We start from the raw sequence: 288358 nt of genomic DNA, 5'->3' as shown, positions 1-288358 counted from the left end.
GTCGTCTTGGGCCACCGATCATGGCTTCAAGTTCTCTACTTCTAAGACTTGTGCCATGACTTTTACGCGGAAACGGGTCGTTCTTCGTCCCTATTTGTCACTTTATGGTCATCCCCTTGGGTACAAAGATTCCGCGAAGCTTTTGGGGTTATTCCTTGACACTCGTTTGTCTTGGTCTCCCCATATCTCTTACCTCCGTGTTGAGTGCTCTAAGGCCCTTACCCTCCTTCGGGTCTTGTCCCATACTTCTTGGGGGCGCAGATAGGCGCACTCTCCTTGCTTTACATTCCTCTCTCGTCCTGTCTAAGCTCGATTATGGTTGCCCTGCTTCTCCTTCTACTCTTCGCCGTCTTGATGCTTTGCACCTTACTGGGCTGCGCCTCATTTCTGGTGCCTTTCGTTCGACTCCCGTCCTTAGCTTGTATGTTGACACTGGCTTCCTGTCTCTCCAAGACCGCCGTGATCACTACTGTCTTCGCTATCTTGCGCGGTCCTTACAACATCCTTCCTCTCGCCTCTGTCGTGCTTTAACTTTTACCCCTCCTGCGGTTCCTGTTCCTCTTCACCACCTCCCTCTTTCTGTCCGGTTATCTCGCCTACAGGATTCTCTTTACGTTTATATTTCTAATGTTTCTCCTCGTGTTGTTCCTTCTTTGCCCTCGTGGAGAGTCCCTCTTCCGCGTTTTTGTACTTCCTTGACCCATATCACTAAAGCTTTTACCCCTCCTACGGTTCTAAAACGCCTTTTCCTTGAGCACTTTTCTTCTCATTCCCGCTCCATTTCTGTCTTCATCGATGGGTCTAAGTCTGTGGACGGTGTTGGCTACTCTGTTGTTTTTCCTAATCGCACTTATATGTGTCGCTTACCTCCGGAGACTAGCATCTTTACAGTGGAGCTTTATGCTATTCTCTATGCTCTTCGTCTCCTGCTTTCTCGTTGTCAGTCTTCCTTTGTAGTTGTTGTTGACTCTCGTAGTGCCCTCATGGCTCTCGGGTCCTTTAATCCGGTTCATCCAGAAGTTGTCGAGATCTGGCATTGGCTGTTTCTTGTTCACAGTAAATTTAAGTCGGTTGAGTTTTGTTGGGTTCCCAGCCATATTGGTGTGTCTTTAAATGAGCATGCGGATGCTGCCGCCAAGGAAGCTATCCGCTCTTGTCCCATCTCTCGTAAAGGTATTCCATATTCCGACTTTTACCCGGGTATCCATTCCTCCGTTCTCACCCGTTGGCAGGCTTCTTGGTCGTCTGTTACTTGTAACAAACTACGCACTCTTAAATGTTGTGTTTCCTCGTGGCCATCCTCCTACCACCGTAACCGGCGATGGGAAACAGCTCTGGCGAGGTTGCGTATTGGCCATACTCGCTTAACCCATGGTCACTTGATGGAGCGCCGCCCAGCTCCTTATTGTCCTAGTTGCATTGTCCCTCTTACGGTCGTGCATGTCCTTCTTGAATGTCCTGACTTCCAGGACGAGCGTGTGTCTTGCTTTCCGACCGCAACTCGCGGTCACCTGTCCGTCAATAGAATTCTTGGTGACTCGGATACTTTTGATATCGTTCGCCTTATGCGTTTTTGTTCTCGTATTGGCATCCTTGGTGATATTTAGCGCCCTCTGATTATTCTGCGCATTTGATGGTGCTACATAGCCTTCCCGGTTTGGTGCCTTCTTTTGATAATTACTTACTTACACTTAGGTAATTACACTTAGGTAATTACACTTAGGTAATTACACTTACAAGTCCTGCCTTGAATTCTACGACCAGGCAACAAAAATAAGGCAAGAAACAGAAGGATGGGCAGACTGCATATTTTTGGATTGTCAGAAAGCCTTTGATACAGTACCACACAAGAGGCTAGTGAAAAAAGCTGGAGATGCAGGCTGGAGTGAAAGGGAAGGTACATCATTGGATAAAGGAGTACCTAAGCAACAGGAGACAACGAGTCTGTGTGAAGGGTGAGATCATAGATTGGCGAGACGTTACAAGTGGAGTCCCGCAGGGGTCAGTCCTTGGATCTATACTGTTTCTGGTATATGTAAATGATCTCCCAGAGGGTAAAGATTCGTTTCTCTCAATGTTTGCCGATGATGCAAAAATTATGAGGAGGATTGAAACAGAGGATGATAGTAGGAGGCTACAAGATAACCTAGACAGACTGAGTGAATGGTCCAACAAATGGCTGTTGAAGTTCAACCCGAGTAAATGCAAAGTAATGAAACTAGGCAGTGGAAACAGGGGGCCAGACACAGGATAGAGAATAGGAGATGAAGTACTTAATGAAACAGAGAAAGATCTAGGAGTTGATATCACACCAAACCTGTCTCCTAAAGCCCACATATAAAGAATAACGTCTGCAGCATATGCGAGGCTGGCTAACATCAGAACAGTGTTCAGGAACCTGTGTAAGGAATCATTCAGAATCTTGGACACCACATATGTAAGACCAATTCTGGAGTATGCGGCCCCAGCATGGAGCCCGTACCTTGTCAAGCACAAGGCGAAGCTGCAAAAAGTCCAAAGGTATGCTACTAGACTAGCCCCAGAACAAAGAGGCATGAGTTACGAGGAAAGGCTGCGGGAAATACACCTTACGACACTGGAAGACACAAGAGTAAGGGGAGACATGATCACAACCTACAAAATCCTCAGGGGAATCGACCGGGTAAACAAGGATAAACTATTCAACACTGGTGGTATGCGAACAAGGGGACACGTGTGGAAACTGAGTACCCACATGAGCCACTGGGACGTTAGAAGGAACTTTTTCAGTGTCAGAGTAGTTAACGGATAGAATGCATTAGGCAGTGATGTGGTGGAGGCTGACTCCATACACAATTATAAATGTAGATATAGAGCAGCCCAGTAGGCTCAGGAACCTGTACACCAGTTGATTGACAGTTGAGAGGCGGGACCAAACAGCCAAACCTCAACCCCCGCAAGTACAAATAGGGGAGTACACACACACAAATACGTGGAGACACACGCGAACGCACAGTCGCGCACACGCACCCCACACTCACACACTCACTGTATTGGAGAATTGGAATTGGAAACAAACATGGCAGAAAGCAGACGTAACACAGAGGGAGGAGGAGGACTAGATGTCTCGCTTGAGAAGGCACTCTTTCAAATGTTGAGTGAAATCAGGATGGAACTACAGGTAATGAGGAAAAAGGTAGCCAACCTGCAGGATGAACTGATTGAGGCAAGGGAGGAGATTAAAAGCCTGAAAGAAAATCCCCAATATAAGACACGATCCAACCCTCAGGAAGATGGTAATGTATCTATTGAAGGGACTTATACAGTACAACCCTCATTTGTAGACATACTTCACATATTTAGAAGGACCCCCGGAAGTTGTCTGTGCAGTACAGGAAATTGCCATGAAAGTTGCTACTTCTCAGTAAGCGTCAAGATGCACTAGCCGACTGATAGAGGAAAAGAGCAGTAATCGAAGTAGGTATTAAGTAGCAAATATGAGCCACTCAAAGGGTGAGGAGAGATATGGACAAAGCCACAGTCAGAGAGATCCTTGTAGGAGTACAGATGGAGGGGGAAGAACTGAATATAGAAAAGGTTCTCAGGGTTGGCTGGTACAACAAGGACAAAGATTGACAAAAGTGATTTTCAAAAGCGAGAACACAAAAGTGGAAATTTTAGCAAAGAAGAGCAACCTACTCAATGTGCTGATGTTCAAAAAGGTATTCCTGCAGAGGGATATGACCAGGGAAGAGAGACAGAGCAGCAGCAGCAAGGAAGGAGCGCAAGGAGAGGGAAAGGAATCAGGGAACCATAACTCAGGACCCTATGATCCCAGAAGGGAGTGGGGAACCCTCCACAGGCAATTCTACAGCCCTGGTTGAAGGAGGATCACACCCATCTCCCAACCAGTTGAAGCCCTACCTGCCCCAGCCCCTACACTCCTCCCCTAATCTAAGCCCTCCCTTCTCCCCCATCCCCCTATCCCCACCCTTCTCCCCCCCCCCCCAAGCCCTCCCTCCCCCTTCTTCCCATCCCCCCAAGCCCTCCCTTCTCCCTCACCCCTCCAAGCCCTCACTTCGCCCCTACCCTCTCCAAACCAGATCCTCCCACCCCCTCCCCCCACAACTCAGGTCCCCCTAACTCTCAGCTCCCCTCACGATCCAGGGGGCCCCCCCTTTTCCCTCCCCACCCCAGATCCTGCATGTTTACCTACTCCAGTGGAAGCAATAGAAACTGTGGATGGACAGAAAAGAGTCGGCTTCAAGGTGATGTACACGAACATAGATGGGATTACAAGCAACATGAGTGAATTTAGGGAAAAAGCACAAAAAGTAAATCCAGATGCAATTGGAATCATGGAAACAAAAACTTAGGACTAATAACAATTGCGGATTCCCTCAGGATTACACTGTAATAAGGAAAGAGAGGGAGGGTAGGGGAGGAGATGGAGGGGCCCTGCTCATGAGAAAGGAATGGAGTTTCAAAGAGATGGTTATCCCAGCTGTGAAGGGTTTAGAGACTACATAACAGGCACCATGACGAAGGGAGGACCTACAGTAGTAGTAGCGGTGATATATAACCCTCCACCAAATAACTGAAGGCCCAGGCAAGAGTATGACAGAAACAACATGGCAGTTAATAACATAATTGAGAAGACAGCCTCCGCTGCCTGTAGAAATCGATCCCATCTGCACATCATGGGGGACTTCAATCACGGAAGGATAGACTGGGAGAACAAGGAACCGCACGGAGGAGAGGGTACATGAAGAGCCAAAGTAGTCGAGGTGGCGACAAACTTTCTAAGTCAACATGTCAGGGGAACCCACTAGGATGAGGGGAAACGATGAACCAGCGAGACTCGACCTAGTTTTCACTCTGACTCCGATATAATGGAAATTGACTTTGAGGCCCCAGTAGGAATGAGCGATCACAGTGTACTGACGTTTGAGTATCTGATCGAAGAAGGGCTAAATTACTCGAGAAAGGGAACTGAAAGCAAAAGGCTAGCATTCCGTAAGGGAAATTACGAGGAAATAAGAAAATTCCTAACTGATGTAACATGGGAATCATAGCTAAGGGAAAAGACGGCCCAAGACATGATGGAATACATCACGCAGAAGTGCAAGGAGGCAGCAGAAAAGTTTCTTCCGGCCCTAAAGGTAACTGAAATGCAGAGGAGAAACCCATGGTTTAATCAGAGATGTAAGCTAGCTAAGTAACAAAGTAAAAGAGCATGGAGAAACTATAGAAATAACAGGACACTTGAGAGCAGAGAAGGTTACCAGAGAGCCAGGAATGAATACGTCAGGGTGAGAAGAGAGGCAGAAGGGCAATATGAAAATGACATAGCAAGCAAAGCAAAGACCCAACCCAAATTGCTGCACAGCCACATCAGGAGAAAGACAACAGTAAAAGACCAGGTAATGAAACTGAGGAAAAGGGCAAAGAGATTCACTACAAATGACAAAGAAGTGTGTGAGGAACTCAATATGAAATTCCAGGAAGTCTTCACATTAGAGCAAGGAGAATTTCCAGAGATAAGAGAAGGAATAATTAACCAGGCACCACTAGAGGAATTTGAAATTACCAGTAGAGATGTAATGAAGCTTTTGCTAGAGTTGGATGTGACAAAGGCTATAGGCTGGATGAAATATCACCATGGATACTAATCGAAGGAGCAGAAGCACTGTGCTTGCCATTCTCCATGGTGTATAACAAATCAGTGGTAACAGGTGAACTGCCAGAAATTTGGAAGGTGGCAAACATAGTCTCGATATACAAGGGGAGGGGGATAGACAGGAGGCACTGAACTACAGGCCAATGTCTCTAACTTGCATACCATACAAGGTAATGGAGAAAATTGTGCGAAAAAGCTAGTCGGACATCTGGAGTGAAGGAACTTGTCACAACACCAACATGGTTTCAAGGATGGCAAGTCATGTCTCACAGGATTAATTGAATTCTACGATAAGGCATCAAGAATCGGGCAAGAAAGAGAGGGGTGGGCAGACTGCATATTTTTGAATTGCCAGAAAGCCTTTGACACAGTGCCACACCAGAGACTAGTGCGAAAGCTGGAGATGCAGGCAGAAGTGAAAGGTAAGGTACTCCATTGGATAAGGGAGTACATAAATAACAGAAGGCTGCGAGTCACTGTGCAGGGTGAGGTATCAGATTGGCGAGACGTCACCAGTGGGGTCTCGCAGGGTTCAGTCCTTGGAACCATACTTGTTCTTATATATGTAAATGATCTTCCAGATGGTATAGAATCATTCCTCTCATTGTTTGCTGATGATGCAAAAATTATGAGGAGGATTAAGACGGAGGAAGACAGTATGATACTAAAAGATGACCTAGACAAACTGCATGAATGGTTCAACAAATGGCTACTAAACTTCAACCCGAGTAAATGTAAGGTAATGAAACTAGGCAGTGGAAACAGGAGGCCAGACACAGGATACAGAATTGGAGATGAAGTCCTTCATGAAACTGACTGAGAAGGATCTAGGAGTTGATATCACACCATCCCTGTCTCCTGAAGTCCACATCAAAAGAATAACATCTGTGGCGTATGTGAGGCTGGCTAACATCAGAACTGCCTTCAGGAACCTGTGTAAGGAATCATTCAGAACCTTGTATACTACATTTGTAAGACCAATCCTTTAGTATGCGGCCCCAGCATGGAGCCTGTACCTTGTCAAGCACAAGGCGAAGCTTGAAAAAGTTCAGAGATTTGCCACTAGGCTAGTCCCAGAACTAAGAGGCATGAGTTACGAAAAACGGCTGCGAGATCTCACGACCCTGGAAGAAAGAAGAGTAAGGGCAGACATGATCACTACCTACAAAATTCTCAGAAGAATTAACAGGGTAGATACAGATAAACTGTTTAACACGGGTTTTATGCGAACAAGGAGATACACGTGGAAACTAAGTACCCCAAATGAGCCACAGGGACGTTAGAAAAAACTTTCAGTGTCAGAGTAGTTAACAGATGGAATGCATTAGGCAGTGATGTAGTGGAGGCTGACTCCATACACAGTTTCAAATGTAGATAAGATAGAGCCCAATAGGCTCAGGAATTTGTACACCAGTTGATTGACAGTTGAGACGCGGGACCAAAGAGCCAGAGCTAAACCCCCGAAGCACAATTAGGAGAGTACACACACACACATACATACATGTGTGTGTGTGTATAGGGGAGGAGGGCACGAGGCTGAGTGGACAGCGTCTGGTGATCGTAGGCCTAATGGGCCGGATTAATTCCCAGAGGCGGAGGAAACAAATGACCAGAGTTTCCTTTACCGTGATGCGTCTGTTCACCTTGTACCTGGGAGTTACAGCTGCTACGGGCTGCTTCATGAGGATGTGTGTGTGTGTGTGTGTGTGTGTGTGTGTGTGTGCATGTGTTAGAGAGAAGCACATAGTAGATATAATGGAGGGAAAATAGATTGGTTAGAAAAGTGTGGTCCAAGAGCTAATAACTAGATTCCTCAGACATAAACAGTAAATACGTATATATTTAATTAATTTTAAGGCAACGCAGTCAAACGTGAGGCATTGTGATTATACCACCTTAAGGGGAAAATAATGCCACATATCCTGGTAAAATATATAGCGAGATTTGAAGGAGTGTGACTAGACGTGTAACAGCAGAGGAAGAGAGCCAGGAGGCCTGCAATGGGAGGACGGCGTGGATAAGGGCCAGCTATTACTTACCATATTGTGCTGTGTGGAGGTTAGATACGCTGTAAGTGCTTCTTGGGTCAGTCATACGGTGGACAGTGTTATATCATAGTAAGACTTGGCCATAACTCTTAAGACCCAAAAAGTAAGTCTTACAAGATATTAAACGGCTCATCTGAGTAAAGCAGATTTTTCACAGTACATTTGACCCTTCTTATCAAAAACCAAAAAAGCATTAAAAACGCTTAGTAATGGAAATGCTTCTGAACAACCTCTACAAGTTAGAAAACAAAAAAGTCTTCATCACTGACACACTTCAGGCTGAACTACTAACAGAGGGGGGGAGGGAAACGAGTAATAAAATAAAAAATCTTAACCCCACGACTCAAAGATGCAGGAAAAACACTGATAAATCAGGAAGGTGTAACAATAAGAAAAGCCGACAAGACAGCAGTATATGTGTTGATTCCTACCCAAGAACATAAGAATAAAATCAGCGACATCATCAGTGATGACACTAAATTTCATCGAATCACGAGGAACCTTGTGGATGACCTTAAACGCAAAGTGAATAAAACTATTACTGCGATCACTGCAAAGAGAGGTAGTGTTCATTTCGCTAAACTCCATTACGACTATGGCTTAGGATATGCCTATGGCAATGTAAAGACACATAAACCAGCTATCCCACTAATCAGCCAAATACCAACTCCAGTCTACCGCCTGGCAAAAAGACTAAACGAATTCCTGACACCATACACTTAAAGCAACTATAGTCTACAATCAGCTGATTTCCTATAAATAGACTACACAGCCAATAGGAATTATTGATTAACTGGACGTCGAATCCCTATTTACCAACGTCCTGGTCGACACCACCATAGAAATGATACTAGAGAGTATACAGAGATGAGAGCACCCGTAAATTAGACATACCTGAGCCACACTTGAAGAGCCTCCTCGAGGCATGTACAAAGGAAGCTCCTTTCATCAGTCCGCAAGGTAACACATATTTACAAATAGACGGAGTAGGAATGGGCTCCCCCTTAGGAGTGGCATTTACAAATTTTTACATGGGAACCCCTCGAAGAAAGTCTTCAGCGGTAGGTAAAAATCAATTATATACTGCTGTGTAGAAGACATATTCGTTATAATAAAAGACACAGATAAACTAATTGATCTAAAAAGCCATCAAGAGTGTGTGACAGGACTCCGATTTACCCATGAAAACCCCTCCGTGGTGCCTCCTTGCTGTGGTGAGGGGCTCACGTACACCTCCCTGGGTCAGGTGTGGGTTGCCTGTGCCCCCTCTCCTGCCCCCTCTTTGGGTGGTGTACGTGCTGAAGGGCACCATGTAGGGGCCTTGTGAGCCATCGCACCACCCGCTGGAGGGGTCGCCTGTGAGAGGCCGCCCTGAGTGAATGGTTGGGTGTCTAGGCTAGGGCGATAGGGGGACTGGGGTCTTAGCACCAGTGTGGGAGAATGAACGAAGTAGTAGGACTCCCCTGTTGAAAAGGGGGAGCACCGCTGGGGACGACACACCCTTCCTGCACTGGCCCGCGCTCGGCCTCCCTGGCTGCCTTGGTAGGTGGTATCCCTTGGTTCCGGGTCCCATCCCTTATATATTGGTTTGTTGTATTGATGACGACTTGACTACTCCTAACCAGGCTCATGGGGTGGGCGACCAAGCCCCTGAGTCGGACCGTCCTGGAAGACTGGGATCTGTAGCCTCCACTACAGGGCCCGGTTTAGGCCCAGACCGGACTCTTCCTTCCTGCTCCCCTCCCTCCTCTGTGGTTGGGTCGAGCCCCAAGCCTGCTGTGGTGACCGTCTCGTCCTCTTGCACGGCTCCACCTCTTCTTGTGACAACTGCACCTTTCGACCCGTCTCTCTCTACGGGTTCTCATCGCCGTCCCCGCCACGGCCGCTCTCGTATGCTCCCTTCCCATCCTACTTCGTTCCATGCGTTGTTTGGTCCTGCTACATGGACTAAGTACTTTGACCTCCAACCTTTGGCTTCAACTCCTCCTGACGATTTTTCCCTTCATAGGCATCTTGTCGATTCCGTGGATGCCTCTGTCATCTTCAACCCCACTTGTCTTGGTACCCGTGTCGTTGCTGCTCCTTCTCAGGATGCGGCCACTCGCTTGGCCGCCTTATCCTGCCTTGGTAAAACCCCTGTTCGGGTCTCCAAGAACACTCGGTTGAATGCCAGTGTTGGAACTGTTCTCCTCCTGCACCATGTTGCGACCGGTGTTAGGGATCTCAAGGACTGCCACGAGGATATCAAGCATATCCTCGAGGCTCAGGGTCATTCTGTCCTCCAGGTGGATACATTTACTCGTCCCCCTCGTGGTCGTCGCCGTCTATCCCTTCGGGTTGTGGAGGTTACCTTTGATGGTAGGACCCTTCCATCCTCTGTCATTCTTGCTGGTGCCAGGTGCTCCATTCAGGAGTATATTCCATCTCCTCGGCTCTGCAGTAAGTCCTGGAAGTTTGGGCATGGTGCCTTCAAATGCTCTAGTCCTGTCTCTCTCTGTCCCCTGTGTGGAAGCGAGGGTCACTCTAAGTTGGAGTGCACTTCTCCCCAGGCCCGCTGCCTCAATTGCGGTGAAGCCCACCCTACTTTCTCCCGTGCGTGTATTTGTTACAAACTTGAGGCGGCTGTCCTCAACTTGAAGCACCGGGACCGTTTGTCTTTTCCTGAGGCTCGGCGTCAAGTTCATCGTCTCCCCTCTTTCGCTGGTGTCTCCTATGCTCGCGTGGTGCGCTCTTCCTCTCCTTGTCCTTCCCGCCTTCCTCAGTCTCACAACCGTTTCCGAGCCTTAGACCCGGACACGCCCACCACCACCTCCCCTATTTCCCTCCGTTCTGTCCCGAAGGGTCCCCCTCCTGGTTCTCTGTCTAGAGCTCCCCTTCTTTCTACCCAGTCTGTCACGTCTCCTGTGTCTTCTATTTCCTCTCCCTCCAGTCTTCCTTCCCGTCCTTCTCCTCCGTCTCTTGGCTCTCCACGCCACCTGACTGTGCGGGCCGACGTCCATCGCTCTCCTGATGGTTATCTTGAGATGATTTCGGGGCGTTTTAGTGTCCCCGCGGTCCGGTCCTCAACCAGGCCTCCACCCACAGGAAACAGCCCGTGACAGCTGACTAACACCCAGTTACCTATTTTACTGCTAGGTAACAGGGGCATAAGGTGAAAGAAACTCTGCCCATTGTTTCTCGCCGGCGCCTGGGATAGAACCCAGGACCACAGGATCACAAGTCCACCGTGCTGTCCGCTCGGCCGACCGGCTCCCCCTGATGGTTGTGTTGTTCGCTCTTGCTCTTTTTCTCCTATCGATACACTGGAGTCTGTTGCCCAGTACGTTGCTGCTGGGACGCCTGTCTCTTTGAGTCAGAAGCGGAAACATGGCTCCTCTCCTTCCTCCTCCCCTGTCGGTAAGAAAGCTTCGCTTTCTTCTTCACCCCCTATCTCTGATTCTATCATTCCTTCCCCTCCCACTTCGGTGGTGGTGCCCCCTGTTCCTACTGTGGGGGTTTCTTTAGCCCCCGGTTCCGTCTTGGTTACTGCCCTTGCTGAGGTGCGCTCCCCTCTTTCTGCCCCCCCTCTCCTCCCCTTCCTTCTCCTCCAGACCCTGCTCGTCCACCTCTGGTCCGTCCTCCCGCTTCTTTCCCTCCTTCTTTACTCCGTTTACCCATGCCCCCTGGCCCTGACTTCGCTGACCCTGATCCTGACTCTGTGCTATTTTAGCGTGCTGTGTTCCTTCTTCACCTTTGTTTCTTCTTTGCTCTCTGTTGCTCTCCTCTCTCTATCTTTGCTGATGTCTTTTCTCCCATGGAACATCCGTGGATTTTACGCCAATTTCCTTGACCTCCAACTTCTCATTTCACAGTTTTCACCCCTTTGTGTCTGTCTCCAGGAGCCGATGCTTGGTGCTCGTCCTGGTCGCTTCCGTGGTTATTCTTTTCTCTCCCCTCCCCCAGCGACAGCTGGGGTCCATAATTCTTCTGCTCTCTTGATTCGCTCTGATGTTCCCTTTGTCCCCTTACTTTTTTCCTCGCCTCTCCACTGTTCTGCCGCCCGTGTCTTTGTGCGTAGATGGTACACGGTTTGTTCCATTTATCTCCCCCCCACTGTCCCCCTTTCTCTTCCCGATCTTAAACACCTCCTAGACTCCTTGCCGGAGCCTGTGCTCCTGCTGGGTGATTTCAATTGTTGTCATGCCCTTTGGGGTGATGTGCTGACAAACACCCGGGGTCGCCTCCTTGAACCTTTCATCCTCTCTTCTTCCCTGTCCCTTCTTAATTCTGGTGAGCCCACTCATTTGGACTCTGACTCGCTCCCTTTCTTGTTTCGATCTTTCTCTGTGCTCGTCATCCCTTTCCTTAGGTTTCGGGTTGCGAGTCCTTGATGACCTCCATGGCAGTGACCATTTTCCTATCCTTGTCACTTTTTTCTCTTTTCGCCCCCCTCTCTCCTTCCCTAGGTAGCGGTTTGCCGAGGCTGACTGGCGCCTCTTTACTCTCCGTGCTACTATTTCCGACCTCTCCGCTCTACCTCTCCCTTGCGCCCTTCTTCTTTTTCATGACACTGTCTTTGACGCTGCCCTCCACTCTATTCCTCGCTCTTCCTCTCGGGGAACGCGGAAGTGCGTTCCCTGGTGGAGTATGGGCTGTGCTCGGGCTGTCCGCTGTAAGCGTGCAGCCTGGAAGAGACATCGCCGCCGGCAGACGGTTGAGTCTTTTCTTTTGATTCGGAAGGCGAGTGCGGTGGCCCGTAGGACCATCCGTGTGGCCAAACGTGCTTGTTGGGCGTCTTATGTCTCCACCGTTACGTCCGAAGCTCCTCTCCCACTGGTCTGGAAGCGTATCCGCAAGATTGCGGGTAAGTTTGTTCCCGATGTCTCACCAGTCCTTCGCCTCCATGGTGCTCTTGTGGCGGACCCGTTGCAGGTTGCAACCGAACTGGGTTCCCATTTCTCCTCTGTTAGTTCTGGTTCTCATCTCCCCCAATCCTTCCTTCTTCGTAAGCCTCTCCTTGAATCTCGTCCTTTAAATTTCTGTACTTATCTTCACCTTCCCTATAATGATCCCTTCTCTCTCTCTGAACTTCAATCTGCCCTGGCCCTTTGTGGTTCTATGGCAGCGGGCTCCGATGGCATTCATTATGAAATGCTTCGCCATCTCCCTCCGTGCACGTCTCAGTATTTACTGAGTCTGTACAATCGGGTCTGGGAGTCGTCGTCAGTCCCTGAAGACTGGCTCGATGCTGTTGTCCTCCCTGTTCGGAAACCAGGGTCTCTCGGGTCATCCCACAAGGACTTCTGCCCTATTGCCCTTATGAGTTGTGTCTACAAGCTCTTTGAACGTATGGTTAACGTTCGTTTGATGTGGTTCTTAGAACGCTATCACCTCCTCTCCCCTTCTCAATTTGGTTTTCGCAAGTGCCGCAGCACAACAGATGTCCTGGTGAACTTGGAGGTCTATATTCGTACTGCTTTTGCTGTGAAGACCTCCGTTGTTGCCGTCCTTTTTGACCTGGAAAAGGCTTACGACTCTACTTGGCGGTATCATCTTCTGTCTCAACTTCATTCTATTGGCCTTCGTGGGAACCTCCCTCTCTTCCACTAGAGCTTCCTCTCTCGTCGTTCCTTTCGTGTGCGGCTTGGTACTGCTCTCTCTGCCCCTTTTCAGCAGTATGAAGGTGTACCCCAGGGTAGTGTTCAGAGCACTACTCTTTTTCTAGTTGCCCTCAACGGTCTTCTTTCTTCTCTTCCTTCTGGCGTCTTCCCTGCTCTCTATGTTGATGATCTTACCCTTTGCTGTTGGGGTGATGATTCACCTCTCCTTCAACGGCGGCTTCAACTTGCGATTGATGCCGTGTCGTCTTGGGCCACCGATCATGGCTTCAAGTTCTCTGCGTCTAAGTCTTGTGCTATGACTTTTACTCGGAAGCATGTCGTTCTTCATCCCTCTTTTTTGTCGCTTTATGGTCATCACATTGTGTTCAGGGATTCCGCAAAGCTTTTGGGGTTAGTTTTTGACACTCGTTTGTCTTGGTCAGCCCATATCTCTTACCTCCGAGTTGAGTGCTCTAAGGCCCTTAACCTCCTTAAGGTTTTGTCCCATACTTCTTGGGGAGCGGATAGGCGCACGCTCCTCTATTTGCACTCCTCTCTCGTCCTGTCTTAACTCGATTATGGTTGCCCTGCATACTCTTCTGCTTCTCCTCCTACTCTTTGCCGTCTTGATGCTTTGCACCAAAGACCACGGTGCCCCTCATGTTCTCATGGAAAGATCTGATGATGCTGAGGAGCCTAGGTGGGCATCCGATCTTGGGGAGGATCTTGAACAGGCCATCCCTGCTGACGAGGTCGAAGGCCTTCGTCCGATCTATGAAGGCTATGAAGAATGGCTGCTTCTGTTCCCTGCATTTCTCCTGCAGTTGTCTGAGGGAAAAGACCATGCCGATGGTGGACCTGCCAGTTTTGAATCCGCATTGTGATTCTGAATAGACTCTCTCTGCAAGTACTTGGAGCCTCTTCAATGCGACTCGAGCAAACAGCTTTCTGACAATACTGAGGAAGGAGATTCCACGGTAGTTGTTGCAGTCGCCCCTGTCACCTTTATTCTTATACAGCGTGACGATGTTGGCATCCCTCATGTCCTGTGGCACCTCTCCTTCTTCCCAGCAGAGGCAGAGAATTTCATGCAGCTCCATGAGCAGGCAGCATTCAAGGTCTCAGCAGGAATGCCATCTTTGCCAGGAGCTTTACCAGAAGCAAGGGAGTCTAGGGCATCGCTGAGTTCTTCGAGGGTCGGTTCACTGTCGAGCTCCAATAACACAGGCAGACACTCAATGGCGCTCAGGACGTCTTCGGTGACCACATTGTCCCTGGCGTATAGCTCAGAGTAGTGCTCGACCCAACGCTTCAGCTGCAGTGTCTGGTCCTGAATCACCTCGCCAGTGGCAGATTTCAGAGGAGCGGTCTTCCTCTGGATTGGGCCGAGGGCCTGCTTGATGCCGTCATTCATTCCCCTTACATTGCCTGTATCCGCTGCAGTCTGTATCTGGGAGCAGAGTTGGAGCCAATAGTTGTTGGCACATCGCCTGGCGCTCTGCTGCACTTTGCAGCAGACGGCTCGAAGGATCTGTAAGTTGCGCTGACTTGGGCAGGCTTTGTAGGCTGCCAAGGCGTTTCTCTTCTCTTCGATGACAGGTGTCATTTCTTCCGAGTGACCCTCGAACCAGTCTGCCGACCTGCTGGTCTTCTTGCCAAAGGTGGAAATGGCAGCGTTGAACACAGCGTCTCTGAAGTGCTCCCATCTTTTACAGGCAGTGACCCCAGCTGGGCCAGGGAGAGCTTCCTCGAGCACGTGTGCAAAATCTTCCACCTTGTCCTGGTTGCGGGTCTTGGTGGTGTCGATGCGAGGTCTGCCCGCCTTTTTCGAGTGATGAATCTGCTTTGGTTGCATCTTGACCCTGCTACATACCAGGGAGTGGTTTGTGTCACAGACAGCACTCTGGTAGCTACGCGTAATCTTGACACTGGGTAAACTTGCACGCCTGGTAAGAATCAGGTCAAGCTGGTGCCAGTGCTTGGATCTGGGGTGTCTCCAAGATACTCGGTGTTGAGGCTTTGTGCCGAAGAACGTGTTGGCGACACAAAGACCATGAAGGCAGCAGAGTTCTAGCAGACGTTGCCCATTTTCATTCATCCTCCCTATGCCAAATTGACCCAGACAAGTGGGCCAAATGTTGTGCTCGGCACCCACTCTGGCGTTAAAGTCGCCGAGGATGAACAGTGGCTCCTTTACAGGGATTCTCGCTATGACTCTGTTGAGGTCATCGTAGAATTTTTGCTTTGCCTCTGCTGGAGAAGTCAGGGTTGGTGCATTTGCACAAATTACATTGACTGGTCCTGTTTGGGAGTGCAGTTGCAGAGACAGAATTCGTTCGGTTTCCCCCATCGGTGGCATAATGTGTCCCAACAGTGCATTCCTGACGGCAAATCCCACACCATGTTCTCTGGTCTCATCTGGAGGCTTTCCTTGCCAGAAGAAAGAGAAGGTCCTCTCTCTCACAGATCCTGATCCTGGGAGCCTGGTCTCTTGGAGAGCAACAATGTCCATCTGCAGCTTGCTCAGCTCCCTATCGATGATTGCTGTTTTTCGGGCGTCATTGATTTCTTGCAAGTCGTCAGAGAAACCTAGTCTCAGTGTCCTGACGTTCCATGTACCCAGCTTTAGGGCAGTTGATATTTTCTTCTTTGGCTTGGTATTGTTTGGTGCAAAGTTGTCGGGCCGCTTGTCGGTTTTCACCCTAAACCCCACGCACCCAGTGAGGTTAACGGACCGTGGCGAGGCAACACCTTATTGGCTGGGGTTTGCCCAGCTTGAGGCGGGCGATAGCTGCCCAGTGGGGCGCGATGACCCCTCCCACCGTCGGAAGCAATCCCTGGCGTCACACTCTTCGCCAATCAAGCAGAAGACTTAAAACCGGTAGACTGTCGCTTCCCGTGTTGGTTCGACGCTGTGAGGCGAAGCTGGAGTGTCCTCTCCAGGGCGCAAATCCTGAGTAGGTAGATATGGAGGAGAAACTGTTACCCATGCAGCTGGTCCCCCCTCCCCACGTTGCTGAAATTATCCAATAGAAAGGCAAATGCCAATACGCATGGTTCCAGGAACGTCGCAGGAGCTGCCAGAACGAGGTCGACGTCAACAACGAACTGCCTTAGGGGCTCTAACTCCGGATTTTTCCTCGAGGTTGACTCCTGAAGCCTTTCCCAAAAAAGGGTATGGCCGCAAGGCAGCGGAGGTTTAAAATCAGGGTTTTCCTTACCCTTGATGGGCTGCCTTCCCAGGCTATCGAGTCCCATCTACCCGGAGCAGCTGATTTTAAGGCGCCAGAGGCACGCCCTCGCCCCTTCTCCTGTCGGTAAAAGCAGTTCCGCCGGACTTAGACTAAGTCACCCGTGCAGGCCAGGAGTTGGACTTGGTTGTCAGAGGCTATTTGAGACGCTTGCCGTATAGGGGCATTTTATAGGTCATGGGAGCTCGTCCCCCATTACCACCCCCCCGGCTATGACAACCCCTTGAGAGTTACTCTAACTCTAACTACTTTAACTACCTTACTCTAACTCTAACTTTACTCTAACTTTACTTACTAACTCTAACTTACTCTAACCTTACTCTAACTACCATGAGAGTAATAACAAGGCCGGAACATGAAGATATTAATATAAGACACTGCTCAACATGCCACACCATCTCCTGATTCGGTAGAAAACCTCCGACCTTAGGGTGGGCAGGCCGTCTGTAGGTTTCTTAGATAAGGGCGCCTAGTTTTAGCTGGTCCATAATTCCGAACAGCACCTGGGCAATGATCCACTCTATTTTTGAGAATTCACTGGTAAGGGAGGCATTGAAGAGTATGGTGTACAGGTCCACGATCGTCTGGTGTTGCCAATGTTCACATCAAAGATAATTTCCTCTATTGGTGGCATTATTGAGACCTGACGAAAAGAATTTGAAAATTATAACACCTAGGCAGTCCAGCAATGTTTTCATGTGGACTACGTATTGTATATGGATGAGTTAATCGTTCAAGTATTCGTTGAGTTTCCACTTTGGCTAGTGGTAGGTTATCCCGGTCTTCAGTATCCTGGTACAAATCTTCTGTTCACTTGCATCGTGTCCAATCCTCATTTAGTAACAAAGGCAGGTATTGGTATGCCTCCGTCGCTGGTACTGTCCATATTCGTCTATCCCTCCATATTCCTTGAAGGCATCTGTGGGGAAGGTTTGGGCAGGTGTGACATCTCTGCGATATAAAAATTGTCATCCCAGCCATTTGTTTCCTAGGTGTGTGTTTTTGTGTGTGTATGTGTGTGTGTGTGTGTGTGTGTATGTGTCCCAGTGCTAGGTGCAGGGATTTTGGGAGGTTCTGTCGGCTTTCTTCTGATGGGGGTTTCCTGGTGCTGCCGTTGTCTTCTTGTGGGTCCCTGCTGTTGAGGGTCCTTCCTGTTGATTTTCCCCTCCCTCCTGCTCTCAATGTCTTATGTTGCCTCATCCGTTTGGCTTCCATTATCGTGGTCACTATCCATCATTAATTTTTATATTCAAGTAGTCTGAAAATGAAAAATTAAACGCAGACAGATGTTTTTTGGCGGGTGGAAACACCACAATAAAGCTAAAGTCTAAAAGTTACTACGCCTGCCTGGTGTCTCTTTCTAGATGAGAAGAAAAGTCATGAACTAGGACAGTCGTCTGTATGAATGAGTCTTTTTGCTCTGGGCTTTATACATTGTTAAAATGATCAATGATCTCTCTAGGAGTAGATAGTGATCCTCTGAAGGTGTCTTTCCACTCAAACCACTGAGGAGTTACATTATACATTTTTACAATATCCGGAAGAGCTTGCATGTAGTTTAAAGTATTGCCAGTCGTCATGTACTTTTAAAGTTTACCTTTCAAAGAACTTATGGATCTCGTAACTATTAAGGCTTTGGTCTTTTGAGAAAATAAGCTATATAATGTGACATTCATCAAAGCTAACAGCCTCTTCATTTAAGCAGTATAAAATTTACCACCACAATCCGAATTAATTTTCGGTATTACCGGAGTGAGTGAAGTTTCCAGTATAAATCCCATAGCTTTACTCGTGCTTTTTTCCACCTTTACTAGATAAGGGAACAACTTGAGCTTGTTCAACTTGAGCTGTAGAACAACATTCTACAGAATGTCAACACATAAGAGAAGATATTTCACCCCGTCGTTGTTTTGATAACATACTCATCTCAACCAAGTTTAAAGCCTGAAATACTCGTGACTTGGGGCTTAATCCACGAAGCCGCACTAATTTAAGCGGCTGTAAAAATGACAAATATATGCAGTGCATATATTTGTCATAATCCTTTATAATCATAATTTTATTTGTCATAATCCTTTTGTCATAATTATATTTGTCATATAATTTGTCATAGGATTATATTGCATAATCCTTTACATCAGCTAACATTATAGTGGGGTCAATTAATTTAAAACTTTCACGGACCGATGTCGTGCTCAAGTGGCAGCGATTTTTCTCTTGAATCCGCTAAGTACCGTGCTCAAGTGGCAGGAGAAAAAATATTTCTATACAATCCATTTTTATCCGATCGTCTTGGGGATAGTTTCAAAGTTTGCGCCTATTTGTCCTCCCAAATAGGCGATGACATGGCGTGGCCCATTCTCTTTCAAGGTGTACTATCCCCAAAAAATCTGTTTGGCGCTCACGGCTAGTGTTCGACGAAGTTTATTTGGTGCCGGTGTAACGCATCCTTGTGTGACATTTTATACTTATGTTCTTCTAGAACATTCTACAAAAATTAAATACGTGCATCAAAAATTAAGGCCAGAACAATGAAAAAGAATATAAACTTTTCAATAGGGGTCTCGTCGATGTGCCTTCGGGTGTGCGGTAATGGGTAACACTTCCCACACTCTTGGTGTAGGCCATGTTCATGATTCTACATTTATATGCATATGTTCACGTAGGGAATTTTATTGCAATCTCAGTGATACCAAATTTAACGCTGTAGGACAAGTGTGGAGTTGACAACCCTGGAAGGAGTAGAAAAATTTTGTGGCTGTTTGGTGCTCACGGCTAGTGATCGATGTAGTTCTTTATTTGCTGCTGGTCTAACTCATGCTTTGATGACATTTTATACATATGTTCTTCTAGAACATTCTATTGCGAACACATTGCTACAAAAATGAAATACGTACATCGAAATTAAGGTCAGGACAGTGAAAAGAGTATACACTTTTAAGTGTTGCCGCTCGATCGCCTGAGCCGCCGCACACACTTGAGGCAAGTTTTTTTTTTTTTTTTTTTTTTTTTTTTTTTTTTGTAGAGATCATACTCTTAAGCATTGTGTGTCCCCGTGGCCTTCCTTCTGCCACCGTAACCGGTGGGAGGAAACGGCTCTAGCGCGATTACGTCTTGGCCATACTCGCTTAGCTCACGGTCACTTAATGGAGCGCCGCCCAGCTCCTTATTGTCCATTGGAAGTAGTACGGAACCATTGGCTGACCAGGAAAACGACGTAGACGCTGTTGACTGGCTGTCTACCAATAAAGGCAAGTTGTTTTCTGCATGGGAGGTGGCCAAGAGAAACTTGGTGAATACCCAGGCCATCACCAAGCGCATGTATGATCAGAGAACAAAGCAAATGAATTATTCAGGTAGGGGATCTAGTGTTGGTATGTTCTCCAATGGTGGCTGGGGGTCTAAGTGCCACGTTCGTAGGTCCTTATCCGGTCTTGAAGAAAGTAACCTGTAATAATTTTATTCTTAGCATGCCAGATCGTAAAAAGAAAGAAACATTGGTCCACGTCAACATAAAAAGGTATGAGGGCCATGATATTCGCCCCATAACCATGTTGACGACTGAAGATGGCAGAGGTAATGGAGGAGGCTGAAAAGGTACTAACTAACTCAGAGATCTTATGTAATATGCAGACAAAGTTGACGCATGTAACCGGTGGAAACCAACCGTCCTTGGTGAAACTTATCCAGCAATACAAGACTATCTTCAGAGATGCTCCAGGACGTACATCTGTCCTACAGCATGACGTTATTCTGAACGAGGGAGTCAGGCCGAGCAAACTACACCCATACCGCCTCAACCCTCTGAAGAAAGAGGTGGTGAAAAACGAGATGGGATATATGCTGCAACACCTGATAGCCCCGAGCAGAAGCCCATAGCAGAAGCCCATGGTCATCCCTGATTCTGCTAGTGCCCAAACCCGGTAAGGAATACCGATTATGTATTGATTATCGCCAGGTTAATAAGGTCACAGTAGCAGATACCTATCCTCTTCCAAGAGTAGAGGAGTGATTGATGCCATAGACAAAGCTCGTTACTTAACAAACTTCGACCTATTTAAGGGCTATTGGCAAGTTCCCCCTCACGGAGCCAGCCAAACCCATCTCTGTGTTTGTGACCCCCTGATGGCCTGTTTGAATGCCAGGTGATGCCGTTTGGGATGACGGACGCTCCACCTTCCAGAGATCTCTTATCTTGAGGTTATCTTGAGATGCTTTCGGGGCTTTTTAGTGTCTCCGCGGCCCGGTCCTCGACCAGGCCTCCACCCCCAGGAAGCAGCCCGTGACAACTGACTAACACCCAGGTACCTATTTTACTGCTAGGTAACAGGGGCATAGGGTGAACGAAACTCTGCCCATTGTTTCTCGCCGGCGCCTGGGATCGAACCCAGAACCACAGGATCACAAGTCCAGCGTGCTGTCCGCTCGGCCGACCGGCTCCCTTGGGTATTGATGGGTATGGTGTTGCGTGACATACAAAATACCATGGTCTATATCGATGACGTCTTAATATATGTTGTAAGTTGGGAGGACCATCTACGTCACTTAGAGGACTTCTTCAAGGCCATGCTCCAGTCTGGATTAGTAGTAAACTTGCACAAATCTGTGTTTGCTAAGACCTCCGTCATCTTTTTAGGGCACGAGGTGGGAGGAGGATGGATCGCGCCAAAAGCCAGCAAGGTAGAAACAATCATCCAGTATGCTACACCGTCCACAAGGAAAGAAATCCTGGGTTTCCTTGGTATGGCTGGTTTCTACCGTAAGTTTGTCCCCAATTTTCCATCTATTGCCGCCCCCCCCCCTGACGAATCTTTTAAAGAGGGGGTGTGAAATTTATTTGGGACAAAAGTTGCCAAGGGGCTTTTGAAAGTCTAAAGGCGATATTGATCTCTTCTCCCATCCTCATGTCCCTGAGCTTTGAGGAAAGGTTATCCTCACCATAGACGCTTCCGATTATGGCCTTGGGGCCGTATTATCTCGGAACGATGCTAAAGGGGTGGAACATCCCTATTCCGAGAAGTTTACCCCCAGTCAGCTAAACTATTCTGTGATTGAGAAAGAGGAATTGGCTCTGATCAGTTCTGTTCAACACTTTGAAGTATACCTAACCAGTAATGGCCATCCTATCCTTGTACGATCTGATCAATAACCCTCTCAAGTTCCTCGCCCAGTTCAGGCAGAAAAATCTTCGACTCACCAGATGGTATCTATATCTCCAACAATATCACCTTCATATCGAGCACATCAAAGGAGTGAATAACGTGGTGGCAGATGCGTTGTCACTCGTTTGAAATCCTAATTAATTTTGTATATTTTTTTTTTTAGAGATCCAAACCAAATTCTTTTTGGTGGGGAGGTGTTACGAACCCGACTACATCGTCGGAGTATTGAGTAGTGACATCAGTGCCCTCTGTTGGAGCTACAAGCATAATTTTAATACCCGAATGTGTGTTGCTTACTGGTTTCTCCAATACCTTATAACGGATGACATGTCTGTATCCACAAAGGTGATGTGGGGCAGCAGTGGTACTGAGGATGGCAGTCTACCTTGGGCAGCCTAAACTCTCTCAACTTAGTCCCGCCTGACGACTAAGTGAGCCGCTGCCGATCAGGAATAGTGTAGTTTTTGCTAGTGGAGTAGCAGTGGAAGAATTCGGAGTATCCCGGTACTGGCTAAGGGGAGAGACGACCGACAGTGAGGTGCCTGTCGAGGAGCGTTACTAGCCAGTCGCTAGAGGCTCTTACCAGGGGGGCGATACCCCTGCCTGTGTAGAGGCGCGTGGCAGAGGTTCTCTGCCAGCATTTGGCTGGAGAGTAGGTGTGGGCAGAGAGGCACCTCGTGAGAATGCCAGTAGGCTTGCCCATGGCAAAGGGTAGACTCGCCAGTGTTTCCCAGTACTGTGGCCAGTAAGGTTGGGAATGGTACTGTGTATTGGGGAAACACAAAGATTAACGAAGCCTGCATTGTGTTGGCATCGTGGACTGATCAGTGTCCTATGTGAGAGCGACACCTGTATATACATCTAAGTGTAGTAATATTTCATTTTTGTTTCTATTTAAGGTGATGAGAATATATTGATAAAGGAGTCAGTGTTGTCCTAATCCTCCCCCCTTTTATTTATTGCATTACCTGGTCAGCTCCTTGAAAGCCACTACTGACTTGGGGTCGGATACTATCACTTAGGGTCATCCATCAAGAACCCGGTTACGACTCATAGTGGCCGTAACAAACATAAAACGGTTCGCACCATGGTGTTGCCATAACCTAGTAGTATTTTTTAAAATATATCAGAATTATTCAATTTTTCCTATTTTTTTTCTAATTTATGTCCAGCACGTTGATGCCGTGAGGGGGGGGGGGGCTTGCTGCCGGAGTGTGATGCTCCTTGGGACAGTCCTCTGTCCTTCTGTAGCCTTGTGATCCTGCTGCTGTCCTCTCTAATTGTGCTGAACGACTTTTCCTTTTCCTTTTGTTTCGTTTTTCTACCCCCTCTTCTCCTATCTGCTTGTCGTTTCCTGCCGACCTTTTGCTTGTTTTGGTTATTCCTTTGGACTTCTTTTTTGACGCCCGGGTGCTTGAGGAAGCATACTCTTGCACCCGTAGAACTGTAGTACCCAACATCTTGAGAGAGGGAAACCTTTTATTGTCAATCCCCCTTTCGTCATTGAACCCAATCTCGATGGACTGACGGTTCTTAAGGTGGCGTTTGTGGGGGATATACTCACGACGCACCCCTTGGGGGCCTCGGCATGATCAGCGATAGCTTCTTGTTGGGTGTTCTGCCTCTAATTGTAGCTCCATGATGGGTATGGGGCACATTCGTGAAAGAAATTGTCTCTTCGTATTTATGTCGTTGAATGTTTTTCTCTTGTACCCTCTCAGGTTCGTGGGGTGGGCGCCCAAGCCACCGAGTCTGACTGTATTGGAAGACCAGGCTCTGTAGCCCCCGCTGCGTTGGGCCCCGACCTTGCTCTTCCTTTGACCCTCCTGACTTCTTCCCTCGGCTCCTCTCTCTCCTCTGGTTGGGTCGAGCCTCAAGCCCCCAGTGGTGACTTCTTCGTCTCCCTGGCATGGCTAAGGCTCTCGTTGTGACTACTGCGCCTTTTAACCCCTCTCTCTCTCTGGGGGTTCTCAACACCGTCCGCGCCACGGCCGCACTCGCTCGATTCCTTCCCAAACTGATGCATATCAGGCCTTGGTCCCGCTTCATGGGCCAAATACTTTGATTTCCTCCCTCAGGATTCTACGCCTCCTGACGATTTCTCCCTCCATCGACATCTTGTTGATTCCGTGGATGCTTCTGTTACCTTTAACCCCACTCGTCTCAGTACACGTGTCGTTGCTGCTCCTTCTCAGGATGTAGCTTCCCGCTTGGTTGCCTTATTCTGCCTTGGCGAGACCCCTGTACGGGTCTCAAATAACACTCAGTTGAATGCCAGTGTTATCTTGAGGTAATCTTAAGATGATTTCGGGGATTTTTAGTGTCCCCGCGGTCCGGTCCTCGACCAGGCCTCCACCCCCAGGAAGCAGCCCGTGACAGCTAACTAACACCCAGGTACCTATTTTACTGCTAGGTAACAGGGGCATAAGGTGAAAGAAACTCTGCCCATTGTTTCTCGCCGGCGCCCGGGATCGAACCCGGGACAACAGGATCAAAAGTCCAGCGTGCTATCCGCTCGGCCGACCGGCTCCCGAGCGGAAAGCAGTGTTGGCACTATTCTCCTTCCACCCCATGTTGCGACTAGTGTTCGGAATCTGCAGGACTGCCACGATGATATTCGGCATATCCTCGATACCTAAGGCCATTTTGTCCTCCAGGTTGACACGTTTACTCGTCCCCCTTGTAGTCGTCGCCGTCAACCTCTTCGGATTGTGAAGATTACCTTTGATGGTAGGACCCTTCCACCCTCTGTTATTCTTGCTGGTGCCAGGTGCTCTGTCCAGGAGTACATTCCTTCTCCTAGGCTCTGTAAGAAGTACTGAAGGTTTGGGCATGGTGCCCTCCGCTGCTCTGGGACTCTCTCTCTTTCTCTGTCCTTTGTGTGGGGGCGAAGGTCACTCTAAGTCGGAGTGCACTTCTCCCCAGGCTCACTGCCTCAACTGCGGTGAGGCTCATCCTACCTTCTCCCGTGCGTGTATCCATTACAAGCTTGAGGCAGCCGTCCTCAACTTGAAGTACCGGGAGCGTTTATCTTTTTCTGAGGCGAGGCGCCAGGTTCGCCGGCTCCTGCCTTATTCTAACGTCTCTTATGCTCACGTGTTGCGCTCTCCCTCTCCTCGTCTTTCCCACCTTCCTCAGACTCTCAACCATTTCTGGGCTTTGGACCCTGATACGCCCACTGCCCCCTCCTCTGTTCTTTTGAGTTCTGTCCCGAAGGGTCCCCCCCTCTTTGTCCTCTGTCTGGGGTTCCCCTTCTTTCTACCCGGTCTGTCATGTCTCCTGTGTCTTCTTCCTCGTCTCCCTCCGATCCTGCTTCCCATCCTTCTCCTCCATCTATTAACTCTCCCCGCCGCCTGTTGATGCGGCTGATGTCCATCGCTCTCCTAACGGCCGTCGTGTGTGCTCTCGTTCAGCTTCTGTTGAGTCGCTGGAATCAGTTGCCCAGTACGTGGTTGCTGGGACACCTGTCTCTCTCTAAGTTAGAAGCGTAAGCCTGGCTCCTCTCATTCCTCCTACCCGGCGGATAAGTAGGCATCGCTTTCTTCCTTGGCCCCCTACATCTGCCTCTCTCGCTCCTTCCCCTCCCATTTCGGTGGTTGCGCCCCCTGTTCCTGCTATGGAGGTTTCTTTAGCCCCGCTTCCCTCGCGGTTGCTGCCCTTGCTGAGGTGCGCTCCCCTCTTTCTACTCCCCCTCTTCCTGCTGCTGTCCTTGACTGCTCCTCTCCATTTTCTCCTCCTCTTCCTCCTCCGGATCCCGCCCACCCACCTCTGGTTTGTTCTCCCACTTCCTTCCCTCCGTCTTTGCTCAGTTTACCCATGCCCCCTAACCCTGACTTTGCTGACCCTTATCCCGACCCTGATATTCTTTAATGTGCTGTGTTGCTCTTTCGCCTTTGTTTCTTCCTTGTTCTCTGTTGTTGTCCTTTCTCTTCTCGTCGATGTCTATTCTTCAGTGGAACGTTCAGGGTTATTACACCAATTTCCTTGAACTCCACCTTCTGATTTCGCGGTTTTCGCCCCTTTGTGTCTGTCTCCAGGAGCCGATGCTTGGTGCTCGTCCTGGTCGCTTTCGAGGCTATTCCTTTCTCCCCCCCCCCCCGAGCTAACTCTTCTGCTCTCTTGATTCGCTCTGATGTTCCCTTTGTCCCCCTACTTTTTCCTTCGCCTCTCCATTGGTCTGCTGCTCGTATCTTTGTGGGTAGATGGTACACTGTTTGTTCCATTTATCTCCCCCCGAGTGTCCCGCTTTCTCTTCCTGATCTGAAACACCTACTGGACTCCTTGCCGGAGCCTGTGCTCCTGCTGGGTGATTTCAATTGTCGTCATTCCCTTTGGGGTGATGTTCTCACAAACACCCGAGGTCACCTTCTTGAGCCGTTTATCCTCTCTTCTTCCCTGTCTTCTGAATTCTGGTGAGCCCACTCATTTGGACTCTCGGACTCGCACCCTTTCCTGTCTTGATCTTTCTCTTTGCTCGTCTTCTCTTTACTTAGATTTCACGTGGCAGGTTCTTGATGACCTCCATGGCAGTGACCATTTCCCCATCCTTGTTTCCTTTTTCTTTTTTCGTCCTTCCCTCTCCTTCCCTAGGTGGCAGTTTGCTAAAGCGGACTGGAACCTATTTACCCTCAGTGCTGCTCTCTCTGACCTCTCCCTTCTGCCTCTCCCTCGTGCTCTCCTCCTTTTTCATGACAATGTCTTCGGCGCTGCCCTCCGCTCTATTCCTCACTCTTCCTCTCGGGGTCCACGGAAGTGCGTTCCCTGGTGGAATGCAGACTGTGGTCGGGCTGTCCGCTGTAAGCGTGCAGCCTGGAAGAGGCACCGCTGTCGGCAGACGGCCGATTCTTTTCTTTTCTTTCTGAAAGCGAGTGCGGTGGCCCGTAGGGCCATCCGTACTGCTAAACGCGAATGCTGGGCATCTTATGTCTCCACAATTACGTCCGAAACTCCCCTGCCACAGATCTGGAAGCGTATCCACAAAATAGCGGGTAAGTTCCTTCTCAATGTTTCACCGGTCCTTTACCTCCATGGTACTCTTGTGGCGGACCCGTTGCAGGTCGCTACCGAACTGGGTTCCCACTTTCCTTCTGTTAGCTCTGGTCTTCATCTTCCCCAATCTTTCCTTCTTCGTAAACCTGTCCTTGAGTCTCGTCCTTTAGATTTCTGCACTCGTCTTCGACTTTCCTATAACGATCCCTTCTCTCTCTGAACTTCGTTCTGCCCTGGCCCTCTGCGGTTCTACGGCGGCGGGCTCCGTTGGTATTCATTATGAGACGCTTCGATATCTCCCTCCGTGCACGTCTCAGTATTTACTGAGTCTGTATAATCGGATCTGGGAGTCGTCGTCAGTCCCTGAGGACTGGCTCGATGCCGTTGTCCTCCCTGTTCGCAAACCAGGGTCTCTGGGAACTTTCCCTAAGGACTTTCGCCCTATTGCCCTCATAAGTTGTGTCTGCAAACTCTTTGAACATATGGTTAACGTTCGTCTGATGTAGATCCTGGAACACCATCACCTCCTCTCCCCTTCTCAATTTGGTTTCCGCAAGTGATGCAGCACGACAGATGTCCTGGTGAACTTGGAGGTCTATATTCGTACTGCTTTTTCTGCGAGGACCTCCGTTGTTGCCGTCCTTTTTGACCTGGAAAAGGCTTACGACACCACTTGGCGATATCATATTCTATCCCAGCTTCATTCTTTTGGCCTTCGTGGTGATCTCCCTCTTTCTCTGCAGCTTCCTCTCTCGTCCTTCCTTTCGGGTGCGCCTTGGTACCGCTCTCTCTGCCTCTTTTTAGCAATACAAAGGTGTGCCCCAGGGTAGTGTTCTGAGCACTACTATTTTTCTGGTTGCCCTCAATGGTCTTCTTTCCTCTCTAACTTCAGGTGTCTTCTCATCTCTCTATGTCGATGATCTTACCCTTTGCTGTCAGGGTGATAATTCGCCTCTCCTTCAGCACCGGCTTCAACTTGCCATCGATGCCGTGTCGTCTTGGGCCACCGATCATGGCTTCAAGTTCTCTACTTCTAAGACTTGTGCCATGTCTTTTACTCGGAAACGGGTCGTTCTTCGTCCCTCTGTCACTTTATGGTCATCCCCTTGAGTACAAATATTCCGCGAAGCTTTTGGGGTTATTCCTTGACACTCGTTTGTCTTGGTCTCCCCATATCTCTTACTTCCGTGTTGATTGCTCTAAGGACCTTACCCTCCTTCGGGGCATGTCCCATACTTCTTGGGGGGCAGATAGGCGCGCACTCCTTGCTTTACATTTCTCTCTCGTCCTGTCTTAATTCGATTATGGTTGCCCTGCTTACTCGTCTGCTTCTCCTTCTACTCTTCGCCGTCTTGATGCTTTGCACCATACTGGGTTGCGCCTCAGTTCTGGTGCTTTTCGTTCGACTCCCGTCCTTAGCTTGTATGTTGACACTGGCTTCCTGTCTCTCCAGGACCGCCGTGATCACTACTGTCTTCGCTATCTTGCGCGGTCCTTACACCATCCTTCCTCTCGCCTCTGTCGTGCTTTAACTTTTACCCCTCTTGCGGTTCCTGTTCCTCTTCACCACCTCCCTCTTTCTGTCCGGTTATCTCGCTTACAGGATTCTCTTTCCGTTAGTGTTTCTAATGTTTCTCCTCGTGTTGTTCCTTCTTTGCCCCCGTGGAGAGTCCCCCTTCCGCAGTTTGTACGTCCTTGACCCGCATCACTAAAGCTTTTACCACTCCTACAGTTCTAAAACGCCTTTTCCTTGAGCAATTTTCTTCTCACTCCCGCTCCGTTTCTGTCTTCACTGATGGGTCTAAGTCTTCAGACGGTGTTGGCTACTGTTATTTTTCCTGATCGCACTTACATGTGTCACTTACCCTCGGAGACTAGCATCTTTACAGCGGAGCTTTATGCTATTCTCTATGCTCTTCGTCTCCTGCTTTCTCGTTGTCAGTCTTCCTTTGTAGTTGTTGTTGACTCTCGTAGTGCCCTCATGGCTCTCGGGTCCTTTAATCCGGTTCACCCAGTAGTTGTCGAGATCCAGCATTGGCTGTTTCTTGTTCACAGTAAATTTAAGTCGGTTTAGTTTTGTTGGGTTCCCAGCCATATTGGTGACTTTAAATGAGCGTGCGGATGCTGCCGCCAAGGCTAGTACTCAGTTGACACTGACTAAAGTTCCTAAACCTACCTAAATAAATGGTTTAAATTTCTAACTTACCTAAGTAAGGGACTAAGCTACTTGTGAGCAAAAATGTACTCGAATTAACATTGTGAGCAGTATTGAGCTCATTAACAGGTCGAGCTATATTGAACTCTTGAACTCTCACCACCACACTGCCACCCCTGGCACCACCACCACCACACTGCCACCCCTGGCACCACCACCAAACTGCCACCCCTGGCACCACCACCACACTGCCACCCCTGGCACCACCACCACCACACTGCCACCCCTGGCACCACCACCACCACACTGCCACCCCTGGCACCACCACCACCACACTGCCACCCCTGGCACCACCACCACCACCTCACTGCCACCCCTGGCACCACCACCACCACCACCACACTGCCACCCCTAGCACCACCACCACACTGCCACCCCTGGCACCACCACCACACTGCCACCCCTGGCACCACCACCACCACACTGCCACCCCTGGCACCACCACCATCACACTGCCACCCCTGGCACCACCACCACACTGCCACCCTTGGCACCACCACCACCACCACACTGCCACCCCTGGCACCACCACCACCACACTGCCACCCCTGGCACCACCACCACCACCACACTGCCACCCCTGGAACCACCACCACCATACTGCCACCCCTGGCACCACCACCACACTGCCACCCCTGGCACCACCACCACCACCACATTGCCACCCCTGGCACCACAACCACGACACTGCTACCCCTGGCACCACCACCACACTGCCACCCCTGGCACCACCACCACCATCACACTGCCATCCCTGGCACCACCACCACCATACTGCCACCCCTGGCTCCACCACCACCACACTGCCACCCCTGGCACCACCACCACCATCACATTGCCACCCCTGGCACCACCACCACCACACTGCCACCCCTGGCACCACCACCACCACCACACTGCCACCCCTGGACTCACCACCACCATACTGGCACCACCACCACACTGCCACCCCTGGCACCACCACAACACTGCCACCCCTGGCACCACCACCACCACCACCACCACCACCACACTGCCACCCCTGGCACCACCACCACCACCACCACACTGCCACCCCTGGCACCACCACCACGACACTGCCACCCCTGGCACCACCACCACACTGCCACCCCTGGCACCACCACCACCACACTGCCATCCCTGGCACCACCACCACCACACTGCCACCCCTGGCACCACCACCACACTGCCACCCCTAACACCACCACCACGACACTGCCACCCCTGGCACCACCACCACCACACCGCCATCCCTGGCACCACCACCACCAAACTGCCACCCCTGGCACCACCACCACCACACTGCCACCCCTGGCACCACCACCACACTGCTACCCCTGGCACCACCACCACCACACTGCCACTCCTGGCACCACCACCACCACACTGCCACCCCTGGCACCACCACCACACTGCCACCCCTGGCACCACCACCACCACCACACTGCCACCCCTGGCACCACCACCACCACACTGCCTCCCCTGGCACCACCACCATCACACTGCCACCGCTGGCACCACCACCACCACCACACTGCCACCCCTGGCACCACCACCACCACACTGCCACCCCTGGCACCACCACCACCACCACACTGCCACCCCTGGCACCACCACCACCACACTGCCACCCCTGGCACCACCATCACACTGCCACCCCTGGCACCACCACCACTATACTGCCATCCCTGGCACCACCACCACCACACTGCCACCCCTGGCACCACCACTACACTGCCACCCCTGGCACCACCACCACCACCACCACCACCACCACACTGCCACCCCTGGCACCACCACCACCACGACACTGCTACCCCTGGCACCACCAACTTAACCTATCTTACCTAACCTAACTTACCCAACCTAACCTAACCTAACTTTTCTTACCTACCTATCCTAACTTAACGTAAATTACCTAACTTAAAATAACCTAACTTTACCTAACCTAACTTACCTATCCTAACTTACCTATTCTAACTTACCTATCCAAATTTAACTAACCTAACTTACCTTACCTAACCTAACTTAACCTAACCTAACTTACCTTACCTTACCTTACCTATCCTAACTTAACTAACCTAAACTAACTTACCTTACCTAACCTAACCAAACCTACCTAACCTTACCTAGCCTAGCTTACATAACGTAACCTAACTTACCCAACCTAACCTAACCTAACTTAACATAAATTACTTAACTTAACCTACCTTACCCTAACCTAACTTACGTATCCTACCTTACATAACGTAACCTAACTTACCCAACCTAACCTAACCTAACTTAACATAAATTACTTAACTTAACCTAACTTACCCTAACCTAACTTACCTATTCTAGCTTAACTAACCTAACCTAACCTAACTTAACCTAACCTAACTTACCTAACCTAACTTACCTAACCTACCTATCCTAACTTAACTAACCTAACCTAACTTAACTAACTTACCTAACTTACCCAAACTAACCTAACCTAACTGTCGCAGTTGCTGGACCACTATGATATGGCATTAGATGCTATGGAAGACAAACAAAACGCTGATGTAATTTACACAGATTTCGCAAAAGCTTTTGATAAATGTGACCATGGCGTTATTGCACATAAAATGCGTTCAAAAGGAATTACCGGAAAAATAGGCAGATGGATCTACAATTTCCCGACCAACAGAACCCATTGTGTAATAGTCAACAAAATAAAATCCAGCCCATCAACCGTGAAGAGCTCAGTCCCCCAGGGTACTGTGCTTGCTCCAGTACTTTTTCTCATCCTCATATCGGACATAGACAAGATCACAACCTATAGCACTGTATCATCCTTTGCAGATGACACTAGGATCTTCATGAGAGTAGGCAACATAGAGGACACGGCAAACCTCCAGTCAGATGTAGATCAGGTCTTTCTATGGGCTACAGAAAATAATATGGTGTTTAACGAAGATAAGGTCCAGCTCATGCGCTATGGAAAAAATGAAAATATAAAAACGGAAACCACGTACAAAACTCAGGCAAATCATAACATAGAACGTAAAGGCAATGTAAAGGATCTGGGTGTACTCATGTCGGAAGACCTTACCTTTAAAGAACACAATAAAGTATCCGTCACAACTGCAAGAAAAATGACAGGTTGGATAACAAGAACTTTTCACACTAGAGATGCTATACCGATGATGACACTTTTCAAAACGCTTGTGCTCTCTAGAGTGGAGTACTGCTGCACAATGACAGCACCTTTCAAAGCTGGAGAAATTGCTGACCTGGAGAGCGTGCAGAGATCCTTTACTGCTAGAATCCACTCAGTAAAACACCTAAACTATTGGGACCGACTAAAGAGCCTAAATCTGTACTCCCTTGAGCGCAGGCGGGAGAGATACATAATAATTTACACGTGGAAAATGTTAAAGGGGCTGGTCCCAAACCTGCACACAGAAATAACATCACATGAGACCAGAAGACATGGCAGGATGTGCAGAATACCCCCGTTGAAAAGCGGAGGTGCAACAAGTATTCTGAGAGAAAACTCTATCAACATCAGAGGCCCGAGACTGTTCAATACGCTTCCGCTACACATAAGGGGCATAACGGGCAATCCCCTCACAGTGTTCAAGAAAGAACTGGATAAGCACCTCCAAAGGATACCTGATCAACCAGGCTGTGACTCATATGTCAGGCTGCGAGCAGCCGCGTCCAACAGCCTGGTTGATCAGTCCAGCAACCAGGAGGCCTGGTCGACGACCGGGCCGCGGGGACGCTAAGCCCCGGAAGCACCTCAAGGTAACCTCAAGGTAAGGTAACTTAACATAAATTACCTAACTTACTTATCCTAACTTACATTACCTAACCTAACTTACTTGTCCTTACTTACATTACCTAACCTAACTTACCTTACCATGCCTAACTTACCTATCTTAACTTAACTTAACTAACCTAACTTACCTAACCTAACTTACATATCATAACTTACCCAACCTAACCTAACGTAAATTACCTAACTTAACCTTACATATCCAAACTGATGTATCCTAACTTACATAATTATTCCTACTTGTCTTTTGTGTTTCATCAATCAATGTCTCATATTCATTTGTTCGTTTCAATAGTTAATTTTTCTCTAAGGATTTTTGTTATATATGGGCAATTACTCGTTTCAAGGGTTAATTTCTCATACAGTCATTTATGCATTTCAAGGGTTATTTGTTAAAGTTCATCAAGTTGTTCATAAGTTGTATTTATTATGTTTGTTATAATTGTTCTTATTCTTCCACCCTTTAACCTAACCTCTTGTGATCTAAGTGTATTTATTAGGTTTTTTATCATATGTTCTTATTCCCCACCCTTTAACCTAACCTTTCAGAAGTAGTTTATTTAATTACTGTGTTTGACGTATTTGTTAAATATATTATCCTTATCCTAACCATTCAGATATAGTTTTCTTTCTCCTTTTTGTATATTTTACCCAAACCCACCATCCCACTTAACCTTCCTTCCTTCTTTTACTTTGTTTTTACATATAAGTTTATTCTTTGTCTTATTAAGTACAGTTTTAAGAATCAGATCTACTAAGAATTGAAATTGAGAAAAACAAGAGAGCAAGGTAGTGGGAGCAAGGAGTAAGAGATACTTTACTACATAACCCTAACAGCGTCTTCACTTCATAACCCCAACAGCATATTCACCACATAACCCCAGCAGCATCTTCACCACATAACCCCAGCAGCATCTTCACTACATAACCCGAACAGCATCTTCACCACACAACTCCAGCAGCATCTTCATTTTATAACCCCAGCAACATCTTCACCACATAACCCCAGTAGCATCTTCACCACATAACCCAAGCAGCATCATCACCTCATAACCCCAGCAGCATCTTCACCACATAACTCCAGCAGCATCTTCACCACGTAACCCCAGCATCATCTTCACTACATAACCCCATTAGCAACTTCTTAACATAAACCCAGCAGCATCTTCACTACATAACCCCAGCAGCATCTTCACTTCATAACCCCAGCAGCATCTTCATTACATAACCCCAGCAGCATCTTCACTACATAACCCCAGCAGCATCTTCACTACAAAACCCTAACAGCATCTTCACCAGATAACCACCGGCAGCATCTTTACCACATAACCCCAGCAGCATCTTCACCACACAACCCCCGGCAGCATCTTCACCACATAACTTCAATAGCATCTTCACTACATAACCCCAGCAGCATCTTCACAACATAACCCCTAGCAGCATCTTCGCCACATAACCCCAGCAGCATCTTTACCTCATAACCCAAGGAGCATCTTCATCTCACAACACCAGCAGCAACTTTGCCACATAACTGCAGCAGCATCTTCACCACATAACCCCAGCAGCATTTTCACCACATATCCCCAGCAGCTTCTTCACTACATTAACCTAGCATCAATAAAAATCTTCACCGCAACCTATATCATCTTCATTTAACCTTCAGCAACATCTTCACAACATAACTCCAACATCTTCACCACACAGCCCAGCAGCATCTTCACTACATAACTCCTGAATAATCTTTACCACACAATCCTCAACAGCGTCTTCACTACATAACTCAATGAACATCGTCACCACAACCTATATCATCTTCATTTAACCTACAGCAGCATCTTCAATACATAACCCTAGCAGCATCTTCACCACATAACCACAACATCATCTTCACTACATATCCCCAGCAGCATCTTCACCACATAACCCCTTCAGCATCTTCACTACATAACCCCAGCAGAATCTTCACTGCATAACCCCAGCAGCTTCTTCACTACTTAACAGCAGCAGCAACTTCACCACATATCCCCAGCAACATCTTCACTCATTACCTCAGCAGCATCTTCACTACATAACCCCAGCAGCATCTTCACCACATTACCCCAGTAGCATCATCACTTCATTTCCTCAGTAGCATCTTCACTACGTAACTCCTGAATCATCTTAACCACACAATCCTCAGCAACGTCTTCACTACATAACTCAATGAACATCTTCACCACAATCAATATCATGTTCATTTAACCTACAGCAGCATCTTCACTACATAATTCCAGCAACATCTTCACTACATAACCGCTGAATCATCTTAACCACACAATCCTCAGCAGCGTCTTCACTACATAACTCAATGAACATCTTCACCACAACCTATATCATCTTCAATTAACCTTCAGCAGCATCTTCACTGCATAACCCCAGCAGCATCTTCACCACATAACCACAAAAGCATTTTCACTACATTAACCCAGTATCAATGAAAATCTTCACCACAACCTATATCATCTTCATTTAACCTACAGCAGCATCTTCACTACATAACCCCTGCAGCATCTTTACTAAATAACCCTAGCAGCATCTTCACCACATAACTACAACATCATCTTCACTACATAACCCCAGCAGCATCTTCACTACATAACCCCAGCAGCATCTTCACCACATAACCACAACATCATCTTAACTACATAACCCCAAGAGCATCTTCACCACATTAGCCCAGCGAAATCTTCACCACATATCCCCAGCAACATCTTCACTCATTATTCCAGCAGCACATTCATCACATAACACCAACAGCATCTTCATCACATAATCCCAGCAGCATCTTCATCACTTAACCCCAACAGCATCTTCACCACATAACCCCAACAGCATCTTTACTGCATAACCCTAGCAGTATCTTCACTACATAACCTTAGCAGCATCTTCTCTACATATCCCCAACAGCATCTTCACCACATAACCCCAGCAGCATCTTCACCACATTACCCCAGCAGCATCATCACTTCATTTCCTCAGTAGAATCTTCACTACATAACTCCTGAATCATCTTAACCACATAATCCTCAATAGCGTCTTCACTACATAACTCAATGAACATCTTCACCACAATCTATATCATCTTCATTTAACCTACAGCAGGATCTTCACTGCATAATCCCAGCAGCATCTTCACTACATAACTCCAGCAACATCTTCACTACTTAACCCCAGCAGCATCTTCACTACATAACCCCAGCAGCATCTTCACTACTTAACAGAAGCAGCATCTTCACTACATATCCCCAGCCGCATCATCACCACATTTCCCCAGCAACATCTTCACTCATTACCCCAGCAGCATCTTCATCACATAACCCCAACAGCATCTTCACCACTTAACCCCAGCAGCATCTTCATCACATAACCCCAACAGCATCTTTGCCGCATAACCCCAGCAGCATCTTCACCACATAACCCAACAGCCTTTTCACTACATAACCCCAGCAGCATCTTTACCACATTACCCCTTCAGCTTCCTCACCACATTACCCCTTCAGCTTCCTCACCACATTACCCCTTCAGCTTCCTCACCACATTACCCCTTCAGCTTCCTCACCACATAATTCCAGCAGCATCATCACTACAAAACCGCTGAATCATCTTAAGCACACAATCCTTAGCAGCGTCTTCACTACTTAACCCCATTTGCATCTTCTCAACATAACGCCAGCAGCGTCTTCACTACATGACCCCAACACCATCTTCACCATATAACACCAGCAGCATCTTCACCATGTAACCCCAGCACCATCTTCACTACATAACCCCAACAGCATCTTCTCTACATAACCCCAGCAGCATCTTCACCATGTAACCCCAGCACCATCTTCACTACATAACCCCAACAGCATCTTCAATACATAACCCCAACAGCATCTTCACCACATTATCACAGCAACATCTTCACTCATTACCAGAGCAGAATCTTCACCACATGTCCCCAGCAACATTTTCACTCAATACCCCAGCAGCATCTTTATCACATATCCCCAGCAACATCTTCACTCATTACACCAGCAGCTTCTTCACCACATACCCTAGCGGCATCTTCATCAGATAACCCCAACGGCATCTCCACCGCATAACCCCAGCAGCATCTTCGTCACATAATCCCAACAGCATCTTCACCACATAACCCCAGCAGCATCTTCGTCACATAACCTCAACAGCATCTTCACTACATAAACCTAGCAGCATCTTCACCACATTGCCCAGCAGCATCTTCACTACATAACTCCTGAATCATCTTAACCACACAATCCTCAGCAACGTCTTCACTACTTAACTCAATGAACATCTTCACCACAATCAATATCATATTCAATTAACCTACAGCAGCATCTTCACTACATAACTCCTGAATCATCTTAAACTCACAATCCTAAGCAGCTTCTCACTACTTAACTCAATGAACATCTTCACCACAACTTATATCATCTTCAATTAACCTACAGCAGCATCCTCACTTCATAACCACAACAGCATCTTCACTACATAAGCCCAGCACCATCTTTACTACATAACCTTAACAGCATCTTTACTGCATAACCCCAGCAGTATCTTCACTACATAACCCTACCAGCATCTTCTCTACATATCCCCAGCAGCATCTTCACCACTTAACCCAAGCAGCATCTTCATCACATAACACCTACAGCATCTTCACTACATAACCCCAGAAGGATCTTCACTGCATAACCCCAGCAGCATCTTCACTACATAACCCCAGCAGCATCTTTACTACTTAACAGCAGCAGCATCTTCACTACATATCCCCAGCCGCATCTTCACCACATATCCTCAGCAACATCTTCACTCATTACCCCAGCAGCATCTTCACCACATATCCCCAGCAACATCTTCACTCATTACCCCCGCAACATCTTCACCACATAACCCCAGCAGCATCTACATCACATAACCCCAACGGCATCTTCACCACATAACCCCAGCAGTATCTTCGTCACATAACCCCAACAACATCTTCCCTACATAACCCCAGCAGCATCTTCATCGCAGAACCCAACATCATCTTTTCCACATAACCCCAGCAGCATCTTCGTCACATAACCCCAAAAGCATCTTCACTACATATCCCCAGCAGCGTCTTCACTACTTTACCCAACAGCCTTTTCACTACAAAACCGCAGCAGCATCTTCACAACTCGCCTCCCCTACACACACACACACACACACACTGCATCCCTCTTCCACTCACCCCCAAACCCCACCCAACCCTCACCCCTCCTATGCACCTTGTTATGATCTCAGCCTACAGGAGAAACGAGTCTCCCCCTTGAGAGTTATTCAGCAAGCCTGACCTAACTAGAAGGTCTAGCAAATATTGAGGTGATAACCCATATGTATAATAGCTGGTTGGATATGATGAACAATTTAAAATTATGGATAGTGAAGAATAAAACAGGTAAATGACTGGCTAGATGTCGACATTTTGCTGGAGGCGTGAGGCTCGCTTCTGGAGGGCTTTGACCTCACTTGAGTGCCAGGCATCGCAGGGGAAAGCCGCGCTCCGTTGAGCTCCTGTCAGAAAGGATACCCTAGTGATATATCTCGAAGAGAAGAGAAGTGTGTAGACGTGCCAGCTGTAGAATCGAGCTGGGAACATTGTTGTCTCAAGTCCTGGTCGACGAGAAGAGTATTAAGCCGCCCAGAGACATTATTGTGGGCCGTGGCAGCTCCCTGACCAAGCTCTGTCAGAGGGAGGAGCGCCCTCGACCAGATAATCTGTGGTAAGCACGATATACGCCAGTTCATAGTGATTGCTTGTAGTTGGTCGTGTGCCCAGCAACAGTAGCAATGTTTATTGATAAGTTAGACATGTTTTGGTGAGGCAGAAAGCCTAAAATGAGAGAGTGGAGAGGGAGGAACACGGAGCGACGTCCATCCCCTCTGAGCGCTGGCAGGTGACTGAAAGCTCCCGACGGCGGAGGCCCCTCCCGGAGTGAGTAAGGCGGAGTGAGTGAGGACCGCCGCCAGGCGAGGTGGAGCATGGACCCGCCCAAAACGGGGGAGTCCACTCTCACTGTATGTAGAGGACAGATAGAGGTGTGAGGCAAACATATTGTGTGATTATTTTTGTTTATGTGTTAAAGGGGAAACATTTCTATTGGAGTGTCGATGGGTTGCAGGTTTGTCTTTGGGGAAGAAGTTGCTGACAACTTCGAAGCCAGCACAGATGAAGTAGTTGATGAAACTCCAAGGTAGTGGAGGAGAGGACCTCGAGCTGTGAGGAGAAGCAGTGAAGAGGAGTGTCACGTGCTTCTATAGAGGTGGTGAAGCACCATAGTTGCTCCAGGGAACTTCATGGTGTAGCAGCCAAGAGAGCTGTGGAGGACCCTAGCAGAAGGGTGAAGCACCGTAGTTGCTCAAGGAAACTTCATGGTAGCAGCCTGGAGGAGCTGCAGAGGATCCTGGTAGTTAAGCATAGAAGAACCTGAATATCAGGGTAGTGAACTTCCAGAGGTGGAAGGGAAGTTCTGGTGGATTACTTGTAGGGAGTTGATAGTGTTTGGTTGTCATTAGCGTGCAAGACGCAGTGAGAGGTGAGTGACTGTTTGCATTCTTATGTCAAGGAGTGTTTTATACTGAAGTTTAGAGTTACAGTCGTAGGCTGGATTACATACAGACGTATGCGTTCTAGGATTGATAGAGTGATCGATTGATCATTGTTGTGTATCAATGAACATTTATACTGATATATGTTATTGCATTCAAATGCTGATTTTCTTTGTACACATTTATAGATACCTATATATATTCTCTTGCTGACGGTGCAACAGTGTATGTAGACTTGATCAACTTGAGGAAGTTGATAGTATCAGGCGGTGAACCAGGAGATAGGATACCACTTGATAAGCTGATGATAGAGTTCTTATGATGTTGGAGTGCAACCTGATTGTAATAGTATAGACTATAGAGTATAGGATTCATTATTATTATGTGTGTATGTATTGTGTATGTGCTCTGTCCAGTAAATGTATTCCAATTTGCTGGTGTTTGCCCATGTCCTAGTGAGGCTTCCCATGAAATAGTAAAGAAGGAGAGCGAGAAAGAACCAAGAACCAATGCTGCAAACAGGGTAGAAGGTAATACTAGTAAGTCATAGGGGATTGAGGAGATCATATCTCATAAGGAGAGAGTGGGGAGTCACAGCGGCTCGAGTGGGTGTGTGCACGTGACAACGAGGCTAAGTGTTGGAGCCGCATCCCCTAAACGTGTGACGTTGAGCCCCTCTCCAAGGGCCAGAAGAGCCAAGGGTGATCTCCTAGAGAAGTATAAGCACTCTACCGAGTTGTGGGTTGGGTTGTCCATAGAGAAGGATCAACGACGACAACAAAACCAACCCACACTATAATAAATTGGGGGCCTGTGTCCGGGAGAGTGAACTGACACACCCACACCCTGTCCAAGAGTGGATTTATACACCCCTTCCCGAAATAGATAAACTGTGTGACCACAGGTGTATATTCTCTCTCTTGGGAAGACTCACAGGACAAAGATGGATAAGGTGCAAGCGTTTGTGGAGTCAGGCAAGCCTGAGGACTTGGAAGGTTGCACGAGGGATCAATTGAAACAAATAGCAGAAAAATGTGGCATCAGGTTGAGAGCATCTAAAGTAGCCGGGATGAAGGATGAGATCCTGAGGCAGTTAAGAGTCAAAAATGAAGCGGCAGAGCAAGGAGCCCAAAAAGGAGCTGAAAGTGGAAAGGAGGACGATGGGCAGGTTGAAGTGAGATCCCAGGGATCGAGTAGGAGCAGCAAGAGCAGCCGCAGTAGCAGGATTAGCCGAAATAGGAGCTTGGAGAGATTCCAGTTAGAGCTCCAGATGCAGCAACAACGAGAGGACAAGGAGAGACAGTTCCAGCTGGAATAGATGAAATTAGAACTCCAGATGAAAAATGAAGCCGAGAAGGAAATAGAGAAGACCAGGCTGGAAGCAGAAAAAGAGAAAACCAGACTGGAGGTAGAAAAAGAGAAAGCAAGACTAGAGATGGAGAAAGAAAAAGAGAAAGCAAGACTAGAGATGGAGAAAGAAAAAGAGAAAGCAAGACTAGAGGTCGAAAAAGAAAAAGAGAGAACAAAACAAATGCAGATAGAAGCGAACAGAACCTTGGCTGAACAAAGGATTGAACATGGGTTGCCAGAGAGCACCACCCAGGTATCACACCCACCAGATGTTAGGGTTAGGGAGAAGGACATTCCCTTGTTTGTTCCCGAAGAGGCGGAGAGCTTCTTCGAGCATTTTGAAAAAGTTGCCAGCATCAAAGAGTGGCCACAGGAGGAACGGGCCCAGCTGGTCCACTTAATAAGATTGATCGGTGCAGCCAGGGAGGCATGCACCCAATTGTCACTGGAAGAGTGCCAGGATTATGCCACAGTAAAGAGCAGCATATTGCGCTTGTTTCAGTTAACCCCAGAAGCTTATAGGAAGCGCTTCAGAGAGATAGTGAAGGTTGGAGCGTGTACTTTTGCTGAGACAGCAAGAAATCTGGAAAGACGATTCTAGAAGTGGATTGAGGCAGCTGGAGTTGGATCTTACACTGACCTGAAGCAACTGATGGTCATGGAGAAGTTCTTGGAGATGATGCATCCCGAAACAAAATTCAAGATCCAAGAAGCAGGGATAAAAGAGGTGAAAGATGCCGCTGATAGGGCGGATGTGATTACCGAAGCATACAAGAGCTTGAGGGAGAACAGAGTGAGAAGCGAGGTGAGACGCAGCAATGGCAGATCCAGTGGAGTCTGGGGAGGAAGAAATTATGAAAGACCCAGAAGAGTCTGGGGTGAGAAGAATTTTGATAAATGGGCAGATAAAAGTAAGTACCCTAAAACTCAGAAGAGTAGGTCACGCACTTCGTCTGAAAGTGAAGATGGAGGAGCTAAACAGGAAACTAATCGTGATCCAGGACATCAAGAGTCCAGTAAAGCCCCACAGAGTGCAGGTAGTGTGCCTGGCCCGAGGAACTCTCATGCGAGTGGACAAAGTCAGAGCCACTCTGGTACATATAGAAGAGACTTTTCCCAGGTGAGGTGTTACAATTGTAACGGATTGGGTCACGTGATGCGAGATTGTCGGCAGGGCAAGAGAGTTGTGACCCTGGCCATGTGTGACCCCCGAAGTAAATGTACTAATGTATTCCGAGACAAACCACAGAGAGCGAACTTAGTGAACGAGAGGTATAGGCCGTTCATGAGTAAAGGTTGGATCAGTATAGGAGGCCAACCTGAGGTAGAAGTTGGTATCTTAAGAGATACCGGAGCTAATCAGAGCTTGATTGCGAGAAGCCTGATTGGGAATGATCGACGGTTAGCTAGCAGTGGGAAGATGAAAGTATATGGGTTATTGTCTGAGAGTGACATGCCCGTTTGTACTGTCAGGCTAAGGTCGGAATATGTGTCGGCAGAGGTGATGTTGGGAGTATGCCCCGACATACCTATTCCAGGAGTCCAAGTGATCCTGGGGAATGACTTGTGCGGGACAAAGGTGTTGCCAAGAGTCATGGTGGAGACTGTGCCAGAAGAGTGCCCAGAAGGCCACGGCACGGGTTGGACACCTGAGAGTGTGAACTTGACTGACATCCGAGGAGATGAGTCAGGAGACCGCCAAGCCATTGAAAACCCTGTCTCGGTAGTGATGAAGGCAGAGGTGGCCGACAAGGAAGACGCTGGAGAAGATGAGACAGCGTCGATTAAACCGGTAGAAGATATCGACGTAGATATAGCGTGGCTGTTTGATGAAGGTCCAGCCCAGGAAAATGAAGTCTCGGTGAGGTCAAAAGTGAAGATGACCCAGCCAAAGAAGAATCATGCGAAGAGAGCGGACCTGAGTGGAGCCCAGCCCGCTGAAGTTAAGGGTCGGAAGGTGAATGCAACTGTGCTGAGTAGGAATGAGGAAAGATGTGGACATACTGAGGACGAGAGTAGAGCGTCAAGTGGTCCACGAGCACAGAGGCATAGGGATAGTGGAGTTAAGTTGTTTGAGATGTCAGGAGTTGACATGTTTCACAGAAAACGAGGAGAGATAGTGAAGAAGAGTAGTAGCCAAGAAAGTGAAAGGAGAAGAGACAGTATGTGTGGAGAGATGCTTACGAGCACTCTAGGAGAGGTAAAGCGACATGTACGGTCGAGTGCTGTTGGATGTAGTACAGTGCTCGAAGAAACTTTTAGGGAACGGAGAAGAGTTGAAGAAGAAAGGGAGTTGTATAAAGGTGAGAAGTGTGAGAAGAGGATGATGATACAAGCATGGAGGAATAGAAGAAAGCCGAGGACTCGATGGAAGTCAAACAGGATGAGATCTCGGATAAATGAGGAGACGAAAGGGAGAATCGTCGGTGAAGACGAGGGAGTGAAGTATGATGACAGGAGACGGAAGTATAATGGCAGTAGGTGGAAGTGTGAAGACGACAGAGGAGGTACAGACAGCAGATGTCTGACTTTGGACATGAAGGGAAGAAGACGAGGAAACGGAGGGTGGAAACAATAAGTAGAGTTGACCGATGGAGTGCAGGCGTCCAAGGAGGACAGCCTAGCCAAGAGATGCCAGAGAGGGCAGATAATTTGTGAGAAGATGATGTTTCTGGCGAGTTGTGAGCCGGATGTTGCAAGGAGCAACGAACTAATTGTAGACTCCTAAGGGAGTATATCGGGTGAAGAACGAGACAGTGTGGTGGCGGATATATTATTCCGAGCTTTGCCACTGGAATAACTCTCAAAAAATAAGGGGAAGGGAGTGTTATGATCTCAGCCTACAAGAGAAACGAGTCTCCCCCCCCCCCCCCGTTGAGAGTTATTTAGCAAGCCTGACCTAACTAGAAGGTCTAGCAAATATTGAGGTGATAACCAATATGTAAAATAACTGGTTGGATATGATGAACAATTTAAAATTATGGGCAGTGAAGAAGAAAACAGATAAATGACTGGCTAGGAGATGTGGACATTTTGCTGGAGGCGTGAGGCTCGCTTCTGGAGGGCTTTGGTCTCACTTGAGTGCCAGACATCGCAGGGGAAAGCCGCGCTCCATTGAGCTCCCGTCAGAAGGGAACCCCTAGTGATATATCTCGAAGAGAAGAGAAGTGTGTAGACGTGCCAGCTGTAGAATCGAGCTGGGAGCATTGTGGTCTCAAGTCCTGGTCGACGAGAAGAGTATTAAGCCGCCCAGAGACATTATTGTGGGCCGTGGCAGCTCCCTGACCAAGCTTCGTCAGAGGGAGGAGCGCCCTCGACCAGATAATCTGTGGTAAGCACGATATACGCCAGTTCATAGTGATAGCTTGTAGTTGGTCGTGTGCCCAGCGACAGTAGCAATGTTTATTAATAAGTTAGACATGTTTTGGTGAGGCAGAAAGCCTAAAATAAGAGAGTGGAGAGGGAGGAACACGGAGCGACGTCCGTCCCCTCTGAGCGCTGGCAGGTGACTGAAAGCTCCCGACGGCGGAGGCCCCTCCCGGAGTGAGTGAGGCGGAGTGAGTGAGGACCGCCGCCAGGCGAGGTGGAGCATGGACCCGCTCAAAACGGGGGAGTCCACTCTCACTGTATGTAGAGGACAGATAGAGGTGTGAGGCAAACATATTGTGTGATTATTTTTGTTTATGTGTTAAAGGGGAAACATTTTTATTGGAGTGTCGATGGGTTGCAGGTTTGTCTTTGGGGAAGAAGTTGCTGACAACTTCGAAGCCAGCACAGATGAAGTAGTTGATGAGACTCCAAGGTAGTGGAGGAGAGGACCTCGAGCTGTGAGGAGAAGCAGTGAAGAGGAGTGTCACGTGCTTCTGTAGAGGTGGTGAAGCACCATAGTTGCTCGAGGGAACTTCATGGTGTAGCAGCCAAGAGAGCGGTGGAGGGCCCTAGCAGAAGGGTGAAGCACCGTAGTTGCTCAAGGAAACTTCATGATTGCAGCCTGGAGGAGCAGCAGAGGATCCCGGTAGTTAAGCCCGGAAGAACCTGAAGATCAAGGTAGTGAACTTCCAGAGGTGGAAGGGAAGTTCTGGTGGATTACTTGTAGGGAGTTGATAGTGTTTGGTTGTCATTAGCGTGCAAGACGCAGTGAGAGGTGAGTGACTGTTTGCATTCTTATGTCAAGGAGTGTTTTATACTGAAGTTTAGAGTTACAGTCGTAGGCTGGATTACATACAGACGTATGCATTCTAGGACTGATAGAGTGATCGATTGATCATTGTTGTGTATCAATGAACATTTATACTGATATATGTTATTGCATTCAAATGCTGATTTTCTTTGTACACATTTATAGATACATATATATATTCTCTTGCTGATGGTGCAACAGTGTATGTAAACTTGATCAACTTGAGGAAGTTGATAGTATCAGGTGGTGAACCAGGAGATAGGATACCACTTGATAAGCTGATGATAGAGTTCTTATGGTGTTGGAGTGCAACCTGATTGTAATAGTATAGAGTATAGGATTCATTATTATTATATGTGTGTATGTATTGTGTATGTGCTCTGTCCAGTAAATGTATTCCAATTTGCTGGTGTTTGCCCTTGTCCTAGTGAGGCTTCCCAGGAAATAGTAAAGAAGGAGAGAGAGAAAGAACCAAGAACCACTGCTGTGGACAGGGTAGAAGGTAATACTAGTAAGTCATAGGGGATTGAGGAGATCATATCTCATAAGGAGAGAGTGGGGAGTCACAGCGGCTCGAGTGGGTGTGTGCACGTGACAACGAGGCTAAGTGTTGGAGCCGCATCCCCTAAACGTGTGACGTTGAGCCCCTCTCCAAGAGCCAGAAGCGCCAAGGGTGATCTCCTAGAGAGGTATAAGCACTCTACCGAGTTGTGGGTTGGGTTGTCCGTAGAGAAGGATCAATGACGACAACAAAACCAACCCACACTATAATAACCTCCAGCCCACATTTAACCCCCTCACCATGTGACCCCCTAACACATTCCCCCATCTCCCTCATCCCCTCTTCTACCCCAAAACCCCCACCTACCCCCGATTCCCCCCTAACTAATACACCCTCTCTTCCACTCCCAGTACCTATGCTCCATTCTCCTCTCAGCCCTCTGCCCTCAATATCCCCCCCCCAACCTCTCAACCTCTATCTGACTCTCAGTCTCACTCTATTTCTCAACCCGCCAATGCCATTCAGACTCTCCCTAACTTTCAGACCCATTTTGCCCTTCCGACCCCCATAGATGCCCAGACCCCCATTTGCCTACCAGGCACTCCCAGGCACTCCCACAGCCCCCACTCGCCCCCAGACACCCCTCAGTACCCCCGAGACCCTCGGCGAAAGAGGGAACTCTGGCACCAGAGTTTCCAAGAAGAGTTTCAAGGTTTGGTACACCAATGCTGATGGGGTATCCAATAAAACAGAAGAGATAAAAGAAAGAGGTAGTGAGGCAGACCCAGACATAGTGACAATAGTGGAAACTAAAATAAATGGCATGATCTCGGATGCAATCTTTCCAGAGGGGTACCAGGTGATAAGAAAGGAAAGGACACAGAGACAGGGAGGAGGAGTGGCACTCCTAATAAAGCGGAAATGGAAGTTTGATGAGCTGGAAAATCCGGGTACCAATGAAAGCACGAACTCCATACATGGAACTCTGACAGTGGATGGGAAGAAGATGATAATCTTGATACTCTACAATCTCCCACCAAACAGTAGAAGGCCCAGACAGGAGTATGAGGACAGCAACAAGGCATGTATAGATGAACTGCAGAGGGCAGCAACTTTAGCGCATAGAATGAGAGCGAAGCTGCTGGTCATGGGGGACCTAATTCACGGAGAGATAGATTGGGAAACGAGGAATCCGGGGAGGATACCTGGGGAGCAAAGCTGGTAGACGTTATTGACAGGAATTTCCTAACACAGCATGTGAAGGAAGACACTAGGGAAAGAGGAGGGGATACGCCCAGCCTATTAGACCTCGTTTTCACCCAGAATGTAGAAGACATCGAGAATTTAGAACATGAAATACCACTTGGAGCCAGTGACCACTGTGTCCTAGTCTTTGACTACATGATGGAGCTTAAAATTGTGACCAAAGGACAAGAGGTCCGAGTAAGGAGACTTGATTACAGAAGAGGGGATTACAGGAGGATAAGGGACTACCTGGGAGAAGTGCAGTGGGAGGAAGAGATTAGAGGAAAAAAGTGCAAAATATGATGAACCAAGTCATATGGAAAGGCAAGGAGGCTGAAGAGAGATTTATTCCAACAGTAAAGTAAAAAAGCAGGAGGGAATATAATAACCCATGGTTTAATAAACAGTGTCAGGAGGCAAAAGTGAGAAGTAGGAGGGAGTGGAGGAAGTACAGAGGACAACAGGATTAGATGTAACAGAGCAAGGAATGATTACATAAGACGAGTGTCGGAAAGGAAGTATGAGAATGATATTGCAATCAAAGTGAAAAAGCAACCTAAATTACTACATAGCCATATAAGTAGGACGATGTCGGTAAATGACCAAGTGACAAGACAGGAAAATAGAAGGGGCATATACAGAAAGCGACAAGGAAATCTGCGAGGTACTGAATGCAAGTTTCCATGGAGTGTTCACAACAGAGTCTGAGTGGCTCCCATTGTTAGAAGAGATGAAAGATGATGATGATGAAAGATGAAAGACTATCAGATATAGAGGTGATAGCAGAGGAGGTAATGAAACAGTTCACAACACTGGAGGCAACTAAAGCGGTTGGACCAGACAAAGTATCACCGTGGAAACTAAAAGAGGTAGCGCAGGCACTCAGCGTGCCTCTGGCAATGATCTTTAATGAGTCACTTATGTCGGGAGAATTCCCCAGTTGCTGGAAGGAGGCAAATGTCGTGCCGATCTTCAAGAAAGGTGATAGGAAGGAGGAACTTAACTACAGACCCGTATCACTGACAAGCATCCCCTGCAAAATATTTGAAAGAATAATTAGGCTAAGACTTGTTGAGCACCTGGAGAGCATTGGGGTTGTAAACAAGCACTATATTAGGTTCTGGACAGGGAAATCATGCCTAACGAACCTTTTGGAATTCTATGACAAAGTAACAAGGATAACGCAGGACAAAGAAGGCTGGGCAGACTGCATATTTCTTGACTGCCAAAAGGCCTTTGATACAGTACCGCACATGAGACTGCTTTACAAACTTGAGAGGCAGGCAGGAGTAAGCAGAAAGGCTCTAGCATGGGTGAGGAACTACCTAACAGGAAGGAGCCAGAGCGTAATGGTAAGCGGCGAGAAGTCGGACTGGCGAACAGTAACGAGTGGAGTACCTCAAGGATCGGTGCTCGAACCAATCCTCTTTGTAATTTACGTAAATGATATGTTTACAGGAGTGGAATCATACATGTCAATGTTTGCGGATGACGCAAAATTAATGAGAAGAGTTGTGACAGACGAGGATTGTAGGATCCTCCAAGAGGACTTAAACAGGTTTCAGAGATGGTCAGGGAAATGGCTACTGGAGTTCAACACCAGTAAATGTAAAATTATGGAAATGGGATCAGGTGATAGACGACCAAAGGGAGAGTACACAATGAAAGGGAACTGCCTACCTGAAACGATTCGAGAAAGAGACCTGGGAGTGGATGTGACACCTAATCTAACTCCTGAGGCACATATAAATAGGATAACGACAGCAGCGTACCCTACACTGGTGAAAATTAGAACTTCATTTAGAAACCTAAGTGAGGAGGCTTTTAGGGCGCTTTACACTGCCTACGTGAGACCAGTCTTAGAGTAGGCCGCACCAACATGGAGCCCCCACCTGAAGAAACGCATAAGGAAACTGGAGAAAATTCAGAGGTTTGCGACGAGGCTGGTCCCAGAGTTACGAGGGATGGGATATGAGGAGCGTCTGAGGGAACTGAACCTCACGTCACTGGAGAAAAGAAGGGAGAGATGGGATATGATAGAAACATATAAAATACTCAGGGGAATTGACAAAGTGGATTCAGAACGAGGGGAGATGGGTGGAAACTGGAAACTCAAATGAATCACAGAGATGTTAGGAAGTTTTCTTTTAGCGTGAGAGTAGTGGAAAAATTAAATGCACTTGGGGAACAGGTTGTGGAAGCAAACTCTATTCATATTTTTAAAATTAGGGATGATAGCAAAATGGGACGGGAGTTATTGCTGCAAACAACCGATGGCTGGAAAGGCGGGATCCAAGAGCCAATGCTCGATCCTGCAAGCACAAATAGGTGAGTATACACACACACACTAGGGTTAGTGTAGACTAACAAACACTAGTGAAAAGAAAAGGGATCAAGCAGGATGGTAAGAAAACAGAACACAGGTGGAGGAGAGGAACAGGACGAGTCATACATGGAGATGACTGTTCGCGCATGGAGGGAAATCACTGAGGAACTGAAAGACATGAGAGGACTCATAAATACACTGCAGAATGAACAAAAGGCAGCGCAAGAGGAGATAACAAAACTAAAATCACGACATCCTCAGAATGTGGCCCAAGGGACCAACCCCAGGTACCAGAAGATGCAGCAATGGTAGGGACCCCTACAATGGGTGCCACCTTTGCTGAAATGCTGAAGAGCACAGGAGCAATGTCCACAGTCAAGGAAGTTGTAATGAAAGCAGTAACCTCACAGGAGGCAGCTAGATGCACGAGCCAGTTACTGGAAAGGAAAAGAGCTGTAGTAGTAATAGGTGTTAAGGAACAAGAGGGTTCCACAAGGGAAGAATGGAGGTCTAAGGACAAAGCAGCAGTGGCAGGGATACTAAAGGAGATAGGTCTGGAACGGCTGAAACAGACATAGAAAAGTTTTTCTGGATTGGCCAGTACAACAAAGACAAAGACTGGTTGATCAAGGTAGTGCTAAAAAACGAATGCATCAAAGAGGACATACTAGCAAAAAAAAGCAAACTGAAATATGTTACGAATTACAGACAGGTATTCCTTCAGAGAGACATGACCAGGACAGAGATAATACAGGCAGCAGATGCAAGGAAAAGGCGCAGGCAGAGGGAAGGGAGCCAGGGAACCTCAACCCCCAACCCAGCAATCCCAGTGGGGAGTGTGGAACCCCAACCCAGTACCTCGGGAACCCCAGAGGGGACTGCAACATCCCAACTCACCACCCTATAGGTGGGGAGTTCCAACATTCCACCCAATTAACCTTGAGTACCTCCTTCCCTCCCACCCCCTGGTCTTCCTCCTGCCCCAAGCCGGCCCAGACATGAACTAAGTCCTCCATCCCCCACCCAGTTCTAAGCCATCCTCCCCCTGCCCCTCCTTCCCCCACACCCCCACCTCCCTCAGAACCCCTGGTAACTACCCCACAGGAGGGTGAGCCTACCCAAGCAGCAATGCCCATGGAACAGCTTCCTGCACTAGTGGGGAGGGTGGGTGAAAATGGACATAGGAAAGTGAGCTTCAGGGTAACGTACTCAAACATCGAAGGGATTACCAACAAAGCAAGTGGCATGAAAGGGCGCAGGAAGAAAACCCAGATGTAATAGGACTCACAGAAACAAAATTGTCAGGAGTCATAACAAATGCTGTGTTTCCAAAGGACTTTTATATAATAAGGAAAGAGAGAGATGGGAGAGGAGGAGGAGTGACTCTCCTGATAAGGAAAGACTGGAGCTTTGAAGAGATGGAAATTCCAGGCTGTGACGGATTCAGAGATTACATAACAGGAACTATGACAATGGGTGGACCTAAGATATTAGTGGCAGTCATTTACAACCCTCCATTAAATGACAGAAGACCCAGACAAGAGTTCGACAGAAACAACATGGCTACCATTAACATAATAGAGAGAGCAGCTTCAGTTGCCTGCAGGAATGGATCCAGACTCTTAATCATGAGGGATTTCAAACATTGAAAGATAGACTGGGCGAACAGGAACCCACATGGAGGTGAAGACACATGGAGATCTAAACTTTTGGAAGTGAGTACAAGGAACTTTCTGAGCCAACATGTCAAGGGGCCCATAAGAATGAGAGGAAATGACGAACCAGCTAGACTCGATCTGATTTTCACCTTAAATGACTCAGAAATAAGGGAAGTCAAATATGAAGCCCCCATAGGAATGAGTGACCACAGTGTATTGATATTTGAGTATCTGGTAGAAGTACGGATATCCTGTCCAAGGATGGGATTGGAACGAAAAAGACTAAATTACCGAAGAAGAAAATATGACGAGATGAGGAACTTCCTAATGGGAATACCATGGGAAACAGAACACAGATTAAAGACTGTACAGCACATGATGGATTATGTCACTCAGAAGTTTTTTTATTATTATTTTCTACCACAGACGTGGCCACACAGTTACAATGCTAAGAAGAATATATACAATTTCTTCTGTCCTCCATGGACAGGGTTAGAGATGTGTTAAACATATAGTTCAGGGGTTTAATGAACAATCAACTACAGAAGGTGATTCGGTGTTTAGCTAACCTACATACGTAAATACATAGATACACAGATTTACGTATGCCCTACATAAAGTGTTCGATGTGTCTATTACATAGTGTCATTAATGTGCATTTACAAAGGTGAAATGTAATTCTGATCAGCTTCCATTTATACTTTATACACATACATATACATACACACACACATATACGTACATATACATATATACATACATATATACACACACACATGCATTCACATTCATTTGTCTCTTTTACTCTGACAGGGTGAGATAGCTGATAGAGAAACTAGTGTGCAATTAAGCACTTAATCACTGAAGGTGATTAAGGTGCTTTTACAAGCTCAGGTTATATAGTTATATCACATACAGACATTGTGTAATTGATACATTACATGGTTAATCTTGGGTACATGTCCAGTATATCATCAAGTATTCCAGTACTCATATAGTAATTACACAGTTCAGTATACCTAAGCCCAGGAGGGCGAAAGTCAGTCAATATGGGACATTCTACAATATAATGTTCAAGAGAGTGCATGTTTTCTCTTTCACATAGTTGGCAAATTGTGTACTCGACATTTGGGGTTTGAGAAAGCTGCCATATATGTCTATATCCCAGGCGTATGCTGGCCACTATAACATCACATTGCGGGTTCTTGTTCTATTAGTCCCATATGTGAATGTCTCCTCACGATATATCTATCATAATATTTAATGTTACAGCTTTCAGGAGGCTGCAGACAGGTTTATCCCAGTCCAAAAAGTGAAAAATTAGAAGCAACAGAAGAATCCGTGGTTCAACCAGGAATGTGCGGCAGCAAAGCAATTGAGTAAAAGAACATGGCGAAACTACAGGAAAAACAGAACACCAGAGAGCAGGGAGAGATACCAGAGAGCCAGAAATGAGTACATCAGAGTGAGGAGAGAAGCAGAGAGGCAGTACGAAAATCACATCGCGAGTAAAGCTAAAACCCAACCAAAACTGCTCCACAGCCACATCAGGAGGAAAACAACAGTGAAGGAACAAGTGATGAAACTGAGAAAAGGGGATAACAGATACACAGAGAACGACAAAGAGGTGTGTGAAGAACTCAACAAGAGATTCCAAGAGGTCTTCACAATAGAAGAAAGAGAGGTCCCTGCACTAAATGAGGAGGCAAGCCGAACAACCTTGGAGGAAATTTACATCACCAGTGATGAGGTCAAAAGGAATCTGTTGGAGCTGAATGTGTCAAAGGCTGTTGGGCCTGACAGAATCTCACTGTGGATTCTAAAAGAAGGTGCAGAAGCACTAAGTGTGCCACTCTCTATGGTGTATAACAGGTCACTTGAAACGGGAGACCTTCCGAAAAGCTGGAAGACAGCTAATGTAGTCCCAATTTACAAAAAGGGTGACAGGCAAGAGGCACTGAACTACAGGCCAGTTTCTCTAACTTGTATACAATGCAAGGTGATGGAGAAGATCGTGAGGAAAGGGCTCGTAGAGCATCTGGAGGGAGACAGCTTTGTAACACACCATCAGCATGGGTTCAGAGATGGTAAATCGTGCCTCACAGGCCTAATAGAATTCTATGACCATGCAACACAAATTAGGCAGAAAAGAGAAGGGGTGGGCAGACTGCATTTTCTTGGACTGTCAGAAAGCCTTTGACACAGTTCCTCACAAAAGGCTGTTACAAAAGTTGGAGCAGCAGGCAGGAGTAAAAGGTAACGTGCTCCAGGGGATAAAGAAGAATCTAAGCAATAGGAAACAGCGAGTAACTGTGAGGGGGGGGGGGAGACATCAGGGTGGCGAGATGTCACCAGCAGGGTTCCACAGGGCTCTGTACTCGGACGCATCCTGTTTCTAGTATATGTAAACGACCTTCCAAAAAGTATAGACTCATTCCTCTCAATGTTTGCTGATGATGCAAAAATTATGAGAAGAATCCAAAAAGGTGAAGATAGACAGAGACTGCAGGACTACCTGGACAAACTGGAGGAATGGTCTAGAAAATGGCTGCTAAAGTTCAACTCAGGAAAGTGTAAAGTAATGAAATTAGGCGAAGGGAGCAGAAGGCTGAACACAAGGTACCATCTGGGAGGTGAAATCCTACAAGAGGCAAATAGAGAGAAAAATCAGGGGGGCGATATGACACCGAACCTGTCCCCAAAGGCCATTATCAAAAGAATATCATGCAAATATCAATATCAAATATCAAACAAAATGCAAGAAAACTTGCTTAAAATGCAATATTATGCGAAATTCTGAGATTTGAAGGCCAAATCACATATCGTGATACTACATGAAAGAGTATCGAAATATTGGTAAAACCGAATATATTTACGTAAAATCACACTACATGAAAAACGTGAAAAAAGTCACTATTTTACCATATATGAGGATTTTAACTTCAAATCATAGAGCGAGGTTTCGCATTATTTAGATCCAAGAAAAGACATATGACAATGTTCTTTCCAATACAAATGATAAAAACCAATGTGTTTTCATTAGAATTAACTAAAATGTTCCTGATTTTCCGTATATATTACCGATGGAAGATGTACACGAAAACCGCTCTATTCCGGCTGAAACGTCGATATATGCAATAAAAACAGAACTTCTCCCCTTTTCAATATCTTACTCAGTATTTTAACGAGAAACAAATAGTTGATTGAAAATGAAGTATTTAAGGTTATTATCTAATCAATTATGTGTTTGCATCATTTTTATCGTATATATAATGAATTAATACCAATAACTGAAAATTCACAAAAACGTGGAAAAAGGGCAAAATATTGCCTAATTCGATGATATTTTGTTTAAATCACATAGAGGAAAAGGGGATGATAAACATCAAAATATTGCTAAATTCGATGATTTTTCGTACAAAACAAAATGCAAGAAAACTTTCTTAAAATGCAATATTATGCGACATTCTGAGATTTGAAGGCCAAATCACATATCGTGATACGACATGAAATAGTATCGAGATATTGGTAAAAATGAATATATTTACGTAGTATCAAACTACATAACTACCGTGAAAAAGTCACTATTTTACAATATATGAGGATTTTAACTTCAAATCATAGGGCGAGGTTTCGAATTATTTAGATCCAAGAAAAGACATATGACAATGTTGTTTCCAATACAAATGATAAAAACCAATGTGTTTTCATTAGAATTAACTAAAATGTTCCTGATTTTCCGTTTATATTACCGATGGAAGATGTACACGTAAAACCGCTCTAATCCGGCTGAAACGTCGATATATGCAATAAAAACCGAACTTCTCCCCTTTTCAATATCCTACTCAGTATTTTAACGAGAAACAAATGGTTGATTGAAAATGAAGTATTTAAGATTAATTTCTAATTAATTATGTGTTTACATCATTTTTATCGTATATTTAATGAATTAATACCCATAGACTGAAAATTCACAAAAACGTGGAAAAGCGGCAAAATATTGCCTAATTCGATGATATTTTGTTTTAATCACATAGAGGAAAAGGGGATGATAAACGTCAAAATATTGCTAAATTCGATGATTTTTTGTAAGAAACAAAATGCAAGAAAACTTGCTTAAAATGGAATATTATGCGACATTCTGAGATTTGAAGGCGAAATCACATATCGTGATACTACATGAAATATTATCGAAATATTGGTAAAAACGAATATATTTACGTAAAATCACACTACATGAAAAACGTGAAAAAAGTCACTATTTTACCATATATGAGGATTTTAACTTCAAATCATAGAGCGAGGTTTCGCATTATTTAGATCCAAGAAAAGACATATGACAATGATCTTTCCAATACAAATGATAAAAACCAATGTGTTTTTATTAGAATTAACTAAAATGTTCCTGATTTTCCGTATATATTACCGATGGAAGATGTACACGAAAACCGCTCTATTCCGGCTGAAACGTCGATATATGCAATAAAAACAGAACTTCTCCCCTTTTCAATATCTTACTCAGTATTTTAACGAGAAACAAATTGTTGATTGAAAATGAAGTATTTAAGGTTATTATCTAATCAATTATGTGTTTGCATCATTTTTATCGTATATATAATGAATTAATACCAATAACTGAAAATTCACAAAAACGTGGAAAAAGGGCAAAATATTGCCTAATTCGATGATATTTTGTTTAAATCACATAGAGGAAAAGGGGATGATAAACATCAAAATATTGCTAAATTCGATGATTTTTCGTACAAAACAAAATGCAAGAAAACTTTCTTAAAATGCAATATTATGCGACATTCTGAGATTTGAAGGCCAAATCACATATCGTAATACGACATGAAATAGTATCGAGATATTGGTAAAAATGAATATATTTACGTAGTATCAAACTACATAACTACCGTGAAAAAGTCACTATTTTACAATATATGAGGATTTTAACTTCAAATCATAGGGCGAGGTTTCGAATTATTAAGATCCAAGAAAAGACATATGACAATGTTGTTTCCAATACAAATGATAAAAACCAATGTGTTTTCATTAAAATTAACTAAAATGTTCCTGATTTTCCGTTTATATTACCGATGGAAGATGTACACGTAAGACCGCTCTAATCCGGCTGAAACGTCGATATATGCAATAAAAACCGAACTTCTCCCCTTTTCAATATCCTACTCAGTATTTTAACGAGAAACAAATGGTTGATTGAAAATGAAGTATTTAAGGTTAATTTCTAATTAATTATGTGTTTACATAATTTTTATCGTATATTTAATGAATTAATACCCATAGACTGAAAATTCACAAAAACGTGGAAAAGCGGCAAAATATTGCCTAATTCGATGATATTTTCTTTTAATCACATAGAGGAAAAGGGGATGATAAACGTCAAAATATTGCTAAATTCGATGATTTTTCGTAAGAAACAAAATGCAAGAAAACTTGCTTAAAATGCAATATTATTCGACATTCTGAGATTTGAAGGCCAAATCACATATCGTGATACTACATGAAATATTATCGAAATATTGGTAAAAACGAATATATTTACGTAATGTCATTCTACATGAAAAACGTGAGAAAAGTCACTATTTAACCATATTTGAGGATTTTAACTTCAAATCATAGAGCGAGGTTTCGTATTATTTAGATCCAAGAAAAGAAATATGACAATGTTGTTTCCAATACAAATGATAAAAACCAATGTGTTTTCATTAGAATTAATTAAAATGTTCCTAATTTTCCGTTTATATTACCGATGGAAGATGTACACGAAAACCGCTCAATTCCGGCTGAAACGTCGACATATGCAATAAAAACAGAAATTCTCCCCTTTTCAATATCGTACTCAGTATTTTAACGAGAAACAAATAGTTAATTGAAAATGAAGTATTTAAGGTTATTATCTAATCAATTATGTGTTTGCCTCATTTTTATCGTATATATAATGAATTAATACCCATAAACTGAAAATTCACTGAAACGTGGAAAAACGGCAAAATATTGCCTAATTCGATGACATTTTGTTTAAATCACATGGAGGAAAAGGGGGATGATAAACGTCAAAATATTGCTAAATTCGATGATTTTTCGTACGAAACAAAATGCAAGAAAACTTGCTTAAAATGCAATATTATGCGACATTCTTAGATTTCAAGGCCAAATAACTTATCGTGTTACTACATGAAATAGTATCGAAATATTGGTAAAAACAAATATATATACGTAATGTCAATCTACATGAGAAACGTGAAAAAAGTCACTATTTAACCATATTTTAGGATTTTAACTTCAAATCATAGAGCGAGGTTTCGTATTATTTAGATCCAAGAAAAGACATATGACAATGTTGTTTCCAATACAAATGATAAAAACCAATGTGTTTTTATTAGAATTAACTAAAATGTTCCTGATATTCCCTTTGAAAAGGGGATGATAAACGTCAAAATATTGCTAAATTCGATGATTTTTCGTACGAAACAAAATGCAAGAAAACTTGCTTAAAATGCAATATTATGCGACATTCTGAGATTTGAAGGCCAAATCACATATCGTGATACTACATGAAATAGTTTCGAAATATTGGTAAAAACGAATATATTTACGTAAAATCACACTACATGAAAAACGTGAAAAAAGTCACTAATTTACCATATATGAGGATTTTAACTTCAAATCATAGAGCGAGGTTTCGCATTATTTAGATCCAAGAAAAGACATATGACAATGTTCTTTCCAATACAAATGATAAAAACCAATGTGTTTTCATTAGAATTAACTAAAATGTTCCTGATTTTCCGTATATATTACCGATGGAAGATGTACACGAAAACCGCTCTATTCCGGCTGAAACGTCGATATATGCAATAAAAACAGAACTTCTCCCCTTTTCAATATCTTACTCAGTATTTTAACGAGAAACAAATAGTTGATTGAAAATGAAGTATTTAAGGTTATTATCTAATCAATTATGTGTTTGCATCATTTTTATCGTATATATAATGAATTAATACCAATAACTGAAAATTCACAAAAACGTGGAAAAAGGGCAAAATATTGCCTAATTCGATGATATTTTGTTTAAATCACATAGAGGAAAAGGGGATGATAAACATCAAAATATTGCTAAATTCGATGATTTTTCGTACAAAACAAAATGCAAGAAAACTTTCTTAAAATGCAATATTATGCGACATTCTGAGATTTGAAGGCCAAATCACATATCGTGATACGACATGAAATAGTATCGAGATATTGGTAAAAATGAATATATTTACGTAGTATCAAACTACATAACTACCGTGAAAAAGTCACTATTTTACAATATATGAGGATTTTAACTTCAAATCATAGGGCGAGGTTTCGAATTATTTAGATCCAAGAAAAGACATATGACAATGTTGTTTCCAATACAAATGATAAAAACCAATGTGTTTTCATTAGAATTAACTAAAATGTTCCTGATTTTCCGTTTATATTACCGATGGAAGATGTACACGTAAAACCGCTCTAATCCGGCTGAAACGTCGATATATGCAATAAAAACCGAACTTCTCCCCTTTTCAATATCCTACTCAGTATTTTAACGAGAAACAAATGGTTGATTGAAAATGAAGTATTTAAGATTAATTTCTAATTAATTATGTGTTTACATCATTTTTATCGTATATTTAATGAATTAATACCCATAGACTGAAAATTCACAAAAACGTGGAAAAGCGGCAAAATATTGCCTAATTCGATGATATTTTGTTTTAATCACATAGAGGAAAAGGGGATGATAAACGTCAAAATATTGCTAAATTCGATGATTTTTTGTAAGAAACAAAATGCAAGAAAACTTGCTTAAAATGGAATATTATGCGACATTCTGAGATTTGAAGGCGAAATCACATATCGTGATACTACATGAAATATTATCGAAATATTGGTAAAAACGAATATATTTACGTAAAATCACACTACATGAAAAACGTGAAAAAAGTCACTATTTTACCATATATGAGGATTTTAACTTCAAATCATAGAGCGAGGTTTCGCATTATTTAGATCCAAGAAAAGACATATGACAATGATCTTTCCAATACAAATGATAAAAACCAATGTGTTTTTATTAGAATTAACTAAAATGTTCCTGATTTTCCGTATATATTACCGATGGAAGATGTACACGAAAACCGCTCTATTCCGGCTGAAACGTCGATATATGCAATAAAAACAGAACTTCTCCCCTTTTCAATATCTTACTCAGTATTTTAACGAGAAACAAATTGTTGATTGAAAATGAAGTATTTAAGGTTATTATCTAATCAATTATGTGTTTGCATCATTTTTATCGTATATATAATGAATTAATACCAATAACTGAAAATTCACAAAAACGTGGAAAAAGGGCAAAATATTGCCTAATTCGATGATATTTTGTTTAAATCACATAGAGGAAAAGGGGATGATAAACATCAAAATATTGCTAAATTCGATGATTTTTCGTACAAAACAAAATGCAAGAAAACTTTCTTAAAATGCAATATTATGCGACATTCTGAGATTTGAAGGCCAAATCACATATCGTGATACGACATGAAATAGTATCGAGATATTGGTAAAAATGAATATATTTACGTAGTATCAAACTACATAACTACCGTGAAAAAGTCACTATTTTACAATATATGAGGATTTTAACTTCAAATCATAGGGCGAGGTTTCGAATTATTAAGATCCAAGAAAAGACATATGACAATGTTGTTTCCAATACAAATGATAAAAACCAATGTGTTTTCATTAAAATTAACTAAAATGTTCCTGATTTTCCGTTTATATTACCGATGGAAGATGTACACGTAAGACCGCTCTAATCCGGCTGAAACGTCGATATATGCAATAAAACCCGAACTTCTCCCCTTTTCAATATCCTACTCAGTATTTTAACGAGAAACAAATGGTTGATTGAAAATGAAGTATTTAAGGTTAATTTCTAATTAATTATGTGTTTACATAATTTTTATCGTATATTTAATGAATTAATACCCATAGACTGAAAATTCACAAAAACGTGGAAAAGCGGCAAAATATTGCCTAATTCGATGATATTTTCTTTTAATCACATAGAGGAAAAGGGGATGATAAACGTCAAAATATTGCTAAATTCGATGATTTTTCGTAAGAAACAAAATGCAAGAAAACTTGCTTAAAATGCAATATTATTCGACATTCTGAGATTTGAAGGCCAAATCACATATCGTGATACTACATGAAATATTATCGAAATATTGGTAAAAACGAATATATTTACGTAATGTCATTCTACATGAAAAACGTGAGAAAAGTCACTATTTAACAATATTTGAGGATTTTAACTTCAAATCATAGAGCGAGGTTTCGTATTATTTAGATCCAAGAAAAGAAATATGACAATGTTGTTTCCAATACAAATGATAAAAACCAATGTGTTTTCATTAGAATTAATTAAAATGTTCCTAATTTTCCGTTTATATTACCGATGGAAGATGTACACGAAAACCGCTCAATTCCGGCTGAAACGTCGACATATGCAATAAAAACAGAAATTCTCCACTTTTCAATATCGTACTCAGTATTTTAACGAGAAACAAATAGTTAATTGAAAATGAAGTATTTAAGGTTATTATCTAATCAATTATGTGTTTGCCTCATTTTTGTCGTATATATAATGAATTAATACCCATAAACTGAAAATTCACTGAAACGTGGAAAAACGGCAAAATATTGCCTAATTCGATGACATTTTGTTTAAATCACATGGAGGAAAAGGGGGATGATAAACGTCAAAATATTGCTAAATTCGATGAATTTTCGTACGAAACAAAATGCAAGAAAACTTGCTTAAAATGCAATATTATGCGACATTCTTAGATTTCAAGGCCAAATAACTTATCGTGTTACTACATGAAATAGTATCGAAATATTGGTAAAAACAAATATATATACGTAATGTCAATCTACATGAGAAACGTGAAAAAAGTCACTATTTAACCATATTTTAGGATTTTAACTTCAAATCATAGAGCGAGGTTTCGTATTATTTAGATCCAAGAAAAGACATATGACAATGTTGTTTCCAATACAAATGATAAAAACCAATGTGTTTTCATTAGAATTAACTAAAATGTTCCTGATATTCCCTTTGAAAAGGGGATGATAAACGTCAAAATATTGCTAAATTCGATGATTTTTCGTACGAAACAAAATGCAAGAAAACTTGCTTAAAATGCAATATTATGCGACATTCTGAGATTTGAAGGCCAAATCACATATCGTGATACTACATGAAATAGTTTCGAAATATTGGTAAAAACGAATATATTTACGTAAAATCACACTACATGAAAAAGGTGAAAAAAGTCACTAATTTACCATATATGAGGATTTTAACTTCAAATCATAGAGCGAGGTTTCGTATTATTTAGATCCAAGAAAAGACATATGACAATGTTGTTTCCAATACAAATGATAAAAACCAATGTGTTTTCATTAGAATTAACTAAAATGTTCCTAATTTTCTGTTTATATTACCGATGGAAGATGTACACGTAAAACCGCTCTAATCCGGCTGAAACGTCGATATACGCAATGAAAACCGAACTTCTCCCCTTTTCAATATCCTACTCAGTATTTTAACGAGAAACCAATGGTTGATTGAAAATGAAGTATTTAAGGTTAATTTCTAATCAATTATGTGTTTGCATCATATTTATCGTATATTTAATGAATTAATACCCATAGACTGAAAATTCACAAAACGTGGAAAAACGGCAAAATATTGCCTAATTCGATGATATTTTGTTTTAATCACATAGAGGAAAATGGGATGATAAACGTCAAAATATTGCTAAATTCGATGATTTTTCGTAAGAAACAAAATGCAAGAAAACTTGCTTAAAATGCAATATTATGCGACATTCTGAGATTTGAAGGCCAAATCACATATCGTGATACTACATGAAATAGTATCGAAATATTGGTAAAAATGAATATATTTACGTAATATCAAACTACATGAGAAACGTGAAAAAAGTCACTATATAACCATATTTGAGGATTTTAACTTCAAATCATAGAGCGAGGTTCCGTATTATTTAGATCCAAGAAAAGACATATGACAATGTTGTTTCCAATACAAATGATAAAAACCAATGTGTTTTCATTAGAATTAACTAAAATGTTCCTGATATTCCGTTTGAAAAGGGGATGATAAACGTCAAAATATTGCTAAATTCGATGATTTTTCGTACGAAACAAAATGCAAGAAAACTTGCTTAAAATGCAATATTATGCGACATTCTGAGATTTGAAGGCCAAATCACATATCGTGATACTACATGAAATAGTATCGAAATATTGGTAAATATGAATATATTTGAATATAATGCGAAACAAAATGCAAGAAAACTTGCTTAAAATGCAATATTATGCGACATTCTGAGATTTGAAGGCCAAATCACATATCGTGATACTACATGAAATAGTATCGAAATATTGGTAAATATGAATATATATGAATATATTTACGTAGTATCAAACTACATAATTACCGTGAAAAAGTCACTATTTTACAATATTTGAGGATTTTAACTTCAAATCATAAAGCGAGGTTTCGAATTATTTAGATCCAAGAAAAGACATATGACGGTGTTGTTTCCAATGCAAATGATAAAAACCAATGTGTTTTCATTAGAATCAACTAAAATGTTTCTGATTTTCCGTTTATATTACCGATGGAAGACGTACACGTAAAACCGCTCTAATCCGGCTGAAGCGTCGATATATGCAATAAAAACCGAACTTTTCCCCTTTTCAATAATCTACTCAGTATTTTAACGAGAAACAATTAGTTGATTGAAAATGAAGTTTTTAAGGTTAATTTCTAATTAATTATGTGTTTGCATCATTTTTATCGTATATTTAATGAATTAATACCCATAGACTGAAAATTCACAAAAACGTGGAAAAACGGCAAAATATTGCCTAATTCGATGATATTATGTTTTAATCACAAAGAGGAAAAGGGGATGATAAACGTCAAAATAATGCTAAATTCGATGATTTTTCGTACGAAACAAAATGCAAGAAAACTTGCTTAAAATGCAATATTATGCGACATTCTGAGATTTGAAGGCCAAATCACATATCGTGATACTACATGAAATAGTATCGAAATATTGGTAAAAATGAATATATTTACGAAATATCAAACTACATGAGAAACGTGAAAAAAGTCACTATATAACCATATTTGAGGATTTTAACTTCAAATCATAGAGCGAGGTTCCGTATTATTTAGATCCAAGAAAAGACATATGACAATGTTGTTTCCAATACAAATGATTAAAACCAATGTGTTTTCATGAGAATTAACTAAAATGTTCCTGATATTCCGTTTGAAAAAGGGATGATAAACGTCAAAATATTGCTAAATTCGATGATTTTTCGTACGAAACAAAATGCAAGAAAACTTGCTTAAAATGCAAAATTCTGAGATTTGAAGGCCAAATCACATATCGTGATACTACATGAAATAGTATCGAAATATTGGTAAATATGAATATATTTACGTAGTATCAAACTACATAATTACCTTGAAAAAGTCACTATTTTACAATATTTGTGGATTTTAACTTCAAATCATAGAGCGAGGTTTCGAATTATTTAGATCCAAGAAAAGACATATGACGATGTTGTTTCCAATACAAATGATAAAAACCAATGTGTTTTCATTAGAATCAACTAAAATGTTTCTGATTTTCCGTTTATATTACCGATGGAAGATGTACACGTAAAACCGCTCTAATCCGGCTGAAACGTCGATATATGCAATAAAAACCGAACTTCTCCCCTTTTCAATATCCTACTCAGTATTTTAACGAGAAACCAATGGTTGGTTGAAAATGAAGTATTTAAGGTTAATTTCTAATCAATTATGTGTTTGCATCATATTTATCGTATATTTAATGAATTAATACCCATAGACTGAAAATTCACAAAAACGTGGAAAAACGGCAAAATATTGCCTAATTCGATGATATTTTGTTTTAATCACATAGAGGAAAAGGGGATGATAAACGTCAAAATATTGCTATATTCGATGATTTTTCGTAAGAAACAAAATGCAAGAAAACTTGCTTAAAATGCAATATTATGCGACATTCTGAGATTTGAAGGCCAAATCACATATCGTGATACTACATGAAATAGTATCGAAATATTGGTAAAAACGAATATATATACGTAATGTCAATCTACATGAAAAACGTGAAAAAAGTCACTATTTAACCATATATGATGATTTTAACTTCAAATCATAGAGCGAGGTTTCGTATTATTTAGATCCAAGAAAAGACATATGACAATGTTGTTTCCAATACAAATGATAAAAACCAATGTGTTTTCATTAGAATTAACTAAAATGTTCCTGATTTTCCGTTTATATTACCGATGGAAGATGTACACGAAAACCGCTCTATTCCAGCTGAAACGTCGATATATGCAATAAAAACAGAACTTCTCCCCTTTTTAATATCTTACTTAGTATTTTAACGAGAAACAAAAAGTTGATTGAGAATGAAGTATTTAAGGTTATTATCTAATCAATTATGTGTTTGCATCATTTTTATCGTATATATAATGAATTAATACCCAAAAACTGAAAATTCACAAAAAACGTGGAAAAACGGAAAAATATTGCCTAATTCGATGATATTTTGTTTTAATCTCATGAAGGAAAAGGAGATATAAAACGTCAAAATATTGCTAAATTCGATGATTTTTCGTACGAAACAAAATGCAAGAAAACTTGTTAAAATGCGATATTATGCGACATTCTGAGATTTGAAGGCCAAATCACATATCGTGATACTACATGAAATAGTATCGAAATATTGGTAAAAATGAGTATATTTACGTAATATCAAACTACATGAGAAACGTGAAAATGTCACTATTTAACCATATTTTAGGATTTTAACTTCAAATCATAGAGCGAGGTTTCGTATTATTTAGGTCCAAGAAAAGACATATGACAATGTTGTTTCCAATACAAATCATAAAAACCAATGTGTTTTCATTAGAATTAACTAAAATGTTCCTGATATTCCGTTTGAAAAGGGGATGATAAACGTCAAAATATTGCTAAATTCGATGATTTTTCGTACGAAACAAAATGCAAGAAAACTTGCTTAAAATGCAATATTATGCGACATTCTGAGATTTGAAGGCCAAATCACATATCGTGATACTACATGAAATAGTATCGAAATATTGGTAAATATGAATATATTTACGTAGTATCAAACTCCATAATTACCGTGAAAAAGTCACTATTTTACAATATTTGAGGTTTTTAACTTCAAATCATAAAGCGAGGTTTCGAATTATTTAGATCCAAGAAAAGACATATGACGATGTTGTTTCCAATACAAATGATAAAAACCAATGTGTTTTCATTAGAATCAACTAAAATGTTTCTGATTTTCCGTTTATATTACCGATGGAAGATGTACACGTAAAACCGCTCTAATCCGGCTGAAACGTCGATATATGCAATAAAAACCGAACTTCTCCCCTTTTCAATATTCTACTCAGTATTTTAACGAGAAATCAATGGTTGATTGAAAATGAAGTATTTAAGGTTAATTTCTAATCAATTATGTGTTTGCATCATATTTATCGTATATTTAATGAATTAATACCCATAGACTGAAAATTCACAAAAACGTGGAAAAACGGCAAAATATTGCCTAATTCGATGATATTTTGTTTTAATCACATAGAGGAAAAGGGGATGATAAACGTCAAAATATTGCTAAATTCGATGATTTTTCGTAAGAAACAAAATGCAAGAAAACTTGCTTAAAATGCAATATTATGCGACATTCTGAGATTTGAAGGCCAAATTACATATCGTGATACTACATGAAATAGTATCGAAATATTGGTAAAAACGAATATATTTACGTAAAATCACACTACATGAAAAACGTGAAAAAAGTCACTAATTTACCATATATGATGATTTTAACTTCAAATCATAGAGCGAGGTTTCGTATTATTTAGATCCAAGAAAAGACATATGATAATGTTGTTTCCAATACAAATGATAAAAACCAATGTGTTTTCATTAGAATTAACTAAAATGTTCTTGATATTCCGTTTGAAAAGGGGATGATAAACGTCAAAATATTGATAAATTCGATGATTTTTCGTACGAAACAAAATGCAAGAAAACTTGCTTAAAATGCAATATTATGCGACATTCTGAGATTTTAAGGCCAAATCTCATATCGTGATACTACATGAAATAGTATCAAAATATTTGTAAAAATGATTATATTTACGTAATAACAAACTACATGAGATACGTGAAAACAGTCACTATTTAACCATATTTGAGGATTTTAACTTCAAATCATAGAGCGAGGTTTCGTATTATTTAGATCCAAGAAAAGACATATGACAATGTTGTTTCCAATACAAATGATAAAAACCAATGTGTTTTCATTAGAATTAACTAAAATGTTCCTGATTTTCCGTTTGAAATGGGGATGATAAACGTCAAAATATTGCTAAATTCGATGATTTTTCGTACGAAACAAAATGCAAGAAAACTTGCTTAAAATGCAATATTATGCGACATTCTGAGATTTGAAGGCCAAATCACATATCGTGATACTACATGAAATAGTATCGAAATATTGGTAAAAACGAATATATATACGTAATGTCAATCTACATGAAAAACGTGAAAAAAGTCACTATTTAACCATATTTGATGATTTTAACTTCAAATCATAGAGCGAGGTTTCGTATTATTTTGATCCAAGAAAAGACATATGACAATGTTGTTTCCAATACAAATGATAAAAACCAATGTGTTTTCATTAGAATTAACTAAAATGTTCCTGATTTTTCGTTTATATTACCGATGGAAGATGTACACGAAAACCGCTCTATTCCGGCTGAAACGTCGATATATGCAATAAAAACAGAACTTCTCCCCTTTTCAATATCTTACTCAGTATTTTAACGAGAAACAAATTGTTGATTGAAAATGAAGTATTTAAGGTTATTATCTAATCAATTATGTGTTTGCATCATTTTTATCGTATATATAATGAATTAATACCCATAAACTGAAAATCCACAAAAACGTGGAAAAACGGCAAAATATTGCCTAATTCGATGATATTTTGTTTTAATCACATGAAGGAAAAGGAGATGATAAACTTCAAAATATTGCTAAATTCGATGATTTTTCGTACGAAACAAAATGCAAGAAAACTTGCTTAACATGCAATATTATGCGACATTCTGATATTTGAAGGCCAAATCACATATCGTGATACTACATGAAATAGTATCGAAATATTGGTAAATATGAATATATTTACGTAGTATCAAACTACATAATTACCGTGAAATAGTCACTATTTTACAATATTTGAGGTTTTTAACTTCAAATCATAAAGCGAGGTTTCGAATTATTTAGATCCAAGAAAAGACATATGACGATGTTGTTTCCAATACAAATGATAAAAACCAATGTGTTTTCATTAGAATCAACTAAAATGTTTCTGATTTTCCGTTTATATTACCGATGGAAGATGTACACGTAAAACCGCTCTAATCCGGCTGAAACGTCGATATATACAATAAAAACCGAACTTCTCCCCTTTTCAATATTCTACTCAGTATTTTAACGAGAAATCAATGGTTGATTGAAAATGAAGTATTTAAGGTTAATTTCTAATTAATTATGTGTTTGCATCATTTTTATCGTATATTTAATGAATTAATACCCATAGACTGAAAATTCACAAAAACGTGGAAAAACGGCAAAATATTGCCTAATTCGATGATATTATGTTTTAATCACAAAGAGGAAAAGGGGATGATAAACGTCAAAATATTGCTAAATTCGATGATTTTTCGTAAGAAAAAAAAATGCAAGAAAACTTGCTTAAAATGCAATATTATGCGACATTCTGAGATTTGAAGGCCAAATCACATATCGTGATACTACATGAAATAGTATCGAAATATTGGTAAAAACGAATATATATACGTAATGTCAATCTACATGAAAAACGTGAAAAAGTCACTATTTAACCATATTTGAGGATTTTAACTTCAAATCATAGAGCGAGGTTTCGTATTATTTAGATCCAAGAAAAGACATATGACAATGTTGTTTCCAATACAAATGATAAAAAACAATGTGTTTTCATTAGAATTAACTAAAATGTTCCTGAGTTTCCGTTTATATTACCGATGGAAGATTTACACGAAAACCGCTCTATTCCAGCTGAAACGTCGATATATGCAATAAAAACAGAACTTCTCCCCGTTTCAATATCTTACTCAGTATTTTAACGAGAAATAAATAGTTGATTGAAAATGAAGTATTTAAGGTTATTATCTATTCAATTATGTGTTTGCATCATTTTTATCGTATATATAATGAATTATTACCCATAAACTGAAAATTCACAAAAACGTGGAAAAACGGCAAAATATTGCCTAATTCGATGATATTTTGTTTTAATCACATGAAGGAAAAGGAGATATAAAACGTCAAAATATTGCTAAATTCGATGATTTTTCGTACGAAACAAAATGCAAGAAAACTTGCTTAAAATGCAATATTATGCGACATTCTGAGATTTGAAGGCCAAATCACATATCGTGATACTACATGAAATAGTATCGAAATATTGGTATTTACGTAAAAATATTATATTTTTATATATAATATTATATTTACGTAAAATCATACTACATGAAAAACGTGAAAAAAGTCACTAATTTACCATATATGAGGATTTTAACTTCAAATCATAGAGCTAGGTTTTGTATTATTTAGATCCAAGAAAAGACATATGCCAATGTTGTTTCCAATACAAATGAAAAAAAACATTGTGTTTTCATTAGAATTAACTAAAATGTTCCTGATTTTCCGTTTATATTACCGATGGAAGATGTACACGAAAACCGCTCTATTCCGGCTGAAACGTCGATATATGCAATAAAAACAGAACTTCTCCCCTTTTTAATATCTTACTCAGTATTTTAACGAGAAACAAATTGTTGATTGAAAATGAAGTATTTAAGGTTATTATCTAATCAATTATGTGTTTGCATCATTTTTATCGTATATATAATGAATTAATACCCATAAACTGAAAATCCACAAAAACGTGGAAAAACGGCAAAATATTGCCTAATTCGATGATATTTTGTTTTAATCACATGAAGGAAAAGGAGATAATAAACTTCAAAATATTGCTAAATTCGATGATTTTTCGTACGAAACAAAATGCAAGAAAACTTGCTTAACATGCAATATTATGCGACATTCTGAGATTTGAAGGCCAAATCACATATCGTGATACTACATAAAATAGTATCGAAATATTGGTAAAAATGAATATATTTACGTAATATCAAACTACATGAGAAACGTGCAAAAAGTCACTATTTAACCATATTTGAGGATTTTAACTTCAAATCATAGAGCAAGGTTCCGTATTATTTAGATCCAAGAAAAGACATACGAAAATGTTGTTTCCAATACAAATGATAAAAACCAATGTGTTTTCATTAGAATTAACTAAAATGTTCCTGATATTCCGTTTGAAAAGGGGATGATAAACGTCAAAATATTGCTAAATTCGATGATTTTTCGTATGAAACAAAATGCAAGAAAACTTGCTTAAAATGCAATATTATGCGACATTCTGAGATTTGAAGGCCAAATCACATATCGTGATACTACATGAAATATTATCGAAATATTGGTAAATATGAATATATTTACGTAGTATCAAACTACATAATTACCGTGAAAAAGTCACTATTTTACAATATTTGAGGTTTTTAACTTCAAATCATAAAGCGAGGTTTCGAATTATTTAGATCCACGAAAAGACATATGACGATGTTGTTTCCAATACAAATGATAAAAACCAATGTGTTTTCATTAGAATCAACTAAAATGTTTCTGATTTTCCGTTTATATTACCGATGGAAGATGTACACGTAAAACCGCTCTAATCCGGCTGAAACGTCGATATATGCAATAAAAACCGAACTTCTCCCCTTTTCAATATTCTACTCAGTATTTTAACGAGAAATCAATGGTTGATTGAAAATGAAGTATTTAAGGTTAATTTCTAATCAATTATGTGTTTGCATCATATTTATCGTATATTTAATGAATTAATACCCATAGACTGAAAATTCACAAAAACGTGGAAAAACGGCAAAATATTGCCTAATTCGATGATATTTTGTTTTAATCACATAGAGGAAAAGGGGATGATAAACGTCAAAATATTGCTAAATTCGATGATTTTTCGTAAGAAACAAAATGCAAGAAAACTTGCTTAAAATGCAATATTATGCGACATTCTGAGATTTGAAGGCCAAATCAGATATCGTGATACAACATGAAATAGTATCGAAATATTGGTAAAAACGAATATATTTACGTAAAATCACACTACATGAAAAACGTGAAAAAAGTCACTAGTTTACCATATATGATGATTTTAACTTCAAATCATAGAGCGAGGTTTCGTATTATTTAGATCCAAGAAAAGACATATGACAATGTTGTTTCCAATACAAATGATAAAAACCAATGTGTTTTCATTAGAATTAACTAAAATGTTCTTGATATTCCGTTTGAAAAGGGGATGATAAACGTCAAAATATTGCTAAATTCGATGATTTTTCGTACGAAACAAAATGCAAGAAAACTTGCTTAAAATGCAATATTATGCGACATTCTGAGATTTGAAGGCCAAATCTCATATCGTGATACTACATGAAATAGTATCGAAATATTTGTAAAAATGATTATATTTACGTAATAACAAACTACATGAGATACGTGAAAACAGTCACTATTTAACCATATTTGAGGATTTTAACTTCAAATCATAGAGCGAGGTTTCGTATTATTTAGATCCAAGAAAAGACATATGACAATGTTGTTTCTAATACAAATGATAAAAACCAATGTGTTTTCATTAGAATTAACTAAAATGTTCCTGATTTTCTGTTTATATTACCGATGGAAGATGTTCACATAAAACCGCTCTAATCCGGCTGAAACGTCGATATATGCAATAAAAACCGAACTTCTCCCCTTTTCAATATCTTACTCAGTATTTTAACGAGAAACAATTAGTTGATTGAAAATGAAGTATTTAAGGTTAATTTCTAATTAATTATGTGTTTGCATCATTTTTATCGTATATTTAATGAATTAATACCCATAGACTGAAAATTCACAAAAACGTGGAAAAACGGCAAAATATTGCCTAATTCGATGATATTATGTTTTAATCACAAAGGAAAAGGGGATGATAAACGTCAAAATATTGCTAAATTCGATGATTTTTCGTAAGAAAAAAAAATGCAAGAAAACTTGCTTAAAATGAAATATTATGCGACATTCAGAGATTTCAAGGCCAAATCACATATCGTGATACTACAAGAAATAGTATCGAAATATTGGTATAAACGAATATATATACGTAATGTCAATCTACATGAAAAACGTGAAAAAAGTCACTATTTAACCATATTTGAGGATTTTAACTTCAAATCATAGAGCGAGGTTTCGTATTATTTAGATCCAAGAAAAGACATATGACAATGTTGTTTCCAATACAAATGATAAAAACCAATGTGTTTTCATTAGAATTAACTAAAATGTTCCTGATTTTCCGTTTATATTACCGATGGAAGATGTACACGAAAACCGCTCTATTCCAGCTGAAACGTCGATATATGCAATAAAAACAGACCTTCTCCCCGTTTCAATATCTTACTCAGTATTTTAACGAGAAACAAATAGTTGATTGAAAATGAAGTATTTAAGGTTATTATCTAGTCAATTATGTGTTTGCATCATTTTTATCGTATATATAATGAATTAATACCCATACACTGAAAATTCACAAAAACGTGGAAAAACGGAAAAATATTGCCTAATTCGATGATATTTTGTTTTAATCACATGAAGGAAAAGGAGATAATGAACGTCAAAATATTGCTAAATTCAATAATTTTTCGTACGAAACAAAATGCAAGGAAACTTGTTAAAATGCGATATTATGCGACATTCTGAGATTTGAAGGCCAAAACACATATCGTGATACTACATGAAATAGTATCGAAATATTGGTAAAAACGAATATATTTACGTAATGTCAATCTACATGAAAAACGTGAAAAAAGTCACTATTTAACCATATTTGATGATTTTAACTTCAAATCATAGAGCGAGGTTTCGTATTATTTAGATCCAAGAAAAGACATATGACAATGTTGTTTCCAATACAAATGATAAAAACCAATGTGTTTTCATTAGAATTAACTAAAATGTTCCTGATTTTCCGTTTATATTACCGATGGAAGATGTACACGAAAACCGCTCTATTCCAGCTGAAACGTCGATATATGCAATAAAAACAGAACTTCTCCCCTTTTTAATATCTTACTTAGTATTTTAACGAGAAACAAAAAGTTGATTGAGAATGAAGTATTTAAGGTTATTATCTAATCAATTATGTGTTTGCATCATTTTTATCGTATATATAATGAATTAATACCCATAAACTGAAAATTCACAAAAACGTGGAAAAACGGCAAAATATTGCCTAATTCGATGGTATTATGTTTTAATCACAAAGAGGAAAAGGGGATCATAAACGTCAAAATATTGCTAAATTCGATGATTTTTCGTAGGAAAAAAAAATGCAAGAAAACTTGCTTAAAATGAAATATTATGCGACATTCTGAGATTTGAAGGCCAAATCACATATCGTGATACTACATGAAACAGTATCGAAATATTGGTATAAACGAATATATATACGTAATGTCAATCTACATGAAAAACGTGAAAAAAAGTCACTATTTAACCATATTTGAGGATTTTAACTTCAAATCATAGAGCGAGGTTTCGTATTATTTAGATCCAAGAAAAGACATATGACAATGTTGTTTCCAATACAAATGATAAAAACCAATGTGTTTTCATTAGAATTAACTAAAATGTTCCTGATTTTCCGTTTATATTACCGATGGAAGATGTACACGAAAACCGCTCTATTCCAGCTGAAACCTCGATATATGCAATAAAAACAGAACTTCTCCCCGTTTCAATATCTTACTCAGTATTTTAACGAGAAACAAATAGTTGATTGAAAAGGAAGTATTTAAGGTTATTATCTAGTCAATTATGTGTTTGCATCATTTTTATCGTATATATAATGAATTAATACCCATAAACTGAAAATTCACAAAAACGTGGAAAAACGGCAAAATATTGCCTAATTCGATGATATTTTGTTTTAATCACATGAAGGAAAAGGAGATATAAAACGTCAAAATATTGCTAAATTCGATGATTTTTCGTACGAAACAAAATACAAGAAAACTTGCTTAAAATGCAATATTACGCGACATTCTGAGATTTCAAGGCCAAATCACATATCGTGATACTACATGAAATAGTATCGAAATATTGGTAAAAATGAATATATTTAGGTATTGTCAAACTACATGAAAAACGGGAAAAAAGTCACTATTTAACAATATTTGAGGATTTTAACTTCAAATCATAGAGCGAGGTTCCGTATTATTTAGATCCAAGAAAAGACATTTGACAATGTTGTTTCCAATACAAATGATAAAAACCAATGTGTTTTCATTAGAATTAACTAAAATGTTCCTGATTTTCCGTTTATATTACTGATGGAAGATGTACACGAAAACCGCTCTATTCCGGCTGAAACGTCGACATATGCAATAAAAACAGAACTTCTCCCCTTTTCAATATCTTACTTAGTATTTTAACGAGAAACAAAAAGTTGATTGAGAATGAAGTATTTAAGGTTATTATCTAATCAATTATGTGTTTGCATCATTTTTATCATATATATAATGAATTAATACCCATAAACTGAAAATTCACAAAAACGTGGAAAAACGGAAAAATATTGCCTAATTCGATGATATTTTGTTTTAATCACATGAAGGAAAAGGAGATAATGAACGTCAAAATATTGCTAAATTCAATAATTTTTCGTACGGAACAAAATGCAAGAAACTTGTTAAAATGCGATATTATGCGACATTCTGAGATTTGAAGGCAAAATCACATATCGTGATACGACATGAAATAGTATCGAAATATTGGTAAAAATGAGTATATTTACGTAATTTCAAACTACATGAGAAACGTGAAAAAGTCACTATTTAACCATATATTAGGATTTTAACTTCAAATCATGGAGCGAGGTTTCGTATTATTTAGATCCAAGAAAACACATATGACAATGTTGTTTCCAATACAAATGATAAAAACCAATGTATTTTCATTAGAATTAACTAAAATGTTCCTGATTTTCCGTTTATATTACCGATGGAAGATGTACAAGAAAACCGCTCTATTCCGGCTGAAACGTCGATATATGCAATAAAAACAGAAATTCTCCCCTTTTCAATATCCTACTCAGTATTTTAACGAGAAACATATAGTTGATTTAAAATGAAGTATTTATGGTTATTATCTAATCAATTATGTGTTTGCATCATTTTTGTCTTATATATAATGAATTAATACCCATAAACTGAAAATTCACAGAAACGTGAAAAAACGGCAAAATATTGCCTAATTCGATGATATTTTGTTTAAATCACATAGAGGAAAAGGGTGATGTTAAACGTCAAAATATTGGTAAATTCGATGATTTTTCGTAAGAAACAAAATGAAAGAAAACTTGCTTAAAATGCAATATTATGCTACATTCTGAGATATGAAGGCCAAATCACATATCGTGATACTACATGAAATAGTGTCGAAATATTGGTAAAAACGAATATATTTACATAAAATCACACTACATGAAAAACGTGAAAAAAGTCACTATTTTACCATATATGAGGATTTTAACTTCAAATCATAGTGCGAGGTTTCGTATTATTTAGATTCAAGAAAAGACATATGACAATGTTGTTTCCAATACAAATGATAAAAACCAATGTGTTTTCATTAGAATTAACTAAAATGTTCTTGATATTCCGTTTGAAAAGGGGATGATAAACGTCAAAATATTGCTAAATTCGATGATTTTTCGTACGAAACAAAATGCAAGAAAACTTGCTTAAAATGCAATATTATGCGACATTCTGAGATTTGAAGGCCAAATCTCATATCGTGATACTACATGAAATAGTATCGAAATATTTGTAAAAATGATTATATTTACGTAATAACAAACTACATGAGATACGTGAAAACAGTCACTATTTAACCATATTTGAGGATTTTAACTTCAAATCATAGAGCGAGGTTTCGTATTATTTAGATCCAAGAAAAAACATATGACAATGTTGTTTCCAATACAAATGATAAAAACCAATGTGTTTTCATTAGAATTAACTAAAATGTTCCTGATATTCCGTTTGAAAAGGGGATGATAAACATCAAAATATTGCTAAATTCGATGATTTTTCGTACGAAACAAAATGCAAGAAAACTTGCTTAAAATGCAATATTATGCGACATTCTGAGATTTGAAGGCCAAATCACATATCGTGATACTACATGAAATAGTATCGAAATATTGGTAAATATGAATATATTTACGTAGTATCAAACTACATAATTACCGTGAAAAAGTCACTATTTTACAATATTTGAGGATTTTAAATTCAAATCATAGAGCGAGGTTTCGAATTATTTAGATCCAAGAAAAGACATATGACAATGTTGTTTCCAATACAAATCATAAAAACCAATGTGTTTTCATTAGAATTAACTAAAATGTTCCTGATTTTCCGTTTATATTACCGATGGAAGATGTACACATAAAATCGCTCTAATCCGGCTGAAACGTCGATATATGCAATAAAAACCGAACTTCTCCCCTTTTCAATATCCTACTCAGTATTTTAACGAAAAACAATTAGTTGATTGAAAATGAAGTTTTTAAGGTTAATTTCTAATTAATTATGTGTTTGCATCATTTTTATCGTATATTTAATGAATTAATACCCATAGACTGAAAATTCACAAAAACGTGGAAAAACGGCAAAATATTGCCTAATTCGATGATATTATGTTTTAATCACAAAGAGGAAAAGGGGATGATAAACGTCAAAATATTGCTAAATTCGATGATTTTTCGTAAGAAAAAAAAATGCAAGAAAACTTGCTTAAAATGAAATATTATGCGACATTCTGAGATTTGAAGGCCAAATCACATATCGTGATACTACATGAAATAGTATCGAAATATTGGTATAAACGATTATATATACGTAATGTCAATCTACATGAAAAACGTGAAAAAAGTCACTATTTAACCATATTTGAGGATTTTAACTTCAAATCATAGAGCGAGGTTTCGTATTATTTAGATCCAAGAAAAGACATATGACAATGTTGTTTCCAATACAAATGATAAAAACCAATGTGTTTTCATTAGAATTAACTAAAATGTTCCTGATTTTCCGTTTATATTACCGATGGAAGATGTACACGAAAACCGCTCTATTCCAGCTGAAACGTCGATATATGCAATAAAAACAGAACTTCTCCCCGTTTCAATATCTTACTCAGTATTTTAACGAGAAACAAAAAGTTGATTGAAAATGAAGTATTTAAGGTTATTATCTAGTCAATTATGTGTTTGCATCATTTTTATCGTATATATAATGAATTAATTTCCATAAACTGAAAATTCACAAAAACGTGGAAAAACGGCAAAATATTGCCCAATTCGATGATATTTTGTTTTAATCACATGAAGGAAAAGGAGATATAAAACGTCAAAATATTGCTAAATTCGATGATTTTTCGTACGAAACAAAATACAAGAAAACTTGCTTAAAATGCAATATTACGCGACATTCTGAGATTTCAAGGCCAAATCACATATCGTGATACTACATGAAATAGTATCGAAATATTGGTAAAAATGAATATATTTAGGTATTGTCAAACTACATGAAAAACGGGAAAAAAGTCACTATTTAACCATATTTGAGGATTTTAACTTCAAATCATAGAGCGAGGTTCCGTATTATTTAGATCCAAGAAAAGACATTTGACAATGTTGTTTCCAATACAAATGATAAAAACCAATGTGTTTTCATTAGAATTAACTAAACTGTTCCTGATTTTCCGTTTATATTACTGATGGAAGATGTATACGAAAACCGCTCTATTCCGGCTGAAACGTCGACATATGCAATAAAAACAGAACTTCTCCCCTTTTCAATATCTTACTTAGTATTTTAACGAGAAACAAAAAGTTGATTGAGAATGAAGTATTTAAGGTTATTATCTAATCAATTATGTGTTTGCATCATTTTTATCATATATATAATGAATTAATACCCATAAACTGAAAATTCACAAAAACGTGGAAAAACGGAAAAATATTGCCTAATTCGATGATATTTTGTTTTAATCACATGAAGGAAAAGGAGATAATGAACGTCAAAATATTGCTAAATTCGATGATTTTTCGTACGAAACAAAATGCAAGGAAACTTGTTAAAATGCGATATTATGCCACATTCTGAGATTTGAAGGCCAAATCACATATCGTGATACGACATGAAATAGTATCGAAATATTGTTAAAAATGAGTATATTTACGTAATATCAAACTACATGAGAAACGTGAAAAAGTCACTATTTAACCATATTTTAGGATTTTAACTTCAAATCATAGAGCGAGGTTTCGTATTAATTAGATCCAAGAAAAGACATATGACAATGTTGTTTCCAATACAAATGATAAAAACCAATGTGTTTTCATTAGAATTAACTAAAATGTTCCTGATTTTCCGTTTATATTACCGATGGAAGATGTACAAGAAAACCGCTTTATTCCGGCTGAAACGTCGATATATGCAATAAAAACAGAAATTCTCCCCTTTTCAATATCCTACTCAGTATTTTAACGAGAAACATATAGTTGATTGAAAATGAAGTATTTATGGTTATTATCTAATCAATTATGTGTTTGCATCATTTTTGTCTTATATATAATGAATTAATACCCATAAACTGAAAATTCACAGAAACGTGGAAAAACGGCAAAATATTGCCTAATTTGATGATATTTTGTTTAAATCACATAGAGGAAAAGGGGGATGATAAACGTCAAAATATTGGTAAATTCGATGATTTTTCGTACGAAACAAAATGCAAGAAAACTTGCTTAAAATGCAATATTATGCGACATTCTGAGATTTCAAGGCCAAATCACATATCGTGATACGACATGAAATAGTATCGAAATATTGGTACAAAATGAAAATATTTACGTAATGTCAAACTACATGAAAAACGTGGAAAAAGTCACTATTTAACCATATTTGAGGTTTTTAACTTCAAATCATAGAACGAGGTTTCGTATTATTTAGATCCAAGAAAAGACATATGACAATCTTGTTTCCAATACAAATGATAAAAACCAATGTGTTTTCATTAGAATTAACTAAAATGTTCCTGATTTTCCGTTTATATTACCGATGGAAGATGTACACGAAAACCGCTCAATTCCTGCTGAAACGTTGATATATGCAATAAAAACAGAACTTCTCCCCTTTTCAATATCTTACTCAGTATTTTAACGAGAAACAAATAGTTGATTGAAAATGAAGTATTTAAGGTTATTATCTAATCAATTATGTGTTTGCATTATTTTTATCGTATATATAATGAATTAATACCCATAAACTGAAAAATCACAAAAACGTGGAAAAACGGCAAAATATTGCCTAATTCGATGATATTTTGTTTTAATCACATGAAGGAAAAGGAGATAATAAACGTCAAAATATTGCTAAATTCGATGATTTTTCGTACGAAACAAAATGCAAGAAAATTTGCTTAAAATGCAATATTATGCGACATTCTGAGATTTGAAGGCCAAATCACATATCGTGATACTACATGAAACAGTATCGAAATATTGGTATAAACGAATATATATACGTAATGTCAATCTACATGAAAAACGTGAAAAAAAGTCACTATTTAACCATATTTGAGGATTTTAACTTCAAATCATAGAGCGAGGTTTCGTATTATTTAGATCCAAGAAAAGACATATGACAATGTTGTTTCCAATACAAATGATAAAAACCAATGTGTTTTCATTAGAATTAACTAAAATGTTCCTGATTTTCCGTTTATATTACCGATGGAAGATGTACACGAAAACCGCTCTATTCCAGCTGAAACCTCGATATATGCAATAAAAACAGAACTTCTCCCCGTTTCAATATCTTACTCAGTATTTTAACGAGAAACAAATAGTTGATTGAAAATGAAGTATTTAAGGTTATTATCTAGTCAATTATGTGTTTGCATCATTTTTATCGTATATATAATGAATTAATACCCATAAACTGAAAATTCACAAAAACGTGGAAAAACGGCAAAATATTGCCTAATTCGATGATATTTTGTTTTAATCACATGAAGGAAAAGGAGATATAAAACGTCAAAATATTGCTAAATTCGATGATTTTTCGTACGAAACAAAATACAAGAAAACTTGCTTAAAATGCAATATTACGCGACATTCTGAGATTTCAAGGCCAAATCACATATCGTGATACTACATGAAATAGTATCGAAATATTGGTAAAAATGAATATATTTAGGTATTGTCAAACTACATGAAAAACGGGAAAAAAGTCACTATTTAACAATATTTGAGGATTTTAACTTCAAATCATAGAGCGAGGTTCCGTATTATTTAGATCCAAGAAAAGACATTTGACAATGTTGTTTCCAATACAAATGATAAAAACCAATGTGTTTTCATTAGAATTAACTAAAATGTTCCTGATTTTCCGTTTATATTACTGATGGAAGATGTACACGAAAACCGTTCTATTCCGGCTGAAACGTCGACATATGCAATAAAAACAGAACTTCTCCCCTTTTCAATATCTTACTTAGTATTTTAACGAGAAACAAAAAGTTGATTGAGAATGAAGTATTTAAGGTTATTATCTAATCAATTATGTGTTTGCATCATTTTTATCATATATATAATGAATTAATACCCATAAACTGAAAATTCACAAAAACGTGGAAAAACGGAAAAATATTGCCTAATTCGATGATATTTTGTTTTAATCACATGAAGGAAAAGGAGATAATGAACGTCAAAATATTGCTAAATTCAATAATTTTTCGTACGGAACAAAATGCAAGAAACTTGTTAAAATGCGATATTATGCGACATTCTGAGATTTGAAGGCAAAATCACATATCGTGATACGACATGAAATAGTATCGAAATATTGGTAAAAATGAGTATATTTACGTAATTTCAAACTACATGAGAAACGTGAAAAAGTCACTATTTAACCATATATTAGGATTTTAACTTCAAATCATGGAGCGAGGTTTCGTATTATTTAGATCCAAGAAAACACATATGACAATGTTGTTTCCAATACAAATGATAAAAACCAATGTATTTTCATTAGAATTAACTAAAATGTTCCTGATTTTCCGTTTATATTACCGATGGAAGATGTACAAGAAAACCGCTCTATTCCGGCTGAAACGTCGATATATGCAATAAAAACAGAAATTCTCCCCTTTTCAATATCCTACTCAGTATTTTAACGAGAAACATATAGTTGATTTAAAATGAAGTATTTATGGTTATTATCTAATCAATTATGTGTTTGCATCATTTTTGTCTTATATATAATGAATTAATACCCATAAACTGAAAATTCACAGAAACGTGAAAAAACGGCAAAATATTGCCTAATTCGATGATATTTTGTTTAAATCACATAGAGGAAAAGGGTGATGTTAAACGTCAAAATATTGGTAAATTCGATGATTTTTCGTAAGAAACAAAATGAAAGAAAACTTGCTTAAAATGCAATATTATGCTACATTCTGAGATATGAAGGCCAAATCACATATCGTGATACTACATGAAATAGTGTCGAAATATTGGTAAAAACGAATATATTTACATAAAATCACACTACATGAAAAACGTGAAAAAAGTCACTATTTTACCATATATGAGGATTTTAACTTCAAATCATAGTGCGAGGTTTCGTATTATTTAGATTCAAGAAAAGACATATGACAATGTTGTTTCCAATACAAATGATAAAAACCAATGTGTTTTCATTAGAATTAACTAAAATGTTCTTGATATTCCGTTTGAAAAGGGGATGATAAACGTCAAAATATTGCTAAATTCGATGATTTTTCGTACGAAACAAAATGCAAGAAAACTTGCTTAAAATGCAATATTATGCGACATTCTGAGATTTGAAGGCCAAATCTCATATCGTGATACTACATGAAATAGTATCGAAATATTTGTAAAAATGATTATATTTACGTAATAACAAACTACATGAGATACGTGAAAACAGTCACTATTTAACCATATTTGAGGATTTTAACTTCAAATCATAGAGCGAGGTTTCGTATTATTTAGATCCAAGAAAAAACATATGACAATGTTGTTTCCAATACAAATGATAAAAACCAATGTGTTTTCATTAGAATTAACTAAAATGTTCCTGATATTCCGTTTGAAAAGGGGATGATAAACATCAAAATATTGCTAAATTCGATGATTTTTCGTACGAAACAAAATGCAAGAAAACTTGCTTAAAATGCAATATTATGCGACATTCTGAGATTTGAAGGCCAAATCACATATCGTGATACTACATGAAATAGTATCGAAATATTGGTAAATATGAATATATTTACGTAGTATCAAACTACATAATTACCGTGAAAAAGTCACTATTTTACAATATTTGAGGATTTTAAATTCAAATCATAGAGCGAGGTTTCGAATTATTTAGATCCAAGAAAAGACATATGACAATGTTGTTTCCAATACAAATCATAAAAACCAATGTGTTTTCATTAGAATTAACTAAAATGTTCCTGATTTTCCGTTTATATTACCGATGGAAGATGTACACATAAAATCGCTCTAATCCGGCTGAAACGTCGATATATGCAATAAAAACCGAACTTCTCCCCTTTTCAATATCCTACTCAGTATTTTAACGAAAAACAATTAGTTGATTGAAAATGAAGTTTTTAAGGTTAATTTCTAATTAATTATGTGTTTGCATCATTTTTATCGTATATTTAATGAATTAATACCCATAGACTGAAAATTCACAAAAACGTGGAAAAACGGCAAAATATTGCCTAATTCGATGATATTATGTTTTAATCACAAAGAGGAAAAGGGGATGATAAACGTCAAAATATTGCTAAATTCGATGATTTTTCGTAAGAAAAAAAAATGCAAGAAAACTTGCTTAAAATGAAATATTATGCGACATTCTGAGATTTGAAGGCCAAATCACATATCGTGATACTACATGAAATAGTATCGAAATATTGGTATAAACGATTATATATACGTAATGTCAATCTACATGAAAAACGTGAAAAAAGTCACTATTTAACCATATTTGAGGATTTTAACTTCAAATCATAGAGCGAGGTTTCGTATTATTTAGATCCAAGAAAAGACATATGACAATGTTGTTTCCAATACAAATGATAAAAACCAATGTGTTTTCATTAGAATTAACTAAAATGTTCCTGATTTTCCGTTTATATTACCGATGGAAGATGTACACGAAAACCGCTCTATTCCAGCTGAAACGTCGATATATGCAATAAAAACAGAACTTCTCCCCGTTTCAATATCTTACTCAGTATTTTAACGAGAAACAAAAAGTTGATTGAAAATGAAGTATTTAAGGTTATTATCTAGTCAATTATGTGTTTGCATCATTTTTATCGTATATATAATGAATTAATTTCCATAAACTGAAAATTCACAAAAACGTGGAAAAACGGCAAAATATTGCCCAATTCGATGATATTTTGTTTTAATCACATGAAGGAAAAGGAGATATAAAACGTCAAAATATTGCTAAATTCGATGATTTTTCGTACGAAACAAAATACAAGAAAACTTGCTTAAAATGCAATATTACGCGACATTCTGAGATTTCAAGGCCAAATCACATATCGTGATACTACATGAAATAGTATCGAAATATTGGTAAAAATGAATATATTTAGGTATTGTCAAACTACATGAAAAACGGGAAAAAAGTCACTATTTAACCATATTTGAGGATTTTAACTTCAAATCATAGAGCGAGGTTCCGTATTATTTAGATCCAAGAAAAGACATTTGACAATGTTGTTTCCAATACAAATGATAAAAACCAATGTGTTTTCATTAGAATTAACTAAACTGTTCCTGATTTTCCGTTTATATTACTGATGGAAGATGTATACGAAAACCGCTCTATTCCGGCTGAAACGTCGACATATGCAATAAAAACAGAACTTCTCCCCTTTTCAATATCTTACTTAGTATTTTAACGAGAAACAAAAAGTTGATTGAGAATGAAGTATTTAAGGTTATTATCTAATCAATTATGTGTTTGCATCATTTTTATCATATATATAATGAATTAATACCCATAAACTGAAAATTCACAAAAACGTGGAAAAACGGAAAAATATTGCCTAATTCGATGATATTTTGTTTTAATCACATGAAGGAAAAGGAGATAATGAACGTCAAAATATTGCTAAATTCGATGATTTTTCGTACGAAACAAAATGCAAGGAAACTTGTTAAAATGCGATATTATGCCACATTCTGAGATTTGAAGGCCAAATCACATATCGTGATACGACATGAAATAGTATCGAAATATTGGTAAAAATGAGTATATTTACGTAATATCAAACTACATGAGAAACGTGAAAAAGTCACTATTTAACCATATTTTAGGATTTTAACTTCAAATCATAGAGCGAGGTTTCGTATTAATTAGATCCAAGAAAAGACATATGACAATGTTGTTTCCAATACAAATGATAAAAACCAATGTGTTTTCATTAGAATTAACTAAAATGTTCCTGATTTTCCGTTTATATTACCGATGGAAGATGTACAAGAAAACCGCTTTATTCCGGCTGAAACGTCGATATATGCAATAAAAACAGAAATTCTCCCCTTTTCAATATCCTACTCAGTATTTTAACGAGAAACATATAGTTGATTGAAAATGAAGTATTTATGGTTATTATCTAATCAATTATGTGTTTGCATCATTTTTGTCTTATATATAATGAATTAATACCCATAAACTGAAAATTCACAGAAACGTGGAAAAACGGCAAAATATTGCCTAATTTGATGATATTTTGTTTAAATCACATAGAGGAAAAGGGGGATGATAAACGTCAAAATATTGGTAAATTCGATGATTTTTCGTACGAAACAAAATGCAAGAAAACTTGCTTAAAATGCAATATTATGCGACATTCTGAGATTTCAAGGCCAAATCACATATCGTGATACGACATGAAATAGTATCGAAATATTGGTACAAAATGAAAATATTTACGTAATGTCAAACTACATGAAAAACGTGGAAAAAGTCACTATTTAACCATATTTGAGGTTTTTAACTTCAAATCATAGAACGAGGTTTCGTATTATTTAGATCCAAGAAAAGACATATGACAATCTTGTTTCCAATACAAATGATAAAAACCAATGTGTTTTCATTAGAATTAACTAAAATGTTCCTGATTTTCCGTTTATATTACCGATGGAAGATGTACACGAAAACCGCTCAATTCCTGCTGAAACGTTGATATATGCAATAAAAACAGAACTTCTCCCCTTTTCAATATCTTACTCAGTATTTTAACGAGAAACAAATAGTTGATTGAAAATGAAGTATTTAAGGTTATTATCTAATCAATTATGTGTTTGCATTATTTTTATCGTATATATAATGAATTAATACCCATAAACTGAAAAATCACAAAAACGTGGAAAAACGGCAAAATATTGCCTAATTCGATGATATTTTGTTTTAATCACATGAAGGAAAAGGAGATAATAAACGTCAAAATATTGCTAAATTCGATGATTTTTCGTACGAAACAAAATGCAAGAAAATTTGCTTAAAATGCAATATTATGCGACATTCTGAGATTTGAAGGCCAAATCACATATCGTGATACTACATGAAATAGTATCGAAATATTGGTAAAAAGAATATATTTACGTAATATCAAACTACATGAGAAACGTGAAAAAAGTCACTATTTAACCATATTTGAGGATTTTAACTTCAAATCATAGAGCGAGGTTTCCTATTATTTAGATCCAAGAAAAGACATATGACAATGTTGTTTCCAATACAAATGATAAAAACCAATGTGTTTTCATTAGAATTAACTAAAATATTCCTGATATTCTGTTTGAAAAGGGGATGAAAAACGTCAAAATATTGCTAAATTCGATGATTTTTCGTACGAAACAAAATGCAAGAAAACTTGCTTAAAATGCAATATTATGCGACATTCTGAGATTTGAAGGCCAAATCACATATCGTGATACTACATGAAATAGTATCGAAATATTGGTAAGTATGAATATATTTACGTAGTATCAAACTACATAATTACCGTGAAAAAGTCACTATTTTACAATATTTGAGGATTTTAACTTCAAATCATAGAGCGAGGTTTCGAATTATTTAGATCCAAGAAAAGACATATGACGATGTTGTTTCCAATACAAATGATAAAAACCAATGTGTTTTCATTAGAATTAACTAAAATGTTTCTGATTTTCCGCTTATATTACCGATGGAAGATGTACACGTAAAACCGCTCTAATCCGGCTGAAACGTCGATATATGCAATAAAAACCGAACTTCTCCCCTTTTCAATACCCTACTCAGTATTTTAACGAGAAACCAACGGCTGATTGAAAATAAAGTATTTAAGGTTAATTTCTAATCAATTATCTGTTTGCATCATATTTATTGTATATTTAATGAATTAATACCCATAGACTGAAAATTCACAAAAACGTGGAAAAACAGCAAAATATTACCTAATTCGATGATATTTTGTTTTAATCACATAGAGGAAAAGGGGATGATAAACGTCAAAATATTGCTAAATTCGATGATTTTTCGTAAGAAACAAAATGCAAGAATACTTGCTTAAAATGCAATATTATGCGACATTCTGAGATTTGAAGGCCAAATCACATATCGTGATGCTACATGAAATAGTATCGAAATATTGGTAAAAACGAATATATTTAGGTATTGTCAAACTACATGAAAAACGGGAAAAAAGTCACTATTTAACCATATTTGAGGATTTTAACTTCAAATCATAGAGCGAGGTTCCGTATTATTTAGATCCAAGAAAAGACATTTGACAATGTTGTTTCCAATACAAATGATAAAAACCAATGTGTTTTCATTAGAATTAACTAAACTGTTCCTGATTTTCCGTTTATATTACTGATGGAAGATGTACACGAAAACCGCTCTATTCCGGCTGAAACGTCGACATATGCAATAAAAACAGAACTTCTCCCCTTTTCAATATCTTACTTAGTATTTTAACGAGAAACAAAAAGTTGATTGAGAATGAAGTATTTAAGGTTATTATCTAATCAATTATGTGTTTGCATCATTTTTATCATATATATAATGAATTAATACCCATAAACTGAAAATTCACAAAAACGTGGAAAAACGGAAAAATATTGCCTAATTCGATGATATTTTGTTTTAATCACATGAAGGAAAAGGAGATAATGAACGTCAAAATATTGCTAAATTCGATGATTTTTCGTACGAAACAAAATGCAAGGAAACTTGTTAAAATGCGATATTATGCGACATTCTGAGATTTGAAGGCCAAATCACATATCGTGATACGACATGAAATAGTATCGAAATATTGGTAAAAATGAGTTTATTTACGTAATATCAAACTACATGAGAAACGTGAAAAAGTCACTATTTAACCATATTTTAGGATTTTAACTTTATATCATAGAGCGAGGTTTCGTATTAATTAGATCCAAGAAAAGACATATGACAATGTTGTTTCCAATACAAATGATAAAAACCAATGTGTTTTCATTAGAATTAACTAAAATGTTCCTGATTTTCCGTTTATATTACCGATGGAAGATGTACAAGAAAACCGCTCTATTCCGGCTGAAACGTCGATATATGCAATAAAAACAGAAATTCTCCCCTTTTCAATATCCTACTCAGTATTTTAACGAGAAACATATAGTTGATTGAAAATGAAGTATTTATGGTTATTATCTAATCAATTATGTGTTTGCATCATTTTTGTCTTATATATAATGAATTAATACCCATAAACTGAAAATTCACAGAAACGTGGAAAAACGGCAAAATATTGCCTAATTTGATGATATTTTGTTTAAATCACATAGAGGAAAAGGGGGATGATAAACGTCAAAATATTGGTAAATTCGATGATTTTTCGTACGAAACAAAATGCAAGAAAACTTGCTTAAAATGCAATATTATGCGACATTCTGAGATTTCAAGGCCAAATCACATATCGTGATACGACATGAAATAGTATCGAAATATTGGTACAAAATGAAAATATTTACGTAATGTCAAACTACATGAAAAACGTGGAAAAAGTCACTATTTAACCATATTTGAGGTTTTTAACTTCAAATCATAGAGCGAGGTTTCGTATTATTTAGATCCAAGAAAAGACATATGACAATCTTGTTTCCAATACAAATGATAAAAACCAATGTGTTTTCATTAGAATTAACTAAAATGTTCCTTATTTTCCGTTTATATTACCGATGGAAGATGTACACGAAAACCGCTCAATTCCTGCTGAAACGTTGATATATGCAATAAAAACAGAACTTCTCCCCTTTTCAATATCTTACTCAGTATTTTAACGAGAAACAAATAGTTGATTGAAAATGAAGTATTTAAGGTTATTATCTAATCAATTATGTGTTTGCATTATTTTTATCGTATATATAATGAATTAATACCCATAAACTGAAAAATCACAAAAACGTGGAAAAACGGCAAAATATTGCCTAATTCGATGATATTTTGTTTTAATCACATGAAGAAAAAGGAGATAATAAACGTCAAAATATTGCTAAATTCGATGATTTTTCGTACGAAACAAAACGCAAGAAAATTTGCTTAAAATGCAATATTATGCGACATTCTGAGATTTGAAGGCCAAATCACATATCGTGATACTACATGAAATAGTATCGAAATATTGGTAAAAAGAATATATTTACATAATATCAAACTACATGAGAAACGTGAAAAAAGTCACTATTTAACCATATTTGAGGATTTTAACTTCAAATCATAGAGCGAGGTTTCCTATTATTTAGATCCAAGAAAAGACATATGACAATGTTGTTTCCAATACAAATGATAAAAACCAATGTGTTTTCATTAGAATTAACTAAAATATTCCTGATATTCTGTTTGAAAAGGGGATGAAAAACGTCAAAATATTGCTAAATTCGATGATTTTTCGTACGAAACAAAATGCAAGAAAACTTGCTTAAAATGCAATATTATGCGACATTCTGAGATTTGAAGGCCAAATCACATATCGTGATACTACATGAAATAGTATCGAAATATTGGTAAATATGAATATATTTACGTAGTATCAAACTACATAATTACCGTGAAAAAGTCACTATTTTACAATATTTGAGGATTTTAACTTCAAATCATAGAGCGAGGTTTCGAATTATTTAGATCCAAGAAAAGACATATGACGATGTTGTTTCCAATACAAATGATAAAAACCAATGTGTTTTCATTAGAATTAACTAAAATGTTTCTGATTTTCCGTTTATATTACCGATGGAAGATGTACACGTAAAACCGCTCTAATCCGGCTGAAACGTCGATATATGCAATAAAAACCGAACTTCTCCCCTTTTCAATACCCTACTCAGTATTTTAACGAGAAACCAACGGCTGATTGAAAATAAAGTATTTAAGGTTAATTTCTAATCAATTATCTGTTTGCATCATATTTATTGTATATTTAATGAATTAATACCCATAGACTGAAAATTCACAAAAACGTGGAAAAACAGCAAAATATTACCTAATTCGATGATATTTTGTTTTAATCACATAGAGGAAAAGGGGATGATAAACGTCAAAATATTGCTAAATTCGATGATTTTTCGTAAGAAACAAAATGCAAGAATACTTGCTTAAAATGCAATATTATGCGACATTCTGAGATTTGAAGGCCAAATCACATATCGTGATGCTACATGAAATAGTATCGAAATATTGGTAAAAACGAATATATTTACGTAAAATCACACTACATGAAAAACGTGAAAAAAGTCACAAATTTACCATATATGAGGATTTTAACTTCAAATCATAGAGCGAGGTTTCGTATTATTTAGATCCAAGAAAAGACATATGACAATGTTGTTTCCAATACAAATGATAAAAACCAATGTGTTTTCATTAGAATTAACTAAAATGTTCCTGATATTCCGTTTGAAAAGGGGATGATAAACGTCAAAATATTGCTAAATTCGATGATTTTTCGTAAGAAACAAAATGCAAGATTACTTGCTTAAAATGCAATATTATGCGACATTCTGAGATTTGAAGGCCAAATCACATATCGTGATACTACATGAAATAGTATCGAAATATTGGTATAAACGAATATATTTACGTAAAATCACACTACATGAAAAACGTGAAAAAAGTCACTAATTTACCATATATGAGGATTTTAACTTCAAATCATAGAGCGAGGTTTCGTATTATTTAGATCCAAGAAAAGACATATGACAATGTTGTTTCCAATACAAATGATAAAAACCAATGTGTTTTCATTAGAATTAACTAAAATGTTCCTGATTTTCCGTTTATATTACCGATGGAAGATGTACACGAAAACCGCTCTATTCCGGTTGAAATTTCGATATATGCAATAAAAACAGAACTTCTCCCCTTTTCAATATCTTACTCAGTATTTTAACGAGAAACAAATAGTTGATTGAAAATGAAGTATTTAAGGTTATTATCTAATCAATTATGTGTTTGCATCATTTTTGTCGTATATATAATGAATTAATACCCATAAACTGAAAATTCACAGAAACGTGGAAAAACGGCAAAATATTGCCTAATTCGATGATATTTTGTTTTAATCACATGAAGGAAAAGGAGATAATAAACGTCAAAATATTGCTAAATTCGATGATTTTTCGTACGAAACAAAATGCAAGGAAACTTGTTAAAATGCGATATTATGCGACATTCTGAGATTTGAAGGCCAAATCACATATCGTGATACGACATGAAATAGTATCGAAATATTGGTAAAAATGAGTATATTTACGTAATATCAAACTTCATGAGAAACGTGAAAAAGTCACTATTTAACCATATTTTAGGATTTTAACTTCAAATCATAGAGCGAGGTTTCGTATTATTTAGATCCAAGAAAAGACATATGACAATGTTGTTTCCAATACAAATGATAAAAACCAATGTGTTTTCATTAGAATTAACTAAAATGTTCCTGATTTTCCGTTTATATTACCGATGGAAGATGTACAAGAAAACCGCTCTATTCCGGCTGAAACGTCGATATATGCAATAAAAACAGAAATTCTCCCCTTTTCAATATCCTACTCAGTATTTTAACGAGAAACATATAGTTGATTGAAAATGAAGTATTTATGGTTATTATCTAATCAATTATGTGTTTGCATCATTTTTGTCTTATATATAATGAATTAATACCCATAAACTGAAAATTCACAGAAACGTGGAAAAACGGCAAAATATTGCCTAATTCGATGATATTTTGTTTAAATCACATGAAGGAAAAGGAGATAATAAACGTCAAAATATTGCTAAATTCGATGATTTTTCGTACGAAACAAAATGCAAGAAAACTTGCTTAAAATGCAATATTATGCGACATTCTGAGATTTCAAGGCCAAATCACATATCGTGATACTACATGAAATAGTATCGAAATATTGGTACAAAATGAAAATATTTACGTAATGTCAAACTACATGAAAAACGTGGAAAAAGTCACTATTTAACCATATTTGAGGTTTTTAACTTCAAATCATAGAGCGAGGTTTCGTATTATTTAGATCCAAGAAAAGACATATGACAATCTTGTTTCCAATACAAATGATAAAAACCAATGTGTTTTCATTAGAATTAACTAAAATGTTCCTGATTTTCCGTTTATATTACCGATGGAAGATGTACACGAAAACCGCTCTATTCCGGCTGAAACGTTGATATATGCAATAAAAACAGAACTTCTCCCCTTTTCAATATCTTACTCAGTATTTTAACGAGAAACAAATAGTTGATTGAAAATGAAGTATTTAAGGTTATTATCTAATCAATTATGTGTTTGCATCATTTTTATCGTATATATAATGAATTAGTACCCATAAACTGAAAATTCACAAAAACGTGGAAAAACGGCAAAATATTGCCTAATTCGATAATATTTTGTTTTAATCACATGAAGGAAAAGGAGATAATAAACGTCAAAATATTGCTAAATTCGATGATTTTTCGTACGAAACAAAATGCAAGAAAATTTGCTTAAAATGCAATATTATGCGACATTCTGATATTTGAAGGCCAAATCACATATCGTGATACTACAAGAAATAGTATCGAAATATTGGTAAAAAGAATATATTTACGTAATATCAAACTACATGAGAAACGTGAAAAAAGTCACTATTTAACCATATTTGAGGATTTTAACTTCAAATCATAGAGCGAGGTTTCCTATTATTTAGATCCAAGAAAAGACATATGACAATGTTGTTTCCAATACAAATGATAAAAACAAATGTGTTTTCATTAGAATTAACTAAAATATTCCTGATATTCTGTTTGAAAAGGGGATGAAAAACGTCAAAATATTGCTAAATTCGATGATTTTTCGTACGAAACAAAATGCAAGAAAACTTGCTTAAAATGCAATATTATGCGACATTCTGAGATGTGAAGGCCAAATCACATATCGTGATACTACATGAAATAGTATCGAAATATTGGTAAATATGAATATATTTACGTAGTATCAAACTACATAATTACCGTGAAAAAGTCACTATTTTACAATATTTGAGGATTTTAACTTCAAATCATAGAGCGAGGTTTCGAATTATTTAGATCCAAGAAAAGACATATGACGATGTTGTTTCCAATACAAATGATAAAAACCAATGTGTTTTCATTAAAATTAACTAAAATGTTTCTGATTTTCCGTTTATATTACCGATGGAAGATGTACACGTAAAACCGCTCTAATCCGGCTGAAACGTCGATATATGCAATAAAAACAGAACTTCTCCCCTTTTCAATACCCTACTCAGTATTTTAACGAGAAACCAACGGCTGATTGAAAATAAAGTATTTAAGGTTAATTTCTAATCAATTATGTGTTTGCATCATATTTATCGTATATTTAATGAATTTAAACCATAGACCCATAGGTCTATGGGTCTAACCCATAGACTGAAAATTCACAAAAACGTGGAAAAACAGCAAAATATTACCTAATTCGATGATATTTTGTTTTAATCACATAGAGGAAAAGGGGATGATAAACGTCAAAATATTGCTAAATTCGATGATTTTTCGTAAGAAACAAAAGGCAAGAAAACTTGCTTAAAATGCAATATTATGCGACATTCTGAGATTTGAAGGCCAAATCACATATCGTGATACTACATGAAATAGTATCGAAATATTGGTATAAACGAATATATTTACGTAAAATCACACTACATGAAAAACGTGAAAAAAGTCACAAATTTACCATATATGAGGATTTTAACTTCAAATCATAGAGCGAGGTTTCGTATTATTTAGATCCAAGAAAAGACATATGACAATGTTGTTTCCAATACAAATGATAAAAACCAATGTGTTTTCATTAGAATTAACTAAAATGTTCCTGATTTTCCGTTTATATTACCGATGGAAGATGTACACGAAAACCGCTCTATTCCGGCTGAAATTTCGATATATGCAATAAAAACAGAACTTCTCCCCTTTTCAATATCTTACTCAGTATTTTAACGAGAAACAAATAGTTGATTGAAAATGAAGTATTTAAGGTTATTATCTAATCAATTATGTGTTTGCATCATTTTTGTCGTATATATAATGAATTAATACCCATAAACTGAAAATTCACAGAAACGTGGAAAAACGGCAAAATATTGCCTAATTCGATGATATTTTGTTTTAATCACATAGAGGAAAAGGGGATGATAAACGTCAAAATATTGCTAAATTCGATGATTTTTCGTAAGAAACAAAATGCAAGAAAACTTGCTTAAAATGCAATATTATGCGACATTCTGAGATTTGAAGGCCAAATCACATATCGTGATACTACATGAAATAGTATCGAAATATTGGTATAAACGAATATATTTACGTAAAATCACACTACATGAAAAACGTGAAAAAAGTCACAAATTTACCATATATGAGGATTTTAACTTCAAATCATAGAGCGAGGTTTCGTATTATTTAGATCCAAGAAAAGACATATGACAATGTTGTTTCCAATACAAATGATAAAAACCAATGTGTTTTCATTAGAATTAACTAAAATGTTCCTGATATTCCTTTTGAAAAGGGGATGATAAACGTGAAAATATTGCTAAATTCGATGATTTTTCGTACGAAACAAAATGCAAGAAAACTTGCTTAAAATGCAATATTATGCGACATTCTGAGATTTCAAGGCCAAATGACATATCGTGATACTACATCAAATAGTATCGAAATATTGGTAAAAATTAAAATATTTACGTAATGTCAAACTACATGAAAAACGTGAAAAAAGTCACTATTTAACCATATGTGAGGATTTTAACTTCAAATCATAGAGCGAGGTTTCGTATTATTTAGATCCAAGAAAAGACATATGACAATGTTGTTTCCAATACAAATGATTAAAACCAATGTGTTTTCATTAGAATTAACTAAAATGTTCCTGATTTTCCGTGTATATTACCGATGGAAGAAGTACACGTAAAACCGCTCTAATCCGGCTGAAACGTCGATATATGCAATTAAAACCGAACTTCTCCCCTTTTCAATATCCTACTCAGTATTTCAACGAGAAACAAAAGGTTGATTGAAAATGAAGTATTTAAAGTTAATTTCTAATTAATTATGTGTTTGCATCATTTTTATCGTATAGTTAATGAATTAATACCCATAGACTGAAAGTTCACAAAAACGTGGAAAAACGGCAAAATATTGCCTAATTCGATGATATTTTGTTTTAATCACATAGAGGAAAAGGGGATGATAAACGTCAAAATATTGGTAAATTCGATGATTTTTCGTACGAAACAAAATGCAAGAAAACTTGCTTAAAATGCAATATTATGCGACATTCTGAGATTTCAAGGCCAAATCACATATCGTGATACTACATGAAATAGTATCGAAATATTGGTACAAAATGAAAATATTTACGTAATGTCAAACTACATGAAAAACGTGAAAAAAGTCACTATTTAACCATATTTGAGGATTTTAACTTCAAATCATAGAGCGAGGTTTCGTATTATTTAGATCCAAGAAAAGACAGATAACAATGTTGTTTCCAATACAAATGATAAAAACCAATGTGTTTTCTTTAGAATTAACTAAAATGTTCCTGATTTTCCGTTTATATTACCGATGGAAGATGTACACGAAAACCGCTCTATTCCGGCTGAAATTTCGATATATGCAATAAAAACAGAACTTCTCCCCTTTTCAATATCTTACTCAGTATTTTAATGAGAAACAAATAGTTGATTGAAAATGAAGTATTTAAGGTTATTATCTAATCAATTATGTGTTTACATCATTTTTATCGTATATATAATGAATTAATAGCCATAAACTGAAAATTCCCAAAAACGTGGAAAAACGGCAAAATATTGCCTAATTCGATGATATTTTGTTTTAATCACATGAAGGAAAAGGAGATAATAAACGTCAAAATATTGCTAAATTCGATGATTTTTCGTACGAAACAAAATGCAAGAAAACTTGCTTAAAATGCAATATTATGCGACATTCTGAGATTTGAAGGCCAAATCACAAATCGTGATACTACATGAAATAGTATCAAAATATTGGTAAATACGAATATATTTACGTAGTATCAAACTACATAACTACCGTGAAAAAGTCACTATTTTACAATATATGAGGATTTTAACTTCAAATCATAGAGCGAGGTTTCGAATTATTTAGATCCAAGAAAAGACATATGACAAAGTTGTTTCCAATACAAATGATAAAAACCAATGTGTTTTCATTAGAATTAACTAAAATGTTCCTGATTTTCCGTTTATATTACCGATGGAAGATGTACACGTAAAACCGATCTAATCCGGCTGAAACGTCGATATATGCAATAAAAACCGAACTTCTCCCCTTTTCAATATTCTACTCAGTATTTTAACGAGAAACAAATGGTTGATTGAAAATGAAGTATTTAAGGTTAATTTCTAATTAATTATGTGTTTGCATCATTTTTATCGTATATTTAATGAATTAATATCCATAGACTGAAAATTCACAAAAACGTGGAAAAACGGCAAAATATTGCCTAATTCGATGATATTTTGTTTTAATCACATGAAGGAAAAGGAGATAATAAACGTCAAAATATTGCTAAATTCGATGATTTTTCGTACGAAACAAAATGCAAGAAAACTTGCTTAAAATGCAATACTATGCGACATTCTGAGATTTGAAGGCCAAATCACATATCGTGATACTACATGAAATAGTATCGAAATATTGGTAAAAATGAATATATTTACGTAATAACAAACTACATGAGAAACGTGAAAACAGTCACTATTTAACCATATTTGAGGATTTTAACTTCAAATCATAGAGCGAGGTTTCGTATTATTTAGATCCAAGAAAAGACATATGACAATGTTGTTTCCAATACAAATGATAAAAACCAATGAGTTTTTATTAGAATTAACTAAAATGTTCCTGATATTCCGTTTGAAAAGGGGATGATAAACGTCAAAATATTGCTAAATTCGATGATTTTTCGTACGAAACAAAATGCAAGAAAACTTGCTTAAAATGCAATATTATGCGACATTCTGAGATTTGAAGGCCAAATCACATATCGTGATACTACATGAAATAGTATCGAAATATTGGTATAAACGAATATATTTACGTAAAATCACACTACATGAAAAACGTGAAAAAAGTCACTAATTTACCATATATGAGGATTTTAACTTCAAATCATAGAGCGAGGTTTCGTATTATTTAGATCCAAGAAAAGACATATGACAATGTTGTTTCCAATACAAATGATAAAAACCAATGTGTTTTCATTAGAATTAACTAAAATGTTCCTGATTTTCCGTTTATATTACCGATGGAAGATGTACACGAAAACCGCTCTATTCCGGTTGAAATTTCGATATATGCAATAAAAACAGAACTTCTCCCCTTTTCAATATCTTACTCAGTATTTTAACGAGAAACAAATAGTTGATTGAAAATGAAGTATTTAAGGTTATTATCTAATCAATTATGTGTTTGCATCATTTTTGTCGTATATATAATGAATTAATACCCATAAACTGAAAATTCACAGAAACGTGGAAAAACGGCAAAATATTGCCTAATTCGATGATATTTTGTTTTAATCACATGAAGGAAAAGGAGATAATAAACGTCAAAATATTGCTAAATTCGATGATTTTTCGTACGAAACAAAATGCAAGGAAACTTGTTAAAATGCGATATTATGCGACATTCTGAGATTTGAAGGCCAAATCACATATCGTGATACGACATGAAATAGTATCGAAATATTGGTAAAAATGAGTATATTTACGTAATATCAAACTACATGAGAAACGTGAAAAAGTCACTATTTAACCATATTTTAGGATTTTAACTTCAAATCATAGAGCGAGGTTTCGTATTATTTAGATCCAAGAAAAGACATATGACAATGTTGTTTCCAATACAAATGATAAAAACCAATGTGTTTTCATTAGAATTAACTAAAATGTTCCTGATTTTCCGTTTATATTACCGATGGAAGATGTACAAGAAAACCGCTCTATTCCGGCTGAAACGTCGATATATGCAATAAAAACAGAAATTCTCCCCTTTTCAATATCCTACTCAGTATTTTAACGAGAAACATATAGTTGATTGAAAATGAAGTATTTATGGTTATTATCTAATCAATTATGTGTTTGCATCATTTTTGTCTTATATATAATGAATTAATACCCATAAACTGAAAATTCACAGAAACGTGGAAAAACGGCAAAATATTGCCTAATTCGATGATATTTTGTTTAAATCACATGAAGGAAAAGGAGATAATAAACGTCAAAATATTGCTAAATTCGATGATTTTTCGTACGAAACAAAATGCAAGAAAACTTGCTTAAAATGCAATATTATGCGACATTCTGAGATTTCAAGGCCAAATCACATATCGTGATACTACATGAAATAGTATCGAAATATTGGTACAAAATGAAAATATTTACGTAATGTCAAACTACATGAAAAACGTGGAAAAAGTCACTATTTAACCATATTTGAGGTTTTTAACTTCAAATCATAGAGCGAGGTTTCGTATTATTTAGATCCAAGAAAAGACATATGACAATCTTGTTTCCAATACAAATGATAAAAACCAATGTGTTTTCATTAGAATTAACTAAAATGTTCCTGATTTTCCGTTTATATTACCGATGGAAGATGTACACGAAAACCGCTCTATTCCGGCTGAAACGTTGATATATGCAATAAAAACAGAACTTCTCCCCTTTTCAATATCTTACTCAGTATTTTAACGAGAAACAAATAGTTGATTGAAAATGAAGTATTTAAGGTTATTATCTAATCAATTATGTGTTTGCATCATTTTTATCGTATATATAATGAATTAGTACCCATAAACTGAAAATTCACAAAAACGTGGAAAAACGGCAAAATATTGCCTAATTCGATAATATTTTGTTTTAATCACATGAAGGAAAAGGAGATAATAAACGTCAAAATATTGCTAAATTCGATGATTTTTCGTACGAAACAAAATGCAAGAAAATTTGCTTAAAATGCAATATTATGCGACATTCTGATATTTGAAGGCCAAATCACATATCGTGATACTACAAGAAATAGTATCGAAATATTGGTAAAAAGAATATATTTACGTAATATCAAACTACATGAGAAACGTGAAAAAAGTCACTATTTAACCATATTTGAGGATTTTAACTTCAAATCATAGAGCGAGGTTTCCTATTATTTAGATCCAAGAAAAGACATATGACAATGTTGTTTCCAATACAAATGATAAAAACAAATGTGTTTTCATTAGAATTAACTAAAATATTCCTGATATTCTGTTTGAAAAGGGGATGAAAAACGTCAAAATATTGCTAAATTCGATGATTTTTCGTACGAAACAAAATGCAAGAAAACTTGCTTAAAATGCAATATTATGCGACATTCTGAGATGTGAAGGCCAAATCACATATCGTGATACTACATGAAATAGTATCGAAATATTGGTAAATATGAATATATTTACGTAGTATCAAACTACATAATTACCGTGAAAAAGTCACTATTTTACAATATTTGAGGATTTTAACTTCAAATCATAGAGCGAGGTTTCGAATTATTTAGATCCAAGAAAAGACATATGACGATGTTGTTTCCAATACAAATGATAAAAACCAATGTGTTTTCATTAAAATTAACTAAAATGTTTCTGATTTTCCGTTTATATTACCGATGGAAGATGTACACGTAAAACCGCTCTAATCCGGCTGAAACGTCGATATATGCAATAAAAACAGAACTTCTCCCCTTTTCAATACCCTACTCAGTATTTTAACGAGAAACCAACGGCTGATTGAAAATAAAGTATTTAAGGTTAATTTCTAATCAATTATGTGTTTGCATCATATTTATCGTATATTTAATGAATTTAAACCATAGACCCATAGGTCTATGGGTCTAACCCATAGACTGAAAATTCACAAAAACGTGGAAAAACAGCAAAATATTACCTAATTCGATGATATTTTGTTTTAATCACATAGAGGAAAAGGGGATGATAAACGTCAAAATATTGCTAAATTCGATGATTTTTCGTAAGAAACAAAAGGCAAGAAAACTTGCTTAAAATGCAATATTATGCGACATTCTGAGATTTGAAGGCCAAATCACATATCGTGATACTACATGAAATAGTATCGAAATATTGGTATAAACGAATATATTTACGTAAAATCACACTACATGAAAAACGTGAAAAAAGTCACAAATTTACCATATATGAGGATTTTAACTTCAAATCATAGAGCGAGGTTTCGTATTATTTAGATCCAAGAAAAGACATATGACAATGTTGTTTCCAATACAAATGATAAAAACCAATGTGTTTTCATTAGAATTAACTAAAATGTTCCTGATTTTCCGTTTATATTACCGATGGAAGATGTACACGAAAACCGCTCTATTCCGGCTGAAATTTCGATATATGCAATAAAAACAGAACTTCTCCCCTTTTCAATATCTTACTCAGTATTTTAACGAGAAACAAATAGTTGATTGAAAATGAAGTATTTAAGGTTATTATCTAATCAATTATGTGTTTGCATCATTTTTGTCGTATATATAATGAATTAATACCCATAAACTGAAAATTCACAGAAACGTGGAAAAACGGCAAAATATTGCCTAATTCGATGATATTTTGTTTTAATCACATAGAGGAAAAGGGGATGATAAACGTCAAAATATTGCTAAATTCGATGATTTTTCGTAAGAAACAAAATGCAAGAAAACTTGCTTAAAATGCAATATTATGCGACATTCTGAGATTTGAAGGCCAAATCACATATCGTGATACTACATGAAATAGTATCGAAATATTGGTATAAACGAATATATTTACGTAAAATCACACTACATGAAAAACGTGAAAAAAGTCACAAATTTACCATATATGAGGATTTTAACTTCAAATCATAGAGCGAGGTTTCGTATTATTTAGATCCAAGAAAAGACATATGACAATGTTGTTTCCAATACAAATGATAAAAACCAATGTGTTTTCATTAGAATTAACTAAAATGTTCCTGATATTCCTTTTGAAAAGGGGATGATAAACGTGAAAATATTGCTAAATTCGATGATTTTTCGTACGAAACAAAATGCAAGAAAACTTGCTTAAAATGCAATATTATGCGACATTCTGAGATTTCAAGGCCAAATCACATATCGTGATACTACATGAAATAGTATCGAAATATTGGTAAAAATGAAAATATTTACGTAATGTCAAACTACATGAAAAACGTGAAAAAAGTCACTATTTAACCATATTTGAGGATTTTAACTTCAAATCATAGAGCGAGGTTTCGTATTATTTAGATCCAAGAAAAGACATATGACAATGTTGTTTCCAATACAAATGATAAAAACCAATGTGTTTTCATTAGAATTAACTAAAATGTTCCTGATTTTCCGTTTATATTACCGATGGAAGATATACGCGAAAACCGCTCTATTCCGGCTGAAATTTCGATATATGCAATAAAAACAGAACTTCTCCCCTTTTCAATATCTTACTCAGTATTTTAACGAGAAACAAATAGTTGATTGAAAATGAAGTATTTAAGGTTATTATCTAATCAATTATGTGTTTGCATCATTTTTGTCGTATATATAATGAATTAATACCCATAAACTGAAAATTCACAGAAACGTGGAAAAACGGCAAAATATTGCCTAATTCGATGATATTTTGTTTTAATCACATAGAGGAAAAGGGGATGATAAACGTCAAAATATTGGTAAATTCGATGATTTTTCGTACGAAACAAAATGCAAGAAAACTTGCTTAAAATGCAATATTATGCGACATTCTGAGATTTCAAGGCCAAATCACATATCGTGATACTACATGAAATAGTATCGAAATATTGGTACAAAATGAAAATATTTACGTAATGTCAAACTACATGAAAAACGTGAAAAAAGTCACTATTTAACCATATTTGAGGATTTTAACTTCAAATCATAGAGCGAGGTTTCGTATTATTTAGATCCAAGAAAAGACAGATAACAATGTTGTTTCCAATACAAATGATAAAAACCAATGTGTTTTCTTTAGAATTAACTAAAATGTTCCTGATTTTCCGTTTATATTACCGATGGAAGATGTACACGAAAACCGCTCTATTCCGGCTGAAATTTCGATATATGCAATAAAAACAGAACTTCTCCCCTTTTCAATATCTTACTCAGTATTTTAATGAGAAACAAATAGTTGATTGAAAATGAAGTATTTAAGGTTATTATCTAATCAATTATGTGTTTACATCATTTTTATCGTATATATAATGAATTAATAGCCATAAACTGAAAATTCCCAAAAACGTGGAAAAACGGCAAAATATTGCCTAATTCGATGATATTTTGTTTTAATCACATGAAGGAAAAGGAGATAATAAACGTCAAAATATTGCTAAATTCGATGATTTTTCGTACGAAACAAAATGCAAGAAAACTTGCTTAAAATGCAATATTATGCGACATTCTGAGATTTGAAGGCCAAATCACAAATCGTGATACTACATGAAATAGTATCAAAATATTGGTAAATACGAATATATTTACGTAGTATCAAACTACATAACTACCGTGAAAAAGTCACTATTTTACAATATATGAGGATTTTAACTTCAAATCATAGAGCGAGGTTTCGAATTATTTAGATCCAAGAAAAGACATATGACAAAGTTGTTTCCAATACAAATGATAAAAACCAATGTGTTTTCATTAGAATTAACTAAAATGTTCCTGATTTTCCGTTTATATTACCGATGGAAGATGTACACGTAAAACCGATCTAATCCGGCTGAAACGTCGATATATGCAATAAAAACCGAACTTCTCCCCTTTTCAATATTCTACTCAGTATTTTAACGAGAAACAAATGGTTGATTGAAAATGAAGTATTTAAGGTTAATTTCTAATTAATTATGTGTTTGCATCATTTTTATCGTATATTTAATGAATTAATATCCATAGACTGAAAATTCACAAAAACGTGGAAAAACGGCAAAATATTGCCTAATTCGATGATATTTTGTTTTAATCACATGAAGGAAAAGGAGATAATAAACGTCAAAATATTGCTAAATTCGATGATTTTTCGTACGAAACAAAATGCAAGAAAACTTGCTTAAAATGCAATACTATGCGACATTCTGAGATTTGAAGGCCAAATCACATATCGTGATACTACATGAAATAGTATCGAAATATTGGTAAAAATGAATATATTTACGTAATAACAAACTACATGAGAAACGTGAAAACAGTCACTATTTAACCATATTTGAGGATTTTAACTTCAAATCATAGAGCGAGGTTTCGTATTATTTAGATCCAAGAAAAGACATATGACAATGTTGTTTCCAATACAAATGATAAAAACCAATGAGTTTTTATTAGAATTAACTAAAATGTTCCTGATATTCCGTTTGAAAAGGGGATGATAAACGTCAAAATATTGCTAAATTCGATGATTTTTCGTACGAAACAAAATGCAAGAAAACTTGCTTAAAATGCAATATTATGCGACATTCTGAGATTTGAAGGCCAAATCACATATCGTGATACTACATGAAATAGTATCGAAATATTGGTAAAAACGAATATATTTACGTAAAATCACACTTCATGAAAAACGTGAAAAAAATCACTAATTTACCATATATGAGGATTTTAACTTCATATCATAGAGCGAGGTTTCGTATTATTTTGATCCAAGAAAAGACATATGACAATGTTGTTTCCAATACAAATGATAAAAACCAATGTGTTTTTATTAGAATTAACTAAAATGTTCCTGGTTTTCCGTTTATATTACCGATGGAAGATGTACACGAAAACCGCTCTATTCCGGCTGAAATTTCGATATATGCAATAAAAACAGAACTTCTCCCCTTTTCAATATCTTACTCAGTATTTTAACGAGAAACAAATAGTTGATTGAAAATGAAGTATTTAAGGTTATTATCTAATCAATTATGTGTTTGCATCATTTTTGTCGTATATATAATGAATTAATACCCATAAACTGAAAATTCACAGAAACGTGGAAAAACGGCAAAATATTGCCTAATTCGATGATATTTTGTTTTAATCACATAGAGGAATAGGGGATGATAATCATCAAAATATTGGTAAATTCGATGATTTTGCCTACGAAACAAAATGCAAGAAAATTTGCTTAAAATGCAATATTATGCGACATTCTGAGATTTCAAGGCCAAATCACATATCGTGATACTACATGAAATAGTATCGAAATATTGGTAAAATGAAAATATTTACGTAATGTCAAACTACATGAAAAACGTGAAAAAAGTCACTATTTAACCATATTTGAGGATTTTAACTTCAAATCATAGAGCGAGGTTTCGTATTATTTAGATCCAAGAAAAGACATATGACAATGTTGTTTCCAATACATATGATAAAAACCAATGTGTTTTCATTAGAATTAACTAAAATGTTCCTGATTTTCCGTTTATATTACCGATGGAAGATGTACACGTAAACCGCTCTATTCCGGCTGAAACGTTGATATTTGCAATAAAAACAGAACTTCTCCCCTTTTCAATATCTTACTCAGTATTTTAACGAGAAACAAATAGTTGATTGAAAATGAAGTATTTAAGGTTATTATCTAATCAATTATGTGTTTGCATAATTTTTATCGTATATATAATGAATTAATACCCATAAACTGAAAATTCACAAAAACGTGGAAAAACGGCAAAATATTGCCTAATTCGATGATATTTTGTTTTAATCACATGAAGGAAAAGGAGATAATAAACGTCAAAATATTGCTAAATTCGATGATTTTTCGTACGAAACAAAATGCAAGAAAACTTGCTTAAAATGCAATATTATGCGACATTCTGAGATTTGAAGGCCAAATCACATATCGTGATACTACATGAAATAGTATCGAAATATTGGTAAAAATGAATATATTTACGTAATAACAAACTACATGAGAAACGTGAAAACAGTCACTATTTAACCATATTTGAGGATTTTAACTTCAAATCATAGAGCGAGGTTTCGTATTATTTAGATCCAAGAAAAGACATATGACAATGTTGTTTCCAATACAAATGATAAAAAACAATGTGTTTTCATTAGAATTAACTAAAATGTTCCTGATTTTCCGTTTATATTACCGATGGAAGATGTACAAGTAAAACCGCTCTAATCCGGCTGAAACGTCGATATATGCAATAAAAACCGAACTTCTCCCCATTTCAATATCCTACTCAGTATTTTACCGAGAAACAAATGGTTGATTGAAAATTAAGTATTTAAGGTTAATTTCTAATTAATTATGTGTTTGCATCATTTTTATCGTATATTTAATGAATTAATACCCATAGACTGAAAATTCACAAAAACGTGGAAAAACGGCAAAATATTGCCTAATTCGATGATATTTTGTTTTAATCACATAGAGGAATAGGGGATGATAATCATCAAAATATTGGTAAATTCGATGATTTTGCGTACGAAACAAAATGCAAGAAAATTTGCTTAAAATGCAATATTATGCGACATTCTGAGATTTCAAGGCCAAATCACATATCGTGATACTACATGAAATAGTATCGAAATATTGGTAAAAATGAAAATATTTATGTAATGTCAAACTACATGAAAAACGTGAAAAAAGTCACTATTTAACCATATTTGAGGATTTTAACTTCAAATCATAGAGCGAGGTTTCGTATTATTTAGATCCAAGAAAAGACATATGACAATGTTGTTTCCAATACATATGATAAAAACCAATGTGTTTTCATTAGAATTAACTAAAATGTTCCTGATTTTCCGTTTATATTACCGATGGAAGATGTACACGTAAACGGCTCTATTCCGGCTGAAACGTTGATATTTGCAATAAAAACAGAACTTCTCCCCTTTTCAATATCTTACTCAGTATTTTAACGAGAAACAAATAGTTGATTGAAAATGAAGTATTTAAGGTTATTATCTAATCAATTATGTGTTTGCATCATTTTTATCGTATATATAATGAATTAATACCCATAAACTGAAAATTCACAAAAACGTGGAAAAACGGCAAAATATTGCCTAATTCGATGATATTTTGTTTTATTCACATGAAGGAAAAGGAGATAATAAACGTCAAAATATTGCTAAATTCGATGATTTTTCGTACGAAACAAAATGCAAGAAAACTTGCTTAAAATGCAATATTATGCGACATTCTGAGATTTGAAGGCCAAATCACATATCGTGATACTACATGAAATAGTATCGAAATATTGGTAAAAATGAAAATATTTACGTAATGTTAAACTACATGAAAAACGTGAAAAAAGTCACTATTTTACAATATTTGAGGATTTTAACTTCAAATCATAGAGCGAGGTTTCGAATTATTTAGATCCAAGAAAAGACATATGACAATGTTGTTTCCAATACAAATGATAAAAACCAATGTGTTTTCATTAGAATTAACTAAAATGTTCCTGATTTTCCGTTTATATTACCGATGGAAAATGTACATGTAAAACCGCTCTAATCCGGCTGAAACGTCGATATATGCAATAAAAACCGAACTTCTCCCCTTTTCAATATCCTACTCAGTATTTTAACGAGAAACAAATGGTTGATTGAAAATGAAGTATTTAAGGTTAATTTCTAATCAATTATGTGTTTGCATCATATTTATCGTATATTTAATGAATTAATACCCATAGACTGAAAATTCACAAAAACGTGGAAAAACGGCAAAATATTGCCTAATTCGATGATATTTTGTTTTAATCACATAGAGGAAAAGGGGATGATAAACGTCAAAATATTGCTAAATTCGATGATTTTTCGTAAGAAACAAAATGCAAGAAAACCTGCTTAAAATGCAATATAATGCGACATTCTGAGATTTGAAGGCCAAATCCCATATCGTGATACTACATGAAATAGTATCGAAACATTGGTAAAAACGAATATATTTACGTAAAATCACACTACATGAAAAACGTGAAAAAAGTCACTAATTTACCATATATGAGGATTTTAACTTCAAATCATAGAGCGAGGTTTCGTATTATTTAGATCCAAGAAAAGACATATGACAATGTTGTTTCCAATACAAATGATAAAAACCAATGTGTTTTCATTAGAATTAACTAAAATGTTCCTGATATTCAGTTTGAAAAGGGGATGATAAACGTCAAAATATTGCTAAATTCGATGATTTTTCGTACGAAACAAAATGCAAGAAAACTTGCTTAAAATGCAATATTATGCGACATTCTGAAATTTGAAGGCCAAATCACATATCGTGATACTACATGAAATTGTATCGAAATATTGGTAAAAACGAATATATTTACGTAAAATCACACTACATGAAAAACGTGAAAAAAATCAGTAATATACCATATATGAGGATTTTAACTTTAAATCATAGAGCGAGGTTTCGTATTATTTAGATCCAAGAAAAGACATATGACAATCTTGTTTCCAATGCAAATGATAAAAACCAATGTGTTTTTATTAGAATTAACTAAAATGTTCCTGATTTTCCGTTTATATTACCGATGGAAAATGTACACGAAAACCGCTCTATTCCGGCTGAAATTTCGATATATGCAATAAAAACAGAACTTCTCCCCTTTTCAATATCTTACTCAGTATTTTAACGAGAAACAAATAGTTGATTGAAAATGAAGTATTTAAGGTTATTATCTAATCAATTATGTGTTTGCATCATTTTTATCGTATATACAATGAATTAATACCCATAAACTGAAAATTCACAAAAACGTGGAAAAACGGCAAAATATTGCCTAATTCGATGATATTTTGTTTTAATCACATGAAGGAAAAGGAGATAATAAACGTCAAAATATTGGTAAATTCGATGATTTTTCTTACGAAACAAAATGCAAGAAAACTTGCTTAAAATGCAATATTATGCAGCATTCTGAGATTTGAAGGCCAAATCACATATCGTGATACTACATGAAATAGTATCGAAATATTGGTAAATATGAATATATTTACGTAGTATCAAACTACATAATTATTGTGAAAAAGTCACTATTTTACAATATTTGAGGATTTTAACTTCAAATCATAAAGCGAGGTTTCGAATTATTTAGATCCAAGAAAAGACATATGACGATGTTGTTTCCAATACAAATGATAAAAACCAATGAGTTTTCATTAGAAATAACTAAAATGTTTCTGATTTTCCGTTTATATTACCGATGGAAAATGTACACGTAAAACCGCTCTAATCCGGCTGAAACGTCGATATATGCAATAAAAACCGAACTTCTCCCCTTTTCAATACCCTACTCAGTATTTTAACGAGAAACCAATAGTTGATTGAAAATGAAGTATTTAAGGTTAATTTCTAATCAATTAGGTGTTTGCATCATATTTATCGTATATTTAATGAATTAATACCCATAGACTGAAAATTCACAAAAACGTGGAAAAACGGCAAAATATTGTCTAATTCGATGATATTTTGTTTTAATCACATAGAGGAAAAGGGGATGATAAACGTCAAAATATTGCTAAATTCGATGATTTTTCGTAAGAAACAAAATGCAAGAAAACTTGCTTAAAATGTAATATTATGCGACATTCTGAGATTTGAAGGCCAAATCACATATCGTGATACTACATGAAATAGTATCGAAATATTGGTAAAAACGAATATATTTACGTAAAATCACACTACATGAAAAACGTGAAAAAAGTCACTAATTTACCATATATGAGGATTTTAACTTCAAATCATAGAGCGAGGTTTCGTATTATTTAGATCCAAGAAAAGACATATGACAATGTTGTTTCCAATACAAATGATAAAAACCAATGTGTTTTCATTAGAATTAACTAAAATGTTCCTGATATTCCGTTTGAAAAGGGGATGATAAACGTCAAAATATTGCTAAATTCGATGATTTTTCGTACGAAACAAAATGCAAGAAAACTTGCTTAAAATGCAATATTATGCGACATTCTGAGATTTGAAGGCCAAATCACATATCGTGATACTACATGAAATAGTATCGAAATATTGGTAAAAACGAATATATTTACGTAAAATCACACTTCATGAAAAACGTGAAAAAAATCACTAATTTACCATATATGAGGATTTTAACTTCATATCATAGAGCGAGGTTTCGTATTATTTTGATCCAAGAAAAGACATATGACAATGTTGTTTCCAATACAAATGATAAAAACCAATGTGTTTTTATTAGAATTAACTAAAATGTTCCTGGTTTTCCGTTTATATTACCGATGGAAGATGTAAACGAAAACCGCTCTATTCCGGCTGAAATTTCGATATATGCAATAAAAACAGAACTTCTCCCCTTTTCAATATCTTACTCAGTATTTTAACGAGAAACAAATAGTTGATTGAAAATGAAGTATTTAAGGTTATTATCTAATCAATTATGTGTTTGCATCATTTTTGTCGTATATATAATGAATTAATACCCATAAACTGAAAATTCACAGAAACGTGGAAAAACGGCAAAATATTGCCTAATTATATGATATTTTGTTTTATTCACATAGAGGAAAAGGGGATGATAAACGTCAAAATATTGCTAAATTCGATGATTTTTCGTAAGAAACAAAATGCAAGAAAACTTGCTTAAAATGCAATATTATGCGACATTCTGAGATTTGAAGGCCAAATCACATATCGTGATACTACATGAAATAGTATCGAAATATTGGTATAAACGAATATATTTACGTAAAATCACACTACATGAAAAACGTGAAAAAAGTCACAAATTTACCACATATGAGGATTTTAACTTCAAATCATAGAGCGAGGTTTCGTATTATTTAGATCCAAGAAAAGACATATGACAATGTTGTTTCCAATACAAATGATAAAAACCAATGTGTTTTCATTAGAATTAACTAAAATGTTCCTGATATTCCTTTTGAAAAGGGGATGATAAACGTCAAAATATTGCTAAATTCGATGATTTTTCGTACGAAACAAAATGCAAGAAAACTTGCTTAAAATGCAATATTATGCGACATTCTGAGATTTCAAGGCCAAATCACATATCGTGATACTACATGAAATAGTATCGAAATATTGGTAAAAATGAAAATATTTACGTAATGTCAAACTACATGAAAAACGTGAAAAAAGTCACTATTTAACCATATTTGAGGATTTTAACTTCAAATCATAGAGCGAGGTTTCGTATTATTTAGATCCAAGAAAAGACATATGACAATGTTGTTTCCAATACAAATGATAAAAACCAATGTGTTTTCATTAGAATTAACTAAAATGTTCCTGATTTTCCGTTTATATTACCGATGGAAGATGTACACGAAAACCGCTCTATTCCTGCTGAAATTTCGATATATGCAATAAAAACAGAACTTCTCCCCTTTTCAATATCTTACTCAGTATTTTAACAAGAAACAAATAGTTGATTGAAAATGAAGTATTTAAGGTTAATATCTAATCAATTATGTGTTTGCATCATTTTTATCGTATATATAATGAATTTATAGCCATAAACTGAAAATTCCCAAAAACGTGGAAAAACGGCAAAATATTGCCTAATTCGATGATATTTTGTTTTATTCACATGAAGGAAAAGGAGATAATAAACGTCAAAATATTGCTAAATTCGATGATTTTTCGTACGAAACAAAATGCAAGAAAACTTGCTTAAAATGCAATATTATGCGACATTCTGAGAATTGAAGGCCAAATCACATATCGTGATACTATATGAAATAGTATCGAAATATTGGTAAATATGAATATATTTACGTAGTATCAAACTACATAACTACCGTGAAAAAGTCACTATTTTACAATATATGAGGATTTTAACTTCAAATCATAGAGCGAGGTTTCGAATTATTTAGATCCAAGAAAAGACATATGACAAAGTTGTTTCCAATACAAATGATAAAAACCAATGTGTTTTCATTAGAATTAACTAAAATGTTCCTGATTTTCCGTTTATATTACCGATGGAAGATGTACACGTAAAACCGCTCTAATTCGGCTGAAACGTCGATATATGCAATAAAAACCGAACTTCTCCCCTTTTCAATATCCTACTCAGTATTTTAACGAGATACAAATGGTTGATTGAAAATGAAGTATTTAAGGTTAATTTCTAATTAATTATGTGTTTGCATCATTTTTATCGTATATTTAATGAATTAATACCCATAGACTGAAAATTCACAAAAACGTGGAAAAACGGCAAAATATTGCCTAATTCGATGATATTTTGTTTTATTTACATAAAGGAAAAGGGGATGATAAACGTCAAAATATTGGTAAATTCGATGATTTTTCGTACGAAACAAAATGCAAGAAAACTTGCTTAAAATGCAATATTATGCGACATTCTGAGATTTCAAGGCCAAATCACATATTGTGATACTACATGAAATAGTATCGAAATATTGGTATAAATGAAAATATTTACGTAATGTCAAACTACATGAAAAACGTGAAAAAAGTAACTATTTAACCATATTTGAGGATTTTAACTTCAAATCATAGAGCGAGGTTTCGTATTATTTAGATCCAAGAAAAGACAGATAACAATGTTGTTTCCAATACAAATGATAAAAACCAATGTGTTTTCTTTAGAATTAACTAAAATGTTCCTGATTTTCCGTTTATATTACCGATGGAAGATGTACACGAAAACCGCTCTATTCCGGCTGAAATTTCGATATATGCAATAAAAACAGAACTTCTCCCCTTTTCAATATCTTACTCAGTATTTTAACGAGAAACAAATAGTTGATTGAAAATGAAGTATTTAAGGTTATTATCTAATCAATTATGTGTTTACATCATTTTTATCGTATATATAATGAATTAATAGCCATAAACTGAAAATTCCCAAAAACGTGGAAAAACGGCAAAATATTGCCTAATTCGATGATATTTTGTTTTAATCACATGAAGGAAAAGGAGATAATAAACGTCAAAATATTGCTAAATTCGATGATTTTTCGTACGAAACAAAATGCAAGAAAACTTGCTTAAAATGCAATATTATGCGACATTCTGAGATTTCAAGGCCAAATCACATATCGTGATACTACATGAAATAGTATCGAAATATTGGTAAAAATGAAAATGTTTATGTAATGTCAAACTACATGAAAAACGTGAAAAAAGTCACTATTTAACCATATTTGAGGATTTTAACTTCAAATCATAGAGCGAGGTTTCGTATTATTTAGATCCAAGAAAAGACATATGACAATGTTGTTTCCAATACAAATGATAAAAACCAATGTGTTTTCATTAGAATTAACTAAAATGTTCCTGATTTTCCGTGTATATTACCGATGGAAGAAGTACACGTAAAACCGCTCTAATCCGGCTGAAACGTCGATATATGCAATTAAAACCGAACTTCTCCCCTTTTCAATATCCTACTCAGTATTTCAACGAGAAACAAAAGGTTGATTGAAAATGAAGTATTTAAAGTTAATTTCTAATTAATTATGTGTTTGCATCATTTTTATCGTATAGTTAATGAATTAATACCCATAGACTGAAAATTCAGAAAAACGTGGAAAAACGGCAAAATATTGCCTAATTCGATGATATTTTGTTTTAATCACATAGAGGAAAAGGGGATGATAAACGTCAAAATATTGGTAAATTCGATGATTTTTCGTACGAAACAAAATGCAAGAAAACTTGCTTAAAATGCAATATTATGCGACATTCTGAGATTTCAAGGCCAAATCACATATCGTGATACTACATGAAATAGTATCGAAATATTGGTAAAAATGAAAATATTTACGTAATGTCAAACTACATGAAAAACGTGAAAAAAGTCACTATTTAACCATATTTGAGGATTTTAACTTCAAATCATAGAGCGAGGTTTCGTATTATTTAGATCCAAGAAAAGACATATGACAATGTTGTTTCCAATACAAATGATAAAAACCAATGTGTTTTCATTAGAATTAACTAAAATGTTCCTGATTTTCCGTTTATATTACCGATGGAAGATGTACACGAAAACCGCTCTATTCCTGCTGAAATTTCGATATATGCAATAAAAACAGAACTTCTCCCCTTTTCAATATCTTACTCAGTATTTTAACGAGAAACAAATAGTTGATTGAAAATGAAGTATTTAAGGTTATTATCTAATCAATTATGTGTTTACATCATTTTTATCGTATATATAATGAATTAATAGCCATAAACTGAAAATTCCCAAAAACGTGGAAAAACGGCAAAATATTGCCTAATTCGATGATATTTTGTTTTAATCACATGAAGGAAAAGGAGATAATAAACGTCAAAATATTGCTAAATTCGATGATTTTTCGTACGAAACAAAATGCAAGAAAACTTGCTTAAAATGCAATATTATGCGACATTCTGAGATTTGAAGGCCAAATCACAAATCGTGAACTACATGAAATAGTATCAAAATATTGGTAAATACGAATATATTTACGTAGTATCAAACTACATAACTACCGTGAAAAAGTCACTATTTTACAATATATGAGGATTTTAACTTCAAATCATAGAGCGAGGTTTCGAATTATTTAGATCCAAGAAAAGACATATGACAAAGTTGTTTCCAATACAAATGATAAAAACCAATGTGTTTTCATTAGAATTAACTAAAATGTTCCTGATTTTCCGTTTATATTACCGATGGAAGATGTACACGTAAAACCGATCTAATCCGGCTGAAACGTCGATATATGCAATAAAAACCGAACTTCTCCCCTTTTCAATATCCTACTCAGTATTTTAACGAGAAACAAATGGTTGATTGAAAATGAAGTATTTAAGGTTAATTTCTAATTAATTATGTGTTTGCATCATTTTTATCGTATATATAATGAATTAATACCCATAAACTGAAAATTCACAAAAACGTGGAAAAACGGCAAAATATTGCCTAATTCGATGATATTTTGTTTTATTCACATGAAGGAAAAGGAGATAATAAACGTCAAAATATTGGTAAATTCGATGATTTTTCGTACGAAACAAAATGCAAGAAAACTTGCTTAAAATGCAATATTATGCGACATTCTGAGATTTGAAGGCCAAATCACATATCGTGATACTACATGAAATAGTATCGAAATATTGGTATAAACGAATATATTTACGTAAAATCACACTACATGAAAAACGTGAAAAAAGTCACAAATTTACCACATATGAGGATTTTAACTTCAAATCATAGAGCGAGGTTTCGTATTATTTAGATCCAAGAAAAGACATATGACAATGTTGTTTCCAATACAAATGATAAAAACCAATGTGTTTTCATTAGAATTAACTAAAATGTTCCTGATATTCCTTTTGAAAAGGGGATGATAAACGTCAAAATATTGCTAAATTCGATGATTTTTCGTACGAAACAAAATGCAAGAAAACTTGCTTAAAATGCAATATTATGCGACATTCTGAGATTTCAAGGCCAAATCACATATCGTGATACTACATGAAATAGTATCGAAATATTGGTAAAAATGAAAATGTTTACGTAATGTCAAACTACATGAAAAACGTGAAAAAAGTCACTATTTAACCATATTTGAGGATTTTAACTTCAAATCATAGAGCGAGGTTTCGTATTATTTAGATCCAAGAAAAGACATATGACAATGTTGTTTCCAATACAAATGATAAAAACCAATGTGTTTTCATTAGAATTAACTAAAATGTTCCTGATTTTCCGTGTATATTACCGATGGAAGAAGTACACGTAAAACCGCTCTAATCCGGCTGAAACGTCGATATATGCAATTAAAACCGAACTTCTCCCCTTTTCAATATCCTACTCAGTATTTCAACGAGAAACAAAAGGTTGATTGAAAATGAAGTATTTAAAGTTAATTTCTAATTAATTATGTGTTTGCATCATTTTTATCGTATAGTTAATGAATTAATACCCATAGACTGAAAATTCAGAAAAACGTGGAAAAACGGCAAAATATTGCCTAATTCGATGATATTTTGTTTTAATCACATAGAGGAAAAGGGGATGATAAACGTCAAAATATTGGTAAATTCGATGATTTTTCGTACGAAACAAAATGCAAGAAAACTTGCTTAAAATGCAATATTATGCGACATTCTGAGATTTCAAGGCCAAATCACATATCGTGATACTACATGAAATAGTATCGAAATATTGGTAAAAATGAAAATATTTACGTAATGTCAAACTACATGAAAAACGTGAAAAAAGTCACTATTTAACCATATTTGAGGATTTTAACTTCAAATCATAGAGCGAGGTTTCGTATTATTTAGATCCAAGAAAAGACATATGACAATGTTGTTTCCAATACAAATGATAAAAACCAATGTGTTTTCATTAGAATTAACTAAAATGTTCCTGATTTTCCGTTTATATTACCGATGGAAGATGTACACGAAAACCGCTCTATTCCTGCTGAAATTTCGATATATGCAATAAAAACAGAACTTCTCCCCTTTTCAATATCTTACTCAGTATTTTAACGAGAAACAAATAGTTGATTGAAAATGAAGTATTTAAGGTTATTATCTAATCAATTATGTGTTTACATCATTTTTATCGTATATATAATGAATTAATAGCCATAAACTGAAAATTCCCAAAAACGTGGAAAAACGGCAAAATATTGCCTAATTCGATGATATTTTGTTTTAATCACATGAAGGAAAAGGAGATAATAAACGTCAAAATATTGCTAAATTCGATGATTTTTCGTACGAAACAAAATGCAAGAAAACTTGCTTAAAATGCAATATTATGCGACATTCTGAGATTTGAAGGCCAAATCACAAATCGTGAACTACATGAAATAGTATCAAAATATTGGTAAATACGAATATATTTACGTAGTATCAAACTACATAACTACCGTGAAAAAGTCACTATTTTACAATATATGAGGATTTTAACTTCAAATCATAGAGCGAGGTTTCGAATTATTTAGATCCAAGAAAAGACATATGACAAAGTTGTTTCCAATACAAATGATAAAAACCAATGTGTTTTCATTAGAATTAACTAAAATGTTCCTGATTTTCCGTTTATATTACCGATGGAAGATGTACACGTAAAACCGATCTAATCCGGCTGAAACGTCGATATATGCAATAAAAACCGAACTTCTCCCCTTTTCAATATCCTACTCAGTATTTTAACGAGAAACAAATGGTTGATTGAAAATGAAGTATTTAAGGTTAATTTCTAATTAATTATGTGTTTGCATCATTTTTATCGTATATATAATGAATTAATACCCATAAACTGAAAATTCACAAAAACGTGGAAAAACGGCAAAATATTGCCTAATTCGATGATATTTTGTTTTATTCACATGAAGGAAAAGGAGATAATAAACGTCAAAATATTGCTAAATTCGATGATTTTTCGTACGAAACAAAATGCAAGAAAACTTGCTTAAAATGCAATATTATGCGACATTCTGAGATTTCAAGGCCAAATCACATATCGTGATACTACATGAAATAGTATCGAAATATTGGTAAAAATGAAAATATTTACGTAATGTCAAACTACATGAAAAACGTGAAAAAAGTCACTATTTAACCATATTTGAGGATTTTAACTTCAAATCATAGAGCGAGGTTTCGTATTATTTAGATCCAAGAAAAGACATATGACAATGTTGTTTCCAATACAAATGATAAAAACCAATGTGTTTTCATTAGAATTAACTAAAATGTTCCTGATTTTCCGTTTATATTACCGATGGAAGATGTACACGAAAACCGCTCTATTCCTGCTGAAATTTCGATATATGCAATAAAAACAGAACTTCTCCCCTTTTCAATATCTTACTCAGTATTTTAACAAGAAACAAATAGTTGATTGAAAATGAAGTATTTAAGGTTAATATCTAATCAATTATGTGTTTGCATCATTTTTATCGTATATATAATGAATTTATAGCCATAAACTGAAAATTCCCAAAAACGTGGAAAAACGGCAAAATATTGCCTAATTCGATGATATTTTGTTTTATTCACATGAAGGAAAAGGAGATAATAAACGTCAAAATATTGCTAAATTCGATGATTTTTCGTACGAAACAAAATGCAAGAAAACTTGCTTAAAATGCAATATTATGCGACATTCTGAGAATTGAAGGCCAAATCACATATCGTGATACTATATGAAATAGTATCGAAATATTGGTAAATATGAATATATTTACGTAGTATCAAACTACATAACTACCGTGAAAAAGTCACTATTTTACAATATATGAGGATTTTAACTTCAAATCATAGAGCGAGGTTTCGAATTATTTAGATCCAAGAAAAGACATATGACAAAGTTGTTTCCAATACAAATGATAAAAACCAATGTGTTTTCATTAGAATTAACTAAAATGTTCCTGATTTTCCGTTTATATTACCGATGGAAGATGTACACGTAAAACCGCTCTAATTCGGCTGAAACGTCGATATATGCAATAAAAACCGAACTTCTCCCCTTTTCAATATCCTACTCAGTATTTTAACGAGATACAAATGGTTGATTGAAAATGAAGTATTTAAGGTTAATTTCTAATTAATTATGTGTTTGCATCATTTTTATCGTATATTTAATGAATTAATACCCATAGACTGAAAATTCACAAAAACGTGGAAAAACGGCAAAATATTGCCTAATTCGATGATATTTTGTTTTATTTACATAAAGGAAAAGGGGATGATAAACGTCAAAATATTGGTAAATTCGATGATTTTTCGTACGAAACAAAATGCAAGAAAACTTGCTTAAAATGCAATATTATTCGACATTCTGAGATTTCAAGGCCAAATCACATATTGTGATACTACATGAAATAGTATCGAAATATTGGTATAAATGAAAATATTTACGTAATGTCAAACTACATGAAAAACGTGAAAAAAGTAACTATTTAACCATACTTGAGGATTTTAACTTCAAATCATAGAGCGAGGTTTCGTATTATTTAGATCCAAGAAAAGACAGATAACAATGTTGTTTCCAATACAAATGATAAAAACCAATGTGTTTTCTTTAGAATTAACTAAAATGTTCCTGATTTTCCGTTTATATTACCGATGGAAGATGTACACGAAAACCGCTCTATTCCGGCTGAAATTTCGATATATGCAATAAAAACAGAACTTCTCCCCTTTTCAATATCTTACTCAGTATTTTAACGAGAAACAAATAGTTGATTGAAAATGAAGTATTTAAGGTTATTATCTAATCAATTATGTGTTTACATCATTTTTATCGTATATATAATGAATTAATAGCCATAAACTGAAAATTCCCAAAAACGTGGAAAAACGGCAAAATATTGCCTAATTCGATGATATTTTGTTTTAATCACATGAAGGAAAAGGAGATAATAAACGTCAAAATATTGCTAAATTCGATGATTTTTCGTACGAAACAAAATGCAAGAAAACTTGCTTAAAATGCAATATTATGCGACATTCTGAGATTTGAAGGCCAAATCACAAATCGTGAACTACATGAAATAGTATCAAAATATTGGTAAATACGAATATATTTACGTAGTATCAAACTACATAACTACCGTGAAAAAGTCACTATTTTACAATATATGAGGATTTTAACTTCAAATCATAGAGCGAGGTTTCGAATTATTTAGATCCAAGAAAAGACATATGACAAAGTTGTTTCCAATACAAATGATAAAAACCAATGTGTTTTCATTAGAATTAACTAAAATGTTCCTGATTTTCCGTTTATATTACCGATGGAAGATGTACACGTAAAACCGATCTAATCCGGCTGAAACGTCGATATATGCAATAAAAACCGAACTTCTCCCCTTTTCAATATCCTACTCAGTATTTTAACGAGAAACAAATGGTTGATTGAAAATGAAGTATTTAAGGTTAATTTCTAATTAATTATGTGTTTGCATCATTTTTATCGTATATATAATGAATTAATACCCATAAACTGAAAATTCACAAAAACGTGGAAAAACGGCAAAATATTGCCTAATTCGATGATATTTTGTTTTATTCACATGAAGGAAAAGGAGATAATAAACGTCAAAATATTGCTAAATTCGATGATTTTTCGTACGAAACAAAATGCAAGAAAACTTGCTTAAAATGCAATATTATGCGACATTCTGAGATTTGAAGGCCAAATCACATATCGTGATACTACATGAAATAGTATCGAAATATTGGTAAAAATGAATATATTTACGTAATAACAAACTACATGAGAAACGTGAAAACAGTCACTATTTAACCATATTTGAGGATTTTAACTTCAAATCATAGAGCGAGGTTTCGTATTATTTAGATCCAAGAAAAGACATATGACAATGTTGTTTCCAATACAAATGATAAAAACCAATGTGTTTTTATTAGAATTAACTAAAATGTTCCTGATATTCCGTTTGAAAAGGGGATGATAAACGTCAAAATATTGCTAAATTCGATGATTTTTCGTACGAAACAAAATGCAAGAAAACTTGCTTAAAATGCAATATTATGCGACATTCTGAGATTTGAAGGCCAAATCACATATCGTGATACTACATGAAATAGTATCGAAATATTGGTAAAAACGAATATATTTACGTAAAATCACACTACATGAAAAACGTGAACAAATTCACTAATTTACCATATATGAGGATTTTAACTTTAAATCATAGAGCGAGGTTTCGTATTATTTAGATCCAAGAAAAGACATATGACAATGTTGTTTCCAATACAAATGATAAAAAACAATGTGTTTTCATTAGAATTAACTAAAATGTTCCAGATTTTCCGCTTATATTACCGATGGAAGATGTACACGTAAAACCGCTCTAATCCGGCTGAAACGTCGATATATGCAATAAAAACCGAACTTCTCCCCTTTTCAATATCCTACTCAGTATTTTAACGAGAAACAAATGGTTGATTGAAAATTAAGTATTTAAGGTTAATTTCTAATTAATTATGTGTTTGCATCATTTTTATCGTATATTTAATGAATTAATACCCATAGACTGAAAATTCACAAAAACGTGGAAAAACGGCAAAATATTGCCTAATTCGATGATATTTTGTTTTAATCACATAGAGGAATAGGGGATGATAATCATCAAAATATTGGTAAATTCGATGATTTTGCGTACGAAATAAAATGCAAGAAAATTTGCTTAAAATGCAATATTATGCGACATTCTGAGATTTCAAGGCCAAATCACATATCGTGATACTACATGAAATAGTATCGAAATATTGGTAAAAATGAAAATATTTACGTAATGTCAAACTACATGAAAAACGTGAAAAAAGTCACTATTTTACAATATTTGAGGATTTTAACTTCAAATCATAGAGCGAGGTTTCGAATTATTTAGATCCAAGAAAAGACATATGACAATGTTGTTTCCAATACAAATGATAAAAACCAATGTGTTTTCATTAGAATTAACTAAAATGTTCCTGATTTTCCGTTTATATTACCGATGGAAAATGTACATGTAAAACCGCTCTAATCCGGCTGAAACGTCGATATATGCAATAAAAACCGAACTTCTCCCCTTTTCAATATCCTACTCAGTATTTTAACGAGAAACAAATGGTTGATTGAAAATGAAGTATTTAAGGTTAATTACTAATCAATTATGTGTTTGCATCATATTTATCGTATATTTAATGAATTAATACCCATAGACTGAAAATTCACAAAAACGTGGAAAAACGGCAAAATATTGCCTAATTCGATGATATTTTGTTTTAATCACATAGAGGAAAAGGGGATGATAAACGTCAAAATATTGCTAAATTCGATGATTTTTCGTAAGAAACAAAATGCAAGAAAACTTGCTTAAAATGCAATATTATGCGACATTCTGAGATTTGAAGGCCAAATCCCATATCGTGATACTACATGAAATAGTATCGAAACATTGGTAAAAACGAATATATTTACGTAAAATCACACTACATGAAAAACGTGAAAAAAGTCACTAATTTACCATATATGAGGATTTTAACTTCAAATCATAGAGCGAGGTTTCGTATTATTTAGATTCAAGAAAAGACATATGACAATGTTGTTTCCAATACAAATGATAAAAACCAATGTGTTTTTATTAGAATTAACTAAAATGTTCCTGATTTTCCGTTTATATTACCGATGGAAGATGTACACGAAAACCGCTCTATTCCGGCTGAAATTTCGATATATGCAATAAAAACAGAACTTCTCCCCTTTTCAATATCTTACTCAGTATTTTAACGAGAAACAAATAGTTGATTGAAAATGAAGTATTTAAGGTTATTATCTAATAAATTATGTGTTTGCATCATTTTTATCGTATATATAATGAATTAATTGCCATAAACTGAAAATTCACTAAAACGTGGAAAAACGGCAAAATATTGCCTAATTCGATGATATTTTGTTTTAATCACATGAAGGAAAAGGAGATAATAAACGTCAAAATATTGCTAAATTCGATGATTTTTCGTACGAAACAAAATGCAAGAAAACTTGCTTAAAATGCAATATTATGCGACATTCTGAGATTTGAAGGCCAAATCACATATCGTGATACTACATGAAATAGTATCGAAATATTGGTAAAAATGAATATATTTACGTAATAACAAACTACATGAGAAACGTGAAAACAGTCACTATTTAACCATATTTGAGGATTTTAACTTCAAATCATAGAGCGAGGTTTCGTATTATTTAGATCCAAGAAAAGACATATGACAATGTTGTTTCCAATACAAATGATAAAAACCAATGTGTTTTCATTAGAATTAACTAAAATGTTCCTGATATTCTGTTTGAAAAGGGGATGATAAACGTCAAAATATTGCTAAATTCGATGATTTTTCGTACGAAACAAAATGCAAGAAAACTTGCTTAAAATGCAATATTATGCGACATTCTGAGATTTGAAGGCCAAATCACATATCGTGATTCTTCATGAAATAGTATCGAAATATTGGTAAATATGAATATATTTACGTAGTATCAAACTACATAATTCCCGTGAAAAAGTCACTATTTTACAATATTTGAGGATTTTAACTTCAAATCATAGAGCGAGGTTTCGAATTATTTAGATCCAAGAAAAGACATATGACGATGTTGTTTCCAATACAAATGATAAAAACCAATGTGTTTTCATTAGAAATAACTAAAATGTTTCTGATTTTCCGTTTATATTACCGATGGAAGATGTACACGTAAAACCGCTCTAATCCGGCTGAAACGTCGATATATGCAATAAAAACCGAACTTCTCCCCTTTTCAATACCCTACTCAGTATTTTAACGAGAAACCAATAGCTGATGGAAAATGAAGTATTTAAGGTTAATTTCTAATCAATTAGGTGTTTGCATCATATTTATCGTATATTTAATGAATTAATACCCATAGACTGAAAATTCACAAAAACGTGGAAAAACGGCAAAATATTGTCTAATTCGATGATATTTTGTTTTAATCACATAGAGGAAAAGAAGATGATAAACGTCAAAATATTGCTAAATTCGATGATTTTTCGTAAGAAACAAAATGCAAGAAAACTTGCTTAAAATGTAATATTATGCGACATTCTGAGATTTGAAGGCCAAATCACATATCGTGATACTACATGAAATAGTATCGAAATATTGGTAAAAACGAATATATTTACGTAAAATCACACTACATGAAAAACGTGAAAAAAATCACTAATTTACCATATATGAGGATTTTAACTTCAAATCATAGAGCGAGGTTTCGTATTATTTTGATCCAAGAAAAGACATATGACAATCTTGTTTCCAATACAAATGATAAAAACTAATGTGTTTTTATTAGAATTAACTAAAATGTTCCTGGTTTTCCGTTTATATTACCGATGGAAGATGTACACGAAAACCGCTCTATTCCGGCTGAAATTTCGATATATGCAATAAAAACAGAACTTCTCCCCTTTTCAATATCTTACTCAGTATTTTAACGAGAAACAAATAGTTGATTGAAAATGAAGTATTTAAGGTTATTATCTAATCAATTATGTGTTTGCATCATTTTTAACGTATATATAATGAATTAATAGCCATAAACTGAAAATTCACAAAAACGTGGAAAAACGGCAAAATATTGCCTAATTCGATGATATTTTGTTTTAATCACATGAAGGAAAAGGAGATAATAAACGTCAAAATATTGCTAAATTCGATGATTTTTCGTACGAAACAAAATGCAAGTAAACTTGCTTAAAATGCAATACTATTCGACATTCTGAGATTTGAAGGCCAAATCACATATCGTGATACTACATGAAATAGTATCGAAATATTGGTAAAAATGAATATATTTACGTAATAACAAACTACATGAGAAACGTGAAAACAGTCACTATTTAACCATATTTGAGGATTTTAACTTCAAATCATAGAGCGAGGTTTCGTATTATTTAGATCCAAGAAAAGACATATGACAATGTTGTTTCCAATACAAATGATAAAAACCAATGTGTTTTCATTAGAAATAACTAAAATGTTCTTGATATTCCGTTTGAAAAGGGGATGATAAACGTCAAAATATTGCTTAATTCGATGATTTTTCGTACGAAACAAAATGCAAGAAAACTTGCTTAAAATGCAATATTATGCGACATTCTGAGATTTGAAGGCCAAATCACATATCGTGATACTACATGAAATAGTATCGAAATATTGGTAAAAATGAATATATTTACGTAATATCAAACTACATGAGAAACGTGAAAAAAGTCACTATTTAACCATATTTGAGGATTTTAACTTCAAATCATAGAGCGAGGTTTCGTATTATTTAGATTCAAGAAAAGACATATGACAATGTTGTTTCCAATACAAATGATAAAAACCAATGTGTTTTCATTAGAATTAACTAAAATGTTCCTGATATTCTGTTTGAAAAGGGGATGATAAACGTCAAAATATTGCTAAATTCGATGATTTTTCGTACGAAACAAAATGCAAGAAAACTTGCTTAAAATGCAATATTATGCGACATTCTGAGATTTGAAGGCTAAATCACATATCGTCATACTACATGAAATAGTATCGAAATATTGGTATATATGAATATATTTACGTAGTATCAAACTACATAACTACCGTGAAAAAGTCACTTTTTACAATATTTGAGGATTTTAACTTCAAATCATAGAGCGAGGTTTCGAATTATTTAGATCCAAGAAAAGACATATGACAATGTTGTTTCCAATACAAATGATAAAAACCAATGTGTTTTCATTAGAATTAACTAAAATGTTCCTGATTTTCCGTTTATATTACCGATGGAAAATGTACATGTAAAACCGCTCTAATCCGGCTGAAACGTCGATATATGCAATAAAAACCGAACTTCTCCCCTTTTCAATATCCTACTCAGTATTTTAACGAGAAACAAATGGTTGATTGAAAATGAAGTATTTAAGGTTAATTTCTAATCAATTATGTGTTTGCATCATATTTATCGTATATTTAATGAATTAATACCCATAGACTGAAAATTCACAAAAACGTGGAAAAACGGCATAATATTGCCTAATTCGATGATATTTTGTTTTAATCACATAGAGGAAAAGGGGATGATAAACGTCAAAATATTGCTAAATTCGATGATTTTTCGTAAGAAACAAAATGCAAGAAAACTTGCTTAAAATGCAATATTATGCGACATTCTGAGATTTGAAGGCCAAATCCCATATCGTGATACTACATGAAATAGTATCGAAACATTGGTAAAAACGAATATATTTACGTAAAATCACACTACATGAAAAACGTGAAAAAAGTCACTAATTTACCATATATGAGGATTTTAACTTCAAATCATAGAGCGAGGTTTCGTATTATTTAGATTCAAGAAAAGACATATGACAATGTTGTTTCCAATACAAATGATAAAAACCAATGTGTTTTTATTAGAATTAACTAAAATGTTCCTGATTTTCCGTTTATATTACCGATGGAAGATGTACACGAAAACCGCTCTATTCCGGCTGAAATTTCGATATATGCAATAAAAACAGAACTTCTCCCCTTTTCAATATCTTACTCAGTATTTTAACGAGAAACAAATAGTTGATTGAAAATGAAGTATTTAAGGTTATTATCTAATAAATTATGTGTTTGCATCATTTTTATCGTATATATAATGAATTAATTGCCATAAACTGAAAATTCACTAAAACGTGGAAAAACGGCAAAATATTGCCTAATTCGATGATATTTTGTTTTAATCACATGAAGGAAAAGGAGATAATAAACGTCAAAATATTGCTAAATTCGATGATTTTTCGTACGAAACAAAATGCAAGAAAACTTGCTTAAAATGCAATATTATGCGACATTCTGAGATTTGAAGGCCAAATCACATATCGTGATACTACATGAAATAGTATCGAAATATTGGTAAAAATGAATATATTTACGTAATAACAAACTACATGAGAAACGTGAAAACAGTCACTATTTAACCATATTTGAGGATTTTAACTTCAAATCATAGAGCGAGGTTTCGTATTATTTAGATCCAAGAAAAGACATATGACAATGTTGTTTCCAATACAAATGATAAAAACCAATGTGTTTTCATTAGAATTAACTAAAATGTTCCTGATATTCTGTTTGAAAAGGGGATGATAAACGTCAAAATATTGCTAAATTCGATGATTTTTCGTACGAAACAAAATGCAAGAAAACTTGCTTAAAATGCAATATTATGCGACATTCTGAGATTTGAAGGCCAAATCACATATCGTGATTCTACATGAAATAGTATCGAAATATTGGTAAATATGAATATATTTACGTAGTATCAAACTACATAATTCCCGTGAAAAAGTCACTATTTTACAATATTTGAGGATTTTAACTTCAAATCATAGAGCGAGGTTTTTAATTATTTAGATCCAAGAAAAGACATATGACGATGTTGTTTCCAATACAAATGATAAAAACCAATGTGTTTTCATTAGAAATAACTAAAATGTTTCTGATTTTCCGTTTATATTACCGATGGAAGATGTACACGTAAAACCGCTCTAATCCGGCTGAAACGTCGATATATGCCATAAAAACCGAACTTCTCCCCTTTTCAATACCCTACTCAGTATTTTAACGAGAAACCAATAGCTGATGGAAAATGAAGTATTTAAGGTTAATTTCTAATCAATTAGGTGTTTGCATCATATTTATCGTATATTTAATGAATTAATACCCATAGACTGAAAATTCACAAAAACGTGGAAAAACGGCAAAATATTGTCTAATTCGATGATATTTTGTTTTAATCACATAGAGGAAAAGGGGATGATAAACGTCAAAATATTGCTAAATTCGATGATTTTTCGTAAGAAACAAAATGCAAGAAAACTTGCTTAAAATGTAATATTATGCGACATTCTGAGATTTGAAGGCCAAATCACATATCGTGATACTACATGAAATAGTATCGAAATATTGGTAAAAACGAATATATTTACGTAAAATCACACTACATGAAAAACGTGAAAAAAGGCACTAATTTACCATATATGAGGATTTTAACTTCAAATCATAGAGCGAGGTTTCGTATTATTTAGATCCAAGAAAAGACATATGACAATGTTGTTTCCAATACAAATGATAAAAACCAATGTGTTTTCATTAGAATTAACTAAAATGTTCCTGATATTCCGTTTGAAAAGGGGATGATAAACGTCAAAATATTGCTAAATTCGATGATTTTTCGTACGAAACAAAATGCAAGAAAACTTGCTTAAAATGCAATATTATGCGACATTCTGAGATTTGAAGGCCAAATCACATATCGTGATACTACATGAAATAGTATCGAAATATTGGTAAAAACGAATATATTTACGTAAAATCACACTACATGAAAAACGTGAAAAAAATCACTAATTTACCATATATGAGGATTTTAACTTCAAATCATAGAGCGAGGTTTCGTATTATTTTGATCCAAGAAAAGACATATGACAATGTTGTTTCCAATACAATTGATAAAAACCAATGTGTTTTTATTAGAATTAACTAAAATGTTCCTGGTTTTCCGTTTATATTACCGATGGAATATGTACACGAAAACCGCTCTATTCCGGCTGAAATTTCGATATATGCAATAAAAACAGAACTTCTCCCCTTTTCAATATCTTACTCAGTATTTTAACGAGAAACAAATAGTTGATTGAAAATGAAGTATTTAAGGTTATTATCTAATCAATTATGTGTTTGCATCATTTTTAACGTATATATAATGAATTAATAGCCATAAACTGAAAATTCACAAAAACGTGGAAAAACGGCAAAATATTGCCTAATTCGATGATATTTTGTTTTAATCACATGAAGGAAAAGGAGATAATAAACGTCAAAATATTGCTAAATTCGATGATTTTTCGTACGAAACAAAATGCAAGTAAACTTGCTTAAAATGCAATACTATTCGACATTCTGAGATTTGAAGGCCAAATCACATATCGTGATACTACATGAAATAGTATCGAAATATTGGTAAAAATGAATATATTTACGTAATAACAAACTACATGAGAAACGTGAAAACAGTCACTATTTAACCATATTTGAGGATTTTAACTTCAAATCATAGAGCGAGGTTTCGTATTATTTAGATCCAAGAAAAGACATATGACAATGTTGTTTCCAATACAAATGATAAAAACCAATGTGTTTTCATTAGAAATAACTAAAATGTTCCTGATATTCCGTTTGAAAAGGGGATGATAAACGTCAAAATATTGCTTAATTCGATGATTTTTCGTACGAAACAAAATGCAAGAAAACTTGCTTAAAATGCAATATTATGCGACATTCTGAGATTTGAAGGCCAAATCACATATCGTGATACTACATGAAATAGTATCGAAATATTGGTAAAAATGAATATATTTACGTAATATGAAACTACATGAGAAACGTGAAAAAAGTCACTATTTAACCATATTTGAGGATTTTAACTTCAAATCATAGAGCGAGGTTTCGTATTATTTAGATTCAAGAAAAGACATATGACAATGTTGTTTCCAATACAAATGATAAAAACCAATGTGTTTTCATTAGAATTAACTAAAATGTTCCTGATATTCTGTTTGAAAAGGGGATGATAAACGTCAAAATATTGCTAAATTCGATGATTTTTCGTACGAAACAAAATGCAAGAAAACTTGCTTAAAATGCAATATTATGCGACATTCTGAGATTTGAAGGCTAAATCACATATCGTCATACTACATGAAATAGTATCGAAATATTGGTAAATATGAATATATTTACGTAGTATCAAACTACATAACTACCGTGAAAAAGTCACTTTTTACAATATTTGAGGATTTTAACTTCAAATCATAGAGCGAGGTTTCGAATTATTTAGATCCAAGAAAAGACATATGACAATGTTGTTTCCAATACAAATGATAAAAACCAATGTGTTTTCATTAGAATTAACTAAAATGTTCCTGATTTTCCGTTTATATTACCGATGGAAAATGTACATGTAAAACCGCTCTAATCCGGCTGAAACGTCGATATATGCAATAAAAACCGAACTTCTCCGCTTTTCAATATCCTACTCAGTATTTTAACGAGAAACAAATGGTTGATTGAAAATGAAGTATTTAAGGTTAATTTCTAATCAATTATGTGTTTGCATCATATTTATCGTATATTTAATGAATTAATACCCATAGACTGAAAATTCACAAAAACGTGGAAAAACGGCAAAATATTGCCTAATTCGATGATATTTTGTTTTAATCACATAGAGGAAAAGGGGATGATAAACGTCAAAATATTGCTAAATTCGATGATTTTTCGTAAGAAACAAAATGCAAGAAAACTTGCTTAAAATGCAATATTATGCGACATTCTGAGATTTGAAGGCCAAATCCCATATCGTGATACTACATGAAATAGTATCGAAACATTGGTAAAAACGAATATATTTACGTAAAATCACACTACATGAAAAACGTGAAAAAAGTCACTAATTTACCATATATGAGGATTTTAACTTCAAATCATAGAGCGAGGTTTCGTATTATTTAGATTCAAGAAAAGACATATGACAATGTTGTTTCCAATACAAATGATAAAAACCAATGTGTTTTTATTATAATTAACTAAAATGTTCCTGATTTTCCGTTTATATTACCGATGGAAGATGTACACGAAAACCGCTCTATTCCGGCTGAAATTTCGATATATGCAATAAAAACAGAACTTCTCCCCTTTTCAATATCTTACTCAGTATTTTAACGAGAAACAAATAGTTGATTGAAAATGAAGTATTTAAGGTTATTATCTAATAAATTATGTGTTTGCATCATTTTTATCGTATATATAATGAATTAATTGCCATAAACTGAAAATTCACTAAAACGTGGAAAAACGGCAAAATATTGCCTAATTCGATGATATTTTGTTTTAATCACATGAAGGAAAAGGAGATAATAAACGTCAAAATATTGCTAAATTCGATGATTTTTCGTACGAAACAAAATGCAAGAAAACTTGCTTAAAATGCAATATTATGCGACATTCTGAGATTTGAAGGCCAAATCACATATCGTGATACTACATGAAATAGTATCGAAATATTGGTAAAAATGAATATATTTACGTAATAACAAACTACATGAGAAACGTGAAAACAGTCACTATTTAACCATATTTGAGGATTTTAACTTCAAATCATAGAGCGAGGTTTCGTATTATTTAGATCCAAGAAAAGACATATGACAATGTTGTTTCCAATACAAATGATAAAAACCAATGTGTTTTCATTAGAATTAACTAAAATGTTCCTGATATTCTGTTTGAAAAGGGGATGATAAACGTCAAAATATTGCTAAATTCGATGATTTTTCGTACGAAACAAAATGCAAGAAAACTTGCTTAAAATGCAATATTATGCGACATTCTGAGATTTGAAGGCCAAATCACATATCGTGATTCTACATGAAATAGTATCGAAATATTGGTAAATATGAATATATTTACGTAGTATCAAACTACATAATTCCCGTGAAAAAGTCACTATTTTACAATATTTGAGGATTTTAACTTCAAATCATAGAGCGAGGTTTTTAATTATTTAGATCCAAGAAAAGACATATGACGATGTTGTTTCCAATACAAATGATAAAAACCAATGTGTTTTCATTAGAAATAACTAAAATGTTTCTGATTTTCCGTTTATATTACCGATGGAAGATGTACACGTAAAACCGCTCTAATCCGGCTGAAACGTCGATATATGCCATAAAAACCGAACTTCTCCCCTTTTCAATACCCTACTCAGTATTTTAACGAGAAACCAATAGCTGATGGAAAATGAAGTATTTAAGGTTAATTTCTAATCAATTAGGTGTTTGCATCATATTTATCGTATATTTAATGAATTAATACCCATAGACTGAAAATTCACAAAAACGTGGAAAAACGGCAAAATATTGTCTAATTCGATGATATTTTGTTTTAATCACATAGAGGAAAAGGGGATGATAAACGTCAAAATATTGCTAAATTCGATGATTTTTCGTAAGAAACAAAATGCAAGAAAACTTGCTTAAAATGTAATATTATGCGACATTCTGAGATTTGAAGGCCAAATCACATATCGTGATACTACATGAAATAGTATCGAAATATTGGTAAAAACGAATATATTTACGTAAAATCACACTACATGAAAAACGTGAAAAAAGTCACTAATTTACCATATATGAGGATTTTAACTTCAAATCATAGAGCGAGGTTTCGTATTATTTAGATCCAAGAAAAGACATATGACAATGTTGTTTCCAATACAAATGATAAAAACCAATGTGTTTTCATTAGAATTAACTAAAATGTTCCTGATATTCCGTTTGAAAAGGGGATGATAAACGTCAAAATATTGCTAAATTCGATGATTTTTCGTACGAAACAAAATGCAAGAAAACTTGCTTAAAATGCAATATTATGCGACATTCTGAGATTTGAAGGCCAAATCACATATCGTGATACTACATGAAATAGTATCGAAATATTGGTAAAAACGAATATATTTACGTAAAATCACACTACATGAAAAACGTGAAAAAAATCACTAATTTACCATATATGAGGATTTTAACTTCAAATCATAGAGCGAGGTTTCGTATTATTTTGATCCAAGAAAAGACATATGACAATGTTGTTTCCAATACAATTGATAAAAACCAATGTGTTTTTATTAGAATTAACTAAAATGTTCCTGGTTTTCCGTTTATATTACCGATGGAATATGTACACGAAAACCGCTCTATTCCGGCTGAAATTTCGATATATGCAATAAAAACAGAACTTCTCCCCTTTTCAATATCTTACTCAGTATTTTAACGAGAAACAAATAGTTGATTGAAAATGAAGTATTTAAGGTTATTATCTAATCAATTATGTGTTTGCATCATTTTTAACGTATATATAATGAATTAATAGCCATAAACTGAAAATTCACAAAAACGTGGAAAAACGGCAAAATATTGCCTAATTCGATGATATTTTGTTTTAATCACATGAAGGAAAAGGAGATAATAAACGTCAAAATATTGCTAAATTCGATGATTTTTCGTACGAAACAAAATGCAAGTAAACTTGCTTAAAATGCAATACTATTCGACATTCTGAGATTTGAAGGCTAAATCACATATCGTGATACTACATGAAATAGTATCGAAATATTGGTAAAAATGAATATATTTACGTAATAACAAACTACATGAGAAACGTGAAAACAGTCACTATTTAACCATATTTGAGGATTTTAACTTCAAATCATAGAGCGAGGTTTCGTATTATTTAGATCCAAGAAAAGACATATGACAATGTTGTTTCCAATACAAATGATAAAAACCAATGTGTTTTCATTAGAAATAACTAAAATGTTCCTGATATTCCGTTTGAAAAGGGGATGATAAACGTCAAAATATTGCTTAATTCGATGATTTTTCGTACGAAACAAAATGCAAGAAAACTTGCTTAAAATGCAATATTATGCGACATTCTGAGATTTGAAGGCCAAATCACATATCGTGATACTACATGAAATAGTATCGAAATATTGGTAAAAATGAATATATTTACGTAATATGAAACTACATGAGAAACGTGAAAAAAGTCACTATTTAACCATATTTGAGGATTTTAACTTCAAATCATAGAGCGAGGTTTCGTATTATTTAGATTCAAGAAAAGACATATGACAATGTTGTTTCCAATACAAATGATAAAAACCAATGTGTTTTCATTAGAATTAACTAAAATGTTCCTGATATTCTGTTTGAAAAGGGGATGATAAACGTCAAAATATTGCTAAATTCGATGATTTTTCGTACGAAACAAAATGCAAGAAAACTTGCTTAAAATGCAATATTATGCGACATTCTGAGATTTGAAGGCTAAATCACATATCGTCATACTACATGAAATAGTATCGAAATATTGGTAAATATGAATATATTTACGTAGTATCAAACTACATAACTACCGTGAAAAAGTCACTTTTTACAATATTTGAGGATTTTAACTTCAAATCATAGAGCGAGGTTTCGAATTATTTAGATCCAAGAAAAGACATATGACAATGTTGTTTCCAATACAAATGATAAAAACCAATGTGTTTTCATTAGAATTAACTAAAATGTTCCTGATTTTCCGTTTATATTACCGATGGAAAATGTACATGTAAAACCGCTCTAATCCGGCTGAAACGTCGATATATGCAATAAAAACCGAACTTCTCCGCTTTTCAATATCCTACTCAGTATTTTAACGAGAAACAAATGGTTGATTGAAAATGAAGTATTTAAGGTTAATTTCTAATCAATTATGTGTTTGCATCATATTTATCGTATATTTAATGAATTAATACCCATAGACTGAAAATTCACAAAAACGTGGAAAAACGGCAAAATATTGCCTAATTCGATGATATTTTGTTTTAATCACATAGAGGAAAAGGGGATGATAAACGTCAAAATATTGCTAAATTCGATGATTTTTCGTAAGAAACAAAATGCAAGAAAACTTGCTTAAAATGCAATATTATGCGACATTCTGAGATTTGAAGGCCAAATCCCATATCGTGATACTACATGAAATAGTATCGAAACATTGGTAAAAACGAATATATTTACGTAAAATCACACTACATGAAAAACGTGAAAAAAGTCACTAATTTACCATATATGAGGATTTTAACTTCAAATCATAGAGCGAGGTTTCGTATTATTTAGATTCAAGAAAAGACATATGACAATGTTGTTTCCAATACAAATGATAAAAACCAATGTGTTTTTATTATAATTAACTAAAATGTTCCTGATTTTCCGTTTATATTACCGATGGAAGATGTACACGAAAACCGCTCTATTCCGGCTGAAATTTCGATATATGCAATAAAAACAGAACTTCTCCCCTTTTCAATATCTTACTCAGTATTTTAACGAGAAACAAATAGTTGATTGAAAATGAAGTATTTAAGGTTATTATCTAATAAATTATGTGTTTGCATCATTTTTATCGTATATATAATGAATTAATTGCCATAAACTGAAAATTCACTAAAACGTGGAAAAACGGCAAAATATTGCCTAATTCGATGATATTTTGTTTTAATCACATGAAGGAAAAGGAGATAATAAACGTCAAAATATTGCTAAATTCGATGATTTTTCGTACGAAACAAAATGCAAGAAAACTTGCTTAAAATGCAATATTATGCGACATTCTGAGATTTGAAGGCCAAATCACATATCGTGATACTACATGAAATAGTATCGAAATATTGGTAAAAATGAATATATTTACGTAATAACAAACTACATGAGAAACGTGAAAACAGTCACTATTTAACCATATTTGAGGATTTTAACTTCAAATCATAGAGCGAGGTTTCGTATTATTTAGATCCAAGAAAAGACATATGACAATGTTGTTTCCAATACAAATGATAAAAACCAATGTGTTTTCATTAGAATTAACTAAAATGTTCCTGATATTCTGTTTGAAAAGGGGATGATAAACGTCAAAATATTGCTAAATTCGATGATTTTTCGTACGAAACAAAATGCAAGAAAACTTGCTTAAAATGCAATATTATGCGACATTCTGAGATTTGAAGGCCAAATCACATATCGTGATTCTACATGAAATAGTATCGAAATATTGGTAAATATGAATATATTTACGTAGTATCAAACTACATAATTCCCGTGAAAAAGTCACTATTTTACAATATTTGAGGATTTTAACTTCAAATCATAGAGCGAGGTTTTTAATTATTTAGATCCAAGAAAAGACATATGACGATGTTGTTTCCAATACAAATGATAAAAACCAATGTGTTTTCATTAGAAATAACTAAAATGTTTCTGATTTTCCGTTTATATTACCGATGGAAGATGTACACGTAAAACCGCTCTAATCCGGCTGAAACGTCGATATATGCCATAAAAACCGAACTTCTCCCCTTTTCAATACCCTACTCAGTATTTTAACGAGAAACCAATAGCTGATGGAAAATGAAGTATTTAAGGTTAATTTCTAATCAATTAGGTGTTTGCATCATATTTATCGTATATTTAATGAATTAATACCCATAGACTGAAAATTCACAAAAACGTGGAAAAACGGCAAAATATTGTCTAATTCGATGATATTTTGTTTTAATCACATAGAGGAAAAGGGGATGATAAACGTCAAAATATTGCTAAATTCGATGATTTTTCGTAAGAAACAAAATGCAAGAAAACTTGCTTAAAATGTAATATTATGCGACATTCTGAGATTTGAAGGCCAAATCACATATCGTGATACTACATGAAATAGTATCGAAATATTGGTAAAAACGAATATATTTACGTAAAATCACACTACATGAAAAACGTGAAAAAAGTCACTAATTTACCATATATGAGGATTTTAACTTCAAATCATAGAGCGAGGTTTCGTATTATTTAGATCCAAGAAAAGACATATGACAATGTTGTTTCCAATACAAATGATAAAAACCAATGTGTTTTCATTAGAATTAACTAAAATGTTCCTGATATTCCGTTTGAAAAGGGGATGATAAACGTCAAAATATTGCTAAATTCGATGATTTTTCGTACGAAACAAAATGCAAGAAAACTTGCTTAAAATGCAATATTATGCGACATTCTGAGATTTGAAGGCCAAATCACATATCGTGATACTACATGAAATAGTATCGAAATATTGGTAAAAACGAATATATTTACGTAAAATCACACTACATGAAAAACGTGAAAAAAATCACTAATTTACCATATATGAGGATTTTAACTTCAAATCATAGAGCGAGGTTTCGTATTATTTTGATCCAAGAAAAGACATATGACAATGTTGTTTCCAATACAATTGATAAAAACCAATGTGTTTTTATTAGAATTAACTAAAATGTTCCTGGTTTTCCGTTTATATTACCGATGGAATATGTACACGAAAACCGCTCTATTCCGGCTGAAATTTCGATATATGCAATAAAAACAGAACTTCTCCCCTTTTCAATATCTTACTCAGTATTTTAACGAGAAACAAATAGTTGATTGAAAATGAAGTATTTAAGGTTATTATCTAATCAATTATGTGTTTGCATCATTTTTAACGTATATATAATGAATTAATAGCCATAAACTGAAAATTCACAAAAACGTGGAAAAACGGCAAAATATTGCCTAATTCGATGATATTTTGTTTTAATCACATGAAGGAAAAGGAGATAATAAACGTCAAAATATTGCTAAATTCGATGATTTTTCGTACGAAACAAAATGCAAGTAAACTTGCTTAAAATGCAATATTATGCGACATTCTGAGATTTGAAGGCCAAATCACATATCGTGATACTACATGAAATAGTATCGAAATATTGGTAAAAATGAATATATTTACGTAATAACAAACTACATGAGAAACGTGAAAACAGTCACTATTTAACCATATTTGAGGATTTTAACTTCAAATCATAGAGCGAGGTTTCGTATTATTTAGATCCAAGAAAAGACATATGACAATGTTGTTTCCAATACAAATGATAAAAACCAATGTGTTTTCATTAGAAATAACTAAAATGTTCCTGATATTCCGTTTGAAAAGGGGATGATAAACGTCAAAATATTGCTTAATTCGATGATTTTTCGTACGAAACAAAATGCAAGAAAACTTGCTTAAAATGCAATATTATGCGACATTCTGAGATTTGAAGGCCAAATCACATATCGTGATACTACATGAAATAGTATCGAAATATTGGTAAAAATGAATATATTTACGTAATATGAAACTACATGAGAAACGTGAAAAAAGTCACTATTTAACCATATTTGAGGATTTTAACTTCAAATCATAGAGCGAGGTTTCGTATTATTTAGATTCAAGAAAAGACATATGACAATGTTGTTTCCAATACAAATGATAAAAACCAATGTGTTTTCATTAGAATTAACTAAAATGTTCCTGATATTCTGTTTGAAAAGGGGATGATAAACGTCAAAATATTGCTAAATTCGATGATTTTTCGTACGAAACAAAATGCAAGAAAACTTGCTTAAAATGCAATATTATGCGACATTCTGAGATTTGAAGGCTAAATCACATATCGTCATACTACATGAAATAGTATCGAAATATTGGTAAATATGAATATATTTACGTAGTATCAAACTACATAACTACCGTGAAAAAGTCACTTTTTACAATATTTGAGGATTTTAACTTCAAATCATAGAGCGAGGTTTCGAATTATTTAGATCCAAGAAAAGACATATGACAATGTTGTTTCCAATACAAATGATAAAAACCAATGTGTTTTCATTAGAATTAACTAAAATGTTCCTGATTTTCCGTTTATATTACCGATGGAAAATGTACATGTAAAACCGCTCTAATCCGGCTGAAACGTCGATATATGCAATAAAAACCGAACTTCTCCGCTTTTCAATATCCTACTCAGTATTTTAACGAGAAACAAATGGTTGATTGAAAATGAAGTATTTAAGGTTAATTTCTAATCAATTATGTGTTTGCATCATATTTATCGTATATTTAATGAATTAATACCCATAGACTGAAAATTCACAAAAACGTGGAAAAACGGCAAAATATTGCCTAATTCGATGATATTTTGTTTTAATCACATAGAGGAAAAGGGGATGATAAACGTCAAAATATTGCTAAATTCGATGATTTTTCGTAAGAAACAAAATGCAAGAAAACTTGCTTAAAATGCAATATTATGCGACATTCTGAGATTTGAAGGCCAAATCCCATATCGTGATACTACATGAAATAGTATCGAAACATTGGTAAAAACGAATATATTTACGTAAAATCACACTACATGAAAAACGTGAAAAAAGTCACTAATTTACCATATATGAGGATTTTAACTTCAAATCATAGAGCGAGGTTTCGTATTATTTAGATTCAAGAAAAGACATATGACAATGTTGTTTCCAATACAAATGATAAAAACCAATGTGTTTTTATTATAATTAACTAAAATGTTCCTGATTTTCCGTTTATATTACCGATGGAAGATGTACACGAAAACCGCTCTATTCCGGCTGATATTTCGATATATGCAATAAAAACAGAACTTCTCCCCTTTTCAATATCTTACTCAGTATTTTAACGAGAAACAAATAGTTGATTGAAAATGAAGTATTTAAGGTTATTATCTAATAAATTATGTGTTTGCATCATTTTTATCGTATATATAATGAATTAATTGCCATAAACTGAAAATTCACTAAAACGTGGAAAAACGGCAAAATATTGCCTAATTCGATGATATTTTGTTTTAATCACATGAAGGAAAAGGAGATAATAAACGTCAAAATATTGCTAAATTCGATGATTTTTCGTACGAAACAAAATGCAAGAAAACTTGCTTAAAATGCAATATTATGCGACATTCTGAGATTTGAAGGCCAAATCACATATCGTGATACTACATGAAATAGTATCGAAATATTGGTAAAAATGAATATATTTACGTAATAACAAACTACATGAGAAACGTGAAAACAGTCACTATTTAACCATATTTGAGGATTTTAACTTCAAATCATAGAGCGAGGTTTCGTATTATTTAGATCCAAGAAAAGACATATGACAATGTTGTTTCCAATACAAATGATAAAAACCAATGTGTTTTCATTAGAATTAACTAAAATGTTCCTGATATTCTGTTTGAAAAGGGGATGATAAACGTCAAAATATTGCTAAATTCGATGATTTTTCGTACGAAACAAAATGCAAGAAAACTTGCTTAAAATGCAATATTATGCGACATTCTGAGATTTGAAGGCCAAATCACATATCGTGATTCTACATGAAATAGTATCGAAATATTGGTAAATATGAATATATTTACGTAGTATCAAACTACATAATTCCCGTGAAAAAGTCACTATTTTACAATATTTGAGGATTTTAACTTCAAATCATAGAGCGAGGTTTTTAATTATTTAGATCCAAGAAAAGACATATGACGATGTTGTTTCCAATACAAATGATAAAAACCAATGTGTTTTCATTAGAAATAACTAAAATGTTTCTGATTTTCCGTTTATATTACCGATGGAAGATGTACACGTAAAACCGCTCTAATCCGGCTGAAACGTCGATATATGCCATAAAAACCGAACTTCTCCCCTTTTCAATACCCTACTCAGTATTTTAACGAGAAACCAATAGCTGATGGAAAATGAAGTATTTAAGGTTAATTTCTAATCAATTAGGTGTTTGCATCATATTTATCGTATATTTAATGAATTAATACCCATAGACTGAAAATTCACAAAAACGTGGAAAAACGGCAAAATATTGTCTAATTCGATGATATTTTGTTTTAATCACATAGAGGAAAAGGGGATGATAAACGTCAAAATATTGCTAAATTCGATGATTTTTCGTAAGAAACAAAATGCAAGAAAACTTGCTTAAAATGTAATATTATGCGACATTCTGAGATTTGAAGGCCAAATCACATATCGTGATACTACATGAAATAGTATCGAAATATTGGTAAAAACGAATATATTTACGTAAAATCACACTACATGAAAAACGTGAAAAAAGTCACTAATTTACCATATATGAGGATTTTAACTTCAAATCATAGAGCGAGGTTTCGTATTATTTAGATCCAAGAAAAGACATATGACAATGTTGTTTCCAATACAAATGATAAAAACCAATGTGTTTTCATTAGAATTAACTAAAATGTTCCTGATATTCCGTTTGAAAAGGGGATGATAAACGTCAAAATATTGCTAAATTCGATGATTTTTCGTACGAAACAAAATGCAAGAAAACTTGCTTAAAATGCAATATTATGCGACATTCTGAGATTTGAAGGCCAAATCACATATCGTGATACTACATGAAATAGTATCGAAATATTGGTAAAAACGAATATATTTACGTAAAATCACACTACATGAAAAACGTGAAAAAAATCACTAATTTACCATATATGAGGATTTTAACTTCAAATCATAGAGCGAGGTTTCGTATTATTTTGATCCAAGAAAAGACATATGACAATGTTGTTTCCAATACAATTGATAAAAACCAATGTGTTTTTATTAGAATTAACTAAAATGTTCCTGGTTTTCCGTTTATATTACCGATGGAATATGTACACGAAAACCGCTCTATTCCGGCTGAAATTTCGATATATGCAATAAAAACAGAACTTCTCCCCTTTTCAATATCTTACTCAGTATTTTAACGAGAAACAAATAGTTGATTGAAAATGAAGTATTTAAGGTTATTATCTAATCAATTATGTGTTTGCATCATTTTTAACGTATATATAATGAATTAATAGCCATAAACTGAAAATTCACAAAAACGTGGAAAAACGGCAAAATATTGCCTAATTCGATGATATTTTGTTTTAATCACATGAAGGAAAAGGAGATAATAAACGTCAAAATATTGCTAAATTCGATGATTTTTCGTACGAAACAAAATGCAAGTAAACTTGCTTAAAATGCAATATTATGCGACATTCTGAGATTTGAAGGCCAAATCACATATCGTGATACTACATGAAATAGTATCGAAATATTGGTAAAAATGAATATATTTACGTAATAACAAACTACATGAGAAACGTGAAAACAGTCACTATTTAACCATATTTGAGGATTTTAACTTCAAATCATAGAGCGAGGTTTCGTATTATTTAGATCCAAGAAAAGACATATGACAATGTTGTTTCCAATACAAATGATAAAAACCAATGTGTTTTCATTAGAAATAACTAAAATGTTCCTGATATTCCGTTTGAAAAGGGGATGATAAACGTCAAAATATTGCTTAATTCGATGATTTTTCGTACGAAACAAAATGCAAGAAAACTTGCTTAAAATGCAATATTATGCGACATTCTGAGATTTGAAGGCCAAATCACATATCGTGATACTACATGAAATAGTATCGAAATATTGGTAAAAATGAATATATTTACGTAATATGAAACTACATGAGAAACGTGAAAAAAGTCACTATTTAACCATATTTGAGGATTTTAACTTCAAATCATAGAGCGAGGTTTCGTATTATTTAGATTCAAGAAAAGACATATGACAATGTTGTTTCCAATACAAATGATAAAAACCAATGTGTTTTCATTAGAATTAACTAAAATGTTCCTGATATTCTGTTTGAAAAGGGGATGATAAACGTCAAAATATTGCTAAATTCGATGATTTTTCGTACGAAACAAAATGCAAGAAAACTTGCTTAAAATGCAATATTATGCGACATTCTGAGATTTGAAGGCTAAATCACATATCGTCATACTACATGAAATAGTATCGAAATATTGGTAAATATGAATATATTTACGTAGTATCAAACTACATAACTACCGTGAAAAAGTCACTTTTTACAATATTTGAGGATTTTAACTTCAAATCATAGAGCGAGGTTTCGAATTATTTAGATCCAAGAAAAGACATATGACAATGTTGTTTCCAATACAAATGATAAAAACCAATGTGTTTTCATTAGAATTAACTAAAATGTTCCTGATTTTCCGTTTATATTACCGATGGAAAATGTACATGTAAAACCGCTCTAATCCGGCTGAAACGTCGATATATGCAATAAAAACCGAACTTCTCCGCTTTTCAATATCCTACTCAGTATTTTAACGAGAAACAAATGGTTGATTGAAAATGAAGTATTTAAGGTTAATTTCTAATCAATTATGTGTTTGCATCATATTTATCGTATATTTAATGAATTAATACCCATAGACTGAAAATTCACAAAAACGTGGAAAAACGGCAAAATATTGCCTAATTCGATGATATTTTGTTTTAATCACATAGAGGAAAAGGGGATGATAAACGTCAAAATATTGCTAAATTCGATGATTTTTCGTAAGAAACAAAATGCAAGAAAACTTGCTTAAAATGCAATATTATGCGACATTCTGAGATTTGAAGGCCAAATCCCATATCGTGATACTACATGAAATAGTATCGAAACATTGGTAAAAACGAATATATTTACGTAAAATCACACTACATGAAAAACGTGAAAAAAGTCACTAATTTACCATATATGAGGATTTTAACTTCAAATCATAGAGCGAGGTTTCGTATTATTTAGATTCAAGAAAAGACATATGACAATGTTGTTTCCAATACAAATGATAAAAACCAATGTGTTTTTATTATAATTAACTAAAATGTTCCTGATTTTCCGTTTATATTACCGATGGAAGATGTACACGAAAACCGCTCTATTCCGGCTGATATTTCGATATATGCAATAAAAACAGAACTTCTCCCCTTTTCAATATCTTACTCAGTATTTTAACGAGAAACAAATAGTTGATTGAAAATGAAGTATTTAAGGTTATTATCTAATAAATTATGTGTTTGCATCATTTTTATCGTATATATAATGAATTAATTGCCATAAACTGAAAATTCACTAAAACGTGGAAAAACGGCAAAATATTGCCTAATTCGATGATATTTTGTTTTAATCACATGAAGGAAAAGGAGATAATAAACGTCAAAATATTGCTAAATTCGATGATTTTTCGTACGAAACAAAATGCAAGAAAACTTGCTTAAAATGCAATATTATGCGACATTCTGAGATTTGAAGGCCAAATCACATATCGTGATACTACATGAAATAGTATCGAAATATTGGTAAAAATGAATATATTTACGTAATAACAAACTACATGAGAAACGTGAAAACAGTCACTATTTAACCATATTTGAGGATTTTAACTTCAAATCATAGAGCGAGGTTTCGTATTATTTAGATCCAAGAAAAGACATATGACAATGTTGTTTCCAATACAAATGATAAAAACCAATGTGTTTTCATTAGAATTAACTAAAATGTTCCTGATATTCTGTTTGAAAAGGGGATGATAAACGTCAAAATATTGCTAAATTCGATGATTTTTCGTACGAAACAAAATGCAAGAAAACTTGCTTAAAATGCAATATTATGCGACATTCTGAGATTTGAAGGCCAAATCACATATCGTGATTCTACATGAAATAGTATCGAAATATTGGTAAATATGAATATATTTACGTAGTATCAAACTACATAATTCCCGTGAAAAAGTCACTATTTTACAATATTTGAGGATTTTAACTTCAAATCATAGAGCGAGGTTTTTAATTATTTAGATCCAAGAAAAGACATATGACGATGTTGTTTCCAATACAAATGATAAAAACCAATGTGTTTTCATTAGAAATAACTAAAATGTTTCTGATTTTCCGTTTATATTACCGATGGAAGATGTACACGTAAAACCGCTCTAATCCGGCTGAAACGTCGATATATGCCATAAAAACCGAACTTCTCCCCTTTTCAATACCCTACTCAGTATTTTAACGAGAAACCAATAGCTGATGGAAAATGAAGTATTTAAGGTTAATTTCTAATCAATTAGGTGTTTGCATCATATTTATCGTATATTTAATGAATTAATAACCATAGACTGAAAATTCACAAAAACGTGGAAAAACGGCAAAATATTGTCTAATTCGATGATATTTTGTTTTAATCACATAGAGGAAAAGGGGATGATAAACGTCAAAATATTGCTAAATTCGATGATTTTTCGTAAGAAACAAAATGCAAGAAAACTTGCTTAAAATGTAATATTATGCGACATTCTGAGATTTGAAGGCCAAATCACATATCGTGATACTACATGAAATAGTATCGAAATATTGGTAAAAACGAATATATTTACGTAAAATCACACTACATGAAAAACGTGAAAAAAGTCACTAATTTACCATATATGAGGATTTTAACTTCAAATCATAGAGCGAGGTTTCGTATTATTTAGATCCAAGAAAAGACATATGACAATGTTGTTTCCAATACAAATGATAAAAACCAATGTGTTTTCATTAGAATTAACTAAAATGTTCCTGATATTCCGTTTGAAAAGGGGATGATAAACGTCAAAATATTGCTAAATTCGATGATTTTTCGTACGAAACAAAATGCAAGAAAACTTGCTTAAAATGCAATATTATGCGACATTCTGAGATTTGAAGGCCAAATCAAATATCGTGATACTACATGAAATAGTATCGAAATATTGGTAAAAACGAATATATTTACGTAAAATCACACTACATGAAAAACGTGAAAAAAATCACTAATTTACCATATATGAGGATTTTAACTTCATATCATAGAGCGAGGTTTCGTATTATTTTGATCCAAGAAAAGACATATGACAATGTTGTTTCCAATACAATTGATAAAAACCAATGTGTTTTTATTAGAATTAACTAAAATGTTCCTGGTTTTCCGTTTATATTACCGATGGAATATGTACACGAAAACCGCTCTATTCCGGCTGAAATTTCGATATATGCAATAAAAACAGAACTTCTCCCCTTTTCAATATCTTACTCAGTATTTTAACGAGAAACAAATAGTTGATTGAAAATGAAGTATTTAAGGTTATTATCTAATCAATTATGTGTTTGCATCATTTTTAACGTATATATAATGAATTAATAGCCATAAACTGAAAATTCACAAAAACGTGGAAAAACGGCAAAATATTGCCTAATTCGATGATATTTTGTTTTAATCACATGAAGGAAAAGGAGATAATAAACGTCAAAATATTGCTAAATTCGATGATTTTTCGTACGAAACAAAATGCAAGTAAACTTGCTTAAAATGCAATACTATTCGACATTCTGAGATTTGAAGGCCAAATCACATATCGTGATACTACATGAAATAGCATCGAAATATTGGTAAAAATGAATATATTTACGTAATAACAAACTACATGAGAAACGTGAAAACAGTCACTATTTAACCATATTTGAGGATTTTAACTTCAAATCATAGAGCGAGGTTTCGTATTATTTAGATCCAAGAAAAGACATATGACAATGTTGTTTCCAATACAAATGATAAAAACCAATGTGTTTTCATTAGAAATAACTAAAATGTTCCTGATATTCCGTTTGAAAAGGGGATGATAAACGTCAAAATATTGCTTAATTCGATGATTTTTCGTACGAAACAAAATGCAAGAAAACTTGCTTAAAATGCAATATTATGCGACATTCTGAGATTTGAAGGCCAAATCACATATCGTGATACTACATGAAATAGTATCGAAATATTGGTAAAAATGAATATATTTACGTAATATCAAACTACATGAGAAACGTGAAAAAAGTCACTATTTAACCATATTTGAGGATTTTAACTTCAAATCATAGAGCGAGGTTTCGTATTATTTAGATTCAAGAAAAGACATATGACAATGTTGTTTCCAATACAAATGATAAAAACCAATGTGTTTTCATTAGAATTAACTAAAATGTTCCTGATATTCTGTTTGAAAAGGGGATGATAAACGTCAAAATATTGCTAAATTCGATGATTTTTCGTACGAAACAAAATGCAAGAAAACTTGCTTAAAATGCAATATTATGCGACATTCTGAGATTTGAAGGCCAAATCACATATCGTGATACTACATGAAATAGTATCGAAATATTGGTAAAAACGAATATATTTACGTAAAATCACACTACATGAAAAACGTGAAAAAATTCACTAATTTACCATATATGAGGATTTTAACTTCAAATCATAGAGCGAGGTTTCGTATTATTTTGATCCAAGAAAAGACATATGACAATCTTGTTTCCAATACAAATGATAAAAACCAATGTGTTTTTATTAGAATTAACTAAAATGTTCCTGGTTTTCCGTTTATATTACCGATGGAAGATGTACACGAAAACCGCTCTATTCCGGCTGAAATTTCGATATATGCAATAAAAACAGAACTTCTCCCCTTTTCAATATCTTACTCAGTATTTTAACGAGAAACAGATAGTTGATTGAAAATGAAGTATTTAAGGTTATTATCTAATCAATTATGTGTTTGCATCATTTTTAACGTATATATAATGAATTAATAGCCATAAACTGAAAATTCACTAAAACGTGGAAAAACGGTAAAATATTGCCTAATTCGATGATATTTTGTTTTAATCACATGAAGGAAAAGGAGATAATAAACGTCAAAATATTGCTAAATTCGATGATTTTTCGTACGAAACAAAATGCAAGAAAACTGGCTTAAAATGCAATATTATGCGACATTCTGAGATTTGAAGGCCAAATCACATATCGTGATACTACATGAAATAGTATCGAAATATTGGTAAAAATGAATATATTTACGTAATAACAAACTACATGAGAAACGTGAAAACAGTCACTATTTAACCATATTTGAGGATTTTAACTTCAAATCATAGAGCGAGGTTTCGTATTATTTAGATCCAAGAAAAGACATATGACAATGTTGTTTCCAATACAAATGATAAAAACCAATGTGTTTTCATTAGAATTAACTAAAATGTTCCTGATATTCTGTTTGAAAAGGGGATGATAAACGTCAAAATATTGCTAAATTCGATGATTTTTCGTAAGAAACAAAATGCAAGAAAACTTGCTTAAAATGTAATATTAAGCGACATTCTGAGATTTGAAGGCCAAATCACATATCGTGATACTACATGAAATAGTATCGAAATATTGGTAAAAACGAATATATTTACGTAAAATCACACTACATGAAAAACGTGAAAAAAGTCACTAATTTACCATATATGAGGATTTTAACTTCAAATCATAGAGCGAGGTTTCGTATTATTTAGATCCAAGAAAAGACATATGACAATGTTGTTTCCAATACAAATGATAAAAACCAATGTGTTTTCATTAGAATTAACTAAAATGTTCCTGATATTCCGTTTGAAAAGGGGATGATAAACGTCAAAATATTGCTAAATTCGATGATTTTTCGTACGAAACAAAATGCAAGAAAACTTGCTTAAAATGCAATATTATGCGACATTCTGAGATTTGAAGGCCAAATCACATATCGTGATACTACATGAAATAGTATCGAAATATTGGTAAAAACGAATATATTTACGTAAAATCACACTACATGAAAAACGTGAAAAAAATCACTAATTTACCATATATGAGGATTTTAACTTCAAATCATAGAGCGAGGTTTCGTATTATTTTGATCCAAGAAAAGACATATGACAATGTTGTTTCCAATACAATTGATAAAAACCAATGTGTTTTTATTAGAATTAACTAAAATGTTCCTGGTTTTCCGTTTATATTACCGATGGAATATGTACACGAAAACCGCTCTATTCCGGCTGAAATTTCGATATATGCAATAAAAACAGAACTTCTCCCCTTTTCAATATCTTACTCAGTATTTTAACGAGAAACAAATAGTTGATTGAAAATGAAGTATTTAAGGTTATTATCTAATCAATTATGTGTTTGCATCATTTTTAACGTATATATAATGAATTAATAGCCATAAACTGAAAATTCACAAAAACGTGGAAAAACGGCAAAATATTGCCTAATTCGATGATATTTTGTTTTAATCACATGAAGGAAAAGGAGATAATAAACGTCAAAATATTGCTAAATTCGATGATTTTTCGTACGAAACAAAATGCAAGTAAACTTGCTTAAAATGCAATACTATTCGACATTCTGAGATTTGAAGGCCAAATCACATATCGTGATACTACATGAAATAGCATCGAAATATTGGTAAAAATGAATATATTTACGTAATAACAAACTACATGAGAAACGTGAAAACAGTCACTATTTAACCATATTTGAGGATTTTAACTTCAAATCATAGAGCGAGGTTTCGTATTATTTAGATCCAAGAAAAGACATATGACAATGTTGTTTCCAATACAAATGATAAAAACCAATGTGTTTTCATTAGAAATAACTAAAATGTTCCTGATATTCCGTTTGAAAAGGGGATGATAAACGTCAAAATATTGCTTAATTCGATGATTTTTCGTACGAAACAAAATGCAAGAAAACTTGCTTAAAATGCAATATTATGCGACATTCTGAGATTTGAAGGCCAAATCACATATCGTGATACTACATGAAATAGTATCGAAATATTGGTAAAAATGAATATATTTACGTAATATCAAACTACATGAGAAACGTGAAAAAAGTCACTATTTAACCATATTTGAGGATTTTAACTTCAAATCATAGAGCGAGGTTTCGTATTATTTAGATTCAAGAAAAGACATATGACAATGTTGTTTCCAATACAAATGATAAAAACCAATGTGTTTTCATTAGAATTAACTAAAATGTTCCTGATATTCTGTTTGAAAAGGGGATGATAAACGTCAAAATATTGCTAAATTCGATGATTTTTCGTACGAAACAAAATGCAAGAAAACTTGCTTAAAATGCAATATTATGCGACATTCTGAGATTTGAAGGCCAAATCACATATCGTGATACTACATGAAATAGTATCGAAATATTGGTAAAAACGAATATATTTACGTAAAATCACACTACATGAAAAACGTGAAAAAATTCACTAATTTACCATATATGAGGATTTTAACTTCAAATCATAGAGCGAGGTTTCGTATTATTTTGATCCAAGAAAAGACATATGACAATCTTGTTTCCAATACAAATGATAAAAACCAATGTGTTTTTATTAGAATTAACTAAAATGTTCCTGGTTTTCCGTTTATATTACCGATGGAAGATGTACACGAAAACCGCTCTATTCCGGCTGAAATTTCGATATATGCAATAAAAACAGAACTTCTCCCCTTTTCAATATCTTACTCAGTATTTTAACGAGAAACAGATAGTTGATTGAAAATGAAGTATTTAAGGTTATTATCTAATCAATTATGTGTTTGCATCATTTTTAACGTATATATAATGAATTAATAGCCATAAACTGAAAATTCACTAAAACGTGGAAAAACGGTAAAATATTGCCTAATTCGATGATATTTTGTTTTAATCACATGAAGGAAAAGGAGATAATAAACGTCAAAATATTGCTAAATTCGATGATTTTTCGTACGAAACAAAATGCAAGAAAACTGGCTTAAAATGCAATATTATGCGACATTCTGAGATTTGAAGGCCAAATCACATATCGTGATACTACATGAAATAGTATCGAAATATTGGTAAAAATGAATATATTTACGTAATAACAAACTACATGAGAAACGTGAAAACAGTCACTATTTAACCATATTTGAGGATTTTAACTTCAAATCATAGAGCGAGGTTTCGTATTATTTAGATCCAAGAAAAGACATATGACAATGTTGTTTCCAATACAAATGATAAAAACCAATGTGTTTTCATTAGAATTAACTAAAATGTTCCTGATATTCTGTTTGAAAAGGGGATGATAAACGTCAAAATATTGCTAAATTCGATGATTTTTCGTACGAAACAAAATGCAAGAAAACTTGCTTAAAATGCAATATTATGCGACATTCTGAGATTTGAAGGCCAAATCACATATCGTGATTCTACATGAAATAGTATCGAAATATTGGTAAATATGAATATATTTACGTAGTATCAAACTACATAATTCCCGTGAAAAAGTCACTATTTTACAATATTTGAGGATTTTAACTTCAAATCATAGAGCGAGGTTTCGAATTATTTAGATCCAAGAAAAGACATATGACGATGTTGTTTCCAATACAAATGATAAAAACCAATGTGTTTTCATTAGAAATAACTAAAATGTTTCTGATTTTCCGTTTATATTACCGATGGAAGATGTACACGTAAAACCGCTCTAATCCGGCTGAAACGTCGATATATGCAATAAAAACCGAACTTCTCCCCTTTTCAATACCCTACTCAGTATTTTAACGAGAAACCAATAGCTGATTGAAAATGAAGTATTTAAGGTTAATTTCTAATCAATTAGGTGTTTGCATCATATTTATCGCATATTTAATGAATTAATACCCATAGACTGAAAATTCACAAAAACGTGGAAAAACGGCAAAATATTGTCTAATTCGATGATATTTTGTTTTAATCACATAGAGGAAAAGGGGATGATAAACGTCAAAATATTGCTAAATTCGATGATTTTTCGTAAGAAACAAAATGCAAGAAAACTTGCTTAAAATGTAATATTATGCGACATTCTGAGATTTGAAGGCCAAATCACATATCGTGATACTAAATGAAATAGTATCGAAATATTGGTAAAAACGAATATATTTACGTAAAATCACACTACATGAAAAACGTGAAAAAAGTCACTAATTTACCATATATGAGGATTTTAACTTCAAATCATAGAGCGAGGTTTCGTATTATTTAGATCCAAGAAAAGACATATGACAATGTTGTTTCCAATACAAATGATAAAAACCAATATGTTTTCATTAGAATTAACTAAAATGTTCCTGATATTCCGTTTGAAAAGGGGATGATAAACGTCAAAATATTGCTAAATTCGATGATTTTTCGTACGAAACAAAATGCAAGAAAACTTGCTTAAAATGCAATATTATGCGACATTCTGAGATTTGAAGGCCAAATCACATATCGTGATACTACATGAAATAGTATCGAAATATTGGTAAATACGAATATATTTACGTAAAATCACACTACATGAAAAACGTGAAAAAAATCACTAATTTACCATATATGAGGATTTTAACTTCAAATCATAGAGCGAGGTTTCGTATTATTTTGATCCAAGAAAAGACATATGACAATGTTGTTTCCAATACAAATGATAAAAACCAATGTGTTTTTATTAGAATTAACTAAAATGTTCCTGGTTTTCCGTTTATATTACCGATGGAAGATGTACACGAAAACCGCTCTATTCCGGCTGAAATTTCGATATATGCAATAAAAACAGAACTTCTCCCCTTTTCAATATCTTACTCAGTATTTTAACGAGAAACAAATAGTTGATTGAAAATGAAGTATTTAAGGTTATTATCTAATCAATTATGTGTTTGCATCATTTTTAACGTATATATAATGAATTAATAGCCATAAACTGAAAATTCACAAAAACGTGGAAAAACGGCAAAATATTGCCTAATTCGATGATATTTTGTTTTAATCACATGAAGGAAAAGGAGATAATAAACGTCAAAATATTGCTAAATTCGAAGATTTTTCGTACGAAACAAAATGCAAGAAAACTTGCTTAAAATGCAATATTATGCGACATTCTGAGATTTGAAGGCCAAATCACAAATCGTGATACTACATGAAATAGTATCGAAATATTGGTAAAAACGAATATATTTACGTAAAATCACACTACATGAAAAACGTGAAAAAAGTCACTAATTTACCATATATGAGGATTTTAACTTCAAATCATAGAGCGAGGTTTCGTATTATTTAGATCCAAGAAAAGACATATGACAATGTTGTTTCCAATACAAATGATAAAAACCAATATGTTTTCATTAGAATTAACTAAAATGTTCCTGATATTCCGTTTGAAAAGGGGATGATAAACGTCAAAATATTGCTAAATTCGATGATTTTTCGTAGGAAACAAAATGCAAGAAAACTTGCTTAAAATGCAATATTATGCGACATTCTGAGATTTGAAGGCCAAATCACATATCGTCATACTACATGAAATAGTATCGAAATATTGGTAAATATGAATATATTTACGTAGTATCAAACTACATAACTACCGTGAAAAAGTCACTATTTTACAATATTTGAGGATTTTAACTTCAAATCATAGAGCGAGGTTTCGAATTATTTAGATCCAAGAAAAGACATATGCCAATGTTGTTTCCAATACAAATGATAAAAACCAATGTGTTTTCATTAGAATTAACTAAAATGTTCCTGATTTTCCGTTTATATTACCGATGGAAGATGTACACGTAAAACCGCTCTAATCCGGCTGAAACGTCGATATATGCAATAAAAACCGAACTTCTCAACTTTTCAATATCCTACTCAGTATTTTAACGAGAAACAAATGGTTGATTGAAAATAAAGTATTTAAGGTTAATTTCTAATTATTTATGTGTTTGCATCATTTTTATCGTATATTTAATGAATTAATACCCATAGACTGAAAATTCACAAAAACGTGGAAAAACGGCAAAATATTGCCTAATTCGATGATATTTTGTTTTAATCGCATAGAGGAAAAGGGGATGATAAACGTCAAAATATTGCTAAATTCGATGATTTTTCGTAAGAAACAAAATGCAAGAAAACTTGCTTAAAATGCAATATTATGCGACATTCTGAGATTTGAAGGCCAAATCACAAATCGTGATACTACATGAAATAGTATCAAAATATTGGTAAATACGAATATATTTACGTAATGTCAATCTACATGAAAAACGTGTAAAAAGTCACTATTTAACAATATATGAGGATTTTAACTTCAAATCATAGAGCGAGGTTTCGTATTATTTAGATCCAAAAAAAGAAATATGACAATGTTGTTTCCAATACAAATGAAAAAAACCAATGTGTTTTCATTAGAATTAACTAAAATGTTCCTGATTTTCCGTTTATATTACCGATGGAAGATGTACACGAAAACCGCTCTATTCCGGCTGAAATGTTGATATATGCAATAAAAACAGAACTTCTCCCCTTTTCAATATCTTACTCAGAATTTTAACGAGAAACAAATAGTTGATTGAAAATGAAATATTTAAGGTTATTATCTAATCAATTATGTGTTTGCATTATTTTTATCGTATATATAATGAATTAATACCCATAAACTAAAAATTCACAAAAACGTGGAAAAACGGCAAAATATTGCCTATTTCGATGATATTTTGTTTTAATCACATGAAGGAAAAGGAGATAATAAATGTTAAAATATTGCTAAATTCGATGATTTTGCGTACGAAACAAAATGCAAGAAAACTTGCTTAAAATGCAATATTATGCGACATTCTGAGATTTGAAGGCCAAATCACATATCGTGATACTACATAAAATAGTATCGAAATATTGGTAAATATGAATATATTTACGTAGTATCAAACTACATAATTCCCGTGAAAAAGTCACTATTTTACAATATTTGAGGATTTTAACTTCAAATCATAGAGCGAGGTTTCGAATTATTTAGATCCAAGAAAAGACATATGACGATGTTGTTTCCAATACAAATGATAAAAACCAATGTGTTTTCATTAGAAATAACTAAAATGTTTCTGATTTTCTGTTTATATTACCGATGGAAGATGTACACGTAAAACCGCTCTAATCCGGCTGAAACGTCGATATATGCAATAAAAACCGAACTTCTCCCCTTTTCAATACCCTACTCAGTATTTTAACGAGAAACCAATGGTTGATTGAAAATGAAGTATTTAAGGTTAATTTCTAATCAATTAGGTGTTTGCATCATATTTATCGTATATTTATTGAATTAATACCCATAGACTGAAAATTCACAAAAACGTGGAAAAACGGCAAAATATTGTCTAATTCGATGATATTTTGTTTTAATCACATAGAGGAAAAGGAGATGATAAACGTCAAAATATTGCTAAATTCGATGATTTTTCGTAAGAAACAAAATGCAAGAAAACTTGCTTAAAATGTAATATTATGCGACATTCTGAGATTTGAAGGCCAAATCACATATCGTGATACTACATGAAATAGTATCGAAATATTGGTAAAAACGAATATATTTACGTAAAATCACACTACATGAAAAACGTGAAAAAAGTCACTAATTTACCATATATGAGGATTTTAACTTCAAATCATAGAGCGAGGTTTCGTATTATTTAGATCCAAGAAAAGACATATGACAATGTTGTTTCCAATACAAATGATAAAAACCAATGTGTTTTCATTAGAATTAACTAAAATGTTCCTGATATTCCGTTTGAAAAGGGGATGATAAACGTCAAAATATTGCTAAATTCGATGATATTTTGTACGAAACAAAATGCAAGAAAACTTGCTTAAAATGCAATATTATGCGACATTCTGAGATTTGAAGGCCAAATCATATATCGTGATACTACATGAAATAGTATCGAAATATTGGTAAAAACGAATATATTTACGTAAAATCACACTACATGAAAAACGCGAAAAAATTCACTAATTTACCATATATGAGGATTTTAACTTCAAATCATAGAGCGAGGTTTCGTATTATTTTGATCCAAGAAAAGACATATGACAATGTTGTTTCCAATACAAATTATAAAAACCAATGTGTTTTTATTAGAATTAACTAAAATGTTCCTGGTTTTCCGTTTATATTACCGATGGAAGATGTACACGAAAACCGCTCTATTCCGGCTGAAATTTCGATATATGCAATAAAAACAGAACTTCTCCCCTTTTCAATATCTTACTCAGTATTTTAACGAGAAACAAATAGTTGATTGAAAATGAAGTATTTAAGGTTATTATCTATTCAATTATGTGTTTGCATCATTTTTAACGTATATATAATGAATTAATAGCCATAAACTGAAAATTCACAAAAACGTGGAAAAACGGCAAAATATTGCCTAATTCGATGATATTTTGTTTTAATCACATGAAGGAAAAGGAGATAATAAATGTCAAAATATTGCTAAATTCGATGATTTTGCGTACGAAACAAAATGCAAGAAAACTTGCTTAAAATGCAATATTATGCGACATTCTGAGATTTGAAGGGCAAATCACATATCGTGATACTACATGAAATAGTATCGAAATATTGGTAAATATGAATATATTTACGTAGTATCAAACTACATAATTACCGTGAAAAAGTCACTATTTTACAATATTTGAGGATTTTAACTTCAAATCATAGAGCGAGGTTTCGAATTATTTAGATCCAAGAAAAGACATATGACAATGTTGTTTCCAATACAAATGATAAAAAACAATGTGTTTTCAATAGAATTAACTAAAATGTTCCTGATTTTCCGTTTATATTACCGATGGAAGGTGTACACGTAAAACCGCTCTAATCCGGCTGAAACGTCGATATATGCAATAAAAACCGAACTTCTCCCCTTTTCAATATCCTACTCAGTATTTTAACGAGAAACAAATGGTTGATTGAAAATGAAGTATTTAAGGTTAATTTCTAATTAATTATGTGTTTGCATCATTTTTATCGTATATTTAATGAATTAATACCCATAGACTGAAAATTCACAAAAACGTGGAAAAACGGCAAAATATTGCCTAATTCGATGATATTTTGTTTTAATCACATGAAGGAAAAGGAGATAATAAACGTCAAAATATTGCTAAATTCGATGATTTTTCGTACGAAACAAAATGCAAGAAAACTTGCTTAAAATGCAATACTATGCGACATTCTGAGATTTGAAGGCCAAATGACATATCGTGATACTACATGAAATAGTATCGAAATATTGGTAAAAATGAATATATTTACGTAATAACAAACTACATGAGAAACGTGAAAACAGTCACTATTTAACCATATTTGAGGATTTTAACTTCAAATCATAGAGCGAGGTTTCGTATTATTTAGATCCAAGAAAAGACATATGACAATGTTGTTTCCAATACAAATGATAAAAACCAATGTGTTTTCATTAGAATTAACTAAAATGTTCCTGATATTCCGTTTGAAAAGGGGATGATAAACGTCAAAATATTGCTAAATTCGATGATTTTTAGTAGGAAAAAAAATGCAAGGAAACTTGCTTAAAATGCAATATTATGCGACATTCTGAGATTTGAAGGCCAAATCACATATCGTCATACTACATGAAATAGTATCGAAATATTGGTAAATATGAATATTTTTACGTAGTATCAAACTACATAACTACCGTGAAAAAGTCACTATTTTACAATATTTGAGGATTTTAACTTCAAATCATAGAGCGAGGTTTCGAATTATTTAGATCCAAGAAAAGACATATGAAAATGTTGTTTCCAATACAAATGAAAAAAACCAATGTGTTTTCATTAGAATTAACTAAAATGTTCCTGATTTTCCGTTTATATTACCGATGGAAGATGTACACGTAAAACCGCTCTAATCCGGCTGAAACGTCGATATATGCAATAAAAACCGAACTTCTCCCCTTTTCAATATCCTACTCAGTATTTTAACGAGAAACAAATGGTTGATTGAAAATAAAGTATTTAAGGTTAATTTCTAATTAATTATGTGTTTGCATCATTTTTATCGTATATTTAATGAATTAATACCCATAGACTGAAAATTCACAAAAACGTGGAAAAACGGCAAAATATTGCCTAATTCGATGATATTTTGTTTTAATCACATAGAGGAAAAGGAGATAATAAATGTCAAAATATTGCTAAATTCGATGATTTTGCGTACGAAACAAAATGCAAGAAAACTTGCTTAAAATGCAATATTATGCGACATTCTGAGATTTGAAGGGCAAATCACATATCGTGATACTACATGAAATAGTATCGAAATATTGGTAAATATGAATATATTTACGTAGTATCAAACTACATAATTACCGTGAAAAAGTCACTATTTTACAATATTTGAGGATTTTAACTTCAAATCATAGAGCGAGGTTTCGAATTATTTAGATCCAAGAAAAGACATATGACAATGTTGTTTCCAATACAAATGATAAAAAACAATGTGTTTTCATTAGAATTAACTAAAATGTTCCTGATTTTCCGTTTATATTACCGATGGAAGGTGTACACGTAAAACCGCTCTAATCCGGCTGAAACGTCGATATATGCAATAAAAACCGAACTTCTCCCCTTTTCAATATCCTACTCAGTATTTTAACGAGAAACAAATGGTTGATTGAAAATGAAGTATTTAAGGTTAATTTCTAATTAATTATGTGTTTGCATCATTTTTATCGTATATTTAATGAATTAATACCCATAGACTGAAAATTCACAAAAACGTGGAAAAACGGCAAAATATTGCCTAATTCGATGATATTTTGTTTTAATCACATGAAGGAAAAGGAGATAATAAACGTCAAAATATTGCTAAATTCGATGATTTTTCGTACGAAACAAAATGCAAGAAAACTTGCTTAAAATGCAATACTATGCGACATTCTGAGATTTGAAGGCCAAATGACATATCGTGATACTACATGAAATAGTATCGAAATATTGGTAAAAATGAATATATTTACGTAATAACAAACTACATGAGAAACGTGAAAACAGTCACTATTTAACCATATTTGAGGATTTTAACTTCAAATCATAGAGCGAGGTTTCGTATTATTTAGATCCAAGAAAAGACATATGACAATGTTGTTTCCAATACAAATGATAAAAACCAATGTGTTTTCATTAGAATTAACTAAAATGTTCCTGATATTCCGTTTGAAAAGGGGATGATAAACGTCAAAATATTGCTAAATTCGATGATTTTTAGTAGGAAAAAAAATGCAAGGAAACTTGCTTAAAATGCAATATTATGCGACATTCTGAGATTTGAAGGCCAAATCACATATCGTCATACTACATGAAATAGTATCGAAATATTGGTAAATATGAATATTTTTACGTAGTATCAAACTACATAACTACCGTGAAAAAGTCACTATTTTACAATATTTGAGGATTTTAACTTCAAATCATAGAGCGAGGTTTCGAATTATTTAGATCCAAGAAAAGACATATGAAAATGTTGTTTCCAATACAAATGAAAAAAACCAATGTGTTTTCATTAGAATTAACTAAAATGTTCCTGATTTTCCGTTTATATTACCGATGGAAGATGTACACGTAAAACCGCTCTAATCCGGCTGAAACGTCGATATATGCAATAAAAACCGAACTTCTCCCCTTTTCAATATCCTACTCAGTATTTTAACGAGAAACAAATGGTTGATTGAAAATAAAGTATTTAAGGTTAATTTCTAATTAATTATGTGTTTGCATCATTTTTATCGTATATTTAATGAATTAATACCCATAGACTGAAAATTCACAAAAACGTGGAAAAACGGCAAAATATTGCCTAATTCGATGATATTTTGTTTTAATCACATAGAGGAAAAGGGGATGATAAACGTCAAAATATTGCTAAATTCGATGATTTTTCGTAAGAAACAAAATGCAAGAAAACTTGCTTAAAATGCAATATTATGCGACATTCTGAGATTTGAAGGCCAAATCACAAATCGTGATACTACATGAAATAGCATCAAAATATTGGTAAATACGAATATATTTACGTAATGTCAATCTACATGAAAAACGTGAAAAAAGTCACTATTTAACCATATATGAGGATTTTAACTTCAAATCATAGAGCGAGGTTTCGTATTATTTAGATCCAAAAAAAGAAATATGACAATGTTGTTTCCAATACAAATGAAAAAAACCAATGTGTTTTCATTAGAAATAACTAAAATGTTCCTGATTTTCCGTTTATATTACCGATGGAAGATGTACACGAAAACCGCTCTATTCCGGCTGAAGCGTTAATATATGCAATAAAAACAGAACTTCTCCCCTTTTCAATATCTAACTCAGAATTTTAACGAGAAACAAATAGTTGATTGAAAATGAAATATTTAAGGTTATTATCTAATCAATTATGTGTTTGCATCATTTTTATCGTATATATAATGAATTAATACCCATAAACTAAAAATTCACAAAAACGTGGAAAAACGGCAAAATATTGCCTATTTCGATGATACTTTGTTTTAATCACATGAAGGAAAAGGAGATAATAAATGTCAAAATATTGCTAAATTCGATGATTTTGCGTACGAAACAAAATGCAAGAAAACTTGCTTAAAATGCAATATTATGCGACATTCTGAGATTTGAAGGGCAAATCACATATCGTGATACTACATGAAATAGTATCGAAATATTGGTAAATATGAATATATTTACGTAGTATCAAACTACATAATTACCGTGAAAAAGTCACTATTTTACAATATTTGAGGATTTTAACTTCAAATCATAGAGCGAGGTTTCGAATTATTTAGATCCAAGAAAAGACATATGACAATGTTGTTTCCAATACAAATGATAAAAAACAATGTGTTTTCATTAGAATTAACTAAAATGTTCCTGATTTTCCGTTTATATTACCGATGGAAGGTGTACACGTAAAACCGCTCTAATCCGGCTGAAACGTCGATATATGCAATAAAAACCGAACTTCTCCCCTTTTCAATATCCTACTCAGTATTTTAACGAGAAACAAATGGTTGATTGAAAATGAAGTATTTAAGGTTAATTTCTAATTAATTATGTGTTTGCATCATTTTTATCGTATATTTAATGAATTAATACCCATAGACTGAAAATTCACAAAAACGTGGAAAAACGGCAAAATATTGCCTAATTCGATGATATTTTGTTTTAATCACATGAAGGAAAAGGAGATAATAAACGTCAAAATATTGCTAAATTCGATGATTTTTCGTACGAAACAAAATGCAAGAAAACTTGCTTAAAATGCAATACTATGCGACATTCTGAGATTTGAAGGCCAAATGACAAATCGTGATACTACATGAAATAGTATCGAAATATTGGTAAAAATGAATATATTTACGTAATAACAAACTACATGAGAAACGTGAAAACAGTCACTATTTAACCATATTTGAGGATTTTAACTTCAAATCATAGAGCGAGGTTTCGTATTATTTAGATCCAAGAAAAGACATATGACAATGTTGTTTCCAATACAAATGATAAAAACCAATGTGTTTTCATTAGAATTAACTAAAATGTTCCTGATATTCCGTTTGAAAAGGGGATGATAAACGTCAAAATATTGCTAAATTCGATGATTTTTAGTAGGAAAAAAAATGCAAGGAAACTTGCTTAAAATGCAATATTATGCGACATTCTGAGATTTGAAGGCCAAATCACATATCGTCATACTACATGAAATAGTATCGAAATATTGGTAAATATGAATATATTTACGTAGTATCAAACTACATAACTACCGTGAAAAAGTCACTATTTTACAATATTTGAGGATTTTAACTTCAAATCATAGAGCGAGGTTTCGAATTATTTAGATCCAAGAAAAGACATATGACAATGTTGTTTCCAATACAAATGAAAAAAACCAATGTGTTTTCATTAGAATTAACTAAAATGTTCCTGATTTTCCGTTTATATTACCGATGAAAGATGTACACGTAAAACCGCTCTAATCCGGCTGAAACGTCGATATATGCAATAAAAACCGAACTTCTCCCCTTTTCAATATCCTACTCAGTATTTTAACGAGAAACAAATGGTTGATTGAAAATAAAGTATTTAAGGTTAATTTCTAATTAATTATGTGTTTGCATCATTTTTATCGTATATTTAATGAATTAATACCCATAGACTGAAAATTCACAAAAACGTGGAAAAACGGCAAAATATTGCCTAATTCGATGATATTTTGTTTTAATCACATAGAGGAAAAGGGGATGATAAACGTCAAAATATTGCTAAATTCGATGATTTTTCGTAAGAAACAAAATGCAAGAAAACTTGCTTAAAATGCAATATTATGCGACATTCTGAGATTTGAAGGCCAAATCACAAATCGTGATACTACATGAAATAGCATCAAAATATTGGTAAATACGAATATATTTACGTAATGTCAATCTACATGAAAAACGTGAAAAAAGTCACTATTTAACCATATATGAGGATTTTAACTTCAAATCATAGAGCGAGGTTTCGTATTATTTAGATCCAAAAAAAGAAATATGACAATGTTGTTTCCAATACAAATGAAAAAAACCAATGTGTTTTCATTAGAAATAACAAAATGTTCCTGATTTTCCGTTTATATTACCGATGGAAGATGTACACGAAAACCGCTCTATTCCGGCTGAAGCGTTAATATATGCAATAAAAACAGAACTTCTCCCCTTTTCAATATCTAACTCAGAATTTTAACGAGAAACAAATAGTTGATTGAAAATGAAATATTTAAGGTTATTATCTAATCAATTATGTGTTTGCATCATTTTTATCGTATATATAATGAATTAATACCTATAAACTAAAAATTCACAAAAACGTGGAAAAACGGCAAAATATTGCCTATTTCGATGATATTTTTTTTTAATCACATGAAGGAAAAGGAGATAATAAATGTCAAAATATTGCTAAATTCGATGATTTTGCGTACGAAACAAAATGCAAGAAAACTTGCTTAAAATGCAATATTATGCGACATTCTGAGATTTGAAGGCCAAATCACATATCGTGATACTACATGAAGTAGTATCGAAATATTGGTAAATATGAATATATTTACGTAGTATCAAACTGCATAATTACCGTGAAAAAGTCACTATTTTACAATATTTGAGGATTTTAACTTCAAATCATAGAGCGAGGTTTCGAATTATTTAGATCCAAGAAAAGACATATGACAATGTTGTTTCCAATACAAATGATAAAAAACAATGTGTTTTCATTAGAATTAACTAAAATGTTCATGATTTTCCGTTTATATTACCGATGGAAGATGTACACGTAAAACCGCGCTAATCCGGCTGAAACGTCGATATATGCAATAAAAACCGAACTTCTCCCCTTTTCAATATCCTACTCAGTATTTTAACGAGAAACAAATGGTTGATTGAAAATGAAGTATTTAAGGTTAATTTCTAATTAATTATGTGTTTGCATCATTTTTATCGTATATTCAATGAATTAATACCCATAGACTGAAAATTCACAAAAACGTGGAAAAACGGCAAAATATTGCCTAATTCGATGATATTTTGTTTTAATCACATAGAGGAAAAGGGGATGATAAACGTCAAAATATTGGTAAATTCGATGATTTTTCGTACGAAACAAAATGCAAGAAAACTTGCTTAAAATGCAATATTATGCGACATTCTGAGATTTCAAGGCCAAATCACATATCGTGATACTACATGAAATAGTATCGAAATATTGGTAAAATGAAAATATTTACGTAATGTCAAACTACATGAAAAACGTGAAAAAAGTCACTATTTAACCATATTTGAGGATTTTAACTTCAATTCATAGAGCGAGGTTTCGTATTATTTAGATCCAAGAAAAGACACATGACAATGTTGTTTCCAATACAAATGATAAAAACCAATGTGTTTTCATTAGAATTAACTAAAATGTTCCTGATTTTCCGTTTATATTACCGATGGAATATGTACACGTAAACCGCTCTATTCCGGCTGAAACGTTGATATATGCAATAAAAACAGAACTTCTCCCCTTTTCAATATCTTACTCAGTATTTTAACGAGAAACAAATAGTTGATTGAAAATGAAGTATTTAAGGTTATTATCTAATCAATTATGTGTTTGCATCATTTTTATCGTATATATAATGAATTAATACCCATAAACTGAAAATTCACAAAAACGTGGAAAAACGGCAAAATATTGCCTAATTCAATGATATTTTGTTTTAATCACTTGAAGGAAAAGGAGATAATAAACGTCAAAATATTGCTAAATTCGATGATTTTTCGTACGAAACAAAATGCAAGAAAACTTGCTTAAAATGCAATATTATGCGACATTCTGAGATTTGAAGGCCAAATCACATATCTTGATACTACATGAAATAGTATCGAAATATTGGTAAAAATGAATATATTTACGTAATATCAAACTACATGAGAAACGTGAAAAAAGTCACTATTTAACCATATTTGAGGATTTTAACTTCAAATCATAGAGCGAGGTTTCGTATTATTTAGATCCAAGAAAAGACATATGACAATCTTGTTTCCCATACAAATGATAAAAACCAATGTGTTTTTATTAGAATGAACTAAAATGTTCCTGATATTCCTTTTGAAAAAGGGATGATAAACATCAAAATATTGCTAAATTCGATGATTTTTCGTACGAAACAAAATGCAAGAAAACTTGCTTAAAATGCAATATTATGCGACATTCTGAGATTTGAAGGCCAAATCACATATCGTGATACTACATGAAATAGTATCGAAATATTGGTAAATATGAATATATTTACGTAGTATCAAACTACATAACTACCGTGAAAAAGTCACTATTTTACAATATTTGAGGATTTTAAGTTCAATTCATAGAGCGAGGGTTCGAATTATTTAGATCCAAGAAAAGACATATGGCAATATTGTTTCCAATACAAATGATAAAAACCAATGTGTTTTCATTAGAATTAACTAAAATGTTCCTGATTTTCCGTTTATATTACCGATGGAAGATGTACACGTAAAACCGCTCTAATCCGGCTGAAACGTCGATATATGCAATAAAAACCGAACTTCTCCCCTTTTCTATATCCTACTCAGTATTTTAACGAGAAACAAATGGTTGATTGAAAATGAATTATTTAAGGTTTATTTCTAATTAATTATTTGTTTGCATCATTTTTATCGTATATTTAATGAATTAATACCCATAGACTGAAAATTCACAAAAACGTGGAAAACGGCAAAATATTGCCTAATTCGATGATATTTTGTTTTATTCATATAGAGGAAAAGGGGATGATAAACGTCAAAATATTGGTAAATTCGATGATTTTTCGTACGAAACAAAATGTAAGAAAACTTGCTTAAAATGCAATATTATGCGACATTCTGAGATTTCAAGGCCAAATCACATATCGTGATACTACATGAAATACTATCAAAATATTGGTAAATTTGAATATATTTACGTAATGTCAATCTACATGAAAAACGTGAAAAAAGTCACTATTTAACCATATTTGAAGATTTTAACTTCAAATCATAGAGCGAGGTTTCGTATTATTTAGATCCAAGAAAAGACATATGACAATGTTGTTTCCAATACAAATGATAAAAACCAATGTGTTTTCATTAGAATTAACTAAAATGTTCCTGATATTCCGTTTGAAAAGGGGATGATAAACGTCAAAATATTGCTAAATTCGATGATTTTTAGTAGGAAAAAAAATGCAAGGAAACTTGCTTAAAATGCAATATTATGCGACATTCTGAGATTTGAAGGCCAAATCACATATCGTCATACTACATGAAATAGTATCGAAATATTGGTAAATATGAATATATTTACGTAGTATCAAACTACATAACTACCGTGAAAAAGTCACTATTTTACAATATTTGAGGATTTTAACTTCAAATCATAGAGCGAGGTTTCGAATTATTTAGATCCAAGAAAAGACATATGACAATGTTGTTTCCAATACAAATGATAAAAAACAATGTGTTTTCATTAGAATTAACTAAAATGTTCATGATTTTCCGTTTATATTACCGATGGAAGATGTACACGTAAAACCGCGCTAATCCGGCTGAAACGTCGATATATGCAATAAAAACCGAACTTCTCCCCTTTTCAATATCCTACTCAGTATTTTAACGAGAAACAAATGGTTGATTGAAAATGAAGTATTTAAGGTTAATTTCTAATTAATTATGTGTTTGCATCATTTTTATCGTATATTCAATGAATTAATACCCATAGACTGAAAATTCACAAAAACGTGGAAAAACGGCAAAATATTGCCTAATTCGATGATATTTTGTTTTAATCACATAGAGGAAAAGGGGATGATAAACGTCAAAATATTGGTAAATTCGATGATTTTTCGTACGAAACAAAATGCAAGAAAACTTGCTTAAAATGCAATATTATGCGACATTCTGAGATTTCAAGGCCAAATCACATATCGTGATACTACATGAAATAGTATCGAAATATTGGTAAAATGAAAATATTTACGTAATGTCAAACTACATGAAAAACGTGAAAAAAGTCACTATTTAACCATATTTGAGGATTTTAACTTCAATTCATAGAGCGAGGTTTCGTATTATTTAGATCCAAGAAAAGACACATGACAATGTTGTTTCCAATACAAATGATAAAAACCAATGTGTTTTCATTAGAATTAACTAAAATGTTCCTGATTTTCCGTTTATATTACCGATGGAATATGTACACGTAAACCGCTCTATTCCGGCTGAAACGTTGATATATGCAATAAAAACAGAACTTCTCCCCTTTTCAATATCTTACTCAGTATTTTAACGAGAAACAAATAGTTGATTGAAAATGAAGTATTTAAGGTTATTATCTAATCAATTATGTGTTTGCATCATTTTTATCGTATATATAATGAATTAATACCCATAAACTGAAAATTCACAAAAACGTGGAAAAACGGCAAAATATTGCCTAATTCAATGATATTTTGTTTTAATCACTTGAAGGAAAAGGAGATAATAAACGTCAAAATATTGCTAAATTCGATGATTTTTCGTACGAAACAAAATGCAAGAAAACTTGCTTAAAATGCAATATTATGCGACATTCTGAGATTTGAAGGCCAAATCACATATCTTGATACTACATGAAATAGTATCGAAATATTGGTAAAAATGAATATATTTACGTAATATCAAACTACATGAGAAACGTGAAAAAAGTCACTATTTAACCATATTTGAGGATTTTAACTTCAAATCATAGAGCGAGGTTTCGTATTATTTAGATCCAAGAAAAGACATATGACAATCTTGTTTCCCATACAAATGATAAAAACCAATGTGTTTTTATTAGAATGAACTAAAATGTTCCTGATATTCCTTTTGAAAAAGGGATGATAAACATCAAAATATTGCTAAATTCGATGATTTTTCGTACGAAACAAAATGCAAGAAAACTTGCTTAAAATGCAATATTATGCGACATTCTGAGATTTGAAGGCCAAATCACATATCGTGATACTACATGAAATAGTATCGAAATATTGGTAAATATGAATATATTTACGTAGTATCAAACTACATAACTACCGTGAAAAAGTCACTATTTTACAATATTTGAGGATTTTAAGTTCAATTCATAGAGCGAGGTTTCGAATTATTTAGATCCAAGAAAAGACATATGACAATATTGTTTCCAATACAAATGATAAAAACCAATGTGTTTTCATTAGAATTAACTAAAATGTTCCTGATTTTCCGTTTATATTACCGATGGAAGATGTACACGTAAAACCGCTCTAATCCGGCTGAAACGTCGATATATGCAATAAAAACCGAACTTCTCCCCTTTTCTATATCCTACTCAGTATTTTAACGAGAAACAAATGGTTGATTGAAAATGAATTATTTAAGGTTTATTTCTAATTAATTATTTGTTTGCATCATTTTTATCGTATATTTAATGAATTAATACCCATAGACTGAAAATTCACAAAAACGTGGAAAAACGGCAAAATATTGCCTAATTCGATGATATTTTGTTTTATTCATATAGAGGAAAAGGGGATGATAAACGTCAACATATTGGTAAATTCGATGATTTTTCGTACGAAACAAAATGTAAGAAAACTTGCTTAAAATGCAATATTATGCGACATTCTGAGATTTCAAGGCCAAATCACATATCGTGATACTACATGAAATACTATCAAAATATTGGTAAATTTGAATATATTTACGTAATGTCAATCTACATGAAAAACGTGAAAAAAGTCACTATTTAACCATATTTGAAGATTTTAACTTCAAATCATAGAGCGAGGTTTCGTATTATTTAGATCCAAGAAAAGACATATGACAATGTTGTTTCCAATACAAATGATAAAAACCAATGTGTTTTCATTAGAATTAACTAAAATGTTCCTGATATTCCGTTTGAAAAGGGGATGATAAACGTCAAAATATTGCTAAATTCGATGATTTTTAGTAGGAAAAAAAATGCAAGGAAACTTGCTTAAAATGCAATATTATGCGACATTCTGAGATTTGAAGGCCAAATCACATATCGTCATACTACATGAAATAGTATCGAAATATTGGTAAATATGAATATATTTACGTAGTATCAAACTACATAACTACCGTGAAAAAGTCACTATTTTACAATATTTGAGGATTTTAACTTCAAATCATAGAGCGAGGTTTCGAATTATTTAGATCCAAGAAAAGACATATGACAATGTTGTTTCCAATACAAATGAAAAAAACCAATGTGTTTTCATTAGAATTAACTAAAATGTTCCTGATTTTCCGTTTATATTACCGATGGAAGATGTACACGTAAAACCGCTCTAATCCGGCTGAAACGTCGATATATGCAATAAAAACCGAACTTCTCCCCTTTTCAATATCCTACTCAGTATTTTAACGAGAAACAAATGGTTGATTGAAAATAAAGTATTTAAGGTTAATTTCTAATTAATTATGTGTTTGCATCATTTTTATCGTATATTTAATGAATTAATACCCATAGACTGAAAATTCACAAAAACGTGGAAAAACGGCAAAATATTGCCTAATTCGATGATATTTTGTTTTAATCACATAGAGGAAAAGGGGATGATAAACGTCAAAATATTGCTAAATTCGATGATTTTTCGTAAGAAACAAAATGCAAGAAAACTTGCTTAAAATGCAATATTATGCGACATTCTGAGATTTGAAGGCCAAATCACAAATCGTGATACTACATGAAATAGCATCAAAATATTGGTAAATACGAATATATTTACGTAATGTCAATCTACATGAAAAACGTGAAAAAAGTCACTATTTAACCATATATGAGGATTTTAACTTCAAATCATAGAGCGAGGTTTCGTATTATTTAGATCCAAAAAAAGAAATATGACAATGTTGTTTCCAATACAAATGAAAAAAACCAATGTGTTTTCATTAGAAATAACTAAAATGTTCCTGATTTTCCGTTTATATTACCGATGGAAGATGTACACGAAAACCGCTCTATTCCGGCTGAAGCGTTAATATATGCAATAAAAACAGAACTTCTCCCCTTTTCAATATCTAACTCAGAATTTTAACGAGAAACAAATAGTTGATTGAAAATGAAATATTTAAGGTTATTATCTAATCAATTATGTGTTTGCATCATTTTTATCGTATATATAATGAATTAATACCTATAAACTAAAAATTCACAAAAACGTGGAAAAACGGCAAAATATTGCCTATTTCGATGATATTTTTTTTTAATCACATGAAGGAAAAGGAGATAATAAATGTCAAAATATTGCTAAATTCGATGATTTTGCGTACGAAACAAAATGCAAGAAAACTTGCTTAAAATGCAATATTATGCGACATTCTGAGATTTGAAGGCCAAATCACATATCGTGATACTACATGAAATAGTATCGAAATATTGGTAAATATGAATATATTTACGTAGTATCAAACTGCATAATTACCGTGAAAAAGTCACTATTTTACAATATTTGAGGATTTTAACTTCAAATCATAGAGCGAGGTTTCGAATTATTTAGATCCAAGAAAAGACATATGACAATGTTGTTTCCAATACAAATGATAAAAAACAATGTGTTTTCATTAGAATTAACTAAAATGTTCATGATTTTCCGTTTATATTACCGATGGAAGATGTACACGTAAAACCGCGCTAATCCGGCTGAAACGTCGATATATGCAATAAAAACCGAACTTCTCCCCTTTTCAATATCCTACTCAGTATTTTAACGAGAAACAAATGGTTGATTGAAAATGAAGTATTTAAGGTTAATTTCTAATTAATTATGTGTTTGCATCATTTTTATCGTATATTCAATGAATTAATACCCATAGACTGAAAATTCACAAAAACGTGGAAAAACGGCAAAATATTGCCTAATTCGATGATATTTTGTTTTAATCACATAGAGGAAAAGGGGATGATAAACGTCAAAATATTGGTAAATTCGATGATTTTTCGTACGAAACAAAATGCAAGAAAACTTGCTTAAAATGCAATATTATGCGACATTCTGAGATTTCAAGGCCAAATCACATATCGTGATACTACATGAAATAGTATCGAAATATTGGTAAAATGAAAATATTTACGTAATGTCAAACTACATGAAAAACGTGAAAAAAGTCACTATTTAACCATATTTGAGGATTTTAACTTCAATTCATAGAGCGAGGTTTCGTATTATTTAGATCCAAGAAAAGACACATGACAATGTTGTTTCCAATACAAATGATAAAAACCAATGTGTTTTCATTAGAATTAACTAAAATGTTCCTGATTTTCCGTTTATATTACCGATGGAATATGTACACGTAAACCGCTCTATTCCGGCTGAAACGTTGATATATGCAATAAAAACAGAACTTCTCCCCTTTTCAATATCTTACTCAGTATTTTAACGAGAAACAAATAGTTGATTGAAAATGAAGTATTTAAGGTTATTATCTAATCAATTATGTGTTTGCATCATTTTTATCGTATATATAATGAATTAATACCCATAAACTGAAAATTCACAAAAACGTGGAAAAACGGCAAAATATTGCCTAATTCAATGATATTTTGTTTTAATCACTTGAAGGAAAAGGAGATAATAAACGTCAAAATATTGCTAAATTCGATGATTTTTCGTACGAAACAAAATGCAAGAAAACTTGCTTAAAATGCAATATTATGCGACATTCTGAGATTTGAAGGCCAAATCACATATCTTGATACTACATGAAATAGTATCGAAATATTGGTAAAAATGAATATATTTACGTAATATCAAACTACATGAGAAACGTGAAAAAAGTCACTATTTAACCATATTTGAGGATTTTAACTTCAAATCATAGAGCGAGGTTTCGTATTATTTAGATCCAAGAAAAGACATATGACAATGTTGTTTCCAAACAAATGATAAAAACCAATGTGTTTTCATTAGAATTAACTAAAATGTTCCTGATATTCTGTTTGAAAAGGGGATGATAAACGTCCAAATATTGCTAAATTCGATGATTTTTCGTACGAAACAAAATGCAAGAAAACTTGCTTAAAATGCAATATTATGCGACATTCTGAGATTTGAAGGCCAAATCACATATCGTGATACTACATGAAATAGTATCGAAATATTGGTAAAAATGAATATATTTACGTAATATCAAACTACATGAGAAACGTGAAAAAAGTCACTATTTAACCATATATGAGGATTTTAACGTCAAATCATACAGCGAGGTTTCGTATTATTTAGATCCAAGAAAAGACATATGACAATCTTGTTTCCCATACAAATGATAAAAACCAATGTGTTTTTATTAGAATGAACTAAAATGTTCCTGATATTCCTTTTGAAAAAGGGATGATAAACATCAAAATATTGCTAAATTCGATGATTTTTCGTACGAAACAAAATGCAAGAAAATTTGCTTAAAATGCAATATTATGCGACATTCTGAGATTTGAAGGCCAAATCACATATCGTGATACTACATGAAATAGTATCGAAATATTGGTAAATATGAATATATTTACGTAGTATCAAACTACATAACTACCGTGAAAAAGTCACTATTTTACAATATTTGAGGATTTTAAGTTCAATTCATAGAGCGAGGTTTCGAATTATTTAGATCCAAGAAAAGACATATGACAATATTGTTTCCAATACAAATGATAAAAACCAATGTGTTTTCATTAGAATTAACTAAAATGTTCCTGATTTTCCGTTTATATTACCGATGGAAGATGTACACGTAAAACCGCTCTAATCCGGCTGAAACGTCGATATATGCAATAAAAACCGAACTTCTCCCCTTTTCTATATCCTACTCAGTATTTTAACGAGAAACAAATGGTTGATTGAAAATGAATTATTTAAGGTTTATTTCTAATTAATTATTTGTTTGCATCATTTTTATCGTATATTTAATGAATTAATACCCATAGACTGAAAATTCACAAAAACGTGGAAAAACGGCAAAATATTGCCTAATTCGATGATATTTTGTTTTATTCATATAGAGGAAAAGGGGATGATAAACGTCAAAATATTGGTAAATTCGATGATTTTTCGAACGAAACAAAATGTAAGAAAACTTGCTTAAAATGCAATATTATGCGACATTCTGAGATTTCAAGGCCAAATCACATATCGTGATACTACATGAAATACTATCAAAATATTGGTAAATTTGAATATATTTACGTAATGTCAATCTACATGAAAAACGTGAAAAAAGTCACTATTTAACCATATTTGAAGATTTTAACTTCAAATCATAGAGCGAGGTTTCGTATTATTTAGATCCAAGAAAAGACATATGACAATGTTGTTTCCAATACAAATGATAAAAACCAATGTGTTTTCATTAGAATTAACTAAAATGTTCCTGATATTCCGTTTGAAAAGGGGATGATAAACGTCAAAATATTGCTAAATTCGATGATTTTTAGTAGGAAAAAAAATGCAAGGAAACTTGCTTAAAATGCAATATTATGCGACATTCTGAGATTTGAAGGCCAAATCACATATCGTCATACTACATGAAATAGTATCGAAATATTGGTAAATATGAATATATTTACGTAGTATCAAACTACATAACTACCGTGAAAAAGTCACTATTTTACAATATTTGAGGATTTTAACTTCAAATCATAGAGCGAGGTTTCGAATTATTTAGATCCAAGAAAAGACATATGACAATGTTGTTTCCAATACAAATGAAAAAAACCAATGTGTTTTCATTAGAATTAACTAAAATGTTCCTGATTTTCCGTTTATATTACCGATGGAAGATGTACACGTAAAACCGCTCTAATCCGGCTGAAACGTCGATATATGCAATAAAAACCGAACTTCTCCACTTTTCAATATCCTACTCAGTATTTTAACGAGAAACAAATGGTTGATTGAAAATAAAGTATTTAAGGTTAATTTCTAATTAATTATGTGTTTGCATCATTTTTATCGTATATTTAATGAATTAATACCCATAGACTGAAAATTCACAAAAACGTGGAAAAACGGCAAAATATTGCCTAATTCGATGATATTTTGTTTTAATCACTTAGAGGAAAAGGGGATGATAAACGTCAAAATATTGCTAAATTCGATGATTTTTCGTAAGAAACAAAATGCAAGAAAACTTGCTTAAAATGCAATATTATGCGACATTCTGAGATTTGAAGGCCAAATCACAAATCGTGATACTACATGAAATAGCATCAAAATATTGGTAAATACGAATATATTTACGTAATGTCAATCTACATGAAAAACGTGAAAAAAGTCACTATTTAACCATATATGAGGATTTTAACTTCAAATCATAGAGCGAGGTTTCGTATTATTTAGATCCAAAAAAAGAAATATGACAATGTTGTTTCCAATACAAATGAAAAAAACCAATGTGTTTTCATTAGAAATAACTAAAATGTTCCTGATTTTCCGTTTATATTACCGATGGAAGATGTACACGAAAACCGCTCTATTCCGGCTGAAGCGTTAATATATGCAATAAAAACAGAACTTCTCCCCTTTTCAATATCTAACTCAGAATTTTAACGAGAAACAAATAGTTGATTGAAAATGAAATATTTAAGGTTATTATCTAATCAATTATGTGTTTGCATCATTTTTATCGTATATATAATGAATTAATACCTATAAACTAAAAATTCACAAAAACGTGGAAAAACGGCAAAATATTGCCTATTTCGATGATATTTTTTTTTAATCACATGAAGGAAAAGGAGATAATAAATGTCAAAATATTGCTAAATTCGATGATTTTGCGTACGAAACAAAATGCAAGAAAACTTGCTTAAAATGCAATATTATGCGACATTCTGAGATTTGAAGGCCAAATCACATATCGTGATACTACATGAAATAGTATCGAAATATTGGTAAATATGAATATATTTACGTAGTATCAAACTGCATAATTACCGTGAAAAAGTCACTATTTTACAATATTTGAGGATTTTAACTTCAAATCATAGAGCGAGGTTTCGAATTATTTAGATCCAAGAAAAGACATATGACAATGTTGTTTCCAATACAAATGATAAAAAACAATGTGTTTTCATTAGAATTAACTAAAATGTTCATGATTTTCCGTTTATATTACCGATGGAAGATGTACACGTAAAACCGCGCTAATCCGGCTGAAACGTCGATATATGCAATAAAAACCGAACTTCTCCCCTTTTCAATATCCTACTCAGTATTTTAACGAGAAACAAATGGTTGATTGAAAATGAAGTATTTAAGGTTAATTTCTAATTAATTATGTGTTTGCATCATTTTTATCGTATATTCAATGAATTAATACCCATAGACTGAAAATTCACAAAAACGTGGAAAAACGGCAAAATATTGCCTAATTCGATGATATTTTGTTTTAATCACATAGAGGAAAAGGGGATGATAAACGTCAAAATATTGGTAAATTCGATGATTTTTCGTACGAAACAAAATGCAAGAAAACTTGCTTAAAATGCAATATTATGCGACATTCTGAGATTTCAAGGCCAAATCACATATCGTGATACTACATGAAATAGTATCGAAATATTGGTAAAATGAAAATATTTACGTAATGTCAAACTACATGAAAAACGTGAAAAAAGTCACTATTTAACCATATTTGAGGATTTTAACTTCAATTCATAGAGCGAGGTTTCGTATTATTTAGATCCAAGAAAAGACACATGACAATGTTGTTTCCAATACAAATGATAAAAACCAATGTGTTTTCATTAGAATTAACTAAAATGTTCCTGATTTTCCGTTTATATTACCGATGGAATATGTACACGTAAACCGCTCTATTCCGGCTGAAACGTTGATATATGCAATAAAAACAGAACTTCTCCCCTTTTCAATATCTTACTCAGTATTTTAACGAGAAACAAATAGTTGATTGAAAATGAAGTATTTAAGGTTATTATCTAATCAATTATGTGTTTGCATCATTTTTATCGTATATATAATGAATTAATACCCATAAACTGAAAATTCACAAAAACGTGGAAAAACGGCAAAATATTGCCTAATTCAATGATATTTTGTTTTAATCACTTGAAGGAAAAGGAGATAATAAACGTCAAAATATTGCTAAATTCGATGATTTTTCGTACGAAACAAAATGCAAGAAAACTTGCTTAAAATGCAATATTATGCGACATTCTGAGATTTGAAGGCCAAATCACATATCTTGATACTACATGAAATAGTATCGAAATATTGGTAAAAATGAATATATTTACGTAATATCAAACTACATGAGAAACGTGAAAAAAGTCACTATTTAACCATATTTGAGGATTTTAACTTCAAATCATAGAGCGAGGTTTCGTATTATTTAGATCCAAGAAAAGACATATGACAATGTTGTTTCCAAACAAATGATAAAAACCAATGTGTTTTCATTAGAATTAACTAAAATGTTCCTGATATTCTGTTTGAAAAGGGGATGATAAACGTCCAAATATTGCTAAATTCGATGATTTTTCGTACGAAACAAAATGCAAGAAAACTTGCTTAAAATGCAATATTATGCGACATTCTGAGATTTGAAGGCCAAATCACATATCGTGATACTACATGAAATAGTATCGAAATATTGGTAAAAATGAATATATTTACGTAATATCAAACTACATGAGAAACGTGAAAAAAGTCACTATTTATCCATATATGAGGATTTTAACGTCAAATCATACAGCGAGGTTTCGTATTATTTAGATCCAAGAAAAGACATATGACAATCTTGTTTCCCATACAAATGATAAAAACCAATGTGTTTTTATTAGAATGAACTAAAATGTTCCTGATATTCCTTTTGAAAAAGGGATGATAAACATCAAAATATTGCTAAATTCGATGATTTTTCGTACGAAACAAAATGCAAGAAAACTTGCTTAAAATGCAATATTATGCGACATTCTGAGATTTGAAGGCCAAATCACATATCGTGATACTACATGAAATAGTATCGAAATATTGGTAAATATGAATATATTTACGTAGTATCAAACTACATAACTACCGTGAAAAAGTCACTATTTTACAATATTTGAGGATTTTAAGTTCAATTCATAGAGCGAGGTTTCGAATTATTTAGATCCAAGAAAAGACATATGACAATATTGTTTCCAATACAAATGATAAAAACCAATGTGTTTTCATTAGAATTAACTAAAATGTTCCTGATTTTCCGTTTATATTACCGATGGAAGATGTACACGTAAAACCGCTCTAATCCGGCTGAAACTTCGATATATGCAATAAAAACCGAACTTCTCCCCTTTTCTATATCCTACTCAGTATTTTAACGAGAAACAAATGGTTGATTGAAAATAAATTATTTAAGGTTTATTTCTAATTAATTATTTGTTTGCATCATTTTTATCGTATATTTAATGAATTAATACCCATAGACTGAAAATTCACAAAAACGAGGAAAAACGGCAAAATATTGCCTAATTCGATGATATTTTGTTTTATTCATATAGAGGAAAAGGGGATGATAAACGTCAAAATATTGGTAAATTCGATGATTTTTCGTACGAAACAAAATGTAAGAAAACTTGCTTAAAATGCAATATTGTGCGACATTCTGAGATTTCAAGGCCAAATCACATATCGTGATACTACATGAAATAGTATCAAAATATTGGTAAATTTGAATATATTTACGTAATGTCAATCTACATGAAAAACGTGAAAAAAGTCACTATTTAACCATATTTGAAGATTTTAACTTCAAATCATAGAGCGAGGTTTCGTATTATTTAGATCCAAGAAAAGACATATGACAATGTTGTTTCCAATACAAATGATAAAAACCAATGTGTTTTCTTTAGAATTAACTAAAATACTCCTGATTTTTCGTTTATATTACCGATGGAAGATGTACACGAAAACCGCTCTATTCCGGCTAAAACTTCGATATATGCAATAAAAGCAGAACTTCTCCCCTTTTCAATATCTTACTCAGTATTTTAACGATAAACAAATAATTGATTGAAAATGAAGTATTTTCATTTTTATCGTATATATAATGAATTAATACCCATAGACTGAAAATTCACAAAAACGTGGAAAAACGGCAAAATATTGCCTAATTCCATTATATTTTGTTTTAATCACAAAGAGGAATAGGGGATGATAAACGACAAAATATTGCTAAATTCGATGATTTTTCGTAAGAAACAAAATGCAAGAAAACTTGCTTAAAATGCAATATTATGCGACATTCTGAGATTTGAAGGCCAAATCACATATCGTGATACTACTTGAAATAGTATCGAAATATTGGTATAAACGAATATATTTACGTAAAATCACACTACATGAAAAACGTGAAAAAGTCACTAATTTACCATATATGAGGATTCTAACTTCAAATCATAGAGCGAGGTTTCGTATTATTTAGATCCAAGAAAAGACATATGACAATGTTGTTTCCAATACAAATGATAAAAACCAATGTGTTTTCATTAGAATTTACTAAAATGTTCCTGATATTCCGTTTGAAAAGGGGATGATAAACGTCAAAATATTGCTAAATTCGATGATTTTTCGTACGAAACAAAATGCAAGAAAACTTGCTTAAAATGCAATATTATGCGACATTCTGAGATTTGAAGGCCAAATCACATATCGTGATACTACATGAAATAGTATCGAAATATTGGTAAATATGAATATATTTACGTAGTATCAAACTACATAATTACCGTGAAAAAGACACTATTTTACAATATTTGAGGATTTTAACTTCAAATCATAGAGCGAGGTTTCGAATTATTTAGATCCAAGAAAATACATATGACGATGTTGTTTCCAATACAAATGATAAAAACCAATGTGTTTTCATTAGAATTAACTAAAATGTTTCCGATTTTCCGTTTATATTACCGATGGAAGATGTACACGTAAAACCGCTCTAATCCGGCTGAAACGTCGATATATGCAATAAAAACCGAACTTTTCCCTTTTTCAATATCCTACTCAGTATTTTAACGAGAAACCAATGGTTGATTGAAAATGAAGTATTTAAGGTTAATTTCTAATCAATTATGTGTTTGCATCATATTTATCGTATATTTAATGAATTAATACCCATTGACTGAAAGTTCACAAAAACGTGGAAAAATGGCAAAATATTGCCTAATTCGATGATATTTTGTTTTAATCACATACAGGAAAAGGGGATGATAAACGTCAAAATATTGCTAAATTCGATGATTTTTCGTACGAAACAAAATGCAAGAAAACTTGCTTAAAATGCAATATTATGCGACATTCTGAGATTTCAAGGCCAAATCACATATCGTGATACTACATGAAATAGTATCAAAATATTGGTAAAATGAATATATTTACGTAATGTCAAACTACATGAAAAACGTGAAAAAGTCACTATATAACCATATTTGAGGATTTTAACTTCAAATCATAGAGCGAGGTTTCGTAATATTTAGATCCAAGAAAAGACATATGACGATGTTGTTTCCAATACAAATGATAAAAACCAATGTGTTTTCATTAGAATTAACTAAAATGTTTCTGATTTTCCGTTTATATTACCGATGGAAGATGTACACGTAAAACCGCTCTAATCCGGCTGAAACGTCGATATATGCAATAAAAGCCGAACTTCTCCCCCTTTTCAATATCCTAGTCAGTATTTTAACGAGAAACCAATGGTTGATTGAAAATGAAGTATTTAAGGTTAATTTCTAATCAATTATGTGTTTGCATCATATTTATCGTATATTTAATGAATTAATACCCATAGACATGAAAGTTCACAAAAACGTGGAAAAACGGCAAAATATTGCCTAATTCGATGATATTTTGTTTTAATCAAATTGAGGAAAAACGGATGATAAACGTCAAAATATTGCTAAATTCGATGATTTTTCGTAAGAAACAAAATGCAAGAAAACTTGCTTAAAATGCAATATTATGCGACATTCTGAGATTTGAAGGCCAAATCAAATATCGTGATACTACATGAAATAGTATCGAAATATTGGTAAAAACGAATATATTTACGTAAAATCACACTACATGAAAAACGTGAAAAAAGTCACTAATTTACCATATATGAGGATTTTAACTTCAAATCATAGAGCGAGGTTTCGTATTATTTAGATCCAAGAAAAGACATATGACAATGTTGTTTCCAATACAAATGATAAAAACCAATGTGTTTTCATTAGAATTAACTAAAATGTTCCTGATATTCCGTTTGAAAAGGGGATGATAAACGTCAAAATATTGCTAAATTCGATGATTTTTCGTACGAAACAAAATGCAAGAAAACTTGCTTGAAATGCAATATTATGCGATATTCTGAGATTTGAAGGCCAAATCACATATCGTGATACTACATGAAATAGTATCGAAATATTGGTAAATATGAACATATTTACGTAGTATCAAACTACATAATTACCGTGAAAAAGTCACTATTTTACAATATTTGAGGATTTTAACTTCAAATCATAGAGCGAGGTTTCGAATTATTTAGATCCAAGAAAAGACATGACAATGTTGTTTCCAATACAAATGATAAAAACCAATGTGTTTTCATTAGAATTAACTAAAATGTTCCTGATTTTCAGTTTATATTACAGATGGAAGATGTACACGAAAACCGCTCTATTCCGGCTGAAATTTCGATATATGCAATAAAAACAGAACTTCTCCCCTTTTCAATATCTTACTCAGTATTTTAACGAGAAACAAATAGTTGATTGAAAATGAAGTATTTAAGGTTATTATCTAATCAATTATGTGTTTGCATCATTTTTATCGTATATATAATGAATTAATAGCCATAAACTGAAAATTCACAAAAACGTGGAAAAACGGTAAAATATTGCCTAATTCGATGATATTTTGTTTTAATCACATGAAGGAAAAGGAGATAATAAACGTCAAAATATTGCTAAATTCGATGATTTTTCGTAAGAAACAAAATGCAAGAAAACTTGCTTAAAATGCAATATTATGCGACATTCTGAGATTTGAAGGCCAAATCACATATCGTGATACTACATGAAATAGTATCGAAATATTGGTAAAAACGAATATATTTACGTAAAATCACACTACATGAAAAACGTGAAAAAAGTCACTAATTTACCATATATGAGGATTTTAACTTCAAATCACAGAGCGAGGTTTCGTATTATTTAGATCCAAGAAAAGACATATGACAATCTTGTTTCCCATACAAATGATAAAAACCAATGTGTTTTTATTAGAATGAACTAAAATGTTCCTGATATTCCTTTTGAAAAAGGGATGATAAACATCAAAATATTGCTAAATTCGATGATTTTTCGTACGAAACAAAATGCAAGAAAACTTGCTTAAAATGCAATATTATGCGACATTCTGAGATTTGAAGGCCAAATCACATATCGTGATACTACATGAAATAGTATCGAAATATTGGTAAATATGAATATATTTACGTAGTATCAAACTACATAACTACCGTGAAAAAGTCACTATTTTACAATATTTGAGGATTTTAACTTCAATTCATAGAGCGAGGTTTCGAATTATTTAGATCCAAGAAAAGACATATGACAATATTGTTTCCAATACAAATGATAAAAACCAATGTGTTTTCATTAGAATTAACTAAAATGTTCCTGATTTTCCGTTTATATTACCGATGGAAGATGTACACGTAAAACCGCTCTAATCCGGCTGAAACGTCGATATATGCAATAAAAACCGAACTTCTCCCCTTTTCTATATCCTACTCAGTATTTTAACGAGAAACAAATGGTTGATTGAAAATGAATTATTTAAGGTTTATTTCTAATTAATTATTTGTTTGCATCATTTTTATCGTATATTTAATGAATTAATACCCATAGACTGAAAATTCACAAAAACGTGGAAAAACGGCAAAATATTGCCTAATTCGATGATATTTTGTTTTATTCACATAGAGGAAAAGGGGATGATAAACGTCAAAATATTGGTAAATTCGATGATTTTTCGTACGAAACAAAATGTAAGAAAACTTGCTTAAAATGCAATATTATGCGACATTCTGAGATTTCAAGGCCAAATCACATATCGTGATACTACATGAAATAGTATCAAAATATTGGTAAATTTGAATATATTTACGTAATGTCAATCTACATGAAAAACGTGAAAAAAGTCACTATTTAACCATATTTGAAGATTTTAACTTCAAATCATAGAGCGAGGTTTCGTATTATTTAGATCCAAGAAAAGACATATGACAATGTTGTTTCCAATACAAATGATAAAAACCAATGTGTTTTCTTTAGAATTAACTAAAATGCTCCTGATTTTCCGTTTATATTACCGATGGAAGATGTACACGAAAACCACTCTATTCCGGCTAAAACTTCGATATATGCAATAAAAGCAGAACTTCTCCCCTTTTCAATATCTTACTCAGTATTTTAACGATAAACAAATAATTGATTGAAAATGAAGTATTTAAGGTTATTATCTAATCAATTATGTGTTTGCATCATTTTTATCGTATATATAATGACTTAATAGCCATAAACTGAAAATTCACAAAAACGTGGAAAAACGGTAAAATATTGCCTAATTCGATGATATTTTGTTTTAATCACATGAAGGAAAAGGATATAATAAACGTCAAAATATTGCTAAATTCGATGATTTTTCGTAAGAAACAAAATGCAAGAAAACTTGCTTAAAATGCAATATTATGCGACATTCTGAGATTTGAAGGCCAAATTACAAATCGTGATACTACATTAAATAGTATCAAAATATTGGTAAATACGAATATATTTACGTAATGTCAATCTACATGAGAAACGTGAAAACAGTCACTATTTAACCATATTTGAGGATTTTAACTTCAAATCATAGAGCGAGGTTTCGTATTATTTAGATCCAAGAAAAGACATATGACAATGTTGTTTCCAATACAAATAATAAAAACCAATGTGTTTTCATTAGAATTAACTAAAATGTTCCTGATTTTCCGTTTAAATTACCGATGGAAGATGTACACGAAAACCGCTCTATTCCGGCTGAAATTTCGATATATGCAATATAAACAGAACTTCTCCCATTTCAATATCTTACTCAGTATTTTAACGAGAAACAAATAGTTGATTGAAAATGAAGTATTTAAGGTTATTATCAAATCAATTATGTGTTTGCATCATTTTTATCGTATATATAATGAATTAATACCCATAAACTGAAAATTCACAAAAACGTGGAAAAACGGCAAAATATTGCCTAATTCGATGATATTTTGTTTTAATCACATGAAGGAAAAGGAGATAATAAACGTCAAAATATTGCTAAATTCGATGATTTTTCGTACGAAACAAAATGCAAGAAAACTTGCTTAAAATACAATATTATGCGACATTCTGAGATTTGAAGGCCAAATCACATATCTTGATACTACATGAAATAGTATCGAAATATTGGTAAAAATGAATATATTTACGTAATATCAAACTACCTGAGAAACGTGAAAAAAGTCACTATTTAACCATATTTGAGGATTTTAACTTCAAATCATAGAGCGAGGTTTCGAATAATTTAGATCCAAGAAAAGACATATGACGATGTTGTTTCCAATACAAATGATAAAAACCAATGTGTTTTCATTAGAATTAACTAAAATGTTTCTGATTTTACGTTTATATTACCGATGGAAGATGTACACGTAAAACCGCTCTAATCCGGCTGAAACGTCGATATATGCAATAAAAACCGAACTTCTCCCCTTTTCAATACCCTACTCAGTATTTTAACGAGAAACCAATGGCTGATTGAAAATGAAGTATTTAAGGTTAATTTCTAATCAATTATGTGTTTGCATCATATTTATCGTATATATAATGAATTAATACCCATAGACTGAAAATTCACAAAAACGTGGAAAAACGGCAAAATATTGCCTAATTCGATGATATTTTGTTTTAATCACATAGAGGAAAAGGGGATGATAAACGTCAAAATATTGCTAAATTCGATGATTTTTCGTAAGAAACAAAATGCAAGAAAACTTGCTTAAAATGCAATATTATGCGACATTCTGAGATTTGAAGGCCAAATCACATATCGTGATACAACATGAAATAGTATCGAAATATTGGTAAAAACGAATATATTTACGTAAAATCACACTACATGAAAAACGTGAAAAAAGTCACTAATTTACCATATATGAGGATTTTAACTTCAAATCATAGAGCGAGGTTTCGTATTATTTAGATCCAAGAAAAGACATATGACAATGTTGTTTCCAATACAAATGATAAAAACCAATGTGTTTTTATTAGAATTAACTAAAATGTTCCTGATTTTCCGTTTATATTACCGATGGAAGATGTACACGAAAACCGCTCTATTCCGGCTGAAATTTCGATATATGCAATAAAAACAGAACTTCTCCCCTTTTCAATATCTTACTCAGTATTTTAACGAGAAACAAATAGTTGATTGAAAGCGAAGTATTTAAGGTTATTATCTAATCAATTATGTGTTTGCATCATTTTTAATGTATATATAATGAATTAATAGCCATAAACTGAAAATTCACAAAAACGTGGAAAAACGGCAAAATATTGCCTAATTCAATGATATTTTGTTTTAATCACATGAAGGAAAAGGAGATAATAAACGTCAAAATATTGCTAAATTCGATGATTTTTCGTACGAAACAAAATACAAGAAAACTTGCTTAAAATGCAATATTATGCGACATTCTGAGATTTGAAGGCCAAATCACATATCGTGATACTACATGAAATAGTATCGAAATGTCGTAAGTGAAACGCAGCACGGAACTCTGCTCAAATGCCTCCTTCAGCTCCTGCAGATGTCTGACATCAGGTACCTGTGTAAAAATGTCGTCAACATACCTGCAGTATATGGCCGGTTTCAAGTTCATGTCGACTAAGACTTTTTGCTCGATGGTACCCATGTAGAAGTTTGCAAACAGGACACCTAGGGGAGAACCCATAGCGACCCCATCTACTTGCTTATACATATGCCCATCCGGGCTCAAGAAGGGTGCCTCTTTAGTACAAGCTTGGAGTAGTTTCCTCAGAATACTTTCTGGCATGTCAAGAGGAGTACAGGCTGGATCACGATACACTCTGTCGGCTATCATTCCGATTGTCTCGTCCACAGGTACGTTGGTAAACAGCGATTCTACGTCCAACGAGGCTCTTATCCCTGTGGCCCGTGCGCCCCGCAGTAAGTCCACAAATTCCTTTGGAGACTTCAGGCTGAAGGCGCAAGGAACATAAGGAGTCAGCAGGCCGTTGAGTCGCTTTGCCAATCTGTACGTGGGTGTGGGTATCTGGCTAATGATTGGCCGAAGTGGGTTTCCAGGCTTGTGCAATTCCACGACCAAGAGATGGCTTCCTGAACCTTGCAGGAATTAACCTCACTGAGGACCAAGTCACTCTCCTAAATCTGGGCATAAACTGTCATGTTATGTCCAGACCGAGTGAAATGGCCCGGAAAGTGGAGTTGGAAATTCTGTTGGACGACATATTCGACCTCGAGACACAAAAGAAGGTCACTACCAAAGATACCTTACAAGCAGAACTTATTGCAGAAGGAGGAAAGAATCGAGGCAACTACAGAAGCACCATACTGTCCCCCGAGCTTAGAGCGGCAGCTAAAAGCCTTCGTGAGAACAAGGAGATAGTTGTCAGGAGAGGTGACAAGTCGCCAATATATGTCATTCTTAAAAAAGACGAATATCTGGCGAAAATGAACATCATACTCTCTGACCAAACTAAGTTCCAAAGGGTAACGAAGGACACTACAGCCGAATTAAAAGCAAAGGTCAACAAACTGATCGAAACTGTGAACGCCAAGAAATCCGGACTCCACCTGCCAAAGATCATTGGGGAATATAAACCTGGATATGCGTATGGAAATGTCAAGACGCACAAGCCTGGAAACCCACTTCGGCCAATCATTAGCCAGATACCCACACCCACGTACAGATTGGCAAAGCGACTCAACGGCCTGCTGACTCCTTATGTTCCTTGCGCCTTCAGCCTGAAGTCTCCAAAGGAATTTGTGGACTTACTGCGGGGCGCACGGGCCACAGGGATAAGAGCCTCGTTGGACGTAGAATCGCTGTTTACCAACGTACCTGTGGACGAGACAATCGGAATGATAGCCGACAGAGTGTATCGTGATCCAGCCTGTACTCCTCTTGACATGCCAGAAAGTATTCTGAGGAAACTACTCCAAGCTTGTACTAAAGAGGCACCCTTCTTGAGCCCGGATGGGCATATGTATAAGCAAGTAGATGGGGTCGCTATGGGTTCTCCCCTAGGTGTCCTGTTTGCAAACTTCTACATGGGTACCATCGAGCAAAAAGTCTTAGTCGACATGAACTTGAAACCGGCCATATACTGCAGGTATGTTGACGACATTTTTACACAGGTACCTGATGTCAGACATCTGCAGGAGCTGAAGGAGGCATTTGAGCAGAGTTCCGTGCTGCGTTTCACTTACGAGACGGAAAAGGATGGGAAGCTGCCTTTTCTAGATGTAACAGTCATGGAAAAGGGCGGAGGTTTCCACACTGCAGTCTACACAAAGGAAACAAACATAGGAATGTGCCTAAATGCCAACAGCGACTGCCCTGACAGGTACAAGAGGAGTGTTGTTAACGCATACGTCGACCGTGCTCTCAGCCACAGCTCAGAATGGAAGCAAGTCGACGAAGAACTCTGTAGGGTAAGGCAGGTTCTAGTCAATAACGGCTTCTCCAATGGTTTCATCGAAGACATCATAAGAAGGAAAGTGAAAAGCCATGCAACCTCCGAAGAGACAACTAACACAACACCTATACCCCCTATTAGACTATTTTACAGGAACTTCTTTTCCACAGCTCATAAAACAGAGGAAAGGGTCCTGAAAGATATTGTTAATAGAAACGTTATCCCTACAGACAAAAATCAGAGGATACAACTGACGATTTACTATAAAACCAGAAAAACGGCCAGCCTACTCATGAGAAACTCTCCAGACACGAAACAGAACGCTTTAAAAGAGACTAACGTCGTCTATGCCTTCAAATGCCCACTTGGGGACTGTAAGCTCCAAAAAACCCAGTATATAGGCAAGACAACAACATCTCTTTCTAGGCGTTTAACGATGCATAAACAACAGGGCTCCATTAAGGAACATATAATCTCTTCCCATAACCAAACCATCGCCAGAGAAATCCTAGTAAACAACACAGAAATCATCGATAGATACAGCGATAGCAGGCGGCTTGACGTTTGCGAGGCACTACACATCAAGAAGTCAACACCAGCAATCAACAGCCAATTATTGCACAACTATATTCTACCCACCTCAAGACTCCGCTCCAATATAGAAGCATCAAGAAATATGGACCAATAGGCTTTCTACAAACACTTCTATTCAATATCCATTGTTTCGTGTTCTGTCTTGTGTTGATACTTTTAATACCCTATTAATATCCTCTAATGCCACATCATCCTTCCCACCTCACTCAAATGTAATGCCACATCACCCTTCCCACCTCACTCAAATGTAGATATAAAATCAGGGAAATGCAAGTTCTAATCAGTTGTGTATTTGTGAAGTCTTTGAAAATGTAATAAGTTTTACGAAACGCGCCCGTGTCGCGTCAGACTAGAAATAAAAATGAATTTTGGAGAAGTGATTTTTGATTTACCTCCAACAGTGAAGCATAATGTACGAAAGATTGAGAAAATTCGTGTTAGAATTATTAATCTTACTTTTTCGGTCATATTTAATAAAATATATATATTATAATATATATATATATATATATATATATATATATATATATATATATATATATATATATATATATATATATATATATTATAATATATATATATATATATATATATATATATATATATATATATATATATATATATATATATATATATATATATATATATATATATTATAATATATATACACACACATATATATATATATATATATATATATATATATATATATATATATTATAATATATATACACACACATATATATATATATATATATATATATATATATATATTTATATATTATAATATATATACACACACATATATATATATATATATATATATATATATATATATATATATATATATATATATATATATATATATATATATATATTATAATATATATACACACATATATATATATAGGTTATATATAGGAATCTATATGTGTCTATATATAGACACATATAGATTCTTCTATATAGACATTAGCCATTTTCATTCTTCGTCATATCCAAGTCTGCTGTGTGATGCACATGTCTTCTTGCTTCACCACCCTGTAATGAAATATTGTTTGTTACTAATTGTTTTCAATAATACATTATTTTATTATATAATATTTAATTTATTAATTAAAAACCGTTTCCACATTATAGAAAAAAAACTAAAACAAGAATCTATATAAAACTATAGAATAGAATAGAATAATAGAATAGAATCTATATAGAATCTATATATCATATATATTTATAAAAATAAATATATATATATATAAATATATATATATATATATATTTATATATATGTGTGTATATCACGAAAATAAACACGTGATTAAGAATGTGACAATGTCAGACCACGGAGGAAGAATGAAACAGGAATTTCCTTAAGTACTTTTGTATATTAAATACATCTTCAGAAGGACCTTCTGAAAATGTATTTAATATACAAAAGTACTTAAGGGAATTCCTGTTTCATTCTTCCTCCGTGGTCTGACATTGTCATATTTATATATATATATATATTATTATATCCTGCATTATTCCAGCCCATTATTAGAGATAGTAGCCACCTCTTATTTTGGTTTTCTTTCATTATTAGTGCTCAGAAAATTAAATATATCTACATATTTAGTCAAAATCAGTTACATTATTTTATCTTATTCATAGCATAAATGTTCTCGAAGATTACTAAAAAGAAATTGAATTAGACTACAGCAAATTGGCAAACTTTACCTTGTATCTGTTTCCACCGAGTTTGTTTGGGGCGTTCTTCAACATATCAGCAATACTTGTCTCAACATCTCTTTCAGTTGCATTAGTGTGGGTGTTGATACAGGCTTCTGGAAATTTATAAGAATTAATTAATATATATAATTATAATTCACTTTGCTATTCCCCATTTCACAGTCCTCTCGTCCTTCCCACTTCCCTGTCCCCACATCATCCCCACTATTCCCACTTCCCTGTCCCATCGTCCTCCTTACCATTTTCCCCTCCCCTGTCCTTCTTCCTCCCCCACCATCTCCCATTCACCTGTCCCTTTGTCCTCCCCAGCATTCCCCTGTCCCCACCATCCCCAACTCCCCAGTCCCCTCGTCCTCCCCACCATTACCCTCTCCTCTGTCCCCTCGTCTTCCCCACCATACCCCCCTCTCGTCCTCCCCACCATTCCAAACTACCTCATCCGATGCATTCTATAATGGTCTGATGCTTCCATCAGAAAATTGGGAACATCAAATGATCTGATATTCCCATCACTGAAAAATAAGAACAGCTAAAAAAATGAAATGAAAAAAATAAAAAAATAAACTATACTCATGAAATGAACAGTATGGTAAACAACACAGCTCAATTTCAATGCAATGTCACACAAAATTATTAAATCGAAATGAAAATAAATTGAAATCTATGAAAATTCAAATTATCAATGCAATCGGAAATATTGAAATAATATCGCAACATAATATAGTGTGGGTTGCTCTTACGTGCAACAGACGGTGCTGTTTTTCAAAAAAGGCATGGTTTTACCTGTCACAAGTGTGGCATCTATACTTATACTCACGAAATGAACGGTATGGTAAACAACATAGCTCAATTGCAATGCAATGTCACAATAACATTTAATAACAATAATAACAATAACATTTAAGTATACTTTAAGATATAATCTAGAAGAAAATAAGAACATTGAAACGGTTCATGAACTCGATTTCAATAAAGGACACTATGGGGAACTTTGAAAAACAGTTAATGAGTATAATTAGACAGACTTGTTGCTAGGCAGAGGAGTAAATAATGAGATATATGGCAAATTTTGCAAAATATACGGCACACAAACATTCATACCCAAACAAAGCAAAATGCTAGGTAAGAACAAAGCAGTTGGCCCGTAGGGGAAAGGAGATACCCACAAGACTGGAATACAAGTCATTAACAAGCACACAAGTACTACACTACACAACAACCGCACTACTACCAGAACTGGACGAATCACTACCAAAACAACACATTGCACATCACTACCAAAACAACACAACACAACACAAGCATTGGCAAAGAATTATAGACCAGTTGCACTAACATCCCACATAATAAAATTATTTGAGAGTGATCAGGAGTCAGATTACTAGTTTTATAGAGACCAATGACCTCCACAATCCAGGCCAACAAGGATTTAGCGCAGTTTCTATGATCGAGCCACAGAGATCTATAAAGAATTCTGATCAAGAAAGAGATCTAGGGGTGGTTTTAGATAGAAAACTATAACCTGAGGATCATATTAAGAACATTCTGCGAGGGGCCTATGCTACACTTTTTAACTTTAGAATTGCTTTTAAATACATAGGTCAAAAAGTTTTAAAAGTTTTAAAAGTTTTTTAAACCTCTCGTGTATCATGAGTGTGTTAAAGCATCAGATGGTGCATTCAGATGATGAATATTACCTAGTTCCTTCATCTGGGAAGAATGAACACATATTGGTGCATTCGGATGATAAAAACTAACTACTGTAGTTTAATTGATCAACAGACTGTATATCATATGCAGACTGTATGTGGATCTGCGGGCCACTCCAAACAACAGCCTGGTGGACCAAGCTCCACCAGGGCTAAAGCACAAAGTGATATAGATGTGATAGAGAAACTAGGTCAAATGGAGGAGTAGGTCTGTATATTAAACAGCACCTGACGTGCACAGAGCTACTAAACTCAATGTGGTGGTAGAGTGGTGGGGGGGGGGAAACATTGCAGAAAAAAACAAAAATACAATTTGGTCAACAAAACAGCATTGTTTAAAATAGAAGACATGGGTTGACATTTTGGGGGTAAGGTAGGTTACATTGAGTTAATTAGTTAGTACTTAGTTTTTATCTTAAACTGGTTGGGAGAGGTACAGTGTTGCTGTGCTGGTGAAAGAACACCTAAAGGTAAATTAAATAATGATTGCGAATCCACAAGAAGTTGACATAATAGCGCTAGAGATCTGCAATCAGGATGATAAACTTTCCTTAAAGAATTTGACAAACACTTGCTGATAGGACATGAAGTAAATGAAATGTATGTCAAGTTTTGTGAAATATATGATAAAAGCACAACAAAATTTGTACCAAAGGAGAGATGCAGAACTAGGAAAAGGGGTTTGTTCAACAGAAATTGCGAGAGGGCCTGAGACCCAAACACACACAAATGGAATCAATATATAGCAAGAGGCCAAACCCCCAAACATACAAGCGATGCAAAGATGCGAGAAACAGCAGCAGCATTAAGGAGAGGGACTTAAGGACCATAAATAAAGTGTGAAAATAAACTCGAGTAAATTTTTGTAACTACTCTCGACAGTGAAGAAAAACAAATATTCAGACGATTTGTGTTAGAATCATTAATCTTACACTTTCGGTCATATTCAACAACACAAATACATACACACACATTCCTGTTGCTGTAGCAAGTGAAGAATTACACACACAGATCACAATAACGTGATGCATCAAATGAACAAATCCACAAGGGCCGTGACGAGGATTCGAACCTGCGTCCGGGAGCATCCCAGACACTGCCTTAATCGACTGAGCTACGACAGGGTAAAAGGGTTGAAACCAAACTTCTACTGAACTTCCTGGATCCTTTTACCCTGTTGTAGCTCAGTCGATTTAGGCAGTGTCTGGGATGCTCCCGGACGCAGGTTCAAATCCTCAAATTTCACTTTTGACAATTGAGCACCTGCTACATCCAGATTCTAGGGAGGAAAGGAAGGACGATCTTACTGGATCCCATAGCCTCTCCGAGGCACAAACCAGGCTTTTACACAACCCCCCCCCCCTGCACCCGAGCTTTTTAAAATAGTAAATGCCACTATTTTTGCAAAATTATTACGAGATCTATTATTCTATAGAATAATGCATATAAATGCATATATGCATATAAATACAAAAGTACATGTAAATAATTTTACCTTGCACCTAGATCCACCAAGCCTGTATGGCGCGCGTTTCAGTACTTCGGAAATCTAGAACTATCTTGAATCTCTAATCTGCAATGAAACAATACATATTATTGCACTTACCAAAACATGGATGAATGTAGAAAATACAGAACTATTAGCTGAATATCAAATAAATGGATTTAATCTATTTCACACAGATAGATATATTAGATATTATATTATATTCCTTTCCTCCCTAGAATCTGGATGTAGCAGGTGCTCAATTGTCAAAAGTGAAAAATTTGGTTTATTTAACATACACGCCATAGACCGGCTTGGGAAAAAAAGTTCGTAAAACCCAGGGGCCATAGACCAGCTTGGGAAAAAAAAGCTAGGTTAGGCTAGGTAAAAGCTAGGTAAAAAAGAAAGGAGCTAGGTTAGACTATGTATGTTTAAATCTCTGATTTAAACAGAGCCAGTGTTCAGTCAAATAACTGAATTTATCAAATCTTATCCTTGTATAATATACAAGCTGATGTGAGATCCCTGTCTACAGGTGGACTGGAACTATTATCCAGTTGGCAGTCTACTGTATTTTATCAAACCGTTATTAGTATAATAGATCTCGTAATAATTTTGCAAAAATAATGGCATTTACTATTTTTAAAAGATTATTAGCAAATTTACAGAAATGGTGCATTCGGAAGACAAAACCAATTTTTCACTTTTGACAATTGAGCACCTGCTACATCCAGATTCTAGGGAGGAAAGGAAGGACGATCTTACTGGATCCCATAGCCTCTCCGAGGCACAAACCAGGCTTTTACACAACCCCCCCCCCCTGCACCCGAGCTTTTTAAAATAGTAAATGCCACTATTTTTGCAAAATTATTACGAGATCTATTATTCTATAGAATAATGCATATAAATGCATATAAATACAAAAGTAAATGTAAATAATTTTACCTTGCACCTAGATCCACCAAGCCTGTATGGCGCGCGTTTCAGTACTTCGGAAATCTAGAACTATCTTGAATCTCTAATCTGCAATGAAACAATACATATTATTGCACTTACCAAAACATGGATGAATGTAGAAAATACAGAACTATTAGCTGAATATCAAATAAATGGATTTAATCTATTTCACACAGATAGATATATTAGATATTATATTATATTCCTTTCCTCCCTAGAATCTGGATGTAGCAGGTGCTCAATTGTCAAAAGTGAAAAATTTGGTTTATTTAACATACACGCCATAGACCGGCTTGGGAAAAAAAGTTCGTAAAACCCAGGGGCCATAGACCAGCTTGGGAAAAAAAGCTAGGTTAGGCTAGGTAAAAGCTAGGTAAAAAAGAAAGGAGCTAGGTTAGACTATGTATGTTTAAATCTCTGATTTAAACAGAGCCAGTGTTCAGTCAAATAACTGAATTTATCAAATCTTATCCTTGTATAATATACAAGCTGATGTGAGATCCCTGTCTACAGGTGGACTGGAACTATTATCCAGTAGGCAGTCTACTGTATTTTATCAAACCGTTATTAGTATAATAGATCTCGTAATAATTTTGCAAAAATAATGGCATTTACTATTTTTAAAAGATTATTAGCAAATTTACAGAAATGGTGCATTCGGAAGACAAAACCAATTTTTCACTTTTGACAATTGAGCACCTGCTACATCCAGATTCTAGGGAGGAAAGGAAGGACGATCTTACTGGATCCCATAGCCTCTCCGAGGCACAAACCAGGCTTTTACACAACCCCCCCCCCCTGCACCCGAGCTTTTTAAAATAGTAAATGCCACTATTTTTGCAAAATTATTACGAGATCTATTATTCTATAGAATAATGCATATAAATGCATATATGCATATAAATACAAAAGTACATGTAAATAATTTTACCTTGCACCTAGATCCACCAAGCCTGTATGGCGCGCGTTTCAGTACTTCGGAAATCTAGAACTATCTTGAATCTCTAATCTGCAATGAAACAATACATATTATTGCACTTACCAAAACATGGATGAATGTAGAAAATACAGAACTATTAGCTGAATATCAAATAAATGGATTTAATCTATTTCACACAGATAGATATATTAGATATTATATTATATTCCTTTCCTCCCTAGAATCTGGATGTAGCAGGTGCTCAATTGTCAAAAGTGAAAAATTTGGTTTATTTAACATACACGCCATAGACCGGCTTGGGAAAAAAAGTTCGTAAAACCCAGGGGCCATAGACCAGCTTGGGAAAAAAAAGCTAGGTTAGGCTAGGTAAAAGCTAGGTAAAAAAGAAAGGAGCTAGGTTAGACTATGTATGTTTAAATCTCTGATTTAAACAGAGCCAGTGTTCAGTCAAATAACTGAATTTATCAAATCTTATCCTTGTATAATATACAAGCTGATGTGAGATCCCTGTCTACAGGTGGACTGGAACTATTATCCAGTAGGCAGTCTACTGTATTTTATCAAGACTATAGGCTAGGCTAGGTTAGAGCCAGTGTTCAGTCAAATAACTGAATTTATCAAATCTTATCCTTGTATAATATACAAGCTGATGTGAGATCCCTGTCTACAGGTGGACTGGAACTTCTATCAACTAATCCATACATCAAACCTGTCCCTTACAGCCCACAATCTATCATTAGGAAAACCATTATCCAGTAGGCAGTAAAATCACACTACATGAGAAACGTGAAAAATTCACTATTTAACCATATTTGAGGATTTTAACCTCAAATCACAGAGCGAGGTTTCGTATTATTTAGATCCAAGAAAAGACATATGACAATGTTGTTTCCAATACAAATGATAAAAACCAATGTGTTTTCATTAGAATTAACTAAAATGTTCCTGATATTCCGTTTGAAAAGGGGATGATAAACGTCAAAATATTGCTAAATTCGATGATTTTTCGTACGAAACAAAATGCAAGAAAACTTGCTTAAAATGCAATATTATGCGACATTCTGAGAATTGAAGGCCAAATCACATATCGTCATACTACATGAAATAGTATCGAAATATTGGTAAATATGAATATATTTACGTAGTATCAAACTACATAATTACCGTGAAAAAGTCACTTTTTTACAATATTTGAGGATTTTAACTTCAAATCATAGAGCGAGGTTTCGAATTATTTAGATCCAAGAAAAGACATATGACAATGTTGTTTCCAATACAAATGATAAAAACCAATGTGTTTTCATTAGAATTAACTAAAATGTTCCTGATTTTCCGTTTATATTACCGATGGAAGATGTACACGAAAACCGCTCTATTCCGGCTGAAACGTCGATATATGCAAAAAAACAGAACTTCTCCTCTTTTCAATATCTTACCCAGTATTTTAACGAGAAACAAATAGTTGATTGAAAATGAAGTATTTAAGGTTATTATCTAATCAATTATGTGTTTGCATCATTTTTATCGTATATATAATGAATTAATACCCATAAACTGAAAATTCACAAAAACGTGGAAAAACGGCAAAATATTGCCTAATTCGATGATATTTTGTTTTAATCACATGAAGGAAAAGGAGATACAAACGTCAAAATATTGCTAAATTCGATGATTTTTCGTACGAAACAAAATACAAGAAAACTTGCTTAAAATGCAATATTATGCGACATTCTGAGATTTGAAGGCCAAATCACATATCGTGATACTACATGAAATAGTATCGAAATATTGGTAAAAATTAATAGATTTACGTAATGTCAAACTACATGAAAAACGTGAAAAAAGTCACTATTTAGCCATATTTGATGATTTTAACTTCAAATCACAGAGCGAGGTTTCGAATTATTTAGAACCAAGAAAAGACATATGACAATGTTGTTTCCAATACAAATGATAAAAACCAATGTGTTTTCATTAGAATTAACTAAAATGTTCCTGATTTTCCGTTTATATTACCGATGGAAGATGTACACGTAAAACCGCTCTAATCCGGCTGAAACGTCGATATATGCAATAAAAACCGAACTTCTCCCCTTTTCAATATCCTACTCTGTATTTTAACGAGAAACAAATGGTTGATTGAAAATGAAGTATTTAAGGTTAATTTCTAATTAATTATGTATTTGCATCATTTTTCCCGTATATTTAATGAATTAATACCCATAGACTGAAAATTCACAAAAACGTGGAAAAATGGCAAAATATTGCCTAATTCGATGATATTTTGTTTTAATCACATAGAGGAAAAGGGGATGATAAACGTCAAAATATTGATAAATTCGAAGATTTTTCGTAAGAAACAAAATGCAAGAAAACTTGCTTAAAATGCAATATTATGCGAAATTCTGAGATTTGAAGGCCAAATCACATATCGTGATACTACATGAAATAGTATCGAAATATTGGTAAAACGAATATATTTACGGAAAATCACACTACATGAAAAACGTGAAAAAAGTCAATATTTTACCATATAGGAGGATTTTAACTTCAAATCATAGAGCGAGGTTTCGTATTATTTAGATCCAAGAAAAGACATATGACAATGTTGTTTCCAATACAAATGATAAAAACCAATGTGTTTTCATAAGAATTAACTAAAATGTTCCTGATTTTCCGTTTATATTACCGATGGAAGATGTACACGAAAACCGCTCTATTCCGGCTGAAACGTCGATATATGCAATAAAAACAGAACTTCTCCCCTTTTCAATATCCTACTCAGTATTTTAACGAGAAACAAATAGTTGATTGAAAATGAAGTATTTAAGGTTATTATCTAATCAATTATGTGTTTGCATCATTTTTATTGTATATATAATGAATTAATACCCATAAACTGAAAATTCACAGAAACGTGGAAAAACGTCAAAATATTGCCTAATTCGATGATATTTTGTTTAAATCACATAGAGGAAAAGGGGGATGATTAACGTCAAAATATTGCTAAATTTGATGATTTTTTGTACGAAACAAAATGCAAGAAAACTTGCTTAAAATGCAATATTATGCGACATTCTGAGATTTCAAGGCCAAATCACCTATCGTGATACTACATGAAATAGTATCGAAATATTGGTAAACATGAATATATTTACGTAATGTCAAAATACATGAAAAACGTGAAAAAAGTCACTATTTAACCATATTTGAGGATTTTAACTTCAAATCATAGAGCGAGGTTTCGTATTATTTAGATCCACGAAAAGACATATGACAATGTTGTTTCCAATACAAATGATAAAAACCAATGTGTTTTCATTGGAATTAACTAAAATGTTCCTGATTTTCCGTTTATATTACCGATGGAAGATGTACACGAAAACCGCTCTATTCCAGCTGAAACGTCGATATATGCAATAAAAACAGAACTTCTCCCCTTTTTAATATCTTACTCAGTATTTTAACGAGAAACAAATAGTTGATTGAAAATGAAGTATTTAAGGTTATTATCTAATCAATTATGTGTTTGCATCATTTTTATCGTATATATAATAAATTAATACCCATAAACTGAAAATTCACTGAAACGTGGAAAAACTGCAAAATATTGCCTAATTCAATGATATTTTGTTTTAATCACATGAAGGAAAAGGAGATAATAAACGTCAAAATATTGCTAAATTCGATGATTTTTCGTACGAAACAAAATACAAGAAAACTTGCTTAAAATGCAATATTATGCGACATTCTGAGATTTGAAGGCCAAATCACATATCGTGATACTACATGAAATAGTATCGAAATATTGGTAAAAATGAATATATTTACGTAATGTCTAACTACATGAAAAACGTGAAAAAAGTCACTATTTAACCATATTTGAGGATTTTAACTTCAAATCATAGAGCGAGGTTTCGTATTATTTAGATCCAAGAAAAGACATATGACAATGTTGTTTCCAATACAAATGATAAAAACCAATGTGTTTTCATTAGAATTAACTAAAATGTTCCTGATATTCCGTTTGAAAAGGGGATGATAAACGTCAAAATATTGCTAAATTCGATGATTTTTCGTACGAAACAAAATGCAAGAAAACTTGCTTAAAATGCAATATTATGCGACATTCTGAGATTTGAAGGCCAAATCACATATCGTGATACTACATGAAATAGTATCGAAATATTGGTAAATATGAGTATATTTACGTAGTATCAAACTACATAATTACCGTGAAAAAGTCACTATTTTACAATATGAGGATTTTAACTTCAAATCATAGAGCGAGGTTTCGAATTATTTAGATCCAAGAAAAGACATATGACAATGTTGTTTCCAATACAAATGATAAAAACCAATGTGTTTTCATTAGAATTAACTAAAATGTTCCTGATTTTCCGTTTATATTACCGATGGAAGATGTACACGTAAAACCGCTCTAATCCGGCTGAAACGTCGATATATGCAATAAAAACCGAACTTCTCCCATTTTTAATATCCTACTCAGTATTTTAACGAGAAACAAATAGTTGATTGAAAATGAAGTATTTAAGGTTATTATCTAATCAATTATGTGTTTGCATCATTTTTATCGTATATATAATGAATTAATACCCATAAACTGAAAATTCACAGAAACGTGGAAAAACGGCAAAATATTGCCTAATTCGATGATATTTTGTTTAAATCACATAGAGGAAAACGGGGATGATAAACGCCAAAATATTGCTAAATTCGATGATTTTTCGTACGAAACAAAATGCAAGAAAACTTGCTTAAAATGCAATATTATGCGACATTCTGAAATTTCAAGGCCAAATCACATATCGTGATACTACATGAAATAGTATCGAAATATTGGTAAAAATAATTATATTTACGTAATGTCAAACTACATGAAAAACGTGAAAAAAGTCACTATTTAAACATATTTGAGGATTTTAACTACAAATCATAGAGCGAGGTTTCGTATTATTTAGATCCAAGAAAAGACATATGACAATGTTGTTTCCAATACAAATGATAAAAACCAATGTGTTTTCATTAGAATTAATTAAAATGTTCCTGATTTTCCATTTAATTCGATAATATTTTGTTTTAATCACATGAAGGAAAAGGAGATAATAAACGTCAAAATATTGCTAAATTCGATGATTTTTCGTACGAAACAAAATACAAGAAAACTTGCTTAAAATGCAATATTATGCGACATTCTGAGATTTGAAGGCCAAATCACATATCGTGATACTACATGAAATAGCATCGAAATATTGGTAACAACGAATATATTTACGTAAAATCACACTACATGAAAAACGTGAAAAAAGTCACTAATTTACCATATATGAGGATTTTAACTTCAAATCATAGAGCGAGGTTTCGTATTATTTAGATCCAAGAAAAGACATATGACAATGTTGTTTCCAATACAAATGATAAAAACCAATGTGTTTTCATTAGAATTAACTAAAATGTTCCTGATTTTCCGTTTATGTTAATGATGGAAGATGTACACGAAAACCGCTCTATTCAGGCTGAAACGTCGATATATGCAATAAAAACAGAACTTCTTCCCTTTTCAATATCCTATTCAGTATTTTAACGAGAAACAAATAGTTGATTGAAAATGAAGTATTTAAGGTTATTATCTAATCAATTATGTGTTTGCATCATTTTTATCGTATATATAATGAATTAATACCCATAAACTGAAAATTCACAAAAACGTGGAAAAACCGCAAAATATTGCCTTATTCGATTATATTTTGTTTTAATCACATGAAGGAAAAGGAGATAATGAACGTCAAAATATTGCTAAATTCAATGATTTTTCGTGCGAAACAAAATGCAAGAAAACTGCTTAAAATGCAATATTATGCGACATTCTGAGATTTGAAGGCCAAATCACATATCGTGATACTACATGAAATTTTATCGAAATATTGGTAAAATGAATATATTTACGTAATATCAAACTACATGAGAAACGTGAAAAAGGTCACTATTTAACCATATTTGAGGATTTTAACTTCAAATCATAGAGCGAGGTTTCGTATTATTTAGATCCAAGAAAAGACATATGACAATGTTTCCAATACAAATGATAAAAAAAAATGTGTTTTCATTAGAATTAACTAAAATGTTCCTGATATTCCGTTTGAAAAGGGGATGATGAACGTCAAAATATTGCTAAATTCGATGATTTTTCGTACGAAACAAAATGCAAGAAAACTTGCTTTAAATGCAATATTATGCGACATTCTGAGATTTGAAGGCCAAATTACATATTGTGATACTACATGAAATAGTATCGAAATATTGGTAAATATGAATATATTTACGTAGTATCAAACTACATAATTACCGTGAAAAAGTCACTATTTTACAAAATTTGAAGATTTTAACTTCAAATCATAGAGCGAGGTTTCGAATTATTTAGATCAAAGAAAAGACATATGACAATGTTGTTTGCAATACAAATGATAAAAACCAATGTGTTTTCATTAGAATTAACTAAAATGTTCCTGATTTTCCGTTTATATTACCGATGGAAGATGTACACGTAAAACCGCTCTAATCCGGCTGAAACGTCGATATATGAAATAAAAACCGAACTTCTCCCCTTTTCAATATCCTACTCAGTATTTTAACGAGAAACAAATGGTTGATTGAAAACGACGTATTTAAGGTTAATTTCTAATTAATTATGTGGTTGCATCATTTTTCCCGTATATTTAATGAATTAATACCCATAAACTGAAAATTCACAGAAACGTGGAAAAACGGCAAAATATTGCCTAATTCGATGATATTTTGTTTAAATCACATAGAGGAAAAGGGGGATGATAAACGTCAAAATATTGCTAAATTCGATGATTTTTCGTACGAAACAAAATGCAAGAAAACTTGCTTAAAATGCAATATTATGCGACATTCTGAGATTTGAAGGCCAAATCACATATCGTGATACTACATGAAATAGTATCGAAATATTGGTAAAAATAATTATATTTACGTAATGTCAAACTACATGAAAAACTTGAAAAAAGTCACTATTTAAACATATTTGAGGATTTTAACTTCAAATCATAGAGCGAGGTTTCGTATTATTTAGATCCAAGAAAAGACATATGACAATGTTGTTTCCAATACAAATGATAAAAACCAATGTGTTTTCATTAGAATTAATTAAAATGTTCCTGATTTTCCGTTTAATTCGATGATATTTTGTTTTAATCACATAGAGGAAAAGGAGATGATAAACGTCAAAATATTGCTAAACTCGAAGATTTTTCGTACGAAACAAAATGCAAGAAAACTTGCCTAAAATGCAATATTATGCGACATTCTGAGATTTGAAGGCCAAATCACATATCGTGATACTACATGAAATAGTATCGAAATATTGGTAAATATGAATATATTTACGTAGCATCAAACTACATAATTACCGTGAAAAAGTCACTATTTTACAAAATTTGAGGATTTTAACTTCAAATCATAGAGCGAGGTTTCGAATTATTTAGATCAAAGAAAAGACATATGACAATGTTGTTTGCAATACAAATGATAAAAACCAATGTGTTTTCATTAGAATTAACTAAAATGTTCCTGATTTTCCGTTTATATTACCGATGGAAGACGTACACGAAAACCGCTCTATTCCAGCTGAAACGTCAATATATGCAATAAAAACAGAAGTTCTCCCCTTTTCAATATCCTATCAGTATTTTAACGAGAAACAAATAGTTGATTGAAAATGAAGTATTTAAGGTTATTATCTAATCAATTATGTGTTTGCATCATTTTTATCGTATATATAATGAATTAATACCCATAAACTGAAAATTCACAGAAACGTGGAAAAACGGCAAAATATTGCCTAATTCGATGATATTTTGTTTAAATCACATAGAGGAAAAGGGGGATGATAAACGTCAAAATACTGCTAAATTCGATGATTTTTCGTACGAAACAAAATGCAAGAAAACTTGCTTAAAATGCAATATTATGCGACATTCTGAGATTTGAAGGCCAAATCACATATCGTGATACGACATAAAATAGTATCGAAATATTGGTAAAAACGAATACATTTACGTATTGTCAAACTACATGAAAAACGTGAAAAAAGTCACTATTTAACCATATTTGAGGATTTTAACTTCAAATCATAGAGCGAGGTTTCGTATTATTTAGATCCTAGAAAAGACATATGACAATGTTGTTTCCAATACAAATGATAAAAACCGATGTGTTTTCATTAGAATTAACTAAAATGTTCCTGATTTTCCGTTTATATTACCGATGGAAGATGTACACGAAAACCGCTCTATTCCAGCTGAAACGTCAATATATGCAATAAAAACAGAACTTCTCCCCTTTTTAATATCTTACTCAGTATTTTAACGAGAAACAAATAGTTGATCGAAAATGAAGTATTTAAGGTTATTATCTAATCAATTATGTGTTTGCATCATTTTTATCGCATACATAATGAATTAATACCCATAAACTGAAAATTCACAAAAACGTGGAAAAACGGCAAAATATTGCCAAATTCGATGATATTTTGTTTTAATCACATAGAGGAAAAGGGGATGATAAACGTTAAAATATTGCTAAATTCGATGATTTTTCGTAAGAAACAAAATGCAAGAAAACTTGCTTAAAATGCAATATTATGCGACATTCTGAGATTTGAAGGCCAAATCACATATCGTGATACTGCATGAAATAGTATCGAAATATTGGTATAACCGAATATATTTACGTAAAATCACACTACATGAAAAACGTGAAAAAAGTCACTAATCTACAATATATGAGGATTTTAACTTCAAATCATAGAGCGAGGTTTCGTATTATTTAGATCCAAGAAAAGACATATGACAGCGTTGTTTCCAATACAAATGATAAAAACCAATGTGTTTTCATTAGAATTAACTAAAATGTTCCTGATTTTCCGTTTATATTACCGATTGAAGATGTACACGAAAACCGCTCTATTCCAGCTGAAACGTCAATATATGCAATAAAAACAGAACTTCTCCCCTTTTCAATATCTTACTCAGTATTTTAACGAGAAACAAATAGTTGATTGAAAATGAAGCATTTAAGGTTATTATATAATCAATTATGTGTTTGCATCATTTTTATCGTATACATAATGAATTAATACCCATAAACTGAAAATTCACAAAAACGTGGGAAAAAAGCAAAATATTGCCTAATTCGATGATATTTTGTTTAAATCACATAGAGGAAAAGGGGGATGATAAACGTCAAAATATTGCTAAATTCGATGATTTTTCGTACGAAACAAAATGCAAGAAAACTTGCTTAAAATGCAATATTATGCGACATTCTGAGATTTCAAGGCCAAATCACATATCGTGATACTACATGAAATAGTATGGAAATATTGGTAAAAATAATTATATTTACGTAATGTCAAACTACATGAAAAACTTGAAAAAAGTCACTATTTAAACATATTTGAGGATTTTAACTTCAAATCATAGAGCGAGGTTTCGTATTATTTAGATCCAAGAAAAGACATATGACAATGTTGTTTCCAATACAAATGATAAAAACCAATGTGTTTTCATTAGAATTAACTAAAATGTTCCTGATATTCCGTTTGAAAAGGGGATGATAAACGTCAAAATATTGCTAAATTCGATGATTTTTCGTACGAAACAAAATGCAAGAAAACTTGCTTAAAATGCAATTTATGCGACATTCTGAGATTTGAAGGCCAAATCACATATCATGATACTACATGAAATAGTATCGAAATATTGGTAAATATGAATATATTTACGTAGTATCAAACTACAAAATTACCATGAAAAAGTCACTATTTTAAAATATTTGAGGATTTTAACTTCAAATCATAGAGCGAGGTTTCGAATTATTTAGATCCAAGAAAAGACATATGACAATGTTGTTTCCAATACAAATGATAAAAACCAATGTGTTTTCATTAGAATTAACTAAAATGTTTCTGATTTTCCGTTTATATTACCGATGGAAGATGTACACGTAAAACCGCTCTAATCCGGCTGAAACGTCGATATATGCAATAAAAACCGAACTTCTCCCCTTTTCAATATCCTACTCAGTATTTTAACGAGAAACCAATGGTTGATTGAAAATGAAATATTTAAGGTTAATTTCTAATCAATTATGTGTTTGCATCATATTTATCGTATATTTAATGAATTAATACCCATAGACTGAAAGTTCACAAAAACGTGGAAAAACGGCAAAATATTGCCTAGTTCGATGATATTTTGTTTAATTCACATAGAGGAAAAGGGGATGATAAACGTCAAAATATTGCTAAGTTCGATGATTTTTCGTAAGAAACAAAATGAAAGAAAAATTGCTTAAAATGCAATATTATGCGACATTCTGAGATTTGAAGGCCAAATCACATATCGTGATACAACATGAAATAGTATCGAAATATTGGTAAAAACGAATATATTTACGTAAAATCACACTACATGAGAAACGTGAAAAATTCACTATTTAACCATATTTGAGGATTTTAACCTCAAATCACAGAGCGAGGTTTCGTATTATTTAGATCCAAGAAAAGACATATGACAGTGTTGTTTCCAATACAAATGATAAAAACCAATGTGTTTTCATTAGAATTAACTAAAATGTTCCTGATTTTCCGTTTATATTACCGATTGAAGATGTACACGAAAACCGCTCTATTCCAGCTGAAACGTCAATATATGCAATAAAAACAGAACTTCTCCCCTTTTCAATATCTTACTCAGTATTTTAACGAGAAACAAATAGTTGATTGAAAATGAAGCATTTAAGGTTATTATATAATCAATTATGTGTTTGCATCATTTTTATCGTATACATAATGAATTAATACCCATAAACTGAAAATTCACAAAAACGTGGGAAAAAAGCAAAATATTGCCTAATTCGATGATATTTTGTTTAAATCACATAGAGGAAAAGGGGGATGATAAACGTCAAAATATTGCTAAATTCGATGATTTTTCGTACGAAACAAAATGCAAGAAAACTTGCTTAAAATGCAATATTATGCGACATTCTGAGATTTCAAGGCCAAATCACATATCGTGATACTACATGAAATAGTATCGAAATATTGGTAAAAATAATTATATTTACGTAATGTCAAACTACATGAAAAACTTGAAAAAAGTCACTATTTAAACATATTTGAGGATTTTAACTTCAAATCATAGAGCGAGGTTTCGTATTATTTAGATCCAAGAAAAGACATATGACAATGTTGTTTCCAATACAAATGATAAAAACCAATGTGTTTTCATTAGAATTAACTAAAATGTTCCTGATATTCCGTTTGAAAAGGGGATGATAAACGTCAAAATATTGCTAAATTCGATGATTTTTCGTACGAAACAAAATGCAAGAAAACTTGCTTAAAATGCAATATTATGCGACATTCTGAGATTTGAAGGCCAAATCACATATCATGATACTACATGAAATAGTATCGAAATATTGGTAAATATGAATATATTTACGTAGTATCAAACTACATAATTACCATGAAAAAGTCACTATTTTAAAATATTTGAGGATTTTAACTTCAAATCATAGAGCGAGGTTTCGAATTATTTAGATCCAAGAAAAGACATATGACAATGTTGTTTCCAATACAAATGATAAAAACCAATGTGTTTTCATTAGAATTAACTAAAATGTTTCTGATTTTCCGTTTATATTACCGATGGAAGATGTACACGTAAAACCGCTCTAATCCGGCTGAAACGTCGATATATGCAATAAAAACCGAACTTCTCCCCTTTTCAATATCCTACTCAGTATTTTAACGAGAAACCAATGGTTGATTGAAAATGAAATATTTAAGGTTAATTTCTAATCAATTATGTGTTTGCATCATATTTATCGTATATATAATGAATTAATACCCATTGACTGAAAGTTCACAAAAACGTGGAAAAACGGCAAAATATTGCCTAATTCGATGATATTTTGTTTAATTCACATAGAGGAAAAGGGGATGATAAACGTCAAAATATTGCTAAGTTCGATGATTTTTCGTAAGAAACAAAATGCAAGAAAACTTGCTTAAAATGCAATATTATGCGACATTCTGAGATTTGAAGGCCAAATCACATATCGTGATACAACATGAAATAGTATCGAAATATTGGTAAAAACGAATATATTTACGTAAAATCACACTACATGAGAAACGTGAAAAATTCACTATTTAACCATATATGAGGATTTTAACCTCAAATCACAGAGCGAGGTTTCGTATTATTTAGATCCAAGAAAAGACATATGACAATGTTGTTTCCAATACAAATGATAAAAACCAATGTGTTTTCATTAGAATTAACTAAAATGTTCCTGATATTCCGTTTGAAAAGGGGATGATAAACGTCAAAATATTGCTAAATTCGATGATTTTTCGTACGAAACAAAATGCAAGAAAACTTGCTTAAAATGCAATATTATGCGACATTCTGAGAATTGAAGGCCAAATCACATATCGTCATACTACATGAAATAGTATCGAAATATTGGTAAATATGAATATATTTACGTAGTATCAAACTACATAATTACCGTGAAAAAGTCACTTTTTTACAATATTTGAGGATTTTAACTTCAAATCATAGAGCGAGGTTTCGAATTATTTAGATCCAAGAAAAGACATATGACAATGTTGTTTCCAATACAAATGATAAAAACCAATGTGTTTTCATTAGAATTAACTAAAATGTTTCTGATTTTCCGTTTATATTACCGATGGAAGATGTACACGTAAAACCGCTCTAATCCGGCTGAAACGTCGATATATGCAATAAAAACCGAACTTCTCCCCTTTTCAATATCCTACTCAGTATTTTAACGAGAAACCAATGGTTGATTGAAAATGAAATATTTAAGGTTAATTTCTAATCAATTATGTGTTTGCATCATATTTATCGTATATTTAATGAATTAATACCCATAGACTGAAAGTTCACAAAAACGTGGAAAAACGGCAAAATATTGCCTAGTTCGATGATATTTTGTTTAATTCACATAGAGGAAAAGGGGATGATAAACGTCAAAATATTGCTAAGTTCGATGATTTTTCGTAAGAAACAAAATGCAAGAAAACTTGCTTAAAATGCAATATTATGCGACATTCTGAGATTTGAAGGCCAAATCACATATCGTGATACAAAATGAAATAGTATCGAAATATTGGTAAAAACGAATATATTTACGTAAAATCACACTACATGAGAAACGTGAAAAATTCACTATTTAACCATATTTGAGGATTTTAACCTCAAATCACAGAGCGAGGTTTCGTATTATTTAGATCCAAGAAAAGACATATGACAGTGTTGTTTCCAATACAAATGATAAAAACCAATGTGTTTTCATTAGAATTAACTAAAATGTTCCTGATTTTCCGTTTATATTACCGATTGAAGATGTACACGAAAACCGCTCTATTCCAGCTGAAACGTCAATATATGCAATAAAAACAGAACTTCTCCCCTTTTCAATATCTTACTCAGTATTTTAACGAGAAACAAATAGTTGATTGAAAATGAAGCATTTAAGGTTATTATATAATCAATTATGTGTTTGCATCATTTTTATCGTATACATAATGAATTAATACCCATAAACTGAAAATTCACAAAAACGTGGGAAAAAAGCAAAATATTGCCTAATTCGATGATATTTTGTTTAAATCACATAGAGGAAAAGGGGGATGATAAACGTCAAAATATTGCTAAATTCGATGATTTTTCGTACGAAACAAAATGCAAGAAAACTTGCTTAAAATGCAATATTATGCGACATTCTGAGATTTCAAGGCCAAATCACATATCGTGATACTACATGAAATAGTATCGAAATATTGGTAAAAATAATTATATTTACGTAATGTCAAACTACATGAAAAACTTGAAAAAAGTCACTATTTAAACATATTTGAGGATTTTAACTTCAAATCATAGAGCGAGGTTTCGTATTATTTAGATCCAAGAAAAGACATATGACAATGTTGTTTCCAATACAAATGATAAAAACCAATGTGTTTTCATTAGAATTAACTAAAATGTTCCTGATATTCCGTTTGAAAAGGGGATGATAAACGTCAAAATATTGCTAAATTCGATGATTTTTCGTACGAAACAAAATGCAAGAAAACTTGCTTAAAATGCAATATTATGCGACATTCTGAGATTTGAAGGCCAAATCACATATCATGATACTACATGAAATAGTATCGAAATATTGGTAAATATGAATATATTTACGTAGTATCAAACTACATAATTACCATGAAAAAGTCACTATTTTAAAATATTTGAGGATTTTAACTTCAAATCATAGAGCGAGGTTTCGAATTATTTAGATCCAAGAAAAGACATATGACAATGTTGTTTCCAATACAAATGATAAAAACCAATGTGTTTTCATTAGAATTAACTAAAATGTTTCTGATTTTCCGTTTATATTACCGATGGAAGATGTACACGTAAAACCGCTCTAATCCGGCTGAAACGTCGATATATGCAATAAAAACCGAACTTCTCCCGTTTTCAATATCCTACTCAGTATTTTAACGAGAAACCAATGGTTGATTGAAAATGAAATATTTAAGGTTAATTTCTAATCAATTATGTGTTTGCATCATATTTATCGTATATTTAATGAATTAATACCCATAGACTGAAAGTTCACAAAAACGTGGAAAAACGGCAAAATATTGCCTAGTTCGATGATATTTTGTTTAATTCACATAGAGGAAAAGGGGATGATAAACGTCAAAATATTGCTAAGTTCGATGATTTTTCGTAAGAAACAAAATGCAAGAAAACTTGCTTAAAATGCAATATTATGCGACATTCTGAGATTTGAAGGCCAAATCACATATCGTGATACAATATGAAATAGTATCGAAATATTGGTAAAAACGAATATATTTACGTAAAATCACACTACATGAGAAACGTGAAAAATTCACTATTTAACCATATATGAGGATTTTAACCTCAAATCACAGAGCGAGGTTTCGTATTATTTAGATCCAAGAAAAGACATATGACAATGTTGTTTCCAATACAAATGATAAAAACCAATGTGTTTTCATTAGAATTAACTAAAATGTTCCTGATATTCCGTTTGAAAAGGGGATGATAAACGTCAAAATATTGCTAAATTCGATGATTTTTCGTACGAAACAAAATGCAAGAAAACTTGCTTAAAATGCAATATTATGCGACATTCTGAGAATTGAAGGCCAAATCACATATCGTCATACTACATGAAATAGTATCGAAATATTGGTAAATATGAATATATTTACGTAGTATCAAACTACATAATTACCGTGAAAAAGTCACTTTTTTACAATATTTGAGGATTTTAACTTCAAATCATAGAGCGAGGTTTCGAATTATTTAGATCCAAGAAAAGACATATGACAATGTTGTTTCCAATACAAATGATAAAAACCAATGTGTTTTCATTAGAATTAACTAAAATGTTTCTGATTTTCCGTTTATATTACCGATGGAAGATGTACACGTAAAACCGCTCTAATCCGGCTGAAACGTCGATATATGCAATAAAAACCGAACTTCTCCCCTTTTCAATATCCTACTCAGTATTTTAACGAGAAACCAATGGTTGATTGAAAATGAAATATTTAAGGTTAATTTCTAATCAATTATGTGTTTGCATCATATTTATCGTATATTTAATGAATTAATACCCATAGACTGAAAGTTCACAAAAACGTGGAAAAACGGCAAAATATTGCCTAGTTCGATGATATTTTGTTTAATTCACATTGAGGAAAAGGGGATGATAAACGTCAAAATATTGCTAAGTTCGATGATTTTTCGTAAGAAACAAAATGCAAGAAAACTTGCTTAAAATGCAATATTATGCGACATTCTGAGATTTGAAGGCCAAATCACATATCGTGATACAACATGAAATAGTATCGAAATATTGGTAAAAACGAATATATTTACGTAAAATCACACTACATGAGAAACGTGAAAAATTCACTATTTAACCATATATGAGGATTTTAACCTCAAATCACAGAGCGAGGTTTCGTATTATTTAGATCCAAGAAAAGACATATGACAATGTTGTTTCCAATACAAATGATAAAAACCAATGTGTTTTCATTAGAATTAACTAAAATGTTCCTGATATTCCGTTTGAAAAGGGGATGATAAACGTCAAAATATTGCTAAATTCGATGATTTTTCGTACGAAACAAAATGCAAGAAAACTTGCTTAAAATGCAATATTATGCGACATTCTGAGAATTGAAGGCCAAATCACATATCGTCATACTACATGAAATAGTATCGAAATATTGGTAAATATGAATATATTTACGTAGTATCAAACTACATAATTACCGTGAAAAAGTCACTTTTTTACAATATTTGAGGATTTTAACTTCAAATCATAGAGCGAGGTTTCGAATTATTTAGATCCAAGAAAAGACATATGACAATGTTGTTTCCAATACAAATGATAAAAACCAATGTGTTTTCATTAGAATTAACTAAAATGTTTCTGATTTTCCGTTTATATTACCGATGGAAGATGTACACGTAAAACCGCTCTAATCCGGCTGAAACGTCGATATATGCAATAAAAACCGAACTTCTCCCCTTTTCAATATCCTACTCAGTATTTTAACGAGAAACCAATGGTTGATTGAAAATGAAATATTTAAGGTTAATTTCTAATCAATTATGTGTTTGCATCATATTTATCGTATATTTAATGAATTAATACCCATAGACTGAAAGTTCACAAAAACGTGGAAAAACGACAAAATATTGCCTAGTTCGATGATATTTTGTTTAATTCACATAGAGGAAAAGGGGATGATAAACGTCAAAATATTGCTAAGTTCGATGATTTTTCGTAAGAAACAAAATGCAAGAAAACTTGCTTAAAATGCAATATTATGCGACATTCTGAGATTTGAAGGCCAAATCACATATCGTCATACTACATGAAATAGTATCGAAATATTGGTAAATATGAATATATTTACGTAGTATCAAACTACATAATTACCGTGAAAAAGTCACTTTTTTACAATATTTGAGGATTTTAACTTCAAATCATAGAGCGAGGTTTCGAATTATTTAGATCCAAGAAAAGACATATGACAATGTTGTTTCCAATACAAATGATAAAAACCAATGTGTTTTCATTAGAATTAACTAAAATGTTCCTGATTTTCCGTTTATATTACCGATGGAAGATGTACACGAAAACCGCTCTATTCCGGCTGAAACGTCGATATATGCAAAAAAACAGAACATCTCCCCTTTTCAATATCTTACTCAGTATTTTAACGAGAAACAAATAGTTGATTGAAAATTAAGTATTGAAGGTTATTATCTAATCAATTATGTGTTTGCATCATTTTTATCATATATATAATGAATTAATACCCATAAACTGAAAATTCACAAAAACGTGGAAAAACGGCAAAATATTGGCTAATTCAATGATATTTTGTTTTAATCACATGAAGGAAAAGGAGATACAAACGTCAAAATATTGCTAAATTCGATGATTTTTCGTACGAAACAAAATACAAGAAAACTTGCTTAAAATGCAATATTATGCGACATTCTGAGATTTGAAGGCCAAATCACATATCGTGATACTACATGAAATAGTATCAAAATATTGGTAAAAATTAATAGATTTACGTAATGTCAAACTACATGAAAAACGTGAAAAAAGTCACTATTTAGCCATATTTGAGGATTTTAACTTCAAATCATAGAGCGAGGTTTCGAATTATTTAGATCCAAGAAAAGACATATGACAATGTTGTTTCCAATACAAATGATAAAAACCAATGTGTTTTCACTAGAATTAACTAAAATGTTCCTGATTTTCCGTTTATATTACCGATGGAAGATGTACACGTAAAACCGCTCTAATCCGGCTGAAACGTCGATATATGCAATAAAAACCGAACTTCTCCCCTTTTCAATATCCTACTCAGTATTTTAACGAGAAACAAATGGTTGATTGAAAATGAAGTATTTAAGGTTAATTTCTAATTAATTATGTATTTGCATCATTTTTCCCGTATATTTAATGAATTAATACCCATAGACTGAAAATTCACAAAAACGTGGAAAAATGGCAAAATATTGCCTAATTCGATGATATTTTGTTTTAATCACATAGAGGAAAAGGGGATGATAAACGTCAAAATATTGATAAATTCGAAGATTTTTCGTAAGAAACAAAATGCAAGAAAACTTGCTTAAAATGCAATATTATGCGAAATTCTGAGATTTGAAGGCCAAATCACATATCGTGATACTACATGAAATAGTATCGAAATATTGGTAAAACGAATATATTTACGTAAAATCACACTACATGAAAAACGTGAAAAAAGTCAATATTTTACCATATACGAGGATTTTAACTTCAAATCATAGAGCGAGGTTTCGTATTATTTAGATCCAAGAAAAGACATATGACAATGTTGTTTCCAATACAAATGATAAAAACCAATGTGTTTTCATAAGAATTAACTAAAATGTTCCTGATTTTCCGTTTATATTACCGATGGAAGATGTACACGAAAACCGCTCTATTCCGGCTGAAACGTCGATATATGCAATAAAAACAGAACTTCTCCCCTTTTCAATATCCTACTCAGTATTTTAACGAGAAACAAATAGTTGATTGAAAATGAAGTATTTAAGGTAATTATCTAATCAATTATGTGTTTGCATCATTTTTATTGTATATATAATGAATTAATACCCATAAACTGAAAATTCACAGAAACGTGGAAAAACGTCAAAATATTGCCTAATTCGATGATATTTTGTTTAAATCACATAGAGGAAAAGGGGGATGATTAACGTCAAAATATTGCTAAATTTGATGATTTTTTGTACGAAACAAAATGCAAGAAAACTTGCTTAAAATGCAATATTATGCGACATTCTGAGATTTCAAGGCCAAATCACCTATCGTGATACTACATGAAATAGTATCGAAATATTGGTAAACATGAATATATTTACGTAATGTCAAAATGCATGAAAAACGTGAAAAAAGTCACTATTTAACCATATTTGAGGATTTTAACTTCAAATCATAGAGCGAGGTTTCGTATTATTTAGATCCACGAAAAGACATATGACAATGTTGTTTCTAATACAAATGATAAAAACCAATGTGTTTTCATTGGAATTAACTAAAATGTTCCTGATTTTCCGTTTATATTACCGATGGAAGATGTACACGAAAACCGCTCTATTCCAGCTGAAACGTCGATATATGCAATAAAAACAGAACTTCTCCCCTTTTTAACATCTTACTCAGTATTTTAACGAGAAACAAATAGTTGATTGAAAATGAAGTATTTAAGGTTATTATCTAATCAATTATGTGTTTGCATCATTTTTATCGTATATATAATAAATTAATACCCATAAACTGAAAATTCACTGAAACGTGGAAAAACTGCAAAATATTGCCTAATTCAATGATATTTTGTTTTAATCACATGAAGGAAAAGGAGATAATAAACGTCAAAATATTGCTAAATTCGATGATTTTTCGTACGAAACAAAATACAAGAAAACTTGCTTAAAATGCAATATTATGCGACATTCTGAGATTTGAAGGCCAAATCACATATCGTGATACTACATGAAATAGTATCGAAATATTGGTAAAAATGAATATATTTACGTAATGTCTAACTACATGAAAAACGTGAAAAAAGTCACTATTTAACCATATTTGAGGATTTTAACTTCAAATCATAGAGCGAGGTTTCGTATTATTTAGATCCAAGAAAAGACATATGACAATGTTGTTTCCAATACAAATGATAAAAACCAATGTGTTTTCATTAGAATTAACTAAAATGTTCCTGATATTCCGTTTGAAAAGGGGATGATAAACGTCAAAATATTGCTAAATTCGATGATTTTTCGTACGAAACAAAATGCAAGAAAACTGCCTTAAAATGCAATATTATGCGACATTCTGAGATTTGAAGGCCAAATCACATATCGTGATACTACATGAAATAGTATCGAAATATTGGTAAATATGAGTATATTTACGTAGTATCAAACTACATAATTACCGTGAAAAAGTCACTATTTTACAATATTTGAGGATTTTAACTTCAAATCATAGAGCGAGGTTTCGAATTATTTAGATCCAAGAAAAGACATATGACAATGTTGTTTCCAATACAAATGATAAAAACCAATGTGTTTTCATTAGAATTAACTAAAATGTTCCTGATTTTCCGTTTATATTACCGATGGAAGATGTACACGTAAAACCGCTCTAATCCGGCTGAAACGTCGATATATGAAATAAAAACCGAACTTCTCCCCTTTTCAATATCCTACTCAGTATTTTAACGAGAAACAAATGGTTGATTGAAAACGACGTATTTAAGGTTAATTTCTAATTAATTATGTGGTTGCATCATTTTTCCCGTATATTTAATGAATTAATACCCATAAACTGAAAATTCACAGAAACGTGGAAAAACGGCAAAATATTGCCTAATTCGATGATATTTTGTTTAAATCACATAGAGGAAAAGGGGATGATAAACGTCAAAATATTGCTAAATTCGATGATTTTTCGTACGAAACAAAATGCAAGAAAACTTGCTTAAAATGCAATATTATGCGACATTCTGAGATTTGAAGGCCAAATCACATATCGTGATACTACATGAAATAGTATCGAAATATTGGTAAAAATAATTATATTTACGTAATGTCAAACTACATGAAAAACTTGAAAAAAGTCACTATTTAAACATATTTGAGGATTTTAACTTCAAATCATAGAGCGAGGTTTCGTATTATTTAGATCCAAGAAAAGACATATGACAATGTTGTTTCCAATACAAATGATAAAAACCAATGTGTTTTCATTAGAATTAATTAAAATGTTCCTGATTTTCCGTTCAATTCGATGATATTTTGTTTTAATCACATAGAGGAAATGGAGATGATAAACGTCAAAATATTGCTAAATTCGATGATTTTTCGTACGAAACAAAATGCAAGAAAACTTGCTTAAAATGCAATATTATGCGACATTCTGAGATTTGAAGGCCAAATCACATATCGTGATACTACATGAAATAGTATCGAAATATTGGTAAATATGAATATATTTACGTAGTATCAAACTACATAATTACCGTGAAAAAGTCACTATTTTACAAAATTTGAGGATTTTAACTTCAAATCATAGAGCGAGGTTTCGAATTATTTAGATCAAAGAAAAGACATATGATAATGTTGTTTGCAATACAAATGATAAAAACCAATGTGTTTTCATTAGAATTAACTAAAATGTTCCTGATTTTCCGTTTATATTACCGATGGAAGACGTACACGAAAACCGCTCTATTCCAGCTGAAACGTCAATATATGCAATAAAAACAGAAGTTCTCCCCTTTTCAATATCCTATCAGTATTTTAACGAGAAACAAATAGTTGATTGAAAATGAAGTATTTAAGGTTATTATCTAATCAATTATGTGTTTGCATCATTTTTATCGTATATATAATGAATTAATACCCATAAACTGAAAATTCACAGAAACGTGGAAAAACGGCAAAATATTGCCTAATTCGATGATATTTTGTTTAAATCACATAGAGGAAAAGGGGGATGATAAACGTCAAAATACTGCTAAATTCGATGATTTTTCGTACGAAACAAAATGCAAGAAAACTTGCTTAAAATGCAATATTATGCGACATTCTGAGATTTGAAGGCCAAATCACATATCGTGATACGACATAAAATAGTATCGAAATATTGGTAAAAACGAATACATTTACGTATTGTCAAACTACATGAAAAATGTGAAAAAAGTCACTATTTAACCATATTTGAGGATTTTAACTTCAAATCATAGAGCGAGGTTTCGTATTATTTAGATCCTAGAAAAGACATATGACAATGTTGTTTCCAATACAAATGATAAAAACCGATGTGTTTTCATTAGAATTAACTATAATGTTCCTGATTTTCCGTTTATATTACCGATGGAAGATGTACACGAAAACCGCTCTATTCCAGCTGAAACGTCAATATATGCAATAAAAACAGAACTTCTCCCCTTTTTAATATCTTACTCAGTATTTTAACGAGAAACAAATAGTTGATTGAAAATGAAGTATTTAAGGTTATTATCTAATCAATTATGTGTTTGCATCATTTTTATCGCATACATAATGAATTAATACCCATAAACTGAAAATTCACAAAAACGTGGAAAAACGGCAAAACATTGCCTAATTCGATGATATTTTGTTTTAATCACATAGAGGAAAAGGGGATGATAAACGTCAAAATATTGCTAAATTCGATGATTTTTCGTAAGAAACAAAATGCAAGAAAACTTGCTTAAAATGCAATATTATGCGACATTCTGAGATTTGAAGGCCAAATCACATATCGTGATACTACATGAAATAGTATCGAAATATTGGTATAACCGAATATATTTACGTAAAATCACACTACATGAAAAACGTGAAAAAAGTCACTAATCTACAATATATGAGGATTTTAACTTCAAATCATAGAGCGAGGTTTCGTATTATTTAGATCCAAGAAAAGACATATGACAGTGTTGTTTCCAATACAAATGATATAAACCAATGTGTTTTCATTAGAATTAACTAAAATGTTCCTGATTTTCCGTTTATATTACCGATTGAAGATGTACACGAAAACCGCTCTATTCCAGCTGAAACGTCAATATATGCAATAAAAACAGAACTTCTCCCCTTTTCAATATCTTACTCAGTATTTTAACGAGAAACAAATAGTTGATTGAAAATGAAGCATTTAAGGTTATTATATAATCAATTATGTGTTTGCATCATTTTTATCGTATACATAATGAATTAATACCCATAAACTGAAAATTCACAAAAACGTGGGAAAAAAGCAAAATATTGCCTAATTCGATGATATTTTGTTTAAATCACATAGAGGAAAAGGGGGATGATAAACGTCAAAATATTGCTAAATTCGATACTTTTTCGTACGAAACAAAATGCAAGAAAACTTGCTTAAAATGCAATATTATGCGACATTCTGAGATTTCAAGGCCAAATCACATATCGTGATACTACATGAAATAGTATCGAAATATTGGTAAAAATAATTATATTTACGTAATGTCAAACTACATGAAAAACTTGAAAAAAGTCACTATATAAACATATATGAGGATTTTAACTTCAAATCATAGAGCGAGGTTTCGTATTATTTAGATCCAAGAAAAGACATATGACAATGTTGTTTCCAATACAAATGATAAAAACCAATGTGTTTTCATTAGAATTAATTAAAATGTTCCTGATTTTCCGTTTAATTCGATGATATTTTGTTTTAATCACATAGAGGAAAAGGAGATGATAAACGTCAAAATATTGCTAAATTCGATGATTTTTCGTACGAAACAAAATGCAAGAAAACTTGCTTAAAATGCAATATTATGCGACATTCTGAGATTTGAAGGCCAAATCACATATCGTGATACTACATGAAATAGTATCGAAATATTGGTAAATATGAATATATTTACGTAGTATCAAACTACATAATTACCGTGAAAAAGTCACTATTTTACAAAATTTGAGGATTTTAACTTCAAATCATAGAGCGAGGTTTCGAATTATTTAGATCAACGAAAAGACATATGACAATGTTGTTTGCAATACAAATGATAAAAACCAATGTGTTTTCATTAGAATTAATTAAATGTTCCTGATTTTCCGTTTATATTACCGATGGAAGACGTACACGAAAACCGCTCTATTCCAGCTGAAACGTCAATATATGCAATAAAAACAGAAGTTCTCCCCTTTTCAATATCCTATCAGTATTTTAACGAGAAACAAATAGTTGATTGAAAATGAAGTATTTAAGGTTATTATCTAATCAATTATGTGTTTGGATCATTTTTATCGTATATATAATGAATTAATACCCGTAAACTGAAAATTCACAGAAACGTGGAAAAACGGCAAAATATTGCCTAATTCGATGATATTTTGTTTAAATCACATAGAGGAAAAGGGGGATGATAAACGTCAAAATACTGCTAAATTCGATGATTTTTCGTACGAAACAAAATGCAAGAAAACTTGCTTAAAATGCAATATTATGCGACATTCTGAGATTTGAAGGCCAAATCACATATCGTGATACGACATAAAATAGTATCGAAATATTGGTAAAAACGAATACATTTACGTATTGTCAAACTACATGAAAAACGTGAATAAAGTCACTATTTAACCATATTTGAGGATTTTAACTTCAAATCATAGAGCGAGGTTTCGTATTATTTAGATCCTAGAAAAGACATATGACAATGTTGTTTCCAATACAAATGATAAAGACCGATGTGTTTTCATTAGAATTAGCTAAAATGTTCCTGATTTTCCGTTTATATTACCGATGGAAGATGTACACGAAAACCGCTCTATTCCAGCTGAAACGTCAATATATGCAATAAAAACAGAACTTCTCCCCTTTTCAATATCTTACTCAGTATTTTAACGAGAAACAAATAGTTGATTGAAAATGAAGCATTTAAGGTTATTATATAATCAATTATGTGTTTGCATCATTTTTATCGTATACATAATGAATTAATACCCATAAACTGAAAATTCACAAAAACGTGGGAAAAAAGCAAAATATTGCCTAATTCGATGATATTTTGTTTAAATCACATAGAGGAAAAGGGGGATGATAAACGTCAAAATATTGCTAAATTCGATGATTTTTCGTACGAAACAAAATGCAAGAAAACTTGCTTAAAATGCAATATTATGCGACATTCTGAGATTTCAAGGCCAAATCACATATCGTGATACGACATGAAATAGTATCGAAATATTGGTAAAAATGAATATATTTACGTAATATCAAACTACATGAAAAACGTGAAAAAAGTCACTAACCATATTTCAGAATTTTAACTTCAAATCATAGAGCGAGGTTTCGTATTATTTAGATCCAAGAAAAGACATATGACAATGTTGTTTCCAATACAAATGATAAAAACCAATGTGTTTTCATTAGAATTAACTAAAATGTTCCTGATTTTCCGTTTATATTACCGATGGAAAATGTACACGAAAACCGCTCTATTCCGGCTGAAACGTCGATATATGCAATAAAAACAGAACTTCTCCCCTTTTCAATATCCTACTCAATATTTTAACGAGAAACAAATAGTTGATTGAAAATGAAGTATTTAAGGTTATTATCTAATCAATTATGTGTTTGCATCATTTTTATCGTATATATAATGAATTAATACCCATAAACTGAAAATTCACAGAAACGTGGAAAAACGGCAAAATATTGCCTAATTCGATGATATTTTGTTTTAATCACATAGAGGAAAAGGGGATGATAAACGTCAAAATATTGCTAAATTCGATGATCTTTCGTAAGAAACAAAATGCAAGAAAACTTGCTTAAAATGCAATATTATTCGACATTCTGAGATTTGAAGGCCAAATCACATATCGTGATACTACATGAAATAGTATCGAAATTTTGGTAAAAATATATATATTTACGTATTATCAAACTACATGAGAAACGTGAAAAAAGGCACTATTTAACCATATTTGAGGATTTTAACTTCAAATCATAGAGCGAGGTTTCGTATTATTTAGATCCAAGAAAAGACATATGACAATGTAGTTTCCAATACAAATGATAAAAACCAATGTGTTTTCATTAGAATTAACTAAAATGTTCCTGATATTCCGTTTGAAAAGCGGATGATAAACGTCAAAATATTGCTAAATTCGATGATTTTTCGTACGAAACAAAATGCAAGAAAACTTGCTTAAAATGCAATATTATGCGACATTCTGAGATTTGAAGGCCAAATCACATATCGTGATACTACATGAAATAGTATCGAAATATTGGTAAACATGAATATATTTACGTAGTATCAAACTACATAATTACCGTGAAAAAGTCACTATTTTACAATATGTACGGATTTTAACTTCAAATCATAGAGCGAGGTTTCGAATTATTTAGATCCAAGAAAAGACATATGACAATGTTGTTTCCAATACAAATGATAAAAACCAATGTGTTTTCATTAGAATTAACTAAAATGTTTCTGATTTTCCGTGTATATTACCGATGGAAGATGTACACGTAAAATCGCTCTAATCCGGCTGAAACGTCGATATATGCAATAAAAACAGAACTTCTCCCCTTTTTAATATCCTATTCAGTATTTTAACGAGAAACCAATGGTTGTTTGAAAATGAAATATTTAAGGTTAATTTCTAATCAATTATGTGTTTGCATCATATTTATCGTATATATAATGAATTAATACCCATAGACTGAAAGTTCACAAAAACGTGGAAAAACTGCAAAATAATGCCTAATTCGATGATATTTTGTTTAATTCACATAGAGGAAAAGGGGATGATAAACGTCAAAATATTGCTAAATTCGATGATTTTTCGTAAGAAACAAAATGCAAGAAAACTTGCTTAAAATGCAATATTATGCGACATTCTGAGATTTGAAGGCCAAATCACATATCGTGATACTACATGAAATAGTATCGAAATATTGGTAAAAACGATATATGCAATAAAAACAGAACTTCTCCCCTTTTTAATATCCTATTCAGTATTTTAACGAGAAACCAATGGTTGATTGAAAATGAAATATTTAAGGTTAATTTCTAATCAATTATGTGTTTGCATCATATTTATCGTATATATAATGAGTTAATACCCATAGACTGAAAGTTCACAAAAACGTGGAAAAACTGCAAAATAATGCCTAATTCGATGATATTTTGTTTAATTCACATAGAGGAAAAGGGGATGATAAACGTCAAAATATTGCTAAATTCGATGATTTTTCGTAAGAAACAAAATGCAAGAAAACTTGCTTAAAATGCAATATTATGCGACATTCTGAGATTTGAAGGCCAAATCACATATCGTGATACTACATGAAATAGTATCGAAATATTGGTAAAAACGAATATATTTACGTAAAATCATACTACATGAGAAACGTGAAAAATTCACTATTTAACCATATTTGAGGATTTTAACTTCAAATCACTGAGCGAGGTTTCGTATTATTTAGATCCAAGAAAAGACATATGACAGTGTTGTTTCCAATACAAATGATAAAAACCAATGTGTTTTCATTAGAATTAACTAAAATGTTCCTGATTTTCCGTTTATATTACCGATGGAAGATGTACACGAAAACCGCTCTATTCCGGCTGAAACGTCGATATATGCAATAAAAACATAACTTCTCCCCTTTTCAATATCCTACTCAATATTTTAACGAGAAACAAATAGTTGATTGAAAATGAAGTATTTAAGGTTATTATCTAATCAATTATGTGTTTGCATCATTTTTATCGTATATATAATGAATTAATACCCATAAAATGAAAATTCACAGAAACGTGGAAAAACGGCAAAATATTGCCTAATTCGATGATATTTTTTTTTAATCACATAGAGGAAAAGGGGATGATAAACGTCAAAATATTGCTAAATTCGATGATCTTTCGTAAGAAACAAAATTCAAGAAAACTTGCTTAAAATGCAATATTATGCGACATTCTGAGATTTGAAAGCCAAATCACATATCGTGATACGACATAAAATAGTATCGAAATATTGGTAAAAACGAATATATTTACGTATTGTCAAACTACATGAAAAACGTGAAAAAAGTCACTATTTAACCATATTTGAGGATTTTAACTTCAAATCATAGAGCGAGGTTTCGTATTATTTAGATCCTAGAAAAGACATATGACAATGTTGTTTCCAATACAAATGATAAAAACCGATGTGTTTTCATTAGAATTAACTAAAATGTTCCTGATTTTCCGTTTATATTACCGATGGAAGATGTACACGAAAACCGCTCTATTCCAGCTGAAACGTCAATATATGCAATAAAAACAGAACTTCTCCCCTTTTTAATATCTTACTCAGTATTTTAACGAGAAACAAATAGTTGATTGAAAATGAAGTATTTAAGGTTATTATCTAATCAAGTATGTGTTTGCATCATTTTTATCGCATACATAATGAATTAATACCCATAAACTGAAAAATCACAAAAACGTGGAAAAACGGCAAAATATTGCCTAATTCGATGATATTTTGTTTTAATCACATAGAGGAAAAGGGGATGATAAACGTCAAAATATTGCTAAATTCGATGATTTTTCGGTAGAAACAAAATGCAAGAAAACTTGCTTAAAATGCAATATTATGCGACATTCTGAGATTTCAAGGCCAAATCATATATCGTGATACGACATGAAATAGTATCGAAATATTGGTAAAAATGAATATATTTACGTAATATCAAACTACATGAAAAACGTGAAAAAAGTCACTAACCATATTTCAGAATTTTAACTTCAAATCATAGAGCGAGGTTTCGTATTATTTAGATCCAAGAAAAGACATATGACAATGTTGTTTCCAATACAAATGATAAAAACCAATGTGTTTTCATTAGAATTAACTAAAATGTTCCTGATTTTCCGTTTATATTACCGATGGAAAATGTACACGAAAACCGCTCTATTCCGGCTGAAACGTCGATATATGCAATAAAAACAGAACTTCTCCCCTTTTCAATATCATACTCAATATTTTAACGAGAAACAAATAGTTGATTGAAAATGAAGTATTTAAGGTTATTATCTAATCAATTATGTGTTTGCATCATTTTTATCGTATATATAATGAATTAATACCCATAAACTGAAAATTCACAGAAACGTGGAAAAACGGCAAAATATTGCCTAATTCGATGATATTTTGTTTTAATCACATAGAGGAAAAGGGGATGATAAACGTCAAAATATTGCTAAATTCGATGATCTTTCGTAAGAAACAAAATGCAAGAAAACTTGCTTAAAATGCAATATTATTCGACATTCTGAGATTTGAGGGCCAAATCACATATCGTGATACTACATGAAATAGTATCGAAATTTTGGTAAAAATATATATATTTACGTATTATCAAACTACATGAGAAACGTGAAAAAAGGCACTATTTAACCATATTTGAGGATTTTAACTTCAAATCATAGAGCGAGGTTTCGTATTATTTAGATCCAAGAAAAGACATATGACAATGTAGTTTCCAATACAAATGATAAAAACCAATGTGTTTTCATTAGAATTAACTAAAATGTTCCTGATATTCCGTTTGAAAAGGGGATGATAAACGTCAAAATATTGCTAAATTCGATGATTTTTCGTACGAAACAAAATGCAAGAAAACTTGCTTAAAATGCAATATTATGCGACATTCTGAGATTTGAAGGCCAAATCACATATCGTGATACTACATGAAATAGTATCGAAATATTGGTAAACATGAATATATTTACGTAGTATCAAACTACATAATTACCGTGAAAAAGTCACTATTTTACAATATGTGAGGATTTTAACTTCAAATCATAGAGCGAGGTTTCGAATTATTTAGATCCAAGAAAAGACATATGACAATGTTGTTTCCAATACAAATGATAAAAACCAATGTGTTTTCATTAGAATTAACTAAAATGTTTCTGATTTTCCGTGTATATTACCGATGGAAGATGTACACGTAAAATCGCTCTAATCCGGCTGAAACGTCGATATATGCAATAAAAACAGAACTTCTCCCCTTTTTAATATCCTATTCAGTATTTTAACGAGAAACCAATGGTTGATTGAAAATGAAATATTTAAGGTTAATTTCTAATCAATTATGTGTTTGCATCATATTTATCGTATATATAATGAATTAATACCCATAGACTGAAAGTTCACAAAAACGTGGAAAAACTGCAAAATAATGCCTAATTCGATGATATTTTGTTTAATTCACATAGAGGAAAAGGGGATGATAAACGTCAAAATATTGCTAAATTCGATGATTTTTCGTAAGAAACAAAATGCAAGAAAACTTGCTTAAAATGCAATATTATGCGACATTCTGAGATTTGAAGGCCAAATCACATATCGTGATACTACATGAAATAGTATCGAAATATTGGTAAAAACGAATATATTTACGTAAAATCATACTACATGAGAAACGTGAAAAATTCACTATTTAACCATATTTGAGGATTTTAACTTCAAATCACAGAGCGAGGTTTCGTATTATTTAGATCCAAGAAAAGACATATGACAGTGTTGTTTCCAATACAAATGATAAAAACCAATGTGTTTTCATTAGAATTAACTAAAATGTTCCTGATTTTCCGTTTATATTACCGATGGAAGATGTACACGAAAACCGCTCTATTCCGGCTGAAACGTCGATATATGCAATAAAAACAGAACTTCTCCCCTTTTCAATATCCTACTCAATATTTTAACGAGAAACAAATAGTTGATTGAAAATGAAGTATTTAAGGTTATTATCTAATCAATTATGTGTTTGCATCATTTTTATCGTATATATAATGAATTAATACCCATAAAATGAAAATTCACAGAAACGTGGAAAAACGGCAAAATATTGCCTAATTCGATGATATTTTGTTTTAATCACATAGAGGAAAAGGGGATGATAAACGTCAAAATATTGCTAAATTCGATGATCTTTCGTAAGAAACAAAATGCAAGAAAACTTGCTTAAAATGCAATATTATGCGACATTCTGAGATTTGAAAGCCAAATCACATATCGTGATACGACATAAAATAGTATCGAAATATTGGTAAAAACGAATATATTTACGTATTGTCAAACTACATGAAAAACGTGAAAAAAGTCACTATTTAACCATATTTGAGGATTTTAACTTCAAATCATAGAGCGAGGTTTCGTATTATTTAGATCCTAGAAAAGACATATGACAATGTTGTTTCCAATACAAATGATAAAAACCGATGTGTTTTCATTAGAATTAACTAAAATGTTCCTGATTTTCCGTTTATATTAATGATGGAAGATGTACACGAAAACCGCTCTATTCCAGCTGAAACGTCAATGTATGCAATAAAAACAGAACTTCTCCCCTTTTCAATATCTTACTCAGTATTTTAACGAGAAACAAATAGTTGATTGAAAATGAAGTATTTAAGGTTATTATCTAATCAATTATGTGTTTGCATCATTTTTATCGCATACATAATGAATTAATACCCATAAACTGAAAAATCACAAAAACGTGGAAAAACGGCAAAATATTGCCTAATTCGATGATATTTTGTTTTAATCACATAGAGGAAAAGGGGATGATAAACGTCAAAATATTGCTAAATTCGATGATTTTTCGTAAGAAACAAAATGCAAGAAAACTTGCTTAAAATGCAATATTATGCGACATTCTGAGATTTGAAGGCCAAATCACATATCGTGATACTACATGAAATAGTATCGAAATATTGGTATAACCGAATATATTTACGTAAAATCACACTACATGAAAAACGTGAAAAAAGTCACTAATCTACCATATATGAGGATTTTAACTTCAAATCATAGAGCGAGGTTTCGTATTATTTAGATCCAAGAAAAGACATATGACAGTGTTGTTTCCAATACAAATGATAAAAACCAATGTGTTTTCATTAGAATTAACTAAAATGTTCCTGATTTTCCGTTTATATTACCGATTGAAGATGTACACGAAAACCGCTCTATTCCAGCTGAAACATCGATATATGCAATAAAAACAGAACTTCTCCCCTTTTCAATATCCTATTCAGTATTTTAACGAGAAACAAATAGTTGATTGAAAATGAAGTATTTAAGGTTATTATCTAATCAATTATGTATTTGCATCATTTTTATCGTATATATAATGAATTAATACCCATAAACTGAAAATTCACAAAAACGTGGAAAAACGGCAAAATATTGCCTAATTCGATGATATTTTGTTTTAATCACATGAAGGAAAAGGAGATAATAAACGTCAAAATATTGCTAAATTCGATGATTTTTCGTACGAAACAAAATGCAAGAAAACTTGCTTAAAATGCAATATTATTCGACATTCTGAGATTTGAAGGCCAAATCACATATCGTGATACTACATGAAATAGTATCGAAATTTTGGTAAAAATATATATATTTACGTATTATCAAACTACATGAGAAACGTGAAAAAAGGCACTATTTAACCATATTTGAGGATTTTAACTTCAAATCATAGAGCGAGGTTTCGTATTATTTAGATCCAAGAAAAGACATATGACAATGTTGTTTCCAATACAAATGATAAAAACCAATGTGTTTTCATTAGAATTAACTAAAATGTTCCTGATATTCCGTTTGAAAAGGGGATGATAAACGTCAAAATATTGCTAAATTCGATGATTTTTCGTAAGAAACAAAATGCAAGAAAACTTGCTTAAAATGCAATATTATGCGACATTCTGAGATTTGAAGGCCAAATCACATATCGTGATACTACATGAAATAGTATCGAAATATTGGTAAAAACGATATATGCAATAAAAACAGAACCTCTCCCCTTTTTAATATCCTATTCAGTATTTTAACGAGAAACCAATGGTTGATTGAAAATGAAATATTTAAGGTTAATTTCTAATCAATTATGTGTTTGCATCATATTTATCGTATATATAATGAATTAATACCCAAAGACTGAAAGTTCACAAAAACGTGGAAAAACTGCAAAATAATGCCTAATTCGATGATATTTTGTTTAATTCACATAGAGGAAAAGGGGATGATAAACGTCAAAATATTGCTAAATTCGATGATTTTTCGTAAGAAACAAAATGCAAGAAAACTTGCTTAAAATGCAATATTATGCGACATTCTGAGATTTGAAGGCCAAATCACATATCGTGATACTACATGAAATAGTATCGAAATATTGGTAAAAACGAATATATTTACGTAAAATCATACTACATGAGAAACGTGAAAAATTCACTATTTAACCATATTTGAGGATTTTAACTTCAAATCACAGAGCGAGGTTTCGTATTATTTAGATCCAAGAAAAGACATATGACAGTGTTGTTTCCAATACAAATGATAAAAACCAATGTGTTTTCATTAGAATTAACTAAAATGTTCCTGATTTTCCGTTTATATTACCGATTGAAGATGTACACGAAAACCGCTCTATTCCAGCTGAAACGTCAATATATGCAATAAAAACAGAACTTCTCCCCTTTTCAATATCTTACTCAGTATTTTAACGAGAAACAAATAGTTGATTGAAAATGAAGCATTTAAGGTTATTATATAATCAATTATGTGTTTGCATCATTTTTATCGTATACATAATGAATTAATACCCATAAACTGAAAATTCACAAAAACGTGGGAAAACGGCAAAATATTGCCTAATTCGATGATATTTTGTTTAAATCACATAGAGGAAAAGGGGGATGATAAACGTCAAAATATTGCTAAATTCGATGATTTTTCGTACGAAACAAAATGCAAGAAAACTTGCTTAAAATGCAATATTATGCGACATTCTGAGATTTCAAGGCCAAATCACATATCGTGATACGACATGAAATAGTATCGAAATATTGGTAAAAATGAATATATTTACGTAATATCAAACTACATGAAAAACGTGAAAAATGTCACTAACCATATTTCAGAATTTTAACTTCAAATCAATGAGCGAGGTTTCGTATTATTTAGATCCAAGAAAAGACATATGACAATGTTGTTTCCAATACAAATGATAAAAACCAATGTGTTTTCATTAGAATTAACTAAAATGTTCCTGATTTTCCGTTTATATTACCGATGGAAGATGTACACGAAAATCGCTCTATTCCGGCTGAAACGTCGATATATGCAATAAAAACAGAACTTCTCCCCTTTTCAATATCCTACTCAATATTTTAACGAGAAACAAATAGTTGATTGAAAATGAAGTATTTAAGGTTATTATCTAATAAATTATGTGTTTGCATCATTTTTATCGTATATATAATGAATTAATACCCATAAACTGAAAATTCACAGAAACGTGGAAAAACGGCAAAATATTGCCTAATTCGATGATATTTTGTTTTAATCACATAGAGGAAAAGCGGATGATAAACGTCAAAATATTGCTAAATTCGATGATCTTTCGTAAGAAACAAAATGCAAGAAAACTTGCTTAAAATGCAATATTATGCGACATTCTGAGATTTGAAGGCCAAATCACATATCGTGATACGACATAAAATAGTATCGAAATATTGGTAAAAACGAATATATTTACGTATTGTCAAACAACGAGAAACAAATAGTTGATTGAAAATGAAGTATTTAAGGTTATTATCTAATCAATTATATGTTTGCATCATTTTTATCGTATATATAATGAATTAATACTAATAAACTGAACATTCACAAAAACGTGGAAAACGGCAAAATATTGCCTAATTCGATGACATTTTGTTTTAATCACATAGAGGAAAAGGGGATGATAAACGTCAAAATATTGCTAAATTCGATGATTTTTTGTACGAAACAAAATGCAAGAAAACTTGCTTAAAATGCAATATTATGCGACATTCTGAGATTTGAGGCCAAATCACATATCGTGATACTACATGAAATAGTATCGAAATATTGGTAAAAAAAAATATATTTACGTATTATCAAACTACATGAGAAACGTGAATAAAGTCACTATTTAACCATATTTGAGGATTTTAACTTCAAATCATAGAGCGAGGTTTCGTATTATTTAGATCCAAGAAAAGACATACGAAAATGTTGTTTCCAATACAAATGATAAAAACCAATGTGTTTTCATTAGAATTAACTAAAATGTTCCTGATATTCCGTTTGAAAAGGGGATGATAAACGTCAAAATATTGCTAAATTCGATGATTTTTCGTACGAAACAAAATGCAAGAAAACTTGCTTAAAATGCAATATTATGCGACATTCTGAGATTTGAAGGCCAAATCACATATCGTGATACTACATGAAATAGTATCGAAATATTGGTAAATATGAATATATTTACGTAGTATCAAACTACATAATTACCGTGAAAAAGTCACTATTTTACAATATTTGAGGATTTTAACTTCAAATCATAGAGCGAGGTTTCGAATTATTTAGATCCAAGAAATGACATATGACAATGTTGTTTCCAGTACAAATGATAAAAACCAATGTGTTTTCATTAGAATTAACTAAAATGTTCCTGATTTTCCGTTTATATTACCGATGGAAGATGTACACGAAAACCGCTCTATTCCGGCTGAAACGTCGATATATGCAATAAAAATATAACTTCTCCCCTTTTCAATATCCTACTCAGTATTTTAACGAGAAACAAATAGTTGATTGAAAATGAAGTATTTAAGGTTATTATCTAATCAATTATGTTTTTGCTTCATTTTTATCGTATATATAATGAATTAATACCCATAAACTAAAAATTCACAGAAACGTGGAAAAACGGCAAAATATTGCCTAATTCGATGATATTTTGTTTAAATCACATAGAGGAAAAGGGGGATGAGAAACGTCAAAATATTGCTAAATTCGATGATTTTTCGTACGAAACAAAATGCAAGAAAACTTGCTTAAAAAGCAATATTATGCGACATTCTGAGATTTCAAGGCCAAATCACCTACCGTGATACTACATGAAATAGTATCGAAATATTGGTAAAAATGAATATATTTACGTAATGTCAAAATACATGAAAAACGTGAAAAAAATCACTATTTAACAATATTTGAGGATTTTAACTTCAAATCATAGAGCGAGGTTCGTATTATTTAGATCCAAGAAAAGATATATGACAATGTGGTTTCCAATACAAATGATAAAAACCAATGTGTTTTCATTGGAATTAGCTAAAATGTTCCTGATTTTCCGTTTATATTACCGATTGAAGATATACACGAAAACCGCTCTATTCCAGCTGAAACATCGATATATGCAATAAAAACAGAACTTCTCCCCTTTTCAATATCCTATTCAGTATTTTAACGAGAAACAAATAGTTGAATGAAAATGAAGTATTTAAGGTTATTATCTAATCAATTATGTATTTGCATCATTTTTATCGTATATATAATGAATAAATACCCATACACTGAAAATTCACAAAAACGTGGAAAAACGGCAAAATATTGCCTAATTCGATGATATTTTGTTTTAATCACATGAAGGAAAAGGAGATAATAAACGTCAAAATATTGCTAAATTCGATGATTTTTCGTACGAAACAAAATGCAAGAAAACTTGCTTAAAATGCAATATTATTCGACATTCTGAGATTTGAAGGCAAAATCACATATCGTGATACTACATGAAATAGTATCGAAATTTTGGTAAAAATATATATATTTACGTATTATCAAACTACATGAGAAACGTGAAAAAAGGCACTATTTAACCATATTTGAGGATTTTAACTTCAAATCATAGAGCGAGGTTTCGTATTATTTAGATCCAAGAAAAGACATATGACAATGTTGTTTCCAATACAAATGATAAAAACCAATGTGTTTTCATTAGAATTAACTAAAATGTTCCTGATATTCCGTTTGAAAAGGGGATGATAAACGTCAAAATATTGCTAAATTCGATGATTTTTCGTACGAAACAAAATGCAAAAAACTTGCTTAAAATGCAATATTATGCGACATTCTGAGATTTGAAGGCCAAATCACATATCGTGATACTACATGAAATAGTATCGAAATATTGGTAAACATGAATATATTTACGTAGTATCAAACTACATAATTACCGTGAAAAAGTCACTATTTTACAATATGTGAGGATTTTAACTTCAAATCATAGAGCGAGGATTCGAATTATTTAGATCCAAGAAAAGACATATGACAATGTTGTTTCCAATACAAATGATAAAAACCAATGTGTTTTCATTAGAATTAACTAAAATGTTTCTGATTTTCCGTGTATATTACCGATGGAAGATGTACACGTAAAATCGCTCTAATCCGGCTGAAACGTCGATAAATGCAATAAAAACAGAACTTCTCCCTTTTTAATATCCTATTCAGTATTTTAACGAGAAACCAATGGTTGATTGAAAATGAAATATTTAAGGTTAATTTCTAATCAATTATGTGTTTGCATCATATTTATCGTATATATAATGAATTAATACCCATAGACTGAAAGTTCACAAAAACGTGGAAAAACTGCAAAATAATGCCTAATTCGATGATATTTTGTTTAATTCACATAGAGGAAAAGGGGATGATAAACGTCAAAATATTGCTAAATTCGATGATTTTTCGTAAGAAACAAAATGCAAGAAAACTTGCTTAAAATGCAATATTATGCGACATTCTGAGATTTGAAGGCCAAATCACATATCGTGATACTACATGAAATAGTATCGAAATATTGGTAAAAACGATATATGCAATAAAAACAGAACTTCTCCCCTTTTTAATATCCTATTCAGTATTTTAACGAGAAACCAATGGTTGATTGAAAATGAAATATTTAAGGTTAATTTCTAATCAATTATGTGTTTGCATCATATTTATCGTATATATAATGAATTAATACCCAAAGACTGAAAGTTCACAAAAACGTGGAAAAACTGCAAAATAATGCCTAATTCGATGATATTTTGTTTAATTCACATAGAGGAAAAGGGGATGATAAACGTCAAAATATTGCTAAATTCGATGATTTTTCGTAAGAAACAAAATGCAAGAAAACTTGCTTAAAATGCAATATTATGCGACATTCTGAGATTTGAAGGCCAAATCACATATCGTGATACTACATGAAATAGTATCGAAATATTGGTAAAAACGAATATATTTACGTAAAATCATACTACATGAGAAACGTGAAAAATTCACTATTTAACCATATTTGAGGATTTTAACTTCAAATCACAGAGCGAGGTTTCGTATTATTTAGATCCAAGAAAAGACATATGACAGTGTTGTTTCCAATACAAATGATAAAAACCAATGTGTTTTCATTAGAATTAACTAAAATGTTCCTGATTTTCCGTTTATATTACCGATTGAAGATGTACACGAAAACCGCTCTATTCCAGCTGAAACGTCAATATATGCAATAAAAACAGAACTTCTCCCCTTTTCAATATCTTACTCAGTATTTTAACGAGAAACAAATAGTTGATTGAAAATGAAGCATTTAAGGTTATTATATAATCAATTATGTGTTTGCATCATTTTTATCGTATACATAATGAATTAATACCCATAAACTGAAAATTCACAAAAACGTGGGAAAACGGCAAAATATTGCCTAATTCGATGATATTTTGTTTAAATCACATAGAGGAAAAGGGGGATGATAAACGTCAAAATATTGCTAAATTCGATGATTTTTCGTACGAAACAAAATGCAAGAAAACTTGCTTAAAATGCAATATTATGCGACATTCTGAGATTTCAAGGCCAAATCACATATCGTGATACGACATGAAATAGTATCGAAATATTGGTAAAAATGAATATATTTACGTAATATCAAACTACATGAAAAACGTGAAAAATGTCACTAACCATATTTCAGAATTTTAACTTCAAATCAATGAGCGAGGTTTCGTATTATTTAGATCCAAGAAAAGACATATGACAATGTTGTTTCCAATACAAATGATAAAAACCAATGTGTTTTCATTAGAATTAACTAAAATGTTCCTGATTTTCCGTTTATATTACCGATGGAAGATGTACACGAAAACCGCTCTATTCCGGCTGAAACGTCGATATATGCAATAAAAACAGAACTTCTCCCCTTTTCAATATCCTACTCAATATTTTAACGAGAAACAAATAGTTGATTGAAAATGAAGTATTTAAGGTTATTATCTAATAAATTATGTGTTTGCATCATTTTTATCGTATATATAATGAATTAATACCCATAAACTGAAAATTCACAGAAACGTGGAAAAACGGCAAAATATTGCCTAATTCGATGATATTTTGTTTTAATCACATAGAGGAAAAGGGGATGATAAACGTCAAAATATTGCTAAATTCGATGATCTTTCGTAAGAAACAAAATGCAAGAAAACTTGCTTAAAATGCAATATTATGCGACATTCTGAGATTTGAAGGCCAAATCACATATCGTGATACGACATAAAATAGTATCGAAATATTGGTAAAAACGAATATATTTACGTATTGTCAAACAACGAGAAACAAATAGTTGAATGAAAATGAAGTATTTAAGGTTATTATCTAATCAATTATATGTTTGCATCATTTTTATCGTATATATAATGAATTAATACTAATAAACTGAACATTCACAAAAACGTGGAAAACGGCAAAATATTGCCTAATTCGATGACATTTTGTTTTAATCACATAGAGGAAAAGGGGATGATAAACGTCAAAATATTGCTAAATTCGATGATTTTTTGTACGAAACAAAATGCAAGAAAACTTGCTTAAAATGCAATATTATGCGACATTCTGAGATTTGAGGCCAAATCACATATCGTGATACTACATGAAATAGTATCGAAATATTGGTAAAAAAAAATATATTTACGTATTATCAAACTACATGAGAAACGTGAATAAAGTCACTATTTAACCATATTTGAGGATTTTAACTTCAAATCATAGAGCGAGGTTTCGTATTATTTAGATCCAAGAAAAGACATATGAAAATGTTGTTTCCAATACAAATGATAAAAACCAATGTGTTTTCATTAGAATTAACTAAAATGTTCCTGATATTCCGTTTGAAAAGGGGATGATAAACGTCAAAATATTGCTAAATTCGATGATTTTTCGTACGAAACAAAATGCAAGAAAACTTGCTTAAAATGCAATATTATGCGACATTCTGAGATTTGAAGGCCAAATCACATATCGTGATACTACATGAAATAGTATCGAAATATTGGTAAATATGAATATATTTACGTAGTATCAAACTACATAATTACCGTGAAAAAGTCACTATTTTACAATATTTGAGGATTTTAACTTCAAATCATAGAGCGAGGTTTCGAATTATTTAGATCCAAGAAATGACATATGACAATGTTGTTTCCAGTACAAATCATAAAAACCAATGTGTTTTCATTAGAATTAACTAAAATGTTCCTGATTTTCCGTTTCTATTACCGATGGAAGATGTACACGAAAACCGCTCTATTCCGGCTGAAACGTCGATATATGCAATAAAAATATAACTTCTCCCCTTTTCAATATCCTACTCAGTATTTTAACGAGAAACAAATAGTTGATTGAAAATGAAGTATTTAAGGTTATTATCTAATCAATTATGTTTTTGCATCATTTTTATCGTATATATAATGAATTAATACCCATAAACTAAAAATTCACAGAAACGTGGAAAAACGGCAAAATATTGCCTAATTCGATGATATTTTGTTTAAATCACATAGAGGAAAAGGGGGATGAGAAACGTCAAAATATTGCTAAATTCGATGATTTTTCGTACGAAACAAAATGCAAGAAAACTTGCTTAAAAAGCAATATTATGCGACATTCTGAGATTTCAAGGCCAAATCACCTACCGTGATACTACATGAAATAGTATCGAAATATTGGTAAAAATGAATATATTTACGTAATGTCAAAATACATGAAAAACGTGAAAAAAATCACTATTTAACAATATTTGAGGATTTTAACTTTAAATCATAGAGCGAGGTTCGTATTATTTAGATCCAAGAAAAGACATATGACAATGTTGTTTCCAATACAAATGATAAAAACCAATGTGTTTTCATTGGAATTAACTAAAATGTTCCTGATTTTCCGTTTATATTACCGATGGAAGATGTGCACGAAAACCGCTCTATTCCAGCTGAAACGTCGATATATGCAATAAAAACAGAACTTCTCCCCTTTTCAATATCTTACTCAGTATTTTAACGAGAAACAAATAGTTGATTGAAAATGAAGTATTTAAGGTTATTATCTTATCAATTATATGTTTGCATCATTTTTATCGTATATATAATGAATTAATACTAATAAACTGAACATTCACAAAAACGTGGAAAACGGCAAAATATTGCCTAATTCGATGATATTTTGTTTTAATCACATAGAGGAAAAGGGGATGATAAACGTCAAAATATTGCTGAATTCGATGATTTTTTGTACGAAACAAAATGCAAGAAAACTTGCTTAAAATGCAATATTATGCGACATTCTGAGATTTGAAGGCCAAATCACATATCGTGATACTACATGAAATAGTATCGAAATATTGGTAAAAAAAAATATATTTACGTATTATCAAACTACATGAGAAACGTGAATAAAGTCACTATTTAACCATATTTGAGGATTTTAACTTCAAATCATAGAGCGAGGTTTCGTATTATTTAGATCCAAGAAAAGACATATGAAAATGTTGTTTCCAATACAAATGATAAAAACCAATGTGTTTTCATTAGAATTAACTAAAATGTTCCTGATATTCCGTTTGAAAAGGGGATGATAAACGTCAAAATATTGCTAAATTCGATGATTTTTCGTACGAAACAAAATGCAAGAAAACTTGCTTAAAATGCAATATTATGCGACATTCTGAGATTTGAAGGCCAAATCACATATCGTGATACTACATGAAATAGTATCGAAATATTGGTAAATATGAATATATTTACGTAGTATCAAACTACATAATTACCGTGAAAAAGTCACTATTTTACAATATTTGAGGATTTTAACTTCAAATCATAGAGCGAGGTTTCGAATTATTTAGATCCAAGAAATGACATATGACAATGTTGTTTCCAGTACAAATGATAAAAACCAATGTGTTTTCATTAGAATTAACTAAAATGTTCCTGATTTTCCGTTTATATTACCGATGGAAGATGTACACGAAAACCGCTCTATTCCGGCTGAAACGTCGATATATGCAATAAAAATATAACTTCTCCCCTTTTCAATATCCTACTCAGTATTTTAACGAGAAACAAATAGTTGATTGAAAATGAAGTATTTAAGGTTATTATCTAATCAATTATGTTTTTGCATCATTTTTATCGTATATATAATGAATTAATACCCATAAACTAAAAATTCACAGAAACGTGGAAAAACGGCAAAATATTGCCTAATTCGATGATATTTTGATTAAATCACATAGAGGAAAAGGGGGATGAGAAACGTCAAAATATTGCTAAATTCGATGATTTTTCGTACGAAACAAAATGCAAGAAAACTTGCTTAAAAAGCAATATTATGCGACATTCTGAGATTTCAAGGCCAAATCACCTACCGTGATACTACATGAAATAGTATCGAAATATTGGTAAAAATGAATATATTTACGTAATGTCAAAATACATGAAAAACGTGAAAAAAATCACTATTTAACAATATTTGAGGATTTTAACTTCAAATCATAGAGCGAGGTTCGTATTATTTAGATCCAAGAAAAGACATATGACAATGTGGTTTCCAATACAAATGATAAAAACCAATGTGTTTTCATTGGAATTAGCTAAAATGTTCCTGATTTTCCGTTTATATTACCGATGGAAGATGTACACGAAAACCGCTCTATTCCAGCTGAAACGTCGATATATGCAATAAAAACAGAACTTCTCCCCTTTTCAATATCTTACTCAGTATTTTAACGAGAAACAAATAGTTGATTGAAAATGAAGTATTTAAGGTTATTATCTAATCAATTATATGTTTGCATCATTTTTATCGTATATATAATGAATTAATACTAATAAACTGAACATTCACAAAAACGTGGAAAACGGCAAAATATTGCCTAATTCGATGATATTTTGTTTTAATCACATAGAGGAAAAGGGGATGATAAACGTCAAAATATTGCTAAATTCGATGATTTTTTGTACGAAACAAAATGCAAGAAAACTTGCTTAAAATGCAATATTATGCGACATTCTGAGATTTGAGGCCAAATCACATATCGTGATACTACATGAAATAGTATCGAAATATTGGTAAAAAAAAATATATTTACGTATTATCAAACTACATGAGAAACGTGAATAAAGTCACTATTTAACCATATTTGAGGATTTTAACTTCAAATCATAGAGCGAGGTTTCGTATTATTTAGATCCAAGAAAAGACATATGAAAATGTTGTTTCCAATACAAATGATAAAAACCAATGTGTTTTCATTAGAATTAACTAAAATGTTCCTGATATTCCGTTTGAAAAGGGGATGATAAACGTCAAAATATTGCTAAATTCGATGATTTTTCGTACGAAACAAAATGCAAGAAAACTTGCTTAAAATGCAATATTATGCGACATTCTGAGATTTGAAGGCCAAATCACATATCGTGATACTACATGAAATAGTATCGAAATATTGGTAAATATGAATATATTTACGTAGTATCAAACTACATAATTACCGTGAAAAAGTCACTATTTTACAATATTTGAGGATTTTAACTTCAAATCATAGAGCGAGGTTTCGAATTATTTAGATCCAAGAAATGACATATGACAATGTTGTTTCCAGTACAAATGATAAAAACCAATGTGTTTTCATTAGAATTAACTAAAATGTTCCTGATTTTCCGTTTATATTACCGATGGAAGATGTACACGAAAACCGCTCTATTCCGGCTGAAACGTCGATATATGCAATAAAAATATAACTTCTCCCCTTTTCAATATCCTACTCAGTATTTTAACGAGAAACAAATAGTTGATTGAAAATGATGTATTTAAGGTTATTATCTAATCAATTATGTTTTTGCATCATTTTTATCGTATATATAATGAATTAATACCCATAAACTAAAAATTCACAGAAACGTGGAAAAACGGCAAAATATTGCCTAATTCGATGATATTTTGTTTAAATCACATAGAGGAAAAGGGGGATGAGAAACGTCAAAATATTGCTAAATTCGATGATTTTTCGTACGAAACAAAATGCAAGAAAACTTGCTTAAAAAGCAATATTATGCGACATTCTGAGATTTCAAGGCCAAATCACTTATCGTGATACTACATGAAATAGTATCGAAATATTGGTAAAAATGAATATTTTATGTAATGTCAAAATACATGAAAAACTTGAAAAAATTCACTATTTAACAATATTTGAGGATTTTAACTTCAAATCATAGAGCGAGGTTCGTATTATTTAGATCCAAGAAAAGACATATGACAATGTTGTTTCCAATACAAATGATAAAAACCAATGTGTTTTCATTGGAATTAACTAAAATGTTCCTGATTTTCCGTTTATATTACCGATGGAAGATGTGTACGAAAACCGCTCTATTCCAGCTGAAACGTCGATATATGCAATAAAAACAGAACTTCTCCCCTTTTCAATATCTTACTCAGTATTTTAACGAGAAACAAATAGTTGATTGAAAATGAAGTATTTAAGGTTATTATCTTATCAATTATATGTTTGCATCATTTTTATCGTATATATAATGAATTAATACTAATAAACTGAAAATTCACAAAAACGTGGAAAACGGCAAAATATTGCCTAATTCGATGATATTTTGTTTTAATCACATAGAGGAAAAGGGGATGATAAACGTCAAAATATTGCTAAATTCGATGATTTTTTGTACGAAACAAAATGCAAGAAAACTTGCTTAAAATGCAATATTATGCGACATTCTGAGATTTGAAGGCCAAATCACATATCGTGATACTACATGAAATAGTATCGAAATATTGGTAAAAAGAAATATATTCACGTATTATCAAACTACATGAGAAACGTGAATAAAGTCACTATTTAACCATATTTGAGGATTTTAACTTCAAATCATAGAGCGAGGTTTCGTATTATTTAGATCCAAGAAAAGACATATGAAAATGTTTCCAATACAAATTATAAAAATCAATGTGTTTTCATTAGAATTAACTAAAATGTTCCTGATATTCCGTTTGAAAAGGGGGATGATAAACGTCAAAATATTGCTAAATTCGATGATTTTTCGTACGAAACAAAATGCAAGAAAACTTGCTTAAAATGCAATATTATGCGACATTCTGAGATTTGAAGGCCAAATCACATATCGTGATACTACATGAAATAGTATCGAAATATTGGTAAATATGAATATATTTACGTAGTATCAAACTACATAATTACCGTGAAAAAGTCACTATTTTACAATATTTGAGGATTTTAACTTCAAATCATAGAGCGACGTTTCGAATTATTTAGATCCAAGAAATGACATATGACAATGTTGTTTCCAGTACAAATGATAAAAACCAATGTGTTTTCATTAGAATTAACTAAAATGTTCCTGATTTTCCGTTTATATTACCGATGGAAGATGTACACGAAAACCGCTCTATTCCGGCTGAAACGTCGATATATGCAATAAAAATATAAATTCTCCCCTTTTCAATATCCTACTCAGTATTTTAACGAGAAACAAATAGTTGATTGAAAATGAAGTATTTAAGGTTATTATCTAATCAATTATGTTTTTGCATCATTTTTATCGTATATATAATGAATTAATACCCATAAACTGAAAATTCACAGAAACGTGGAAAAACGGCAAAATATTGCCAAATTCGATGATATTTTCTTTAAATCACATAGAGGAAAAGGGGGATGATAAACGTCAAAATATTGCTAAATTCGATGATTTTTCGTACGAAACAAAATGCAAGAAAACTTGCTTAAAATGCAATATTATGCGACATTCTGAGATTTCAAGGCCAAATCACTTATCGTGATACTACATGAAATAGTATCGAAATATTGGTAAAAATGAATATATTTACGTAATGTCAAACTACATGAAAAACGTGAAAAAAGTCACTAACCATATTTCAGGATTTTATCTTCAAATCATAGAGCGAGGTTTCGTATTATTTAGATCCAAGAAAAGACATATGACAATGTTGTTTCCAATACAAACGATAAAAACCAATGTGATTTCATTAGAATTAACTAAAATGTTCCTGATTTTCCGTTTATATTACCGATGGAAGATGTACACGAAAACCGCTCTATTCCGGCTGAAACGTCGATATATGCAATAAAAACAGAACTTCTCCCCTTTTCAATATCCTACTCAGTATTTTAACGAGAAACAAATAGTTGATTGAAAATGAAGTATTTAAGGTTATTATCTAATCAATTATGTGTTTGCATCATTTTTATCGTATATATAATGAATTATTACCCATAAACTGAAAATTCACAGAAACGTGGAAAAACGGCAAAATATTGCCTAATTCGATGATATTTTGTTTAAATCACATAGAGGGAAAAGGGGGATGATAAACGTCAAAATATTGCTAAATTCGATGATTTTTCGTACAAAACAAAATGCAAGAAAACTTGCTTAAAATGCAATATTATGCGACATTCTGAGATTTCAAGGCCAAATCACATATCGTGATACTACATGAAATAGTATCGAAATATTGGTAAAAATAAATATATTTACGTAATATCAAACTACATGAGAAACGTGAAAAAAGTCACTATTTAACCATATTTGAGGATTTTAACTTCAAATCATAGAGCGAGGTTTCGTATTATTTAGATCCAAGAAAAGACATATGACAATGTTGTTTCCAATACAAATGATAAAAACCAATGTGTTTTCATTAGAATTAATTAAAATGTTCCTGATTTTCCGTTTAATTCGATGATATTTTGTTTTAATCACATAGAGGAAAAGGGGATGATAAACGTCAAAATATTGCTAAATTCGATGATTTTTCGTAAGAAACAAAATGCAAGAAAACTTGCTTAAAATGCAATATTATGCGACATTCTGAGATTTGAAGGCCAAATCACATATCGTGATACTACATGAAATAGTATCGAAATATTGGTATAAACGAATATATTTACGTAATGTCAAACTACATGAAAAACGTGAAAAAAGTCACTATTTAACCGTATATGAGGATTTTAACTTCAAATCATAGAGCGAGGTTTCGAATTATTTAGATCCAAGAAAAGACATATGACAATGTTGTTTCCAATACAAATGATAAAAACCAATGTGTTTTTATTAGAATTAACTAAAATGTTCCTGATTTTCCGTTTATATTACCGATGGAAGATGTACACGAGAACCTCTCTATTCCGGCTGAAACGTCGATATATGCAATAAAAATATAACTTCTCCCCTTTTCAATATCCTACTCAGTATTTTAACGAGAAACAAATAGTTGATTGAAAATGAAGTATTTAAGGTTATTATCTAATCAATTATGTGTTTGCATCATTTTTATCGTATATATAATGAATTAATACCCATAAACTGAAAATTCACAGAAACGTGGAAAAACGGCAAAATATTGCCTAATTCGATGATATTTTGTTTAAATCACATAGAGGAAAAGGGGGATGATAAACGTCAAAATATTGCTAAATTCGATGATTTTTCGTACGAAACAAAACGCAAGAAAACTTGCTTAAAAAGCAATATTATGCGACATTCTGAGATTTCAAGGCCAAATCACTTATCGTGATACTACATGAAATAGTATCGAAATATTGGTAAAAATGAATATTTTACGTAATGTCAAAATACATGAAAAACGTGAAAAAATTCACTATTTAACAATATTTGAGGATTTTAACTTCAAATCATAGAGCGAGGTTTCGTATTATTTAGATCCAAGAAAAGACATATGAAAATGTTGTTTCCAATACAAATGATAAAAACCAATGTGTTTTCATTAGAATTAACTAAAATGTTCCTGATATTCCGTTTGAAAAGGGGATGATAAACGTCAAAATATTGCTAAATTCGATGATTTTTCGTACGAAACAAAATGCAAGAAAACTTGCTTAAAATGCAATATTATGCGACATTCTGAGATTTGAAGGCCAAATCACATATCGTGATACTACATGAAATAGTATCGAAATATTGGTAAATATGAATATATTTACGTAGTATCAAACTACATAATTACCGTGAAAAAGTCACTATTTTACAATATTTGAGGATTTTAACTTCAAATCATAGAGCGAGGTTTCGAATTATTTAGATCCAAGAAATGACATATGACAATGTTGTTTCCAGTACAAATCATAAAAACCAATGTGTTTTCATTAGAATTAACTAAAATGTTCCTGATTTTCCGTTTCTATTACCGATGGAAGATGTACACGAAAACCGCTCTATTCCGGCTGAAACGTCGATATATGCAATAAAAATATAACTTCTCCCCTTTTCAATATCCTACTCAGTATTTTAACGAGAAACAAATAGTTGATTGAAAATGAAGTATTTAAGGTTATTATCTAATCAATTATGTTTTTGCATCATTTTTATCGTATATATAATGAATTAATACCCATAAACTAAAAATTCACAGAAACGTGGAAAAACGGCAAAATATTGCCTAATTCGATGATATTTTGTTTAAATCACATAGAGGAAAAGGGGGATGAGAAACGTCAAAATATTGCTAAATTCGATGATTTTTCGTACGAAACAAAATGCAAGAAAACTTGCTTAAAAAGCAATATTATGCGACATTCTGAGATTTCAAGGCCAAATCACCTACCGTGATACTACATGAAATAGTATCGAAATATTGGTAAAAATGAATATATTTACGTAATGTCAAAATACATGAAAAACGTGAAAAAAATCACTATTTAACAATATTTGAGGATTTTAACTTCAAATCATAGAGCGAGGTTCGTATTATTTAGATCCAAGAAAAGACATATGACAATGTTGTTTCCAATACAAATGATAAAAACCAATGTGTTTTCATTGGAATTAACTAAAATGTTCCTGATTTTCCGTTTATATTACCGATGGAAGATGTGCACGAAAACCGCTCTATTCCAGCTGAAACGTCGATATATGCAATAAAAACAGAACTTCTCCCCTTTTCAATATCTTACTCAGTATTTTAACGAGAAACAAATAGTTGATTGAAAATGAAGTATTTAAGGTTATTATCTTATCAATTATATGTTTGCATCATTTTTATCGTATATATAATGAATTAATACTAATAAACTGAACATTCACAAAAACGTGGAAAACGGCAAAATATTGCCTAATTCGATGATATTTTGTTTTAATCACATAGAGGAAAAGGGGATGATAAACGTCAAAATATTGCTGAATTCGATGATTTTTTGTACGAAACAAAATGCAAGAAAACTTGCTTAAAATGCAATATTATGCGACATTCTGAGATTTGAAGGCCAAATCACATATCGTGATACTACATGAAATAGTATCGAAATATTGGTAAAAAAAAATATATTTACGTATTATCAAACTACATGAGAAACGTGAATAAAGTAACTATTTAACCATATTTGAGGATTTTAACTTCAAATCATAGAGCGAGGTTTCGTATTATTTAGATCCAAGAAAAGACATATGAAAATGTTGTTTCCAATACAAATGATAAAAACCAATGTGTTTTCATTAGAATTAACTAAAATGTTCCTGATATTCCGTTTGAAAAGGGGATGATAAACGTCAAAATATTGCTAAATTCGATGATTTTTCGTACGAAACAAAATGCAAGAAAACTTGCTTAAAATGCAATATTATGCGACATTCTGAGATTTGAAGGCCAAATCACATATCGTGATACTACATGAAATAGTATCGAAATATTGGTAAATATGAATATATTTACGTAGTATCAAACTACATAATTACCGTGAAAAAGTCACTATTTTACAATATTTGAGGATTTTAACTTCAAATCATAGAGCGAGGTTTCGAATTATTTAGATCCAAGAAATGACATATGACAATGTTGTTTCCAGTACAAATGATAAAAACCAATGTGTTTTCATTAGAATTAACTAAAATGTTCCTGATTTTCCGTTTATATTACCGATGGAAGATGTACACGAAAACCGCTCTATTCCGGCTGAAACGTCGATATATGCAATAAAAATATAACTTCTCCCCTTTTCAATATCCTACTCAGTATTTTAACGAGAAACAAATAGTTGATTGAAAATGAAGTATTTAAGGTTATTATCTAATCAATTATGTTTTTGCATCATTTTTATCGTATATATAATGAATTAATACCCATAAACTAAAAATTCACAGAAACGTGGAAAAACGGCAAAATATTGCCTAATTCGATGATATTTTGATTAAATCACATAGAGGAAAAGGGGGATGAGAAACGTCAAAATATTGCTAAATTCGATGATTTTTCGTACGAAACAAAATGCAAGAAAACTTGCTTAAAAAGCAATATTATGCGACATTCTGAGATTTCAAGGCCAAATCACCTACCGTGATACTACATGAAATAGTATCGAAATATTGGTAAAAATGAATATATTTACGTAATGTCAAAATACATGAAAAACGTGAAAAAAATCACTATTTAACAATATTTGAGGATTTTAACTTCAAATCATAGAGCGAGGTTCGTATTATTTAGATCCAAGAAAAGACATATGACAATGTGGTTTCCAATACAAATGATAAAAACCAATGTGTTTTCATTGGAATTAGCTAAAATGTTCCTGATTTTCCGTTTATATTACCGATGGAAGATGTACACGAAAACCGCTCTATTCCAGCTGAAACGTCGATATATGCAATAAAAACAGAACTTCTCCCCTTTTCAATATCTTACTCAGTATTTTAACGAGAAACAAATAGTTGATTGAAAATGAAGTATTTAAGGTTATTATATAATCAATTATATGTTTGCATCATTTTTATCGTATATATAATGAATTAATACTAATAAACTGAACATTCACAAAAACGTGGAAAACGGCAAAATATTGCCTAATTCGATGATATTTTGTTTTAATCACATAGAGGAAAAGGGGATGATAAACGTCAAAATATTGCTAAATTCGATGATTTTTTGTACGAAACAAAATGCAAGAAAACTTGCTTAAAATGCAATATTATGCGACATTCTGAGATTTGAGGCCAAATCACATATCGTGATACTACATGAAATAGTATCGAAATATTGGTAAAAAAAAATATATTTACGTATTATCAAACTACATGAGAAACGTGAATAAAGTCACTATTTAACCATATTTGAGGATTTTAACTTCAAATCATAGAGCGAGGTTTCGTATTATTTAGATCCAAGAAAAGACATATGAAAATGTTGTTTCCAATACAAATGATAAAAACCAATGTGTTTTCATTAGAATTAACTAAAATGTTCCTGATATTCCGTTTGAAAAGGGGATGATAAACGTCAAAATATTGCTAAATTCGATGATTTTTCGTACGAAACAAAATGCAAGAAAACTTGCTTAAAATGCAATATTATGCGACATTCTGAGATTTGAAGGCCAAATCACATATCGTGATACTACATGAAATAGTATCGAAATATTGGTAAATATGAATATATTTACGTAGTATCAAACTACATAATTACCGTGAAAAAGTCACTATTTTACAATATTTGAGGATTTTAACTTCAAATCATAGAGCGAGGTTTCGAATTATTTAGATCCAAGAAATGACATATGACAATGTTGTTTCCAGTACAAATGATAAAAACCAATGTGTTTTCATTAGAATTAACTAAAATGTTCCTGATTTTCCGTTTATATTACCGATGGAAGATGTACACGAAAACCGCTCTATTCCGGCTGAAACGTCGATATATGCAATAAAAATATAACTTCTCCCCTTTTCAATATCCTACTCAGTATTTTAACGAGAAACAAATAGTTGATTGAAAATGATGTATTTAAGGTTATTATCTAATCAATTATGTTTTTGCATCATTTTTATCGTATATATAATGAATTAATACCCATAAACTAAAAATTCACAGAAACGTGGAAAAACGGCAAAATATTGCCTAATTCGATGATATTTTGTTTAAATCACATAGAGGAAAAGGGGGATGAGAAACGTCAAAATATTGCTAAATTCGATGATTTTTCGTACGAAACAAAATGCAAGAAAACTTGCTTAAAAAGCAATATTATGCGACATTCTGAGATTTCAAGGCCAAATCACTTATCGTGATACTACATGAAATAGTATCGAAATATTGGTAAAAATGAATATTTTATGTAATGTCAAAATACATGAAAAACTTGAAAAAAATCACTATTTAACAATATTTGAGGATTTTAACTTCAAATCATAGAGCGAGGTTCGTATTATTTAGATCCAAGAAAAGACATATGACAATGTTGTTTCCAATACAAATGATAAAAACCAATGTGTTTTCATTGGAATTAACTAAAATGTTCCTGATTTTCCGTTTATATTACCGATGGAAGATGTGTACGAAAACCGCTCTATTCCAGCTGAAACGTCGATATATGCAATAAAAACAGAACTTCTCCCCTTTTCAATATCTTACTCAGTATTTTAACGAGAAACAAATAGTTGATTGAAAATGAAGTATTTAAGGTTATTATCTTATCAATTATATGTTTGCATCATTTTTATCGTATATATAATGAATTAATACTAATAAACTGAAAATTCACAAAAACGTGGAAAACGGCAAAATATTGCCTAATTCGATGATATTTTGTTTTAATCACATAGAGGAAAAGGGGATGATAAACGTCAAAATATTGCTAAATTCGATGATTTTTTGTACGAAACAAAATGCAAGAAAACTTGCTTAAAATGCAATATTATGCGACATTCTGAGATTTGAAGGCCAAATCACATATCGTGATACTACATGAAATAGTATCGAAATATTGGTAAATATGAATATATTTACGTAGTATCAAACTACATAATTACCGTGAAAAAGTCACTATTTTACAATATTTGAGGATTTTAACTTCAAATCATAGAGCGAGGTTTCGAATTATTTAGATCCAAGAAATGACATATGACAATGTTGTTTCCAGTACAAATGATAAAAACCAATGTGTTTTCATTAGAATTAACTAAAATGTTCCTGATTTTCCGTTTATATTACCGATGGAAGATGTACACGAAAACCGCTCTATTCCGGCTGAAACGTCGATATATGCAATAAAAATATAAATTCTCCCCTTTTCAATATCCTACTCAGTATTTTAACGAGAAACAAATAGTTGATTGAAAATGAAGTATTTAAGGTTATTATCTAATCAATTATGTTTTTGCATCATTTTTATCGTATATATAATGAATTAATACCCATAAACTGAAAATTCACAGAAACGTGGAAAAACGGCAAAATATTGCCAAATTCGATGATATTTTCTTTAAATCACATAGAGGAAAAGGGGGATGATAAACGTCAAAATATTGCTAAATTCGATGATTTTTCGTACGAAACAAAATGCAAGAAAACTTGCTTAAAATGCAATATTATGCGACATTCTGAGATTTCAAGGCCAAATCACTTATCGTGATACTACATGAAATAGTATCGAAATATTGGTAAAAATGAATATATTTACGTAATGTCAAACTACATGAAAAACGTGAAAAAAGTCACTAACCATATTTCAGGATTTTATCTTCAAATCATAGAGCGAGGTTTCGTATTATTTAGATCCAAGAAAAGACATATGACAATGTTGTTTCCAATACAAACGATAAAAACCAATGTGATTTCATTAGAATTAACTAAAATGTTCCTGATTTTCCGTTTATATTACCGATGGAAGATGTACACGAAAACCGCTCTATTCCGGCTGAAACGTCGATATATGCAATAAAAACAGAACTTCTCCCCTTTTCAATATCCTACTCAGTATTTTAACGAGAAACAAATAGTTGATTGAAAATGAAGTATTTAAGGTTATTATCTAATCAATTATGTGTTTGCATCATTTTTATCGTATATATAATGAATTATTACCCATAAACTGAAAATTCACAGAAACGTGGAAAAACGGCAAAATATTGCCTAATTCGATGATATTTTGTTTAAATCACATAGAGGGAAAAGGGGGATGATAAACGTCAAAATATTGCTAAATTCGATGATTTTTCGTACAAAACAAAATGCAAGAAAACTTGCTTAAAATGCAATATTATGCGACATTCTGAGATTTCAAGGCCAAATCACATATCGTGATACTACATGAAATAGTATCGAAATATTGGTAAAAATAAATATATTTACGTAATATCAAACTACATGAGAAACGTGAAAAAAGTCACTATTTAACCATATTTGAGGATTTTAACTTCAAATCATAGAGCGAGGTTTCGTATTATTTAGATCCAAGAAAAGACATATGACAATGTTGTTTCCAATACAAATGATAAAAACCAATGTGTTTTCATTAGAATTAATTAAAATGTTCCTGATTTTCCGTTTAATTCGATGATATTTTGTTTTAATCACATAGAGGAAAAGGGGATGATAAACGTCAAAATATTGCTAAATTCGATGATTTTTCGTAAGAAACAAAATGCAAGAAAACTTGCTTAAAATGCAATATTATGCGACATTCTGAGATTTGAAGGCCAAATCACATATCGTGATACTACATGAAATAGTATCGAAATATTGGTATAAACGAATATATTTACGTAATGTCAAACTACATGAAAAACGTGAAAAAGTCACTATTTAACCGTATATGAGGATTTTAACTTCAAATCATAGAGCGAGGTTTCGAATTATTTAGATCCAAGAAAAGACATATGACAATGTTGTTTCCAATACAAATGATAAAAACCAATGTGTTTTTATTAGAATTAACTAAAATGTTCCTGATTTTCCGTTTATATTACCGATGGAAGATGTACACGAGAACCTCTCTATTCCGGCTGAAACGTCGATATATGCAATAAAAATATAACTTCTCCCCTTTTCAATATCCTACTCAGTATTTTAACGAGAAACAAATAGTTGATTGAAAATGAAGTATTTAAGGTTATTATCTAATCAATTATGTGTTTGCATCATTTTTATCGTATATATAATGAATTAATACCCATAAACTGAAAATTCACAGAAACGTGGAAAAACGGCAAAATATTGCCTAATTCGATGATATTTTGTTTAAATCACATAGAGGAAAAGGGGGATGATAAACGTCAAAATATTGCTAAATTCGATGATTTTTCGTACGAAACAAAACGCAAGAAAACTTGCTTAAAAAGCAATATTATGCGACATTCTGAGATTTCAAGGCCAAATCACTTATCGTGATACTACATGAAATAGTATCGAAATATTGGTAAAAATGAATATTTTACGTAATGTCAAAATACATGAAAAACGTGAAAAAATTCACTATTTAACAATATTTGAGGATTTTAACTTCAAATCATAGAGCGAGGTTCGTATTATTTAGATCCAAGAAAAGACATATGACAATGTTGTTTCCAATACAAATGATAAAAACCAATGTGTTTTCATTGGAATTAACTAAAATGTTCCTGATTTTCCGTTTATATTACCGATGGAAGATGTACACGAAAACCGCTCTATTCCAGCTAAAACGTCGATATATGCAATAAAAACAGAACTTCTCCCCTTTTCAATATCTTACTCAGTATTTTAACGAGAAACAAATAGTTGATTGAAAATGAAGTATTTAAGGTTATTATTTTATCAATTATATGTTTGCATCATTTTTATCGTATATATAATGAATTAATACTAATAAACTGAAAATTCACAAAAACGTGGAAAACGGCAAAATATTGCCTAATTCGATGATATTTTGTTTTAATCACATAGAGGAAAAGGGGATGATAAACGTCAAAATATTGCTAAATTCGATGATTTTTTGTACGAAACAAAATGCAAGAAAACTTGCTTAAAATGCAATATTATGCGACATTCTGAGATTTGAAGGCCAAATCACATTTCGTGATACTACATAAAATAGTATCGAAATATTGGTAAAAAAAAATATATTTACGTATTATCAAACTACATGAGAAACGTGAATAAAGTCACTAACCATATTTGAGGATTTTAACTTCAAATCATAGAGCGAGGTTTCGTATTATTTAGATCCAAGAAAAGACATATGAAAATGTTGTTTCCAATACAAATGATAAAAACCAATGTGTTTTCATTAGAATTAACTAAAATGTTCCTGATATTCCGTTTGAAAAGGGGATGATAAACGTCAAAATATTGCTAAATTCGATGACTTTTCGTACGAAACAAAATGCAAGAAAACTTGCTTAAAATGCAATATTATGCGACATTCTGAGATTTGAAGGCCAAATCACATATCGTGATACTACATGAAATAGTATCGAAATATTGGTAAATATGAATATATTTACGTAGTATCAAACTACATAATTACCGTGAAAAAGTCACTATTTTACAATATTTGAGGATTTTAACTTCAAATCATAGAGCGAGGTTTCGAATTATTTAGATCCAAGAAATGACATATGACAATGTTGTTTCCAGTACAAATGATAAAAACCAATGTGTTTTCATTAGAATTAACTAAAATGTTCCTGATTTTCCGCTTATATTACCGATGGAAGATGTACACGAAAACCGCTCTATTCCGGCTGAAACGTCGATATATGCAATAAAAATATAAATTCTCCCCTTTTCAATATCCTACTCAGTATTTTAACGAGAAACAAATAGTTGATTGAAAATGAAGTATTTAATTTTATTATCTAATCAATTATGTTTTTGCATCATTTTTATCGTATATATAATGAATTAATACCCATAAACTGAAAATTCACAGAAACGTGGAAAAACGGCAAAATATTGCCTAATTCGATGATATTTTCTTTAAATCACATAGAGGAAAAGGGGGATGATAAACGTCAAAATATTGCTAAATTCGATGATTTTTCGTACGAAACAAAATGCAAGAAAACTTGCTTAAAATTCAATATTATGCGACATTCTGAGATTTCAAGGCCAAATCACTTATCGTGATACTACATGAAATAGTATCGAAATATTGGTAAAAATGAATATATTTACGTAATGTCAAACTACATGAAAAACGTGAAAAAAGTCACTAACCATATTTCAGGATTTTAACTTCAAATCATAGAACGAGGTTTCGTATTATTTAGATCCAAGAAAAGACATATGACAATGTTGTTTCCAATACAAACGATAAAAACCAATGTGATTTCATTAGAATTAACTAAAATGTTCCTGATTTTCCGTTTATATTACCGATGGAAGTTGTACACGAAAACCGCTCTATTCCGGCTGAAACGTCGATATATGCAATAAAAACAGAACTTCTCTCCTTTTCAATATCCTACTCAGTATTTTAACGAGAAACAAATAGTTGATTGAAAATGAAGTATTTAAGGTTATTATCTAATCAATTATGTGTTTGCATCATTTTTATCGTATATATAATGAATTATTACCCATAAACTGAAAATTCACAGAAACGTGGAAAAACGGCAAAATATTGCCTAATTCGCTGATATTTTGTTTAAATCACATAGAGGAAAAGGGGGATGATAAACGTCAATATATTGCTAAATTCGATGATTTTTCGTACAAAACAAAATGCAAGAAAACTTGCTTAAAATGCAATATTATGCGACATTCTGAGATTTCAAGGCCAAATCACATATCGTGATACTACATGAAATAGTATCGAAATATTGGTAAAACTAAATATATTTACGTAATATCAAACTACATGAGAAACGTGAAAAAAGTCACTATATAACCATATATGAGGATTTTAACTTCAAATCATAGAGCGAGGTTTCGTATTATTTAGATCCAAGAAAAGACATATGACAATGTTGTTTCCAATACAAATGATAAAAACCAATGTGTTTTCATTAGAATTAATTAAAATGTTCCTGATTTTCCGTTTAATTCGATGATATTTTGTTTTAATCACATAGAGGAAAAGGGGATGATAAACGTCAAAATATTGCTAAATTCGATGATTTTTCGTAAGAAACAAAATGCAAGAAAACTTGCTTAAAATGCAATATTATGCGACATTCTGAGATTTGAAGGCCAAATCACATATCGTGATACTACATGAAATAGTATCGAAATATTGGTATAAACGAATATATTTACGTAATGTCAAACTACATGAAAAACGTGAAAAAAGTCACTATTTAACCATATATGAGGATTTTAACTTCAAATCATAGAGGAGGTTTCGAATTATTTAGATCCAAGAAAAGACATATAACAATGTTGTTTCCAATACAAATGATAAAAACCAATGTGTTTTTATTAGAATTAACTAAAATGTTCCTGATTTTCCGTTTATATTACCGATGGAAGATGTACACGAAAACCTCTCTATTCCGGCTGAAACGTCGATATATGCAATAAAAATATAACATCTCCCCTTTTCAATATCCTACTCAGTATTTTAACGAGAAACAAATAGTTGATTGAAAATGAAGTATTTAAGGTTATTATCTAATCAATTATGTGTTTGCATCATTTTTATCGTATATATAATGAATTAATACCCATAAACTGAAAATTCACAGAAACGTGGAAAAACGGCAAAATATTGCCTAATTCGATGATATTTTGTTTAAATCACATAGAGGAAAAGGGGGATGATAAACGTCAAAATATTGCTAAATTCGGTGATTTTTCGTACGAAACAAAACGCAAGAAAATTTGCTTAAAATGCAATATTATGCGACATTTTGAGATTTCAAGGCCAAATCACATATCGTGATACTACATGAAATAGTATTGAAATATTGGTAAAAATAATTATATTTACGTAATGTCAAACTACATGAAAAACGTGAAAAAAGTCACTATTTAAACATATTTGAGGATTTTAACTTCAAATCATAGAGCGAGGTTTCGTATTATTTAGATCCAAGAAAAGACATATGACAATGTTGTTTCTAATACAAATGATACAAACCAATGTGTTTTCATTAGAATTAATTAAAATGTTCCTGATTTTCCGTTTAATTCGATGATATTTTGTTTTAATCACAAAGAGGAAAAGGGGATGATAAACGTCAAAATATTGCTAAATTCGATGATTTTTCGTAGGAAACAAAATGCAAGAAAACTTGCTTAAAATGCAATATTATGCGACATTCTGAGATTTCAAGGCCAAATCACATATCGTGATACTACATGAAATAGGATCGAAATATTGGTATAAACGAATATATTTACGTAAAATCACACTACATGAAAAACGTGAAAAGTCACTAATTTACCATATATGAGGATTTTAACTTCAAATCATAGGGCGAGGTTTCGTATTATTTAGATCCAAGAAAAGACATATGACAGTGTTGTTTCCAATACAAATGATAAAAACCATTGTGTTTTCATTAGAATTAACTAAAATGTTCCTGATTTTCCGTTTGAAAAGGGGATGATAAACATCAAAATATTGCTAAGCTCGATGATTTTTCGTACGAAACAAAATGCAAGAAAACTTGCTTAAAATGCAATATTATGCGACATTCTGAGATTTGAAGGCCAAATCACATATCGTGATACTACATGAAATAGTATCGAAATATTGGTAAATATGAATATATTTACGTAGTATCAAACTACATAATTACCGTGAAAAAGTCACTATTTTACAATATTTGAGGATTTTAACTTCAAATCATAGAGCGAGGTTTCGTATTATTTAGATCCAAGAAAAGACATATGAAAATGTTGTTTTCAATACAAATGATAAAAACCAATGTGTTTTCATTAGAATTAACTAAAATGTTCCTGATTTTCCGTTTATATTACCGATGGAAGATGTACACGAAAACCGCTCTATTCCGGCTGAAACGTCGATATATGCAATAAAAATATAACTTCTCCCCTTTCAATATCCTACTCAGTATTTTAACGAGAAACAAATAGTTGATTGAAAATGAAGTATTTAAGGTTATTATCTAATCAATTATATGTTTGCATCATTTTTATCGTATATATAATGAATTAATACCCATAAACTGAAAATTCACAGAAAAGTGGAAAAACGGCAAAATATTGCCTAATTCGATGATATTTTGTTTAAATCACATAGAGGAAAAGGGGGATGATAAACGTCAAAATATTGCTAAATTCGATGATTTTTCGTACGAAACAAAATGCAAGAAAACTTGCTTAAAATGCAATATTATGCGACATTCTGAGATTTCAAGGTCAAATCACATATCGTGATACTATATGAAATATTATCGAAATATTGGTAAAAATGAATATATTTACGTAATGTCAAACTACATGAAAAACGTGAAAAAAGTCACTAACCATATTTCAGGATTTTAACTTCAAATCATAGAGCGAGGTTTCGTATTATTTAGATCCAAGAAAAGACATATGACAATGTTGTTTCCAATACAAATGATAAAAACCAATGTGGTTTCATTAGAATTAACTAAAATGTTCCTCATTTTCCGTTTATATTACCGATGGAAGATGTACACGAAAACCGCTCTATTCCGGCTGAAACGTCGATATATGCAATAAAACAGAACTTCTCCCCTTTTCAATATCCTACTCAGTATTTTAACGAGAAACAAATAGTTGATTGAAAATGAAGTATTTAAGGTAATTATCTAATCAATTATGTGTTTGCATCATTTTTATCGTATATATAATGAATTAATACCCATAAACTGAAAATTCACAGAAACGTGGAAAAACGGCAAAATATTGCCTAATTCGATGATATTTTGTTTAAATCACATAGAGAAAAAGGGGGATGATAAACGTCAAAATATTGCTAAATTCGATGATTTTTCGTACGAAAGAAAATGCAAGAAAACTTGCTTAAAATGCAATATTATGCGACATTCTGAGATTTCAAGGCCAAATCACATATCGTGATACTACATGAAATAGTATCGAAATATTGGTAAAAATAAATATATTTACGTAATATCAAACTACATGAGAAACGTGAAAAAAGTCACTATTTAACCATATTTGAGGATTTTACCTTCAAATCATAGAGCGAGGTTTCGTATTATTTAGATCCAAGAAAAGACATATGACAATGTTGTTTCCAATACAAATGATAAAAACTAATGTGTTTTCATTAGAATTAACTAAAATGTTCCTGATATTCCGTTTGAAAAGGGGATGATAAACATCAAAATATTGCTAAGCTCGATGATTTTTCGTACGAAACAAAATGCAAGAAAACTTGCTTAAAATGCAATATTATGCGACATTCTGAGATTTGAAGGCCAAATCACATATCGTGATACTACATGAAATAGTATCGAAATATTGGTAAATATGAATATATTTACGTAGTATCAAACTACATAATTACCGTGAAAAAGTCACTATTTTACAATATTTGAGGATTTTAACTTCAAATCATAGAGCGAGGTTTCGTATTATTTAGATCCAAGAAAAGACATATGAAAATGTTGTTTTCAATACAAATGATAAAAACCAATGTGTTTTCATTAGAATTAACTAAAATGTTCCTGATTTTCCGTTTATATTACCGATGGAAGATGTACACGAAAACCGCTCTATTCCGGCTGAAACGTCGATATATGCAATAAAAATATAACTTCTCCCCTTTTCAATATCCTACTCAGTATTTTAACGAGAAACAAATAGTTGATTGAAAATGAAGTATTTAAGGTTATTATCTAATCAATTATGTGTTTGCATCATTTTTATCGTATATATAATGAATTAATACCCATAAACTGAAAATTCACAGAAACGTGGAAAAACGGCAAAATATTGCCTAATTCGATGATATTTTGTTTAAATCACATAGAGAAAAAGGGGGATGATAAACGTCAAAATATTGCTAAATTCGATGATTTTTCGTACGAAAGAAAATGCAAGACAACTTGCTTAAAATGCAATATTATGCGACATTCTGAGATTTCAAGGCCAAATCACATATCGTGATACTACATGAAATAGTATCGAAATATTGGTAAAAATAAATATATTTACGTAATATCAAACTACATGAGAAACGTGAAAAAAGTCACTATTTAACCATATTTGAGGATTTTACCTTCAAATCATAGAGCGAGGTTTCGTATTATTTAGATCCAAGAAAAGACATATGACAATGTTGTTTCCAATACAAATGATAAAAACTAATGTGTTTTCATTAGAATTAACTAAAATGTTCCTGATATTCCGTTTGAAAAGGGGATGATAAACATCAAAATATTGCTAAGCTCGATGATTTTTCGTACGAAACAAAATGCAAGAAAACTTGCTTAAAATGCAATATTATGCGACATTCTGAGATTTGAAGGCCAAATCACATATCGTGATACTACATGAAATAGTATCGAAATATTGGTAAATATGAATATATTTACGTAGTATCAAACTACATAATTACCGTGAAAAAGTCACTATTTTACAATATTTGAGGATTTTAACTTCAAATCATAGAGCGAGGTTTCGAATTATTTAGATCCAAGAAAAGACATATGACAATGTTGTTTCCAATACAAATGATAAAAACCAACGTGTTTTCATTAGAATTAACTAAAATGTTCCTGATTTTCCGTTTATATTACCGATGGAAGATGTACACGAAAACCGCTCTATTCCGGCTGAAACGTCGATATATGCAATAAAAATATAACTTCTCCCCTTTTCAATATCCTACTCAGTATTTTAACGAGAAACAAATAGTTGATTGAAAATGAAGTATTTAAGGTTATTATCTAATGAATTATGTGTTTGCATCATTTTTATCGTATATATATTGAATTAATACCCATAAACTGAAAATTCAACGAAAAGTGGAAAAACGGCAAAATATTGCCTAATTCGATGATATTTTGTTTAAATCACATAGAGGAAAAGGGGGATGATGAACGTCAAAATATTGCTAAATTCGATGATTTTTCGTACGAAACAAAATGCAAGAAAACTTGCTTAAAATGCAATATTATGCGACATTCTGAGATTTCAAGGTCAAATCACATATCGTGATACTACATGAAATATTATCGAAATATTGGTAAAAATGAATATATTTACGTAATGTCAAACTACATGAAAAACGTGAAAAAGTCACTAACCATATTTCAGGATTTTAACTTCAAATCATAGAGCGAGGTTTCGTATTATTTAGATCCAAGAAAAGACATATGACAATGTTGTTTCCAATACAAATGATAAAAACCAATGTGGTTTCATTAGAATTAACTAAAATGTTCCTGATTTTCCGTTTATATTACCGATGGAAGATGTACACGAAAACCGCTCTATTCCGGCTGAAACGTCGATATATGCAATAAAACAGAACTTCTCCCCTTTTCAATATCCTACTCAGTATTTTAACGAGAAACAAATAGATGATTGAAAATGAAGTATTTAAGGTAATTATCTAATCAATTATGTGTTTGCATCATTTTTATCGTATATATAATGAATTAATACCCATAAACTGAAAATTCACAGAAACGTGGAAAAACGGCAAAATATTGCCTAATTCGATGATATTTTGTTTAAATCACATAGAGAAAAAGGGGGATGATAAACGTCAAAATATTGCTAAATTCGATGATTTTTCGTACGAAACAAAATGCAAGAAAACTTGCTTAAAATGCAATATTATGCGACATTGTGAGATTTCAAGGCCAAATCACATATCGTGATACTACATGAAATAGTATCGAAATATTGGTAAAAATAAATATATTTACGTAATATCAAACTACATGAGAAACGTGAAAAAAGTCACTATTTAACCATATTTGAGGATTTTACCTTCAAATCATAGAGCGAGGTTTCGTATTATTTAGATCCAAGAAAAGACATATGACAATGTTGTTTCCAATACAAATGATAAAAACTAATGTGTTTTCATTAGAATTAACTAAAATGTTCCTGATATTCCGTTTGAAAAAGGGATGATAAACATCAAAATATTGCTAAGCTCGATGATTTTTCGTACAAAAAAAAATGCAAGAAAACTTGCTTAAAATGCAATATTATGCGACATTCTGAGATTTGAAGGCCAAATCACATATCGTGATACTACATGAAATAGTATTGAAATATTGGTAAATATGAATATATTTACGTAGTATCAAACTACATAATTACCGTGAAAAAGTCACTATTTTACAATATTTGAGGATTTTAACTTCAAATCATAGAGCGAGATTTCGAATTATTTAGATCCAAGAAAAGACATATGACAATGTTGTTTCCAATACAAATGATAAAAACCAATGTGTTTTCATTAGAATTAACTAAAATGTTCCTGATTTTCCGTTTATATTACCGATGGAAGATGTACAAGAAAACCGCTCTATTCCGGCTGAAACGTCGATATATGCAATAAAAATATAACTTCTCCCCTTTTCAATATCCTACTCAGTATTTTAACGAGAAACAAATAGTTGATTGAAAATGAAGTATTTAAGGTTATTATTTAATCAATTATGTGGTTGCATCATTTTTATCGTATATATAATGAATTAATACCCATAAACTGAAAATTCACAGAAAAGTGGAAAAACGGCAAAATATTGCCTAATTCGATGATATTTTGTTTAAATCACATAGAGGAAAAGGGGGATGATAAACGTCAAAATATTGCTAAATTCGATGATTTTTCGTACGAAACAAAATGCAAGAAAACTTGCTTAAAATGCAATATTATGCGACATTCTGAGATTTCAAGGCCAAATCACATATCGTGATACTACATGAAATAGTATTGAAATATTGGTAAAAATAATTATATTTACGTAATGTCAAACTACATGAAAAACGTGAAAAAAGTCACTATTTAAACATATTTGAGGATTTTAACTTCAAATCATAGAGCGAGGTTTCGTATTATTTAGATCCAAGAAAAGACATATGACAATGTTGTTTCCAATACAAATGAAACAAACCAATGTGTTTTCATTAGAATTAATTAAAATGTTCCTGATTTTCCGTTTAATTCGATGATATTTTGTTTTAATCACAAAGAGGAAAAGGGGATGATAAACGTCAAAATATTGCTAAATTCGATGATTTTTCGTAGGAAACAAAATGCAAGAAAACTTGCTTAAAATGCAATATTATGCGACATTCTGAGATTTCAAGGCCAAATCACATATCGTGATACTACATGAAATAGTATCGAAATATTGGTATAAACGAATATATTTACGTAAAATCACACCAAATGAAAAACGTGAAAAAAGTCACTAATTTACCATATATGAGGATTTTAACTTCAAATCATAGGGCGAGGTTTCGTATTATTTACATCCAAGAAAAGACATATGACAGTGTTGTTTCCAATACAAATGATAAAAACCAATGTGTTTTCATTAGAATTAACTAAAATGATCCTGATTTTCCGTTTGAAAAGGGGGATGATAAACGTCAAAATATTGCTAAATTCGATGATTTTTCGTAAGAAACAAAATGCAAGAAAACTTGCTTAAAATGCAATATTATGCGACATTCTGAGATTTCAAGGCCAAATCACATATCGTGATACTACATGAAATAGTATCGAAATATTGGTAAAAATGAATATATTTACGTAATGTCAAACTACATGAAAAACGTGAAAAAAGTCACTAACCATATTTCAGGATTTTAACTTCAAATCATAGAGCGAGGTTTCGTATTATTTAGATCCAAGAAAAGACATATGACAATGTTGTTTCCAATACAAATGATAAAAACCAATGTGTTTTCATTAGAATTAACTAAAATGTTCCTGATTTTCAGTTTATATTACCGATGGAAGATGTACACGAAAACCGCTCTATTCCGGCTGAAACGTCGATATATGCAATAAAAATATAACTTCTCCCCTTTTCAATATCCTACTCAGTATTTTAACGAGAAACAAATAGTTGATTGAAAATGAAGTATTTAAGGTTATTATCTAATCAATTATGTGTTTGCATCATTTTTATCGTATATATAATGAATTAATACCCATAAACTGAAAATTCACAGAAAAGTGGAAAAACGGCAAAATATTGCCTAATTCGATGATATTTTGTTTAAATCACATAGAGGAAAAGGGGGATGATAAACGTCAAAATATTGCTAAATTCGATGATTTTTCGTACGAAACAAAATGCAAGAAAACTTGCTTAAAATGCAATATTATGCGACATTCTGAGATTTCAAGGTCAAATCACATATCGTGATACTACATGAAATATTATCGAAATATTGGTAAAAATGAATATATTTACGTAATGTCAAACTACATGAAAAACGTGAAAAAAGTCACTAACCATATTTCAGGATTTTAACTTCAAATCATAGAGCGAGGTTTCGTATTATTTAGATCCAAGAAAAGACATATGACAATGTTGTTTCCAATACAAATGATAAAAACCAATGTGGTTTCATTAGAATTAACTAAAATGTTCCTGATTTTCCGTTTATATTACCGATGGAAGATGTACACGAAAACCGCTCTATTCCGGCTGAAACGTCGATATATGCAATAAAACAGATCTTCTCCCCTTTTCAATATCCTACTCAGTATTTTAACGAGAAACAAATAGTTGATTGAAAATGAAGTATTTAAGGTAATTATCTAATCAATTATGTGTTTGCATCATTTTTATCGTATATAAAATGAATTAATACCCATAAACTGAAAATTCACAGAAACGTGGAAAAACGGCAAAATATTGCCTAATTCGATGATATTTTGTTTAAATCACATAGAGAAAAAGGAGGATGATAAACGTCAAAATATTGCTAAATTCGATGATTTTTCGTACGAAAGAAAATGCAAGAAAACTTGCTTAAAATGCAATATTATGCGACATTCTGAGATTTCAAGGCCAAATCACATATCGTGATACTACATGAAATAGTATCGAAATATTGGTAAAAATAAATATATTTACGTAATATCAAACTACATGAGAAACGTGAAAAAGTCACTATTTAACCATATTTGAGGATTTTACCTTCAAATCATAGAGCGAGGTTTCGTATTATTTAGATCCAAGAAAAGACATATGACAATGTTGTTTCCAATACAAATGATAAAAACTAATGTGTTTTCATTAGAATTAACTAAAATGTTCCTGATATTCCGTTTGAAAAGGGGATGATAAACATCAAAATATTGCTAAGCTCGATGATTTTTCGTACGAAACAAAATGCAAGAAAACTTGCTTAAAATGCAATATTTAGCGACATTCTGAGATTTGAAGGCCAAATCACATATCGTGATACTACATGAAATAGTATCGAAATATTGGTAAATATGAATATATTTGCGTAGTATCAAACTACATAATAACCGTGAAAAAGTCACTATTTTACAATATTTGAGGATTTTAACTTCAAATCATAGAGCGAGGTTTCGAATTATTTAGATCCTAGAAAAGACATATGACAATGTTGTTTCCAATACAAATGATAAAAACCAACGTGTTTTCATTAGAATTAACTAAAATGTTCCTGATTTTCCGTTTATATTACCGATGGAAGATGTACACGAAAACCGCTCTATTCCGGCTGAAACGTCGATATATGCAATAAAAATATAACTTCTCCCCTTTTCAATATCCTACTCAGTATTTTAACGAGAAACAAATAGTTGATTGAAAATGAAGTATTTAAGGTTATTATCTAATGAATTATGTGTTTGCATCATTTTTATCGTATATATATTGAATTAATACCCATAAACTGAAAATTCACAGAAAAGTGGAAAAACGGCAAAATATTGCCTAATTCGATGATATTTTGTTTAAATCACATAGAGGAAAAGGGGGATGATGAACGTCAAAATATTGCTAAATTCGATGATTTTTCGTACGAAACAAAATGCAAGAAAACTTGCTTAAAATGCAATATTATGCGACATTCTGAGATTTCAAGGTCAAATCACATATCGTGATACTACATGAAATATTATCGAAATATTGGTAAAAATGAATATATTTACGTAATGTCAAACTACATGAAAAACGTGAAAAAAGTCACTAACCATATTTCAGGATTTTAGCTTCAAATCATAGAGCGAGGTTTCGTATTATTTAGATCCAAGAAAAGACATATGACAATGTTGTTTCCAATACAAATGATAAAAACCAATGTGGTTTCATTAGAATTAACTAAAATGTTCCTGATTTTCCGTTTATATTACCGATGGAAGATGTACACGAAAACCGCTCTATTCCGGCTGAAACGTCGATATATGCAATAAAACAGAACTTCTCCTCTTTTCAATATCCTACTCAGTATTTTAACGAGAAACAAATAGATGATTGAAAATGAAGTATTTAAGGTAATTATCTAATCAATTATGTGTTTGCATCATTTTTATCGTATATATAATGAATTAATACCCATAAACTGAAAATTCACAGAAACGTGGAAAAACGGCAAAATATTGCCTAATTCGATGATATTTTGTTTAAATCACATAGAGAAAAAGGGGGATGATAAACGTCAAAATATTGCTAAATTCGATGATTTTTCGTACGAAACAAAATGCAAGAAAACTTGCTTAAAATGCAATATTATGCGACATTGTGAGATTTCAAGGCCAAATCACATATCGTGATACTACATGAAATAGTATCGAAATATTGGTAAAAATAAATATATTTACGTAATATCAAACTACATGAGAAACGTGAAAAAAGTCACTATTTAACCATATTTGAGGATTTTACCTTCAAATCATAGGGCGAGGTTTCGTATTATTTAGATCCAAGAAAAGACATATGACAATGTTGTTTCCAATACAAATGATAAAAACTAATGTGTTTTCATTAGAATTAACTAAAATGTTCCTGATATTCCGTTTGAAAAAGGGATGATAAACATCAAAATATTGCTAAGCTCGATGATTTTTCGTACAAAAAAAAATGCAAGAAAACTTGCTTAAAATGCAATATTATGCGACATTCTGAGATTTGAAGGCCAAATCACATATCGTGATACTACATGAAATAGTATTGAAATATTGGTAAATATGAATATATTTACGTAGTATCAAACTACATAATTACCGTGAAAAAGTCACTATTTTACAATATTTGAGGATTTTAACTTCAAATCATAGAGCGAGGTTTCGAATTATTTAGATCCAAGAAAAGACATATGACAATGTTGTTTCCAATACAAATGATAAAAACCAATGTGTTTTCATTAGAATTAACTAAAATGTTCCTGATTTTCCGTTTATATTACCGATGGAAGATGTACAAGAAAACCGCTCTATTCCGGCTGAAACGTCGATATATGCAATAAAAATATAACTTCTCCCCTTTTCAATATCCTACTCAGTATTTTAACGAGATACAAATAGTTGATTGAAAATGAAGTATTTAAGGTTATTATTTAATCAATTATGTGGTTGCATCATTTTTATCGTATATATAATGAATTAATACCCATAAACTGAAAATTCACAGAAACGTGGAAAAACGGCAAAATATTGCCTAATTCGATGATATTTTGTTTAAATCACATAGAGGAAAAGGGGGATGATAAACGTCAAAATATTGCTAAATTCGATGATTTTTCGTACGAAACAAAATGCAAGAAAACTTGCTTAAAATGCAATATTATGCGACATTCTGAGATTTCAAGGCCAAATCACATATCGTGATACTACATGAAATAGTATCGAAATATTGGTATAAACGAATATATTTACGTAAAATCACACTAAATGAAAAACGTGAAAAAAGTCACTAATTTACCATATATGAGGATTTTAACTTCAAATCATAGGGCGAGGTTTCGTATTATTTACATCCAAGAAAAGACATATGACAGTGTTGTTTCCAATACAAATGATAAAAACCAATGTGTTTTCATTAGAATTAACTAAAATGATCCTGATTTTCCGTTTGAAAAGGGGGATGATAAACGTCAAAATATTGCTAAATTCGATGATTTTTCGTAAGAAACAAAATGCAAGAAAACTTGCTTAAAATGCAATATTATGCGACATTCTGAGATTTCAAGGCCAAATCACATATCGTGATACTACATGAAATAGTATCGAAATATTGGTAAAAATGAATATATTTACGTAATGTCAAACTACATGAAAAACGTGAAAAAAGTCACTAACCATATTTCAGGATTTTAACTTCAAATCATAGAGCGAGGTTTCGTATTATTTAGATCCAAGAAAAGACATATGACAATGTAGTTTCCAATACAAATGATAAAAACCAATGTGGTTTCATTAGAATTAACTAAAATGTTCCTGATTTTCCGTTTATATTACCGATGGAAGAAGTACACGAAAACCGCTCTATTCCGGCTGAAACGTCGATATATGCAATAAAACCGAACTTCTCCCCTTTTCAATATCCTACTCAGTATTTTAACGAGAAACAAATAGTTGATTGAAAATGAAGTATTTAAGGTAATTATCTAATCAATTATGTGTTTGCATCATTTTTATCGTATATATAATGAATTAATACCCATAAACTGAAAATTCACAGAAAAGTGGAAAAACGGCAAAATATTGCCTAATTCGATGATATTTTGTTTAAATCACATAGAGGAAAAGGGGGATGATAAATGTCAAAATATTGCTAAATTCGATGATTTTTCGTACGAAACAAAATGCAAGAAAACTTGCTTAAAATTCAATATTATGCGACATTCTGAGATTTCAAGGTCAAATCACATATCGTGATACTACATGAAATATTATCGAAATATTGGTAAAAATGAATATATTTACGTAATGTCAAACTACATGAAAAACGTGAAAAAAGTCACTAACCATATTTCAGGATTTTAACTTCAAATCATAGAGCGAGGTTTCGTATTATTTAGATCCAAGAAAAGACATATGACAATGTAGTTTCCAATACAAATGATAAAAACCAATGTGGTTTCATTAGAATTAACTAAAATGTTCCTGATTTTCCGTTTATATTACCGATGGAAGAAGTACACGAAAACCGCTCTATTCCGGCTGAAACGTCGATATATGCAATAAAACAGAACTTCTCCCCTTTTCAATATCCTACTCAGTATTTTAACGAGAAACAAATAGTTGATTGAAAATGAAGTATTTAAGGTAATTATCTAATCAATTATGTGTTTGCATCATTTTTATCGTATATATAATGAATTAATACCCATAAACTGAAAATTCACAGAAACGTGGAAAAACGGCAAAATATTGCCTAATTCGATGATATTTTGTTTAAATCACATAGAGAATAAGGGGGAATATAAACGTCAAAATATTGCTAAATTCGATGATTTTTCGTACGAAACAAAATGCAAGAAAACTTGCTTAAAATTCAATATTATGCGACATTCTGAGATTTCAAGGCCAAATCACATATCGTGATACTACATGAAATAGTATCGAAATATTGGTAAAAATAAATATATTTACGTAATATCAAACTACATGAGAAACGTGAAAAAAGTCACTATTTAACCATATTTGAGGATTTTACCTTCAAATCATAGGGCGAGGTTTCGTATTATTTACATCCAAGAAAAGACATATGACAGTGTTGTTTCCAATACAAATGATAAAAACCAATGTGTTTTCATTAGAATTAACTAAAATGATCCTGATTTTCCGTTTGAAAAGGGGATGATAAATGTCAAAATTTTGCTAAATTCGATGATTTTTCGTAAGAAACAAAATGCAAGAAAACTTGCTTTAAATGCAATATTATGCGACATTCTGAGATTTCAAGGCCAAATCACATATCGTGATACTACATGAAATAGTATCGAAATATTGGTAAAAATGAATATATTTACGTAATGTCAAACTACATGAAAAACGTGAAAAAAGTCACTAACCATATTTCAGGATTTTAACTTCAAATCATAGAGCGAGGTTTCGTATTATTTAGATCCAAGAAAAGACATATGACAATGTTGTTTCCAATACAAATGATAAAAACCAATGTGTTTTCATTAGAATTACCTAAAATGTTCCTGATTTTCCGTTTATATTACCGATGGAAGATGTACACGAAAACCGCTCTATTCCGGCTGAAACGTCGATATATGCAATAAAACAGAACTTCTCCCCTTTTCAATATCCTACTCAGTATTTTAACGAGAAACAAATAGTTGATTGAAAATGAAGTATTTAAGGTTATTATTTAATCAATTATGTGGTTGCATCATTTTTATCGTATATATAATGAATTAATACCCATAAACTGAAAATTCACAGAAAAGTGGAAAAACGGCAAAATATTGCCTAATTCGATGATATTTTGTTTAAATCACATAGAGGAAAAGGGGGATGATAAACGTCAAAATATTGCTAAATTCGATGATTTTTCGTACGAAACAAAATGCAAGAAAACTTGCTTAAAATGCAATATTATGCGACATTCTGAGATTTCAAGGCAAAATCACATATCGTGATACTACATGAAATAGTATTGAAATATTGGTAAAAATAATTATATTTACGTAATGTCAAACTACATGAAAAACGTGAAAAAAGTCACTATTTAAACATATTTGAGGATTTTAACTTCAAATCATAGAGCGAGGTTTCGTATTATTTAGATCCAAGAAAAGACATATGACAATGTTGTTTCCAATACAAATGATACAAACCAATGTGTTTTCATTAGAATTAATTAAAATGTTCCTGATTTTCCGTTTAATTCGATGATATTTTGTTTTAATCACAAAGAGGAAAAGGGAATGATAAACGTCAAAATATTGCTAAATTCGGTGATTTTTCGTAGGAAACAAAATGCAAGAAAACTTGCTTAAAATGCAATATTATGCGACATTCTGAGATTTCAAGGCCAAATCACATATCGTGATACTACATGAAATAGTATCGAAATATTGGTATAAACGAATATATTTACGTAAAATCACACTAAATGAAAAACGTGAAAAAAGTCACTAATATACCATATATGAGGATTTTAACTTCAAATCATAGGGCGAGGTTTCGTATTATTTACATCCAAGAAAAGACATATGACAGTGTTGTTTCCAATACAAATGATAAAAACCAATGTGTTTTCATTAGAATTAACTAAAATGATCCTGATTTTCCGTTTGAAAAGGGGGATGATAAACGTCAAAATATTGCTAAATTCGATGATTTTTCGTAAGAAACAAAATGCAAGAAAACTTGCTTAAAATGCAATATTATGCGACATTCTGAGATTTCAAGGCCAAATCACATATCGTGATACTACATGAAATAGTATCGAAATATTGGTAAAAATGAATATATTTACGTAATGTCAAACTACATGAAAAACGTGAAAAAAGTCACTAACCATATTTCAGGATTTTAACTTCAAATCATAGAGCGAGGTTTCGTATTATTTAGATCCAAGAAAAGACATATGACAATGTTGTTTCCAATACAAATGATAAAAACCAATGTGTTTTCATTAGAATTAACTAAAATGTTCCTGATTTTCAGTTTATATTACCGATGGAAGATGTACACGAAAACCGCTCTATTCCGGCTGAAACGTCGATATATGCAATAAAAATATAACTTCTCCCCTTTTCAATATCCTACTCAGTATTTTAACGAGAAACAAATAGTTGATTGAAAATGAAGTATTTAAGGTTATTATCTAATCAATTATGTGTTTGCATCATTTTTATCGTATATATAATGAATTAATACCCATAAACTGAAAATTCACAGAAAAGTGGAAAAACGGCAAAATATTGCCTAATTCGATGATATTTTGTTTAAATCACATAGAGGAAAAGGGGGATGATAAATGTCAAAATATTGCTAAATTCGATGATTTTTCGTACGAAACAAAATGCAAGAAAACTTGCTTAAAATTCAATATTATGCGACATTCTGAGATTTCAAGGTCAAATCACATATCGTGATACTACATGAAATATTATCGAAATATTGGTAAAAATGAATATATTTACGTAATGTCAAACTACATGAAAAACGTGAAAAAAGTCACTAACCATATTTCAGGATTTTAACTTCAAATCATAGAGCGAGGTTTCGTATTATTTAGATCCAAGAAAAGACATATGACAATGTAGTTTCCAATACAAATGATAAAAACCAATGTGGTTTCATTAGAATTAACTAAAATGTTCCTGATTTTCCGTTTATATTACCGATGGAAGAAGTACACGAAAACCGCTCTATTCCGGCTGAAACGTCGATATATGCAATAAAACAGAACTTCTCCCCTTTTCAATATCCTACTCAGTATTTTAACGAGAAACAAATAGTTGATTGAAAATGAAGTATTTAAGGTAATTATCTAATCAATTATGTGTTTGCATCATTTTTATCGTATATATAATGAATTAATACCCATAAACTGAAAATTCACAGAAACGTGGAAAAACGGCAAAATATTGCCTAATTCGATGATATTTTGTTTAAATCACATAGAGAAAAAGGGGGAATATAAACGTCAAAATATTGCTAAATTCGATGATTTTTCGTACGAAACAAAATGCAAGAAAACTTGCTTAAAATTCAATATTATGCGACATTCTGAGATTTCAAGGCCAAATCACATATCGTGATACTACATGAAATAGTATCGAAATATTGGTAAAAATAAATATATTTACGTAATATCAAACTACATGAGAAACGTGAAAAAAGTCACTATTTAACCATATTTGAGGATTTTACCTTCAAATCATAGGGCGAGGTTTCGTATTATTTACATCCAAGAAAAGACATATGACAGTGTTGTTTCCAATACAAATGATAAAAACCAATGTGTTTTCATTAGAATTAACTAAAATGATCCTGATTTTCCGTTTGAAAAGGGGATGATAAATGTCAAAATATTGCTAAATTCGATGATTTTTCGTAAGAAACAAAATGCAAGAAAACTTGCTTTAAATGCAATATTATGCGACATTCTGAGATTTCAAGGCCAAATCACATATCGTGATACTACATGAAATAGTATCGAAATATTGGTAAAAATGAATATATTTACGTAATGTCAAACTACATGAAAAACGTGAAAAAAGTCACTAACCATATTTCAGGATTTTAACTTCAAATCATAGAGCGAGGTTTCGTATTATTTAGATCCAAGAAAAGACATATGACAGTGTTGTTTCCAATACAAATGATAAAAACCAATGTGTTTTCATTAGAATTAACTAAAATGTTCCTGATTTTCAGTTTATATTACCGATGGAAGATGTACACGAAAACCGCTCTATTCCGGCTGAAACGTCGATATATGCAATAAAAACAGGACTTCTCCCCTTTTCAATATCCTACTCAGTATTTTAACGAGAAACAAATAATTGATTGAAAATGAAGTATTTAAGGTTATTATCTAATCAATTATGTGTTTGCATCATTTTTATCGTATATATAATGAATTAATTCCCATAAACTGAAAATTCACAGAAACGTGGAAAAACGGCAAAATATTGCCTAATTCGATGATATTTTGTTTAAATCACGAAGAGGAAAAGGGGGATGATAAACGTCAAAATATTGCTAAATTCGATGATTTTTCGTACGAAACAAAATGCAAGAAAACTTGCTAAAATGCAATATTATGCGACATTCTGAGATTTCAAGGCCAAATCACATATCGTGATACAACATGAAATAGTATCGAAATATTGGTAAAAAACAATATATTTACGTAATATCAAACTACATGAGAAACGTGAAAAAAGTCACTATTTAACCATATTTGAGGATTTTAACTTCAAATCATAGAGCGAGGTTTCGTATTATTTAGAACCAAGAAAAGACATATGGCAATGTTGTTTCCAATACAAATGATAAAAACTAATGTGTTTTCATTAGAATTAACTAAAATGTTCCTGATATTCCGTTTGAAAAGAGGATGATAAACTTCAAAATATTGCTAAATTCGATGATTTTTCGTACGAAACAAAATGAAAGAAAACTTGCTTAAAATGCAATATTATGCGACATTCTGAGATTTGAAGGCCAAATCACATATCGTGATACTACATGAAATAGATTCGAAATATTAGTAAATATGAATATATTTACGTAGTATCAAACTACATAATTACCGTGAAAAAGTCACTATTTTACAATATTTGAGGATTTTAACTTCAAATCATAGAGCGAGGTTTCGAATTATTTAGATCCAAGAAAAGACATATGACAATGTTGTTTCCAATACAAATGATAAAAACCAATGTGTTTTCATTAGAATTAACTAAAATGTTCCTGATTTTCCGTTTATATTATCGATGGAAGATGTACACGAAAACCGCTCTATTCCTGCTGAAACGTCGATATATGCAATAAAAATATAACTTCTCCCCATTTCAATATCCTACTCAATATTTTAACGAGAAACAAATGGTTGATTGAAAATTAAGTATTTAAGGTTAATTTCTAATCAATTATGTGTTTGCATCATTTGTATCGTATATATAATGAATTAATACCCATAAACTGAAAATTCACAGAAAAGTGGAAAAACGGCAAAATATTGCCTAATTCGATGATATTTTGTTTAAATCACATAAAGGAAAAGGGGGATGATAAACGTCAAAATATTGATAATTCGATGATTTTTCGTACGAAACAAAATGAAAGAAAACTTGCTTAAAATGCAATATTATGCGACATTCTGAGATTTCAAGGCCAAATCACATATCGTGATACTACATGAAATAGTATCGAAATATTGGTAAAAATGAATATATTTACGTAATGTCAAACTACATGAAAAACGTGAAAAAAGTCACTAACCATATTTCAGGATTTTAACTTCAAATCATAGAGCGAGGTTTCGTATTATTTAGATCCAAGAAAAGACATATGACAATGTTGTTTCCAATACAAATGATAAAAACCAATGTGGTTTCATTAGAATTACCTAAAATGTTCCTGATTTTCCGTTTATATTACCGATGGAAGATGTACACGAAAACCGCTCTATTCCGGCTGAAACGTCGATATATGCAATAAAACAGAACTTCTCCCCTTTTCAATATCCTACTCAGTATTTTAACGAGAAACAAATAGTTGATTGAAAATGAAGTATTTAAGGTAATTATCTAATCAATTATGTGTTTGCATCATTTTTATCGTATATATAATGAATAATTATCCATAACTGAAAATTCACAGAAACGTGGAAAAACGGCAAAATATTGCCTAATTCGATGACATTTTGTTTAAATCACATAGAGAAAGAGGGGGATGATAAACGTAAAAATATTGCTAAATTCGATGATTTTTCGTACGAAACAAAATGCAAGAAAACTTGCTTAAAATGCAATATTATGCGACATTCTGAGATTTCAAGGCCAAATCACATATTGTGATACTACATGAAATAGTATCGAAATATTGGTAAAAATAAATATATTTACGTAATATCAAACTACATAAGGAACCTGAAAAAAGTCACTATTTAACCATATTTGAGGATTTTACCTTCAAATCATAGAGCGAGGTTTCGTATTATTTAGATCCAAGAAAAGACATATGACAATGTTCTTTCCAATACAAATGATAAAAACTAATGTGTTTTCATTAGAATTAACTAAAATGTTCCTGATATTCCGTTTGAAAAGAGGATGATAAACATCAAAATATTGCTAAATTCGATGATTTTTCGTACGAAACAAAATGCAAGAAAACTTGCTTAAAATGCAATATTATGCGACATTCTGAGATTTGAAGGCCAAATCACATATCGTGATACTACATGTAATAGTATCGAAATATTGGTAAATATGAATATATTTACGTAGTATCAAACTACATAATTACCGTGAAAAAGTCACTATCTTACAATATTTGAGGATTTTAACTTCAAATCATAGAGCGAGGATTCGAATTATTTAGATCCAAGAAATGACATATGACAATGTTGTTTCCAATACAAATGATAAAAACCAATGTGTTTTCATTAGAATTAACTAAAATGTTCCTGATTTTCCGTTTATATTACCGATGGAAGATGTACAAGAAAACCGCTCTATTCCGGCTGAAACGTCGATATATGCAATAAAAATATAACTTCTCCCCTTTTCAATATCCTACTCAGTATTTTAACGAGAAACAAATAGTTGATTGAAAATTAAGTATTTAAGGTTATTATCTAATCAATTATGTGTTTGCATCATTTTTATCGTATATATAATGAATTAATACCCATAAACTGAAAATTCACAGAAAAGTGGAAAAACGGCAAAATATTGCCTAATTCGATGATATTTTGTTTAAATCACATAGAGAAAAAGGGGGATGATAAACGTCAAAATATTGCTAAATTCGATGATTTTTCGTATGAAACAAAATGCAAGAAAACTTGTTTAAATGCAATATTATGCGACATGCTGAGATTTCAAGGCCAAATCACATATCGTGATACTACATGAAATAGTATCGAAATATTGGTAAAAATAAATATATTTACGTAATATCAAACTACATGAGAAACGTGAAAAAAGTCACTATTTAACCATATTTGAGGATTTTACCTTCAAATCATAGAGCGAGGTTTCGTATTATTTAGATCCAAGAAAAGACATATGACAATGTTGTTTCCAATACAAATGATAAAAACTAATGTGTTTTCATTAGAATTAACTAAAATGTTCCTGATATTCCGTTTGAAAAGGGGATGATAAACATCAAAATATTGCTAAGCTCGATGATTTTTCGTACGAAACAAAATGCAAGAAAACTTGCTTAAAATGCAATATTATGCGACATTCTGAGATTTCAAGGCCAAATCACATATCGTGATACTACATGAAATAGTATCGAAATATTGGTAAAAATGAATATATTTACGTAATGTCAAACTACATGAAAAACGTGAAAAAAGTCACTAACCATATTTCAGGATTTTAACTTCAAATCATAGAGCGAGGTTTCGTATTAATTTGATCCAAGAAAAGACATATGACAATGTTGTTTCCAATACAAATGATAAAAACCAATGTGTTTTCATTAGAATTAACTAAAATGTTCCTGATTTTCAGTTTATATTACCGACGGAAGATGTACACGAAAACCGCTCTATTCCGGCTGAAACGTCGATATATGCAATAAAAACAGAACTTCTCCCCTTTTCAATATCCTACTCAGTATTTTAACGAGAAACAAATAATTGATTGAAAATGAAGTATTTAAGGTTATTATCTAATCAATTATGTGTTTGCATCATTTTTATCGTATATATAATGAATTAATTCCCATAAACTGAAAATTCACAGAAACGTGGAAAAACGGCAAAATATTGCCTAATTCGATGATATTTTGTTTAAATCACGAAGAGGATCAGGGGGATGATAAACGTCAAAATATTGCTAAATTCGATGATTTTTCGTACGCAACAAAATGCAAGAAAACTTGCTAAAATGCAATATAATGCGACATTCTGAGATTTCAAGGCCAAATCACATATCGTGATACAACATGAAATAGTATCGAAATATTGGTAAAAAAAAATATATTTACGTAATATCAAACTACATGAGAAACGTGAAAAAAGTCACTATTTAACCATATTTGAGGATTTTAACTTCAAATCATAGAGCGAGGTTTCGTATTATTTAGAACCAAGAAAAGACATATGACAATGTTGTTTCCAATACAAATGATAAAAACTAATGTGTTTTCATTAGAATTAACTAAAATGTTCCTGATATTCCGTTTGAAAAGAGGATGATAAGTTTCAAAATATTGCTAAATTCGATGATTTTTCGTACGAAACAAAATGAAAGAAAACTTGCTTAAAATGCAATATTATGCGACATTCTGAGATTTGAAGGCCAAATCACATATCGTGATACTACATGAAATAGATTCGAAATATTGGTAAATATGAACATATTTACGTAGTATCAAACTACATAATTACCGTGAAAAAGTCACTATTTTACAATATTTGAGGATTTTAACTTCAAATCATAGAGCGAGGTTTCGAATTATTTAGATCCAAGAAAAGACATATGACAATGTTGTTTCCAATACAAATGATAAAAACCAATGTGTTTTCATTAGAATTAACAAAAATGTTCCTGATTTTCCGTTTATATTACCGATGGAAGATGTACACGAAAACCGCTCTATTCCGGCTGAAACGTCGATATATGCAATAAAAATATAACTTCTCCCCATTTCAATATCCTACTCAATATTTTAACGAGAAACAAATGGTTGATTGAAAATTAAGTATTTAAGGTTAATTTCTAATCAATTATGTGTTTGCATCATTTGTATCGTATATATAATGAATTAATACCCATAATCTGAAAATTCACAGAAAAGTGGAAAAACGGCAAAATATTGCCTAATTCGATGATATTTTGTTTAAATCACATAAAGGAAAAGGGGGATGATAAACGTCAAAATATTGATAATTCGATGATTTTTCGTACGAAACAAAATGAAAGAAAACTTGCTTAAAATGCAATATTATGCGACATTCTGAGATTTCAAGGCCAAATCACATATCGTGATACTACATGAAATAGTATCGAAATATTGGTAAAAATGAATATATTTACGTAATGTCAAACTACATGAAAAACGTGAAAAAAGACACTAACCATATTTCTGGATCTTAACTTCAAATCATAGAGCGAGGTTTCGTATTATTTAGATCCAAGAAAAGACATATGACAATGTTGTTTCCAATACAAATGATAAAAACCAATGTGGTTTCATTAGAATTACCTAAAATGTTCCTGATTTTCCGTTTATATTACCGATGGAAGATGTACACGAAAACCGCTCTATTCCGGCTGAAACGTCGATATATGCAATAAAACAGAACTTCTCCCCTTTTCAATATCCTACTCAGTATTTTAACGAGAAACAAATAGTTGATTGAAAATGAAGTATTTAAGGTAATTATCTAATCAATTATGTGTTTGCATCATTTTTATCGTATATATAATGAATAATTATCCATAAACTGAAAATTCACAGAAACGTGGAAAAACGGCAAAATATTGCCTAATTCGATGACATTTTGTTTAAATCACATAGAGAAAAAGGGGGATGATAAACGTCAAAATATTGCTAAATTCGATGATTTTTCGTACGAAACAAAATGCAAGAAAACTTGCTTAAAATGCAATATTATGCGACATTCTGAGATTTCAAGGCCAAATCACATATCGTGATACTACATGAAATAGTATCGAAATATTGGTAAAAATGAATATATTTACGTAATGTCAAACTACATGAAAAACGTGAAAAAAGTCACTAACCATATTTCAGGATTTTAACTTCAAATCATAGAGCGAGGTTTCGTATTATTTAGATCCAAGAAAAGACATATGACAATGTTGTTTCCAATACAAATGATAAAAACCAATGTGTTTTCATTAGAATTAACTAAAATGTTCCTGATTTTCAGTTTATATTACCGATGGAAGATGTACACGAAAACCGCTCTATTCCGGCTGAAACGTCGATATATGCAATAAAAACAGAACTTCTCCCCTTTTCAATATCCTACTCAGTATTTTAACGAGAAACAAATAATTGATTGAAAATGAAGTATTTAAGGTTATTATCTAATCAATTATGTGTTTGCATCATTTTTATCGTATATATAATGAATTAATTCCCATAAACTGAAAATTCACAGAAACGTGGAAAAACGGCAAAATATTGCCTAATTCGATGACATTTTGTTTAAATCACATAGAGAAAAAGGGGGATGATAAACGTCAAAATATTGCTAAATTCGATGATTTTTCGTACGAAACAAAATGCAAGAAAACTTGCTTAAAATGCAATATTATGCGACATTCTGAGATTTCAAGGCCAAATCACATATCGTGATACTACATGAAATAGTATCGAAATATTGGTAAAAATAAATATATTTACGTAATATCAAACTACATGAGAAACCTGAAAAAAGTCACTATTTAACCATATTTGAAGATTTTACCTTCAAATCATAGAGCGAGGTTTCGTATTATTTAGATCCAAGAAAAGACATATGACAATGTTGTTTCCAATACAAATGATAAAAACTAATGTGTTTTCATTAGAATTAACTAAAATGTTCCTGATATTCCGTTTGAAAAGAGGATGATAAACATCAAAATATTGCTAAATTCGATGATTTTTCGTACGAAACAAAATGCAAGAAAACTTGCTTAAAATGCAATATTATGCGACATTCTGAGATTTGAAGGCCAAATCACATATCGTGATACTACATGTAATAGTATCGAAATATTGGTAAATATGAATATATTTACGTAGTATCAAACTACATAATTACAGTGAAAAAGTCACTATTTTACAATATTTGAGGATTTTAACTTCAAATCATAGAGCGAGGTTTCGAATTATTTAGATCCAAGAAATGATATATGACAATGTTGTTTCCAATACAAATGATAAAAACCAATGTGTTTTCATTAGAATTAACTAAAATGTTCCTGATTTTCCGTTTATATTACCGATGGAAGATGTACAAGAAAACCGCTCTATTCCGGCTGAAACGTCGATATATGCAATAAAAATATAACTTCTCCCCTTTTCAATATCCTACTCAGTATTTTAACGAGAAACAAATAGTTGATTGAAAATGAAGTATTTAAGGTTATTATCTAATCAATTATGTGTTTGCATCATTTTTATCGTATATATAATGAATTAATACCCATAAACTGAAAATTCACAGAAAAGTGGAAAAACGGCAAAATATTGCCTAATTCGATGATATTTTGTTTAAATCACATAGAGGAAAAGGGGGATGATAAACGTCAAAATATTGCTAAATTCGATGATTTTTCGTACGAAACAAAATGCAAGAAAACTTGCTTAAAATGCAATATTATGCGACATTCTGAGATTTCAAGGCCAAATCACATATCGTGATACTACATGAAATAGTATCGAAATATTGGTAAAAATGAATATATTTACGTTAGGTCAAACTACATGAAAAACGTGAAAAAAGTCACTAACCATATTTCAGGATTTTAACTTCAAATCATAGAGCGAGGTTTCGTATTATTTAGATCCAAGAAAAGACATATGACAATGTTGTTTCCAATACAAATGATAAAAACCAATGTGTTTTCATTAGAATTAACTAAAATGTTCCTGATTTTCCGTTTATATTACCGATGGAAGATGTACACGAAAACCGCTCTATTCCGGCTGAAACGTCGATATATGCAATAAAAACAGAACTTCTCCCCTTTTCAATATCCTACTCAGTATTTTAACGAGAAACAAATAGTTGATTGAAAATGAAGTATTTAAGGTTATTATCTAATCAATTATGTGTTTCAATCATTTTTATCGTATATATAATGAATTAATACTCATAAACTGAAAATTCACAGAAACGTGGAAAAACGGCAAAATATTGCCTAATTCGATGATATTTTGTTTAAATCACATAGAGGAAAAGGGGGATGATAAACGTCAAAATATTGCTAAATTCGATGATTTTTCGTACGAAACAAAATGCAAGAAAACTTCCTTAAAATGCAATATTATGCGACATTCTGAGATTTCAAGGCCAAATCACATATCGTGATACTACATGAAATAGTATTGAAATATTGGTAAAAATAAATATAATTATGTAATATCAAACTACATGAGAAACGTGAAAAAAGTCACTATTTAACCATATTTGAGGATTTTAACTTCAAATCATAGAGCGAGGTTTCGTATTATTTAGAACCAAGAAAAGACATATGACAATGTTGTTTCCAATACAAATGATAAAAACTAATGTGTTTTCATTAGAATTAACTAAAATGTTCCTGATATTCCGTTTGAAAAGAGGATGATAAACTTCAAAATATTGCTAAATTCGATGATTTTTCGTACGAAACAAAATGAAAGAAAACTTGCTTAAAATGCAATATTATGCGACATTCTGAGATTTGAAGGCCAAATCACATATCGTGATACTACATGAAATAGATTCGAAATATTGGTAAATATGAATATATTTACGTAGTATCAAACTACATAATTACTGTGAAAAAGTCACTATTTTACAATATTTGAGGATTTTAACTTCAAATCATAGAGCGAGGTTTGGAATTATTTAGATCCAAGAAAAGACATATGACAATGTTGTTTCCAATACAAATGATAAAAACCAATGTGTTTTCATTAGAATTAACTAAAATGTTCCTGATTTTCCGTTTATATTACCGATGGAAGATGTACACGAAAACCGCTCTATTCCGGCTGAAACGTCGATATATGCAATAAAAATATAACTTCTCCCCATTTCAATATCCTACTCAATATTTTAACGAGAAACAAATGGTTGATTGAAAATGAAGTATTTAAGGTTAATTTCTAATCAATTATGTGTTTGCATCATTTTTATCGTATATATAATGAATTAATACCCATAAACTGAAAATTCACAGAAAAGTGGAAAAACGGCAAAATATTGCCTAATTCGATGATATTTTGTTTAAATCACATAGAGGAAAAGGGGGATGATAAACGTCAAAATATTGCTAAATTCGATGATTTTTCGTACGAAACAAAATGCAAGAAAACTTGCTTAAAATGCAATATTATGCGACATTCTGAGATTTCAAGGCCAAATCACATATCGGGATACTTTATGAATTAGTATCGAAATATTGGTAAAAATGAATATATTTACGTAATGTCAAACTACATGAAAAACGTGAAAAAAGTCACTAACCATATTTCAGGATTTTAACTTCAAATCATAGAGCGAGGTTTCGTATTATTTAGATCCAAGAAAAGACATATGACAGAGTTGTTTCCAATAAAAATGATAAAAACCAATGTGGTTTCATTAGAATTAATTAAAATGTTCTTGATTTTCCGTTTATATTACCGATGGAAGATGTACACGAAAACCGCTCTATTCCGGCTGAAACGTCGATATATGCAATAAAACAGAACTTCTCCCCTTTTCAATATCCTACTCAGTATTTTAACGAGAAACAAATAGTTGATTGAAAATGAAGTATTTAAGGTAATTATCTAATCAATTATGTGTTTGCATCATTTTTATCGTATATATAATGAATTAATACCCATAAACTGAAAATTCACAGAAACGTGGAAAAACGGCAAAATATTGCCTAATTCGATGATATTTTGTTTAAATCACATAGAGAAAAAGGGGGATGATAAACGTCAAAATATTGCTAAATTCGATGATTTTTCGTACGAAACAAAATGCAAGAAAACTTGCTTAAAATGCAATATTATGCGACATTCTGAGATTTCAAGGCCAAATCACATATCGTGATACTATATGAAATCGTATCGAAATATTGGTAAAAATAAATATATTTACGTAATATCAAACAACATGAGAAACGTGAAAAAAGTCACTATTTAACCATATTTGAGGATTTTACCTTCAAATCATAGAGCAAGGTTTCGTATTATTTAGATCCAAGAAAAGACATATGACAATGTTGTTTCCAATACAAATGATAAAAACTAATGTGTTTTCATTAGAATTAACTAAAATGTTCCTGATATTCCGTTTGAAAAGAGGATGATAAACATCAAAATATTGCTAAATTCGATGATTTTTCGTACGAAACAAAATGCAAGAAAACTTGCTTAAAATGCAATATTATGCGACATTCTGAGATTTCAAGGCCAAATCACATATCGTGATACAACATGAAATAGTATCGAAATATTGGTAAAAATAAATATATTTACGTAATATCAAACTACATGAGAAACGTGAAAAAAGTCACTATTTTACGATATTTGAGGATTTTAACTTCAAATCATAGAGCGAGGTTTCGAATTATTTAGATCCAAGAAAAGACATATGACAATGTTGTTTCCAATACAAATGATAAAAACCAATGTTTTTTCATTAGAATTAACTAAAATGTTCCTGATTTTCCGTTTATATTACCGATGGAAGATGTACACGAAAACCGCTCTATTCCGGCTGAAACGTCGATATATGCAATAAAAATATAACTTCTCCCCATTTCAATATCCTACTCAATATTTTAACGAGAAACAAATGGTTGATTGAAAATGAAGTATTTAAGGTTAATTTCTAATCAATTATGTGTTTGCATCATTTTTATCGTATATATAATGAATTAATACCCATAAACTGAAAATTCACAGAAAAGTGGAAAAAACGGCAAAATATTGCCTAATTCGATGATATTTTATTTAAATCACATAGAGGAAAAGGGGGATGATAAACGTCAAAATATTGCTAAATTCGATGATTTTTCGTACGAAACAAAATGCAAGAAAACTTGCTTAAAATGCAATATTATGCGACATTCTGAGATTTCAAGGCCAAATCACATATCGTGATACTACATGAAATAGGATCAAAATATTGGTAAAAATAAATACATTTACGTAATATCAAACTACATGAAAAACATGAAAAAAGTCACTATTTAACCATATTTGAGGATTTTACCTTCAAATCATAGAGCGAGGTTTCGTATTATTTAGATCCAAGAAAAGACATATGACAATGTTGTTTCCAATACAAATGTTAAATACTTATGTGTTTTCATTAGAATTAACTAAAATGTTCCTGATATTCCGTTTGAAAAGAGGATGATAAACATCAAAATATTGCTAAATTCGATGATTTTTCGTACGAAACAAAATGAAAGAAAACTTGCTTAAAATGCAATATTATGCGACATTCTGAGATTTCAAGGCCAAATCACATATCGGGATACTTTATGAATTAGTATCGAAATATTGGTAAAAATGAATATATTTACGTAATGTCAAACTACATGAAAAACGTGAAAAAAGTCACTAACCATATTTCAGGATTTTAACTTCAAATCATAGAGCGAGGTTTCGTATTATTTAGATCCAAGAAAAGACATATGACAGAGTTGTTTCCAATAAAAATGATAAAAACCAATGTGGTTTCATTAGAATTAATTAAAATGTTCTTGATTTTCCGTTTATATTACCGATGGAAGATGTACACGAAAACCGCTCTATTCCGGCTGAAACGTCGATATATGCAATAAAACAGAACTTCTCCCCTTTTCAATATCCTACTCAGTATTTTAACGAGAAACAAATAGTTGATTGAAAATGAAGTATTTAAGGTAATTATCTAATCAATTATGTGTTTGCATCATTTTTATCGTATATATAATGAATTAATACCCATAAACTGAAAATTCACAGAAACGTGGAAAAACGGCAAAATATTGCCTAATTCGATGATATTTTGTTTAAATCACATAGAGAAAAAGGGGGATGATAAACGTCAAAATATTGCTAAATTCGATGATTTTTCGTACGAAACAAAATGCAAGAAAACTTGCTTAAAATGCAATATTATGCGACATTCTGAGATTTCAAGGCCAAATCACATATCGTGATACTATATGAAATCGTATCGAAATATTGGTAAAAATAAATATATTTACGTAATATCAAACAACATGAGAAACGTGAAAAAAGTCACTATTTAACCATATTTGAGGATTTTACCTTCAAATCATAGAGCAAGGTTTCGTATTATTTAGATCCAAGAAAAGACATATGACAATGTTGTTTCCAATACAAATGATAAAAACTAATGTGTTTTCATTAGAATTAACTAAAATGTTCCTGATATTCCGTTTGAAAAGAGGATGATAAACATCAAAATATTGCTAAATTCGATGATTTTTCGTACGAAACAAAATGCAAGAAAACTTGCTTAAAATGCAATATTATGCGACATTCTGAGATTTCAAGGCCAAATCACATATCGTGATACAACATGAAATAGTATCGAAATATTGGTAAAAATAAATATATTTACGTAATATCAAACTACATGAGAAACGTGAAAAAAGTCACTATTTTACGATATTTGAGGATTTTAACTTCAAATCATAGAGCGAGGTTTCGAATTATTTAGATCCAAGAAAAGACATATGACAATGTTGTTTCCAATACAAATGATAAAAACCAATGTTTTTTCATTAGAATTAACTAAAATGTTCCTGATTTTCCGTTTATATTACCGATGGAAGATGTACACGAAAACCGCTCTATTCCGGCTGAAACGTCGATATATGCAATAAAAATATAACTTCTCCCCATTTCAATATCCTACTCAATATTTTAACGAGAAACAAATGGTTGATTGAAAATGAAGTATTTAAGGTTAATTTCTAATCAATTATGTGTTTGCATCATTTTTATCGTATATATAATGAATTAATACCCATAAACTGAAAATTCACAGAAAAGTGGAAAAACGGCAAAATATTGCCTAATTCGATGATATTTTGTTTAAATCACATAGAGGAAAAGGGGGATGATAAACGTCAAAATATTGCTAAATTCGATGATTTTTCGTACGAAACAAAATGCAAGAAAACTTGCTTAAAATGCAATATTATGCGACATTCTGAGATTTCAAGGCCAAATCACATATCGTGATACTACATGAAATAGGATCAAAATATTGGTAAAAATAAATACATTTACGTAATATCAAACTACATGAAAAACATGAAAAAAGTCACTATTTAACCATATTTGAGGATTTTACCTTCAAATCATAGAGCGAGGTTTCGTATTATTTAGATCCAAGAAAAGACATATGACAATGTTGTTTCCAATACAAATGTTAAATACTTATGTGTTTTCATTAGAATTAACTAAAATGTTCCTGATATTCCGTTTGAAAAGAGGATGATAAACATCAAAATATTGCTAAATTCGATGATTTTTCGTACGAAACAAAATGAAAGAAAACTTGCTTAAAATGCAATATTATGCGACATTCTGAGATTTGAAGGCCAAATCACATATCGTGATACTACATGAAATAGTATCAAAATATTGGTAAATATGAATATATTTACGTAATGTCAAACTACATGAAAAACGTGAAAAAAGTCACTAACCATATTTGAGGATTTTAACTTCAAATCATAGAGCGAGGTTTCGTATTATTTAGATCCAAGAAAAGACATATGACAATGTTGTTTCCAATACAAATGATAAAAACCAATGTGTTTTCATTAGAATTAACTAAAATGTTCCTGATTTTCCGTTTATATTACCGATGGAAGATGTACACGAAAACCGCTCTATTCCGGCTGAAACGTCGATATATGCAATAAAAACAGAACTTCTCCCCTTTTCAATATCCTACTCAGTATTTTAACGAGAAACAAATAGTTGATTGAAAATGAAGTATTTAAGGTTATTATCTAATCAATTATGTGTTTGCATCATTTTTATCGTATATATAATGAATTAATACTCATAAACTGAAAATTCACAGAAACGTGGAAAAACGGCAAAATATTGCCTAATTCGATGATATTTTGTTTAAATCACATAGAGGAAAAAGGGGATGATAAACGTCAAAATATTGCTAAATTCGATGATTTTTCGTACGAAACAAAATGCAAGAAAACTTGCTTAAAATGCAATATTATGCGACATTCTGAGATTTCAAGGCCAAATCACATATCGTGATACTACATGAAATAGTATCGAAATATTGGTAAAAATAAATATATTTACGTAATATCAAACTACATGAGAAACGTGAAAAAAGTCACTATTTTACAATATTTGAGGATTTTAACTTCAAATCATAGAGCGAGGTTTCGAATTATTTAGATCCAAGAAAAGACATATGACAATGTTGTTTCCAATACAAATGATAAAAACCAATGTGTTTTCATTAGAATTAACTAAAATGTTCCTGATTTTCCGTTTATATTACCGATGGAAGATGTACACGAAAACCGCTCTATTCCGGCTGAAACGTCGATATATGCAATAAAAATATAACTTCTCCCCATTTCAATATCCTACTCAATATTTTAACGAGAAACAAATGGTTGATTGAAAATGAAGTATTTAAGGTTAATTTCTAATCAATTATGTGTTTGCATCATTTTTATCGTATATATAATGAATTAATACCCATAAACTGAAAATTCACAGAAAAGTGGAAAAACAGCAAAATATTGCCTAATTCGATGATATTTTGTTTAAATCACATAGAGAAAAAGGGGGATGATAAACGTCAAAATATTGCTAAATTCGATGATTTTTCGTACGAAACAAAATGCAAGAAAACTTGCTTAAAATGCAATATTATGCGACATTCTGAGATTTCAAGGCCAAATCACATATCGTGATACTACATGAAATAGTATCGAAATATTGGTAAAAATGAATATATTTACGTAATGTCAAACTACATGAAAAACGTGAAAAAAGTCACTAACCATATTTCAGGATTTTAACTTCAAATCATAGAGCGAGGTTTCGTATTATATAGATCCAAGAAAAGACATATGACAATGTTGTTTCCAATACAAATGATAAAAACCAATGTGTTTTCATTAGAATTAACTAAAATGTTCCTGATTTTCAGTTTATATTACCGATGGAAGATGTACACGAAAACCGCTCTATTCCGGCTGAAACGTCGATATATGCAATAAAACAGAACTTCTCCCCTTTTCAATATCCTACTCAGTATTTTAACGAGAAACAAATAATTGATTGAAAATGAAGTATTTAAGGTTATTATCTAATCAATTATGTGTTTGCATCATTTTTATCGTATATATTATGAATTAATTCCCATAAACTGAAAATTCACAGAAACGTGGAAAAACGGCAAAATATTGCCTAATTCGATTATATTTTGTTTAAATCACGAAGAGGAAAAGGGGGATGATAAACGTCAAAATATTGCTAAATTCGATGATTTTTCGTACGAAACAAAATGCAAGAAAACTTGCTAAAATGCAATATTATGCGACATTCTGAGATTTCAAGGCCAAATCACATATCGTGATACAACATGAAATAGTATCGAAATATTGGTAAAAAAAAATATATTTACGTAATATCAAACTACATGAGAAACGTGAAAAAGTCACTATTTAACCATATTTGAGGATTTTAACTTCAAATCATAGAGCGAGGTTTCGTATTATTTAGAACCAAGAAAAGACATATGACAATGTGGTTTTCAATACAAATGATAAAAACTAATGTGTTTTCATTAGAATTACCTAAAATGTTCCTGATTTTCCGTTTATATTACCGATGGAAGATGTACACGAAAACCGCTCTATTCCGGCTGAAACGTCGATATATGCAATAAAACAGAACTTCTCCCCTCTTCAATATCCTACTCAGTATTTTAACGAGAAACAAATAGTTGATTGAAAATGAAGTATTTAAGGTAATTATCTAATCAATTATGTGTTTGCATCATTTTTATCGTATATATAATGAATAGTTATCCATAAACTGAAAATTCACAGAAACGTGGAAAAACGGCAAAATATTGCCTAATTCGATGACATTTTGTTTACATCACATAGAGAAAAAGGGGGATGATAAACGTCAAAATATTGCTAAATTCGATGATTTTTCGTACGAAACAAAATGCAAGAAAACTTGCTTAAAATGCAATATTATGCGACATTCTGAGATTTCAAGGCCAAATCACATATCGTGATACTACATGAAATAGTATCGAAATATTGGTAAAAATGAATATATTTACGTAATGTCAAACTACATGAAAAACGTGAAAAAAGTCACTAACCATATTTCAGGATTTTAACTTCAAATCATAGAGCGAGGTTTCGTATTATTTAGATCCAAGAAAAGACATATGACAATGTTGTTTCCAATACAAATGATAAAAACCAATGTGGTTTCATTAGAATTACCTAAAATGTTCCTGATTTTCCGTTTATATTACCGATGGAAGATGTACACGAAAACCGCTCTATTCCGGCTGAAACGTCGATATATGCAATAAAAATATAACTTCTCCCCTTTTCAATATCCTACTCAGTATTTTAACGAGAAACAAATAGTTGATTGAAAATGAAGTATTTAAGGTTATTATCTAATCAATTATGTGTTTGCATCATTTTTATCGTATATATAATGAATTAATACCCATAAACTGAAAATTCACAGAAAAGTGGAAAAACGGCAAAATATTGCCTAATTCGATGATATTTTGTTTAAATCACATAGAGAAAAAGGGGGATGATAAACGTCAAAATATTGCTAAATTCGATGATTTTTCGTACGAAACAAAATGCAAGAAAACTTGCTTAAAATGCAATATTATGCGACATTCTGAGATTTCAAGGCCAAATCACATATCGTGATACTACATGAAATAGTATCGAAATATTGGTAAAAATGAATATATTTACGTAATGTCAAACTACATGAAAAACGTGAAAAAAGTCACTAACCATATTTCAGGATTTTAACTTCAAATCATAGAGCGAGGTTTCGTATTATTTAGATCCAAGAAAAGACATATGACAATGTTGTTTCCAATACAAATGATAAAAACCAATGTGTTTTCATTAGAATTAACTAAAATGTTCCTGATTTTCAGTTTATATTACCGATGGAAGATGTACACGAAAACCGCTCTATTCCGGCTGAAACGTCGATATATGCAATAAAAACAGAACTTCTCCCCTTTTCAATATCCTACTCAGTATTTTAACGAGAAACAAATAATAAGGTTATTATCTAATCAATTATGTGTTTGCATCATTTTTATCGTATATATAATGAATTAATTCCCATAAACTGAAAATTCACAGAAACGTGGAAAAACGGCAAAATATTGCCTAATTCGATGATATTTTGTTTAAATCACGAAGAGGAAAAGGGGGATGATAAACGTCAAAATATTGCTAAATTCGATGATTTTTCGTACGAAACAAAATGCAAGAAAACTTGCTAAAATGCAATATTATGCGACATTCTGAGATTTCAAGGCCAAATCACATATCGTGATACAACATGAAATAGTATCGAAATATTGGAAAAAAAAAATATATTTACGTAATGTCAAACTACATGAAAAACGTGAAAAAAGTCACTAACCATATTTCAGGATTTTAACTTCAAATCATAGAGCGAGGTTTCGTATTATATAGATCCAAGAAAAGACATATGACAATGTTGTTTCCAATACAAATGATAAAAACCAATGTGTTTTCATTAGAATTAACTAAAATGTTCCTGATTTTCAGTTTATATTACCGATGGAAGATGTACACGAAAACCGCTCTATTCCGGCTGAAACGTCGATATATGCAATAAAACAGAACTTCTCCCCTTTTCAATATCCTACTCAGTATTTTAACGAGAAACAAATAGTTGATTGAAAATGAAGTATTTAAGGTTATTATCTAATCAATTATGTGTTTGCATCATTTTTATCGTATATATAATGAATTAATACCCATAAACTGAAAATTCACAGAAAAGTGGAAAAACGGCAAAATATTGCCTAATTCGATGATATTTTGTTTAAATCACATAGAGAAAAAGGGGGATGATAAACGTCAAAATATTGCTAAATTCGATGATTTTTCGTACGAAACAAAATGCAAGAAAACTTGCTTAAAATGCAATATTATGCGACATTCTGAGATTTCAAGGCCAAATCACATATCGTGATACTACATGAAATAGTATCGAAATATTGGTAAAAATGAATATATTTACGTAATGTCAAACTACATGAAAAACGTGAAAAAAGTCACTAACCATATTTCAGGATTTTAACTTCAAATCATAGAGCGAGGTTTCGTATTATTTAGATCCAAGAAAAGACATATGACAATGTTGTTTCCAATACAAATGATAAAAACCAATGTGTTTTCATTAGAATTAACTAAAATGTTCCTGATTTTCAGTTTATATTACCGATGGAAGATGTACACGAAAACCGCTCTATTCCGGCTGAAACGTCGATATATGCAATAAAAACAGAACTTCTCCCCTTTTCAATATCCTACTCAGTATTTTAACGAGAAACAAATAATAAGGTTATTATCTAATCAATTATGTGTTTGCATCATTTTTATCGTATATATAATGAATTAATTCCCATAAACTGAAAATTCACAGAAACGTGGAAAAACGGCAAAATATTGCCTAATTCGATGATATTTTGTTTAAATCACGAAGAGGAAAAGGGGGATGATAAACGTCAAAATATTGCTAAATTCGATGATTTTTCGTACGAAACAAAATGCAAGAAAACTTGCTAAAATGCAATATTATGCGACATTCTGAGATTTCAAGGCCAAATCACATATCGTGATACAACATGAAATAGTATCGAAATATTGGTAAAAAAAAATATATTTACGTAATGTCAAACTACATGAAAAACGTGAAAAAAGTCACTAACCATATTTCAGGATTTTAACTTCAAATCATAGAGCGAGGTTTCGTATTATATAGATCCAAGAAAAGACATATGACAATGTTGTTTCCAATACAAATGATAAAAACCAATGTGTTTTCATTAGAATTAACTAAAATGTTCCTGATTTTCAGTTTATATTACCGATGGAAGATGTACACGAAAACCGCTCTATTCCGGCTGAAACGTCGATATATGCAATAAAACAGAACTTCTCCCCTTTTCAATATCCTACTCAGTATTTTAACGAGAAACAAGTAATTGATTGAAAATGAAGTATTTAAGGTTATTATCTAATCAATTATGTGTTTGCATCATTTTTATCGTATATATAATGAATTAATTCCCATAAACTGAAAATTCACAGAAACGTGGAAAAACGGCAAAATATTGCCTAATTCGATTATATTTTGTTTAAATCACGAAGAGGAAAAGGGGGATGATAAACGTCAAAATATTGCTAAATTCGATGATTTTTCGTACGAAACAAAATGCAAGAAAACTTGCTAAAATGCAATATTATGCGACATTCTGAGATTTCAAGGCCAAATCACATATCGTGATACAACATGAAATAGTATCGAAATATTGGTAAAAAAAAATATATTTACGTAATATCAAACTACATGAGAAACGTGAAAAAAGTCACTATTTAACCATATTTGAGGATTTTAACTTCAAATCATAGAGCGAGGTTTCGTATTATTTAGAACCAAGAAAAGACATATGACAATGTGGTTTCCAATACAAATGATAAAAACTAATGTGTTTTCATTAGAATTACCTAAAATGTTCCTGATTTTCCGTTTATATTACCGATGGAAGATGTACACGAAAACCGCTCTATTCCGGCTGAAACGTCAATATATGCAATAAAACAGAACTTCTCCCCTTTTCAATATCCTACTCAGTATTTTAACGAGAAACAAATAGTTGATTGAAAATGAAGTATTTAAGGTAATTATCTAATCAATTATGTGTTTGCATCATTTTTATCGTATATATAATGAATAGTTATCCATAAACTGAAAATTCACAGAAACGTGGAAAAACGGCAAAATATTGCCTAATTCGATGACATTTTGTTTAAATCACATAGAGAAATAGGGGGATGATAAACGTCAAAATATTGCTAAATTCGATGATTTTTCGTACGAAACAAAATGCAAGAAAACTTGCTTAAAATGCAATATTATGCGACATTCTGAGATTTCAAGGCCAAATCACATATCGTGATACTACATGAAATAGTATCGAAATATTGGTAAAAATGAATATATTTACGTAATGTCAAACTACATGAAAAACGTGAAAAAAGTCACTAACCATATTTCAGGATTTTAACTTCAAATCATAGAGCGAGGTTTCGTATTATTTAGATCCAAGAAAAGACATATGACAATGTTGTTTCCAATACAAATGATAAAAACCAATGTGGTTTCATTAGAATTACCTAAAATGTTCCTGATTTTCCGTTTATATTACCGATGGAAGATGTACACGAAAACCGCTCTATTCCGGCTGAAACGTCGATATATGCAATAAAAATATAACTTCTCCCCTTTTCAATATCCTACTCAGTATTTTAACGAGAAACAAATAGTTGATTGAAAATGAAGTATTTAAGGTTATTATCTAATCAATTATGTGTTTGCATCATTTTTATCGTATATATAATGAATTAATACCCATAAACTGAAAATTCACAGAAAAGTGGAAAAACGGCAAAATATTGCCTAATTCGATGATATTTTGTTTAAATCACATAGAGAAAAAGGGGGATGATAAACGTCAAAATATTGCTAAATTCGATGATTTTTCGTACGAAACAAAATGCAAGAAAACTTGCTTAAAATGCAATATTATGCGACATTCTGAGATTTGAAGGCCAAATCACATATCGTGATACTACATGAAATAGTATCGAAATATTGGTAAAAATGAATATATTTACGTAATGTCAAACTACATGAAAAACGTGAAAAAAGTCACTAACCATATTTCAGGATTTTAACTTCAAATCATAGAGCGAGGTTTCGTATTATTTAGATCCAAGAAAAGACATATGACAATGTTGTTTCCAACACAAATGATAAAAACCAATGTGTTTTCATTAGAATTAACTAAAATGTTCCTGATTTTCAGTTTATATTACCGATGGAAGATGTACACGAAAACCGCTCTATTCCGGCTGAAACGTCGATATATGCAATAAAAACAGAACTTCTCCCCTTTTCAATATCCTACTCAGTATTTTAACGAGAAACAAATAATAAGGTTATTATCTAATCAATTATGTGTTTGCATCATTTTTATCGTATATATAATGAATTAATTCCCATAAACTGAAAATTCACAGAAACGTGGAAAAACGGCAAAATATTGCCTAATTCGATGATATTTTGTTTAAATCACGAAGAGGAAAAGGGGGATGATAAACGTCAAAATATTGCTAAATTCGATGATTTTTCGTACGAAACAAAATGCAAGAAAACTTGCTAAAATGCAATATTATGCGACATTCTGAGATTTCAAGGCCAAATCACATATCGTGATACAACATGAAATAGTATCGAAATATTGGTAAAAAAAAATATATTTACGTAATATCAAACTACATGAGAAACGTGAAAAAAGTCACTATTTAACCATATTTGAGGATTTTAACTTCAAATCATAGAGCGAGGTTTCGTATTATTTAGAACCAAGAAAAGACATATGACAATGTTGTTTCCAATACAAATGATAAAAACTAATGTGTTTTCATTAGAATTAACTAAAATGTTCCTGATATTCCGTTTGAAAAGAGGATGATAAACTTCAAAATATTGCTAAATTCGATGATTTTTCGTACGAAACAAAATGAAAGAAAACTTGCTTAAAATGCAATATTATGCGACATTCTGAGATTTGAAGGCCAAATCACATATCGTGATACTACATGAAATAGATTCGAAATATTGGTAAATATGAATATATTTACGTAGTATCAAACTACATAATTACCGTGAAAAAGTCACTATTTTACAATATTTGAGGATTTTAACTTCAAATCATAGAGCGAGGTTTCGAATTATTTAGGTCCAAGAAAAGACATATGACAATGGTGTTTCCAATACAAATGATAAAAACCAATGTGTTTTCATTAGAATTAACTAAAATGTTCCTGATTTTCCGTTTATATTACCGATGGAAGATGTACACGAAAACCGCTCTATTCCGGCTGAAACGTCGATATATGCAATAAAAATATAACTTCTCTCCATTTCAATATCCTACTCAATATTTTAACGAGAAACAAATGGTGGATTGAAAATTAAGTATTAAAGGTTAATTTCTAATCAATTATGTGTTTGCATCATTTGTATCGTATATATAATGAATTAATACCCATAAACTGAAAATTCACAGAAAAGTGGAAAAACGGCAAAATATTGCCTATTTCGATGATATTTTGTTTAAATCACATAAAGGAAAAGGGGGATGATAAACGTCAAAATATTGATAATTCCATGATTTTTCGTACGAAACAAAATGAAAGAAAACTTGCTTAAAATGCAATATTATGCGACATTCTGAGATTTCAAGGCCAAATCACATATCGTGATACTACATGAAATAGTATCGAAATATTGGTAAAAATGAATATATTTACGTAATGTCAAACTACATGAAAAACGTGAAAAAAGTCACTAACCATATTTCAGGATTTTAACTTCAAATCATAGAGCGAGGTTTCGTATTATTTAGATCCAAGAAAAGACATATGACAATGTTGTTTCCAATACAAATGATAAAAACCAATGTGGTTTCATTAGAATTACCTAAAATGTTCCTGATTTTCCGTTTATATTACCGATGGAAGATGTACACGAAAACCGCTCTATTCCGGCTGAAACGTCGATATATGCAATAAAACAGAACTTCTCCCCTTTTCAATATCCTACT

Source organism: Procambarus clarkii, chromosome 77 (genome assembly GCF_040958095.1).
Source record: "Procambarus clarkii isolate CNS0578487 chromosome 77, FALCON_Pclarkii_2.0, whole genome shotgun sequence".
In the NCBI taxonomy this organism is placed as follows: domain Eukaryota; kingdom Metazoa; phylum Arthropoda; class Malacostraca; order Decapoda; family Cambaridae; genus Procambarus; species Procambarus clarkii.
This window is presented reverse-complemented; position numbering follows the sequence as displayed.